Source organism: Patiria miniata, unplaced genomic scaffold (genome assembly GCF_015706575.1).
Source record: "Patiria miniata isolate m_02_andy unplaced genomic scaffold, ASM1570657v1 HiC_scaffold_6, whole genome shotgun sequence".
Classification (NCBI taxonomy): domain Eukaryota; kingdom Metazoa; phylum Echinodermata; class Asteroidea; order Valvatida; family Asterinidae; genus Patiria; species Patiria miniata.
Window position 1 is genome coordinate 12195990 of NW_024037073.1, and position 245648 is coordinate 12441637.

The window sequence follows — 245648 nt, forward strand, 5'->3', positions numbered from 1 at the left end:
CCTAACCAACCTACATGTTAATACAACACTTTCGCTACAGTACGAAGTTACGGATCGCTTATTTGCTGTGTGCACGCGACACTGCGCAGTGTAATCAACTCCCATTTTGACGAACGACCAAATTTGATCGTAATTTAATATGGCTCTATTAGTCCAGGCAATATAAGGTTTGACCTCAATCAAATTGCAACAGAATTTTTTTCACCACAGTGCATTTCTATAAGGTCCATAAAATGACATACTAAAAGTCCAAAAAAATCCAAGTGGTGGAAATATGCCTAATTTGCATCAATCCAAAATGACCGCATATTTTAGGACTTTCACATTGATTTGGTCATTTTTCCAAGTGGTGGAAATATGCCACATTGGCATAAATTCAAAATGGCCACTAATTATATGATTTTCATTTTGATTTGGCCATAACTCTCGATCTACATTGCTTTTTGGGGTAATTTAAACAACAATTTCCAATTTTTCATCATTAGTCTTGGGTACCTTTGAGATCCCTATGTTTTCCAAATTTGCCAAATGCCGCGTGTTAATTTGCATAAATGCCGTATATTAATTTGCATAAATAAAAATTAAAATCATGGCTGCCATGTGTGGACATGTCGACATTGAATTTTCCCTGAAAATACAAGTTCAGTTACCGGTATGTATACATAAATAAAGAGGGGAAAAACCCAAAATCCAAGTGGTGGAAGTATGCCAAATTGGCATCAATTCAAAATGGCCACTTATTATACGATTTCCATATTGATTTGGCCATAATTCTTTCCCTACATTGCTTTTTGGGGTACTTTAAACAACAATAAGTCCTTTTACATTGATTTCATCATTATTCTAGTCCTGGGTACCTTTCAAGATCCCTATGTTTCCCAAATTTGCCAAATGCCGTATATTAATTTGCATAATTTCAAATAAAGTAAAGTAAAGTTACAATTATGGCACATTTGTGACCAGTGTTGGGATTTAGGCCATGAAAAATGGGTCGCGGTTTGCACTTTTATTAAGTCTGATCTGTTTATTGGAGAAGAGGTGAAAGGTACAAATTGAGTAATCTTCATCCAAGAACAGAATGACAAAGTTAACTCTGAGTTACAAACGCAGAGTGGTCAGGCAGGCATTTTTTTTCATCAAACACTGCCGAGTTAAGTCATGAATATGTTTATGTAAGAACAAAAGATCACGAAATTAAATCCTTTCCACTACAATCACTTCTTTATTAAAAAAAAATCTTTAACGGTTTGATAAATTACATTCTATGTACACATAAAAGTTATTTCTGGCTTGATGACGTCATTGTTCAAAAATGGGAAGTGAATACTGATTTAGTGCGGATTGGATAAATGTTCATTGTGGAGTTTAATAACGTTTGAAAATATGGAAAATACAAGTGTATGTATTTAATATGGCTCTATGGTTGAACGCCGGGCAACTATTCTGCCTAAAATTAATGTTATATACATACACACTGCGTGGATAAAGAAGGGCGAGTCAGTGCGTTTTGCTCCCCCCCCCAAAAAAAAAAAATGGGGGGGGGGATTGTGGCATGTCACCTTCTGCCAGGATTGCCGCCCATTGTATAATGCTATGTCCATCATCCTCGTAAATAATCTTATTGTCTTGTGCAAATAATTATATACCATCTGTCGAAAGTCTGTGTCGCATGTGAAAGTCTAGCCAGACGGACGATGGAATTTACATTGCCGCCAAAGCTTCGGAGACAGCCACCATAAATTGCTCTTCCAGTCCATAATGTAAGACTTTTTTTAGTGAATGATTTACAAAATGCTCTTTTAGGCCTATGAGAAAGGGATTACTATGCCGGTGGTTGGTATGCAACAAAACTAACAGCCGATCTGTTTAGCTTTCGGAAGCCTGCAGTGGCTATAACGTTTCTTCTGTAAAGGACGGATTTCATCAGAGCTAACGACCATAAATTGTTTCGGTTTTCCCGATCACATGCGTGCATTAATGTCCAAAAATTGATGTAATCACGTCGTTATTCGACGGACAAAAAGGAACCAGAAGAAAATATCGAAAAGAATATCAAGCAGAATTCTTGGAAAATGTTTCCAGATTATTATTTTGTTTTTATTTCCCCATTCATTTATTGGTGTGTCGTGGACGTGGCGCTGGATGATGTAGGTAACTTTTGGTAGTTGGCCTACTTTTACCCGAAAATGCACATCCATGGTGGACCTATTAAGGTGAAGGCAAAGTAGCAAATTTAGGCCGCCTGTGACACCAATTGGAAATTCTATTTAGGCCGCCTGTTAACACCAATTGGAAATTCTTTGAATTCCGAGTCATTCAACCGCATAATAAACAATATGCATCTGTTGATGAGCACAAAACCGCGCACGCAAATTGTTCACCATTCATATAATTATAAGCTGTTATGAGTTGTTCACGACATATCGCGCCATTTACGTGCTCCACTGTTCACCATGGGCAAGGCTCAAGTCGGTGGTTCGAGCCGCCAGGGCTGGTGTGCGGTTTTCTGCTTGTTCGTGAGCTGGTTGCTTTGGGCAGGAATACTGAAAAGTCTTGGTGTGATGCTGCCTACATTGCAGGAACAGTTCACCGCCCAGACCTGGCTGATCGGCTGGATGATATCGATCATTAATGGCGTTGTTAATGTCTCAGGTAATTATATTGAATTCGTGTTTATTACATATTTAATATGTTTGCCTAGTTTTTTAATACATTTCCGATTTCAGTCGTTTGAAAATCTACATGTATTTAATTCGCAACTTGGCCAGTCAGGTCAAAAGCAAAAATTCTTGTGGTCTCAACATCAAACGTTTACACAAATTAAAAAGGTCTAAAATTGCGCTTAGCTACCTTTAATACGTGTCAGAACATGAGTAACACTGTTATTTCGGTTGTGTACTATATGAACCTAGCAACCAGTTGTGTAAAAAAACAAATTGTGTAATATTTTACACTGTTGTGTAAACAACAGTTTACACAACAGGTTGCTAGGTTCATATAGTACACAACTGTTTGGTTTTTACACAACCGAAATAACAGAGCATGTACAGTGTGAAACAACATCTCTATACTGTTGGGATAAAGTTACCAAGAGGATGAATTAAATGAACACATGGCGCAGCGGAGCATAAACTTTCTCTGTAAAAAGGAAAAGGGAACATCTGGTATGAAAAATATCAAGAGGAGGTATTTTCTAAATCTTCAGGTAGTGCAGAATCGATATTTCTCTCAAGGTATCCAACATCATGACATGTCTATGATATTTCCGCCATGATGGAAGCTTTGACCCGAAAGCAATAACCTAAGCCATGACAATGGTAGCAAAGTTGATTATGCCTGCCAGGATTTTTTTCATTCGATCTTTCAATAAGGGGCAAATGTTCATACCTTTCCCCTGAAGGTTTTTCTTTTCATTTAAAAGTTTCATTGACGTTGCTAGCATTCTGTACTCACGGATTAACAAATAGCAAGGTTCACCGTGACACGTCCCCATGAAGGGCGAGCTACATCGTTTGGTGAGATAGAACTAAAGCGGCCCCTGGCCCTGTGGGCCTACGCCGTAATGAACAAAACGTACTAAATGTAAGAAAGCAGCCTTGCAACAATAATATTTACATGCGATGTCATGCATAATGATACAAATTTTTCCAGAATGAAATGGAACCAAAAATGGAGATAAAATACAGGTTTTTCCACTACAGTTAAATGTTTTAAGAGCAACAGTATATTCTTAACAAAATAATGAAATAAATTGTCTTTATAATCTCAAAAAACTTTTGCTAAAAAAGTCAAATGAAAGTGGCAAGGAATCGCCCCCAGATTGCAGCACAGAGCATCTATATTCCAAATTAAGCCTCGACGTAAGGGCTTTGCGCTCCGCTTTCGCATTAACTTTGTCCGTCCTTTATTCCAGCACCCCCTGGCAAAAGTTTGTTCCAGCGGCAGTGCTTGAAGTTTGTCACAAGTTTAATCATGCGGGGCCTGAACTGATTGCTAATGATGTATCTAGACCCATGCGTGTACAATTTGTTTATACATTTTTGTACAGTATTTGTATTTCACACTTTTAATGTTCATTGACATATCAGTACCTCAATAAATCACATTATAGGAAGCTGTCGATCAATGCATTGAGTGTGTGATTCAGTGCAAAATACAAGAGAATCTACGACAGCAGCTGAAATGAACTTTTCGTGTATTTTTTTATTTTAATGTTTCTTATCACGTAAAAAGACTAGCACGAGCGGCAAAGCCGCGAGGGCCTTTACTATCTCGTGGAACTAATCACTTATTCATTTATTCACGTAATATAAATCAAGCAATATAAACCAATCATCTAACGGGGGTTTGCGGTTACCAGCAATAGCACGCGCGCCGTGGCTGTCTGGCGCCAGACGACGGCTGCATGATTTACGTTAGTAATTCTGCATTTTCATTGGTCAATTCACAACGGGTAATGCATTATGCATGTCTACCAAATCGGTAGACAAATGTAAAGAAAAACATAAGCGTTCCCCACGAGATGGTAAAGACCCTCGCGGCTACGCCACTCGTCCTAGTCTTTTTACGTGTCAGCATCCGGGATGCGTCACGTGTCTGGGTAAGCGCGTGGGACTTGACTAAAGGCTAGGGTGTAAAAGGTCTGTGTGCGGCGTATTGTGTGTTGCGTTACTAATAATAACCACTCCTCACAGATTGGCAGATGCAGTGAAGTGACAATAATGTCGGTTAGTCCTGGGCTCTGCCCAGTGTATACCTACTTTATCTCAGATAAGAGCACAGAGGCGCTAATTACCCCAAAAATGACTTCAATATAGGTGGAAACCATAAAACTAACACTGATCCAAGATATTTCAAATGCTTTCAATGACAACGTTACGCAAATAGGCCCTTCCCTCAATCGAAATTATTATGATTGTTATTATTATTATTATTATTAATCATTTCTGGTAATGAAACCAAGGATTCCTCAAAGGCGGCCTTTATAAACTTAAATTCTACCTTATGTAATGTAAAATATTTTGTGTCTCTGCCCTTGGACTTTGTATGGCAATCCTACTCATAGCCCATTATAACTTTTTTTCATAACTTTGTTTACTGCTAAAAATTATTTGTTTTTCTGTAATTATTCGTCTGGTGTTTTTTGTGTAATGGCATGCCTGATACATGAGCTATGCTTTTAAAGTTTTGCCCCCTCTAGTGGCCTTTATATCTTGTTCAATTCTTGTACCCTTCTTCATTTCTTTCATGAAGAGAAACTTATATGTGTTTGTATGAAAATAAATGTGTTTGTATGAATGTAATTAACTAAAATTGGCCACTCGGGGTAATGGTAATTAGCCATCACCCCAATCACAAATCCCCCCCCCCCCGATCCGCCCTATCATTTTTTGGAAAGGAAGTTGGACCTTACTAGTACACTTGGGTAGTTCCTTGGTTTTTCTTGGTACTCACTTTACCGAATAATAAGCAGGGGTGTTGATATTTACATCTCTTTATTTTTCATTTCTTATGTAATCAAGGTCTCTTTGCTAGGCCACTGGAGGTCATGTTTGGTTCCCGCACTGTAGTGACGGTCGGTGGTTTCTTGGTTGGGGTATCCATGATCATCGCTTCGGTTTCCACCAGTGTTGCAATGCTGACACTGGCGCTGGCACTGATAGCAGGTAAAGATGACTGTGTTCCATTTGGAAGATTGTTTTGCACGATAGTGACATTATTAGACAAGACCCCTTATTGTTTTCACATTGAATGGCTGCAATTTATTTAATGTGAAACACTCTTACTCTTAGTACAAGGAGCGATTCGACATAAATTCTGCATCAGTGGCGTATACGGGGGGGGGGGGGGGAGCAAGGTGTTATTTTTTTTTATCGTAAACGTTTCGACGGTTTTAAGACGGTTCAGACGTCGATACAGTTAAGTCTTAATTTTGCCCCCTGTAGCATGAAGAGCTGGATACATCGCTGTTCTGCATTCCTTTTGCGTTAGGACTCTGCAGTTTTTACGGTTTTTTGCATATGATGTTATTCATGTTGTGCATTTTTTTTTCATTCTGTACAACTTCAAGGACAGTGAGTTTAACATTACTAATACATTATAATTTAGGCAGGACGCGCAAAACCTGTTTACCACAGGTGTTTTGAAGGTTGAAAAACCTTCAGAATCAGCAGTTGTATCGATTTATATCAATTCAAATTAGTGATGAAAGTTTTTTTACGAAAGCTAGAAGAACAGCGAGAAGTTAAAAAAAACCTCTTTGCGGCGACTTTCTCACCATTGTAGTTTCACATCCGAACGGAAACGTATACGTATACGTTTAGTTAAAGGGACATTACGTACTGAAATACGCCCAATGGGCTACGAAACCGTTTTAAACGAAATTGTATTACGTGGAAAGAGCATTTAAATGTAGGGTATAAACGTCCACACAACCATTCTTTAAACACTGTGCGTTGTTTATGTTATTCTTGCGAGAACCATGTGAGAACGAGTTTTGGGGGTCATTATACTCAAACTCCAATAAAGTAGACAGACACCCAAGTTGTATGTGTGTATGTCACAGCTCTAAATTTAATTTAAGAAAATTCACCGGAATACCAAAAACGTTTGGCAAACCGGAACATTAGGCGGTACTCCTGACCACCGTAAATCATCAATGAATAATGATATCTACAGGCTACATGTACATGTGTTCCGATAGTGATACCAATACAAGATTACCGGAATACCAAAAAAGGTAGGGCAAACCGAAATCATAGACGTTACACCCAAACTCACAAAGGATTCAATGATAACAATATCCACTAGGCCTACATGTATATGGATAGTGATACCCAAGACCATTATCCACACAAACCATCAACAAAGAACGCAACAATGACTCATTGATAACAGTAACCACAATATAGATAGCGATACCCATGACCACTGTCCACACAAACCATCAAAAAGGAACGCAACAGTGTGAATGTTCTCTACTCAATAGGAATCGCTACAGTAAACCCATAGACCATTAAGGTCAACAAATTAGTTATTCCAGAAAACTTTCTTAGAATAGTAAATTACAATCAATTGTTCCAACCGCTGGAATATGCGGCCGGTATAGTCCATGTGGGATGTCACGGGCTATTTGTTACACATTTATGTTTACAATAAAGATAAACTCCCAGGTACGGTAGGGAATGAGCCGTCACGGCACTATATTGTTACATTACAAAATTACATCTAGCACATGAAAATTTAGAGGTATATGTACAAGCGAAATGTCCCATCCTATTATGTCCCATCCTATTGAAGTTAGCTAATTCCATATCCAAACAAGATTGGGTGTTCGACTTCTTATTTGGCACGAAAAAACGCCACGTGTGAGAATCGCGACCCACACAAAGAAGAAACGAACACACCAATTAAGGTACTTCCAAGTGTGTTCTCATTTGAGAAGCCATGCGACTTGCCTCACAATGCACCGCACTCTCCCACAACTCAGTCTGCGTATGTGCACCAAATACAGTCGAACCCTGATAAGATCACTGTCAATACAACACCTTGCCTATAACAAGGAACATTTAAGGTGCCCAGTCTTTGTTTTCGGTTACTGATAATTAATACAAGGTACCTGTTACAAAAAGGTAATGTATATATTCCCAAGAACATTGTTGTAAATTCACCAATCGATCGCATGATTCCTCAGAACAGCCTCCAACACATTTGCGGAGTGAAAAAACCCTCAAGGCAAACACACCCTTTCTGATTTCAAAATTGAAGGGTCAAAATCCAAGAGGGAAAAACCCCACAAATAAGTGCCGAGAAACAGCCCATCGGAATGCAAAAGTCCGGTTGGTTGTAAAAGATTTCGAACTCAAGACTCGTTAACTAACTTTAGTTGAGTATAAAAATTATACGAAAACAAAAAGGTTGACCAACAAATATGGTTTCCTGAAACTGGTACAACATTATGCTACAGGTGCGGTTACGTGACTGATGGCGAAAAGTTCAGCAAGACCCAATAACTGCGTACGTGCACCGAGTACTACATGTACCGCGATTAATGTTGGAAAATGCTCTCAAAGGCAACGAACGTGCAGCCATTAGGCCGCTCATGGTAAATTCAACATCAATAAACAAATACATTTCTTTCGAAAGTATTGATGTCCAATATCAAAATTAATAATATTTGGTATCCTCATAATGCAGAAACTACGACTGGACCACGAGTTTATAGCTGAAGTATTCATGTACATAAACACTGTAATTTTGAATACTTGTTTTGAAGCCGCGACATAAAATGACACACACACATCTATCAATTCGTATACTGCCTACGGATTGGTCTAGCATTTTGGCGGCAACCCACTAACGATAAATGGCTGCCTACAATCCCAACGCTGATTGGCTGCCTAGAATCCCGACCGCTGCTATAAAAGGCGAGGAATTCATATAACGTCCGCAATCGTGAGATATAAGACGCCTAGCATGGAAATTTGCACAAGGCACCAAACCAATGTTTTCCGTTGAGTATAATGGATTTTATCATTTACTTGATAAAAATTCCTATTTTGACTGAAAAATTGAGCTGTTGAGTTCTACTTGTGAAGCCTGCCGCACAGTGCATTGCATTCTGCGGACGTACGAGAAACAATTTTGTTGTATGGTGCTGTGTGTATTATGTGAAACACACAACATGTAATGTCTGGTTGAATGTACACGGCTGGAAATACGTATGCGACAAAATTTCCGCCGCGTTCGATGTAAACAACCAAATTTTCGTCTTTTCTCAGGAACGGTAAGACAAGGTTATAGTTTCCTTTCAACCAGACCTTAAAATAGGATAAGTAAACTATCAAAAACATAAAATTGTCGGGGATTTCAGGACGTAATACCCCAAATGAATCGTATTACACAGTGACAGTGTGGCGCAAAGCATATCGCCAGGTGACGCAACTGTAGACCCATCATGACTCGCTCGTATTCTCGTCTTTCAGGACCTTCTTTGAGTGTCGTCAATATTCTGTCAAGGAGCTTGATGGGCCGTCATTTTACGACACACTATGCCACAGCAAGTGGAATTGGAACATCGGGGGCCTCTGTTGGCTTGATCACCGTGGCGCCATTTACCCAGCTTCTGCTGAATACCTATGGCTGGAGAGGTACTTTCCTCATTCTGGGTGGATTAGGCCTGCATCTTGGGGTGTGTGGCGCCCTCTTGCAGTCACCACCGACTGATGAAACAAAGAAGAATGGTGAGTACCAGCCACTTGGCCCAGACATCGATGAAGCACCAGTGGTTAACTCACCAAGTGCTGAGGAGACTGGCAATTCGAAGTTGTCATCCCGACTTATCACCTTTAAGGACGCCGTCTGCGCTCAGATGTCTCATTTTGGATTCTCAGTTTGTCTCCGGGTCCCATTTTGGATCACAACGGTCATATTCTGTTGCAGCAGCTTCTGCGGTGTCCAGTGGTACATCTACTACATTTCCCAAGCCCAAGCCAAAGGTTTCTCTCCGTACGACGCTGTGACATTCACCACGGCTGCAGGGGTCGGAAATTTACTTATCAAGATCCTGTCTGGCCCCATCGTGGACCAAGGTCTGCTGAAATTGCGACCGGCGATGGTGCTGACTATTATGCTGAGCTCCTCGGCTCTACTGATAACTCCCTTGGTAAATTCCTACTGGCTGATGATGGCCGATGCCTTCATCTTTTATGGCGCTTTTGGAGCAGTTATCTCACTGAATGATCTGTACACCAGGGAGCTACTTGGTACTGATCTTTTGGCATGTGCTTTCGCGTGGATGGAGTTAGTGACGGCCGTGTTATGTTTCAGTCTTGGATTCTTTCCAGGTAAGACACATAACATATATACATTGTATCTGCATGTAATAATCTTATCACGAATATCAAAATGAAATTATTACATACTTCTGATTTTATGACTTTGCGGAATATACACTGTAATTGATGCTTTAAACAATGAGGTCGATTAGAAACGGCCAGAGTAAGCTGAACTATACCACAAGCTAAAAATCACGCCAGTACTTTGAAAAAATTATAAAATAATTTTTGACGTTCTGTGTTTGAGAACAAGTAGGCCTAAATTGACATTGTTAACATTTCTTGTGACTGTTCCTGCAACAAATAACTTTGTTAAAGTTTGTTAAACTTTTTCCACCCACTTTTCTTGTAGGTTGGCTATACGACCAGAGTGGCAGCTACGATTTGTCCTTTGTCATCTTGGGATGTATATCGTGTCTATCGTTGGCGGCGCTGATGGTGGAATGGTTCTTGGCTAGATGGTCAGATGGCAAAACTAGGAGAAAATCGTAGAAAATCGAGAATCGTAGTTCGACTTTTTTTCGTTCCAGCCCATGCAAGACGTTCGTAGTTTGATATCGGTCGAGTCAGTTGGAACAGCCTATACGGAAATATCGTGCCAAACATCGACCTCTCACTTCCGAACATCTAAAATAAATGTGAACTAGTGGAATGTTTTAGGATATGGAATTTTTGAAAAAAAGATTAAAGGACTAATTAGCATCTACAAAACAATCTAAAAACCGCTTATAAGGATAGCATTCAAGCCAGCGGGACTAAATCTAGAACCCATCGGTAACGGTCATCAAATTCAAAATATTACATGTACATGACGCAGCAAAAAGCTCGCCCCTCGTATTTACGATCCAAGTATTCTTGATGCACAAAATTGTCTTTTAATTTCAGGTTTTCTAAATTAAGGCAATGAATATTAATTATCAACTCATTTTGTAAAGTTTTTAATAAGCAAATAGCAGTTAATACAACCTATATTATACTCGGAAATACTCGATTGTCTACGAAATGAATTCGGCAAACTTCGGACATTTTCGGAAAAAGGAGGAATTCCTCCCGTTTCAGTCACGTGACGTATATTTGTAATAAGAATTCATCAGGAATAATCAGAAACTTTTGGCCTGGGGAACCAGGCTATATTCCACCCAGACAGTAGATGATAATGTTGATCTTCAGTCAATTTTTTTCCGCTGCTGATGAGAGTATCCTTTCCAATACCGGCACTATGCGAGATAGCATAGAGGGGCCTTTATCCCACGATGAACTTATGCACGTGATAAAAAAAAATGAAGAATGGAAAGTCCCCCGGTTCGGATGGCTTTAGTTTTGAATTTTATAATTGTTTTGCTTCAGACCTCTCCTGGTACCTTTTATGTTCATTGAAAGGTGCTTACATTTCATGTCAACTTTCAGTCACTAAGAGATATGGAATTATTACTCTCCTACCAAAAGGGGACAAGCCTCGTCAGTACTTGAAGAACTGGCGCCCTATTTCTCTTTTAAACACGTCGTATAAAATCGCTTCTGCCTGCATTGCAGAGCGACTTAAATCATACCTCCGTATATTATTCATGAGAGACAAAAGGGTTATATGACTGATCTTTTTATTGGAGAAAATATGTGACCTGCCATATCATAATGAAGAATAACCCCCACCTTTGACTTTTCAAGTTAAGTACATTATGTTAAAACGCAAATCATTGGCTTTCCAATGATACCTAAATTATTCATATAGCTTAATTTATTCCAAAGAAATGCCACAGGAACTTCAACAGTGTCCTGCCGAATCTCGTCAACCTCATTTCGAGAGAAACGGCTTTGAAAAAAGAAATACGCATTGCGCCGCCAACTTTTTGGGGTGGTTTTTTTTTCTGGAAAAAAAATGCATAGTGTGAATCTTTGATACATTGGCTACCAAAATAAGGAAAAAACTGGTATTGATTTTGACAAGATTTTTTTTAGTGAATGCAACTTCGGGCGTCGTTTACTCAAAACATAGTTTTGCGGGACATACCTCCTTTTGCCACAGTAGGTCACAATTCGGTTGATGTATGATTTACTGAACGTCGCTGACTCCAACAATATTCCGGATTTATTTCTTTTTATTAATTTTGAAAAAGCATTCGATTCTATTTCACATAATTTTATTTTTAAAGTTCTGGACAATTTTAATCATGGTCCCTCAGTTAGAAAAATGGATCAGTGTACTTCATAACCAAGCCTCCTCCTCAGTTTCCGTCAATGGATTCCTTTCTGAATCGTTCCTGATCGGGCGAGGTTGTAGGCAGGGCGATGGGTTAAGCCCTTATTTGGTTCTTTGGTGTGCAGAAGCTTTTTCCATGATGGTGTGTATGACAAAGACTTTACGGGCATAAAGGTCAAGGGAACGGAATTTCGATTATCCCAGTACGATGATGAAACGCTTTTGTTTTTAAAGGGTATACCGAGAAGTCAAAGCAGCAGCTTTTAGAATTCGTGGCCTATTTGCTAATATGTCTGGATTGAAAGCTAACGTTGATAAAACGAATGCCATTTGGATTGGTTTAACGAAGGGATTGTAGGGGAAGATTTGCGAAGAGATTAACGTGAACTTGATTGAGGCCAAGCATTCTTGGTGTTGAGTTATCCACTGATCTGAATTCTATGGGTTTGTTAAATTATAATAGGACTATTCAATCCCTACGTGGTCACATTTTTAACTGGTCTGAGAGACATTTGATTTGCTAGGCAGAATACGCCTCTGTACTGATGACGTCACACTTTGTTTACGTGTGTGCTTTCCTATGGTGCTCAGTGGACAGTGGGCCCCCACTGGCTCCATAGGAAAGTGCACATGTAAACAAAGTGTGACGTCATCAGTACAGAGGCTTATTGCTGTTGTGAAATCATTGCTTTTGTCCAAACTTACCTACCTTGTGTTAACCATTCCTGACCCCCCCCCTGTAATATGATCAAGGATATAAATATTTTAATAATAATATGTTTTATTTTATTTGGAAAGGATATGCACGACCGTGTCGCTAAAAACCAAATGATTCAAGATTATGGTCAGGGTGGGTCCCATATATAATACTTTAAAAATCACATTGTAATGATATTTTTGTTTTTATTAGAAGGTGGCTCCGCCAAATTTGCTGGTACACAGAGCATTCATAACGCTTTTTGGTCGGACGTGTTTATACTTCATGTGGTTTAATTTTACTCTGGTTCATGTGCCCACAACCAAATTGGAGGTACTACATGTAAATGGTTCTCTTTGGTTCAATGATAATATTAAGGTCGGTGGAAAGTGTATTTATTATAAACCAAGGGAATCTAAAAGCGTTAAATGTATTTGCGATCTAATTGACGAGAATGGTAACACTCCACGATTTTAAGAATACTTTTAACGTCCATACCAACTTTTTAGAGTATGGCGGGGTGTTGAGAGCTATTAAGTCATCGTTTAGGGATATTATGTCGAAACATTCTCTTATAAATTGTCCTTTCTTACCGTTCAACCTTGAGGTACTTGTAAAAGACCAAAGGGGGTCGCAAAGAATAAACATTTTAGTTTCTTCTAAACATGTGAAAAGGAAATTTGTGGACAAGTGAAAGTCATACTAATTATCGACTTTAAAATATCGAAGTGGTCTTCAATTGTCAATATTCCTCATTCTTGTACTGTGGACATTAAACTAAGATGGTATCAGTTTAGATTAATTCATCGGGATCCTGGGTACTAATTTAATTTGTTTTAAGATAAATAAGGACACAAATCTGTGTACATTTTGTAATAATGAAGAGGAGACATATAGTCCATCTTTTCTGCACATGTTCTCATACTATTTAATTCTGGTCCTCAGTATCTTCATGGATTAAGGAGAAGACCAATTTTTCTATTGCAATGGATAATGAAAATCTTTTATTCGGTAATACTAATGTTAACAGCAATTTGATTAATTTGATATTGTTGAATTTGTAGAGTCCATGGGTACAAAATGAAAATGAATGAGAAACGCCCATCACATTTGGTTTTAAAAAGAGATGTGATGAACTATTATTCGATGAAAAAATGAATGTTTTACACTAACGGAGTCAGCTTCAAATTCTATCAGAAATGGGACCAATTTTGGATATTAGGTCAAGGTTAACTTTATTTTATTTGAATTTAATTTAGTATTTGCCTTAATTGGACGTTAATTACTCGTATGTTACGAAATAGAGAGTAAACAATAAATAGGAATCCCTGAGGGAAAAAAGAAGAAAAGGAGAAAAATTATAAAAGCTTTAGGCCTAAATGCGCCGTTTTTATGTAAGGTTAATGGGCGTAAGTATACATAAAAGGTACATCTATATCATGAACAGCGCCCGCTAGTGTCATGTGGTGTTCAGGTAGCCTGGTGTTTCAACTAGGGCCAAGATCGCGCAAGGACTATAGTTGACCAATGGTTAACTAACGTTTGCCCGAACTCTGTCTAATCGACGATGGTTGACTACGCTAGTCGACTATTTGGAACCAGCCTACTGGGGTTGGTTGCTTCGCTGGTAACCAATAGCCGCGCGCATTCATAACGCTATCAGAGAGCCAGGATCCAGAAGTTTTGCGATGACATTTTGACCAGCGTTTGACTAGGGATGTTCGCACGTTGCTACCAGTGCGCAGGCGTAAGGTACGTCACAGATCAACCACTAGTTGACTAATGGTCCTTGCCCGAACTTGGCCTAAACTGTTGTACAGTAAACAAAACACCAGAAGAGAACCTGATTTAAGGAGAGAGTTTTCAAGTAGTGAATTTTTGGTTTGGTAGTTTTTAAACCAAATTTTCGCGTTTTTATAACGTGATTTCTATTAATTATCAACGGAACTATTTTTCCTCGCTCCAGTGACACTTGGAAATAACCTACTAATCACGCGATTAAAGAAATGTGTTTCCGGAAGGTTTTTATAATTAGTGCGAATCGCGTTATGTTCACTCTATATTCAGATGACCAAATGACATGTTTTAAACCGTCTCTATATGGTGGTTACAAAGGAGATTATTTCGCTTTTGAAGCACCAATACTTATGGTTTTACAGTTACCACGAATATCTGGTGATTATAACGTTATTATTATTTATTCATTACCTAGACTTTACCACTGTATTTGACGTAATTATTTGGTGTATATAACAAGTGATTTGTCTGTAACTAAAACACCGATAGATTTAGTTGTACAGTTACCAGTAATTCATTAGTGATCTTCACGTTATTGTCTCTTGTTATTTACCTAGGCATCTTACTGCCCCACATAACGTAATTATTGAGTGCGTGTAAAAGGTTATTTTTTCGTTTTTTAAAGACCAATAGATTTGGTTGTACAGTTACCAGTAATTCATTCGTAATCTTCACGTTATTGTGTCTTGTTATTTACCTAGGCATCTTACTGCCCTACATAACGTAATTATCTGGTGTGTGTCACGTTATTGTGTCTTGTTATTTACCTCAGCATAAAAAAATCTCTGTTCATTAACAGTACATTCTATTGTCAATTGGCATTACAGGAGTTACTGTTTTTGCACAGTATATTCTACTGTTTCTTTTTTCTCTGTACATTAACAGCAGATCCTACATGGTATTGTTCACTTACAGGGCACTCTACTATTTTGCAACAGATGTTTAATTATACTCAAACTCCAATAAAGTAGACAGACACCCAAGTTGTGTGTGTGTATGTGCCACAGCTCCAAATTTAATTTAAGAAAATTCACCGGAATACCAAAACGTTGGGCAAACCGGAACATTTACAGGCGGTACTCCTGACCACCGTAAATCATCAATGAATAATGATATCTACAGGCTACATGTACATGTGTTCCGATAGTGATACCAATAGAAGATTACCGGAATACCAAAAAAGGTAAGGCAAACCGAAAACATAGACGTACGTTACACCCAAACTCACAAAGGACTCAATGATAACAATAGCCGCTACATGTATATGGATAGTGATACCCAAGACCATTATCCACACAAACCATCAACAAAGAACGCAACAATGACTCATTGATAACAGTAACCACAATATAGATAGTAGGGAGGTTTCGCAAGCGAACGGATACGCTTACACTTACGTTTAGCTATCCGTATCCGTTTTTTACTTACGTGTAGCGAGCGAGATATGCGTGTCGTCTGCACGTATGACGTCATACGCAACTCACTATCCGCTAAACGTGCAGACGGCACGCATATCTCGCTCGCTACACGTAAGTAAAAAACGGATACGGATAGCTAAGCGTAAGTGTAAGCGTATCCGTTCGCTTGCGAAACCTCCCTATTGATATACCCATGACCACTGTCCACACAAACCATCAAAAAGGAACGCAACAGTGTGAATGTTCTCTATTCAATAGGAATCGCTACAGTAAAACCATAGACCATAAATGTCAACAAATTAGTTATTCCAGAAAACTTTCTTAGAATGGTAAATTACAATCAATTGTTCCAACCGCTGGAATATGCGGCCGGTATAATCCGTGTGGGATGTCACGGGCTATTTGTTACACATTTATGTTTACAATAAGGATCAACTCCCAGGTATGGTAGGGAATGGGCCGTCACGGCGCTATATTGTTACATTACAAAATTAAATCTAGCACATGAAACTTTAGAGGTATATGTACAAGCGAAATTTCCAATCCTATTGAAGTAAGCTAATTCCATATCCAAACAAGATAGGGTGTTCGACTTCTTATTTGGCACGAAAAAAACGCAACCTCTTTCTCAACCGAACCAGTTGCAACACATTACAAAGGAAGGATTGTAGGGGAGGAGGAGGGAAATTATTTTCAAACCAAACTTTCACGTTTGTCTTTTGAAGCCGGGACATAAATGACACACACATCAATCAATACGTATTCCTGCCTACGGATTGGCCTAGCATTTTGGCGGCAACCCACTAACGATGATTGGCTGCCTACAATCCCAACGCTGATTGGCTGCCTAGAATCCCGACTGCTGCTATAAAAAGGCGAGATATTCATATAACGTCCGCAATCGTGAGATATAAAACGGCTAGCATGGAAATTTGCACAAGGCACCAAACCAATGTTTTCCGTTGAGTATAAGTCATGTAATGGCGGCGCTATCGATAAAACTCATGAAGGTTCGAATGTGGATACTTGCACGTTGGCTTACGGCGTGTCATGCTGCAATGACAACCAGGCAACTTTCAACTGATGTTGTTGACAATCAGGCTTACAAACTGAAACCGCTTCTATATAGCGCTTCTCCTTGAGAATGATAGTCATTTACAATACAAATACATGTAAGCGGAAACGGATTAGTAATTTGCTCCAAGATGCTACAACATCACACTCACGGTACGCATACGCACGGCGATGTGACTGTTCTAACAGACTCGAAACGGGAGGCTTGTTCAAAACATGATGTTCCTTGTGCCTGCACAGAATTTTAGTTTAACAGCGAATATTCCGTAACCAAACAGAGAAATGGAGAAAACTGTACGTAGGCAGGAACAAATTTGTAGATTTACAGTAAAATCCAAAAACAGTAACATCTACTGTAATCTTACAGAAATTTCAACAGCAAAACAGCCGTTAAATAACGCAATTTTTTTTTACAGTGAATTACTGCTCTACATAACGTCTGTATTTAGCGTGTGTAAAAGGTTATTATATCTTTTTTTAAAGACATATAGATTTAGTTGTACAGTTACCAGTAATTCATTAGTGATCGTCACGTTATTGTGTCTTGTTATTTCCTCGGCATCAGTAAGGCCAAAAAAAAAAAAATTCGGTCTCTGGTCAGACCAAAGTTCCGGAATTGACGCGGGGACGCGGTTTTTTTTTTTTTTTTTGGCTTTTTTTTTTTTTTTTCAAGCTTGGATTGTACAGACAAGGTGGGGTACTATATTGCTATTTGGTGTCCTCATGTACATTGGTGTCCTCCATAATTTGCCTTGGTGCTCTCGATCATTTGCCTTGGTGCAATTTCCCATTCCTTGGTGCTCTGTGGTAAAAAAAAATTGAGGAGGTGCGGCATAGAGGGCGCTGTTGGAGCTACCGCGCAACATTTTGGGAAAAAAAAAGATTGACGCGCATGATTAAAATCGACGCGCGCGCTGACCAGAGACCGACTTATTTTTTTTTGTGGCCTAAGCCCTACATAACGTAATTATTTAGTGTGTGTAAAAGGTTACTTTTTGCGTTATTTAAAGACCAATAGATTAGGTTGTACAGTTACCAGTGATTCATTGGTAATCTTCACGTTATTGTGTCTTGTTATTTACCTAGGCATCTTACTGCTCTACATAACGTAATTATTTAGTGTGTGTAAAAGGTTATTTTTTCGTTTTTTAAAGACCAATAGATTCGGTTGTACAGTTACCAGTAACTTATTAATAATCTTCAAGTTATTGTGTCCTGTTATTTACCTAGGCATCTTACTGCCCCACATAGCGTAATTATTTAGTGTGTGTAAAAGGTAATTTTTCGTTTTTTAAAGATCAAAAATGCTATTCAAAGTCTCAAAGAAACAAATTTGCCAAAAAACCCAAACAAAGCAAATAAATTTTTTTTTACGTGCAAACTGTGACTACAGACGACGGTGGTCGAGAGGCACATACCAAGTGAGCACCTTCTTATATTAGAGAAGGGGCGTGATCAGAGGACCCATGATGTCTCGTTATATGTGAATATTGTATACTAACCAATATAAATTGAGTGTAATAATTATTTGAATAATAACCAATATTAATTGAGTTTCAGGAACCGTATCGCCGAACCTTGGAAATTGCTAGTATAACTAAACTTAATTCACACCACAAACGTGACTAGGAGGGGTTCAAAACGTGACAAAAGAACGAAGCAATAACGTTAGTTTCAGGTGTGCAAGACGTGATTAATAAAAAACAGACAATAACGGGGGTTTTAGGTATGCAAAACGTGATACAAGATCCGGCAATCAGCGTTATATTGCCGTGTTTTTGAAATCAAGTGTCTGTGTAGAAAAATCGCATTAACGCTTTCACGCGGTTATCACGCGTGTGCCTAACGTAATTCACACACAGTTGGTAACGTAAATATGAGTCGTGCAAAACGTGATCACAGAGCGAACGATTCACGTATATATTAAGTGTGCAAAACCTGATTTAAAAACCTGACAATAACTTTTTTATTAGGTGTGCAGAACGTGATAATACAACGAGCTACTAACGTGCGTTTTACGTTTTTGTTTGAACGTGATGCAAGATTGGGCAAGTTGCGTTATTAAAACGGGTAAAATTACACGTTATAATCAAGGGACTGTGTACAAAAATCGCATTAATGCTTTCTCGTGGTTATCACGCGTGTGCAGAACGTAATTTACACCAATTCGGTTACCTTAGTTTGAAGTGATTATTAAGTGATTATGTTTACTAGCTTGCGGTACAAAAAAATCTCCCATATGCAAATTTGGGTACATTATTTTTAAATTTCAGGGATAACTGTCTAGTTAATAACGAAACACTATAAATCCCAGTCCAATTGACGCTATTTTTTTCTTACATCAGAAAATAGTTTATCGGGGCAATGTTTTGTTTTGTTTATTTTAGCCGAAATGAATACGTACAATTTAAAACCCATTTTTTTCCCCCAACCTTTTTGTAGTCGGGGCGTCCATTTTAAAAAATTTGGCGAAGTAAGCCAAAAAGGAGAGTCGTTTACCGCGACCTTTTACAATACATGTATATGAAAAGTTTGAATTTAGAATCACATGTTGAACCTCAACTTTTGACAATGTGATATTAGCAATTTGAGATACCTTTACAGATGTATAGTAATGCAAACTTTTATTTCGCTGATCTCACACCGAAAATTACATAAATTTTGACTTTAATGTGAAATCCCTCCTTTCCTACCACTTTTGGACATTTTTGTTTTACGCCTAAAAACAATAACATACCATTTCATAGGAATATAAAATTATTTTGTCCATGTTTGTTTATTGCATGTTTTCAAAATCAAACTTTAGGTTAGATTGTTGGTCTTTTGTTCATATATGTCAGATGTACCAACTTTTAAGGAAACAAGCGCGAGTGTACAGTAAGTTCTGGCCCGGTTCCGGAATGTCTCACTTCATATGCAAAATAGACGCGCATGCGCATCGATGGAGACACTAAAGGGGCTTGTTCCGAAAACTTTTGCCAAGAGTGCATTTACTGACGAGGGCATGGCATTTGGTCAAATTTTTTGTCAATTGGTCGTTATATATATACGACCGTCACTTCGATTTTGACCTTTTTGAGATAAAGTCATTTTGGGGGTTATCGGGGGCGCTGTTTCCATTAAACGAACCCTCAAGTCGACACGGCCTTCCGTTTCAAAGATGACAGGGCGTATCTCGTGCAAAACCGTGCTTGTTTGATTCAGTTCCTTTGACAAAAGGGTGCATATTGAGATACACCCTGTTCAAGTTGTGCAAGATGTGACCAGATATGACAAGGCAAAAGAGCGTAGCTATAAAAGATACAATTTTTTTGCTAGGCAGTGTGTTATACGCATCGTAGAAATGCAATAATAGTACATTTGGATATACTTTCTAAAGATGCACCCTTTTACCAAAATGGGCCTTTTAATTATGTTTGTGGTAAAAATGGTGTAACTGTTTTCAAATTGCCTCTATCCAAAACACAGCAAAGACAAGAAGCTGAAATTTCCACTGTTTATTTACAACAGTATTCACAATCTGTGGTAGAAAAATTAGTTTAATTAATGGTAAAATAGAAAAAAAGAAGACCCTGAACGTTAAAACTGATTTTTCTCGAAAGAAAATGCGTTTTTTTTCCAAGATACACTATTTTGCTATGAGGAAGACGCGTTTCGGAACCACGAAGAGACGTATGTAGAAGCTCCTGCCAGAGCTAAAAACTTTTGAAACGCCCCTAAAGGGGGCTAAGGGGAACAATAAGTTTTGATTTGACATGAAAACATTCTGCCTAAACCATTTCACATAATATTGGATAGAGTTGCCCTTTACAGCTAGATTGTTTGTTTACGCTTACTGCTCCCATATCTTTGTTAATGAGGCCCCACCCCCAAACGAATTTATTATTCTTATGATGTTGCGCTTTTACCCATCTGTCCAAAATAATGTGAAGTAGAAGAGTGAGTAGAAAAATGTCATGGTCCCGCGCTTGAAGGGGTCGGGAAAAATGACAAGTGGTTTTGAACTTCTTGAGATATCCATAAGTGTTCCTGAGAGTTTCGAAGATTGTACCCCAAACTGCATATGGGTCCCCCACAAGCCACTAGGCTATAAATTACTTTAGTGCTTTTTGTTCCCATTTGCTTTTGTTGAGATCTTAAACTTCAAAGCGTTTTACCTACTAGGTCATGAGATTTATGAAGATCGACTTGATGAAGTTCCCTTAGTTTTTTCCCTGGTACCCGAACCTCATAAGTAGGCCCGTATCGAGTGTTTCGTTGGCCGTAGGCACCAGTGTTCCGCAGGCCCTACTCCGCTTTGGGTACCGGCACCAAATTCAAGGTACAAACTACTGTACATATCAAGCCAGGCTAGGCCAAACTGGTGAAGGTCCAAGCTCTAGGCAGCTGCCAAGGGCATCCATCGCTTCCGAAAAGTGGGGGTTACATGTGTATCTTGATCAGAACTATGCGAGTGCGAAGCCTAAACGGCGAGGGGTTCGGGGACGCGCATTGGTGCGATCTGAGGCAGTTTCTGACCACTTTAAGTTTAACCCAAAAAAATTTGGAAAAAAATCATCGGTTTACATCATTTTCGAGTTTGGAGTCATTGAATCAGCTATTCTGAGCTATAGTTGGGGGGGGGGGGGGGCGAAACGACATTTCCCCCGTCCCCCACGAAAATTCCGACAAAGACCCTAAAACCTATTTAAAAACTAAAAAAAAAACCTTTTCCCTGCGTGAGTGTGTGTGGGTGAGTATGTAAACACCGGCAATCGTGGACGTAGGACAAAAGAATTGGGGCGCAAACAATACGTCCACGATTGACCGAACGTCCACGATCTCAAATCGTGTACAAAACCAATGAGAGCTGTCGCTAAAAAGAGTACAAACAAAGGAAAGAGGATTAGGGACAATGGGGCGTCCACGATTGCCGGCATTTACACACGTGTGTGTGTGTATGTGTTTTATGGCAAACTGCGGAATGTTCGAAGGACCCCGAATTTTTCGTAGGCCCTAGGGCCTACTGTGCTTATTTGATAATCCTGGCCTTCTCATAAGGCCAAACAAATTATGTAAATACTGGGATGAACAAAACTCATATATTCACTTGGATTATTGGCACTTGACCCACAAGGGTGAATTATTCGTTATCTACCCTATGCATTATACTTTGACATTATTGAACCTATATACTATAATTATGTCTGAATATTACAAAGTCCAAGGTGTATACGGGAACGCTATAAGATCGGTAATGCAACACCCGGAATTAACACTTAAAGCGTTTGTATCTACCAGGTACAAGTTAAGTTTAATTTCAGTCTATAAAACATTAACGTAGTAAATCAGCGAGTTCAGTTGTTTCACAAAACACAAGAGTATATTATTATAGTACTATAGCCTAACTTTGCGCTCACTGACACAGTCCGCGTATGTAGGGTGCCGACGGTTTTGGAATTCTTTAATGCAGACAATGGATGTTAATTAACAACGTTAATTTCCCATTTAGGTGGTAGCAAGACAAGTGCATTGAATCATCCATCGAGTAAAACAAATCAAATCAAATCAAATCAAATCAAATCAAATCAAGAGAGTGACCGCTTTCCAGAAAGGTAAGGTAACATTTCCTTGTTAACTTTTTTTGAGCGTCAAATAGCTGCAGTTATCTTAGCAGTCTCAGCAGCAGCATAAGTAGTAGCAAAAAGAATATTAGCAGCGGAGCAGGGACAGTGGCAGCAGCATCAGTAGCAGCAGCAGCAGTAGAAGAAGTATCTATAGGAGGAAAAACACGGTCAGCAGTATATTAGCATCTGTTGCAGCATTATCAGCTGCACCACCACCACCACCAGGAGCAGCATGGAACAATTTAAACACTACCAACACAATGTTCAGAATAGGCCTTTTGCTACGAACACAATGGCAACAATGGGCCTCAGGACAATGAAGAAAATAAATGGAATAAAAGAACAGGACATCAATTGAATGGAATTACATTTATTGAACTTGAAACTGAATTACAGATGAAGTTCACATTTTCACTGTCCTGCTTCTCGACCCTCCACCTGTTTGTCATTCGCCGGATCAATGCATAAAGGGCTTAGATTTCACCAGTAATTCGTTGGCGAAAATCCTGCAGGATGTTTGGCACAATGCGGTACACCCGGTCCTTGAGGTACCCCCAAGGAAGAAAAAAATCAAATGGGGATAAGATATTGGCGCCTCTTGTTCAGGTTCTTGTTTGCGCCATTCAATAAACGTGAAATACTCCCTTAAAAATATTAGGAAACATTGTGTTGGCAGTGGCTTGGCTTGGGGTAGTAACAAAGAATGTATCCTTTGCATGCATGGATGAATATCAGTGAAATATGTAATGTAGTCAATACCCAGATCGAATGTTGGCTACAGAGAACAACTGGTAACCTTTCCCGTTTTGTGGGAAAAACGAATTATCCAAAGGGACTTTTTTTTTTACTCACCCTGCGGATTTTTTTTCAAAAGTGAAGTATTTTATGCTTAATTTGCCTTTAAACTCGAGCTCCTGTTGAAAAACCAATTTGTCAAATAATTATCATGCATAATTTTCTCTTGCAGGCGTTTGGGCGTTATTTAAGTGAAATCATGGGAAAGCACCGTCTAAGGAGAGGAGGTTGCCCTTGGGGAATCGTGGTGGTTCTTGCCTCATTCACTGTGCATCTTCTTATCACAGCGATGACGCGTTGTACCGGGGTATTGTTCTCCAGTTTCCAAAATGCATTCCAGATTACCTCAGCCCAGACTGGTGCCATTTCAAGCATTGTTTCGTCTTTCACATTTTACGGCTGTAAGTACATGTAGACACTTATGTAAAAAGCTACAATATGTCCTCCACCCATCGGGTAGAGTCTACATTATAATATCACATATTTGAAACACTAATCCAAGCCTCTTCTGTTACAGGTACCCTAAGCGGTGTATTGGGGAATCGCTTTGGGTGTCGCATAACGACTGTACTCGCTGGCTTGATTAACATCATGGGAATGATTGGTATCATCTTGGCTAGAAATATCTATCAGATGTACGTCATGTCTGCTGTTGTAGGTGAGTTCACTTCATTTATTAAGTCTGCTCCGCTGACTACTCTGTGGAGATTTTTCGGGTTAATTTTTGGCTATCCCTGGCCATAGTATAGTTTGAAATAACTTTTCCAGATGATGCCGTAGACCTATATCATTGCTGGTATCAACGTCATCGCCATCAGTGATATTATCATCGTTCTAGTCATCATCATCAGGCTCAGCAGGGGGACTGGAGAAGGTCGCAACTGTTTGATGACCATCTACTTCAACCATTGACGATATCCATGGCCGTCGCAAGGGGGCGGGGGCACTTGCCCATCCCTTTTTATTTTGCGACGGACGGATAACATGAGGACAGATTCCTGGCTACCTAGTACCTTTCAGTACAGGGCGGTCTGCTTGACCATTCTTCATTTTACCCCCCCCCCCCCCCCATAGAAAACTCCTGGTGACGCGCCCGTGACCACCCTGAACATTCCTATGATTGTACATGTTCTTCATTTCAAGAAACTCTAACAAATCTCTTTGATATCCATTTTGTAAGGAACTGGCAACGGGGTTGCATATGCAGCGGCAATTGTCATAGTCGCCAAGTATCACGACAAACGCTACCCATTGGCATGTGGGTTTATGGCGGCTGGAAATGCCCTCGGATTGGTTGTATTCGGTCCGTTCATCCAGTTTTTAGTCGACACCTATGGCTGGAGGGGGGCATTGCTGTAACCTGTGCAGTCACTGCAAATATCTGTGCGGCTGGGGTTGCCTTTCGACCACATCTACCATCCCGTAAAAGAACGATTCCTGCGGATCACACCGATGAACATTCAGCTAACCGTCAGGCTGTTACCGTGACGTTTACAATAGCCAGAAAATATTCACTCAAGTGTTTATTCTACGGAACAGTCAAGCTCTTTCGACTGAACTTGCTTCGTCAAAGCTACCGATTGTCCATGTTTTGCTTCGTCCAGGCAACCTTCATCCTTTGCTACGGGTCCTTCATCGTCTACATCGTCCCATTTGCCAATTCATCCGGCATTGAAGACCAGAGGGCTGCCTTGCTCATTACTGCCTTCGGGATCGGTAGCTTCATAGGGCGCCCTCTCAGCGGTCTCGTCAATCAAAAGGTTCCATCCTTAATAATTTTCGAAGTAGCGATGTTTGCCAGCGCTTGCTTTGTTCTGATAGCACTACTTAATACCTACCCTTACTTCGTCATCTCAGCATCCATGTTTGGATTGGCACACGGGTTCCAGAATACAGCCAGCCGCGTGATGCTACGTGAATTTGTTGGTGTTGATAACTTGGGATCAGCTATTGGCATCTACAGCGCCATCGGAGGGGTGGCTGATCTAATTGGCCCTATAGTAGCAGGTAGGCTACATCGCTAAGCATATCATGTTTTCCCCCTTTGATTTGAAGCAGCGCATCGTGCTATTAAAACACTGGTATATCGCAACACATTACGCTTTATAGGTTAAAAGTAATGTGTTTAAGGGAATTGTTATTACATAAATGTCAGTGAATGGAAGTTGTTCGAAACACTTTATAATGCTGTGACGTTTCTTGTATTACTAGTCAATCATTTTTTAACCTACTGAATTGCCTTGGATACCTTTTTAGGTTCCCTGTACGATGCGAGTGGCACTTTTTCTGTTGTGTTCTACATTTCGGCGGTGTCGTCTTTCGTTGGATTTCTGGCGATGTTGCTAGCACCACAGCTGAAGAAGATCGAGCCGGGTATCCATACCGAGATATCAGTGGATAATGTGTAGATGTGCAATGCATGGAGAATGATCTGATGTGCTGATGGGTGGTTGCGTCACAGTGAAAAAAGCAGGACCAGTTTGCCATAATGCGATAAGTCTACGCGTGGGAGACGTGGGCTTTTGTATGGATATTTCATCACGCCAACATGTCTTCATCTCATTATAACTCGAAGATGCCATTGCAGATAATGTGGTCGATCATAATAACGACGCAAAATGGTGACATCAACGGCAACCTTCTCCGAGCAGTGTTCCACGTTTATGCATGCATCACTCAGTCCGAATTTCGGTCTTCCAACGACAGCTTTGGCATTTTTCCCCGCCGCTTGAATGTTGGCATGAGGCTGAGGAAAAAAGGCTACCGCGTCAGATTTAAGGAAACATTTTTTTTTTAACTTTGCCAATATTTAACATTGCCAATATGCAACATTGAGAAAAAAACCACCCTAAATGTCGGCGCTCTCCGGACGAATGTAGGCCTATAGCTATACCTTTATGTCCATGCCCATTCAGTCTGTTGGAATACCCAGCCTTTCGTTCAACTATCGATTCCGTACCCAAACGAGATTAGGCGACTTTGACCCACTTCTTTTCCCGTGTCTTCCCATGCATGCTGCCTGACGTCTCTGGCCTTTCAAAATCCATGGAGAAATGAAAAATAGCCAATTCTATAAACTTCGTCTCCGTCATCCGTCGTAATTGTTTTCAACATCTGCCTCAGAGAGCAGCCGGCACATCAAGGCCAGTTTTCGTCTTACCTTGAAAAACTCCGACTTTTAAAGTACTTTTAAACAAATCTTTTAATTTGAAAATTGCCTTTAGCCTTTTGTGTATGAGATTTCGATGAACTGGAACTATGTCCAAACTGCATGAAGCCTAAACTGTGCTTGGGAGGTGTTAAACAATATGTTTAAGACTTGTTGGAGTCTGCAATGCTGATACATGTAATTCTGCAGATGCTTCGCCTCGGGTAATTATCATGATTTCAGACTCCAACCAATAATCTATGCAGTCTTAAACATAGTGTTTAACACCTCACAAGCACATTTATTCCCATTCATAGATACCTTTTCGGTGCAGATGCAGGTGAGTTGAGTGCGTTGTGAATTTAGGACTATGAAATACCGACGCGCTGGTAGTATTGCGCATGCGTACGAGAGGATAGTGAACGTTCAACCAATAGAACGGTAAAAGGCACTGGATTTCATAGGAATCCAAATTTCATGTGACACTGGAAAAGTGTTTAAGACCAGCTAGCCATGTCTTTATAGGTGTGCTCAAATTTGTATCCTTGTGGAGACACGCACACAATATGGAACAAAACATTGTAAAGGTCTCCACAGGGCAATTTCTATAGATGAATAGGTCTCCACAAGGTTTTCACGAAATAGATATATGGATTTTACTCAAAAACTAGGAATTTTCAAGGTGGGTTGATCCGTCGCAAATGGAAGAGTTTTAGAAAAGGGATATTAAGTCCGAATTTCAGCCAAGGAAATTAATTCTGGTTAAAATAACAGCATTTTGAAACTTCACTTTTAAAATCGAAAACTTTACTACACAAGAACAAAGAAATGTCTCCACAAGGATACAAATTCGAGAGTGTGTGACAGGCTCTTGACCCATGGGAATGGGTAAACTTTCTGTATTTATGAATACTTATTAATGTAGAATTTGAAATTATTTCAACATTGGAACGACTGATCTAGCTATAACCTGTCTGCTTCTGTGTTATCACTGGTATAATAAGCAATAAATGTATACGTTCAGTTTAATTAACAAAAGAAATATAACAACTTGAAAATGGTTCAGTTTAATAGAAATTTAATGAAATAGTAAGAAACTATGTCAAAAGAACCCTTGTAGTATTTTGTGAACATTCTCACAAAATTCCCCCTGTCTCTAGGCAATTTGTAATCATTAAGAAACTGATAATTTCTTAAACATATAAATTGGACGGAAAATTTAAATATAACTTCAAAATGTGTACATGATGAATAACCTCAAACTGTAAAAAGAAATGGACGGAAACAACAAGTTCTTGGAACAATAATGCACATCTGTAGAAATTGCAGATAATTTCAATAATTATTGAATAAAACTACACATATTAATTTCATGCACAGCAAGTATCTAATTAATGCAAAAAATCATGCAAACACTAAATTCCAGAATATACTTACAAATCATTTTATTTGTTAATCACAATTATGAATACAAAATTTGCAGAATATTTTATAGACTGCATAATCTTTTAAGAAAATTTCTTTATAGTAAATTTGAGTTGCTATGAAGTATGTTAAACTGGGACAAAAACAATGAATGAGTACTTAACACCTTTGATCAATTCTACCTTCATGATTCAAAGGATGAGTCCACGGAGGATGTATAGCGGAAAATGGCGACCAGAATTAGAAGCTGTTACTGTAGTGGTGTCATGCTCATGCGCATGCTGCACGCGTTCTTAAAGACAAGGCGCACGCGCACGTATTTTGGTAACCCTATGGGTCAAAGGAGCCCAGAGTGCCTGCGTACTACGACTCGCGCGAGCTTGGTGCTGCCTCAGAAAATGGCTGTCGCCGGATTAGTCTATAGTGGGATCCGGCGACCAGAATCAGAAGCTTTTACTGCGGTGGTGTTTCACTCACTCACACACTGCGCGCGTTCTTAAAGACAAGGCGTGCATGCATTTTGGTAACCCTATTGGTCGAAGGAGCCCAGAGTGCGTGCGTACTCCCTGAGCGTGACTCGCGCCAGCCTGGTGCCACCTATGAAAATGACTGCCGCGGGATCAGTCTATGTGGAATCTGGCAACCAGAAAAAGAAGCCGTTACTGTGGTGGTGTCACGCTCACGCAGCATGCGTTCTTAAAGACAAGGCATGCACGCATTTTGGTAACCCTATTGGTCGAAGGAGCCCAGAGTGCGTGTGTACTACCCGAAAGTGACTCGCGCGAGCCTGGTGCTGCCTCAGAAAATGGCTGTCGACCGATTAGTCTATAGTGGAATCCGGCGACCAGAGTCAGAAGCTTTTACTGCGGTGGTGTTTCGCTCACGCACATGCTGCACGCGTTCTTGAAGACCAGGTGTGCACGTATTTTGGTAACCCTATTGGTCGAAGGAGCCCAGAGTGCCTGTGTACTACATTGTACCTGAGCGTGACTCGCGCAAGCCTGGTGCTGCCTCAGAAAATGGCTGCCGCGGGATCAGTCTATAGTGGAATCTGGCGACCAGAAAAAGAAGCCGTGACTGCAAATGCTGCATGCCTTCTTAAAGACAAGGCGCGCACACATTTTGGTTACTCTATTGGTCAAAGGAGCTCAGAGTGCATGCCTACTACCTGAGGGCAACTCGCACGAGCGTGGTGCTGCCACAGAAAATGACCGGATCAGTCGTATAAGCCAGTAGGGGAAACTCACAATACAAAGAGCCACCAATGGATCAAAAGTACATACTTTTAAACAAATATAGGGCACTGCATATCAAATAGAAAAATCCTGATCATTAAAGCAGTTTAGTATATTTACTTAAATCTAAAAAAAAAAATACAGATTGTTAAAGGGCAAGTCCAAGAATAGGTCCCCTTTCTGTCCCATATGTAATGCCATGTTTTCTTTAATTACATCATCATCGCAAAGACGAACAACATAAACATTATTGTGGGTTTTCTCCTTGTAGATGTCAAACAGTTGTACCAAAGAACCACTGAAATCCATGAATGTCTTAGAGGGCTCAACTTTTGTTACGTATGGGACATAGCGTGCGCGAATTCTTGGACTTGCCCTGAAATGCAATTTTTGACGTGAAGCGACATGTGAACTTACATTAAAGACCTTTGCTAAATGTCTGCTTATGCCCTCAAAAAAGTGTCCTTATGCTGCTCTCTTTGGCTAAAAAGATGAGGCCTGTATTTATCAGGGTGTCAACATTCTGCACATTATTCAACAGTTATTGACTCACCCTTCATTGTTTGCAGTACCACAAACAGTAGGCTACTATACATACACAAATACCTTGAGAAGTCTAGTAAATAAAAATCATTTTTATCACACTAATAACTCAAATGGTTATTAAATAGTGCACAATATAAATGTAAAACTGCTGATTCCTTGTGCAAAATTAATAACTTTTTGTCCACGGGTTTTGGCTAAGTGCTGCGAAAAAGTACCTTTCTATACCCACCTCTTGGTGGCGCCCTCTATTATGGTTCCCTCCTAAGTCCAAGCTCTGTGTGCATTTTGCAAAGTTCCAAACACATCACTGAAATGAAATGGATTGCGCGGAACACTAACACATAATATGCATCCAGGCATGGGAGCGTCCTAGTTACGACCAAAAAAAAAATGAAAAAGAAACTCCCAATAATGTCCAGCTTTGAATATTCAATCACCGATCCACTAAGCCCCACCCACTGCGCAGTTTGGGAAGCAACAAGCGCTCCTCTTCAATGCCATACTGCATGTTCCAGCCGTGTGCATCATAAGTGTATGCAAATATCGGGCTTTTGTGCATGCATTACTCAAGGCTGTGATTAGTCGAGCATCATAGCGTGGGGCATAAGCAATCAGTCTACTGAAACACTATGAAGTTTAAAGGTAGAGTGTATCATTTGTCATTTGTGGATTTTTTTCGTATGAAGCAACAAAAGTGCTCAAAATCTAAAGACGGGAGCTTAACAACTAACCTGATTACGTTCTAGCTCAGTGAATGCTGAATATTCCGAGAAAATAATATTCTAGGATCTCGATTTCAATTCAAAAGTTGCCAAGTCATGTTTTGAATTGCACCCAAAATCAGCGTCTGGGACACGTTCTCATTCAGCCGATTGCAGCTACGCGATGTCACGCACTGAACCAACGAATTATAGCAACCGTGCTCCTGTGCGTCGTGTCAACGCTTGCGCGCACCCATTCATGGCTTCGCTGAATTAAAAACGAACTACTAACGGAAATTTCCAAAAATGTGTCTTAGACGCATCTTTGGAACTGACCTTCTTTTATTGTTTCTTTCAAAATGATAGGAAAGAAGAAAGAATAATTTCACAGGGAGTTTAGTGACATTACTATCTTTAAAAGCAAGTATGTTTTTCAACAATAATTTTGTCAGTTACCTTTTGGATAGCTGCAAATGATGTACTCTACCTTTAAACTACAGATAGTATGCCAATCATGCGAGATGACAACGAACGGTTCAGCGTTTGCCAAACCCCAGATAGTAGTGCTTGATCTTCATGTACCAATAGCTCAGGTCTCCCTTGAACTGATGGCAGATGGACGAGCGCTCGTTGCCCAGGCAGTAAAAGTAGGACATGATGAGCAGGACTAGGAAGGTGATCAGGAGAAACAGCAGCATCAAGAGACATGTTGTCACCCAGTCATCTGTGAAAAGGAAAATGGGCTGGTCATGACAACATGATCCTAGCTGAATGTGGCTGTGGGAAAAGGGATCCTGTTCACAAGGTCATATGTGAGGCGCTCTGGTAAAATAAGACACAACTGGGCAGAGGTCAAAATGAGGGTTTGCGAGTATTTAGGAAAGACTTCGAAAGAAAAGAAAATTCTCCTAACAATACTATTTGTTGTACTTCAATCGGACATTCAGGTGGCAAGTTATGGCTGTTTAAAGTTTACACTTATCGCCCTATCGAAATATCCAAAAGTAAAATGCTGACAAAGTCCGGCAAATAAAAAAGATGCCAATTGGTTTTCCTTCAAATCAATTTTATTCCACGATTTTCGTACTTTGTCATTAAAATATGTGTGGTAGATATATCAAAGGTTATAAATGTCAATAAATCTGAAACTCAAAAAAAATCAACCCCATTCAGTTTTTGCATTATTCTCCACTATGGCCTGTGCCCAGTTCCGTCCCATTTCGCCAGAACACCTCACATATTTTGGTTCCAATTTCTTGAAATCATATAGTGAGCTGAGTAACTCCAGCAGGCACGAAGGACAAACATGTACATGGAAGTTATGCTGCAAAATGCAAACTGCATAGCATTCATACCAATAGGTCAATGCGTAAAAACTGGAAGCTTTCAGTGCCAACCTTTGGCAAGGTTTGGGACAAACTTTTTGTCCCAAATATGACAAATTCTGGGGACAATCTGGTACTGGGAAATTCTAGGCATGAACTGGTTAACTAAAGGAAGACTGAACAGAAAAAACCCACAGCTGAATTTTGAAAACTCTCTTTTGTCAGTCAGTCAAAATTTAGCCCAAAGCACCATAATTATCAGCAAACTTACTATTTGTGCAGTACATTTCTCTTCTCTCCGCCTTGATGTACTTCACAGAACTAAAATTTATCTTGAAGATCCGTTCATTCTCAGTGCCAAAAGAAATGCAAATGTGACTTGGTAACACATTTCCACTCTGGGGATTGGTAACATGTTTCCACTCTGGGGAATGTCAACTGGAAGGATTGTGATGTCAAACTTGCTTTGTATTTAGATAGATACCTTGTTCCTCTGGTTGCGGTGCTGGTTCGAACTCCGTTCTAGTCTGTGGATCAGTTTCTGCTGCAGGCTGGATCACACTGTCATCTTTTGATCTTCAAATAAACATAAATATAATACGCTTATGAACAGGGTAAATGACTATTCTGGTTAAATGTTTTTCTTTCTAGACTAATGGGAAATAGTACACAGCTATAAATCTGTTACATTTCTTTGGCAGTATTTTATGTTCAAAGCAGAATTGGGGAGAGGCCATTGTAGTATAGTGTCTTGCCCAAGAACACAAGCACCATGTTCCCCTTCAGGGTTCGAACTCACGTACCACGGCACATGAGTCGAACACCATAACACTGGACCACAGCACCCCACAGAACTTTTTACCTACTTGTTCTTCTCAAAGGTACCTTGTTGGTCTTACCTCTGTCTGAGCTCATTTGTAGTCTCTTCTCCAGCAGTTGTTTCCTGATCACTCTTCTTTGGCTGTGACTCAGCTGAACTTGTTTCCAGGACTTTTTCCTCTGCGTCAAACTTTTGCATGGCATCTATCGAGGGCATAATAAAGACACTTCAAAACCCTTCAAAGTGCACAGTGGAAATTGGAGGATATATGGTAGAGATTATAGGGTAAATGATATTTGGCATTCACCTCAGGTTTTGAATGAGCATAATTAGATGCTTAACTCAGTTTGTGGAACATGATTACATATCCACTTTATACTGACTGGATAGTGCTTCAAAAACACAGACAGAAGTTATTTGGATGCCATCTTGAGAGGCCTTCTAAACAAATGGTGTGGCCTAAACAACAGGGCCCAATTTCATGGCACTGCTAATACAGCCTCCGTCTATTTCTTGAAGACCTTAAATATATGCGCAGCAAAAGGCGTGCTTACCTCAAAGTTACAAAGTTGCTTGATTAGGTGAAGTAACAATAGACATCTCCATACGCATGCAACCATCAGCACATCCACACCATGAAATAGTGCTGAAGGTTAGCAACATTTTCTGCTACAGTAAGCACGCCTTTTCTGCTGTTAAGCAGCGCCATGAAATTTGCTCATAGAAATTCAAATTTTGATACAGCATGCGCAATGTAGTGTACACACTGTGTGTACATTGTAGCGACGGAAAGCTTTACTTGATTGAGAGGGATGTATCTATATTTGAATAAATCCCCATCAACCGATTGGTTGGTAGTTGATCAGGTGTCAAATGAATTTGTCCCAACACACGGCCCGGAGGCATCGCAAGAATAGAAGTTCCATTGGACAGCCACGCAAGCAATCAGTCAAATGACAAAGATTAATTCAGGTGTTTTATACTACAAATAATCATAATGTTTCACATTTGCGCAAAGAAAGGAATAATTTCATTCGGTAAGGCCAAAAAAGAAAATTGTCGGTCTCTGGTCAGACCGAAGTTCCGGAATTGATGTCGCGACGTGTTTTTTTTTTTTGGTGGCTTTTTTTTTTCAAGCTTGAATAGTACAGACAAGGTGGGTACTATTTTGCTTTTTTGTGTCCTCGTTATACATTGGTGTCCTCCATAATTTGCCTTGGTGCCCTTTATCATTTGCCTTGGTGCAATTTCCCCATTCCTTGGTGCTCCTTGGTACAAAAATTTGAGGAGGCGCGGCAATGGAGGGCACTGTTGTAGCTTCCGTGTTAATTTGAAGAAAAAAAAAGGTTGACGCGCGTGATTAAAATCGACGCGCCCGCTGACCAGAGACCGAGTATTTTTTTTTTGGCCTAACAGATGGACTGTTCATTTCCATAAGGTGTACATTCCATCTGTCACCTCGTAACATTATACTTTCTATTACACTCATAAACATTTAGTACTTGTATAATGACATAGGATACTCAAGTTTACAAGGATATTACGTTTAATTAATATCCAAATTCATCATATCAGTAACCGTCTGCTATATTAGATAATGTGTACACTATTTTGATTAATGTCCTTATAACTGTCCGTCTGTATGAGCATGGATATCTATAAGCAGTGGCAATTTGAAACCCTGCATACTGACTCATGTATCATCTTTGTGCACGGTGGTGGGCGCATACACCATCCACTAATTTTCCAATTGACAATTTTGAGTAAAAATTCAAAATGAAGGAAAGGTTGCAAACAATGAACCACCTCTCTTGTAACCATGACACATTTATATCATCAGCATATCTCCCATCCCCAACTCACGCTTGTTTCTTTTAAAGTAAACTTTATGTTCTGGGATGTCTTCTAGAACCCCAATGAAGTTGCCCTTGCTGCAGTTAGACTAAATCAAATTTTTTTTGGGGGGGGGGGTTGGAGAGGGAATTGAAACCTTGTTTTACCTGCATATAGTTTCTTGCCAACGTCTGCATAGATGAGAGTGAAAAGATCCAGGGATCCCACAGTGACTGGATGTGAATCCCCATATACCTCTCGATATACTTTGGTTGCCTGAGAGAAAACGATAACATATTTTCATTTAATGTTCACGCAGGGTGTTTCACAACTATGGACTCCGTGCACAAGCACCCCCTCACCGGCAAGAAAGGGACAGTTAGGGAGATTACTTGGAGTGACATTTGAACCCATTTCCGACGACGCCGGACGCTCACACGAAGACACTATGGCTTTGTGCACATTCAGAACTAAGTCATACGTACTTCACGCTATAGGTTTTTGAACCAGTAGCTATAGGAACACATGTACGGAGTGTCCCGTACATGGGTGGCATTAACTCAAAAGTGGTAAAAAAAATGCCCTCTTGTGTTGGCGCACGGAGCCCATATATTCTTCACGAAATTGTGTTGTGAAAATTTTCACGCACCTTTCTAAAACAACCTGACAGTGCAAGTGAGACATGCCTGGTATACCAGTTCTCATCTGGAATGGTTCATTAAAATATATGAACCTGCTAAATATTCCCGATCTTTCATAGATGCATCTGTCAACTGTGCCGCAAGACCAAATCTGAATAGCACAGAGTCACTTCCATGAATTCAAATCCTTGCAAAACTGCTACAGATACGAAAGCAGCAGCCATTTCTTGTAAACAAATCACGTTTCCTGTCAGCCTACATATTTGATTACAAATAACCCCAGATGGACAATACCTTTCCACAGTATTCAAGAGCAAGTTGTGGTCTGAAATGACAAACAAAAGAGAAGACAAGAAATTGAAAGTGTCTGAGATTGGTTACAAGGGTCTCCACAGTCAAACTATTAAAGGTTTCAGCCATTCAATCAGCCACTGAAACAATGAATTTAAAATATCAATTATGTGAATCACTGCACGGAATGATACGAGGAATGCTGTCATTTAAATCAATTGGGTCATTAATTTAATAAAATCAAGAGACAGTCTAACCAGTTCATGATAGTAATAATGCATCAAGCAATCAGTAGACAACTGAAAAATTGAATTTGTAAATTACATTGCTGTGGTCATTCTGCAAAGCAATTCATTGATTGACAAACCAATGGTAAATTTAATCAACTGCCAAACTACTCAAACAAAATATCTAATCATCAGTGACATGATTGACCCAAAAAACCCCAAAACTGAACTAAGCTATCCATGAAAAATAAGCAAGCATAAACTTCCCGTGAATCGCTCTATATTGATTTCTTCAATTGCCAGACGCCTCAGTTGCTGACTAGGAGTTCGGCCTCACCTTACGATACCAGTCCAGCCCAATTTTTGTCTCTTTTAATAAATGTCTCCTTTCTGCATTTCGCTATGACATGATAAAAAGTTTCACATTTTTGCTTCAAATTTCGCAGTCCCCAAATAATTTTTTTTTTTTTAATTGTTACTATTGTCCAAAGAAGATCAATTTTTGTATATTTTTCCTTTAGAAAGTACTATTACCTCCCAAAATTTCCCAAATTCTTGCATTCCAAAAAATCATTACTTAAAGTTTTTTTCACATACTTGGATTCTTTCAGGCATAGTTTGGCGAGGTTCTCGTATTCCTTGGCCTTAATGATCTCTGGTGAGTCAGGACCAGCTTGGGATGAAACGTCTCCTTTCTCTGTAGTTAGGTCCTCGTTGTTCTCTTCACTGTTCGATTCTACAGCGTCGAACAACAAGTGTACATTTCAAAAACCTATAAAAGCAGCTCTAAGTTTATAGACAAGCAATGCAAAGTAAGCACACAAACAAGATGTTCTAGCTTCTATGCCTAGACACATCTAACCCTAATTTCCTTCACGGACGTGTTTAGGGAGAAGGGATGGGGGTTCAGTGGTCCGAACACCCCCTCTCCCAAGGGATGGTGATGGTGGGGGTGGGGGGGGGGGGTGGGGGGAGGTAACCACATTAGTCATGCTGTCAGCCAAAACACTGTTATTGTCGGCAAATTAGAGTACAAAAGGTCATTTGTAACTTCATGTGAATGCTGAAAATCAGAAATTCAATGTTAAAACTTTAGTTTTATACATTTATTTGAATGTGTTTTTATTTTCTAGGGTGATTTGTGGTAAACCTATGCTACACAACTACAGCAAGCCCGAAAATATGTCTTATCGGGATGGGGTAAAATCATACCAAATTGTTTCTGTAGATTTACAATATCAATCAGTGCTGTCTCGTAATACATCTTCTCTGCCTGAATAAAGTGAACAGCTTTTTCATCTGGAATAAAGGCTTAGTTAAAGAAATCAACGTGAGCAAATTATTGAAACCTCTAAAATTCAGCATTGTTCCAAACAGGTCTTCTTGAAATACAGCACACTTACGCAGAACCTTTTGTACTAGTGACTTATTTAGTGAAGCAAAGTGTTTGTTGCCGATGTTCTGTCATGCTGCTTAAACCAATCTTGCCTAAATCCACCCCCCCCCCAACCTATCAACAACTTCTCAAGTAAGAATTTCCAAAAGTGCTCCCACAGATAATTTTTGCAATGCCTTTCAGTATCCAAGATCCACACGCACGCTACCTAAAATTAAACTGTAATATTTGCTGCAGCATTTTCATTTCAACACCAATTGTTATTTGATTGGTTGATCACAGAATAATCTTTTTATTATCAGGATTTTCTTGAAAATAATCAAAGGATACATTCCTTCTTCTCAAAATAGATGTTGGAAATCTGCAGGAAAGAATGCAAAAGGTCACACAACAATCTAATGACAACTGCTGAATCCTTGTACAAAACAATTGCAGGTCCGCCTGCACAAATGAACTTTTGCACCTTAACGGCATATAAGATCACTAACTTTGTTCGTTTACAATAATGACACCACTCAAAATCCAAAGGATAATATTCAAAACCTAAGCTGTTTAAGTTTCTGCTCAGTGGATATTACACTTTTTGATAAAATAGTGAAAACCATGTACATGTACGTATTGTCTATATACATGTACATGTAAATGTTTATTGCCCATGATCCATCGACTGATCACTGGAAATCTCCTACATTTCTTGATTTCTTTTCATTAAATGATAGCAAGCCAGTCAGAATAATTTCACGGGATGTTCATCTTTAACCCTAACTCCCTTGCATGATTTACTCGGAACCACACCCATCCTGGCAAATTCCGACACCATATGGGAAACTGCACACGCAAATTTCTGACTTTGATTCTGGAGGTGTACCAACCCAATGTAAAAGACTGTCAGTTTAGGGGTACTGTACCCATCCTGACAGATTAAAAAAAAAAACCATGCCGTTGGGGTTTGATGGGTTGAGATCTGTTGACTTTTGGAATACATTTTTTGTTGTAAATGCAAATGATCCTTTGTGCATTGTGCTTCAAAATTGGCTTCTCTGTGGTGACGTCTCGATTGCACGCAGTTTTATTGTTCCTACCTGGTGAAGGCACTGTGGCAGTTCAGTGAAGGCTTCACTCTCAGTCAAGCCAGTAATAGCAGCCAGGTAGCAGCGTAAGGCTTCCTCACTATTGCCTTCCGTCTCTTGGTGCTTCAATCCTTGCCTGTACAGACTGGCTCGTTGGTGCCTCTTCAGGTTGACTGGGTCATCGGGAAGGTCTCCTTGCTCTGCCGGATCTAGAATAGGGGATCGTTAAGGAGCACGTGCACAAATTACCCCCCTGAATGGTTTCAAAGGGAGAGATGGGGGAGACCACTGGGATGAACATTTGAATGCACTGCCGACTGCACCTGATGCTCATGCGAAAACGCCATCGGAACGTTATGCATATTCATAATAAAATTAATCGGGCATACATGTGCTTCATGCCATACACACAGTAACCAGTATGCACACAAGGTGTGTCCCACTTGGGCCCTTAAAAGTGGACAGAAGGCGCCATCTACGTGTTATAAAATGATTGAGGCCAAATCAGTCAAGCCTTCGGAACTTTGCCCAGTGTCTACGTGTTTAAATACCAGTCCTACATCCAACCCGACTTATATTCTGCAGGAAGCATTCCATCGGGAACACCCTGCGTGCTCTAGCGGATTACAAGCTCGGAAGGGTCCCTACACAAATCGGAAGGTCTCTGCGTTCTAGTCAGAACAAGGATCATTCCAATGGACCGTCTTGCGTTCCAAAGGGAACGTTTCACTGGACCGTGGATGTTCCCAACTTATAAGACACTCTCTTACAAAGTCACATTGGTGAAACCCAATAATTAAAATAAGAATACCTGATGATTCTTTAGAACCATCTCCTGCCAGAGTCTGGTCTTGATCCTTGCTCCTTCCCTCATCATCCTCCCTGTCTTGTCTTTGCCTCCGACCTTCTCCATCTGGTCTGCTTTCCTCAGTAAGGCCCTGCTGATCTGATGAGCCTCCAGCTGATGCCCTAACATCATCCATTTCTTGTGAATCACCATTTACGATCAGTGCAAAGTCACTTGCAGGTTCATCGGTTTCTATTTCTCTTGAGCCCACGTCCTCCACACCGAGTATCCCATTGTTATCCTTAGTCTCATCTTCAAGAACGATCTCGTGTGAGTCCTCATCAAAAACTGCTCCTTCATCACCAGTTTCAATTGGACTAGCACTGCTTATGATTGTGTCGGGTGTCTCAGACGCGTCTGGCCTGCTCATCGTACCGTTCTGGTTCTTGTCCTCCAGGGAGCTGGAGTCGGGAGGATGCAAACTTGTTGCCATGGTTACAGGATTCAGGAGATTATCACCGCCAGCCTGTTCACCCATAGCATCAACTGCTGCTTCATCAGGATCCATGGTCACAACTGGTCACAACTAAATCATAAAATATACATATGTTACCATGGTAACAGCATGCTATGATGCTTACCATGTTACCATGGTATCAGCTAACTTAATTGGTAAACCCCACTCCACTGCCTCCAGCTCTAATATAATGCATCATTGGATATTTCACAGTAAGAGCTGGAAAACGTACATTATAAATCAGGGAAGTACACATTTCAGTACACGTTTCAAAACTGGCCTTTTTCTAGGCCCCTTTTCACTGACGAGTAAGTCAGCAAAGTATAACCAAACCGTATGATGCATTCATTCACTCATGAATACACATGTTGTTAGTCCGAGTAACTAGGACTCTACGAAGTACGAATCACCTTTTCTAACATTTGGAGATGGTCGGGCGATAGTCCTACTCCTAGTTTAATACTCGGACTAGCTAGCCCCACTAGTGTGGCCGTTCAGCGCAGCATACCGCGGCCACAGTCTTTAGGGCTACGGACTTATAATAGCCTGCCTACTGAGAAAACACTTAGAATTTTTCAGACCAGTCATTTGCCAGTCTATACTGCCATGACTGCACAGGGTGTCATAACTTATTCAGATTAAAGTAAACAAACTGCGACAACCTGTCAAAGTGTCATGATATATAAACCGACTCATACCGCGATCATCTCAAAACTTGACATGCTTGCTTGAAATGGAACAATTTTGTTGGAAACTTGGCCTTCACTGCACTTCAGTGGTTTGTCTTCGTAGCATTCATAGAGGGCGCTATACCACTTCTACGGCGGTCTTCTCTCCAGGTGCGATGTATGGTGCCCAGTATCCCCAACGTGATAATCAATGTGTCACTTTCGTGTACCATACCGGTACCGTACCCAAGGTGACCGTTTTAGCCGATTTTCGGCTAACTTTGACAGGTTTTTGTTTAAAAACGAGTTTGACAGAAAATTTGACAGAATGGATTTTTTTTGGGCAGATATCTGGCAGAATTCTGCAAAAATGGTTATTTGACAAAAAACAGCAAATTTGAACACAAAAGTGTACATTTGTTTGTTTTTTAAAAAGCTGCAATCCTTTCAAACAAAGCCTTGCATAATGGGACAGGTTGGCTGGTCCAGGTGCTGAGGTTCACTGGGAAATAAATTTCGTCGTGGCCGCGTTTTGCCCAATAATATTTACCAATATCACAACAACTTTATGTGACTAGATTGTTTATTATGTAATTTGAATCTTAAGTAAGGCAATACTACTAATCTGCATGTGATTTTAAGTGCTTATATTGTATTTCGAGTAATTCTGGGGAATTTGGCAGATTTTTGATAAATCTGACAGAGTTTTTATGTGCATTTAGCAGAATTTGGCTCTGACCTTACGGTCACCCTGGACCTTACGGTCATCCTGACCGTACCGTCAACCACCGTATACCGTACCCGATATACCTGCAGCAGCGTGTTACGCTGACGAAGACACGTAGGCCACGGACAGAAATCAATAAAAAAACACGGCCAAATCTGGGGTCAGAATACTGCTTTTTAGGTAAGAGTATTTTTTGAATGATGCGCTTTTTTAGATGATAGTAGATCTTCAGTTAGTTAACTTTGTAGCAGGCGTTAATAATATCAATGAGCCTGACCGAAAAAAACCCAGTGCAAACCGGGGGGGGGGGGGGGGGGGGTCGCTTCCAACCTCGTCCCCAGGGTGTCGAGCAGTATGCGCCCACCACTACCTGCTCTCGGTACAACTATAGAATGCAGGGCCACTTTACTCTACATCCGCGCCTCCGTACGGCTGCGTGGAGGCGTGGAACCGCAGTCGACCTACCTCTGAAAATCGATCGTGGAGTCGTGGAGCCGCAGAGAATTGCGCCCTCTATCGGTGCGTGTCTCTGCGACTCCGCGACTCCGCGCCTCCACCACTCCAGTGTATAGTGCCCCGCGTCACGCAGAGAATTGCGCCCTCTATCGGTGCGTGTCTCTGCGACTCCGCGACTCCGCGCCTCCGCCGCTCCAGACAGTGCCCCGTCGCCCTCCTCCCTTCCTAATTGGCCCGCCCATTTAAAGCGATTCTGCGACTCCAAGACTCCGCGCCTCCGCCGCTCCAGACAGTGCCCCGTCGCCCTCCTCCCTTCCTAATTGGCCCGCCCATTTAAAATGGATATGGATGCTTCGTTCTCAAAAAAATTCCGCCGAGAATTGCGCCCTCTATCGGCGCGAGTCTCTGCGACTCCGCGACTCCGCGCCTCCGCCACTAGACTGCGGCCACTCCAGTGCCCCGCGTCTCCGCGATTCTGCGACTCCAAGACTCCGCGCCTCCGCCGCTCCAGACAGTGCCCCCAACACATTTACAAGCACGCCCTCCCTTCCGATCCTTCATGAGAAGCTTAGAAGACAAGTGCAGTGCATTCCTTCGCTGTACTTAGCACTTTATTGCAGGTTTGCATATCTATTACTCCTTTTCCATCCACGCCTCCAGGCAAAATAAAAAACCTTGCTTCGGCGTGGCCCTGCATTCTATAGTTGCTCCCTGCTCTCTCACCCTGATATTGGATCATTTGCATACATGTGCAAGATTTTTTAACACGTATGCGAATGAGGAATAATCTGGTGCCTGTCAAGTGTCATGCCTGTCATGCCTGTGCGTTACATTAGCGTTTGTTTTTGTATGCGGTGTCTGGGGTTAAAAACATAGTCAATTCGTCGCAGCCTGAGCATGGAGTGAGTTATGAAAACACAATTTTATTTTAATTGAACTGTTATGACCTTAACGAGACAACATGCAGTATGCCCTATCACATTTCATATTAGGCCTTTTAATAGGTACGGTCACAACCGATAGAGGGCGCTGTGCGCGCTGGACTAGCTGGAGTTACCCAGCCCTGAGTTTTATCATTGGGTTGTCATTTAGGGCTGGAGCTAGTTTTTCTCGTAACTGATAGTATAGGCAAAAATTTTTGGAAAATGTTCAATTTTGTCCCCGTTACACACTAATTGCAACTGCAACTCACCCCAAACTTACCTGAAATAACCATTACACAGGTCCTTGAAGTAAAAAACGATCCACGATGAAGATTCAGCCTACAATTGCAGTGAAAACAGGAGGAATAACCGCTAACCTGACAACCTTACTGGCATGCCAGGACCGCAATTGGTTTGTGCACAAAAAAAAATTGTGTACAATGAATGGCGGTCGATTACCATGCACGTACAGCTCGCTGGTACTAGGCGTTTTTGCGGTCGGTGCATGACGTGACGCGGAAGCGTAATACCCGATGACTGTTTCATGCATTAATAAGAGGTTCACTCGCATCACAGTGCGGTACTGGAACGGCAATAAAACAATACTAGGATTTTTAAGGATAATCTTGGAGGAAGGAAATTAGAATAATTTATTATTATTTTTTTTTTAAATGTACCAGTTTTAATAAAGATAACTTTTTGGTCATAAAAGATTGGCCAAGGAGAGAAATTAAAGGGAATCTGACTCTGAGTGACATAAGAAACATGGTCATGATGGGAGGGCATATTAAAAAAAAAAAAAAAAAATTGTTTTGGAAACTTGGTCTTGCCGATCTTGCTGTGGGTTTGGAAGTTGGAACTTTGGGTTGATGGGGATTATGGTGACATTAGTATGAAGGGGGGGGGGGGGGTGCAGGTAAATATCCACTACTAACATTAGGCCCTAATATGATAATAAAATATAAAATTCAACTGTGAACAATTTGTGAATAAGGTTGAGACTTTTAAGTTTAAAACAAACAATTTATGGTACGCCTAACTTTAGGCCAGGGCATATTTAGCCTAAAAAAAGAAAAAAAAAAAGAAAGGTTGTTGTCATGCTGGAACTTGGTCTTGGAAATTGAAGTTGGGTTGACCCCCCCCCCTTTTTTTCCGGTGGTGGGTGGGGGGGGGGGGTGGAGGGGTGGAGGGAAATTTCCACTTGGCCATATAATATAAAATGTAACTGGGAACAATTTAAAAACACTGTGCTGCTTAGGTCAATGTTTAATAGTGATACTTTAAACAAGTCTTGTCTCGTTTGTTTTTAATGTGCTGTTTAGTGCCTCCATTTTGCTTTTTTTCTAGGTTGCCTACAATGTTCATCACATCTGATGTATACATGCTTACTTCATTTGATGCATCACTTTTTAATTTTCATCCACCTGCACTTCATGCATTTTCATCTGCACCCATTTTAACCCTGCTCTGGCTGTTGCACTATAGCTTGCACTTCCCTCCATCCCCACATCCCCCTTCATCCTAATCCTCCTTATCCTTCTTGCGCAAAACACGGTGATCATCATCTCTTCGAACAATCTCATCAACAAGGTCTACACCATGATACATGTACCTTTGCCATCTTTAGGCAGTAGCCCTGAATGTGAATCTGCACAGTCTCTAGGACCTAATTGTGATTTATTAAATATCAATTCGAATAATTGGTTGAACAAACTGCCTACTGTTGAGTCATCAAACATAACAAATGGCTTCATTTTAGAAATCTACAAACAACTTTTAGCAGAAGGGAACGTCGATTTTTCCATCATAATTTCTGCATTGGAGTCGAGTTATCATGAAGATTTATCTTGGTTAGGTCATGATTGCCTCAAGCGTATATTTTCATCATTGAAGAAAAGACGCACAGCCCTTCTGAAAACCACCTCTGCAAAGGGAAAGGTAGAGCTTAGGCTATTCCTTGATGGGCCATTTAGGTTACCAGCAAAGATTCAAAAGAAAGATAAAACAGAGCTCTTGACGAACAGTAAACAAAAGGCGAAACTTAAGCTGGAGAGAGTGGAGAGAGAGCTTGCTGATACTAGAGAAAAACTGGGAAAGACTGAAGCCCGTCTTGCTGATACCACATGCAAACTTCAGTCAGTTTTTTCTATCGTTGGAACTGTGGGGAACCGCAAACATGTCCTTCAAACGCTGAGCAGGAAACAAAACTCAATCCTCCTGTGGAAGAAAAAGTACTCAAATGCTAGAAAAGAACTACATGCAGAGAAGCTTAGCAGAAAACGAAAGCAACAAGATGAAAACTTGAGGCAGCTTAGAAAGGAAAATAGGAGACTCCGGAAACAACTGAAGCGAGCAAAGTCAAGTAAACAAATGCACTACAAAACTCGGCCAGGACAATCACAGCTACTTAAAAATGCCAATGAATACATCAAATACTTGGAAAATGAACAACTAGTGAAACTTGACGAGAAAGATCACTTCATAGAAACAAAAGTTGGCAAAACATACACTGATACTGTGAGGGAAGTATCTTACTACCTACAAGAGCTTGGAATGGCAGAGAAGAACACCAGCGGTGCTATCAAAACAGTTGTTGAAACTATCACTGGGAAAAAAATAGGGCCACTTCCATCTGTTTCAACTCAAAATCGATTCTCCAGTGAGATGAAGGCGTTGGCCCAAAAACAGGTTAATGAAATGATAGCTGAACACGATAATCTCACAGTCAAATATGACGGCACAACAAAGTCAAAAGGCCACCTGACTGAAGTGGAAATATCTTCTGAAAACGATACCTTCCTTTTAGGGGTACGTCAGCAGGTTGGAGCCACTGCTAAAGATTATGTTGAGACTATTGTAGACATATGTGGCCAACCTGTTCTATCAAAGGTAAAAAATACAATGACAGATAGATGTGTGACGAATGACTGCGTAGACAGGAAACTGGAAGAAGCTCTCGGTGAGAAATTGAACTCGTTTCGATGCAGCATGCACCCGTTGGACAGCTTTTATCATGCCTGTGAAAAAGCTGTAAAAACATACGAAGATCAAGTAAATAATAAGCCGGAAAAGAATCAACAGACGCCATTCAAAAAGGGTTCTGAAAGTGAAACTCATGCTCTTATCCGGGCAGTTGACAAACTGTTTAATAATCTGGGCAGTGGATGTGGACAAGAACTGAGGACATATCTACACTCCATCGGATACATTAATTCTCGCGAGATGGATAAATCTGAAGTTTTTTTCCGTTTAATTGGTAATCGGTTCAATATTTTCTTTCTGGATGCAATGCTGGTATTTTCATATTCCAATGCCATCCAAGAATTCTTCCTTCAAGTCCATCAACCAACCAACCTCCTTCACACTGCCGTACAAAATGCATTGAAGGGTGGACGATGTAACACTACACTCAGATCACTCGGACTTATAGGCAAGTTCATAACAGGCCCGTGGATGCGGCTGATGTCTCAAGACCTAAACATTCTGGACATGAATAAGTGCTATGAAGAAGCAGTAACAAAAATTAATCAGTGGAAAGCAGATCCAAGTGAAATGTTTACTCACAAAGTCTCCATCTTTGCCAGCGTCCCGCTAAAGGAAGACCAACAACTCCAAGCTCTCCTTCAGTTTCCTTCTGAGGAAGAACAACAAGCAACTGAAGGCCTCGTAATAAAGCTTCTGGAAGCAATTGAAGGTGTGGTCAAGCGGCAACTGAAAGACCAACTTCCAGGGGGGATCTTCTGGGACCCTTCTCCGATCCTTCAGGAAGAGGCCAAGTCAGTGTCCTGCACTAACATCTCTGGAGAAAGAAAGTTTGCTGCAGTGGATGCACATATTAGAAGAGCTCCAAATGCTTCCATGGGGAAGATTGAATCAAAAGTCATGTTCAAGTACAACAAAACTAAAGCATGGATGAAGGCTCAAAAGGCAGAGAAAAGGAAACGAAACATTCTTCAAGCCATTTCCCTCGGAAGGAAAATCAGGAAAGAAAATCGTGCTCGGGAAACGGACAGAAGAAGAAGGCTGAAAGATCGACTACAAAAAATGAGAAAAGAAATGAGCGAGCGTGAACAAAGACTCCGCCTAAGACAAGAACACTTGATAGAAGACATGGTGTTATCTGGTGGCTTGTGGAGTACCCCACAGGATATGATGGAAAACATCACAGGCATGCGCAAGGGGAGACTGTTGACCTCTCTGAAGGCACAAATAAATGTCAGAACAAAAATTCTTGGGGTAAAAGGGAACAAAATCAAATTTCTACAAAGCACCCCAGATCAGTTGAAACAAGAGCTAGTTCAGCTTTTCCTGAAGCCAATAGATCAAGATAAACAAGAATGGCATAACTATCTAAAATATCCAGATAGATTAGTTGGGCAACAGGTACATGTATCTCAGATGTGGATGAATGATACTGGAGAAAAAGTCTCGTGGAACGGTACAGTCCAATCAAAGGAAAATGGCGAGTACTGCTTGAGATATGAGGGTGATGACAAAGAGTACTTCCTGACCACAGATGAACTACTAACGGACTTGGTAACAGGGGAATTACAACTTATCAATGCCTGAGTTTCATTGTGCAGCACAAAGGTAAGTGGCCCAGGTTTTTCATCACGTTTTTCTTTTACTAAATCCAATATCAGCAGGTTTAAAACTGTGTATCCAATCAGGTATGTTTATATTTTGAGAAGCACTGTTTGCATGCACCACATATTTGTTATTATTCTATCACTCTTAATGTATTCCATACTAATCCTTATTGTTTTTATTTCTGAAAAATATGTGTATTTGAACATCACAGCTATGTGTTGGGTGGCGTCTGTCTCTGTTGCTTAAAATCTGTGTCTGCAAGAAAAAAACACACAGCAAGCATCAATGGCAATCATTTGAATTCTGTATATGTTTGAATGGAAACACTTTGACCTTTGACCTTTAATCTTAAACCTTTGACCTCATGACATTTGACCTCGTTACCTTTGACCTTGACCTTTGAGCATTGACCTTTAGTTTATATACTAGAAGTAATTTAAGGGTCAATAGCTGTGTGCAATAAACATGCTGATTTTTAATGTGACCTATTAACCTCTGACCTCCGACAGTTTGACCTCTGGCCTTTTCTTGACCACCGACAAATTTCTCGCTAGACCGGACATGCCTGATCAATGGTCAAGTTACACAGTAAGACCAGTTCAAACTGAGCTAGCCTAAGAATGGATAAATGTTCCTGTTTAGGGTTGTACTCTTAATTAATCTTATCACTTGTTATGCTCACAATTATCATACAATTACACACAGTAAGTCACAGTTTTTTATTATGTAATCAATGGCCTTCTCCTTTGACCTTTGACCTGTCGTAACTCAGATGTGCTTGACCCGATCCCAACAAATGAGGTGTCAAACTCAACGATTCCGAGAGCTCTATCCAATGAAATCATTTTTAAGTTGATCACATGTAATCTAAAAATATGTGAATGTACCTACTTTTAACAAATTGGAAAGGAATGAGTATTTTCGAGAAGGCGTGGATGAATAATTGCGAAAACACATACATGTATAAATGTACTGCACGTTGTGAATAACAACACCAAGTACATGATAAAAATCCTTTACTAGCCAATTGCGGTATCAAATCAGGATACAGGAGGAAAGTTTCCTATTCATCTTCATCTTCCTATAGGCCTACTCTGCAGAAACCTCCGCTGGAGTATACTCGCACATGATGTATACACACCGGGGCGAACCCCTTCTCTTAGCGATAAGCGTTACTGGGTTCTTTTACGTGCATTAGGCCTTATACAACACACGGGACCTACGGCTTTACGTCCCATCCGAAGGACGAAGCAATAATGGTTAAGTGCCTTGCTTAAGGGCACAAGTGTCCACCGGCGGGCTCGAACCACGCCACTGTTGCCTCTGAAACACCAGAGCATGAGTCCAGTGTAGCCCAGGTGGACTCCCTTTCCTCCCTACGAAACGGAGGGAGTCCAGGGTATAAAGTGCTCAAAACCGGGCGAAAAAATTTATGACCAGTATTTTCAATATTTTTACCTTTTTGGAGAAGCTAATTTTTACGTCGTAGTATTCTATGTAGCCTTATCTATTGGGCCGCTGGGTTCAGAAATTCCATATGCGATGCTGACCGACCTTAATCTGGAAAATAAACTCGAAAGCAACGTTAAACTTGTACGTGTTTGTAGACTCTTTTCATCAGTTTCTCACCGCCAGGTGTACATGTTGTACGTCTGTGCAGCGTGTAGTCTGGTGCCCTAGACCGAACAATTATTCTCGACGCTCATATCACGTCTGGTCCGGGGGCCAGAATATGCAGCATGAATATGCAGTGCGCACGCGCGATTTGCTTAGTAACCACCCTCATACGCACGCGCACTTACTTGAAGGCGCGGTCGCTAATCCAATGACCGAGCGTGTTTTCGCGCCAGTTACCAGAAACACGTTTCGGCTTTGGTCATTGGTCGAGCGTTTTCGTGACATCGGTTGGCTGGAGTGTCGTCACGGTTCCAACCAAAACTAAACAAATGAGGGCGCTAGCGTGCGTGCGCGCTTTCATAGGTACACACGTACATTGTACATGACGTACGACTCTGGGAATAAACGGATGAAAAGATACTACAAACACGTACAAGTTTAACGCTGCTTTAGAGTTTATTTTCCAGATTAATGTCGGTCAGCATCACATATGGAATTCCTGAACCCAGCGGCCCAATAGGTAAGGACACATAGAAAATGTAGGCTTGAAATAAGCTTCTGTTACGATGTAAAACGTAACAAAAATCTGGTCCAAATTTCGGGTGGTCTTATGTAGAGAATTCTCATCCTGGACGTTAGTCGTAATGCAATGAAGACATCGTCCAACCTGTGCTAGAGTCCAGTGCTCTTTTACCGCTAGGCCATGACACTCCAAACAAGTGGGGCTAGTGGGCAGAGAACCAGACTACATGTACTTATGTAGGCCTACATGTAGTTAAACTTCACTCAGCTGCCTGCCATGAACTTCCAATTTGCGATTCGGTTGGCAAATTAATTTACAAATTTCACCAGAAGGAAGCATGGGGAAGTCCTAATTTTGGGCAAATATTGAGGGGTTAATGTAAGAGAACCCACATGCCGAGTATAAGTCCAAATGATTTCCATGAATTAAAAAAAACAAACCATTCTTCAAATTACCAAACGTTTTGAGGGAAGGTGCATATGGCCGAGCCACAGAGTTTACTCTTGTGCGGGCCATAGACTATACAGGTGGATACATATAGGGCTAGTTGGTATGATGAGTCTTTGGATGTACCGGTATTTAACGTATCCAATATCCATTGAAATAAGACTAATAAATATTTAATAAACTAAAATATTCATGAAAAATTAAATATTCACAATGAGGTATTGCACTGTGATTGGCTCGCGCGTTGTCATGTGCACTGCTGTACTTAAAGGCTTTTCAATCATAGTCAATACGAAACACTTTTCCTGAAATGTTTTCACATTGCCAGAGCCTCCTGGATTTGTCTATAATAAAATCATAAAATCATACGTACATCATGGAGGAAGGAAAATCATACCGGTACATACCAAATAGTCGAAAGCTTGTCCCTCTCAAGATGTCACTGTTAATAATGCAGTTTGACTTCTGTTGTAATTCAGGCGCGCCTCCTCAACTACATGTATGTCTCTGTGTTCAGGATGGACCTGAGCGTAGAGAACATTTAACTAATTAACTCTCTCCTTCTTTGGGACATGCTCTTTCATTTGCCTCTGCATAAGGCTTGGTATCTCTCACTAGGGCCTCCCCCTCCTGCAACATCTCAAGCCAATCTCGAACCTGAACTGTGCATCTTGGGTGTAGAACAGGTTTAGCCGAGAACGCCTTTCAATCATACCAGACCCTGTAGCCAGACTTTAAAGCGACCCTCGTATCAGGCTCAGTCGCATTTTCCTAGAGACAGTGATGCGAGCCAACTAAGCAAAATGAGTTGTACATGTAGGGTTCAGTATTGAGGAGGCTGTTTCTCCATTTGCGTCTCATAAGGATGCAATCAAGTTGATGTTTAATTCCAGTATCCTGATCTTCGAAGGTCCATCTTTTTCTTCTCTCCTTTTGGAATTGGGTAATTTAATTTGCAGCTAGTAGATCATGTTCAGAGAGCAATTCTACGAGATACATGTACCCTCCATTCCTGTTTATGCTACTGTGCTACAATGTATGGATAAGGCACATCATCAGGGCCTAACCTAACATTGATACCAGCCAGAATAAATAAGAAACTAAGTGCTTGTACATCAGTGATAGTACATCAGTGTTAAGATGAGATTTGAAGGTTTGCATGGTGGAAAGATACTAAGACAGGATAAGTTTGCGGTAGCACCATGTGAATAAATCTCTTTTGTGAGTGAACATGTACCGGTACATGTAGCTTCCTCCCTCCCTGTGTTTGTATTGAAAGTAGCCATTGTGATTTATGCTACCCTTACTTGCAACACAAAAGCGCTTTGGACTGCATGCTGTAATCAGACTGATCCTCACCTCCTGAGAGGGTTTAAGGAACTGTCGCCATACTGCCGACCTCCTTAGAACTGATCGGCCAGCGCTGCTGTCTGTGGCATGATTCCTGTTCGCTTTCGAAGCTGGAAGTATAGGATTTGGTACAGTTAACTGATCATACAATGTTAAAGTTAAGCCTGACAATGTTAATAAGTGCTGGGGGCACAACTCCTCTCAGCACCACTCTGCCCATTGGGGCTAAGATCCCTCATACGCCCAAGGCACTGCACTCAACTGCTGCCCCACCTATGACGATGTAAAAATGAACGTTATGAGACAACATTGATGCGAGCCACATCACCATTTCAATTCATGGCCGCAGATAGATTTAATCAGGACACAGTTTTCTGTTTGTACCTGCCTCCAAAATCCATTGTCCAACTGCTGACAATTTCACCATTTCCCTGGCATGGGAGGTATAGAGGGGGTACTGTCACTTGCCAAAGGTGACCCCTTAGACTAGTGCAGAGCAGGAGTCGTCTTACTTCTCCAAAGTTTTAGACCGGCTCTGAGCAACCATCCACTCTATCAATCAATCTATTTTTCTGCTCCAACCACAGGCTGTGTAGTTATGGGAGGGAGGCTTGCTTTTGAGCCACCAAAATTCTTAAAATTCACATTTCCTCGCCGCCTTTATAAACTCGTCATGGTTGAGGTGGGATGATGATGCCACAGCTAGCTCTAGAAGCGTTCCAATGCAGTTTCCAGGCTGTTTGTAGGAATCGGCATTGAATACGCCTAGTACATGTAGAGTTTTTTGGTGTAGCGCTGGTTAAGTTGGCATATCAGGTGTGCAGTGAACTTGCTGCCACAAATTCGTGAAGAGGTGAGGACTGGCAGAACTCGTTTATCGTCATTAGAGTACTTGTAGCGTTGCTCATTTTCAGCTGTTGGAGCTCGACGGAAGCCACTGCACAAAGCGGCGCAAGAGCAGGGTATGGGTCGAGGTGAGGCGACACTCCTGTGCTTTCATAAGCGTCCTGTCTGGCACTCTTACGTCAGTCACGCTCGAATGAATGCCCGAAAGAATACGGTACCTGCATGCTGCCCAATTCACCATGTTCACATCCTGGGATTATGTACCGGTACAAGTTGATGGGTTGTTCCATTTAAAATTTAAGCTGAGGAGAATTATCATCCAGGGGGAAATATTCTCACACAAAACAATCAAAAAAAATTAAGAAACTTACATACTGTGCAGAAATAATCAATAATCAGATAAATTTGAAAAAGCATGTTCATGCCTTCATGGATTCTTAAAATTGTGAATTTCCATTGTTAAATCTGTGATAAAAAACTTTTATACAAATTTACAACACACTGAGTTTGTATAACAAGAAATGTCCAGAACAGACAATACATTTATACTCGTGGAATGTGATTCAAAATGCTACATATTGACAAGTAATTAATGAGAAGGATTTAGTTTAGACTACCTGCTAAATGACAAAAATGATAAAGCACAATAAATTGTGTGCACTGCCCATCACATACACTTTGAATTTTACCTACAGTAGGCCTACAAGTCTTTTTACACATAAATTTCACACTCATGGAACAATTAATTAAATGTAATTAAATGTTTCATGGAATATGAAGATGTTTGAGATTGTGATGGCTTGAAGGAAATACTTTTACCTGTTTGGGGTTTGACATTGGAAAGTCAATTGTGGTACCGGTAATTGTATCTGAAATCCCTTTTCCAAAAACTATTTAATCCATTCAGAATTAATACTGCCATTATTGGAGTCTCACATGTACATGTTCATTGTATGTTGGTTTACGAACTTTACATAAAAATGTACATGTACATGTATGTACATGAGATACAAAAAAAATCAGCTCAATTTTAAAACGAGTCTAATGTAGTTAAGGCCATTTTCTATTTTTATTGTAATTTGTTAGGTGACACTGATGCTAACGTGGCTAAGTAAAGGTGTAATTTAATTAGTCTGTGCTTCAACTGATACAAAAGTAAAGGCATTCTTCCTGATGGTGACACCCCTCTCAGTGCAGTCCATTAGTTCAATTTGATTACATGACTAATTTGATATGATTAAATTCTACACTCGTGCACAACAAAACGTGTCAATGGAGCCAGCAATCCACTGCACAATTTACATCCAGCCTCATTGTAAATGCATCCCGAGGCCCGTGACGTAAATGCAAAATTATTCATGCGAGCTATGTGTAATTACTACTTGCCGCCATGGTGAAAGACAAGCATTCCTAACGCCCTTCTTAACCTCCGTGGCTGCATAAATTTGTTCCGACACAATCCCCTTAAAGGAGGGGTCAACTTTCTGCAGAAATGAACTGCATGTAGATTTGTATTGGACAGTAGCTCAAATATGCAGGACATGCAATGCACAGTATGCAATCAAATGTAAGCCAAGAAATTTACCCCCAAAAATGTCTTTAATAGTACATATAGGAAAAATGGAAAACAAGTATGTGTATTGAACATCATCATTTAGGATGACGATCTGATGTGGTCAAATGGGACAATACTTGGAGCAATTGACATTGTTTATGTAGACCAGTAGACCACCACTAGACCGCTAGCCACAAAAAAAGCACTAGACCTGCACTAGTATCGCTAGATTACTCAGTCCATTGGTCCAGTGGGTATTGCAGGGCGTATTCAGTTTTCATGCCAATATTGCATCAAAAACACTACTTCATGTTTTTAAATGTCAAAAGTAAGACAGGTCTGTATTTCTAACACGGATATGCCCCCTTCCTCCATGGCACAGCTAGAATTCGTCGTGTGCCCGGCAGAAGGGCATAAGTGTGCATATGCCCTTATGCAATGTAGCGTAATGACCAAAATGTTCCCAGCAAAAGGGCATATGCAGAAAACTGCCTCCATTTTAATGAAATTATAACATTTTCGTCAGAAATTAATACGGGTTGTTCCTAAACTTATGATTCATACGTGTGACAAATTTCAAATTCGTACGATTTATATTATGCGTGGGAGAACATTGGATACATAATGCGCGTGAGGGAACAATGGAACCTTTCAATGCAATTTTCTTGAAAATGATTTTTGCGTCAGAACGCTCATATGCCCTTCTGCCGGGAACCCGACGAATTGTTAATGTCGGACACACACAAGACAAGTTGCTTACCGCCTCTTCACGTGTTGATGCGCCCTTGGCAGAATGCGTTCTGAGAATCATAGACGTCCGTCTTGAACAGAATTTCATCTGAAATGTCAGTTATTCCTCAGCCAGCCAATGCATTCCTAACCTGATTGAATTATGATGGCAAGGACTGGGCTTTCCTGTACGGCTTACATACACAATGCTTTGATGTAATACAGAGTACATCATGTTTGTTCCTTGGAATGTCTGATCTTTCAACACCAACTTGCACTTAAAGATGAAAGTCTTACATTTGTAAGTTGTACAGTTGATTACAAGATAGCGTTAAAGACACAAATATTCAGTTTACATGCCAGTTGCATCAAAAATACTTTTTATCTCGTAAATGTCAATATTAGGCTGGACATTGTCAAATAAAGACAAGTGATTGGGATTTGAAACTGCTATTTCTGCCGGATGCCTCGACGGAAAGACTTATCATTCACTCAGTTGATGTCTATTACGTGTACTGTAATGAATCTCATGAACACATTCCTGTGTTCAAAATGAAATAAGTTTGTCCCTTTAATGTCTAATTATCCAGCTACATTTATGTACCGGTACATGTACACATGTACACATTTTTGGTCAGATTTGAAAATTTCAATGTTTTTGTGATTTCCCCCTCCCTTCACGTCATACCCAACCGCGGCACCGCCCTCCCACACTTCTCAATACAGACCTTTTGTGTGCATTGCACATTATTTACACAGTGACAGGGATCTGACTCGTTAAATTATTTTTAATCACCATGCTGATTTAGTTCAGTTAATACATGTAGATGTACATCCACCTATTGACAAACATTTTCTGCTTCAGAATAGTCTCCACAGCTACAGTACACATGCACCATTATGTATGTTTTGAACCAAAGTTTTTTTCCCCAGATATAACAAAGATCTACATACCTGTACATGTGCTTTGGCAATTTATGTGCAGTAACTGCCAACATTTCATTGTACAGCATCTACACTCATGAGCATGGCAGGAACAACTAAATATTTATACCTAACTAATGTGATCTTGCACACATTTTTATTTAATACGTTTAACATTTGTACAGACATGTACAACAGAAGATGTATCTGTTTTTGAACTAAGATTCAGCATGTACAGTACATTTTAACAATGTTTACATGTAATGTACATATATCTAAAGTTTCAAGAAAAATACTGGTAGTACCCCTCAAGCATGGAGGAAGCTAGGCCACAAATCATGTTTGCTTGAAATTTGTGCTTAGTGCTTCGTTTTTTTGGTGATTAGAGCAAAGTGTCATTTTAAAAATGTACACATAAATAGATCTATAACAGCCTACATGTGTACATACATTGTAGACTGGGTAGGTACCGGTATGTACATCTACATTGTATACATGTATGTCTGCATGCATTCCTTACACATGTGAATGCTTTTTCAATGCATCACGACTACATGTACACAGTTAATCGTATGTAGTGTACATCTATTCCTTCATCCATGGTACCGGTACATGTACATGTATGCGTGTACACATGTGATTCTTTGGCAGTGTTGGATTTTTTATGCGCCCTTTATGCATCCTGAATAAACCCTGTTTACTAAAGAACCACACAGACACAGCTGCCTGCAATTTCATTGGCCAATTCTGGGGGTGTGGTGGGAGGTGTGGGCGATGCTATGTAAACAGAATGGTAATTTCATTCTAGATTGTACTGGTATGCCTGTACACTGTATGCAGGGACAGTGAACATGCAGTTGTGCACGTAGGCATTCATTCATAGTGCACATGTATGCAACAGGGACACAGGTACCGGTAACAATGTGTACACCAAGTGCTACAGTTTGTGCTTCCCAATTTTAACCATGGCAGGGTTTGCGTGAAGAGATCTTAAACATTTGGTCCATGGTAATCCTGTACATTTGTGGTTTCTGCATCTGAATCGTGAGTACATATTCAGTACTTATATGTAATGTACTTTGTGTTTCGTGTATAGGGCTGTCTTTAGTGAATCACTATTATTTTCTATTATTTTCTATTTTCTGCTGGAAAACCTGAAGTCCCAATTTTCTCCTTGGCCTGATGACACTGTTACCCAGCAACTTTAATTAATAAATCTGTAGAACAGTCTGCATGTAGACAAATCTGAATTTCTGGTACCATTTGTACAAAAACAAGCTTTGTGGATTTGTGGCCGTGATCACTAGTTCACTTTAGCACTGTTGACGAGAGATGACCTCTCACAGCAAGATCGCTTTACTGTGACGATCAAATGGCGTTAATCAGATTTGATGACCTCTTCTATAGACTAACCTTCAATGGCTATTGGCTACGTACATGTATAGAAAAGTATTTGAAAACAAAGCAAAACAAAAAGCAAACACAAATTGAATGTAGGTTTGTTGTTACCCAAAAAACAGAACTCCCAAATCTTCCAAATTTCAATTTTGCAGGAATCAAATAACACATTCTTTGGACTTCAGCTTCCAAGTTTCATACAAAGCACAAGTGGTTTGACCCTGCAAACTCCAAAAAAATGTATTTCCAGTGGATCATTTTGTTGCTTTTGGAGGAGTCAAACTACTGTCAAAGCCTTCACAAAGTTGTGGCATGATTCATCATATTTTTTGTGTCTGTTGCTGTTTCCTTTTTATGAGTAATAATTCCTTTTGTCAACTGACTGCGACAAGGCTTTCTGATGAAAACAAATATTTTGGCACTGATAAGTGATAATGGATTGAAAAGATTTGGATGAAGGTTATTGTCCTTCCAAACTGTTTTTGTCTGTGGCAAAACTGTACACTCTGAAAGAACTGTAACAGTTAAGCTGAAGTTAATTTCGTTTCAGTTGAATAAGTACGGGTGTTATTTTTTTTTCTGTCTGAAGGGAAATGACCTTTGAGTTCTTTTCCTTTTTGTGATGTTTTGCAAATATTGTAAGTGCTGAGAAGGTTATTACATGCAAGCATGGAGTCCATGAACATGATGAAGAATGGAGCTGGGGGGGGGGGGAGGTACGGACTAGGCCATTGTACCCAGCACCATACTGTATGCATGTACAGAGTTCATGGGGTATAGGAAATTATTTGTATACATGTATGTGTCGACAACAGCGGAATCTCGAAAAATCAAACCTCAGGCATGTCAGGAGAATTGGCTCAAATTTTGAGTTACATGTAAGCAGAGTTGTGAGTTATCCAATAGATTTTCTAATCAACAACAATTGAGGGGAATAAGTTTTTACTTTGAGTTAGAAGGGTTTTTGAGTTAACAGGTTTTGACTTGTCGAGATTGTATTTTACATGTACCGGTACCGGTATTTTTGATGACCCTGTACAGTGTACCTGCACATGTACAAATGTACATGTATACGTACCGGTACATGTATTTGTATGATACTGTCTGATAAGTGGAGGCCTGCAATACATTTACTTGATGACTCCCACTGTGCATGCAGTGATTGCAATCAACATGTGTTCTCACAACCAGCAAATTTCTGTTACACTAACATACATGTACACTCAGTTGCCAGTACATGTACATGTACCTGTACATTGTATCTGTATGAAGCAAGGTCAACTTCAATACATGTTTTTGATGTGCACACACAATTACACATGTACCGGTATTACCATGCCTATGTGTATGAGTTTAATATTTATTGGATTTTATTGAGACTTCCGTTTAGGTCATCTTTTCAGTGTTTTGTGTACATGTAGTTTACTGTTATGTACCGGTAATTGATTCAGATTTTTCTATCAAAACTTTGACTAGGAATCTACGTGAATTTCTCTGAAGTTGGTCCATTTTCAACTGAACACGTATGCCACATGTAGGGATGGTCTCATTTTCCTACCAATGTGAAAGTAGTGAGAACTTTGATTGCATCATCTATAGAGCACTCCACAAAAAATACTGTTCTGTGACCAGGTGGTAAAACAATAAATAGCAGTAGTTTTAACTTAGTTATGAGCTCTGAATTCAGACTGTGACAATTAAACTAGGCTATACGTTGCTGGATCATACATGTATATTAACAGACATGACAGATAAACATCTGTTGCAAAGAAGCGTCTTGTTTTTTTTTTCTCCACATTTCGCAGTTTTTTTTTTTCACTGACTAGGTCTTCTCTCTTTCTTTTCTTTGTAGTTACTGTCTGTCTGTGTGTTGCAGTTGAAATTTTGGAAGACAGTGCAGGTTATGCAATGTACCACTACACAACTGGAACTGGAAGGATATAAGGTAGTTTCTCTAACGGTTCCTTTTTTACTGAGCTAGAGTGTTATGTGATAACCCTTGTTATTATTAATAATTATTTCTGGTACTGAAACCAAGGATTCCTCAAAAGCACTCTAGGCACTGTAGCTCAAAAACCTGAAGAAACCTGTAGAGAGATGAGAACAAGAAGAAATTACAGTTTTAGAGGTGGGAGGAAAACCCCAGAGGAATACCCTCGGGAAAACCCACGTAATTAGGTGGGGACTGAAAACCCAATCCACAGGTGGACTGGGGCAGGAATCGCACCCGGGTCACAGCAGTGGAAGGCAAGGAAAGCACCGCGACACCAACCATTTGACTTACTGACAACCTGGCTTACAAATAAATAACATCACAGATATAATTGAGAATTTAAAAAGAGGCTTTTGTAATACATGTAAGTTTGCTGTAGGTGCATTCCTCTCATATTTAGATGCTATCGCCATATTCATTTGAAATGCTAGTGCGGCGTACTGTATCACCATAAGTGCGGTGTACCCAAACCATTGTGTCCAGACTGTGTCTTTCACTGGCTGTTGAGAGTAGTCCATGCAAAGTCGACATTCTACAGTCCATAATTTAGCGTCACCATCAAACTAGTGCATTTTAAGTTGTCTATAATTTTCTTCGTGTTTGCTACAGAATCGCAAAGAGTAAATAAGACCACCCTACCAACATGCTGAAGGCCCAGGCATCGCGTGCCTTGCAGCTGAGACACCTCCACGGCCGATCAACCACTCAGCCATTCAGCCAAGCTGTACTCAACTCAAGAAGCTCATCACTCAGTCACTATGTCACAGTCAGGACCGCTGCGAGTCATCGTGGCAGCAGCAGCAGCGATACCGGTGACTCATCAGCAAGCGCAGGCGGGAGAAGCTCCTTCTCAACAGTCTCTCCCGGGAAACACAAAGTGGAAAGGGTACCAATCAATAAAGTCATGGTGGCCAATAGGGGTAAGAACCTGGGTTACCATTTCCTTGTTGTAATAAACGAGTTTGGTATTTGCTGCCTAAGTGTGACATTACCATCGCAATGTTACAGAACATTAGAACCTGAAATGGTGAAGTTCTGTTTCATCAGATTGTCATCACACTCGTTAAAACCACAGTTGTACTTATTTTCGCTTCCCAGAGGAGATTCAAGCCAATTATAAAACTTGTGTTCACAGCTGCCATTGCAAAACAGTGTGTTAATGTGGGCCACTGCGGTGTGTGTGATCCACCGTGGTTGCACCAAGTTGACCTCTGAGTGATATCCCAACTTTGGCAGCATATTGAAACTGTGTTTCTAACTTTGACAAGTTTCTTAATAGGATGATACAGTGTACATATATTTACTGAGGTATCCATCAAATAAGAAAAAAAAATCTTCCAAATTAAGTACAAACTTCTGAACTTCGTATTCTGTAATTCATGCTCCAAGTGGTGTAATTTCCATTATCATTTGAGTCGCACGAAAGACTGCAGACTTAGTTACCAGTGCCCAGGTGGACGTGTGTACCTATCTGCTGAGTTGATTCTTGACAGAATACTGTCACATCTTGATGTGCCCATGTGCAGTTGTACATGTAGTAAGGACTGGCTTAAGGCCAGTTCATACTTCACGCGATTGCGAATTCCAAGCGAATTTGACGTCATGAATCATTCGCTGCAAAATTTGCCGGAGTTGAAATGTGTTCAGTTGTTGCGAATTCGCAGCGCGAAAACTTGACGTGACATCACAAATTCGCATTCTCACTCCGCTTTTGCCCAGACTATGAACCGGCCTTAACATGCATTAATATCACTTTTGCGAAGTTGGTTACAAAATAGAGTACCTTTCTTCTTGAAACATGAAATATTAAATTGTTGCATGATTAGGTGCTCAGAATGATGAAAAAATCTCAGCAATGTCCATTTTTTTGTGACAGTCATTCTAGAAATTGAGTGAGTTTTAATAAATGACAAAAGACTTACTCTCATGAAAATTTTGATTCAGGATGTTTAGGGCAATAGTTATTTGGTTGTTTTGGGGTTAACACTCGTGTATTTATACATTTATTTCACTAATGAAAACATTGCTAGTCAGAAAAACTTGTTTATAGGGGGAAAAAATGCTTTTAGTGAAAAACATGTTCCATGAACTCACATTACAAAATGTGTATAACGTCGCGTCAGTGCAACAAGGTCGTAACTCCATTCTGCAAGAAAGTCGTATATCGCGGGAACATGCTCCGTGCAACAAGGTCGTATCTCGACGTTATTGACTTTGCGTGTACATCCGGGTTATATTAAGCGAGATACGACCTTTTGACAATCTGAAACTCGCATTTTGCATTCCTGCCATTTTAGGAGATACGACTTTGTTGCATTGACGTGACGATAATTACCATACCCCTAAAATATGCATTGACCATTTCAGGTGAAATTGCCATCCGTGTTTTCCGTGCCTGCACTGAGCTGGGCATAAAGACGGTCGCCATCTACTCGCAGCAGGACAAACGTAACATGCATCGTGGGAAGGCAGACGAGGCATACTTGGTTGGGGCGGGGCTGCCTCCAGTACAGGCATACCTGGACATACCGGATATCATTCGTGTGGCGAGGGTAAGATGGGTTGATACGACTTCTAGATGGAAGCCAAAATGTTACATTTTTATGTAACATTGTACTGGTCAATTTTGTATTGGCAAGCTATGTTCTCCATGCAAGAACAGTACTTGGTTTGCTGTGGTCCAGTGGCTACGTTGTGCGATTATGTGCCGTGGTACATGGGTTCAAACCCTGATGGGGAATATAGTGCTTGTGTTCTTGAGCAAGTCACTTTACCACAATTGTCTCTTTCCAACCAGGAGCATTAATGGGTACCTCCGAAGGTAGAGACCAGAACGCGCTGATCTTGAGCTGCTGTGAAAAAAACAAACTGGTCTCATGGCCTGATAATTTTGAAGCGTTTTGAGACCTTTGGTATAAAGTGCTATATAAGCACCGCGTTTACTATATTTTATTTTATTTATGACTGCTTTCGAAAGCCCCATACCAGTGGAAAATGCTTGTATAGCTCTAAGTACGCGTGCCAATTGTATTCTGAATGTGTGCTGACCTGAAGCTTTTTCGCATGGCCGTCGGGCACCGCCGGAAATACATTAGAATATGTCTCCAAGTGGTCTCTCCCAACTCTCCCTTTGTAACCATGGAGGGGGTACCTATGCATAAACCCATAGTACTAAGATTTCATGGATTCTCTAAGTGACCTAAACCGTAACCGTCCAAACCTCCAAAATCCATCACTCTGTTTTTTTTTAATGGTTTCAGGGCTGCATACAGCCCAACCAAACTTTATGTTACACAGGCCTGGATGTGCCCATCCCTCCTAGCTATTACTTTTGGAGAAAGAACTGAGCACAACAGCATGCTACCAAAATTATGCATGCAGGCACCAAATACCAAAAAATACTGTGAGTGCTGTGCCCACTTGTATGCTGAAGTACTTCATACTACAGTTTACTACCAGTAGTATTTTGTAGCTTTAGGTGAGGTTAGGGTAAATACAAGTGAAGCTGATTGTCATTGCATTAGTAAAATACCTAGGTGCTCTCTTACTATGTACATGAGTTTGATACGTGTTTGAAGTAAAAGTTGTTGCCTGTTTTCACAGGAGAATGATGTGGAAGCAATCCATCCAGGCTACGGCTTTCTGTCTGAGAGGGCAGACTTTGCCCAGGCAGTCCTAGACGCTGGTATCCGGTTCATTGGTCCCACACCAGAAGTCGTGCACAAGATGGGGGACAAGGTTGAGGCTCGTGCGATTGCTATTGCTGCAGGTATGGCATTGCCTTAGGGATTTGGAGGGTTCATTGGACTCGGTGTATAAAGACTGATCCATTTAGCTCCACTCAGATCTTGGTATTTTGGCCAATCACAGCCATGATTAGTGTCCGACATGCATGGACAGGTGTACGACGTGTGCAGCTGGAATATGCAATGTGGCATTGGAGGGGTGTACATGTTTGTTGCCTACATAGCGCAGTGGGCGGGGCATATTGGATCAATCTATGATGCCCTCAGCAGTACAAGTCCAAACATAAATGTAAGTTATGTAAACAAGAGACTTACACACCATGCATGCTTAGGTGTATTCTTCTAACATGATGATGCTGCAGGTGCGTGCACGTTTAACTGACAATTGGTTATGTGCACATTATGAACCATTCAGAAATGCAAAACCAACATGCTCTTATGAGTAAGACCAGCTGCCATCTAAAGCTACTTGATGGAAGCCATCCATTCAGGAACTTCTCTTAAGATTTGGGAGTAGCAAGCATTTCCTGGTAACGACTTAAGTTGTAACGACTTAAGTCAATGACTCGACTTCAGTCTGACTCAATCACAAGCTTTGGCAACTCGACTCAACTTGAGTCCCAACAGGTACTTGACTTGACTCGACTCGAGTCACTGCCAGCAAATGATTCGACTCAACTCGAGTCCCTCATCAGAAGACTTATGTTGAAGGCGAATAACACTCAAGTCACAAAACTGTGTGAAAAATTTGCGGTGATCTTACAGTACAAAGTTATTTGTAAGTGTACTTCGTGTTGCCGTCAAATTTTGGCTGCTTATCATGTACAAAATATATTACGTATCACAAGATTTCCCACATCGTGGTTTTATGGTCTAACTATTTCAAAGCATTTTACAATTCTTAGTTTCATCATCAGCTTCGGTCGATTTCTTTAGCCCTTGATGGAAATCCGGCTAAATGTATGTCCTGCTTTCAACTTTTTTTGGTTATTTTTCTATATAATCAGAAACAGTTTCATATATTGCAATTTGGTTTTGAAGTTCCAGCATAAAGATTATTCCAGACCCGAAGCCAACTTCTTGTTAACTATTACGTAGATCTTTAGTAGAAAAGTCCAGCAGAAGCTGTCTATTGGTACCATGCAGCATATTTTTAAAATGTCTTTGGATCTTTATAATAAACTGGTGCCTTTTGTGCCTTCTTCAATTCTGTAATTGATTAGATGGTGTTCAAATACCAGTGACTCGAATTGACTCGAGCTAAAATTCGACTAGTCTCGATTCGACACGACCCAACCACACACTGTGACTCGACTCAACCTTCTTGACCTAATGACTCGACTTGACTCGAGTCACTTCCTTAGAATGACTCGACTCGACTTGAGTCACAAAATTCAGTGACTCGTTACAATTCTAGTAATTGCAAATAATCCTTCATGGCTTAAATTTGATAAAAAGAAAAAAATATACTTCTTTTTTGGTGGCTAATATGTTTGTGGGAGTGTTATTAATATTAACAAATCATTCACATTCCCCTACATTTGTCTCTGTTTTATTCCCAGGTGTTCCTGTAGTCCCAGGCACTGATGGACCAGTGAAAACCAAGGAAGATGTCAAGACATTCGTAGAGGAGTTTGGCCTTCCCATCATGCTCAAGGCTGCGTATGGAGGAGGTGGTAGGGGCATGCGGGTAGTCAGAAATATGGAGGTGAGTGAACATGTTGGTCAGATACAAGCTCTAACCATTGTGTAAATGCCATACTCCAAACAAACACTGTAGATACAAGTGGACAAATTGCACATACTTAAATCAAGAGATGTTCAAGAGAGTGAGGCGTTCTGGCAAAATGAGACAGAACTGGGCAGAGGTCGAAATGAGGGTTTGCGGGTATTAGGAAAAAGAACAAAATTGACCTTGCAATACTGTTTGTTGCATTTCAATCGGATATTCCGTTGACAAGTTATGGCTGTTTAAAGTTTGCATTTGTCGACATGTCAAAAAAGTAAAACTACCGAGAAAAAGGCCTTTGAAGTTTCAAGTTTTGTAGTCGTGAAAATAAAACACACCAACTGCTTTTCCTAAAAACACTTTTGTTTCATGATTTTGATCCTATTTCTTTAAAAAAAATCTGTAGTAGACGTATCAAAGATTACAATTTCCATAAATCTGAAAATCGAAAAAAAATCGCCCTGAATTTTTTTTCCATTTTTCTCCACTACGGCCTGTGCCTAGTTTCATCTCATTTTGCCAGAACACCTGACATATATTTATATCTGTGACTTTTTAGGGGTGTTTAAATAAAACTGGTTATTTTTTTTTTAAGGATGTGGAAGAGAATTTTGAACGTGCCTCATCTGAAGCCCTTGCAGCCTTTGGCGATGGGTCCATGTTCATCGAGCGATTCATCGAGCGACCCAGACATATTGAGGTGCAGATTCTTGGTGAGTGCGTACTGCTCCCCTTGGAATATCAAACAATTGAATATAATCTCTAGCTCAGCAAAAGTAAGTTATTGTGGTGGATTGTACAGTAAGGTGGGCCTGGGTGGGTCTGAACACAAAGCATAATCATGGCTCATATGGGCCTCTGTGCACAAGTACCCCCTCAAAGGTTTCAAAGGGAGAGTTGGGGGAGACCACTCCGAGGTACATTTGAGCGCATTGCTGACGGCGCCTGAAGCTCTTGCGAAGACGCCAAGGGTTCGTGACGTTCACAATAAAAGAAGTCATGTGGGCAATTCCACGGTTACTCACGTTACATTTTTTATGTACTTTTGAGTTTCCTTGGGCTGTAATTACCTTACTGAAAAGGTTTAATAACTGTTATCCCCATGGTAGATAGAGTAGACCTAGACCTACCTAAGCACCAAAGATATGTTATGTATGATAAACAAGACGAAAATGTAACGTGAGTAACCGATTTTGTGCGTCTTGTTTATCATACATGACACATTTTTCTGGATATCATCTTTGGTGCTTAGGTAGGTCTAGGTCTACTCTATCTACCATAGGGATAACAGTTATTAAACCTTTTCAGTAAGGTAATTACAGCCCAAGGAAACTCAAAAGTACATCAAAAATGTAACGTGAGTAACCGTGGAATTGCCTGTGTGCCCTTCATGCCATACATGTATATGTACATGCGCGAACTTGTATGGGCACACTGATGTGCCTCCCGCTAGGGCTTTCGAAAGTGGACGGAACAACTACTGTTCGTGGACGGAGCCCATAAAATTGACAGAGCCCACCAATCTGCAGCTGCCTGGGTCTGCAAGAATGTACGGTTTGCCGTGGACATGCTTTAGTGATTTCAAATGTAATCACTGCATTCACCACACAGCTGAGCAGACAAATTAATCAAAATAGTGAAAAAGTTTGAAACTTCAAAATATCTAAACTGGTATTTGGAACCTGAAGCTGTCATGGTAGTGCTGTAGCAACATTGACAACTCACTAGAGATTGAGAACTGTTTCAGCAGTAAAGTTTTGTTAATATTTGTGACCATAACCGAAGTTAGAATGCATGGCTGTCAGAAAGAGTGTTTATTTGGAACTCGTACCTTAAAGTTTTAAGATATTCCTGGAACTAAGCTGTGGGAGGTTGCTTATCAGGGCCCAAGTTGAAGGCTCTGCTTATCCTTGGCGAAAAATCTTAGCTTACTGAAGCAGAAAATTCTATGCTTAAAGTGTATTTCACAGGTTTACGAGGAATTTTAGCTAATGCACGTGTACATCCCGTAAGTAAGGGTTATGTGCTTACAGGGTTAACACACAAATTTTCTGCTTTCGAATGTAGGTGCGGAATTCTGTGGTTAGCAGAGCCATGAAATTGGGCCCAAATTGCAAGGCAAACACTTGAGACACTTTCCTTACATTAGTTGCAGCATGAACCAGCAATCACATCATTTTTTAAATAAACATGTCCTTCCCCTCAGGCGACAAATACGGCAATGTTATTCATCTGTACGAGCGGGACTGCTCAGTCCAGCGCCGCCACCAGAAACTAATCGAGATTGCACCGGCCCCTCTGTTGGATCCTGAGATGCGAGCTCGCATAACTGCCGATGCTGTCAAGCTGGCCAATCACGTGGGATACGAGAACGCCGGTACGGTGGAGTTTCTGTTGGACCAGGACGGACGACATTACTTCATAGAGGTCAATGCCAGGCTGCAGGTGGAGCACACTGTAACGGAGGAGGTGACAGGGTTAGTGTCGGCAGAAGGGAAGAATGCCAATTAACCTTAACCTTAACCGCCCTGAATCCTTCAAAATCCTCTTTGCCAAAGTGGAAGAATTTGGAGGATTGAGGTTACATGGCAAAAGTGCGTTACTGATTTCGTAGGATGCACTTTGTCAAGGTCTTGGGCCGGACCTTGTGTTGTTTTTGCTCAGCCATGCATAAATATAGGCCTAGATTATGCTTGAAATCCTCCGTACTGCTCCAGAATGTCACTGGCCAAGCCTCAACATATTGACAGTCACTGGTGCAGGATTTTGCAGGATTCAGGTCATATTCAAGAAATAATGGAGGAATTTGCAGGATTGAAGCTATGCTATTTTTCCATGAGGCCAATTGGAGGATCTTGCAGGATTGAGGCTACATCCTAGCAAAAAGGCCTAGGGAGTTAGGGTTAATTAAACAAGTTGTAATTGGAGGGTTTACCTGAACCCTAACCCTCCTGGGTATGTTGGCTAGAAACCCTGCTGAACACAGCAACAATCAACACTTGTCAAAATGACAAGCCTGCTCAGTGTACCAAGATCCATCAGGTCAAAAGTATAAAGGCCAAAATGACTCAGAGTCTATGGTCACCGACTGTAGCAGGATACAAGTGTGGCATTGTTCAATGGGACTAGCTCTCATTTTTTTCAGAATTGGCCATTTATGCACTGGTGTTGATGGCTCAACGCAGCAAAGTGTAACAGACTTTTACACCTGATGCACTGTGTTGCGTCTGTCAGGGTTAAGATTTTACACGGTTTTGCAGGGTTTTATGGGATACCTAGGGGTTGAACCCTGAGTTAACGCTCTTTAATGTTGCATTTTTTCCTAACTTGATCGCTTAGGTGAGCTGCTAAGAGTGATTTAAATCTTTTGTACTCTACTTGTATGTGTTTCATAACCACTGATGAGACCTCCGTGTGTGGGATACAGCATTTTGTTTTTATTTCATTTCTAATCATTTAGGGCCTACATGAACATATATGTTCTTGTGTCAAATCCTTACCACACACAAGATGTACTCCAGATATACATCTGCCAACTATCCCACAACTGTTCCGATGTGCACATGGTCACATATTTACTCCTTCTTTCCCCCAGGATTGATTTGGTGCAATCCCAGATCAAGATTGCTGAGGGCAGCTCCCTGCCTGACTTGGGCCTAGCTCAAGATGATGTGAAGATCCAGTGTAGTGCTATGCAGTGTAGAATAACCACGGAAGACCCTGCCAAGAACTTCCAGCCCGACATGGGAAGAATTGAGGTAAGACTTGTGGAATTCTAATTTTCTGAAGAATCCTCATACAGTGAAATTTCAACTATTTTTTTTTTTTTCATGAATTCCACTACATTGTATAAAAACCTGTTTGTATTTTGTACAGAACCCAAGCCAATTTGTTGGTGAGCTCGCTCTAGGCAGAAAGTGTGCTGGTTGAACCTGTGGCCTACTTTTAAGTAGTGTTGTGCATCGGGTCGGGTTGACTAGGCCAAACTGACCCTAAACAGTATAGATATAAACCGAATCTGAACCGAAATTGATCTGATCTCCCCAAATCCAATCCGACCCGACCCGACAAAAATGAAGCACAAACCGACCCAACCCGACCCGAGCCGACCCGACAAAAATGAAGCACAAACCGACCCGAACCTACCTGAAACCAAACTTTTCCTATTTTTTACTCTCTAGGAGAGGGGGAAGGGGGGGGGGGGGTCCAGAAAAAAAGAGTATGCTCGTGAAAATGATGACAAAAATGGATGGCCCCTTAGTGACACTGCTCATGTCAATCTGTGTAGGTGTTCCGTAGCGGTGAGGGCATGGGCATCAGGATCGACAGTGCCTCGGCATTCGCTGGTGCCTGGGTCTCGCCCCACTATGACTCCCTCCTTGTCAAGATCATCGCAAGCTCTCGGGATCATCAGAGTGCCGTGGCTAAGATGCTGCGATCCCTGGCCGAGTTCCGTATCAGGGGTGTCAAGGTGGGTGGATTCAGTCAGTGGTTTAGCCCAAGCAAAGGCATATCCATTTCTAGAGGGTAGGTAGTCTTGGCCCAAGAAATCAATTGCCATGGTTGCATTGTGGTAGCGTGCCCTTGCACATTTGGTTTTTTTTTGCTGTCTCACACTAAGGTCTTGGGAAATTTGCAACAATGGGGGCATGGCCATTTTATGTAAATTTGACCGTTGGTGTAAATATTAATATCTTCGAACAAAACGGAAGCTTCCAATTTGCATGTAATAAGCGATGTATGTAGCACATATGTTTACAACCGTCGCGCGATTGTGAGCGTGGGACTGACTAGAAACCATTTCCCGATCTCTGATTGGTTACCAAGGAAAGCCTAGGGGAAAAAATAAAGAAACAGTTAAACGGCTACAGATGTCTTAAGACGTTTGTGCTGGCAGGCGCGCTAGTCCAATCATGCTGTTAGATGTGCACGATCCACTATCGATCACTTGCATCATGGGCCAATTAAGACTAGGGGTTGGGGGTGTTCCATGTGGCTGGCTGGCCATTGTAAATATGAAAGGGGAGGGGTGTTGATGCAGTGGGGTGGTCTGTCTTAATACATGTATTTCAAGAAACCCTGGAGGGAAACGGGATAAGTAGCATCGATTTAAAAACAGTCGTCTTCACCTCTTGTGGTATGGTGGTCATCATACATAAAAAACATCCAGATTAGATGAGGAAATAGAAGTGTGGTAGAGCAGTTTTAAACATCAGGTTTGAAACCAGTCGGGGAACTGGTTGCTGATAATGGCCTGAGCCAAAACTCATTCCTAAATACGTTTTAGATAAATTAAAAAACTGGGAAAAAGCTGACCAAATTTTGACAATGTTTTCTTCAACCACCTTACTCCATATATCAGGCATGCAACGCATGTGGTGCAGAGCGTATCGTCGCGCGACTGGTTTTACACGTCACTGACTGGTGTTTTAAAGATGGTTTAATACCACCCATGGACTTTCAACCAAATTCGCTAAGGCACTCGTGAATGTGAAATAAATAATGAGAAAATGTTTGAATCCTCAATTTCGTAATGACCAAAACCTTGGAACTGGCACTTGCGATGTTTGGTAACAAGTGGCTGTTGTTATCGTCATCGTCACTTGGCTTCTGTGAAGGCAGTCATAGTTTTTTGTTTAAAGTGTTGGAACTCTGCATTGAAATTCCAACATCATACATGTATTCACCTTCTCTAGTCTACCAGTTGTCGGATATAAATATTGAACATGGTGGGTGTCCAGGATTTCATTTTTTCCATAAGTGGGGAGAAAGAAAAAAAATATGCTTTTGTTGGTTAATAAAAATATTGGTCTTTTCTGTTCTTTTCCCCACAGACAAACATTCCTTTTTGCAGAATGTTCTGACCCATCCACAGTTCGTCAAAGGCCGGGTGGACACCTACTTCATTGACGACAATCCAGCGCTGACCACGCAATTCAAGCGCAGTCAGAACAGGGCCCAGAAGCTACTCCACTACTTTGCCAACTTACTGGTGAATGGACCGTCCACTCCACTGGCCACTGGGCTCAGACCAGCGGCAGGGGAGGCCCCCATACCCCAGCTGCCCTTTGGTAAGCCACAAATCTGAAAATAACCAATCTACCAAAGTCAAATTTTTGATGTTGTATTTTTGATGTTGTATTTAAAGTTTGAACTATTGATCAGTTATTCCCGACTGCAGCAGTTTTCACGAAAAAGGATCGCACAACAAGTTAGTTGCGTTACTGTGCAATATACATGCCCTGGTCTACACTGCGTTGTGAGGAATTTTTTTTATTGTTTATTGGAAAATTAGGACCGAGTTATGGGCACTATGCGGATTGGAACAGGGACAATCACTGCCCTTACCACTGCTGTTTGCATACGATTGCAAATCAGTCATGAAACAGCTGTTGAGTTCTGCCTGTCATGACAATTCTTTGTTTTACTTTCTTCAGAATCAGGCGGCAACTTTAACAATTCTGTCATCGGTTGTAAGCCATTTGCAAGTAGTATTTCGAATAATGTCTGGCATTTGGAAATATATTAATCACACTCAGCACTGTCAAATTTGAATTTCAAAATGTATACATTCTTACTGGGAACTTCCGTGGTTATGGGAACACAACCTTCCTCAATTCAATTCATTCTTGAACCTCCTTGATTTATATTAAGTATACTTGAAATATCCTCATATTTTTATAAATTTTAGAAAGGAGCAAGCAAATAGTAGCTAAGAATATTCCATCAGAATTGTGTGAGTAAACTATCCATATGTCAACAGTAACCCGAGTGACGGCATTGCAAGACCTTCCCCTTTTGCTTTGTTAATTAATGCTGAAGTTGCTTTTCATTTATTTCACCCTAATTTGTTGATAATCAGAAGATGCTGGGTAACGCTATTTCTGTTCCGAGGAAAGTTTGGACTTGCATCATGCTCTTCAGTATCAGAACAGTTTCATCGTTAAAATAAGGGAATGTTCAACTCTTTTTAATATCATGGCTTTTTCCCACCAAAAAAACAAAACAGCAAGATGAACTGATATACAGGGTGGATAAAAAAAACCCGAAACCGAGATATTATTGCTAATTGAAACAGAAGTAGGGCACATGTGAATCAAAGGGAGATATCCTTTGTTAGGGTTGAATCTCCTCTTTAAAATGACACCCTGATCATGTCCTTACATTCACGGTTGACTGAGCAGTGACCAATTTTATGAAATGGTCTATTTAGAGACTTTTCATGGTGAAATCTCTTTTTCCCCCACCTGCCTTGATTGGCAACCATAGCCTTTCGCTCTGTGACAATTGACACAACAAAAACCACAATTGAAAAGTGGCGCAATTCTCTAAATAGACCCTTTCATAAAATTGGTCACTGCTCAGTCAACCGTGAATGTAATGACATGATCAGGGTGTCATTTTAAAGAGGAGATTCAACCCTAAGGCCAAAAAAAAAAAAGTCTCCGGTTTCTGGTATGGAGCTTGCCCAAAAAGTGGTGCGGCGACGCGGCTTTTTTTTTTTTTTTACCTGATTTTATTGCTTCAAATGTCGGCTGATGACTGCAAATGGTGCCCGACTAAAGTTAGTGCAAATATATGGGAGTCCAGAGAGGCCACATAAAGCTTATTCTCGACCATAACCCAATCTAAAAACACGTTAAAAGTGTGCAGCAGCAGGATTCCAGTCAAACCAGTGAGTTTGGCGGTTTTGAGACATCATCTTTCATTGAAAAAAAAACTTTTTCATTTTGCCGACGCGCATGGCTACGGCGACGCGCGCGCTTACCAGAAACCGGAGACTTTTTTTTTTTGGCCTAATAGAAGATATCTCCCTTTGATTCACATGTGCCCTACTTCTGTTCCAGTTAGCAATAATATCTCGGTTTCGTGTTTTTTTTTATCCACCCTGTATTAATGAGTGCATGCGAAAAGCTGTTTCACACGCAAGGAACGGAGGCATGCAGAACGGTAGGAGCCAACGCATACACATGCAAACGGTCATGGTATTTTTGGTGTTGAGCCTAAAATCTACAACATAAAGTCAAGACAGTGGCAATAAAAGATTGCCAAAAAGTGGAATGCAAGGACGTGTTAAGGCAGATAATGAATGTCAGCTGGGTCTTCTTTACACATTACTTTCCTTGGGGCCTGTAAGCTTGGTCGGCTAATTTGCATTGCTTAACAAAGGGTCTTTGTTATGCTAATATCACTACCATCTGCTGAGACAACAGCAGATCAGCAAGTAGACCTGAAGCCAGTCTTGCCTCTTGTCCACCTGCTCTATCTTCCTGTAGTATGCCTTGAACCTCAACCACTGATCTCCATATGAAAGTCTGGATAGCCCATTTGCTGTTAAAAGTGAAGTCACCGTCTGCCATGTTTACTCCTCTAAGAACAATAGATTTGTAAAGAAAGATACTTAGTCAACAAATTATTACTTGTTGTTTTCCAAAAAACTGGAAAATGGCAACAAAATTTATTTCATGTACAAAACTCTGTTTAGAAAAGAGAAGTTTCAGATACTTTTAGACAGCCCAATTTTAATCATTTTGAACAATGGGAGTGGTTGCGACTGGTTCCCTCCCCACATTGGAATGGAAGGAACGGAAACCAGTGCGTTGCTTTACTTATTTTACAGCTTGGAATGGCCAATGGAGATCTCAAATAAAAGCTATGGGGTTTGCTGAATGTTCAACATGCAGTATTCAGTGTGGAAATTTACATAACAAAAAATGCATAGCCACGTGACTGCCTCGTTAACATGAGTCAGAGAATAAGCCATTTGCGAGTTAACTTTGAATAATATCTGGAATGCTGACTGAATCCAGTGCTTTGCACGTTTTAACATTGCATTCTCCCAACCAAAGAGACTGTTACTATATCACTTGATTCGGGGCAAGCCTTATGCAAGCAACCCCCAACTCCGGAATGGTCTGGTGTCTTTGTGCCATTCTCACCAATTTTGAGCAATGTATTGGTGCTGAGCGTCTCTTACGTAACTATGCAAGAGCTTGCCGAAAATCATGTGATGCAGCAACAGTGTCTTTGGTCTGGAGAGTTCAAAGTTAAAATGTACCAAGCATTTTGAGCAAGTCTAGATGTTTTTTTTTTCAAATTTAAATCCCAAAGGGTATAGGTCACTCAAAATGGCTTATATGGTTGGTTACTATAATCTGTTCTCCATATGAATCAGCATGCAAGCTATAAAATGAAGTCAAACCAAAGAGTGACTTTGGGTAAAACTTCACTTGTTTTGCCTGCAAACAGGAAACAAAACAAATGCTGCTCTATGGTTTCACTTCAGTTTCAGCACTGATTATGTGGAACAGATACTTACTTTGTAACCATCAGGGAATGACTGTTGTTGAAGTATAGTTACTGGTCCCTTTTGCCGTGATTGTGCCCATAGTTTTCCATTGGATAGATTTGAGCAGTTTGGTTTTTGACACATCTGACGGGCTTCAGATTCTTTTCTTATCTTTTGATGTCACACAATATGACACAGAGAAATGTGTTGAGTTGAAATGTGTTTAACTTTTTTACCAACCCTCATTACCACACATTTGCTGATTGATCAGAATGTAGATTTACTGCTTTGATATTTTGGAAAATTGCTCAGGTTTGCAAGCATAGCAGTTTATCACTGTGCTTCATGGTGTATTACACATGCAGTATAAATGAACCCATAGACACCAATATATTGTAATTTTTTCCCCCAACTTAATTCTGTTACCAGTGTACACAGGCCCGTAAAAGTGGAATCGTAATATTTCTTTTCCACTTCGCATCAGCGTGCCAATCGTATTTAGCTCTGTCATTTACTTGTCTCAACTTGTTTTGCTCATCAGGCGTGCCTCCACCCCCTGGCTTCAGAGACGTTCTCATCAAGGAAGGACCCGAGGCTTTCGCCCGAGCGATTCGCCAGCACAAAGGCCTGCTGCTGATGGATACAACCTTCAGAGACGCACACCAGTCGCTCCTAGCCACCCGCGTGCGAACGTATGACCTCAAGAACATCTCACCGTTTGTGGCTCAAAACTTCAGCCAACTCTGCAGCATTGAGAATTGGGGAGGTAGGTGATAGTCGCAAGTGGTACCAGGAATCTTGTCAGATATTTCTTGGGAGCCTGCATGTTCAGGATGTAAAGGTGCTTCCCCAGGGGAGCGTGCATTGCAACATTACCCCCCCCCCCCCCCCCCCCCCCCCCCCCCCCCCCCCCCCCCCCCCCCCCCCCCCCGCCAGGGTATTTTGGCAAGAAACCTTGCTGAACAAAGCAACATGCAGCTCTTGTCAAAAAGACAAGCCTGCACAGTGTAGCAAGACCATCAGGTTGGAAATCTCAAGGCCAAACTGCCCGAGAGTCTGTGGTCACCAACTGCAGCAGGATACAACTGTGGCATTGTTCAATGGGACTAGCTCTCATTGTTTCAGAATTGGCCGTTTATCCATGGTGTTGATGGCTCTAGTCAAGCAAGGTCCCACATACTTTTACACCTGATGCACTGCATTGCGTCTAGCAGGGTTACATGTAGGGTTAAAGTACAACTCCAATAATGAATAAAAATAAATTGTAAAAGAATGCTTTCTTTATTTCTGGAAACCTGTCAATAATTACTCATTTTAAGAAACATACCATTTTACTTGTTTTCAGTACCAATCACTGTTGTAACTGCATTAAACTTATAGACTCGGGACCTGGCCTAATAGGAATCGGTGAATGCAAATGCGGTGCAAAGGGTGACAGTTCTAACAAAGGTTCTTGAAAAAATATGAAGACTTTATTTCCAAAAACGCGATATCCGCCATTTTGTTCCCTTTTTAGAATCCTGCTCTCTCCTGGCTGCCCATCATCCATTTCGACAGTTGCTTTATACTTAAATACAACTTAAGAATACAATAAAGCGAAAAATGAAGTTTAAAAACAAGCTGTTATACTGTTTATTTTCTTTAACCCTAACAGAACTCAACCCATCAAACCCCAACAGCATGTATTGTTGGCATCTGTCAAGATGGGTACAGTACCCCTAAACTGACATTGGGTTGGCAATCATGCTAGGGAGTTGGGGATAATATTGTTTCATAACCGTGCAACAGTTTCACCTTATTTCAAATGGATATGTCATATTTTAAAATAAACTCATCATACTAAGATCGTGTCCAGGATTGAATATTTTGTGGCTAGCAAAATGACACTTGCACGATGGACAAGTGGTGAATAAAAAGAGTTGATGTTGAGGTCTGAACATGACGTAATTATTGCGACCAGTATCATATGTGATGTGATCAAGCTACATGAGTTGTTTGTCGACCCTGGTCAAAAATTGTTTTATTACAGATTTGAAAAGAGCACAATCTCAGCATTACTGCTGTGAAAACTGCATGCTGATACCATCTTCAGTTCAAAAATTATGGAAGTCGGAACACCAAGAGATGTGATGAAGTGGCCCTATTTTGGCCTGTATCTCCAAATAAAAATTTCCGACAAACGACTCATTTAGCTTGATTGCATCACATATTGTGGAAAACGTAACCCTAAGGCTGGCTGATTATATTCCGGATCCATTTTTACCCGTCCAATCAGGTGCTACGTTTGACGTGGCTATGCGGTTTCTCCACGAGTGCCCGTGGGATAGGTTGGAAACGCTGCGAGAGCTCATCCCTAATATCCCGTTCCAGATGCTACTGCGTGGAGCCAATGCTGTAGGCTATACCAGCTATCCTGACAATGTTGTATTCAAGTAAGTCATAATGAAACAAATTTATGCCTGTGATGAGTACAGACTTATCCTTCTTAACCCTAACTCCCTAGGCCTTTTTGCTAGGATTTAGCACAATCCTGCAAAATCCTCCAATTGGCCTCATGGAAAAATAAATCCATGAATATGGTCCATGGAGGGGTGACCACTGCCTGAATCCTGCAAAATCCTCTGGCTATGACTGTCAATAGGCTGAGGCAGAGGCAGTGACATCCCGGAGCAGTGCGGAGGATGTCAAGTATAATCAAGGACTAAATTTATGCACGGCTGAGCATAAACAACACAAGGTCGGGCCCAAGACCTTGACACAGTGCGTACTCCGAAATCAGCAACACACTTCTGCCATGTAACCTCAATCCTGCAAATTCCTCCAATTTGCAAAAAGGATTTTTGAGGATTTGGCATGGTTAGGGTTATGGGGACAAATTATTCTGAATCAGGAAAATTGATTTGATTTTTTGCCTATTAAATTGTCATCGACACCACGAACTGACACTCACGTGCAGGTGGGTGTCAATTCGCGAAAACCACGTAATCAATTTTGGTTTCACGAGCTGACATCTGGTAGTGCACGCGCACATCAGACACTGATGTAAAATAGGAAGATTTTGTTTTTCACGAAGTGACACCCAAGCATGATGCGGCAATACAGTACGGAGAAAAACGGTTTGAAAGGTTTGAGAGGAATTTAGTCCATCCGTATACTTTTGTGCTTATACAAAAAATAAATTAAAAACTGTTTTAATTGGTAAAATTAAGGTCAGTGTTGGTTTGTGAAATCGAAAATGTATGGGGTGCACTCTAAAAGTTTCAAGTGACACATTTTTGGAAATTTCCGTTTGTTGTTGGTTTGTAATTGGGTGAATCCGTGAATGGGGGCATGCCAGTGTTGACTTGACGCACACGCTCGCATGGCTGCTATTACTGAAATCAAAAATATGCATCTTCAAGCCCGGTTCATACTTCATGTGAAAGCGAATGCGAAGCAAATTTGACGTCATAAAACATTCGCTGCCAAATTCGCCCGAGTTGAAATTTGTTCAACTTTTACGAATTCGCAGCGCGAATACTTGCCACGACGTCACAAATTCGGGTTTGCTGTTGCTTTCCCGCAGAGTATGAACCGGGCTTAAGTCCTGCAAGTCCTCCAATTGCCACCATGTTGAACTTGGATTTTGCCGCAATCCTCAAAAACCATCCGTTACTTCTTGAATTTCTTCAGTGGACATGGAGGAGGGGTGACCATTGCCTCTTTCCTTCGAAATCATCCAGCAATCACTGTCAATACATGGAGGCATTGCCAATGATATCCAGAAGCAGTGCGGATAGTAGCCAGTGTAATGTAGGCCTCAATGCATGGCTGAACATAAACAATGCAGGGTACAGCTTACGACCTTGACACAGTGCATCCTTCAGAATAAACTGTTTCAGCCATTCGGTCTCAATTCTCAAAAATCCTCCAAAACCGCCTGGTTGATTTCGGAGGATTGAAGAGGGTTAGTGCTAAGCCTCGTTTTGCCGCATCTGAACATGAATGTTGTCCTTTCAGATTCTGTGAGCTTGCCCATAAACACGGCATGGACATCTTCCGCGTCTTTGACTCCCTCAACTACCTACCCAACATGATCCTTGGGATCGACGCGGCCGGGGCGTCTGGTGGGGTGGTGGAGGCAGCCATTAGCTACAGCGGTGATGTCTCTGATCCTAGCAAGACCAAGTACACCATGGATTACTACATGAAACTGGCTGATGAATTGGTCAAGGCTGGTACGCACATCTTGTGTATAAAGGTAAAACAAAAAATTCATTCACTCCATTAAAGGGAATGTACAACATTTTGCTCTTGCTGAAATTTTCATTGGTAAATGGATTTGAGGAATTAGAATATCGTAGCAAATATTGTTAACCTGACTTGTTTCACGTTTTGGGCTTGAAGATGCTGGAAAAACAAAAAAAACCCATCATGTTCTTGTAGTCTGGTTTCCTGACCCCACTTAAGATGAAACAGAGCACTTTCTTGACTTTGGGGAATTCAAAGGTCAGAAAATCAGTCCGGCAGGCTTCTACCCCTTCACAGGTGTGTAATCAATTGCAAAGAAAATGTGGAAAAACTAATTATGAAAAATTAAGGGCAGTTTTTGAGAAAAAAAACCAGTTTACTCCAACGCTGGTCTCAGATGCTTTCATTGAATCAAACCAAAAAGTATAACCAAAATAACAAACATATTGATTGATCAACCAAATCATTGTGGGCCTAGAAAGTGTCGTTAAGATCAGACAGGCTACTTTTGAGGGCTGATACTTTTCAACATCTTGCGGAATGTGAGTTTCTGAACTTTGCCCCAGTGGGCTGTAAAATTGTGGAGTACTTGTAATGCCCGTCAGCGAAGCTGATAAACATGAAAGGATCTGGTTGTTTATTATTAGGACATGGCTGGACTGTTGAAGCCAAGAGCAGCTTCCATGCTCGTCGGTGCCCTGCGTGATAAATACCCAGACATGCCCATCCATATGCACACGCATGATACCTCGGGCGCCGGTGTGGCGGCCATGTTGGCAGCTTCTGATGCTGGGGCAGATGTTGTGGATGTTGCCGTGGATACCATGTCAGGGATGACCTCTCAACCTAGCATGGGAGCCATAGTAGCAGCAGTAGAAGGCACAGAGAAGGATACAGGTATCTCTCTTACTACCTATAGAGTCTAAAAGTATAGCTGTTATGTGGCCTGCCCATGGCTATTTTTCACAGGGTAACCCTTTCCAGGGTGTGAAATCTCAGCTTTAAAGCTGATTTCAGCTGGTTTTGGTTTGGATTTCAGCTTAAAAGGAGTATCCATCATTTAAGGCTGAATGATTTCTAACTGTAACATCCCCAAAACAATTTGGAATTTTATCTCGAGTAGTCTTAGAATTGTGGAGAAAACATTCAAACAAAGGGAAAAATGAATTTAATTAATGACCTTTCACCCCCAGGTCTCGTAATGATATGCACTTCTGTTTTTTTTTGCATTTACTCACGTGAGAATGAAAATGTAGAACGTTGTTAAGTTTTACCCAACTACAGCAGATGGGTTCTAAATTAAGTGAAATAAGCCTGAGCAGATCATTGGTGCACTCCAATAAAAACAAACTTATTGGAGCCAATCGTAAATGGCCAAAATGTGGGTTTTTTTTAAAAATACCTAAAATACCCTCAACTTTATTCACACAAAGTGAAACTGGAACAGGCATCTTTAGTTTGTCAGAAAATTCTCCTCAGGGCCATTTCTGATCTTTGAAAATTGATCAACTACTTCAGCCAAAACTCAGACAGAGATTGACATGAATTTGGACTAATGGTGTCACATATCTTTTCTAATTCTGTTTTTGCAAGAAATTAGTAAATAAATATGTCCCAACCCCTAGAGAGATAGGATGTCCAAAAGCTACTTGTGTTGCAACATTTCGCACATTTTTCATTCAGCGCAAAAGGTCTCGATGTTTGACTCTCCTTTTGGTCTGGTTTCCCCCACTTTTGCAAGCTAACACCCCACTCTCAAAAAGGTAGGGAAATATTGGACCCTCCAAAAAATAAAAAAATATATGACTCTTCGCTCTGCCAATATAAGCAACAAGTTTAATAATTGTGTCTGTATTTTGGCTGAAAAACAATGCCTCCAAACACTGTTGGCAAAAGATGGCATCTGGTGGATTTGGGTTTTTAGTGTTTCATAAATAATCCCTGAATTTTTCAAAGAACGTACTGGAAATTGCTTGTTGGAGAAGACTTTTGACCACACCCTGTGAAATAGCCAGTTCCCCGTCTTCTAATCCTTCTGTCATTTTCCTGAACAGTCTTGTAAAAATCTGCTATCAGAATAAAAACATCTGAAAATGTCTTAATCCTTGTTTGATAATTCTCCCGTTTCCAGGCATTGCTCTGGACAAGGTCTTCAATTACAGTGCGTACTGGGAGATTGCCCGCCAGTTCTATGGACCCTTTGAATGTGCCGTGACCATGAAGAGCGGCAACGCAGACATCTACAAGAATGAGATTCCTGGCGGCCAGTACACCAACTTACAGTTCCAGGCCTTCAGTCTCGGGCTGGGTCATCAGTTTGAGGAGGTCAAGAAGGCCTACGTAGAGGCCAACAGATTGCTAGGGGACCTGATTAAGGTTGGTGCATAAGCGTTTCTTCAAATTTTCAGAACTTCTGCTGCCAGTTTCGCAAAACCTTTAATACACAACTCCACTTATACCACATTTTATTGTAAAAGTTGCCAAACATTTCAGTTATGACAGATTACACAGAGCATAAGTCAACTCTTTCACAACACGTTATGGTGTAAGTTACAGTTGTGGCGTAGGGGCTCAAGATAGACTAATTAACTGACTAATCGTGATATTTGTAAGGCCTGTCATTAATCAACTTAGCAAGGTTGACTTAAGCAATTCGCAGCTTTGTTTTTGAGGTAAAAAGGAAGTAAATGAAACACTATTTTACCCATGGCAGATGTTTGAGTGTTGCTTCCAGATTCCGTAGAAAGTTGTACATAACTGTTTTTTAATTGGCGGTCAGAGGTGATCCAACAACTCTTTTATAACTGATTAAAAATATACGTAAACAGCCGTCATTAAAGCTGTGATTTGCCTCGTCCAAGATGTTTAAATGATTTAAAGCGTTGAGCTGCAATGCCAAGTTTAGTGAAATGGACTGTACATGTAAGTTTAATGTGTAGCTTCGCAGCAGATTCATTGTGAATCAAATTAGGTTTTGCCCTTCACCAACGTTTAAACACTGTATACTCAGTGTGTTACCTCCCGTGTGAAAGTTGGACAAAATCACTCGGGTGGGACTCGAACCCACGACCTCCTGCTTTCTAGTGCAGATGTCTTACCACTCGACCACCGAGCTAACGGGATCGGTTGGCCGGTTCAAATCTGATGTACATAGCAGCGGGTACCGCATAAACTATTATAAGATGGAATTTGATTTATTTCACCCCGACGCAAAATTCCATCTTATAACAGATTCATTGTGTAAATTTGACAGACTTGGCGTAATGTATTTTTTGGGGGTTAAATCGATTGCTGATATCATGAGAAACAAATGTTCCGTAATTGTCCTTTATCTCTGCTTCACCTGATGTAGGTTACTCCCTCGTCTAAAGTAGTGGGTGACCTGGCTCAGTTTATGGTCCAGAATAAACTGGATGGAAACAGTCTGGTTGAGAAGGCTGAGGAACTGTCCTTCCCAACCTCAGTGGTGGAGTTCATGCAGGGATACCTCGGCCAGCCGTACGGCGGATTCCCCGAACCACTCCGAACCAAGGTAAATTTGTGAATCGTCAAATTCAAATACGGCATATCTGTGCTGACAAATTATGCAAAGTTGGCTCCACAGCTTACCCATTGAATAACTATTCTCCACTCATCGAAAAGTTGACGTCTCAAAGACTTAACAAGATAATGTTTATGGTCCTCTGTAAATGCATTTTGAAAAGTGCCAGAAAATCAACTTCAGCTCAATTAATCCAGCAAGATGCAATTAAGCAAAAGATTTTTAAAAAAATAGGGAAGGGGAAAATCACCTTGCTTGCATCACCATGTAGCCTTTGAGCTTCGAGTACTGCTTGTTTTTGGAGTAGTTGGCCAAAAGCATGGTACGGAATTAAAAAAAATAAAATATTTCTGAGCTGATTTGCTTTTACTGTGGCCTTGCTTCCACTTGGGTCTTGCTCAAGTGTGGATATAATACTTCATTGATCTTAAATAAAGCAGTTTCCTACATTTCAGCTTTGTAGCTGGGTTTTGCTTTGGCCAAACCCACTAGTTTGGCAAGTCTGCTACAAGTTAAAAATGGTTAATATTTTTTTTTAACAAGACCTCTTTACAACATGGACTCTGCACTGTTAAAATTACAGTAAAAATTGAGGTAGCATAGTATAACAGATATATCAGTTAGTCTCCTAAACGTAGATTGAATATCTTTATATCTTGAAAGAGTGCCATCTGTGAAACAGTACCCACATTGAGATGTGCCTTTGATCACTTTCACTCACATTTTTCGTTCACTGTGCTGCCTTGCAATATTTTTAGTCTGCAGAGAACACTTTTGGCACAGGGCATTCTAATAATACTCCATCTAATAATATTCCATTTCTTTTTGTAAATGCTGTATTTGGCAGATAATTAAGGACAAGCCAAGAATTGAGGGTCGGCCTGGGGAGACATAGGCACAGGGCATTCTAGTAATATTCCATCTGATAATATTCCATTTCATTTTGTAAATGCTGTATTTGGCAGATAATTAAGGACAAGCCAAGAATTGAGGGTCGGCCTGGGGAGACATAGGCACAGGGCATTCTAGTAATATTCCATCTAATAATATTCCATTTCTTTTTGTAAATGCTGTATTTGGCAGATAATTAAGGACAAGCCAAGAATTGAGGGTCGGCCTGGGGAGACATAGGCACAGGGCATTCTAGTAATATTCCATCTAATAATATTCCATTTCTTTTTGTAAATGCTGTATTTGGCAGATAATTAAGGACAAGCCCAGAATTGAGGGTCGGCCTGGAGAGTCGCTCCCAGCTCTGGACCTTAACAAACTCCAGGCAGATCTGATGGAGAAACACGGGCCCCGCATCAGGGAGGTGGATGTGGTCAGCTCGGCCCTCTACCCTAAGGTCTTTGATGACTTTCAGGAGTTCCGCAAGGTGTACGGTCCCGTGGAGACATTGGCAACCAGGCTGTTTCTGGTCGGCCCCAACATAGCTGAAGAGTTTGATGTGAGTGCCATGGGTCGTGATCAAGTCCTAAACTATGGCATTCCAAAATTCATTTTGTTTCCAGGGAAATCACTCTCAAAATTGGTCAAATTTAAGTGTGGAGTTATTTAAAAATTAATTGTATAGCAAACACTTAATCAATTAACCCTAACCTTCTAGGCCCCTTTGGCTAGGAACCATCCTCAATCCTGCAAAATCCTCCAATTGCCACCATGTAAAATTAGATTCAGCCTCAATCCTCCAAAATCAGGTGTTATTTGCTTAAATTTGTTCAGTGGAGGGGTGACCATTGCCTTGACCAAAATCCTCCAACAATCACTGTTGATGGGTTGAGGCAGTACCGATGACATTCAGAAGCAGTGTGAAGGACATCGAGCATAATGCAGGGCTCAATTATGCATGGCTGAACAAAACAGTTCAGGGCGCAGCCTACGAACTGGATACAATGCATCCTCCAAAATCAACCGACACTTTTTTGCCATTCGGCCTCAATCCTCCAAAACCGCAAGGAGGATTTTGGGGGATTGAGGAGGGTTAGGGTTAAATTGCGCTAAACACCTTTAAAAAGGAAAATACAGTACAAATTGAAAGGAGCTTATTGTTGGTCAAATGCTAAAGAATCTCTACAGCAGTCCTAGTAATTTTCAGTTTGCATAAAAATTGATGTGAACAACCCTCAAACTTTCTCAGTGTTCTACAATTTGTCCATCTCTTTCTGCCTAGTTTGATTTGCAAGGCTTTGTTTTCAAGTAAGGTACAGAGCTGATTTTATGTGCGCCATAATTTTAGCTCCAAATTTGGGATTGTTTTTGTTCTTCCAAAGGTACAAATTGAGAAGGGAAAGAGACTGCATGTGAAGATGCTGGCCATGGGAGAGCTGCACGGGGAGACGGGAGAGAGAGAAGTGTTCTTTGAAATGAATGGTCAACTCAGATCAGTGCTGATGAAGGACAGGCTAGCAATGAAGGTAAGCCCTAGCATTGATGTGACTTGCATTGTTACAGTTGCAAAGAATAAGGTTTGTGAACAGAGAGGTCAAAGGCATAGGATCATTTGCATTTATCCCATCAGTAACCTACCATATTATTGTCAAAAAGCAATTACTTAATTTAAAGATCGTACCGGTACTAAACACCACATGAAATTATTCTGTCTGGCTTGCTGTCGCTTAGAAGAAATTGCAAAATGTAGGTGATTTCCAATGATCAGTTTATTGACAACATAATGATTTGTGATCAGAAGATTGGGCAGGGTTCACTGATTTCTCGAAAAAGTGTAATATCTCCTGAGCTTTCATGAAACTTCAAATAAAGTTCATTTGTGGGTCTATTTGAGCTTCTAAGGAATGAACAATGCATGTGTGACTTACTTCCACCAGTGACTCAGCTCCACGAGCAGGGTCTGTAATGGCTGACTCGGGTGAGCCCGAGAATGACGTCAGCGCTAATCGAACGGCACGGGGCTATTAAATCCTTTTGTGTGCAAGCGCTGGTTCATGTGCACCACGGGAAGAAGAATACTCATGTCTTGTATCCAATTTGAAAGTTTAAACAGATGATATATGTTCCCATATTTGTAACAAATTTGGTAGTGTCTTTGCATGAGATGAATACATCATAGCATCACCACAGCAGTGGCATAACTAAGACGGGGAGGGCAGAGCATTCCTTCCCCCTCTTGAGGCCTGTGCTGCCCTCTTTTTGCCCCACCCCTCATTGTGTGCCTCCAAGAAATTGAGGACCCCTGCAAATAGGTCATTCTTTGATTCCACCTCTCGTGTCAGAATCATCAAACCCAATACAAAGACTCTTAAAATTGTTCCGCATTGTGATTGGATTCATGATGTACCTGAAGCATAACATGGACCAATGTTGAGCTGGAGCCCAGGCCTACAATCTCCTGAAGTCAGTACTGGAGACAAAGTCAAGATTTGGAAAATTCCCCGTTCACGTACTACTCATGATTTGGTTCTTTGCTCTGCCCAGGAGATGAACGTCCACCCCAAGGCTCTGCCTAATGTGAAGGGGTCAGTGGGCTCCCCAATGCCAGGCGAGGTTATCGACGTCCGGGTTCAGCTGGGCGATAAAGTGGAGAAGGGCGACCCCGTCGTCATCCTGAGCGCCATGAAGATGGAGATGGTGGTCAGCGCACCCATATCGGGAACGGTCAAAGCACTGCATGCGACGAAAGGCTTGTCAGTAGAAGGGGAAGACTTACTGGTGGAGATCGAGTAGACATGCAAGGTAAAGCCAGACTATTTTTTTTGGTCCTCATTTGAGATTCTAATGTCAAATGAATTAGTGAGTGTGGTTTTGTTGTGTGACAATCCATCATAGCTAGAGCATCATCCTGTGTAAGATGAAATGTCTTTTTGAATAACTCTGATCGCAGTGCAGGAGTAGTATGTGCTCTAAACGCAGTGCACGAGAACGATAATCTGCAGTGCATGTTGCAGGTTAGCCTTGTATGCACCGAGCTCAGTCATCAACTAAAGGAGCTCATTTGCTCACAGTGTGATGCCGATAGCTCTGATAAGAAGTTGTAATTAACGTATTGAATATAACTCAAAACAATTAGGTTGTGTTCTGTTTAACCCCATTAAAGCCACCCAGCCCCCAAAAAAGGAACATCTCAAAAAGTCAATCTTTGTACATATCGTAATAAAGTGCGAAGTAATTATTTAACTGTTTTCTACAATGATCGTCCCTTGCGACTCAAGGATAGAATTGAAAGTGTCCTTTGTGCCGAAAATAGGGGGGAAAAAACATCTAAAAAATAAAAACAATCAAACATTTTTAACTGCCAACTTGCTGTGATTCAACAGCAGGCAAAACCTGAACTTATATTTTATTTAGTGTACATGTACATAGAATGTTAATTCTTTGTGGGATGAACATTTTGCGTGGCTATGAATGCCAAGAGTAAAGTACTGTACATGCGCATTGCAGCTTGAATTTTCAGAATGGAAATGATTGTGCTTTCTGTAAGCAGGAAGCCACATCTAACGGTATATTTTAACACTATCTTTAGTATGCATGTGAAATCTTTGCATTACTGGTTATGCCAGGAGGTACATGTACCAGCCCTTTCAGTATGTTCCAAAGTTTGCCAATGGTTCCCCAGCTATACAGCCGGGTTATCATTGGCCCTCTGCCGGGAAACGTAATGCATGCATTTAGCTGGGCGCGTAAATGAATAACCGTCCGAATTCACATTAGTCAAGTCGTTAGACCTGTTGAATACATGCCGGATGTGTAAACACGATACCGAGCGCTAGTGAGCACCGTGCTTCACGTGCACTGTGATGTTACCCACATGCGCCAGTGGGCAGGGATTAACCCTCCTGCTGTCTGAACAGTCACAGACAGTCAAAACATCAATCCTCTTCCCTGCCATGCCTTTTACACAGGCTAGTCACCAACAGTCAGATCATATTTCCAGCAAGCACTGTACCAAGTCGAATTCAGTCTAGCAGGCAAGTGGCAGGCACAGCTGGCTTATCAATCACCTACAGTCAAATCAGAGCTGTATTTAGTCACAGCCAGTCAATCCTGCTTTGTGTAGGCTGGAGCTCTTAACTGTTACAAACAGTCACTTGACTGATTTTGACTGAAAGGACAACTTTGTACAGAATGTATGTTTGCATGTGAAGGTTAACGGTTAATGGGTCTGTCCATTGAGGAAACAACATGTTAGTCATGTATGTACCTATGTGCTGTACATGTACTTCCCGAGCCGATTGCAAAACTTCAGAATGTCTCCAGCCTTGAAATAACCGGTACACAACTCAGACCTTTAGGGCATGACCATGCTTAGAATGAACAGCACTGCAATGCTCATGGTAATACTGTTACACAGACTGATTTGAATTTTACCCAGCCCCTCCCCAAATCCTGCATGAAAATGTCAGGCCAGTGAAAATTGATCATGTGTGCATGTATGTACAATATATGTAGTGCTTTTCAGATATTGGATATTGTCAACCAATGTGTTCAAATCATTAACACTTTTTGATACTGTACTAATGTATGTATATTAACAATATTATTGAGTGCTAAAGATGTGAAATGTATGTACTGTTTTTCAATCGGACAAAGGTAACTGAGATAGGTTTTGGACTCAGTGAGCTTGAATACCATTCTGGAATTTAAATATAACATTTCAAGACTTTTTTGAGCCATGGACTTTTTTTTGGAAGCAGCAATATGTCATGGGTATGTGCTCCTGAAGTGTATTTGTTTTAAAATTCACTTAGTTTGTTTCTTGAGAAAAAAGGTTTTTACTGATCTCTTCAAATTATTCTATTATTATTGCATTGTTGCTGGTGAAGCTATGGGATGAAGGTAAACTATTTTTTATTAATACATAAGTATGTATATGAACCATTCTAAATATATGTACTTTTATTCTGGACTCTGAAATATTGAGTGAGCCAGTCAACAGAGACAGGTTTAGAAATCAGGAAACAATTATTTTCTGGAGAAAATTGTTTTTATGTTTGCAATTATCATGCATGAAGACTCTAGTGCTGTCTTAAAAAAATATACATTTTATTTCAATATCAAAATGAATTCAAATGTGTGTGTACATGTATGAATAGTTTTTCATCTCATTGAACAGTAACATGTTGAATATCAGTTTATGAAAAATGATCTCAACCTTGATATGGAGTCTTTGTTAGGTGTACTTCTTTCTAGTTTTTATAATTTCTAGGTGAAATGTATTTACATATTTTTGAATAGTATATCCAAAGAGAATTTTAGATTTTAACACCTTGATAATGTAGTTGAAGTAGTCTTTAAAGTTAAGTTTTAGTTCGGTTAGATTTTTATTTTGGTTAGATTGTTGGTTTTTCAATCAATTTTGTATTGTGGTTTTTTTGGACAATGTTGAATTTTTGATGTAAATATAAAAGATAAAAAAAAACAAATATATTTTCAGAAATGTTTAGATTGCTTGGTGATCAAACATCAGAGGCACATTCGTTGAAAAGAAATTCTGTCAGATTCCCCAGCTTGCAACAGACACACACAGAAACTGCTGTTTGAGTGGATTCAGTGGGGTATTTTTTAAGTTAGGGTAAATAGTATACAAATATTGACTGCCTTAATTCGTGGTCACTAGCCTGCTAAGGTGATCCAATGAGCATTCTGAATGCCAAATGGATCACTGAGGGAGGCTAGTTTTACTATACCACAAGCTAAAACAGTCAATATGTGTGTTATAACACCTCACCCACAGATTCTAAAAGATAACTGATTGATTTAAACTAAATACAATTAAAATGTGGAAAATTTACTTGAACTTTTCCAAGGCACCCCTTCACAAAACTCTGCAGCGCTAGGGAACAATACGCACAACACGCACACTCACACAAGTGTGTATTTGCCTGCAATCGGGGACCCCCTATTGTCCCTCTTTTGTTTGTACATTAACTGTTTAGGAAGACCTCCCAAATGTTTTGCACACAAATCCAAATTGGGGAACTCTTGGGAATTTTTTGGGACCCTATTGTCCTCTATTGTTCAACATCCCCCTATTGAATGCAGAAACAAACTCGTATACATTTGCACACAATACCTGTTGCCATGCGTTGCTTATGCGTACAGTCTTTTTGGCTGTGCACAGCAAGAAAGCAAAAATAGCAAAAACCATGTGACTCGCTCTCGGCCTATCAAGATACAGAATCTGTGGGTGAGGTGTTCTAAAAAATATATACCGAGTTGGATATTAAAAAATGTACATGTATGTGTACATGTACATGTACATGTATTTTGTTGAAGCAGAAATATTGCTGACCAAATATCACCTGAAAACCTGTTACAAACAATATACATTTTGCAATGTTTTTGCTGGTACATCTAGTTGGTTGTGCTGAGCAAATTTCTGTCTTAGCAGATCATCCAAATGGAACACTACCGGTACATGTAATTAGTTCATATTTCGCAGCATCAAAGTATTTCAAACTTATCATGGAAATAGAATGATCTGCTTTAGATGAAGGTATATATTTTATAGTTGCAGTCAAATATTTAATAAGTTTCTCTTTAGTTGGATTTAAATGAGAGAGTTGAAGTAAGTTTTAAAGTCAAATTCGTTTGTGATATTTTGAAAGTACTAAAAGCCATTGAATGTATGCATGTGCAGTGTAGGTGAAACAAAGTACATTTGTTGGTAGCCCAAACAATGCAAGTCAGCCCTTTTATAGAAGAATATGTATAAAAATTCTCTCTTTTTTTTGTAGTTAAATCCTTTTCTGCGCAAACTAGAGCAGTGTTTCGAAATTGTGGCAGTCCTGAAAATGCTCTCGTTACTTATACATGTACATGTTCCAGTATATGAGTGATTGTGCAACTAGAAGTTTGACAATAACTGTGTGCAAAATTCCTGGTAAATATGGTGAAATATATGTGTTATATTTTGAAATAATGGTGCTAACCTTACGGCTACTGCCCTGGGTTTAAAGTTATAGTCCATCATTTGTAATGTGTGCATTTTGTTCGTTTGAAGCAACAAAAGTGCTCAAAATCTAAAGAAGGGTACTGAACAACTAAACCTGATGAAGTTTCATCTCAGCTTCAGCTGTAAATTCTGAGAAAAACAGCATTCTAGGATCTCAATTTCAAATCAAAAGTTGCTGAATCATGTTTTGAATTGCGCCTGAATTCAGCGTCTCGGAGACACGTTCTCGCTGAGCCGAATGCAGCTACGCGATGTCGCGCACTGATCTGACGAATTATAGCAACCGGGGGTGCGTGTGCATCGTGCCAATGCTTGCGTGCGCTTCGCTGAATAACAAAACAATTACTAATTTAAATTTTCCTACGGTGCGTCTTAAGAAGCACCGTTGGAAAGGCCTTCTTTCGTTGATTACTTCAAAATGACAGCTTCCCAGAAAGAATAATTTCACAGGGAGTTTAGTCCCCTTACTATCTTTCAACCAAGTATGTTTTTCAACAATAATTACGCCAGCTACTTTTTGGATTGCTGCAAATGATGGACTATAGCTTTAAGCTAATGTAACTGCCTGTATGTGAGCCCTATTTGTGTGGATCAAGTACATTTTGTATTTAGTCGACTACTTTTTAGAAATCATGGTGTTCGTACAATGTGTGTTTTACATTGAAACAAAATTTAGGAACAATTCAGGCATGGAGTCGTGGTTTCAATAGCATGTTTTATTCCAATCTGTTCTGGCCAGTTATCCTCACAAATGTGTGTACAGAGTCACTGTAATAATGTGTTTGTCTTGTACTGAATTCAAGCAATAAATTAATCTATGAGCCACATGGCTACCATACAGTATTTGGCTGATCAGAATTTTTTCTTGCACGAGTTTCTAACATGGGATCTATCATGTTCCAGCTGTGGTAACAATTTCAACTCTCTAGACGTTGTGAACCCAAAATATCAGAAAAATGCAACAAGGTTCTTGAGAGTTTTAGATCTGCCAAAGAAAAAGGCGCTTATCTGAATTTCAGATAATATGTCCCAACGGTACTTTCGCATCGCAAAAAATTGCAGTAACACCTCAAAGCTACATATATGTCTCAAACTTGGGCCGAGTGCAAGTTGACTCTAATGTTGCAGATTTTGTTTTTATTACAACAAGTCTCTTTGGATTTTCTTGGATAAGAGTAGAACAGTTCTGGTAAATAGCATAAGGAATATTTTATAGTACCAACCCACTGCAATAATGACCAAAGAGTATAGAGGATAACACACACAAATTTACACGCCTAGAACTACATGAAACAGAATTATTTCGCCCAATCACAATATATAATATATTTAATGCAAAAGTCACAGCCATTTAGAAAACACATCGCAACCCCCCGTTTAACATCAAATGTTCAATCAGTCTTGTACCAAAGGCACTCTTCATAAAAGGCATAAGCCTTTTCCTGTTAAGTAGATTTAGCATTTTTGTTAAAGAGTCTAAATGTTAAGCTTAGTATTCCAAATTTGTTCAGTAGATGATTCTTTTGTTAGTGTACATGTAAATTTGTGGCAATTGCCCACAAGTTTTAAAAAGCCAGGGAAAACTTGGTTTGCTAGCAAATTATTCACACAAATTAACAGCTTATTTTCCTTTATAAAGAAACAGCAACATCAGTACCATTTTTTTCTCAAGAATTGAACACATTCACTGTCAACCCCAAAACGTCTGACACTGCTTCGGTTTTTGTGAACAGAATGTCTGAAAGTTGAACAAGGGTTCGAAGAATTTTAGGCGGCCCCAATGAATGGAACCTAATGTTGGTCTTGTTATCATTTCTTTCCTACCATGGATTCCAGACTCTTTTGGCGTTCATAGTGATTCACAGTTTCAGAATCAATAACAATCACTTCCCAATGGAATTGCAAATTCTTGGACATAACCCAAATCGATTCCAAAAATGGTGGATTTGCTGAAGCCTGCCCAGTACAGACACATCCTTTTTTACGTGTCATTTCAGTTCAACGTGACAACAACAAACATTCTTAATATTAGACATAAAAGTCGCCTTCCCCCACCCCCCCCCAAAAAAAAACATAAACGGAAAAGTTTATACATCAATTCAACTGATATTCACTCACACAAATATGAACAGATAGAAATCAAGTTGTTTTAAAAACACACACAGTAAACAATCACATAGCATGATATGTACACTGCAAACTTATATTAAACAAAATCTTATTCTCACCACAGTCTAAGTGATGTGGTAATGTTATGTACAATTTCTCAATGCATAATATATCTTTCCCTTTTTTTCATTTCTCCGAAGGAAGTATGGCTTGGTAAGAAAATCGTCGTATAAAACAAAGATTTATTTAAATGGGATAACAAATTATCAGCAGATTGAATGTTTTTCAAATAAAAATATATGCATCCGCAACATAGACGGCCAAAGAAATTTTAGTTTTAGTGGAAGATCAAGCAAATCCGTTTGAGACCGGATAAAGGAGAGGGCAGATTTGGAGATTGTTTTCCCATTCTTGTCCTGTCCTGATCACAAGGAGTTTCCAAACCTCGGCTGCATTTGGACTTGGGCTTTAGCAGACTTGAGACCTTGAATCCTCTGAGATGAGGCTAAAGTTAAGGGCATCCATTTGGTTTTGAAATAAAGGGCTTGACATGATTTTAGACTCATGGAGCCCAAACTGGGACGTTGCCGAAGTTTTGGAAGCACCAGCTTCATCTGAGGTAAAGTGTAACATAACATGACCACATGACTCACAGTGCCACGCACACTGATGTCTTCTTTGCTTTCGGGGACCGGCTGCTATTGTTGGTGTTCGTGTTCTCCATGGCTGTTACTCCCCTGTGGCATTTCAGTCAAAAAAAGAAAACATGAAAACAAAAACAAAATGATAAAACTTGACCAAGTTCAACCAGATACTCTGCAGCAAACATATACAGAAAGACCCGACATTGTGATTACCTTGTTTTACTTGACAAATAATAACAGCATGATTTTTTTTGTGATTACCTTGTTTTACTTGACAAATAATAAAAGCATGATTTTTTTTTGAGGTAAAAGTGCTAAGCTTTTGCTTTTTATTCTTTCAGATGAAATGATACTATAGTTTTATGAATTGAATGATTTTCCAATTTCTACAACACTTTTCCCTACCAGAGTTCAGCGCTTCAACTTTTGTAAAACAAAAACAAAATTGACGAGATTTTTTTTTTGGTCAATGAAATTCCACTTTAAAGCATGGAAATGAGATTGTGATTTTGTTTGTGACTGTCAATGTTAGTTTTGCGTTCTGGGTCCAACTGGGAAAATGACCATATGTACAAGTATCTGAATACATGATATCTGATATCTAGACGGAGACAATGGAAACAAAATGTGTGCAGTACGTGCACATTTACATTTACAATGTATTCGGTATCTCAATTGCAGACAAGAGGTGACTTAATACAAGGCAAATGAGCCACTTGATTGTACATGAAGCCGGACTCTGTGTTTTGCCTTCTATCCCTACCCCTAAGATACACACGTACTGAAATTTGTATCCTTGTGGACACATTTCTTTGTTCTCATGTACTTAAGTTTTCGAGTTTGAAAGTACCATTTCAAAATGCTCTTATTTTAACCAGAATTAATTTCCTTGGCTGAAATTCGGACTTAATATCCCTTTTCTAAAACTCTTCCATTTGTGACAAATCAATATACCTTGAAAATTCCTAGTTTTTTAGTACTAAATCCATATATCTATTTTGTGAAAACCTTGTGGAGATGTATTCATCTATAGAAATTGACCTGTGGAGACGTATACAATCTTTTGTTTCTATTGTGTGCATGTCTCCAGAGGGCACGGTGTATCAGATCAGAAACACAGTTAAGGAAATTAATGTTTAACTTGGCTGAGTATACCACGTAGAGCACTGTTTCACATTGTTATCAACATTTAGTGAGTGACAAAGTTAGCTGCATATGAAAGTTCACTACGTGTATATGTCACAACTATCATTCTTCATTTTCACTTGATAAATCTAAGCAGATATATTTTCTAAATCTAATAAAAAAATTAAAAATGGAATATTAATCTAGTTTTACACGAGTGTCGCAGTTTCACATTAGCAACATAAACAACCAAATAAACATAAAGGTAAAATACAACATTTGCTTTTGCATTAACTTTCAGAAATGATAGATTTGGGGCTTGGTATTTTATAGCAAATACGTTACACTGACCTGTTTTTGTGTTCATAGATACTGGAAAAAAACAGCAATTTTTTTTCTCCTGTAGTCTGGTTCCCTGACCCTACTTCAGAGGAAACGGAGCAATTTATAGATGTCAGGGAATTGCCAGGTCGGGGTACCAGAATAGCTGGCTTGCACCCATTCACGGATGAGTAAGTGATAGCAAACAAATTGTGGACTAATCAATTTGGTTAATTGGGGGCAGTATTCGAGAAGATGGTTAGCTGACCATCATTGGAAATTGATATAAAAATTCCACTTTTCTTGAAAATGACAGCGCCAGGTACCGTGATTTCACAGGATACTTATGACTGTTATTCACTTATACAGTCAAGAAAGGTATTTCATAATAATTTGGTGGTTTTGTTTTTCGATGTTTGCAAATGTTGTATATTACCTTTAAGCAAATGAAAAAGTGACTTTTAAAGCAAACTAAAAAAAGAAACAAAAACGAAAAGAAATCACCAGGCGAACATGGGGGAGCCAAAGCATGCATAAGCTGGTTGTGAGGACACCAAACACAAGGCTGACAGGGTCACCACTGCGACATCACCACCATGACATCATCCACCCAGACATCACCACCACTACCACTGCTCCATCCATCCATGCAGTGCGGAGGAAAAGTCAAAAATTCTGCGATACTTACATTACTTACATAGGTAGGAGATGGTCAATCTTTTCACCCTTCTCTAGGAGTTCTTCCATGTCACTCAGTTTGTTGACCCCGTCAATGACGCACTGCACCTGCTGGACCTCGGTGGTGCCCAGACGGTCCAGGTTGGAGATGTCGTACACGCCCCCAACGGCATCGGTGAATTCTCCGCCTTTATAGGAGAAGGGCACGCAAGGCAAGAATGGTCACTTTCAGATCTTCACTTAAACTAAACGATTTTAGCCGCGGGAGTTTGCATTATACAGGTAGTCCCCAAACAAACCATATGGTGGTGGTAAACCTACCACAATCTGATCATTTCTATCAAAATTATAGGAGTTCAGATCTAAGTGTTGAGTTTTAAGAAAATGCATGTCTGACTTCACTGCACACTCGACATTAATAAACGGTTTTCCTTGGAGGTATGTGTGGAAGTCAGAAGATACTCTAGCTTGCAACTTATTCTTATACATCAATACAGCGATTAATCAAAACAAAAATTTCGCCCTTTTTACCATCCCCATGCATGGAGCTCACATAGTAGACTAAAAAAAAACCCCAAAACAATCACATTTTTTCCTTGTGACTCTACAATTTCAAATTTCAAAACCAGCTCACTTGTTCCACGCTTCTGGAGTCGGAGGGCCTTGCAGATCTTGTCCAAGTCGTAGCGTTTGTCGTCAGCAAGGAGAGGGAAGCGGGCATGTACACTGCAGCGCACTCCAGTGCCCAGGTTAGACGGGCAGGTCAGGATGAAGCCCAAATGATCACTCTTCATGAACACCTTGCCCTCGGCTGCCATGTTCTTCTCAAACTGTTCCAGAATACAAAGTAGACAAAAAAGAACACCTTTTGGTGAATGTACATGTGAATAATTGTGCCGATCTATTGGCTCTAGTTCTTGGTTCCTGTCCTAAGTATGGTTTCTTTTTCAAGACATAAGGATAAGTTTTGAAAAAAACAGCAACATTTTTTTCCTGAAGATCTCAAATTCAAGACCGAAGTTCCCTGAGAATGTTGCCCCTTTGCACAGCAAGTTTTACTCATAATTAACTCATTGGCAATTGTACTACATTGTATTACATTGTATTTATTCACGGATTAATCCATAAAAATCACTGAGTGTTCTCTGGATGTGACCTTGCGTATAATTTTGCATAATCAGACCAGCATTAATGACATGATAAATCAACAATGACTGACATAATAAATAGTGGGCAGTCATTGAAAAAGTAAAAACTTAGCTATGTGTACATGTACCTCGAATGTAAACAAGTACTGTGGTGCTTCTCAAGGTTTGTTAATTAAATAGGTTTGAAAGATTAATATTAGTGCTATGTATGTTTACCTCAAATGAAGATCGCTCTAGTGTATGTCCTTTTTTGTAATTCGGGTTTCATTTAATATTTGTAAACGGATTTAGATTTTTTTTAGTTTTAATGTTTAAAGGTGTAATCGTCACATCTTTAGCTCGGGCAGTTTCAGGTGCTAGGAGCATTAGAGAGGGCAGTTTGGGGCAGTACAATCACGAATGGCTTAAACCAGTCGGTATAACTTCTGCAGGTCATCAAATTGGTTTCAGTGAGAAAAAAAATATCAAAGGTTTTATGATGCTAGCCCTTTGAGGTCCAATGTGCTGAAAATACGTTTGACTTACGGCGTTGAGTCCTTCACAGAAGAGCTCAAAGGTAGCCTTCATGTCACCCCCTTGCCTCATGGAGATGATACGCAGCTGATCTTCTTCATTCACCCAGACAAGAAACTTTTTGTCTGCAGTGTGCCTGCAAACAAGGAAAGATGCATATTGTACATGTTGTACGTTAGAGAAATACACTACAGTTAAAAAGAAGGATAGACAAGAGCTGTTTTCAAAATTGCATTCTTGCTCAAAAAAAAAAAAAAAATTTAATTTTTAATTTTTAAACAGAATTTAACAGAATTTGCCTTATTTTCGATATGCTAAATAGTACCAAAAAGACATATTTGATAAAGAGCTATATAAATTTGAATGGTCAATACTTGTAAGTATACATGTACATAGATTGTTACACTGGGGTTTTTTGCAGCACAGCTTTTGATAAAAAAAAAGGACGTTAAGTGAGAACTGGACTACCAAAACATACAAACACATGTACATGTACATGTATTGACTGCTCGAGTGTTGTGGTAAAGAAGCATTCTGTTTTCCTAAGGCAAAGCCGAGGATAAAGAATTATCATTGATGGCGGCTACCCTTGTTAAATCAAGAGCTAGAGCGGTCAATATTTGTTTTGGAACACTATAACAACAGCTTCTACTTGATTTTTAATAGAAAACTGACTAATTTAACTCTCATCCATAAAAATGTACTTTCAAAGTAGTTAAATTTTTCTAAACTACTGAAACTTTTGGCCCTAACTCTGTAGCGCGTGGTAGCAACACACACACCTGTATGCATTTGCAAATGTGTATAGTTCAGCTGTTGTTTTAGTCTTTTTGCAACGTGCTTGGTAAGAAACTATAAATAGCAAATACCATGTGTTGTGCTCTCGGCCAATTAAGATACAGAATCTGTAAGTGGGGTATCATAGTAAAAAGACCCATTTGAAAAGCCCTTTTCACACAAGACAAATCTCGGGGTCGACGCAGGGTTGAAAACATGCATCGTTTCACACTTGAAGAATCTTAACCCTGCGTCAACCCTGCGTCAACCCCAAGATTGATTTCGCCCTGGGTTGAACTCAACCCTGCTCCAGACCAGGGTTGAGATTTTCAACCCGGGTTGAAATTCTTGACAGGGGTTAAAACAGTAGTTACTTAGCATGATAAGCTTGATTTGCATGAAACAAGTGTGAAACGATGCAGATTGAACGCAGGGTTAAAAAATCAAAATCTCAACCCGGGGCGGCACTGGGTTCACCCAGGGTTGAGTTCAACCCGGGTTGAGAAGCTCTTGTGTGAAAAGGGCTACAGTATATTGGCTAAATTCCTTACCAGATGCCTCGCCCATCGGGGAAGTCTCTTGCCATTCCACCACTGGTGAAGTGACGGGAGATTGGTCGCTCAAACAAGAAGTGATCATCTATAAGTTGTTGCTTGTCCGCTTCACCCAGGGTCTGCAGGGAGTAATACTTGCCTTCCAGTTTGTCCTTGAACAAGCCAAGTGCTGGCATCAAACAAGAGTAATGACCATGTTACGTGTTGATAACATACTGTACACAACACATCTTTTCAATTTTTTTTTCAAATCAAAAGGGAATTTTTATAGCCAAGCTTATTTTATCTTACTTAGGCTCAGTTTAATTTCAGATAATGCATATGCTCATGAGATTCCAAACATCAACAACATTAAACAATGACATCAGCCAGACGCTTCCATGTTAGGTTCTCAATAATCAAAAAAGAAGGTCTGGATGAATTTTAAGGATAAAAAGAGTTTAGTGTCAAACGGCCCATGAATTACTGGGACTTATATAGTACTCCTGAAAAAAAAATGCTACAAAAAAGACCCAAAAAACCCCTCCAATGAGAATATACTTGGTTCTTGCAAAGTGGTAGATTTTTAGAATATAAATGTGGAAGGCTCCTGGGCAACGGAGAGTTAGGACTTAGGAGTTATGTAGTACACCTTTTAAAATAAATTTTGGACAGTGTTAATATACTCACCACTCTGAGCGATCTTCTCGACCTGCCTCCTCTCTGCGCGGCAAATAAACGGTGAGAGTGCGTAGCCTCGGATGTTTCGGCCAGTCCGTATCCGAGAGCTGATCACATACTTCTCGTTCAGCTTGCCCCCTTCAAGTTTGCTGATGGTCATATCCGTGACGTGGTTGTCTGTCGATAGTTTACAACATTGCGATTTAAGGGTGAAGTAAATTTTTGTACCAATTCCTTCTGAAATTGTCATGTTATTATAAGTCATGGATCAGATATGTGCAATCTAAGCAAATACAATTCAGGCATTTAATTTTGAGATTATTAATTGTTCCTGTGGTTTCCTGACTAAAGGCCATTTCGTACTTAATGTGAATTTGACGTCACGAAGTATTCGCATAAAAATTCGCCGGCGTTGAAATGTGTTCAAGTTTTGGGAATTCGCAGCATGAATTCTTGCCCTGATGTCACAAATTCATGTTCTCATTTGCACGGTCTTGACTGTATACATGACATGATACAACAAAATGTGCATCAGAAGGTATCCAATTCCTAACATGAATACAGTTTTATTTGTGCCTGACCTTGCTGATGGTAATATACTACATTTGCTTTTGCTGTTATTCTCAGAAATGGTTGGATTTTGGGGTTTGTATTTTATAGAAAAGACATATTTAAAGTTTTTGTGTTCATAGTTGCTCAAAAATCCAAGACAAAGACATGCTGTAGGTCTGGTGCCCCAACCCTATTTCAGACAAAACGTTCACAGATGTGTAACGTACCGATTGGAAACAAAACGTTGACTAACTAAATTTGGTAAATTATGACCAGCTTTTGAAAAAAAAACAACCTCATTTTATTAATGATGGTCTACTGACCATCATTTGAAATTAATTGATACACAAATTCCACTTCTCTTGAAAATGACAGCACACTGGGCGCCATTATTTCACAGGATGCTTGAGACTATTGTGCACTTACAGTCAAGTAAGGCATTTCATAATAAATTGGTATTTCTGTTTTTTGATGTTTGCAAATGTTGTATTACCTTTACGAAAAAAAATAATAAATGGGTTTTTAACCTAATTGCTGACAAATTGATTACATGTACTCAACAAGGTTCTGTCAGATCGATAGAATGATTTGAAATGGATAATGTCTCCATGTTCTTGTGTAATAATTGGTCTAAAGTCCTTCCATATGTCTATAATTTTGTGGAATTTTTTTTTGTGTTTTTGCATTTTGCGTACAGTAAAATGACATAAGTAAATTTCTCGGTGACTCACTACTTAAATTGTTTATCGTCTGTTCCTTTTCCAAATATTAAAAGAGGCAAGAAAAAAAAAATACCCCAAAACTTGAAGGTGGTTTTCAATTACCTGTAGGCTTGAACCCATTATGGTATTCTTGGATGATGGGGTCAAGCACTTCCTTGAAGACCTCATATGTCTGCTCATCACCGGCCAGAACTCCCAAATGGAAATCTGTTGACAAACAGCAAAAGGGCGCATAACAGCAGATGATTTACCATTGAATAGGAGTCAACGAGATTTTTGAATTCCCATTTATTATCCCACAGACATCCTGTATATTAATTACTGTAACAGTCAAATGACATTTTTTTTTGTCAAAGACAAATCTTCAACAGATATAACTTATTTGAAACATGCCTAGTGTTTATCTATTTTGTGAAGGACAGGAAAAATACTAGTCTAGTTTTAGAATGGAATTATTCCTTAACTATACAGACATGTGCCATCTGTATCACCCAAAGTTGTGATTGAATCCTCACAAATCAATCACAAATATCAACCAGTCTCATCAGGTCCAATCACAAGTGATTCATGATTAGTGATTTACGAATTAAATTCATCGGGCACCCTGACTTGCTCGAGTGCTCAGCACATTTTAACTTTGAATTCACCAGACCAAAGGGACTGAAGCTATATCCCGTGGTTCGGGGCAAGTCTTACACTAGCAACCCCAAGCTTCGGAACTGTCTGGTGTCCTTGTGCCATTCTCACCCATTGTGAGCAATGTATTGATGCTGAGCGTCTCTTACACAATAGTGCAAGAGCTTGCCCCGAATCATGTGATATATAGCAACAGTGTCTTTGGTCTGGAGAATTCAAAGTTAAAACGTGCTAAGCATTATGAGCAAGTCAGTGTACCAGAAGTTACTCAAATTTAACTTGCAAAGGGTAGGCTTATAGGTTATTTGCAAATGGCTTTTTGAGAGGAAAGCATTCAGAAGCTTTTCTGTGGCAGCCCCTCGTCTATGGAACAGTCAGCCAATAGCCATGAGATCACAACCAAACACTGACTCTTTCAAATCTTGTCTCAAACTTACCTCTCCATTCAAGCTCATCATTAATTGTCTCAGACCCCAGTGCAGTGAATAGGTTTTCCTAGATACCAGCACTTTACAAGTTTTTATTATTAAGTTTTATTATTATTAAGGGAATAAATGTGTGCTCCGGAGGTTTTTATCACTCTGTTTAAGACCACTTAGAGTCTGGGTGCTGATAATTACCCGAGCCGGAGGCAAGGGTAATTATCAGCACCCAGACTCTAAGTGGTCTTAAACAGAGTGATAAATACTGACTGAGCACATATTTATTCCCATTAATAAATACCTTTTTGGTAAAAAAAAATCATATAATTCGCTCAAAACATCCCGATTTTGTTCAACAAATTCACTATATGCTTTTTGAAACATCCCTCTTGCAAAATAATGGAGTGTTCAGCTGGCGAGTAAGATGTAAACAACCCTTTTATGGAGATTGACGCGCACGTATCATGTTCTGCGCGATGTCGCGCAGAACGCACCTGGCGCGTTGCGTTTTGAATTTAGAACTATAAAGTTCTGACTCCCTGGTAGTGTCTTTATCATCCGTTTAAGACCGGCCACGTGACGGGCTCTCGACCAATAGGAATGCGTAAACTGTCTTAGGTATTTATGAATCCTTTGTAACTGTTCATCCCCCGTTACTTGTTTCATTGTTTTGCGATTGACTTGTGATGTGACTTTTTATGACTTGTGGTTTGACTTTTGGTTGACTTATGATTGGACTTGTGTTTTGACTTACGACTTCTGCTTTGAATTGTCATCAGTACCGTATGATCGGACTTGTGACTGACTTGTAACTTGACTTGTGATTGACTGGTAGTCATCCAATCAGACGTACTGGTGTGATCTTGTTTGATTGGTTGGTCTAATGCTTTTGTTTTTGACTTTTGTTCAATTTTTGTTTACCTACCTGCATTGTCCACACCATTCTGGATGACTCGGTCCAGAGTAAAACCACTCTCTGTAGTCACATCTCTCAGCTTGACGTACAGATCCTTGGTCAGGTGCTTGGAAAGCAGTGAATTGTGGCCCTCAAAGTTGGGAAAATCCTCCCCTGCGGGGATCTTCTGCTGGTATAGGCTTGCCATGACTGAAGCAGTTGAGTACTTAACAATTCCTCTGTTTGAAAAAAGGAAACAGAAAAATCTATAGGACTAGGTGGGAATAAAATATTGCAATTTAATTGGCTACAGCCAATCAATCTGAACATTTTGTGGTTTAAACATGTACAAGAAAGAAATACTGGCCTGTTTATGCTCTCAATGTAAACAAAGTTTCTTGTCTTAAAATAATTTCTATTTCAATAAACTTAATAACCTGGCTTGAATAAGGCTGGGAAATACCCCCAAGTTGAAATGAATGATCTGAAATGCAGCTAATGAAACACCCTCGACCTTGTTTTATTATTTTAGAGAATTTTTTCGTATAAAGTGTGTGTACTGTCAGCGTGATTTTTCTTATTTTCTTTTAAAAAAATTTTGGCACGATTTTATCCTTATAGCATTATCAAATAGGGTTCATTTAAACAATCTAAAAATTAATTTAACCCCGTACCATGGACAGAACCACACGATGGAACCCCCCCCCCCCCAACATTTAGGGGGCAAATCACAAGGGCAAAAACATAATCCTTGTTCATTTGTACGCTATGATTTTTGCCGGGGGGGGGGGGGGGGCTGTTGCTCCCAAGGGGAGGGGGATAGGCCCATAGGGACGGACTTGCCCCCCCCCCCTCTCTCAATCATCATCATTCAGCTATTTTGAAAATATCTAGACAAAAAGTGGCTGGTTTAAAATGATTCTATAGTGGCTCAAACCTTTCTCCTAAGAACTCATGGACTGTCTTACAACTGATAATAGACATAGATAGACTAGTTTATTCAAAATCATCTTGGAGGCATATGCAGAATTAAGATGGCAATACAATGTTACACCAGATAGAAACAAATAAATCAGTTAATATGAAATTAACACAAAAATGCAATAAGATACAATCCCCATTTAAATTCTAAAAAAAAAGACTTTAGAAAGTTTTAATGTTAAAAAATATGATTGATATTAATGTAGTAAATGACAATTGACCAATAAATGTATCAATAACCACTGATAATGTAACAAAAAGCACTGATAGTGTAGTAAAATATAGTTATAATAGTTACACTGATAATGTAACAAAAATTGACTGATAGTGTAGTAATTTTACTACACTATCAGTAAATTTTTGTTATAGTGACACATGGGTTGGTGATGTGGTTATCTGTTGCTTACTACATTATGTTGTACCAACAGACTGCAGCCGAAAAAAAACAAGAGTGAGACTATTAATGAATATACAATACGGGACAAAAAGGTTCAGGAAAAATTGATATAAAACAATTTAAACATTCATTGCATCTTTCAGTTAACAATCAAAACTTAAAGATCGTTTTCCCCGCTTGGATTTGCAGGAAAGCTCTTTCTCTGTCCATGGAACTATACAAATGTTAAGATTAAAGGATCGGCGAATGATTAACCCTCAGTCATTGACTGTCCAGAACCTATTTAGTTCAACACTTGTCTGTCAGCGCAGCAAGGATGCAGGAAATACAATATGCAGACTAATATGTTGATAACTGTAACAAGTCGCGGTCAAAGTAAGTTCGCAAAATACCTAAAAATTCGTTGGTTTTTTTTCTCACTACGAAAAAGTGTTGGGGTGATCCACTAGCCCAATCCCACCTTTCCCGGTCAAAACGTTTGGGGATATACCAAGAGATTTACGCCCCTGGACACAGATGTTTACTTTAATTCCTGTCATTCTTTGGATTCTTATCAATGTTTGACTATCTAAATTTCCTTATTCCAACTTACATTTTACTGGATCACTGTCTCGTAGGCCTTCTCGTAGCAGAGCCAAAAAAATGTAACGGGTGTCCTACTCCTTCGCAGCCAAACAATCCACTGCCGTAACGAGAGCGTCCTTAGTAACCACAACTTAACAACACAGCTCACGCACTGATCACGTGAGCCCGCCCAATCGATAACAGAAGACCTGATCTAGCGTCTCGGTGCTCCTTAAGATTTTCCTTGACAAAACTTCTTTCCAATTACAGATTAACCAAGAAAACAACTTTCTTAGAATAACAGTTTTCAAAAAGTTTAACCTTAAGAACACAACTTTCTTTGGATAACAGGTTTCAAAAACAGGCTTTAAACTCGCAGGGTGTAATTTAACTCCAAAAACTTAATGGTCTGCTATGCCTCAAATTTCTCTCCACTCAGGAGATAAGACCTTTATACTTAAAACTCCCGTTTCTCTTGTAGTCTTGCAACTTCTAAGATAAATACATGTACACTGTGCGCATAAATAGTTCACAAAGCAAATGCCTTAGTTTTCTATTCTGTTTCCAAGGCGAAAAAAAGTTGTTGATTTCAAAATAAAACTATACAAAATGTGCCAATGGGGTTCCTGCATGGGGCGGCAATCTGTTATGAAACACTCCTGAAAGGCCACTCGTCCCTGGCTGCCATTTTACGACTAATTCTACCTGTATAATCGCCTCTACTTCTGCGTTGTATTATGATGAGATTACACTTTCCGCTGGAGGATAAGTCACGGTTGATCTATTTTGAATAGTCTTTCTTCCTAGCAGCGCGCATCATCAATACATTTTTTTCTGCTCCGGGGTCACACTTATGGTGACATGCATACCAATGAATACCACACTAGATGATTACTTAATAGCTGGACCTTTCTCTATGGTTAGACCATTACGAGAGAGGACGGTTGGACCATGGAGGTCTTGCCACAGGATAAGACTATGGAGGAAATAGTCCTGTATAGAAAAGTTGTACACCCAGCAGGATACGGGCGAGAACCAACACGTTTCGGTCAAATCTATATGAAGATATCTCCCACGGTCAAACCGAAAGAGAAGACCCGTAATTAAGACAGTGTCTCGGCAAGAATTTAGCGATCGGGAAAAGCTGGCAGTAATGACAGAAGCTGTATTAAAAAAATATTCAAACGCATCTTCATCAGTCAACAAAGCGACCTCGCCGCAAAGCGGCCTCGCCTTGCGTCGGAGTCCCAGGCTGATAATGCAAATTATTGTGCCTCAAAGGCCATTTTTTAAATGGAAATCACCCGAGCAAGGTATAAAGCAACTCTTGGCAAAGGGCCGGAGAGAAAAAAAAATATTTTGAAAACAACACATTAATCAGGGTGGGAGATGACATTCCTTAAAAGAGGCTAGATCATAGAACGGAGGGAAACAGCCAGAACGCGGAAAAAAATCTTTTGAGTAGCAGCTGCATCTCGGCACATCAGAGCTCATGCATAGAAAGCCTTACTCGCTCAAACGCTGACAACAGGACCAAGTAAAACTAACTGGTGGAACGCATTTTCAAGGAAGTATCTGTAGAACAGATATGAGGGTGGCTACTGACCGGGGTCTACCCGATGTTGCCCGAAATCCTTAGGATTAGGGTCAGGGTTGGGGAACATCGGGATAAGGGAAGGGGCCCTATCATAAGTCCGACGCCTTATAGGTCCAACGCCTCGTAAGTCCGAAATAATGAGGCGTCGGACCGTTATAAGGCATACATTCCGCCTCATAGGTCCGACACCTCAGTCCATCCGACGCCTCATAAGTCCGACAATGGACAAACGCTGTTCCAGACTTATGCGGCGTCGGACCTATGAGGCGGAATAAATACGTTTTATGCCTCATAAGTCCGACGCCTCATAAGTCGGAAATTTAGGACTTATGAGGCGTCGGACCTATGAGGCGTCGGACTTATGAGCGGACCCCTTAGGGAACATATGTATGCACCCCAACTGACCAACGGTGGGAGAGGGGTTGTAATGACTATAGCTGAACTCTTCACTACTTCACAACCAAATGAACCAAATCCGTGACGGACTGAGCAACAGGTTTCTCAACTCAAGTACTTCGACTGTAGCACTTCTGAGTTGCTTGCGCTCTGAGGAACGGCGTTCCTTCTCGGCTTTTTATGAGAACCCGAGTTCCACACCACAGACGCTGCAACTGCTCGGATGATCTTATCTGAACTTGATTCCCCGTCATGGAGATTACATCCAATAAGTCGTCACGGCGCATTCTGTTTCGACTATATATATCCTCCTGTAGATCACAATAGACCGTGTCTACCATCAGCTGGGAACATATCCTCCACCAATTCCAGAAGGCTTTGCGATGGTTTCTGCCAACAATTCCTTTAATTGCTGGGCCCGATGAAGTTCCTTCCTCCCAAGAGAGTCGAACTGGGACTCGAAGACTCGGCCAGTCGCTTGTATGAGACTTTTGCCTCAGCCTTCTGTATAGTGCCGATCCTGTCAGTATTATAGCACAACAGGGTACTGGCATATATCCTTGTCGTCGCATCCGTTTATGGCGGAGCACATAAGTGCCGTATAGTCCTTCCATAGACTTTCGATGGGTCTCCTAATTTGGCCGAGTGTCGGCTCCTGATCCTTTGGCTGTCGATGGAATTGTCACTTTGCACTGTCCACTCGGCTTTTTCATCCACTTGTATGTGGATTGGGTCGAGCTGGGACTCGGGCAACTGGAACAGGGCAGGACTGGACATAACCTTCTAATTTTATGAAACATCCGATTGAACAATCAACATCGACGCCCTGTCATGGGCGGGGTGGTCTCGTTTTGTTTTGCTATGCTCGTTATCGTGGGTCAAATTTAAATTTACTTATTAAAACTAGCTTAACAAGTTCACAACCTGTTTATTGGTCAATTCATTTCACCCATGATCCGAACGATATATGCACTCGTACTCGTTGCACAGTCTTAGTTTTGCCTCTATTGTGCTCAGTCTGCAGTCACTCAATTAAGGACTCCTAATTGCGCTAAACGGAAAGAAACGACTCCATTATTGGTCGTTGCTTTTTGGTGACTGTAAACAAAAATAGTAACCTTGCCCCCGAGTCTACGAGCTGCGCTACTGGTATGCAAGTTCAAGGTTGAAGTTACGTGTACATGTGTGTACAGTACATGAAAATACTAAAAGCCGGTATCGTAAGCCTATACACTGTACACGTGTATCTAGCTATAGGTTATAATATACATGTAGCTACATACACGTTTAGTGGGGCAGTAGGGAAAATAAGTGGGGCAATTGTGCCTAAATGATAGCAATGGCATTTACCTAAGAAAGTTACTCAAAATACATGTATTTCCAAACCGGTCACTGCCGGCGCCGTGTCATGCTTGAAAATCTGTGCCTACCTTTCATAAACGGATTAAACTTCACACAGACAATATTTTCATGAAAATCTTTCTTTCTTCGAATTGAAGTACACGTTCAACCACATCCTCCCTCCATGGTTCAACGTCGAGAAGATTTCATTGTCATTTGCAACGTTTAACCATGGAGGATGGAACCCATGGTTCAACTCTGCAAATGGATGTGACACGGGGTAAGGCCTACATGTAGTTGAATCGTCATGATCAAAGCGTGTTACCTATTTGGATCACTGTCCTTCATTGTGCACACCAATGAAGGCCGTACCAAATCGCACCGGTTCTAACCTATAAATGGGGCCGACATTATTTTGTTCAGTCGCCGTCTGCCATTCAAAAGGTTGTGCGTACTATGTAATTCCAGTAATTCTAGGGGGAGGAGGAAGTAAGGTACAACTTCAAATTAAAGCACAGATTTCCTAAGGCCAAAATTGATTTGTCCTCCGCTCAAAAGGAATTCCGACATTGTCGCCTCATGCCCTCATCTTCAAGACGCATAGCAACTGACAGGAGCGAGCCCTCGAGACAGAACGGGTCGATCACGACATTGACCTAGGGACTCGCCCACACACACCGTACAACACACGGTTCATAATGAGCACAGTACAGAGGGTGTGATGAGAATATGTAATGAACAACGCTCCCAGTCTCACGCAGAAAATATTTATATCGCCCCTATAACGTTGTTGGTTAAATCGCACAAGGAGGCAACTAAAAAACAGGAAAAATATCATGATATTCATAGGTAGGCATAAACCGCTTTGCATGTTACCTAACAAATATCAAAGAGTATAATTTTACTATAGTGATCCAATCTAGAAGTACCCACCTAGTAATGGCGCTGCAAAAGCCTGCACTCGAAACGGGACAATGTCCATAAAACCAAAGTTCAAGTTCTCTTTTTTTGCGTTCTTTTCATTCCAAAATTCTACACCTATAAGTTAAAGCACCCCTTTGTTCCTATATGCATTGGTAGTAGAACAAAATAACAAATGAAAATGTATAATCGCTCTTACCGTAAAAATCTCGTGTGCTGATACAGCGCTATGATATATTTCCGCGACGTTCAAGTTTCAGAGTGGAGATATACAGTACGTACGCGTTGCCCAGCATACAGTGAACGATCAATGCATGATGCTCAGCTTGAAATTTCAGCTGGCCGTGCGGCGCAAGTGCCAATCAAAAAATGCTAATATCATGGGCATGCACGCACCGACCAATCAGCGACAAAGTATAAATACACCACCTCCTGCAGCGTATCGTAATGAAAGCGTACAATCACACAAATCGTTTTTAATATTTTTTTCAGCCTTGCGGCCAAGAAAGATCTTTGAAATCATACACAATTAGTAAATATATGTACATGAATATAAAAATACTAGTGTAGTAATGTAGTGCGTTCTAATGGACGTAAAAACCAATGATGACTGAATGATCATGAACTTGAAAAGGCTGCGAACCGTGATTGTATATCGTGAATATTCAAACAATCCCGATAAGCCACGATAAATGATAATTATTTAAAGGACTGCCCCCTCTATACAAACTTTTGGGGGTAAAAGTTTATCCTGTACGATCCGCGCGTACGTGGCGTCCGTCGGCCCAGTATCCCAGTTATTGTTCCGTCTCCCGAGCAACGCAGCGGACGCCATCAACAAATCGCAAGGACCTTGGCAACACCCTGTATCAACTCACGTTGGTCCTTTCGTTAAAAAAACCCCAAAGGTTACTCAAAGGGTTTGAACTTGTAGTTGAAATTCAAAGAGCTAAATACACAAATTGCTACCGCTTGTTTGTCGATTGGTAGGTATGAAAAGGGTGTTTTGGAAAGCTATGGAAACTATGTAACCCATGGAAGTGCGATTTGGAAATGGAGTTTAAATCAAATATAACACTGAAGTGCTAAACTTCTTCTTTTTTTTCGGATCAGAGATACGACTTGGCCTACTATTTAAAAGAAATACCGTTGAAAGTGAGCAAAGGGGATTTGATTTTTTTAAGACATATCAGTTCACTGTCACCAATTTATTGTCCGATGGAGCCCTGTGTCTCCGGTCAAACTAGTAAATACGTCAGTGAACTTGGAAGGGTAAAATATTAGTGGTTGTAAATGGCGCGCTCCAGTTCAGAAATTGCGTACACTATTCAGAACGTCCCGCTCTTAATTCAAAAGTTGAAATTAATCAATTACTTATCGTGGGCCGATTTTCTCATGCGATGTCTCATTGGAAAGATCATAACTAATGTAATGCTAGAAAATTATCAATTCAATTTGAAAATCTATTTTTCAAGGTGCCACATCCAAAAAGCAAATATACAACTTAAAAAATTCCACAATGTGTCGATTGGATAGTCATGACGTTTAGTCAATTCTGCAAACCTTTAACTCAAAGGATGAGATGTTTAAATTCGACTAGAATATCTCTCTGTCTTTTATTTCTTGTAACATATCGTTAACTTTTAAGCAACATATTTTCCCCTTTTTTACTCATTTTCAGGAGATCTTATAACATGATGAAAATACCAAATATGACCAAAATTATAAGTACATAAATGCAAAATATTTGATGTACATGTATATAGTCACTTCTTTGAGGGTAAAATAAATGAAAAAGAAAAAAAACACAAAAGAAGAAGTGTGAAACCATATTGCTGTTAATTTGATGGGGGGGGGGGGCAAATGCTCCCCTGCTCACACTCATAAAAATGATAAATTGAGAATATGATGAAAAAGTTAAGGAATTTTGGGGAAAAATTGCTTTGCCCCCCTGGAAAAAATCCTGGCAATGCCCATGAACTCCACTTAAATGGCAGCAATTATGCGCCGTAGCACCTAGCAAAAAGGTGCTACATAATGGGTCTCATATGTTCATAAACTTCATTTACCTGGCTTTGGTTGCATTCTCCCCCAGCGCTTTGTATCCTCTGGCAAAAAGCGCTATATAAATACAGTTATTATTATTATTATTATTATTATTATTAAATAATCTAATCAAATTGACTCATTGGTCAAGTGGTAAAGATGTCAGTATTGGTACGCTGCATGGAGCTATGATTCACATAAATCTGCTGAGCATGTACAACAAAAACAGGTTACCAGCTAAAACATTGTGTAATGTATACTGCCTAGTCCGCTGGTTCTCAGCACATAAATTTGCTTAGCAGCTGTCTGAAATTGGGTCCAGTCTGGTAGTTGGTCATTTTTATTTTACAGGTGGGGTGGACATCCGGGAATTTGCTACATTGGTGACTGCTCTATGTTCCGACGCCCCTATCTCCCAACTGCTCAACCTATGTTCCGACAAACCTAGGGTTAGAGGGTTAGGGTTACTGCCCGTAGCCCATAGGGGTGTCAGAGCATAGGGATGTCAGAACATAGGTGTGTAACCGCTACATTGGCTTATGTAGCTCCCAGACCTACATATGTTCTTGAAATTCAATGGTTCTTGAGTCTGGAGTGCTGAATGCCATGGTAACACATAGCAACCGATCAAAACTGATGTCACTCTACCCAACCTACAGGAAAGGTGTTTCCTTCATGTAGTAGACCTGGTAAGTCTCTACATTTCAGGATGTTTGGGATTGTTCCTATCTGGAGATTGAGTCACTCATCAACGGCCTCTATCTCCTTCAGCAGTTTGACTACATATTTCAGCAAAAAGCAGCCTGGTGGATGGTATTTTCACAGGCTGCCAACTCCTGAGGAAGAGTTATCTTCAGTTCAGTAATCCATCCATTCCTTCATGTAGATGCATGTAGAGGGTGATATTGTTCCCCCATCATAACACTGGTTGAACACCTGTGGAAAAGAAAAAGATTCTTATTTTCATAGGCAAACACTATTGGCTTGGAAATTTACAGGATACTCAAAACTCCACCACTGTGCAATAAATTGACTGCAATTTATCGACTTGTGATGGACTAGACTAAATCCCTGCACCAAAATACACTTGATTCTTTTTTTCAAATGAGAAGTTTTCAAGACAATGTAGTAAATTCAATTAATTATCCACTTCATTTGTTGGCAATGTTACCAACTTTGCAAAACATATATGAACAACTTAATTGCGTTTCCATTGAGCAAACTGTACTTATACGCAGCTAAAATAATTGTAACAAAATCATATTTTGAATAAATGGCAAATCTCTGACTTCTTTTTAGTCTACCCACGTTAATGCACTGGTTTCATTTCATGGTTAGAATTTCATTTCACAAAGAATTAAATAAACGTAATGATTGGAAGAGACAAGTGTTATTTAAGCTTCAATTTGTAACACATGGGTGATTAACAGGTGAAGTGGAGCACCTGATTAAAAAAAGACATATTGTTGGCAAATGCAGACAAAGAGAAACAGTCTAGAATTCACTGCAGACCTATTAGTCTTATCTGTTCTCAAATTGAAAAGATTAAAGTTCGATGAATCTCCCAGTGTCGGCACATCAAATATTTGCAATAGCAGCATTTGAATAGAAGGTAACCATGACGACTGCATGTGCTCGGCAATTACAATGACACGCTTGCAGCACATGCTCTTTTATGCAATGCAAAATGAATGTACGTAAATTCGTTTCTGAATGTGGAGGGTTTGAGTCATAATGTTAATGCTAATGTTGCGCACGCTAATCAAATTATGATGCCAGACACAGAGACGTTTACTCTAAGGCATGCTGACACTGTCTAGAGTACAAAATAATACATAGTGATTGTCTTGGTTTTGTTTCCCAGTCCCATGCTTTATTATTAATGATAATTTGAATGAATTGTTTATTACCTTACAAACTGAATCTTGTCTGCATTACAATTTTAGATTTCCATTTACCAATTTAAATTGAGAATCGACTTGTGTTTTATATAAAACCTTTACTTGACAATCTTTTTGGATAAAAACGAGTAGATTTTTTGCAGGGGCACAAGTCAAGTAAAGAGCACTCTAGTCTAGTAAATTGTTTTGGGTCTAAGCTTCACTTTTTTTTGGGAGGGGATTTTTGAAGATTAGGGATTCTTCCTAGAAAACTACAAGGTTCGAGCTCAAAATATGGTGATCATTATTTACTATACACGGTTTATAAAAAGGCTATAAAAAAATAATGCGTCAGTACATGTACATTTGAGTTATTAAAGAGTAATTATATAAAGCATACAATTATTTACTTTTCACATTTCAGCTACATGTATTTATACTGTACAAAATATGCAGGGGGTCATCTTAAATTGGCTTAAAAAATGCACAATATTCCTTAAAGAAATCCAGCATTGACTCTGAAATAAAAAAATAGCAAAATATGATGCTGATGCTGCATGTAAATGTACAGGCATTTTACATGCATTTAGAAAAAAACTTCTAATTTGATTATTTCGAATTGATTATTTTGAGTACAAAAAATATATGTCATTATGTGAACAGATTATCAGAACAATGTGGCTATTCGTTATCTTGAAAAATATGCCAGAAGCTCATTTAATCCAATTTTGTGAAAGAATCTGTTTTAAACAAAATTTAATATTTAACCAAAGAACCATTGAGGATTTGTGCTAGTGAAAAAAAACCCATATATTAACCAAAACACCGTTAGTAGTAAACTTGTTTATTTTTTCTTAAAAATTATTTGCCTATAGGCCTACAGCTGTGAAATTGTTGTCATTTTCATGATTTGATTTATATAATATTACAGAAATTCATTTCCACATATGATGAACTTGTCTTCATTTCATCCTGTGAGGAATCAACATCACCAATTGTTCTTTATTCTAGTGGTGCAATCAATTTCAGTTGCAATGTCCCAAAATCCATATCAAGATTTTAGTGGATGCTGGTGCCATGTACTTGTTCAAATGGCAGACTGGTATCACAAGTACTCATACATTATGTACATGTACTATTGACTTTTTGCATACTCTGTGTACATTGCTCTATGTAAAATTCAATGCTGGGTTCAGAACAATTAGGCCTGCAGTTTAAACTCCAGCAACTTGAACTCAATGAGGAAATGAATGAGCGCTTCATGTAGAAATTGACTTGTGCCCGGCACTGTGTACATACAGGTTTTGTTCAATGTTAATGTCAGACAAATTAAACTTTGAACCCCAGACAGTACGAATTAGAAGCACACTTACTGTACTTTATTGTACTTTCTATTATTCTACATGGGCCAATACATGTAATGATTTACCCAAGGTTTTATTCACACGTAACTTTTTAACAGTAAATTGGCATCACACATGAAAAAAAATTTGCATTTTGTTCGTATAACAATACTGGAGCAATAATGGCAATATGTATACCCCCGGGAGGTTAAGGCAGTATTTTAAAATCAACTTAAAGTTTAATTACGCATTCCAATTGTTTTAACCATTACAACTCTGGAATGTTTTTTAAAGGCTAAGTGATGAATTCACCTATCGCCGTTTGCGAGTTAGCCACGCCCCTTAGACAACCCTGGCATTGTGTACGTTTACTTTTGCTTGTCTCAGAGTTTGCGCGTTCCGCGTCCATTTGTATATCATGTTATTGGACAACTTTTCACAAGCTGCGTTGATGCAATTCTACGTGTACCTCGATAGGTCAATAAAACTTGCAAAATTCCCAATCATTGTGGAGGGCATTGCATGGGACACCTCACTTGTCATTTTTTTTGTTGGTGCGACAAGTGAACTGAATGGGAAATAACCATTATTCAGTTTAAAAAAAATTAAGGATAATTTGATTTTGAAATTTTTCCCACCATTAGTATTGTGAGTCACTGGAATTAAAGGGTTCATGCGATGAATTTTTCTTAGTCACATTAATTTGCACAACTTTGCACTCCTCTTACGTGTACATGTATGAAAAGTATTTGGCATCATTTTTTGGTTAATTTTATTGAAAAGTGCACTTCTTTAAACATTTAAAACATTTTCCATGCTTTTTCGGACAACTGAGGGTGCTGTTGCTGTGATGTCATTTCAGGAAGACACTGTTCAGTTTACGGGTTTTCCGATCAAATTGTGATCCCGAAATTTGCTACTTGAAAACATTTGTGAGAAAGGGTTGCTCATTGGCTTACTGTCATGTACTTACACAACAACAAATCACTAAAGAAAAGAAGATTAATGACAGCAAAATATCCAAAATTCTAGCAACTTTTTGTGCTGAAATAGTGTAACATTGAGGTTTCTGCCCGGTATGATGTCATAGTTTTGCTCATGAAAAGGGAAATCAGCATTACCATAAAAAAAAAAAAACTGGCACGAAAACTCCCTTCAAAATGGCAAAACGAAAATTGAAAATGAGGTTAAATGGGACAAAAAGGTGCATTTTCAAGGATAGCATTAAAAGAATTTTATTGCATTGACCCTTTAAGTGGGAGATTTTCGTCTTTAGTGTCATCTCCCCAGCCCCACCTCCCTACCCTGAACAACCAACCCCCTGCCAACTCACCGGACACACCCCACAGGGGACCCTCATGATCCCAGCAGGCTCAGTCAATGGTCGGATAGCTCGGTACAGTTTGACTTGCCCTGGTGTGCCAGACGATGTGGACCCTGCCCGTAGTGAAACTGTCATCTCCACCTTGCCATCATAGATGAGGGTGTTCAGGATGGTTTCAATGTCTTCAACAGCCAGTTCAACCTACAATGGTCAGAACAAATGCTTTATCAAATAAACTTATTTGATTGACTAGAAACAAACGCCATTTCTCTTTTTTTTTACCCAATTTCTAATGTAACACAGTCAAATTGTTGTAAAACGTGCGTTGCATTTCAAAACTTTATTTTAATGCTGCTTGAAGAACAAAACTGTCATGTAATATGTCATGTAATGCACATGTTTTTTTTATTCATTTATTTCTTATTTATCCTGGGTGATCCATTCAGTGAAAAAAACTCACTGATCTCCCATGGGTCCCAGCTCACACAAAACTACTATTAAAATACAATTACATGTACAATGTAAGAATGTTAAAAGATTCATTGAAATAAACTTAAATAAAATAGGAATTACACAGATCAACAGACATTTACAATACAATACAAAACATCGCTACAAGATGACATCTCCCCCCCCCCCCATTTTTTTTTTTTTTTCCCGTCCGCTTATTTTCTCCACTAAGACTTGTTGGATGCGGAGATTTCAAATGTTGAGGTAATTTATTCAAGCCTGGGCACCCCTGAATTTAAAATTTCTTTTTCCATTTTCTGTTCTAGGAAGTGGAAGTACCACATTGCCAACAGTGCTATTCCTAGTTCGATGACAATGTAGTTCACTGACGTAAATGTATGTATGTTCTTTGCAATAACAAAATATATGTAATATGAATGTGTTCTACTTGAACTCTTTTGGTAGGCATCCATGTACATCTATTTGCTTAAATGCATGGGAAGGCCTTAACGAGGAAAACTGTCAATACATGTTCACGATGGCCCCCAGGGGTATAATAAAAATATGCCAAACGTGTTGTTTTGACAAAGCAGTCTGGCAGCAAAGTCTTAAATAATATTGAATAATAAATCAATAACATTTTATAATAAATCACAGATTCTATGAGGCTCAGCCAGTCCTTCAAATGAGACAAAAGTAGGCGGCCGTGGAAGCTGTCAGACTTATTGATGCCTTTGGGGCAGATAGTCACAGACTAGACACTACATGTAGGTCAAGGTACTTGAAGTGAAAAATTAGGTCAATTAGGTGAGTGTATTCTTCATGCCATCCCTTGAGTACATCCTTGCTCTATGTTCCAGCTGTTGTCCTTGGCCTGAAATTTCTAAAATTCTGCACTGATCAAGGAGGGGAAGTGTGGCCTAGTGGGTTGAAATTCGTGACTCATGATCAGAGGGTCAGGGGTTCAAACCATGACTCATGATCAGAGGGTCAGGGGGTCAAACCATGCATTGTGTCCTTGGGCAAGCCACTTCATCCCCACTTGCCTCTTCCCACCCAGGATTTTAAATGGGTACCGGCATTAGCTAGGGAGTAACCTGCGATGGACTGGCATCCCATCCAGGGGAATAGAAATATTCCGCTCAGTTGTTTCTTGCCATTGAAAACGGAGATAAACGCCGGCCTGATGGGCCATATTGGCTCGTGACAGACTTTACTTACAAGGAGGGGAAAAAATGCTTTTTGTTTTCTTTTCTCAAGTTTCACGCTGAAAAAATAGACTCTGTTTTTAAATTGCTATTTTTCTAGCAATACAAAAGTAGTTCAGTTCTGAATAAGACATCAAACAAACAAGCTGCCCAAGCTTATCGGGACTTATGAAATGATTTCTTAACAATTTTCTAATTATTTGCAGCCCATCAATATATTCAGGTACCGTTATATCTTTTTGCATCGTTTTTGGGGGCGCAAAGGCAACCAAAATAAAAGCGTATTTTCAGAGGGTTGGAGATGTCCACATCAGAAAAAAAAGGTGTTTCTGTTGAAATAAAACATACAAATGGAACATTTGTTAAAAGAAACACATCAGATACATGTGCTGAAGAAGGCAGGTACCAGTACAGCAGCCTTGTATCTTGTGCATGCCATTTTAAGCACATTATTAAATAGTGTACCTTGATTATTTTCAACCATTCATATTTCAAGGGATATACATTGTGTACATGCAGTGCAGTAGAGAACGGTATGCTGAAAATTGGCATCACCTGACCACCATGTCAAATTTTGTATTATGTACAACTGTGATTTGGTCTACACCATAGCATAACTGGACATGTATGTATGTCAAATAATACAGACGTGACATACACAGACATTTCTGACATGCGAGACGGGCTTGAATCCTTGTGAAGCATGTCAAGTATCAATGCTACTTTAATTAAGTTCATACAAGTACATGTACATGTATGTACCATCTGTCATTTTCATCCTTATGGTCGGTAGCACATATCCAGGTTTTTGGTCCTGGGAGGAAGAAGCCAAAAATGGTAAATTTTCTGAAAAAAAAAAACTGGTCCTAATTTTGCTGTCCGTTCCTTTAGTTGTGGTTGTGAGGTGCTGGAGGGCAAGTCCTGCCCCCCCCCCCCCCACTGGATTTGTCACTGTAATTTTTCAATGTTTTGTTGATTAAGGAAACTCCAACCTACTGTAAGTCAATGTACAGCCTCAAATAAACTTAAGTCAAAGGTCACACAGGAACTTGCAATAATGAAAACGACAAGTCATACTTTTCCTAATGAAAAGTGAGCTCACATTTTATTTGCAAATATGGATTTAAAATTAAAATCCAAAAAGTTTGTAAGCAGAAGGGTCAATAAGGTATGAGAGCTAGGAAATATATGACTAGGCAATGAGGCAAGGGAACTATGAAGCATGGGAGAGGGCAAGCAAGGTAATTAGCTTTGCCTGCGTTACAGTTGTAGAGCAGGCAAAATCATTGTCTAATCATTTGACGAATGAATTTCGAGGCAGTGTTACGTAAGGGTAGAAAGGGCGTGTCATATTTGCATAGGAAAGAATGTGCGTATAACCGAGGCGATGGTGTGGTGGGATCATTCTAAGCTTGCGACGTCAGTTCAGTCAAGAGCAATTTTAGAATGGTTCAGCTTTAAAAATAGCTACCCCGGTATATGTAAACGTTGCAAATGTTTTGATTTGCTGGCAGCCACAATTTGTGCTCATGGAGTTTAATCTCTGGTCTTTAATCCATTGGTTTTTTTTTAGGAATGTGTTACTGTGTTTAACTATTTAAATTGCATTAATATTGTTTGTAATTAAACAATTAAAGAGCCAGCTCCAACTGGTTGAATGCCCCTTAGCAAGTTGAAGCCTATAGTATATGGTGTATATTAATTGGTGTTGTGACCATAGGAAAGGAGGTATCATTAGAATAGATCAGCAGTTGGCAACACATATTTATGTAAACTGACATTGTTCATGAGATCAATATAATTTTTCATTATTCCAAATATCAGAATTTGTACAAAATAATATATATTTTTTTTTTTCAAAATTGACAGGATTTCACTTTAAATGTGGATTTATCTGTACCATTAACAGGTTTCCAATGTCAGACTGCAAAAGTGGCAAGCACACACTGCTTCAATGAGTAAAACATATATGGCTTGTGCAGTGAACAAACATTCCAAAGAGTAATTATCTTCAAAGAAATTTTATTCACAGATTGCCATGAACATTTGAATACAAGAGGTAAGCGGACAGGCTTTTCAAAATTGCAAGGTTGAATTCCTACATAACCTATACAGTGCCATTGCTTGCATGCCGACCCATACAAAAAGCCTGGTAGATACAGCAACCATCATTGTTAACAGAAAACATGTTCTGAATGAAGTCATCCACTTCAACAATAAAAAGGTACATCTCAACAGTCCTTTCCTTGTGTAAAGTGACAACTTGGCGAGGCCAACAAACAGGTTTCGACTTTGCAACTTTTCTCATATGATGGATTGGGAGTGAAGCACAATTTTAGTCTCCAGAGGCAGTTTTACTTTTTCTGTACAATGTATCGCAGGAAAAAGATCATCCTGCTACTATTGGATGAGATTCAACCTTCCTGCAGCTGCTATCGATTGTGTCTTCGTCGAGTCAATATATGCCATTCAGTTGATCAATATTGCATGCCATGCACACATGTTAACGTAAGCCACGAGTTCAGGTTTGCTCGCTTCACTTCATTCAGACATAATGGAAATAGCACTCAGTACTATATTTGGAACTGAGGTTTTTTTTATCAACAAAAACAAAACAAACTAACCCAAACCACCCCCCCCCCAAAATGTAATAATACAACAAAACAAAACATGATAATAGTAACAGAAAATGTATAAGTTACAATTATATGAAGTACTTTTGAAATAAACATATAAATTGCGTTGGTAAGATATTATTCATAACGACTAAAATTTCTTTCAACAAGCACAAAGCAAGGTTTTTTTTCATGTGGATGCAGTATGAAAATCGTATTTTGTGTAAATTTATTTTTACTTCATTATTGCGAAGTAGGTTTAACGTACACATTGTATATCAGACGAACTGTGTACCAATGTTGCCAGTGTCTGGTTTTAGTTCATACATGTACACATGTACATGTGTACATGATTGATACATACTACATGTATGTGTATATCACAGTATCCCGTTTTTGTTTTGTTTTTACTGTGGTTGCAGAACTGCATGCATCCTTATTTATTCAGCTTACGACTTGACAATGACAATTATAAAAACATGTCAAAATCCTTAAAACTGCATGATATTCTCCAAAGTGAAAAATGTCATGATGATCTGATCGCATGAAAAATTGTACAATTTTCAAAAATGGATTTTTCGATAGAAGATCAGTAAAATATATACGCTGTACCCAATTGGATTCACACCTACATTTGCACATGCTGTTGTGGTGTACGTATTACTAAAGCCAGAATGTCTTAAAGTCCACAATGTTGTTTACATTGCCAAGGTAACAAAGGTCAGGGGTGAAGCAATAAAGAAAATGGCTATTTGCTAGGAGGCCTAGCTGTTCCATATTCTGTACAATGAGTTACAATGCTGTTTGCGTGAAAAGGTTTGCTGCGGTCTTTAGGTATGCCTATAGGGCAGCTGAGCAGAATGCATGAATAGAGAATGCACAGTGGGCTCATTTATAGGCAGTTGCTTGAATTATAATGGACATTTTGACATGGACACTCTGTGTGTGACGCATTGCGAGATCAAACAAGAAGGCAGGAATATCCACTGCGCTCCAGAATTTCCACATTAAAAGATACGCACTGTACATGTACATGTACATGTACCGGTACACACACGTGTGCACAATATGGGAGAATTTACTGTTGGAGAATGCGTAATATAACCTTGAACTTTAAATAAACTATAAAAATCCATAATTCCTCGACCAAAATCCAACACTGTCCATTAACCCACCGGCATATTTTGTGCTTGAGAATTGAACATCAAGCTCCATGTACATGCACTTAATGGTTAATTGAATAATGCTGTCCGGTACAGTCCTGAATCCTTAAAAAAAAACTGCTTCTGAGTGTGGACTTTCATGCATTTAGTGTAAATCTCTGCTGTCATAAACACGTACATGTACATAGTACGTGTACATGCAAAACTATTCAAACATTGTTTTTATAGTTTTTTGTGTGTGTAATTTAATTTAATATGCAGCAGATATTGCAGGACGTACATGATGATAGGGTTAAATAAAAACTTGTGTACATGTTATTCCTTGATTCATTCATGTAGGCCTGTCATTACCCAAGTGATATATTACTCACATCCCTACATTGCCTTGGTGTGTGTTGGCTGCATTCCACACATTTACATGCCAAGTTCAGTGACACACATGTTGAACAGAACATAATAGAATTCCCAGTTAGGGTCATTGTAAGGTCAGTTAGGTCACCATTCCTGTTTGTTTGGAGAAGTGTTAGTTTTGTTCTGTCACAGGCAGTGCAGCGTACCACTACATTCACTTAGTAACCAAGGTTTTATATCATTATAGTGAACTTCTTCAGCCAAATTAAAGTGCTGGTAATTGTCATTGTAATTTTTCTTTGCTTTGCCTTTTTCTTTTCTGACTTAAAATTCCAGTTTCAGAAACTGATTTCTTGTCTTGAACTGTCTCTTTTTAAAATAGAATTACTTAATTGAACATGCAGTTTTTTTTATACAAGTTTGTAAGTTATTGGCACATCAACATGAGCCTCACCTGTGAAATAGATTTGTTTGCAGGGTTTGTTTCCTGAATATCAGTTGCGCCCCGGTCCCTCCCATCTGATTCAAGTGCTGCTTTTGTGATATGTATTATGCATCAAACTTGATCAAAGAGTGAAAAGGCTTTCTTTGAAGATCACGAATGTGCTCTGTAATTAATACTGTAACCTGATAAGAAGATAGGCCTATACAGGTATCTCCATTTTGATATTGAAGTCATAAAGGATCATTTGCATTTATTCCAAAAGTAGCCTACCGGTACCTAAAATCTTACTTGGATTAAAGATCGCACTTAATTGCACTAAACCCCCTGTGAGATTTTTTTTTGGCCAACTGCATGGCTGTCATTTTGAATGAAGCGATCAAGAACTGTACAAAATGTGGACCTGTCATTTCCAACAATCAGTCAATTGACTGAGTTTTGGACATATAGACTTCCAGTGATGACACTGTGTTTCATGAGCAAATTAAAGGTTGGGCATGGTTTTACACTGTCTTCTCGAAACGTGTAATACCCACTGAGCTGAAACTTCAACAGGTTAGGTTGTGAACATTCTTCTTTGAATTTTGAGTGGTGTTATTATTAGAAAGAAAGTAAAAAGTTAATGATCCCATGCCTTTAATGTGCTGTTTACCAGAGACTAACATTTTTAATGGCTTTTCCAGAGGTGTTGTTTTTCTTTTCCACTACCATCTACCAGATTGGCACCTTTTCGCATTGACATATGGATTTCAGATCACTGCAACTCTTGCCATTATCAAAAGTATATTGAGGTTGTTCTATATTTTATATTGCTAATTCTTGGACACTAAATTTGACATTGTAAAAATGATCTGGACATATTTTTTCATCACTCACACCTCCATTAATATGGAACAGTGCATGATGTGCATGTACCGGTACTTGCAGTGCATCCATTGTGCATGCATGAGGCACACCCTGTAATAGTCAGAAGCACAGCATTTCACGTCCTAGCTGTTACATTGCAAGAATTGAATTTCATTTCTTGCAGACTGAATCACATTATGATAACAAGCCATGAGCCACCCTGGATGGAACATGTGTTATTCACTGCCTCGAGGACAAACACTGCATACAGTTTCACATTCATCACCTTCCCACGTACCGTACCGGCCAATCAATGATTTCTAAATGTCATCTCTCTCCATCCAGCAACAAGACACATGCTAACTGACATAGCATCATTAAACATCTCGTACTGTACTGTCTGGATGCCTTAAAAGGACTGGTATGCCCGGCATTGGCTAGCTGAACTTAATATGGAGAGGTATTTGATATCTTGAGTGACCTTTCCGGAACCAGACTATATCTCGTGCAGCATCTCGTCTTAAAAATAGACGAATGGTGTAGTGATCTGTATGAGGATGCGATCATGCGAGCATATATACATTACGTATGCTGTCCCTATACTGATTGACCAAAATGATGAATCAAAACTGAAGGGTCAATGTTTGGGCTGAATTTTTTTCTGGGAACCTTTCTGAGTCCTGCAACATCCTCCACTGTGTAGAAAACACACAATGACAAACTGCTACTTTCAAGGAGCAGCAAGCCTCATTTTAAGCAACACTAGCTACATGTAGGCTGTTCCATTATTCAATTCTACCGTACATGTACCTTTAAAATCCTCCTTTGATTTGCAAAAACTGCACGAGGGTTACACCAAGACTGAGCTATGAGAAAGTTTACGAACAAGTTGGCAAAGGCACACCCGGGTTTGAAACCAGGAGGATAATGTTGTTTTTAACTTTCTGAAGTACATTGTACTGAGTATTGAGTTCCATAATTACACCTTATTTAAAAAAAAATTGAAAAGGGTGTAGGGCTCTACATATGTACAAGTGCTTTTAAAATGGTAGCTTTTTTTTAATGTACACGTACATGTACATGTACATGTACAATGTAGGTTTATTATTTTGCATTAATTGCCACAAACCATATATCCATAGTTTTGAGCGTTTCCTTGACTGCAAACTTTCCAAACGGGAAATGACAGTTCATACATCCTGTGACCATGGCCTTCGCCCCTTGAACAAAGCCAGGGCTGACTATACTACAGTTGAGAAGTGACTCAAAGTTCCGTGAGTGGGGTCACATGGGTTCAGGGGTAGGGTAAATAGCTAGAGTAGGGGCTTGTTGAATTTAGATAGCAGCCATGTGAAACCAACTGACTAAACAGTTAAGATGTGACTCAAAGTTCCGTGAGTAGGGTCACATGGGTTCAGGCAGAGATGCCAACTTTACAGACAGCAAAATAGTAATGATTCTTCCTGCAAAGAGTAATGCTAATGTAAATACATGGGACAACAGTCAAGTTTAACAGTAACCACAGTACTTTTCAGGGTAACCACAATGTTGGCGTATGGGACAGCTGGAATTTTCAAGAGTAGTAACACGCTTCAAAATCCTAATAATTACTCCAAAAGAGTAATGGTTGGCATCTCTGTTCAGGGTAGGGTAAATAGCTGGAGTAGGGGCTTGTTGAATTTACACAGCAGCCATGTGAAACCAACAGTCATGTCCGCGGTTTCAGGTTTCAGGCTGATTTCCATACTATTCGCTATTACAATGTATATGGCCTTTAAAAATACAAGGCAAACCTTAAAAGAACTTGAAATAATAGTATGGGGAGGTCAGACAATAGGGAGGTTTCGCAAGCGAACGGATACGCTTACACTTACGTTTAGCTATCCGTATCCATTTTTTACTTACGTGTAGCGAGCGAGATACATGTATGCGTGTCGTCTGCACGTTTAGCGGATAGTGAGTGGCGTATGATGTCATAACTGATGACGTATCCATCGCACTAAACGTATCCGTTTGCATGCGAAACCTCTCTAATAACCCGAGGATTGTACTTGTACTAGCCACTGGTACCGGTACAAATCTGAATTCAACAAATGGGCCCTTTAAAATCCTCCCTCTTATCTATGGCTTGAAATTTTAACGAGGCCATGCAGCCAGCAGTCAAAACAATTCAAGTGACTGTTTTTATCAGTTGGGTGCTCCCAGCCTTCATAAAAGCAGCACTGGCTGGCTGTGATTGTTAGGAAACCTGATATAGCTTTGCTAGTATGCTTTGACTGTAGGAGATAAAGCTGGATGTACCTAGGCCTATACCAGCTAATCTGCTTTTGTCTATTGATGGAATATGAGTATATAGTCGCGGTGCCTATTGAAATATGATCCGACCGTTCATGACTAGCCTGTGTAAAAGGCATGGCAGGGGAACAGACTGAAATTTGTTGACTGTCTGTGACTCATCAAACAAAAGGAAGGTGTTTTAATGAGTTCAATCGTAATGAGAACTATATGGCAACAGACGGTTACATCTAGGGCTAGGAGAATCTTGTCATAAGCTGAAATGAGCTCAATTTGTCATCAACCTAACAATTTGCATTGCTTGAATGACAACTTCTGGTTTTACAGCACATTCTAGTTGAGGTGTCAAAATGAGACTTGTATTGTGGAGAGAGAATTACCTGAAACAGATCAATTTCTAATTAATGTTATCAATAAATATTGTTTCTTAGTACATTTACAATGTATCTTACTGGGGAAAAACAAGAAGGGGGGCGGCAGCAAAAAAAAAGAAGCAAATTGCCCTCCACAGTGGCATGGGGCCAGCAATAAGGTGCTATTTAGTAGGCTATTGTTTCTATCAGTATCATTATTATTATGACCCCATACCACACAAAAATATACGGCAGCAACAGGGTTGCTTTTAAAAAAAAAAAATTGATCAAATTTTACTATTTTTATTTCAATGTTTATTTTAAAAATCAAGTTACATGTACATCAGACAAATTGTATTGTATTGTATACTGTATTTTTAGCTCTGTTGTTCTGGGTTTTTTTAGCCTTGTTTAGATCATTAAGCATGAAATGATGCATAAAAGCCACTGAAAGGTGACTAAGAACTGATTTTGATGTTCTAATGTTTGACGCTTAATGTATACACTCCACTGCAACCTACAAGGCTATAGCAAAAGGAAATAAAATAAAATATAACAACCAACAGGATCCGATGTATTTAAACAAAACACCAGAGCGAGCAAAAATATTAATCACAGTTAACAAAAAAAATGTAAACATGACACGCACACTTTGATAGAATCCTTAATCTATTAAAGGGAAGATACAACATTTGCAAATATCAAAAAAACCGAAATGATCAAATTATCACGAAATATCTTACTGGATTATTAGGGAATGACAGTCTTAAGCCTCCTGTAAAGTTGTGGCCCCTGGTGTGCTGACATTTTCAAGAAAAACTGTATTTTTCCAACGCTGGTCGGCTGACCAGCTTTGGAGAAAACTGGATTTTTTTCAAAAAGTGCTCCTAATTTTTTATATTTAGTTCATCTGCATTTTCTTTGCTACTGATTACACACCTGTGAAAACTACAAGCCTGTTAGACTTATTCTCTGATCTTACAATTCCCCTAAGTCTCTAAATTGCTCCGTTTCATCTTAAGTGGGGTCAGGGAACCAGACTACAAGAATATGATTGGTTATCTAGGTTTTTCCAGCATCTACGAACCCAAAACGTGAAATAAGTCAGTGTAACAATATTTGCTATAACATACATGTACTTATCCTCCAAATCCATTTATTTCTGAAAATTGCAGCAAAAGCAAATGTTGTACATTCCCTTTAACAGAGAAATAATAGCATAATTTACAGGTACCGGTTTCTACCGGTATTATAAGGCTTTTATGGTGTCATACGCTTACAATAGGCTGTGATAAAAATTAGTCTATGCATGCGATTATGCAAACAACACTGCATCTTGACCTTCAAGTTCTGGCCATTGAGCGGGCGCCTTCTATCATGTCTTTGTTAACCCAATGTTGTATGAGAAAAACATGGCAGCTATTGACCAATCAACAGCTCTGGCCAAATTTCTGCTCGAAATGACGTCACAACTTCTAAAGGGGGCTCCGATTGGCTAGCGTGCTGTGTCGCATAAAATTTACATGCACAAATCAGACATTTGTAGTGTGGCTCTGCACACCTGAAGGTCTGAAAATCAGACTATTACGTGTGGGAGGGAAAAAACCCACAAGTTTACAAGTAAAGTCGAATGTAATGAGTCCCAATATATTGTGTCACAAGAGGGCGCTATGTAACAAATGGGAAGATGACATTTGAGGACAAATTAGAAGATCAGGCTGCTTCCATGATCAGTCAATTCCTGCATTACAAGTACAAACTAAACCGTTAGTCCCTGTACCACCACAAAACTCCCTAATGTTGCTCCCAATACTGCCCCAGCACTCTATGGTTTTAACCAAAGCCCTATGAATGAATGAAATTAAAATTGGAGGATCAATTCTGTTAGGGTTAATGATTCATCTAGGAGTAAATACAGTGTAGTACAATTTAACAAAAATGCTGTAATATATCAATGCAACGATAATTTTACACTCACCTTACTGATGCCAAGTTCGCGGATGAACTTCCAGACATCTTCGGACGAACCGTAGGATTGATTTCTTCTCAAGATTGGATCCAGCTTTGAGTCTGCTGCTAGATCAGCCTACATCCCCAAAAATAAACCAATTCCATATTTTTTTTTAATAAACAACGAATGAATATCAGAACACAAGCTGTGTGGTTCTGTTCTTTTATTAACCCTAACTCCCTACTGAGTACGGGACCAAATCTGCCAAAATCCATCAATCACACTGCTTCCAATGCATGCTTTGCTTTAGGCCTCCAGGCCCAAGTCCATCACACTCCATCAATATTTAGTCAAACCAGGCCTGCAGGACCACGTCCTTCAAACTCCACCAACATGGAGGGATGGATTTTGATGGAGTTGGGGAAGTTAGGGTTAAAGGAGCAACTCTTAACCGGAAAAGACTGTAACTTTTTCAATCTAAAGTCACATGCAAAATTTTACAAGCAGTGCTGGAGTTGAGTGGTTATAAGGGCTGAACAATATCAACGGAATGCCCTTGTCACATTTAATTTGCATATTTTGTAAATTGACTTGGGACTGGAAGACTTGCGATGGACTAATGATGACAGGTGGAGGACTCAACTTCAACACACGTTACAAGGATATCAACTAATAATAGATTGATGCAGGCACAGTATTACTGTTCACTCACTGAGCCCAAGTACATGGCAGGCATGCAACTTTCCTCGGATCCACTGATTTCCTTGTTTTTTTTACTTCTCATGAATGCCATTGCAAGTTGAAAACCACCGTATAAAGTCTTGTGTGGTTTGGAATTACCTCGTTTTTTTCTGAAGTCCCAGTTGCATGCCTGGCGTGGGGGTAGATATTGTACAAAATGGTCTGTGAGTGTTATTCGTGACTATGGACTCTGTGGACATACAGTAGCTGGTGGTTTGTGACAACTTTCAAGGGCCCCATAGAAAGGAAACACCCTGTGGATTTCGCACAATCTAACCCTCCTAGTTGGAGGTCAATATTCAGAGCAATATGTAAAACCCACTAAAACCCTGCAGGTCAGTTGCAGGTGAAGGGATATAAAGTGTTAAAGTGTCACAGAGAGAGTCATCGCACACACAAAAACACCACTGTGGAGAGCACAAAAGCATGACTGAATCTGCCTGCTTGCCTTGAGCTTTAAGAATTGTGCAGGGATTTAAAGTGATATTTGTACTCAACAGAACATTACCTCAAAGGAATTTGAAGTGTGGGAGCTCTATGGGCAAAGTGGTTTTGCAAAACTTGCAGGGTTGGGTAAAGTGCAGAAGATTTGTAGTATATTCGTGTGAGTGTCAGGTGCACTCCCTTCCCCCAGTAGCCTCCCCAAACTCTCACTTTGTAACTGTTGAGGGGGTACTTCTACTGGGCACATGCGCCCGTGATTAGATTTGGGGTCCGATAGGTCTACATTGTTTTGTCTATACATTTCAATTCAGGTGGCTTACCTTCTGTTGGAGGAATTTATAACACTGCTGGTTGAGGACTTCCACAAACTCAGACTCGAAGTCTTGGTCACTGTACCAAGCACCTCCAGTCACCGACCGATCAGGCTCCAAATTGAAAAGCATGTACACCTTCCTCTTTGAGGCCTGGATCCAATGGCAAAAAAAAGTACATTTGCATTCAGATTACACCACACATGTACATAAGCTTCTGTTTCTTGATTTGCCAAGAACCAAACACGTAGTGCTCTATTTCATCATGCATTTCGAAAAGGGTAACACCGTGACAGTTTTGTTCAGAAAAGCACACACAGCCTCCCAAGTATGATACCATGAACAACCAGAGGTCTGTTGTGCAAAAATAAGAACAGAGTAGGGTGCAAGTATTTCATCAGGTTTAAGCTTAGAGAAGCGCAAGTGAATCTTCAATGAATTTCAAACTGATACAGAACTATAAATTTGCTTCGGTTTTCAGTTCAATTCATAACAATAGTAGTGCTTATATAGCACTTTCCATTGTATCAACGATCTCAAAGCGCTTTACAATTATTACCCCGTTCATCAGGCCATGGGACCACGCGGCAGCCGATATCAGCGCTCAATCGGTCCTCAACCCTCACAGGTACCCAATTATACTCCTGGGTGGAGAGAGGCAATTGTAGAAGTTTACGTGTCTTGCCCAAGGGCACAAACACAATGTTCCTGGTACGGTTCCAACCCACGCACCTTCGTACATGAGTCAAACACCGTAACAACTGGACCATGGCATTCTACGTTCATCAGATTATCTCTGGAACTTTGCTGGATCTACTGGTGGGTCGTTAAACCACAAATATTGATTACTTTAAATCACGGTACTCTACTTTACGCTCGGGGATAAAAATATCTAGTTTAAGCAGGTGAAATGGGAGAAGATAAAGATAAGAGGAACTCACTCCGACAGACTTGACAGCTTTGATGAGGTTACGACTCTCCAGCGTCTTGAGGATCTTGTTGAGCTGCGTGAGGAGGAGGTTGCTACGAAGCCTGATGTCTCGGATCCAGATGCCTTTGTTGCCAGCCTCCTCAATGATCTGATAGACCAGTCTCTCCTGGTTGTCAACGCCTTTCACTTTACTGAACAAACACAGAATGGACATAGTTAACGAAAGTGACGGCTGCTGAGCACCCCAGATCCATTTTTGGTGGTCCACAAAGGGCCAGCCAGGTGTCCTACTTGTACCTACATATCTAACTCGCTGACTGACTGATTATCACCTGTGCTTATACTGCTTGTAGACTGGTGAAGACAGCGGGGCAGTGCTATCGTATTGGATTACCCCATAACGCAAATAAATGATCTAAATCCGGCCCATTGTGTAGACCAGATGCATGAAAAGACTTCCAGTGAATAGGCATTTTGGTTTCTGAGAGCAGCTTTACTAGGTTTGCCTTTCTTGATTTTCACTCAAGACAGGGCTGAAGACATCTGCTCAACGTTCTCTGCCTAAGAAGTACCAAGAAGACTCAGACATAGGTAAAAAAAACAACACTTTTGTGCTATAAGCCTTACCCTGGAAAACACTATAACCTGGTTTACAGACTAATTTGGCAAACAAAATATGAAGCCATTGTTGAGGTGGAACGGCATCCAAACCATTCAAAACGGCATCCAAACCTAATCCATTAACCCTAACCCTCCAGGGTATTTTGTCTAGAATCCCTGCCAAACGCAGCAACATGCAACACTTACAAGTCTTAGCTTGCTCAGTGTAACAAAATCCATCAGGTCAAAAGTCTCAAGGCCAAACTGCCTCAGAGTCTGTGGTTCCCGAATGCAGCAGGATACAACAGTGGCACTGTTCAATGGGACTACCTTTAGCTCTCATTGTTTCTGAAGCGGTTGTTTATTGACTGGTGTTGGTAGCTGAATGCACTAAAGAACACCAGACTTTTCCACCTGATGCACTGTGTTGCGTCTGGCAAGGTTAGGGTTAAGCCCCATCTAATGATGTTTTGAACATTCACAGCTATCACTGCGCAACCAACTGATCAACAGGAGTCTAACATGCCCACACTTGTGACATCTGAGAGGCGCACAAGTTGTTGTCCATGTGTGCTGTGAGTGGGGCTTAACCCTATCCATCCCAACTCCATCAAAATATATTTCCCCATTTTTTTGGGGGGGGGGGGGAGGAAGAGATTTTGGAAGGCAAGCCATGAGTACCAATACCAAAATCCTCCTATAGCAGTGGTGGATTTGTGGTGGATTTTGGCAGATTTGGTCCTGAAGTTTGATGTGAATCAGAGTCAGTGATGGATTCTAGCAGACTTGGTACTGTTCTTAGTAAAACTCAGTGGGGATTCAGGGTTAATAGATCAGTCTATTAAAGAATAAAAATCTAATTGTAGATGTGTTGGAATTTGTTACCGGAAGGCTTGACATCCACCTGCCTAACCCAATCAAAGATGTACACCAGTCTCAATGACAGACATCTACTTGCCTGATGGAGGATGGATCTTTGAGTCTGTACAGCAGTTCAGAGCCTTGCTTCACCAAATCTATCTTGCCCTGAATTGAAAAAAAAGGTTTTACAATGAACATCTGAATACAAAGTGAAAAGTGAATAAAGGTTCGAAGCTGCTCACATGTGACTTATCAACTCTGTCCCAAATGTGATCAAATGCAACCATAGAGCTCTTTTAAATTACTAGAGTACTATCTCGCTGTACAAAGTGATGCCTGCTGGGCACATCCATGTTTGTGCACAAACCTATGGAAAACTCAAAATTTAGTACCACTTTAGTAAGGCTATTTGCACATCTGCGTTTGTATTGTAGACTGGTGGGTCACCCAAAGCCAATACGCCCAAAACCGAAATACACAACCACTAAATGAGCGTTTTATTTTGCTCAAAAACGCAAAAATGTGTTTGTGAAAATGTGTCTGCGGAGATTTCACACCCCTGCTTATTATGGATATTGGTTATCCCACAAGCACAAGTAGAACTTTAAAAAATGGGTTCTATACTGAACAAAGACACATTACTTTTTAAGTGCTCCGCAAGTGCGAATTGGGACAACATCTTTATCTTCATGCAAATTTGACGCACAGCAACGATATGGGACGCCTAGTCCAAAAAGTCGACAAAGAAGTGAGCCTGACCTGGGGATGAGGTTATGTCACACTTCGGCAGTGAATTGCAGCGTATTGCGCTAAGCAGGTATGAGCTAGCTGCAGTCAGGCTTCAACTCAACTTACCAGTGACAGCAGACGATTGATAGCTTTGACTCTCTGCTGAGCATCTATGTGGGGTAGCTGCTGTTTGATGTAGACATCAGCGACACCTTTAGTCTCTTCCTTGCACATCTCCAAGATACTAAGTAGAATGACGAGACAAATAAATTAGGTGATAGACTATTAAATTCCAAGCAATGGAGATAAAACTAGAGCTGTATGTCTGTTTGAAAACAAAACACAGGGCTTTTCGCATTTTACAAATGTTTAAGTTTTGTTGGTCCTTTTGCAGTCACTTTTAGAGTGCATCATGCAGTTAACATGGTTAAAGGTTGTTCAAAATGCTTAGAATATTTCCTAAAATATCATATTTTTATCACATGACGCCACATGCCCAGCAATGACGTCATCTTGACAACACTTGTCAATGCACATTTTGTCATTGTGGTCTTGGTTTGTATTAAGTTTGACGTCAATCCAATAAAAGAAAGTGTTCAATTTTGAAAGCGGGATGAAATTGTAAATATTAATTAAAAAAAAAAAAACACATTAAAAATCAACCGATGACGTCATGGTGACGTCATTTCGGATTTTGCATACTAGTACCATTATCTAGCTACATCTATCCACCAAGCTTCCTGAAAATCGCATTTTGATGACATCATGATAACGTCACATTTTTTTCAACATTTTGTGCATATACCTTAACCCAACAAACCAAATAAAAAAAAGAATTTTCTATTTTGCATGTTACGTTTGTGAGATATGGCTTCAAGGTTCAATAATTCAAATATTCATATAAAATCGCATTATGACGTCATAATGGCGTTATCATGATGTCATCTCATTTTTTACCTTTAACACATCCCGGTCTACCCACATACCAAGTTTCAACCCAATCGGACGTACTGTTCTGTAGATTTAGGATTTCAATATGCACGTATAATCAGGAAAAATATTGAAATCGTAAAATATGGATTTTTCGATATTTGTGACACTTTGTGGTGACGGTGACGAATTTGGAAGAAGTCCAGTATTTGAGAAATGGGGATAGAAATGAAACTAGATGTCTAGAAATCCCAAATAAGTGGCTATCAATATTGGGGGAAAGATAAAAATAGGACCTATATGAAGTTCTTTATCTAAGCTTGCATTATGTGACACATGGCAATGCATCTGGCTACTTAGTTTTAGAAGTAAGAAAACAAGAAACCATTCAAAATTGCAAAACAGGTGTCATTGGAATTGAGAAAAGTCTGCTTTTGATTGTAAAGGTGATTTTTGAGCAAGTAAAAACATTTTTGACTCTAATTTATTCAAAACAAAACAGGGGCCCTACACTACCATGACTACACCATCACGGTTATTTTTATGAATGCAGTGTTGAAGCTGCATCAACTGGAAAATAGGTTCAGAAAAAAATAGGTTAAGACAAAAATAAAATAGGTTAAGACAAAAATAGTGATCAAAACTTTAATTTAACGAAGTGGCTATCGTTACGGCACTCGTTGTTTAGCGCCCTCTACGATATTTTTTTGATACGCACGCAGGTATATAATTATTTGTTTCCCCACGTTTTATCGAGCAGTGCGCCAGCTCAGCCGATAGAGGGTAGGATTTTGCACCGCGAGGTTGCGGGTTCGAATCTCAGTTTTGCACTCGAATTTTTTTCCTTTTCTAACCTGAGGCTTTGGAGGATTTTTTTTTAAATGGAAATAAAGTCCGAATTTCATAAAGTTCCAATTCACTTTTTTCCTTCTAATTTTATATTTTCTTGTCATGTTTTTTTATAAAAGTTGCCAGGTTGCAGTCTACCGTAACGATAGAAAATGGGAAATGCGTTACGGCTGCCGTAACAATAGCCACTGCGTTAATTTAAATTAACTTGATCATTTAACTCAAAATTAAAAGAAGAATGTTGACCTACAATGTAGGCCCCTAATTAGTCCGAGTAACTTGGACCCAACTTATCGCCTTTTTAAAAATTTGGACATGGTCTGGCGATAGTAGCTTGGACCCAACTTATCGCCTTTTTAAAAATTTGGACATGGTCTGGCGATAGTAGGGTCCAAGCCCATTCCGAGACCTAGACAACACAGTCACTGACAGTCCCAAAAACCAACATTTTCCAACAAAAAACATCAGATTTCACCTTCAAAACGGCCTCCAAATTACTAGATATGCCACCTGAGGTACAAGTAGACATCGATAATTAAGATGGTTGTACTGAAGTTTACTTACGATCCGGAAAAAAAGTGAAATTTTCCGTTCATTTCGGAGAGCTCCCCTCGCGATCTTGAACACGTTAAATTTGCGATCGTGTTTAAAGTTTGAACGACGCGATTTCTTCTACATGCCCAGCGTACATTCGATGGTCCCCGTATCCCGAGTGCGATTCCGTTACCGAGCGCGCGCGATGCATCGATTATGATAATGAGTAGACTGAATCACGTTTGTAAACACATGTGCATTTCAAACGATAATAGGGAGTCGGGAACTAGCGCAGCTTTTATAGCGGGTACCAGTTCAAGCTGGTTCCCGATTCCCTTTTACAGTTCGAAATGCACATGTATGTGTTTACAAACGTGATCATTATCATAATCGATGCATCGCGCGCGCTCGGTAACGGAATCGCATACGGGATACGGGGACCATCGAATGTACGCTGGGCATGTAGAAGAAATCGCGTCGTTCAAACTTTAAACACGATCGCAAATTTAACGTGTTCAAGATCGCGAGGGGAGCTCTCCGAAATGAACGGAAAATTTCACTTTTTTCCGGATCGTAAGTAAACTTCAGTACAACTATCTTAATTATCGATGTCTACTTGTACCTCAGGTGGCATACCTAGTAATTTGGAGGCCGTTTTGAAGGTGAAATCTGATGTTTTTTGTTGGAAAATGTTGGTTTTTGGGACTGTCAGTGACTGTGTTGTCTAGGTCTCGGAATGGGCTTGGACCCTACTATCGCCAGACCATGTCCAAATTTTTAAAAAGGCGATAAGTTGGGTCCAAGTTACTCGGACTAGCCCCTAATGCGCCTAACTAACCGTTCCTCGAGATTCATAGCATCGGTCACTTCCTGTTTTATGACAATATTATCTGCCGCCATTGTGCTCCACCAGTTTCGATTCAACGTGATAGGAAAGAGATATTTTGCAAAATGTCTTCGAAAACAGCCGGTGTGTCAGTTTTCACTTCAGTACGTAGACCTATAGACCCGACGGTAAAACCTCACAAACGTAAACACATGCAATTTCACGCATGAGCTGATGGTATTCGGCGCTAACCTCAGGCACACTTTATGAGAAATATGGGAACCAGTGGACTTATTGGAGAAGTGTTAAGCTGTGGATGGAAACAAACAAACGCTAAAGCCAAAATGGGGGACGATTCAGAGAATCAGCTTGAGGTTGATCCGGTAAGAAATACGTGAAATGAGCCATGTTTTTACTATTTGTTTTCATTTATTAGTAAAATCGTAACACATTATTCTTTTTGTGGTGTTTTTGTTGTATTTGAAGGAGGACTTGGTGGTCGAAGGATGCCGGATGCCGGTGAAAATGGCCAGTGCAAATGAGTGGCGTAAGTGAACAAATTTTAGTGGGCCCTGTTTTCGTGATATAGCGCCCTCTACAACCCGGATTTCGATCTTGATCTTGTTGTTCCCATTTGTAACATGTATAATGGCTATAATATGGCGATTGTGTAGTTACGGGCCCTGTTCCTATAAAAAGAGAACAGAAATCAATTTTTTAGTGACATTCTCAAACCTAGACCCGTGAATGTGGCGTTGTATACAACGCCACGCGCTTCCGTTGGGTAAATGCTAGCGACAGCATTCTAGCCCCACTACTGGTATGCTGCGCTGAACTTAGGTTCAGCGCAGCATACCGACGGCCACACTAGTGGGGCTACATTCTATCTTTTGATCCGCTACATATAACCATGTATAATTTCGCCAATATGTGAATCACTTACTTGTTGGGCCTCCTGTAAATTTCCGCGAGTGTTGGATCTGTCATTGCCAAGAAATTTGATGTAAAGTACGGCACAACTTTGTCACAACAAATTTTTTCAAAATGATCAGGAAATCAAAGACAGGCATGACACTCTGGTACCCTGACTTCCGCATGCGCAAAACAGTAGGAGTATCACCAGTTGGTACCCGACTAAAAAAATTCTTATTCCTCCATGGTAATACCTTGTAAAATTCTGCTAAATCCATTTCGAAAGTCTGCCAAATCACCCAGTTTATATTGCTGTTCCATTGTGCAAGGGTTTGGTTTAAGGATTTTTCAAAAAAAGAAGGTTTTTCAAACCAAATGTGCCATATTTCTTTCCAATCTTTTTTATTTTCCTTCATCTTCATAATTCTGCCGAAAAAATATTCTGCTGATTTTATGTACAACTCATTTTTGTATGCAAATATTCTGTCAAATGTAGCCGAAATTCGGCTAGAACGGTCACTCTATTTTAGTAACAGCGGATCACAATAGAGTGTTTTTACTATAGACTGAAGCGTGGCTATGTATATAGCCACGTTCACGGGTCTATCTCAAACCTAGTCCCATAAATGTGATGTTAATAGTAAAAGAGTCTCCGTGTTAAACGTACTCACAGATCCAGATATGGTATTTGGACGGAGGGTCCGTTGCTAAGGGGGCCGAAAATCCATTCAAAACTGCTATTATTTTGTAAATTTATACTCACACAATGCAGTGTTCTCCACAGACTTTTTTCTTGGGAGGGCAGCATGACGTCATCGGACGTTCACCCGTCGGTTTGACGTCATCGAGCGGATAGTGATTTTTTTTTTACCACATTTTTATCAATGGGACCTAAATCGAAGCTCCTGATTGGTCCACTTCCGTTTTAAGTTGCATAATAATACATCAGAGAACTGGCATATGGCAAAAAAATTGGAAAATAGGCCGAACAAAAATACGTGTCCGAAATCTGGGCCACGCTGCCATTACACACATGTACATGTACATGCATGTACAATACACTTCATGCCCAATTTCCGGACACCAACTCCTGCTTTATTCTCGATTCAAACAAAATTTTATGATGGAAAAAAAAAATGGTCAGTGTTTTCATTGCATAAAATGCCTGAATTACGGTTAGAGTAATGGAGTCATCAATAAAGGTGTTCACTTCTTACTTGAGAAAGTCGAGGGAAAAGTCCGAAAGACAAGGGTACCGTTCATGGTGCTTCAATCATGTCCATGATTCAACCACACAACTCCACTACTCCACTTGCATTCATACGTGGGGAAAAATCAGGCATTATCGTCTTTCTCTTCCAACAAATGCCAGTGAAATGTTTCGCTAAATGCTCTCTTCGCTATCCTCGAGATAATCATCATGATTTTTAAAGCATTGCATTTTGTACAACTAAATCTGAAATCTCCGAAAATCGCACAACATAATGATTTTATCCACTGGATCGTTCACAAGGCTACCCGTTCCCGACCGGCCATGTGCTAGCGGACGGTATATATACGGTGCGGTACGTGCGCTGGTACCATTGCATATTCGCACGCACGTGCGACACAGTGATTTTTCCATGTTGCCTGTCAATGTGTAACCTTTTGTCCAGCCGGAGAAGGCTCCGATCAGTGTTATGCCCTGTGTTTCTACCGTTTAAACACTCCAATAACGACTGGTGAAAGAGATTAAAACTACGTTCGTGATGATTTTAACGTGCCATTTCCATCGACTTTTCTTCAAAATTATGATTGAAATAAAATGTTATTTTGTGGAAAAAAAATTTGGCAGGGCGGTAAATTTTCTTGGCAGGGCGGCCAATCCTTTGGCAGGGCGGCCTTAATTCTTAGGAGGGCGGGCCGCCCTCCCAAAACCTACATGTGGAGAACACTGACAATGCCCCATGCAACTGCTTAATACAATGTATCAACAAAACGTTAAATTCGGCACCTTCAGAGGTCTAGTTATCTTGTAATTTGGAGTTGAATTCGGACGACTTTTACAGCCATTGTTCACGAAAGCGTCGTGTTGCATGACGTCATTGGTTGTGATAAATTGCGCCCTCACTAGCTTGCATCAAATTTTGCCAATGTGCATTTGTACGGCTGTTGCCTGTCGTTCAGTTTTGGTCAAAAGTGCGCCCGCATTACATGCACTGTTGTGTCGCCTGACTAATGATGATGACGTCTCCCATATTTGCATCATAATTCATGCAACGTGCTGTTGGTAATTTTGTACCAACGGCAGGGCAAACAGCGATTCAATCATCCGCCACTAATTTATCGTTGAATATAAACTGAGTCTTTGTTCCTATTCTATTTCATACCTGATAGAAGATGTGGTCTCTTCTCATTTTTACAGCGCTGGCTGAAATACTGAGTCGAAAGGAGGTGGAGAACCGAACCATATACTATGTTCACTTCATCGATTGTAAGTTGTTCTTTTACAGGTCGAATTTGAGAATCACTAATCTTATAATTGAGCACTTTAACCCTTACCCTCCTCAATCCTCCAAAATCTTCCTGGCAGTTTTGAAGGATTTTGGAGGATTGAGACTGTATGGGAGAAAAGAGCCTGCTGTACCCAGCATTTATGCTTGATATCATCCGCACAGCTTCTGACTGTCATTGGTACTGCCTCAACCCATTAACAGTGACTGTTGGAGGATTTTGAAGGATTGAGGCAATGGTCACCCCTCCACCAAACAAATTCAAGAAATAATGAATGATTTTGGAGGATTGAGCTGAATCCAATGTTTACATGGTGGCAATTGGAGGATTTTGTAGGATTGAGGATTGTTTTTAGCCAAACAGGCCTATAGGGGGTTAGGGTTTAAAGATTTGAGTGTAAACTTTATATTTAGTCTTATTCAGCCCAAAAAAAGGAGAAAGTTGCCGTTTTGATGTGGTGTTGCAACAAGGTGAAAACCTGGTTTCAAATCACATTTTAATTCAATTATCCCAAGATATGTAGCGCCTTGTCCACGCTGGTTCTTCAGGGCTTTGTGTTTCCATGTCATCATTGTATCATTACCATCAATTTTACACAATTGGAACTTTTCCGGTTTTGAGTCTCAAGACCAGCAGTACCTTCTAAGTTCTTGGACTTCATCTGTGACCCTAGACTAAAACCAAAATAGAAACTTGAACCTGGAACCCTGAGGCCCTTCTTGGCTAGGATGCACCCTCAAAATCCTTCAGCTGCTTTCCCCTATAATTGGATACTGCCTCAATCCTCTGAAGTCTTGTTATCGCTTGGTTTTGTTCAGTGGAGGGGTGACCACTGCCTCAATCCTTCGAAATACTCTAATCTCACTATAAAGAAGTTGAACCAGCAGTGTGGATCACATCGAGTACAATTCTATAGCTACCTTTGTGCATGGCCAAACATACAGAGTGTGAGGTACATCGTCCAAAATCACCCAAGACCGAATCAGTCATTGCCCTGAATCCTCCATAAACCAACCAGCTCTTCAAGACATACATCCCTAATCTACCAAAATTCTAAAAAAAAAATGCCTGATTGAATTTGATGGATTGAAAGGGTTAGAGTTTGAATTCCTAGACACAAGATAGACATCAATACTAGCCCCCAAAAAAGTGTCGTCAAGACTGATGATGTCTTCTCTATGTTACTCAGATAACAAGCGGCTTGACGAATGGGTGGAGCGAGATCGTCTGAACCTTGACAAGATGCAGCTACCCAAGAAAGATGCCAAGACGCCAGTCAAAGACAGCAGCGTCAGCAAAGGAAACTGCTCCTCCAATTCAAGAGCATCTTCTCCCGAAAGAGAGATCGTAAGGGTTTCGGTTTTCGGTCACCAGGGATTCATATGTCATAAAGGACTCATTGATTTGTAGATATCACTCAGCCTTACAACCCCTAGATCCATTAAATCCATCGCAATCTTTGAAAGAGTTTTGCAGGATTAAGAAAGGTAGACGCTGGTCACTCATACTTTAAATGCGACCTGATTCAAATTTCAAGGCTATCACGGAAAAAGTTGAGGGAGGGGAGGGGGGGGGGTGGATTCTGCCCCCCCCCCCCCCCCGGCCCTTTTAGGGTTAAGGTGACATGTTTTTATTTGCTACACAGACTAACGGCGGAGGAGGACTGAATTTGATGCAGCGCAACAAGGCAGCCATAGGCCGTAAGCGCAAGCTACCCATGAACGAGGCAGGAGCACCAGCGTCTCAGCAGCAGATGACGGGCATACCAGTGATTGACAACCCTTCGTCACCGGTCTCCACCCCGCTGTCGGTTTCCCCGACACAGCTGTCACAGGGCCAGAGTCTGGTGCCCAGTTTCTCTCAGCAGGTATTGCATTGTCTTCGTGGGCTGTCCCAGACTCAAATCTGCTGTTCTTTGTTTTCTTATCTTTGTATCAATGTTTGTAGTGTATGTTGGTGATTTCATCTGAATCAAATCAAATCAAATCAAACCCTACCTCAAACTTGCTGATATAGAGCCAGAGAACAGACCACACTTCCTGGTCCTTTCGACCTCTGATGTGAGGTCGACTTGAAAGGTCGGTCCAGTGAATTTTATGTCAAAGCATATTTTTATGTAATATATGTTCCTGGGAACTGTATGGAAATCATCATTTAATTTCTACAAAACATTGTAGTTTTTCCATACTGTTTCCTGACAAGAATTGAGGGTACAGTTGCTGTAATATTACTTCAGACGAACCCAGAAAATTGATTTATTTAAAGGGAATATACAACATTTGCAAACATCGAAAAATAAAACTACCAAGTTTTTGCGAAATACCTTAATAGGATGTTGTTAATGACAGTCTAAAGCATCTTGTAAAATTATGGCACCTGGTGTGAAGTCATTTTCAAGAAAATGGTATTTTTGTAAAAAATTTCCAGCGGTGGTCGGCCGACCACCGTTGGAAAAACCTAACTATTTTTCAACTACTGCTCCAAATTTACCATTAATTCAATCCAAATTTTGTTTGCTATTAGTTACATGTTTATGAACGGGTGCAGGCCAGCTAGACTGGTATCCTTACCTTACAATTTTCCGGCATCTGTAAATTGATCCATTTTATATTTAGTGGAGTCAGGGAACCAGACTACTTGAACAGTTTTGTTTTTCTTGGTTTTTCCAGCATTTTCGAACACAAAACTTCAAACATGTGAGTGTAACAATATTTGATCTATTATACTAACCCCTCAAATAGTTCATTTCTGAAAATTACAGCAAAAGTCAATGATGTATATTCCCTTTAAGTTTTCTCGGGCTCTCATTTAATAAATCAGCAACAAAATGCACACACCAAAAAAAGAATCGACCACAGCAAAAAAAGAAAGAAAAAAAGGAACAAACTATCCCCAAACTCCAATAAACTGTTCTATTCTGCACCGACATGTACAACAAAATGCACACACCAAAAAAAGAATCGACCACAGCAAAAAAAGAAAGAAAAAAAGGAACAAACTATCCCCAAACTCCAATAAACTGTTCTATTCTGCACCGACATGTACAACAAAATGCACACACAAAAAACCTAGTCCCAGTGAACAATGCCACAGTCTGTATCCTGCTGCATTCGGTGACCACAGACTCTGAGGCAGTCTGTCCTTGAGACTTTTGGCCTGATGGATCTCGCTACACTGAGCAGGCTTGTCATTTTAATAAACAAGTGTTGCATGTTGCTGCGTTTGGCAGGGTTTCTAGCCAAAACACCTGGAGGGTTAGGGTTAAAGTACAACCTGTATAACTTGTTGCAATTATCTTTCCCCCTACGCATTCCAGTCCTTGTCGGAGTATTTCTCCCAGTCTTCCCAGTCCGAGCAGCAAATCCCCCCAGCCCATCAGCCCCGTCAGACAGGTAGCATGGCCACGGACAAGACCCACGATGACATCATCACCAGGATGAAGAACATTAGCATGATAGAGCTGGGCCGTCACCGCATCCGACCCTGGTACTTCTCTCCCTACCCCATCGAGCTGACTGTGACCCCTATCATCTACCTCTGTGAGTTCTGCCTCAAGTATGTCAAGAGCACAAAGTGCTTAGAAAGACACAAGGTAAGATGCATTAAGTTATATATATTGTGTGCCAATATCCATTCCTCTGAACACCAAGACATTCTTTTTTTGATTACAAGTTTTGTAAAGTGCACTATTTTAAACATTTGACTCACTCATGTACTAAAAAAACCCAATGACTCATCATAAACAGAAAATTTACCACAGCAAAAGTTGAGAAATCTAGCAAATTTGTGGCACTGAAGTAGCTTTAACACTTACGTTTCTTCCCTTAAAGGGAAAATACAACATTTGCAAACATCAAAAGATAAAACTACCAAATCATTTTGAAATACCTTGCTGGACTGTTAGTGAATGACAGTGTAAAGCATCCTGTAAAATCATGGCACCTAGTAAACTGTCATTTTCAAGAAAAGTGGTATTTTTGTATCAATTTCCAACGCTGATCGGCCGATCTGGCTTTTTTTCAAATACTGGCCCCAATTGACCATCACACTTGTTTTCAATCGATTACAAACCTATGAACGGGTACGAGCCAGCTAGACTGGTTCCCTGACCTTACAATTCCCCAATGTATGTAAACTGCTCTGTTTCTTTTTATATGGAGTCAGGGAACCAGACTACAGGAAAATGACTGTTTTCTTGGTTTTTATAGCATTTTCGAACCCAAAACCTCAAAAAAGTCAGTGTAACTATATTTGCTATATATTTCCAACCTTCAATTCCATACATTTCTGATAATTACAGCAAAAGCAAATGATGTATATTCCCTTTAATACTGATATGAAGATAGAAAATGAAGCTCATTAGGACACAAAGGTGCATTTTCAAGGATCAGATTAATGAAAACTATTTCTTGGGCCTTTTAAGGAATGGCGTCTAATTTGTTAAATATTTCGCATAGTTTTAATTTATAGCCCAACACTTTACAAGGGCTGTCACTTACACAAGGATGTTTCCGATTTTGACCTGGTGTTTTATTGAAGACAGTAAATCCAAACTTTATACAGTGTATTTGGTCGACACAATAGATATTTCCTTGTATTAGATTAAATACTAAGATTCTTCGAATGATGTGTATAGTAAGTAGGATTAAAGACATTCTTTACAAAACAAAACTCCAGGGAACATCATATTCATATCAACATCATCATATAATAAAATGTGTAATGTTTACAATTTGGGTACTAAAAGCAAACGCAGAAGTACTGCTAACATTTGTCATATTTTTTTTTTTTTAATTTCAGGCCAAATGTAACTTGAGGCATCCACCAGGCAATGAGATCTACCGTAAGGGCAACGTCTCATTCTTTGAAATTGATGGTCGGAAAAATAAGGTAACTGCATGTACATGTTTTATCAATCTCCAAGCCAGTTTGATGAAGTAAGAAACATTAGAAAGACACGATCGTACCCCTGCAGCAAAAGTATCTTGACATGCGTTATCAAAGAAGGCTACGTCTTGAAAGACATAGAATTAACTGGGTAAAAGTAGATGGTTATTTTTTCAAATAATACAAAATCCAATGCAGAATATTATTCAAATGGAGCAGTGCTGAATAAATGGTACAATGTGAAAACACCTGAGGTTTAAAATCCTGAAAAAAAAAAGAGATTGCAGAATTTATATTACAGATTGTGCTGAGGCATTCAAGGTAAAGTCATTGGTTTTGCTGGTCACCGAGAGGGCAGCCTATAGTCCTCTTTGCGCCTGACTGACTCACTGACTGACTGCCACTTGCGAATGAGCCTAGTTGGCCAAGTGTGAGACCAAATGAAGAAACACCAAAACCCCAAAAAATGTTAAAACAATTGTGAGGCGAATTTGTTTCAAAAGTAGAATGTGTGTCGCATTTATTGTTGTTGCGTATTTTGTATTGTACATGTACTCATGAAAATGTGCTCCACTGCAACATTGTTAGCAGTTTGTCATGAACCCTGAAGCCCGGTTCATACTTTACGCGAAAGCGAAAGCGAAGGCGAAGCGGAATTTGTGACGTCAACAATACAATCGAAGCGCGTCCACCATTGTTGACGACATGAATTTCGCTTCGCTTTCGCTTTCGCGTGAAGTATGAACCGGGCTTAACTCCCTACTTATTTTTTAAATACAAAGTAGAGATTCATGTCCTTCAAAATCCATCACTCACTCTTCTTCACATAATGCTTCAGGACCAAATCCAATGAAATCCACCACTGGTGCTGGTGGATTTTGATGGACTTGGTACACATGGCTTATCTGCCCAAATCTCCCCAAATGGGGGGATGGATTTTGATGGAGTTGGTAAAGTAAGGGTAAAAAAAAGTCTGGATGGTTTTCTTCATATTCGAGTGCTCCCATGTGCACAAATAATTTCTTTCTCTGTGTCTTTCTTGATTCCCAAGTCCTATTCACAGAAGCTCTGTCTACTAGCCAAGTTGTTTCTAGACCACAAGACGCTGTACTACGACACAGACCCGTTTCTCTTCTACGTCATGACAGAGTATGATAACAGGGGCTTCCACATAGTGGGCTACTTCTCTAAGGTAACGGGGCAAGACGTCAGGGCAAGATTTGGTTTGCATTGTAGCTATCTTTTAGGTGTGTGCTTTTGTTCAGCAGGGAAAGCATGAGTAGACCTCTTGTGTATTCACTGTTAATGAATTAACATAACAAAACACACCTCCAAGATGGCTGCTGAATGCAATTTGTCTGTACAGGGTGAGTCGAAAAAAGCGAAACCCAAATGTCGGGACTTCTGTTTTAGTGAAGTTCTGTTTGTAGCACTTTCAAAATCTAGGATATGAAAGCCCAATTCATAAGCTTTCTTTTAGTTCAAGAATCATTCAAATCACTCTTGTACTTTTGAAGTTATGGAATTTTTAACACAACCATTAATTTAAAGTTCTGTCCAAGGATTAAAAAGGTGTGCTTTCTTTCAGCAAAAAGAAACAATTCACACACATCCCTATGTGATTTGTTTTCGTTTTGCTGAAAGAACACTTACCTTCTTGTGATCCGTGGACAGAACTATAAAACAGTGGTTGCATTTAAAATTCCTTAACTTCAACAGTACATAAGTGATTTGCATGATATTGTACTAAAAGAAAGCTTATGAATTGGGCTTTTATATCCTAGATTTTGTAAGTGCTACGTGCAGAACTTCACTAAAACAATGGTCCCGACAGTTAGGTTTTTTGTTTGTTTTTTTGACTCACCCTGTAGACTCAGCTGCTATAAAGTTACCATTTCTGTAGAAGTGTTGACTGTTCAAGTATTTCATCATTGTTACAAATGTTTTTTTTGTAACTCAGGAGAAAGAATCAACGGAGGACTACAATGTAGCGTGCATTCTGTCATTACCGCCATACCAGAGAAAAGGCTTTGGCAAACTCTTGATTGAATTCAGTGAGTACTCTTCTCCTCATTTTTTCTCGTCATTATTTCTCCTTGTTACATCTTTTATAAAACATGTTTTTTTATCTTCAGAACCTTTTATCTAAATTTATATTGGTTTTAGCCCTGTAATAACAGTGAACTATTTTAGTGTTAAAAAATGTTGATGTGGGGGGTGCAAATGACTTGGTGGAAATTTGTTAACAATTTTCGGTATTACATGTGACCTACGAGCATTTTTACAATTGTAAATAGTGAATGAATTCATTCAGTTCATCAATGACTTGATATATGATACAGCAGTACAAACCTCAACTAGAAATGTGTTTGTCACGTGGACAAACACAAATGTTTCGGCTGACTGCAAATGCTTTGTGTCTTCTTTGTCTTCGTGCCAAGTTTCAGGTTGATCTGAATACAGGAAATGTATAACTTTGTCAGTAAAAGAAAATATAAAATCTTTAATAACTCATAAAAAATTATTTGTTGATGCCATCATGACGTCACTTCATATTTTGCATAATGGTATAGTGATCTAACTTCCCACCAAGTTTCATGACGATTTACAAGCATAAAAAAAACCTAAAATTTTGACGGAAAATCTAAAAAAAAGTGTTGAAAATGTTTGTCTTGCATTCTTTGCTAGGCTACGTGCTTTCACAGTTTGAAGGAAAGACTGGTTCCCCAGAGAAGCCTCTGTCTGATCTAGGGCTTCTGTCATACCGTAGCTATTGGTCCCAGACCATCCTGGAAACTGTCCTCAAACTACAGAAGTCAGCCGATGGAGAGAGGCCACAAATCACCATCAAGTAAGTGTGAACGTTTTGCATTGTGTCAAGTAATGGCATTCCAGGGTGTTTACATGGAGATTAACTGCAATACACCTAATGGATCTTGTGCATGAACAGCAGAGGACGCTTTCCTGATCACGTTCGAGTGCCCAAGTGCCCATACTGGTTTGGGCGCAAATTGTGAGAAGTATGCAGATTAATATAACTCAGGAACCATTAGAAATGGTGCAGGCATGGGATACATGTGCAGCTCGGAAAAACTAGCAGGTTATATCAGCCTTTTGTGTGGTTATTTCACTGAATCCACACATATACGTCTTAACATTTTGCACATTGAAATGCACATTGCCCATAGTGTGCCACATGAAATAACCACGCAAAATGGTGATTTAACAAGCAACTTTTTCCAAGCCGCATACGTATCCAGTACATGTACCATTTCTAATGGTTCCTATTCTCAATGTGCACAAACGTGAGGCATGTTTCAATTGGCATCAGTCGCTGTTGCCAATGAATTTGAATGTCCCTCCCAGTGGCCTCCCTTTGTATTAAATAAACCGTATCCGCTCCGTTCACAAGTACCCCCTCACCGGCAAAGGAAGTACAGTTGGGGGTGACCGACCGACGCCATCTTGCCCGACTGCAATTCATTTGCCGCGAAGCGCGGCCACTGCGTGTACATAGTACAAATCCCCTGGTGTACGTGCGTCACACACAAGGAACGGTGCATTTCAACCAGCGAAATGTCCCGCCCATGGGACGTCGTTGCTAGGTAAAAGGGCGCCCTCTTTTGTCGGCGCATGGAGCCCATATGAGGGGCACTTGTGCACAGAGTCCATATCTAAGTAGTTGGAAGTTTGCCAATTATAGGTACAGGTGCCATGTGTGGACAAGAAAGGATGCTTTACCACCTTTGAGAGCATGTAGACGGGACACAACGTGGTTCATGCGCGCATAGCGCGAAGTACGCACGGCTAATTTTATGCTGAATGTGCACAAAGCATAGCGTCTTCACATGAGCGTCAGGCGTTGTAGGAAATGCATTCGAATGTCACTCCAAGTGGTCTTCCCTGACTTGCCCTTCCTTGCCGTTGAGGGGGTACTTGTGCACACGGAGCCCATAGTGCATAAGCATGTAATGTAACTCCAAACTGAAGTGCACTGTCAGTCATGCTGATATCCAAGTCTCTAGTAGTCATACATGAACTACTGCCGAGGTTGTTTGCTCAATTGAGTTCCTATACAGTATCTTCAGGTGATTTCATTCTTCATGGGTTGCATTAGTTGGGGTTACCAGTGTCAATCTACAGCAAGTGCTGCAAGATGAAATCACAAAATAACGAAACTTTAAACAAGCAGTAACTAACGGATGAACCTTGAGGCAACCCCCGTAGAAATGTTTAATTTTGCATTCTCCCCTAACTTGCTTACATTCAATTCAATGAAAGTTGTGCAATACTGGTGAGAGAAGTGGCCAGAAATTGTACCATAACATCAGTGCATTTTCCTGTCTGGGCACTTGCATGCATTGGTCAGAAATTAACGTGTACTCCAGAAACAAAAAGACTGATTCACTGATCAGGTCACCCCTAAGAGGGGAGGGGCCATTTTTTTCAGCGCGTTTGGGAAAAGTTGACATCAGTGTGCCAAACTGTATTCCTTTGACACAAGATCTCAGCAGTTTTTAAACTCTTATATCGGCCATTGGATTATTTCTGGTGTAAGTGATGATGCATTGCGTTGTTGTGGTGCTGCTCATAAACAATGAATGATGCCGACCATGGAGTTGAAAAGTGGAATCCTTGAGGCCAATGTCTGTTGGTGCATTGGTCATTGGATTTTACGGGTGTAAACGATGCATTGTGCTAATGTTGTACTAATTCTAATCAGTTATTGATGTCAACCATGGAGTTGGAAAATGACATCTTTGAGGCAAATGTCCGTTGGTGCATTGTATTGTGAATTACTTGTATCAGGGGTGAGATTTGTCAGAATTCTTCCTGATTTCAGGATTTTCTGTCTGGATTTTTTCGTGATTTTCAAAGAATCCTGTCAGAAATTTGGAATTCTTGAGGTTTTACTGTAGATTTTTTTTTAATAGAACTATAGAAACACAAACCCTCTGCCAATTATTTCATGGATTTTTCAGTTACCCCAAATCTCACCTGTGTTGACTCTATTGTTTTCTGCTCAGTGTAGAGTTCTTACACTCATACCCATGGTTAAAGCAAGGTATCCAATCTTAGTATCTCACCAAGCCAAACATTCTTTTGTAAATGCCCACGCCCTTCCAGTGAGATCTGTGAGACGACCAGCATCCGCAAGGAGGATGTGATCTCCACGCTGCAGCACCTGAATCTGATCAACTACTACAAGGGTCAGTACATCATCACCCTGTCACCCGAAGTCATAGAGGGACATGAGAAGGCCATGGCCAAACGGAAAATCCGCATCGATCCCAAATGCTTGCACTGGAACCCCAAGGACTGGTCCAAGAGGGGCAAGTGGTGACAGTTCTGAGGAGCTCAGCAAGAAACAAGTTTTAAGGGTTGTGATGCGACTAGGGCTGTGGAGCGGAACTGGGTACCTGAGAACCTGAGAACCCGACCGTTTATGTCAGGAACTGGTTCCAGATTATGGAATCGGGTACCAGCAGCCAACTGCCAAGTAACTTCTCAGACAAATAAAAAGAAATGTTTCGAATGTCATGCGTGAAGGATTTCAAAAATGAAAACCAGGCTACATGGGAGAACAAAGCATGTTTCACATTTATGAGGCTTGTGAAAGTTGCAATTTACACTGTAAAGCTGTAAGCTCACTGTACACACTTGTATCTTGCTGTATTGGTGCACCAATGTGGCAGTATGACCGTGCGGACCTTTATGAACAATCTAAATAGCAACTTCCGAGATTTGAATTTTGGGTTGGGCTTCTTTCACGGGTTCCCAGGTACCCGTACTACCCGTAAATGCACACACCTAGATGTGACTAACTTTGCTAGAAGGCTTGATGATTGGACTACGCTACGTAGCAGGGTCTCTAAAGCCGCAATTAATCATTTAGTACGGCTGGAAGCGTTGACATACAAATAATCCAGAAAATGAGATTCATATAATGTCTTATCTTGAAAGGTTGTAATTTCTCAGTGTTGGCCTTTTTGGGTTCTTAGAAGTCGTTGGCCCAATATGTTTCAATTTGTGCTCTTTCTAGCCCAATAAATAAATTCCACTTCAAGTGGAAGATCATTGCAGTCTAAAATTTCAATTTATTGTTTCACCATGAAGTTAATGGTCCCTTAAGCATGAAATCCATGTATTTGTGATATTTGTTTTGGTCCCTTAAGCCCTTGGGCTTAAGCATCACAAACATCACAACAGAGTGGGTTTTTTAGGTTATACTGTCAGAAGTCACCAAACTCTGTTTCTGATTCAAACCTGATCTTAAATTTTTACCTGCCTAACAGATATTAAATACAAATGCCTAAAAGGTTCAATTAATGTACGAATGTGATAAAGCACCAAACAAGTTTCACAGTTTTGATCTGCATTTTGATGAACTAGGTCATGGATTTTCATAATTTGGTCATGGAAAAAATCATGGAAAAATCATGGAATTGTATTGTCCTACAGGTGCAAGAACCCTGTGCATGTGTACTTGCACTTTTCCTAAACATGCAGAGATTGATAAGAAACGTAACTTTATTTTGTCGTTCGCACCACGAAGTAACGTATTGTGTGCACAAAGTCCATAGACTTCACTTCGTGGTGCACCCGATGATTTGATAGACCCCTTCACGGATACTGTACGGCCATCTTTGTACGGCCATCTTTTGAAATTCCCCGAGATTACCACAAGACCACAAAAGATAGCTGTGTCTTCAAAATGGTCTGTGCAGTTTAGCAGAACTGTTTTCCTCCTGAAAACAATTTATTGTGTGAGGAATCTTTTATCACAGCTGCTGCTGTTGAAGCAGTGCCAGCCCACAGCTGTCAGGCTGCCAGGCTGCGTGTACTAGACCTTGAAGCGAAGTCTGTGGAGGACATGAATCATTGAAGACAGTCACATCACTGTTGCATATCCGCTACATAGTACATGATGCACTGATTTTATCAAGCCCCGTGGGTCGAGGTTTGCTGGTGACTGTACGGTACCTGTGTCAATCAATTGGAAAGCCTGGCAACATTTTGATTAGGATGCACATGTCAAATCATGTGCAACATCTAATATACATGTGGCGCAGTGTGCATGTGGTGAGCTCATTGTTAGGACTTTGGATGCTGTGTTAAAGGGAAAATACAACATTTGCAAACATCAAAAAATAAAACTACCAAATCATTTTGAAATACCTTGCTGGACTGTTGGTGAATGACAGTGTAAAGCATCCTGTAAAATCATGGCACCTGGTATACTGTCATTTTCAAGAAAAGTGGTATTTTTGTATCAATTTCCAACGCTGATCGGCTGATCAGCGTTGGAAAAAACTGGCTTTTTTTTTTCAAATACTGGCCCCAATTGACCATCGCACTTGTTTGCAATCGATTACAAACCTATGAACGGGTACAAGCCAGCTAGACTGGTTCCCTGACCTTACAATCCCCTAATGTATGTAAACTGCTCTGCTTCTTCTTATATGGAGTCAGGGAACCAGACTACAGGAAAATGATTGTTTTCTTGGTTTTTATAGCATTTTCGAACCCAAAACCTCAAAAAAGTCAGTGTAACTATATTTGCTATATATATTTCCAACCCCCCAATTCCATCCATTTCTGAAAATTACAGCAAAAGCAAATGATGTATATTCCCTTTAAGTGTTGTATCACAGTATGGAGCCACGCAATCAGATCCACTCAGTGGAGACATTGAGACCACGAGACAGTACAAATACTTTTTGAAAAAAAAAACCCAAACATTCTCAGCACAACTTGAATTAGACTCACCTCATTAAAATATTAAGACCATTTAAAATATATGAACCTAATTAGGTTGTATTTCGGTAGATTTCCAACATCATTACATTAGGCTGAAGTTGTTGGTAGCATTCCATGTAATCGTTTCATACTTCCAGCCCCCCCCCCCCATACCTGGTTGATGTAACTTGTGGAGATCAGTGCAGTATGACATTTGCTTGATTCTAAGCACATAGATGCTTGAAAGTTCTCTAGAGCAGTTGAGTTTGGATTGATCAAAGTTCTAGAACTCTCCTTTTGGAATCCATCTTGCAATTTTTTTAATGAAAATCGCCTATGAGTGCAAGGCATGTTTGAGAAGTCACAAAGCATTTTTGTTCCATATCCGTAGCAGTGTCTAGTACTCATGTAAATGCAGTGTCTATAGTAACCATCACGCCAAGCTTTTTACCTGTGTGTATATATGATGTAAATAATGGGACATTTATGTACGATACTTTCATGGAGCAGTGGTCATGGAGTTTGCTAATAAATACAAATTTGGTGACAAGAGGTTCTGATTTCATTGTGAATTTTCGTTTCGAAAGTTGAGTTTATGTTCACCCATTAGTATTACATTGTGGTTATTCCCTAATGAATCCATACAAAAAGTGCTGGAGGGGGGGGGGGGGGTTAGGGCGTTACAGGGAGTAAATAGGCAGGGTGGTCTGGGGCTGTAGTGACTACTGTAATGGGTTACATTGACCCTGAATGGACCAACTCCAGTCTCAATCAACCATTAACGCCGGAGGACGTGCAAACATGATCTACCAATGTATATTCGCAGGGGCAGATGATGGGTTAAATCATCAAGCTCCCGCTCCCCTCCCCCCCCCCCCCTCCCCCCCCCCCCCCCCCCTTCGGAGGTGGACGTGTGTACACATCAGTTGTTCCCATTGGTTTTGTACACACTGTGTTTTGAACTTGAACTTGGCCGCTGTACAAGGCTGTCATCGTAGCAAGTATCACTCTGTGGCGAGGCCTAGGAGTGTTGCAAAATATGAAGTTAAGATGAGAGGTATCGTACAAATATTGTACTAATGACTCTCAAGAGTCAGTATTTGTGGTGTTTGATTAAACAAAATTGGCCGATATATCTTGTCTTTTTCAAGAAAATACATAATCCTGTCAAGTGGTTACATTGCCTTGCTGCAGCAATTATGATTGTGGCTGGACTCTGTGGAGTTGTGCTGTGTGTGTGTCCTCGGGCAAGACATCTATCATTGATTCCATCATTGCTCATCTCCATCAGAGTAAACGGTTTCCTGTAAGGGCAGAGTTTAAGCTGTTTGCATAAAAAGGCATCATGCAGCTGTATGTTGTCCAGTGAGCTGAACTGTTCTAAGTGTTGTACATGACTGATAAGAAGGGGTAATAATCATGTAGCATCTTTCATTTAGTATTCATAAATACCCAAGTCAGTTTGCCCGTCACTTAGGTGATTTTAAACGGTTGATAAAACACTGACTGGTTAAACACTTTTCTCCAGCACCGCTGCGTTCTGTGCCGCATCGCGTAGTACGTGCCACGGGCATGCCACTCTCCATATAGGGAGATTTTTGGTACTACTCACGCGAGGCACATGCCATAAAAACATAGCTAGAGTGGTGTTTCATAAAACATGAAGTACAATTGTTGAACAAAATCGTTGGAATTATATATTTCTTGACTTGTTTTGGGTTTTTGACCGAAAGGTAATTGAGGAATGGGAATAGATATGTGCTTGGTTGTATAAAACTAGTACATTTAAACAATAAATGCATAAACGGTGCATGCCTTGATCCAAGTGATACATGTACACACAACCATTGGCCTCTAACTCCGCCCTAAATGCATAGGGTCTATTGGTGAGATTAAAATGAACGATTTCTATGTATGTATTCCAACTCGGACCATCTTGAAACCAAATACTTATGATCACATGATCACTCAAACAAATGGGACAGCCAAACCAATTAGTACACCTGACATCAAGAAAATACAACCATTCTTTGTGTTTTGTTAATGATTAGTTCTATTTTATTTTTTAACCTCATTCACCATTAACTATGTCTACTACAAAATGTATAGATTATTTTTTTTAATAATTGTACAAATTTAAATAATGTGAAAATACATGTAAGATAAATTAAGATTTCTGTCACTTAGTATTATTCATTGTTAATCTTTGATCTCGATATACATAAAACTATAAGTACATTGTAATATGCAAAACTGCTGAATAATTTTATATTAACCGTCATTTTAAAAACAATTAACAGCACGACTTCAGAAAACTTGTTTTCCTGTATATTTCAGGACTTAAACCTGAGACACTTACATGTACATGTATCTTTATAAACAAACAGGTCAAGACAAACACAAAGTCAGCACATAGACAAAATTCTTGCCACATTCTGTACACACAAGGAACAATGCACAACTGTACAACTGCGTCTATGTATGTCCTCAATTTGCCCTTTGCACGCTTCCGCCATTTTTTTTGTAAAAGTTTTGTGTAAAGTTGCCAGATCGAGGCTCTGCATGCTTATGGCGGAAGCGCGCAGAGGGCGAATACCGTTGCGTCCATTTTCCTAACATACAAGTAGCAAGCCTAAACTTACACCTTATACATATTCATGAGCCAGACCGGCTGCTTTCATTGGTCAATGGTCCAATGTGTAAGGGAAGTAACAGTATGTTGAGACAGTGTGGCATCACATCCTCCCTGGGTCAAGCTCATGTCCTTGACAATGATTCACGCTCTATTCTGCAGGTTGTGGGTTCGAGTCCAGCCTGGGGTTATGGTGCGTGTGCCCTTGGGCAAGGCACTTTGTCACTCATTGCTTCTCCCAACCCAGGAGTAGTCAACTGGTATTTGTAAGGGCAGCTAGAGATGGTTATTGCAACTGATTTTTAGCTGATTTGCGCTGAAATGGCAGCATCGAGCTGTATACGCCCCAGGGAGCTGAGATTGTCTTTGGAATGCTTCAATAGCCCAATGAGCAGGGTAACAATGATGTAACGCATTGATCACATGTATGTGTGCTTTATAAATACACATTAAATCATTATTATTTGCATAATACTAACTCCTGAGTAAATATTACATCCATGGGGTAATCAGAGGAGCCTGCATCACCTGACGGACCGTGGTTGATAGAGTTTGGAAGGAGTCGGCTGTGAAGTCTTGTCACAGACGCAGAATTGCAAGGGTACTCTCCTGTCCCAGCAGACATCGTAGGGTTGGTATAGGGTGATCTGCTTGACCTGTTAAGGAGATAACGACAAAAGCTACAGTTTTGCCAGCAAATTCAGTTTCACATACTCCTACTGTGTATCAGAATACAAAATATATACCGGGTGGCATTTGGGTAGGCTGGGCAGGACCATATAACCCTGTCATTCATTTCTATCTTCTGTGGATTGGTTAGTGCTGATCAATCTTACACAAGAGGGTTCAAGCCTGTGATGCAATGTTTTTGTTAATTATCATCCTTTACTACAATGGTGATTGCCATAGCCTTAAGGAACGGTAGTTAAATATATCCCGTTATTACAATTATCATTCAAAAATAAATTAGTCTCTCCAAACATGTTTTAGGGCACATTGAAGAATGCCTAAACAATAGCCTTTAGGTCTTCAAAAACTCTCAGAAATACTTCAGATATGTTTTACTTGTGACACTGCTGATCAAGTAATTAAAAGCCAAATGTTCTGGCTGTCTATCGAAAAAATAATGGGAAACCTCAACAGTAAAGATATTGATGAAAAATTGCATAAAACACAAAGTCAATTAAATACATGTGTAGATCCTGAGTGAGGGATGCAACAGCAACATAACTTCAAACTTCACGTTGCTTACAATTTCTTGGCAGGTCATTTTTTCACCCAAAAGTATTCTGATGAATAAAAAATGCAGTGCCACAAAGTTGTAGTCAGGCCTGCTAAGCAGAACATGCCCAATGCTCTCAACTCCTTTCTATGCACACATAAGCATCAAGTCCCAATTCAAAAATTGGATCTCCTTCTATCAATTTCTGTTTTTAGTCAATTTGGAGGGAACCACTCGGTCATAAACTAACCAGTTTGATATCCATATCACTGTCCATAATGACAGACCATACTGTATCCTCCTCAATGGTCTGAAAGGTAACATGATAGACGTAACGTCGGGCGGACTGCAACTCTTCATCTTTATTCTCGTTAACCAGGACGTTTAGTATCCGTCTGAGATGCAGGTCCATGCAGGAGGTCTTGGGGTCACCGATGGAGCCGGGGTCCAGGGACTTGAGTTTCTCGGGTCCGTGCATAGCGTTGATGTAGCGCAGCGTCTTGCGGACCATGCTGGTGTGCCTCCTAGTCCAATGTGGCTCTGGGAGTTTCTGACATTGAGGGAAAGTAAACAAACCAACTTTTCTTTGACTGCAAAAAAAATATACTGAAAATATCCTATAGCTAACAGGAGGGACTAGGTTTTCTGTATCCCTATCTTGAATGTAATTTTGTTCTATAACCCGTTAGCACCGGTACCTACTGCATTGTATTACAATGTATTTTTTCTCTGATGAATCCGGACGCGGCTAGACTCAAACGGACACAAAACAGACTGAAAATTGCTTACGTAATTTGAGTCTATGAAAACAGCAAGTTTATTTGTATGAAGACTTGTTTTTGTACAATAGGGGATTGTAATTTACAGAATGGACCCCTAACCCCAATTTTCCCTTATCCTACCCCGTAAATTTTGGTATATTTATGTTTTGGACCAGGAGCAATCGATCTGGCCTATGTGTGACAATAACTGCCTCTAAACAGGAGTTGTGACATCAGGGAGACATTGAAATGTCTCCCTGATGTACGGTGTTTCCCTAAGGTATAACTTAAGAAATCAACAAAAGAAGGCCTTTCCAACAGTGCGTCTGCACCGTTGGAAATTTCCGCGCCCAGTTGTTAAAATTTGTCGGATCAGTGGGCGACATCTCGTAGCTGCAATCGGCTCAGTGAGAACATGTCTCGGACGCTGAATTCAGGCCCAATTCAAAACATGATTCAGCAACTTTTGATTTGAAACAAGATCCTAGAATGCTGTTTTTCTCGGACTATACAGCTGAAGCTAAGCTGAAACTTCATCAGGTTAGTTGTTCAGCACCCTTTCTTTAGATTTTGAGAAGTTTGTTGCTTCAAACGAACAAAATGCACAAATTACAAATGATGGACTATACCTTTAAGAGTGCATTAACAGGAATTTAAACCATTAGTATCATTGTGTTATTACCTGCATGAATCCACACACGCAAGTCCATGCTGGGAGATTAGCCTGCTCACAGGAACGCTGCTTAGGAATCACTTCAGTAAAGATATTGACAGCTTTGGAAGCAATGGCCCCACCCACTTCATCCATATAAGGATAATGGAGGAGGGACTTCATGCTGAAATGCAAATCTGCATGTACCTTTTATAAAGATAAAAATTGTACGAATTGATTGTGAGGAATTTGCAAACTTATTCAGTACATCGAACTGTGCATTGATTGCAGCATGTGCAATTCTTTGCTTTGGGTCCATTGAGAGATCTGAATAAATTATTGCTGAAACAGATGCCAAGTTTTGTATTAACTTACATCCCAAAATTTAATTCTTTACTGAAAACACGGTTTAAGGAAAACTATGCAAACTTATAAACTACATTGTTATGGAAATGGTCAATTTCTACTTCTTTCATCCCGGCCAAAATTAGTGATAACCTTCTTTTGGTGAATTCTACAAAGAAAAAGTTCTAGTCATAAAAATGTTACATTTCGGAAAACAACATGACATGTTTTAGCAGACAACATTATTTTCAAAAAGAAGCTGCAAAAAAAAAAATTGACCTACAGGGTGGTCCAAAAAACTTGAACGATTTCTTTGGGGAGACACGTTAAAATTGTTTCTTTGGGGAGACATGATAAAATTGTTGCAAGATATTTTTAAACTACAGCATCTTTGTGGTATATGATGAAAACGGCGCTGAAAATAAAACCTAAATTAAGAAATGGCAATGGTTTAAAGAAAGATGGTCAGAAAACTGTTTGTCCACACGCAAGTCTATGAGTTATGGTCAACAGAATAGCATGCACTGCATGCAAAAAGAACTGCAGGTCTACATTAGTTAGGTCTACATGACTGCCATAGACGTGGACAAAGTAGTTTTTGACCGTTCTTCTGTAAATGGCCACTATTTCTTAACTTCAGCTTTATTTTCATTGTCATTTTCACCATATACTAGGCCTACCACCAAGATCTTGTAGTTTAGGAATATCTTAAAGCAATTTCAACATATCTCTTCAATTTTGAGAAATCCACCTCTGAAAAAGTGTTAAAAAAATTGGACCACCCTGTATTTGACCAAGGCGAGCATGGTACATGTGTACATAGAAAAAAATTCCCAGAGGATACAGATTGGAGGCAAAGATGAAACTCACCATGAATCTTTGTTGATTATCAATAAGGTTTTCCATAATGTCAGGTCGCTCTCTCAGAAGCCATGTGGGCATGAGGATGGAGAAAAAAGGTAGCAAGGTCTCATAGTAGCTGCCGAGATGGGAGGGATCCTTGTGTAGTGGCTTGCCGTGGTCTCCTAAAATGAACTAGGATTGGACAAGCTGGTTGAACACATTGTGTGATTGACGGTCGGTTGGTTGGTTAATTGGTTTGTCAGTTGGTTAGTTGTTTGGTAAGTCAGTTGGTTAGTCGGTGTGTTTGTTTGTTGCAATTTTCACAACCCATTTTTTTTTCTCAATAACTTCCAGACAAATGAAAATCAATAAATAAATTGGCGTTCCTGGATGATTTTTTATTTTGTTGTCTGTGGGTTTTTTTTTGGGGGGGGGGGGATCGGAGGGCCATGTTGTAAAGAAACTATTTCATTATTTTCCCCAAATTGCCTAATCCTGTTCCTTCTTGGTACATATAGCCTTGTCTTGGCCTTAAAATTCCGCATAGCAAATTGCAGGCATACAACTTTTCCTCGGATCAGCTGATTTCCTCTTTTTGTACTTCCCACGTGTGCCATTAAAAATGGAAAAACACTGTACAAAGTCTTGGAAAGATTTGAATTTCCTCTCTTTTTTGTGACTTCCCAGTTGCATACCTGCATCTTGGGCCTCCAAGTGTGTGATTTATATGTCATGTACACTTACCACCACAATATTTTTGTTTTCCTGCAATACTCCTTCCAAGAATGTTGCCAGCTCAGCATCAACCTGGTTTCCTGATTCTGTCTCCCTTCTAGTGGAAGGAATCCATTCAACAGAATTTTCGTTTAACAAATTAAACAAAATTCAATCCAACGATTGTTAGACTTACATCTTTTAAATGCCACACTTTGTGGTGATAGGAGTGTTCATGAATGGCTGGAAGTTGTTTCTCTCCACACAAACAGCTCCGAAACAGAAGAGTTTAAAAGCAATACGTTTTTATACAGAAGCGTAGAGATATAAAAAATATTCTTCCAGCAACAAGAAACTATCTTGTCATTACAGTGACTTAAAGGGAATATACAACATTTGCAACCATCGAAAAATAAAACTACCCAGTTTTTACGAAATACCTAAATAGGATGTTGGTAAACGAAAGTCACAAGCATCCTGTAAAATTATGGCACCTGGTGTGAAGTCATTTTCAAGAAAATGGTATTTTTGTAAAAATTTCCAGCGGTGGTCGGCCGACCACCGTTGGAAAAACCTAACTATTTTTCAACTACTGCTCCAAATTTACCATTAATTCAGTCCAAATTTTGTTTGCTATATTGGTTACATGTTCATGAACGGGTGCAGGCCAGCTAGACTGGTACCCTTACCTTACAATTTTCCAGCATCTGTAAATTGATCCATTTTATATTTAGTGGAGTCAGGGAACCAGACTACTTGAACAGTTTTGTTTTTCTTGGTTTTTCAAGCATTTTCGAACACAAAACTTCAACATGTCAGTGCAACAATAATGTGATCTATTATACTAACCCCTGAAATAGTTCATTTCTGAAAATTACAGCAAAAGCCAATGATGTACATTCCCTTTAAAGTAAAATACGGTTATGAAAATCTTACGGATTTTACAGTTATGCCGTATGCATTCTTTATAATTTTGCAGTACATATTGTCTAAGATATTAACATAATTCTGATGTGATAATACCACGAAAAAATATAACTGCCTTTATGCAAGCATGCTTTGGGCACTTCTGTAGTCCCCCCCCCCCCCCCCCAGAAATAATCAAATGGCTTTAAGATATTTACTTGCAAAGATACAATTTTTAGGAAATAATACTCGAGTATGACAATTTTATTCACGGCTACCTGTGTCCAGCATTCAAATCCAGCGCAGCCCATTTTGCCGGATAGGGGTGTGTCAGGAAATCTCTGGTGTAGTTGAGTATGTGCTCATGCAGCATGTGATTGCCATCACACAGACCGGAAAGAACGTTGGGTCTCACCTACAACCAAAATGGAATATAACATTTTACTCTATGACTATGCAAGCATGTACATGTACATGTATAAAAGAAAAGACCAGGCCAGCCTTGAAAACATGATCCCGGAGTGCACAAAATTCTATTCAATTGATTCAGAATAGCTATTCACTGGAAGTCTTTTCATCATGCATATCGCAGAGCTGCCAACTCTCCCTGATTCTGCAGAAAGTTCCCGGAAAATAAACCAATCTTTCCATGTTCTGATCGTGAACAAATTTGAAAATCTCCCTGATTATGGAAACTTTTTCCCTATTATGTTGAATGTCATTCTAAATATGTCCCTGATTGTTGTACAAAATCTCCCTGATTATGGAAACTGTTTCCCTATTATATTGAAAGTACATGTAATTCTAAATATGTCCCAGATTGTTGTACACAATCTCCCTGATTGAAGGGCAACTCTGTGACATTATCGTCTACACACCAGGCCGGATATTGGCGTTATGGGGTAATACTATATAATAATAATAGTAATATCGGAGTCTTATATAGCGCACGTATCTACCAACAATTAGGTACTCAAGGCGCTGGAAATTATGTCTATTATTAAAGAAAGGTAAATAAAGTTTATGAGAAATATGAGACCCATTATGTAGTACCTTATAATGGTTTACAAGGTACTGCGGCGCATATTGCAGCCACTACCAGAAACACCGGGGCAAACCCCTTCTCTTAGCGATAAGTGTTACTGGGTTCTTTAACGTGCATTACACAACACACGGGACCTACGGCTTTACGTCCCATCCAAAGGACGAAGCAATAATGGTAAAGTGCCTTGCTCAAGAGCACAAGCACCATGTTCCCACGGTCAGGATTCCAACCCATGTACCACGGCACACGAGTCGAACACCGTAACCATTGGACCACAGCACCCAGCTGTGTGGCGAAGTAACTGATATTTTCCCAAAGTGTGTAACTGCAATTTTCTTTTTGAAAAGCAGGGGTGGGTTGGACTGGGGTCTCTGGACTGGGGTCTCTGGATATGATATAGCATTGCCTGGATCACAGTCTGTGACAGTCAGTCAGCTATATTAGTCAGTGATCAGTATGTCGGGGAGTCAGTCAGTCAGTCAGATGAATTAGTAACATTGAAGACTTGAGGCACTTGCTTTGGGACTAGCAATATCAGCCATTCCTTCTTCCATGGTTCTACGAACCTCTACCTATATAATCCCACTGGTGTATTCTGCTTTTGGAGCTGTGTGGCGGAGTAACTGATATTTTCCCAAAGAGTGTAACTGCAATTTTCTTTTTGAAAAGCAGGGGTGGGTTGGACTGGGGTCTCTGGATTGGGTTGGACTGGGGTCTTTGGATTGGGTTGGGTTGGGGGAGGGGGACCTAGCACTATTTAACCGAAGACTGTATTAGTAGGCCTATACCGGCAAAACAAACTATGTGGTTGTCACAAAAATTGTACAAACTTCCTGCCCATTGAAAAATGTATGTCACTGCCGATTTTTCTTGATTCATTCAATAAATTTAGGCTCCAAAGTGTGACATTTTTCCTGTCCCTGTATGTTACCTTAGCACTTTGTAATTTGCCATTCAAGTATCATTAAGGTTGTGTAAAAAAGTCAATGGAGAGTCGGGAACATTTTTAAGTATTTCCGAACAAAATTGGAAATGTTTCTCAGTCCCAGATTCATGTCTCATTCATGTCAACATTATTGCAATGACTGACCCTTTTTGAGATGATATATGAAGGGAAAAAAGTGGCATCAGGTTGCAACATTCTTTTCTCATTAAGAATGACATAGGCCTACATGTACATCAATATTTATTTGTTGGGTACTAAGGTAGTTTGCTATTCAATCATTCTTGGAGGACAGACTGCATCAAGGACGACACCAGAAATTATAAAATCATAGATGTCAGATGTAACAGGGATCAGATGTGGGCCCTCAATGTATAGAATATACCAACTGGAACAAAGTAATTTACTCTTCTCACCCCAATCTCACCCCACAAAATTGTATTATTTGAAATCATGATGCAATATTGTCATATTGTTTTTGTTAAAAAATTTTTTTTTAAAAACATGTTTTACCTGTTCATTCTCTCGCTTTTGCCAGCCATGCTCAACGTGGGGCATCACCGGTGGTCGATAGTGGCAAGCCTTGCAAATCCAGTCAAAGAAAAAGACACAAAAAAAGCTCAAACTTTTGTTAGCTTTTCTAAAGTTTGTTGGTGGTGTGGATGAGTCCAATTTTGTTAAGGGGGAGGGGCTCAATTTTCTAGAGGAGGCATTCAGTTTGTCTGACGATATGAAATTAATTTGTGTACCTTGCAATGTGTTCTTGTTCCCATCATACCACTGTTGTTGTCAACACCGTAACTTGTCAGATACCCACGCTTGGCCGCATACTGCCAGATCCATTCTTCAATATCCTTAGCATATCTACGAGTGAATACATCAACAATGAACAAATGAACAATTTGAAACTTAAGAGAAAGGTAGGGATTGGTGTGTTTGATGGTAGATTGGATAATCATTCCTCTTCTGTTTAATTACTCAAATGAAACGTTAAAAAGAAACGTTAAAAAGACACTTCCTTGGCAAGCAGCAAATTTCGGGGTTTTGGGGGGTTGCAGGGGGGGGGGGGCACTAGGGATTTGTGGGGTCATTCCCCCTTGGCTACGCCACTGGACGGTCTGACCATAGATCTAAACACAACGGAATACAATAGTCAGGTGATAAAGAATGTACAGTTTTGATTTTTTTTTCAGTTAAAAATGTGCATGAATTTTATAGATCACATCCTTCAATGTTTCATGACAAGAACTTCTGCTACAACTTTTATGTAGGCCTATATCAAGCCCACGGGAGCGGGGGTGCTGTGGGTGCTGCAGCACCCCCGACTTTTTGGATTGGGGTGCTGGAATATGTTTCAGCACCCCCTACTCCCGGGCAAAAATGTGTTCCAGCCAGCAGTGTTCTACGACGTTGAAATTGCGCCGCTGCGCTATATATTATGCTTGCTCTACAAATATCTCCTTCGTTTTGTTCGTTTCTAGTTTTGCCGCGGCTAAGCGCGGCACTTCGAACGTCTAGCACAAAGTAACACTGTAAAATATCAAGAGGAGGTATTTTCTAAATCTTCAGGCAGTGCAGAATCGATATTTCTCTCAATGTATCTATAATCATGACATGTCTATGATATTTTCCGCCATGCATGATGGAAGCTTTGACCCGAAAGCAATAACCTTTGTCATGACAATGGCGGCAAAGTTGATTATGCTTGCCAGGATTTTTTTCATTCAATCTTTCAATAGGGGCAAATGTCCATATCTTTTCCCTGAAGGTTTTTCTTTTCATTTAAAAGTTTCATTGACGTTGCTAGCAATCTGTACTCAACATTAACAAAAAGCAAGGTTCACACACACACTCCCAAACTAATAGGAGTGGGAGCGGCTTTCATTGAAACTAATCATGCTTCACGCCAATTCCAGTGTAGTTTCGCTTTAATAAAAAAGCTATTCAAGTTTTACCCTTTCATAAAAACTCAGTAGACCGATAAATCCCTGTCTAGATCTAGCCCCAAACTTGCCATCTACCGATCATAAATATAAAGATGCATTTGGTTTGTTAGTCTTTTATATTTGCCATTTCCAGTAACAAACAAATAACACTGCAAATATATCGAGAGTTACATCGTTTAGGCCTTTTTATGAACAGAAATTCATCCGCTTCCAGTGGAACTATTTTGTTTTAACTTGAACCAAAAAACATCCTTTCAGGTTTTATAAGTTTAAGTATATATACATGTACTTCAGTATATTTCATCACAGTGCATCCAGAATCCAACATTTTCCGGGGCCTTAAAGCAGGCCCCTGGCCCTGTGGCCCCACGCCGTAAGGGCTCGGAAAATAAAACAAAACATACACGACGGAATTTACTAAATGTAAGAAAGCAGCCTTGCAACAATATTATTTACATGCGATATCATGCATAGTGATACAATTCTTTTTCCAGAATTAAATGGAACAAGAAATGGAGATAAAAATACAGGGTCCCCACTTTTCAGTACAGTAGAAACGTTATAGGAGCAACAGTATATTCTAAACAAACAAGTGAAATAAATTGTCTTTATAATCTCAAAAAACTTTTGCTAAAAAGTAATATGCAAGTGGCCAGGAATCACCTCAGATTGCACCACGGAGCATCCATATTCCAAAACTTTTAGGGGCCCTTTAAGCCACGCCGTAAGGGCTTTGCACTCCGCGTTTGCATTAATTTTGTCCATCCTTTAGAAATTGCAGCACCCCCTGGCAAAAGTTTGTTCCAGCGGGCTTGATATTCACACCAAGTGTCGTGCCTTGGACTGAGTCCATGCACGTTTCAGACTCCCGGACCCACGTCTTTCTACCAAGTGGCAGGATATTATAGTGTCCATGCACAATTGCACATGAGTGAGTCATCCAGGCTATGGGTACCATTTCAGTTATTCCCGATGGACAGCAACTTGGGTTTCCCTTGACATACTGTATCAACCTGTCACACCACATTGCCAACATCTGGATACTCACATGCCGTTTGCGACTTTGCTCATGTCAATATCCTGATAGAGTTGCCCAGAGAAGAGCGGGGTGAGGTTGAGTGCGGTAGAGCCGCTGATAGAGTTCAGACGATTGAAGAAGAAGGACTGATGGGACGGGGTTCCTTGGCCCGACTGTGAAATATCTGAGAAAAAAAATCAGATCAGTAAAAAGATGGATGGTGTAAAACAAGGATGAAGTGAGCAAGGATGTATCTATCTTACTAGCAAGAGATTTAGTAGGGATGTAATCAAGGCCATCACAAGTCCTGTCAAAAGAAACAGTGGATGAACAATCAGAAAGGAATGCCTTTGTCAAAGCTCATGTGAATGTGAGTTGAATTGGGACTGGAGAACTTGTGATGGACTTGCAGGGAAATTGCAGGGTTTTGTGAGGGACTCGACTTACATCCCTGAGATTTAGTCATCACAAGTCAATCACAAGTCAATTATTTTGCACAATTGGCTCGCCACCTTTTAATTCCCGCCTTAAAACTTTTCATTTCTGAACAAAAAAACAACAATTTAAATAGTCTTTTATTCCTATTTTAAGGTTGAACAAAGAAATGGATCATTGGAGTGGGTTTGAACCTGCGACATGAGGATAACCATTCTGGTGCTCTACCGACTGAGCTATCGCAAGCCTGATGTTGGCAGCTTCCTCATTTAGTCAAAGCCATAAACCTGTATGCCAATGTAGCCAGGGACCACGCCCAAAGTCGTGATGCCAGCAACATTAGCAATGGAAATAGCAAACGGGGATCACTCGGCAGATAGAGGATACAGCTTTTGATCACAAATTCGCAAAGAAACCACATCGTCTTTTTTTCATGTAATTGCACAGTAACAGACTGCCAAGAGCTGACCCAAACTTTGAAAATTACAAAAAGGAAGCCTTCGTTTTGACAAAGTGGTTTTTGATTAATTGAGTTTGTGTTCATCCCTTGGTACTTGTGAGCTGACGTACAATTTGATTTGTAATTGACTCATAATTGGCTATTGATATCCTGGGAGTTTTTCAAGGGGAAAGAGGGAGTTACCCTTCAAGTCATCAGTTAGCAGCTTTTAGACATGTATGCTTAATTGTTTTACAGAGAAACTTTTCTGAACAATGCATTTTACATTGGCTTAATTACTTGGATGGCATGAGAGGACTGGATAGCCTAACTTTAACTCTTGAGTTACCACACAGTAACCAGGATTATTACCTCTGCCAAGGAGGTTATGTTTTCATTTGATTTTGTTGGTTGGTTGATTGGTTGGTTTGTCTGTTTACAAGATAACTCAAAAAGTTACGAGCGGATTTGCATGACAAATTTTTTAGGAGTGGTCCTTGCTACAAGTACAAATTGATTAGATTTTGGAAGTGATCCGGATCTGGGTCTGGATCCATGATTTTTTTTAAAAAGGATTCTTTACCATTTATGCGAGTAATTTATTTGGGATGTCAATATGGCGGGGAATTGTTTAGCCTGGCGGAGGTTTCGCTCTCTGAGTGCTATAAAGTTAGAACTGAATTGTCTGTATATATAGTGGCCACATAAGGTAGGTGTTTAGAGTATTGAGTTAAAGAGCTGTAAATTCATGTTGTCTTTGAATATTTCCACATGATAAAACGTCCCAGGACTTGATTCCTTCAAGAAACTGATGCTTTACAGACCAGGAAAACATTCCAGGCATGGCACCCTGCACACCAAATTCTGATTTAAATGACACTTAATATGCCTCACATACTTGCATTAGGTTATTGGATAATGCAATTATTTAGTTGCCGCCTGCAAATAGTAACCCCCTCCTAGCTTGAGAAACTCCAGCTCCAATTCCTGATGAGCATTGGAGCTGGAGTGTCTCAAGCTATAACCCCCTCCAAGCTTCAGGAAATGGGCATTCACACTCGGTCAGAGACGACAGGTGCACCGTAACACTCTGATCAAGTTCATCTGTGGTACCGTGTGGTTTTCAACCATCCCCCATGGGGCTATAGACTGTATGAAATATGTTTAACAAATTGATTTCAATATGGCCCACGGGATCAGGTAACAAGTAATGGGTCACTCAGTGTGATGACATGATCTGAAAAATCTGAATCAACCGAAAGTGCTCCAACCAAGCCAGACATTTCTTTTGATGGTGGTTTTCACCTGATACATTGATAACGCCACAGTTGAAAAAAAAGGAGTCTTTAATTTGTGGCATGTCTGAATCTTTGATTGTTTACAGAATTCTAAAAAAAAAAACTTGAGTTAGAAACTTCTGTTGTTGTGGCAATGCATTCAAATTTCCAAAAGCCTATTTTTTAGGCAAAGATAAATTTGCATGACGAAACATGCAATCACTCAAAACCATTCAAGAAAATAGGAGGTTATGTATAAATAGGGGGGGGGGAAACAAGAAGCTTATTGTTTTGCCTTTTTTTTTCAACAAGACTATACTCAAATGTCTATTTTTGTAAAGACAAATGCTTACCACTGATATAACCCTGGTAGTAACGCTTAAGCAAAGCCATAGTTTTAGGCAAGCCACAGCTGCGATGGGCTTGTGCCCTGGAAGTTGAGTCCAGGACCACCGTTAGAACCGAGAGGGGTCGCCAGGCTGGCTCTCGACCTTTGACCTCCCGAAGCCTCCCTTCATGCTCTCGGTCAGCTGCCGGCTTGGGCATGAACTGGGTGTGGTAGTTGTGGAGGTCCTGCATCCTGTGCAGAGATCAGGTGAAAGGAAGATGTGATAAGTGAGGCATTCCAATCCGTTGCTTGCACCAAAATGTGCCATGTCAGTGATGGCTTAACTTAAAGTCCGGCTGGGGAACAGGGTATGGGACACCTAAGCAAAGTTCATTATGAGGCAGGTAAACGAATAAATACCCATCTCCCAAAAGTTAGACAAATTGTCCCATCACTTTTTTTGTGAACATTTCATCTAGAATTTCTGACAACCAAGTCAAGTTTGTCTTGAAGCGTCAGTAGCCAAAACTTTGTCCACAAAACTCTGATAAAATAAAATGTGGTATAGCAATGTGAGCTTATTAGCTAATAATGTTGGGGTCTTGGGATGATAAGAGGAAACTTGCATGGACACATTGATAAGAGCAGCGACAAAGCCATGATAGACAGCCCAACAGACAGACAGACAGACAGACATACCGACTGAAGGTCCATCAACAACCAACAACTGCATATCATGGACATTTTATTTTCAAACTCAAAAGTACAAATGATTTTACGACCCTTTTCAAAAAGCTTGAGTTTTAAAGTGCTGAAACATGTCCACTCTTTTCACCTTAAGCCCGGTTCATACTTGGCGCGAAAGCGAAAGCAAAGCGAAATTTGTGGCGTCAACAATACATTCAAAGCGCGTCCACCATTGTTGACGACATGAATTTCGCTTCGCACAAGCTTTCGCGTGAAGTATGAACCGGGCTTTACACATTCCTGACTTTTCGCGACAAGGATGCTTATCTATTGATAAGTTACGATAATGAATCAAGGGATCCATGTATTAAAGTGTTTTTTTTTAAATGCAATACTTTAGATACACCTTCAATTTTAATCTTTATAAAATGAGTGCCTTTTTACTTTTTATGCTATGTGAATTGCCATATTTATGAGCAAAAGTGTTATCTGCGTTTCCAGAATATTCAATTTTTTGCTGCGGTATAAATTTCTGTTCTTTGGGGGCTGATTCATTGTTGTTCCAGTAAGTCAGCGGAGCAAACTTTAAGCAAAAAATCCTGACAACTTTTTGGCTGCAACGTTTGAATAGAAACACCCCTAAATCACACTACAATGCTCTAAGTTGTCGGGGGGGGGGGGGGGGAATGGAACATTTTTAATAATTTTTAAAAAATAAACATTAAAAAAAGATTAACAATAAGGGATGTTTGATAGTTTTTAAAAATTTCAGAGGAAATGGAAAGTTGCATAAAATATATTCCACTGTCTGAATAATTTCAGTGTCTGCTCTCTCAGGCCGGCTTGCAAGGGTAGTTAAGCTCAGTATAATTTTTATGATTCATTGATGCTGGTTCAAAATGTAAATAATCTCGGGTAGACTTCCCTGTAAAGCTGCAGACAAAGATATCATCAGTGTGTCAATAATACAACATTCTTCACTTTGCCGGTTTTGATAGAGGGGTGCAAGATCAAACCCTTTGCACCCCTTTATGTAGACACAGCTCTACCATAGAATAAATGCTCAAGTACCGAGGCATGTTTGTTTCATCAAAAAAAAAAAAATGGCAGTGCATTTTGCCACTGATGAGAGATCTTTACCAGAAAAAAACCCTCTATGAACTTTGAACATTTCTGTACTGTATGTCAGTAATTGAAATGTGCAACCGAGTTGTACTGTATGCATCTAGCAGCTCGTGGGCATCAGTCCAAATCTTAATATCATTAACCGAACATGTACAATGAATAACAAAACCTGGGTCGATTTAAAATGAAAAGCTGAAGGAACTTTAGCGGTGCATGGTTTTGGAGTTAGGGGCAAGTTTGGCAAGATTGGGAGTTATCCATTCGAGTTAGAGCAGCCAGCTACTTCTTCAACTTCGTTCTTTTACACCCACGTAATTTTCTAAATTTTATGATTTAATTTGTAAACTTTTGATGGGCATTCTTACATTGGACCAAGTTTTATTTCAGTGTGATGTAAGTTTTTAATCTGGAAAAAAGTTCTGTCCTCTTTTACTGATAGCCTGTAACAAAGACAAGTCTGGCCTGCACTCTACCTACTCAAATGAAACTCAAGTTGTACAATTTTTGAGAACTTAATTTTCACCCTTTCTGAATTTCCATGCAATCAAAGCAATTGAGCTTTGAAAGTTATTGAGGATGTCACTTAATTGTGTTATGTATTCTTGAAGGAAAGGGTGTGCCTGCCAACAACTGTGTTTAAGAAGCCCAAGAAAAATCATGAATAATAATAATAATATAATAATAACGGCAATTTATAACGCGCCGGTATCCGCCATAAATGATGCTCATGGCGCAATACAAAAATTCGATCAAATCAGAAATAACAAAACAAGTAAATTTAACTAAACAAGAATATTGTGAGTGATCTGGAACAAATAGGTCTTCAGGGCCACTTTAAATTCAGAAACTGATGAGAGACTGCAAATGGCAAGGGGTAGTTTGTTCCAAAGATGAGGACCTGCGTTAAGAAAATGATAGAAGAAGCCAAAGAAAGATCGTGAGTGAATTCTAAAATGAGACACTACTGGTGAGTTTTACAGTTCGCAAAATTGTTTTTATTGAACTCTGCATGCTGAGTGTATTTTTGTCAGTTTGTGTTTTATGGTTCTATCTCTAAGGCCCAAAAAAAAAAATATTCGGTCTCTGGTCAGACCAAAGTTCCGGAATTGACGCGGCCACGTGGCTTTTTTTTTTTTTTTTGGCCTTTTTTTTTTTTCCTTCAAGCTTGGATTGTACAGACAAGGTGGGTACTATTTTGCTTTTTTGGTGTCCTCGTGTACATTGGTGTCCTCCATAATTTGCCTTGGTGCTTTCGATCATTTGCCTTGGTGCAATTTCCCATTCCTTGGTGCTCTGTGGTAAAAAAAAATGAGAAGGTGCGGAAATAGAGGGCGCTGTTGGAGCTACCGCTGAATATTTTGGGGAAAAAAAGATCGACGCGCATGGTTAAAATCGACGCGCGCGCTGACCAGAGACCGACTTATTTTTTTTTTTGGCCTAAACAGACAGCTCGACGAAAAGCTACAGCCAACCAAAAAGCTACAGCCAACCAATCCTCCACTTCCAAATGAAACTATCACCAGCAAGTTTGTATTAGGGCAATAGCTCTTCAGCTTTTCCATAAATTTCCTTTCTCTTTCTTCAGTGGCTATATATACACCTTATTTCCACAGTTAGGTTATTCACGAGGTGTGCACCAGGAATGTTGAATGATAGTTTCCTCTTAATCCGGTTATTACCCTGATACAATCTGCTCCCAGACTTCCTAATCTTTCTAGGCATCAATATTATGGCTAGATCTCCAGCGGCTACATGGGTTATTTGAAGTCTACACACAAGAACCCCACACTTAATCACTATTATAGTGTAATCTCTGTAGTAAAATAGCCGGAATGACTGTGGGACAAATCCGATTCCTTCACAAAACACTTTTTTTTCTTGGAGGGAAGCCAATCAAAGAAAATCAGGTTTGGAGGTCAACACATTTAATCCATGGGGCATGCAGGGTGAAGCTTTTTTTCTGAGGTCGTGTGTTAATCATGTACTTATTTTGCTTGAATGAACACTGGAATTTCTATTGAAACTATTCTGTAAAAAAACGTGAAGCCAGAAAGCACCGTGACGATTTTCTTCTGAAATGAAAGCCAGGGTTCGTTGTAGGCCTCAAAGGTGGATCCAGACTCGCGAAGTTACTTGGGGGGGGGGGCAGAATTAAGGGCTCTCTTAAGTGAAAAAAGGCCTTATTTGAGGCAATTTCGGTCACTGCGGGGGGGGGGGGGGGGATCTTCCACTGGGCCTACAGCAGACATAAAGTGAGTTCAAACAAATAGTCAGTGCACTAGGCTGCATCGAAAAAATCCCGTTTTTTTTTTCCTTCAAAGCTGAAAGTCCACCCTTCTCAAAAAGTTGGTTTACCCCCAAATAACTGATGGGATAAACTTTGAAATGAATCAGACAAATGCATGGTCTCAATAGTTCCTCTTGCATGCTCATCAAGAAATAAGAAACACAAAATCGTGATTATAACAAAGCAACCAACAGTGAACAAATTAAAATATATTTTTTTCAAATTCAGCAAAGGTTATTAAATTGCTCCAGTAAATGTGTTTTGTTTAGCTTTACGACTGCCGTTTTAGTTTTGTTGAAAATTCCAGAAGTACCTAAGAAAAGCTCTGGAAAGTACCTGCCTGCAAAGCCGGCTGCAATTCAGGAATTGCAAGAAATAAGTAGATTTAGGATCTTTTGACTGCTCTTCATTAGTATTTATCTACAACCATGGTATCCTGTTGCATGTTCCAGTCATTAATACATGCTTGGATGGTAGGCCTATTTATTGGTGTGTATCATGGATTTAAAGGAAATATACAACATTTGCTTTTTTGCTGCAATTTTCAGAAATGGATGGATTTGGGGGTAGTATTTTTTAGCAACTATTGTTACACTGACTTGTTTGAAGATGTATGTTCGTAGATGCTGGAAAAACCAAAAAAACAATCATGTTCCTGTTGTCTGGTTCCCTGACCCCACATAAAATAAAACGGAGCAATTTATAGACGTCTGGGAATTGTAAGGTCAGGGAACCAGTCTAGCTGGCTTGTTCCCATTCATAGGTGTGTAATCGATTGTAAACAAAATGCACCGCTAACTAAATTTGGTAAATTGGGAGCAGTATTTGTAAAAAGCCAGTTTTTCCAACGCTGGTCGGCCGACCAGCGTTGGAAATTGATACAAAAATATCACTTTTCTTGAAAATGTCAGGACACCAGAGGCCATGATTTTACAGGATGCTTTAGACTGTCATTCACTAACAGTCCAGTAAGGAATTTGATAATAATTTTTTTGTTTGTTGTTTTGATGTTAGCAAATGTTGTATATTCCCTTTAATGTCTTGTTGCCGGAAGTTTTTCATGTCAGCTACAGAACTGTACCTACTTTTCATTTTTGCAGACCACATCTGCATATTCGGTTTCCATGGCAATCTCTTGGGGTCCTTGGTAGTACTTCCAAATGGCTTTCCGTCTGTAGCTGTTCTTTGTGACCAATTCCTCCGACTCTGTTCGATCAAGTTGGTTGACCCGAAACCTGCCCGGGCAGCTGACTGTGATATTCCTGCCATGCGATAATACAAAATAAAAATAACCAAACAATTACTGAGAAAAATGTGCAAGTCCCTTCTTCTGAATTTTCATTAACAAAATGATCTATAGAGTATTTTAAGTCTTCATAACCATGAAGAAACTTGAAGGAGAGATGTTTGCTCTTTCTTTCTTTCTTTCTTCTTTCTTGACAATGCTGATGAGGGGCTTGGGAGGGGGAGATGTCCTTTCCTCCAAAATAGACATTATTTATTTTCTATGTCCTCAAAAGTGTACTTCACCTTAAACCTGTTACTTATTTTAAATGTTTAACTCAAGATGACAAGTTGCCAGGGAGGTGCGAATGGGATAATTATTCTTCATTAACATCCATTCCCAGAGCTTTCTTCTGTTAACTTTAAAGTTCAAATTTCACATATTTAAGTACCACTTTTCAAATATATGAAATCTGAATTTTAAATATAACAGAAGAAACTTCTGGGAATGGATGTTAATCGAAAATAATTATGTGCATTTGGTGAACATACAATATATCTGTCATGAACGGCACCACTGAGAATAATTTTCAACATTCAAATGTGTGTATAAAAAAATGTCAGGTCTCTTTAACTTCCCACTCAAAAAAGAAATATTTATATCACTTGATTTACAAAGGGTTTACCATTTGTGAATAGAATTGAGAACTCCCTCCTTAAAAATTCCCAGCTATGTGATGACCTGGGGAAGTTCTAAATCATCTGTCCTTTTTCTGAAAGTTAAAGTGAATCTTTTTCTCACTAGGGCTATAAAACAAAATCTGGCTATAAAAAAAGACTATTAAAGGGAATGTACATCATTGGCTTTTGCTGTAATTTTCAGAAATGAACTATTTGAGGGGTTAGTATAATAGATCAAATATTGTTACACTGACATGTTTGAAGTTTTGTGTTCGAAAATGCTTGAAAAACCAAGAAAAACAAAAATGTTCAAGTAGTCTAGTTCCTTGACTCCACTAAAGATAAAATGGATCAATTTATAGATGCCGGAAAATTGTAAGGTAAGGGAACCAGTCTAGCTGGCCTGCACCCGTTCATGAACATGTAACCAATAGAAAACAAAATTTGGACTGAAAAAAGTACAGTTGGAGCAGTAGTTGAAAAATAGTTAGGTTTTTCCAACGGTGGTCGGCCGACCACCGTTGGAAATGTATACAAAAATACCATTTTCTTGGAAATGACTTCACACCAGGTGCCATAATTTTACAGGATGCTTTAGACTCTCATTTACCAACATCCTAGTAAGGTATTTCGTAAAAACTTGGTAGTTTTATTTTTCGATGTTTGCAAATGTTGTATATTCCCTTTAAAACCCATTTTGTTTTTTTCATTTTAATCTGTTTTCATGTATACATACATCATGGCAAATGCAGCCGTGCTGGGTGGGAATCTGAAGAATGCATAGTGCAATACTTTGATCAAGGGCAATGGGAAACACACAGTTGAGAATACAGAAGCTGCTGGGAAAGTGGGCAGAGGCTCGTTAACTTATTTTTAAAAAAAATGAAGCTAGTTATTTCAAATGTGTTTGTGAAAGAGAGAATATCTTCAAAAGTATTTAAGTGTGTGTTTGGAGTGGTAGAGGTTTCTCATGCTTATGAAGCACGTACTAGATTTAATTCTAACATGTTTAAAACCATTTTCTGGTTCATATATATGCATTTCTCTAGAATGTACAATGTATTTGCAACCACTCCCTGGGAAATGAGCACTACCAAAAAATTTAAGATCTTCGCTGAAAACTCCCCCAAAGTCAAAGTCTGAGGAATTTTCATAAGTACAAAACAATGGAATGTACAAGCTAAAGACGCTTCTTCCAAAGAGACATCAAGTTGCTGCTTCTGTCTGTCAACAACACTTCAGTAGCCCCTGACTGCCAGATGTTTTTGTGGATATACATTTTCCAGTGGCCTAAGACTTGGTCATGTTTAGGGAAACATAACGTTCACTGGCACTACTAAAGACTGTTACAGCTGTCTAAAAACAGGAACCATCCTATTATAGTTTAGACTTGTTACAGTCCAGCTTGCAGTCTAGTCTCTCCTTCAGAGTCTAATTAAGACACATAAGGCTTTTTCAGTTTTACAGTTTGTAAAAAGTAGTAAAAAAACTAAACAAGTGTATGAATTCCATGAGATCGGTACTAATATCCACCTTACCGTATATACACACAATTATATAGTGGATGTCACTGACTGGGAATCAAACCCAAAAAGCTTAAAAGGTAATTAATGTACAACATTTGCTTATTATGCTGTAAATTTCAGAAACGGTTGGACTTGGGGTTAGTATTTTACAGCAAATATTGTTACACTGAATGTTGTTTACGAATGTGTAGCCAATTGCAAACCTGATGTGTAGCCAATTGCAAACAAATATATGTGGAATAAACTAAATTTGGTATATTGGGGGCAGTATTTGAAAAAGTAAGTGGTTTTCAACAATGGTCGGACGACCTTCGTTGAAATTGATACAAAATTTCACTTTTCTTGAAAATGACATCTTACCGGGGTGCTATGGTTTCACAGGATGCTTGAGACTGCTATTCACTTACAGTCAAGAAAGGTATTTCAAATGCTTGCAAATTTTATTTTTTATTATTAATAGAAGTTTATTACCTTTAAAGGTGGAAAGTAGAGCCATTGACCATGGAGGAATTGACCAACTTAATTGCCAAAACAGAGTTTTCCTCTTTGAAGGGATATATAAGGGCTCGGAGGGGTTTGGTGGCTTGGGGTATATGGGACAAATTGAATTTCTTATCACCTGGGTTTAGGCTCTTCTGAACCTGACAAGTTCATGCAGCTTCAGAGCCCAGATTGGGTGCTTAAAGGGAATATACAACATTTGCAAACAACGAAAAATAAAACTATCAAGTTTTTGCGAAATACCTTAACAGGATGTTGGTAAATGACAGTCTAAAGCATCCTGTAAAATTATGGCACCTGGTATACTGTCATTTTCAAGAAAAGTGGTATTTTTGTATCAATTTCCAACGCTGATCGGCCGATCAGCGTTGGAAACAACTGGCTTTTTATCAAATACTGGCCCCAATTGACCATTGCACTTGTTTGCAATCGATTACAAACCTATAAACGGGTACGAGCCAGCTAGACTGGTTCCCTGACCTTACAATTCCCCCAATGTATGTAAACTGCTCTGTTTCTTCTTATATGGAGTCAGGGAACCAGACTACAGGAAAATGATCGTTTTTCTTGGTTTTTATAGCATTTTCGAACCCAAAACCTCCAAAAAGTTAGTGTAACTATATTTGCTTTATATTTCCGACCCCCCAATTCCACCCATTTCTGAAAATTACAGCAAAAGCAAATGATGTATATTCCCTTTAACTCTTGGGGCTGCAGCTATCCGGCTGCCTTGGGGAAAGGGTAATCAGTAACTCAGCAGCTGGACCATGGATAATTAAGCTCTCCAATCCTTGCAGCACAGAGGAATTAGACACATGTGATGACATTGAAAGGTGGACTACAGAGGTACTCTGGGACACTGCACTGTATGCAGGGAGTATTAATTGCCGTCATTTTTCTCTTTCTCTGTGATTCCGTTCACTACTGGTCACATACTGTGAAGACAGGAACCGATCCAGGAACTTCGGACAGTTTGGGGTGGGGACAGGTGGGGGGGGGGGTTATAAGGGAGGTCTGACCTTTAGTGCTTATAACCCAGGGTTGGCTTATTTTTATGTGTCAGCACCGACTTTACGACTGAATGTTTGCGGAAACTAAGCCTCATGTTTTTCAGGGTGGGGATCCTAGCTGACCCCCTCCCAGCCCAATAAATATGCACTGCATCCCATATCACCTGTGCTTGAGATGACCATTTTTCCTTCCTCCATGAGATGACATAATATCCGAATACCTACGAGTGTTTAGCATAAGCAGTACCGGTATCTGAAAATTTCTAAAATTTTGCCCCAAAACAAAGACATTTTAGACATTCTAGGGTTCAACATGAATACACCAGGCCAATCAGATTAAAAAGAAATGATGATCATTTCATCAGGGCTGTGAGCTCTACAAAATCTCTCACTGTGCTGTCAAGGATGCATCTTCGTGCAGCACACTAACAAAAGAGCAAATTTAATCAATTTTTGTTGTTAACTGAGAAAGATTGCTTTCAAGGCCTCTGGGAAATAGTTTTTGCTTCCATGAATTGGCAGATAAGCAATAAAAAGAGGACATAAAGATGGTTTTTATTAATCAACTTCTCTGGTCAGCAGGAATACCTTCATTAATGAAGTCCCTGCTGTTATGGCTACTAGTGCCATATGTACCCACCGGGGGTGTTGCTGAGCAAGCTTAATACCTGACACTATGTGTCCCTATAGCAGCCAGATGTTTTATATTGACCATGAAACTGATGGTGTATTTGTGCATTTGAGTTCAGAGGGACCAGCGTACGTATGCGCAAATTGTAACAAGAATGACATGGACCAGTTCTGAAACCTGATTTTTTTTTTTTTTTTTGATCTGGGGTTTTGAAGAACTACATGCATTGTCAAGAAACAGATAAATTCATTATTCAGTCAGAATAGCCCAACGTTTCAACCCAAGAGAAATGTATCAAAAGAATTTACTTTTGAGAAAGATTGTTTCCAGTTGGCAACAGTTTATCATTCCACCTGTGACATGCATGCACCTTATAGGGATCAAATAGAAATGTGTTGAAAGGGGGCTGCTGGTTGAACCCCCCCCCCCCCTCCTATAAAAAAATTAATTAAGACATCAATTTATTCATTTATAAATGTGTTCCTATTTTTTATAAGTTCATTTACTCATATTTTTGTTTGCCCATTTGCCTATTTGTCAATTAGTTCAAATGCTCGTTTTCCTTATTTTCATCCATTTAGTTGTTACATTTCTATATTTGTTCAGTTTCACATTCATTCATTTTGTTCATCCAGTTGTTCACTTGCTCATTAAGTCATTTGTTCATTTTTACATCTGTTCACTTGTCAACTACGTGTAATCCCTTGTTCATTTATTTCATTAGATCACAGGTTCATCAGTTCATTTAAGTGCTGATTAGGCCACAAAAAAAGTCTCCGGTTTCTGGTATGCGCGCTCGTCGCCGTAGCCATGCGCGTCTGCGAAATGAAAAAGTTTTTTTTTTCAATGAAAGATGATGTCTCAAAACCGCCAAACTCACTGGTTTGACTGGAATCCTGCTGCTGCACAATTTTAATGTGTTTTTAGATGGGGTTATGATCGAGAATAAGCTTTATGTGGCCTCTCTGGACTCCCATATATTTGCACTAAGTGTAGTCGGGCACCATTTGCAGTCATCAGTCGACATTTGAAGCAAAAAAGTCAGGTAAAAAAAAAAAAAGCCGCGTCGCCGCACCACTTTTTGGACAAGCTCCATACCAGAAACCGGGGACTTTTTTTTTGGCCTTATGCTCATATGTTCATTTATCAGTTGTGCATTATATGTGTTCCCAAATGGATCTCTCCAAATATTCCTGAAGTAACTGTCCTACCTTGTTGTGGTCTATAGAATACCCGCTTGCACACAGTACAAACATCTATGATACGCGTGCAGAGCCGACAATTATTTATGCAAAACAGCACCATGTCTTGACCTTCAAATTCTGACCATTCAGTGGGCACCTTCTATCGGGTCTTCAGAAACTTTGTTGTATCATAAAAGCATGGCAGCAAATTGACCAATGAGCAGCTTAGTTCAGATTTCTGCAGGAAAAGACATCACAATCCCTAAAGTTGACTCCGATTGGCTGGCGCGGGTTACTGCATTGCTCACATTATCAGACCTTTTCGCGGAGATATCGTGCGGGCTCCGTTGAACAACAGATGATACTCAGACTAACCTTGTTGCGGGATTGAATGACGAGAAAGAAGGGACCATATTGCACTCCCATCCTATCCGCTCCGGGCACATCTTATCTGGAGCCTTCAGGTTGGGCAACTGACAGACACTGTCACTCCTTGGTCCCATCTCATCCAAAAATAGCCTGTCGGTCATGTTCTGCAGCAACCAAAACCAACGCTTTTCAGCTGAAAGACATAAAAAAATAATAACATTTAACCTATAACGAGGGTAGGAGGGGGTATTTTTGATGGGGGGGGGGGTTCTGATGACTAGGGTCGATTATGCTGCAAACAAAGTGTGGTCATTACAGTAAGATCTCACTCTCTCAGTTACACAGGCTGTGCTGGAATTTCCTTATAGAATTCTCCCCCATCCGCCCATCTGTTTACCAGTAAGTGGGGTTATATTTGACCCGGAAGCAGGAAAAAACCCATAAGTCAGACTGGGGTTGATGCTACGCTGCAAACATAGCAAGTACATGGTCATTTCATGAATGACTATGGTTCACATCTCACTCTGTCAATGTCACTTACACTAGGCAGTGCAGTTTCCTTATGAGGTCAAATACTCTCCCTTTTACCCTACGTAAAATTTACAAACTCAAATTATCTAGAAAAGGTACCAGTATGACAGCAGTATAGCACAAATAGAAAGGTTCTTTTTTTTTTTAATATGACTTGATAGAAACATGGAGGAAGAAAATAGAACAAGTAAATGCTATTGATGTTTGAAAGAGGCACTTCTTAGATTGCTCATTTTAAGATAAAAAGCAACCTAGTATTACTTTGAAATAAATTTTTAAACATAGTTGGTACTAAACAACAGTGCTCACGACTACAAGTTCAAGTACAGGACAGAGATTACACGGACTGTAAGACAGATTCATTGGAGCTGGAAATACCACTTGCGTGCCAGTATGTCATTAGAACATACTTGATCCAATTATTAGCAGATGACTGAGATGTTCAAGACTTCAAGTGATTTCTTACGAGCAGCAATTCTCATCTTTGCCATATAGAAACTTCCAGCCTTATTTATAAGGGGCCTAATTCACCACTGCAGCAACGCCTGTACATCTCTAAAGGCATAGGATCAGTTGCATTTATCCAAAAAAGGAACCTACACCAAATTATTATCAAAAACCTTACTTGGATTAAAGATCGTACTGGAACTGTCAATTATTCCTTCTGGCTTGCTGTCATTTAGAAGCAAAAGAAGCAATGTACATGTAGGTGATTTCCAACGATCAGTCATTCACTGATTTTTTGAACCAAAAAAATGCTACTGACGAGTGACGAAATCGTACGTGTTGTGCATGGGCTTTAAGTTTTCTCAAAAAGTGTAATATCCTCCAAGCTGAAACTTCAACAGGTATAGATTGTGAACATTCTTCTTTGGATTTTGCGTGGTGTTTTGGATACGAACAAAAAGCATGAAAAGCAAATGATCCTAAATGCCTCAACAGTTCCCACTGGCCAGAACAGGCAGTTTGTTGAACACACAGCCTCAGGGTCGAAAGAGCCAAGAGTTTGGTAAGACTGAGAATCTCTGTAGGGCTTCACAAGTTGAGAACATCTTTGTCCTCATCTCAGCGGTTCTGCAAACATTACTGAGCCTGTAAATGCTGTCTCTTTCATAAGTTGAGGGATGAGGGCCAGTTTGAACATGTAAGGATTCATTGTTTGACGGAACTTTTAAACTGTGATTGGTTTCTCAAGTACCCATGCCTGAGGTACTATCAAGCAAATCCTTCCTCAACAATTCTGTCACATACCTATTGTATCTTAATCACCCACCCCAATCAACATGTATAGTAAAGTTTGCAGACTGATGAGGATAACATAAAAATGCACATGAACTGACAGTAGGTGTACCTACATGTATAGCGATCACAGTGGAACTAATTAGTCCTCTTTAAAATGATGCTACCAGAATCTGAATGTAACTTTAAGGCCCTCGACTAATTGAGCCAAATAGTGTGTTTCTAACTCTTGCATAAATCAGTATGGGCTCATAACATATAGGCAAAGGAGTTCTTAATATAAAATGAACACATTTCTGTTTATTCCGACAACTGTTAGTTGAAGCATAAATTATTATTATCATTAGGCCTATGGTTTATTTTCCATGTTATAGTAGACCATAGGCTGAACTGCACAGTGGATTACAATTATACCATAAAAACATATTAATTTAAAAGTATTGTTTACTTCAACTAAAATTAAAAAAAAAACAACATTGAAAAGGTTAAATGATTTTTTTTGAAATTGCTCATTGAAAACCAAACTTCGCCCCGTGACACAAAACACAATCACGTAATCACTGACACCATGATGGAGGAATAGTTAGTTCCTGGAGGAAGGAACACTGCAGGAAAGAGTAGGCCTACAGTAACAGTGCACCATGTCAGCCAAAAGTTCATCACATTTACGTTACAACTTGAGACAATCTCGAGTCATCACAAACCAATCATGTTAAATCACCAAGTTACATGAATGCTTTGTCACTTTTATATGGACAGCTTCAAGACAGATTGACTCATGACTGACTTGTGCTAATGTGATAACTTGTGGTGTCTCAAACACCATAAAAGCGTATTGTCAATACTTCATTTTCCTAGCTGTATTCCAGTTTTTTGAGAGGCTATCAACTCTGGACTCCCCCCCCCCCCCCTCAGATCTCGGCCACTGAGTGAGAAAAATTATGAAACTCGGTGCATGCATAGTAGAACAACTTTGAACATACCCAAGAAATTTCATGACTATAGGTTAAATGGTTTTGGAATTATCGGCTAATTAATTATTCATATGTACCAACGGTAATTTTGCTTTGTGTACACTACATATGGGAAAATTCAGTTTTCATGGCACACAGCACCGAAAAAATTTGCTGCGCGGTAACCCATAGTCGGAATGTTATGTTTTTGGTATCAAAAGATGCGCAAGACTCGAAGCTTAAAAGTCAGGAATAGTTGGGTCGGGAATACTTCTTTCTTTTTTTGCAAGGGAATCGCGGAAAAAGTTGAGGGGTCAAGAAAAAGAAGGGAAAAAAAGGAAAACTACTGATGCAGAAAAAGGCCAATGCATATTATGTGCCAAGAAAATACACAACCACACCAACTAATTAACAACCCAACAAAATTTTTTTTTTATTTCAATATGCAGTTGTTTGACACAATAAAAATATATACACAAACAACTCCACAACGACAGCTTTTTTGCGTAGACAACATCCAGGTAATTTAATGGCCGCTGAAATGTAATTTAAAAACCTGTATCGGATACAAGTTTCTGCATCCACAGACTTACTGTATACTTGCACACCATTCTGATGCAACTCTGTTGCTGGCCATACATGTACATTTAAAGAGTTGGGAATGAATAACAGCACACAACATGTTATGTAGAGGGCAAGCCAGGCCTAGATGAAAGGGAAGTGCTTATTATGGCCTCATTCAGCAGGGCCTGACAGACTGCACAATGTGATGAGGATTACTTCAATTAACCCCACTTGACAAATCTGTGATTTAATCCCTTCCCCCTTGGGCAGTGGAAGGTGTTCATCAGGGTCACATCGCAGGGGGCCAGGAGGTGTACTGTCTAAGATACTAGACTTATTTCAAGCCTTTTTTCACCGAGGCACACCTCTACAAATGAAAAAAAAAAAAAAAAAAAGAGAACAGATCTCAGTCAAATTGAAACGTCAGCCATTTTGTGTACAGTACATGCCGGTGTACTTTACTTTTTCAGAACAGAAACTAAATAAATGATTACATTACTTTTTCCTGTGATACAGGTTTTTGTATTCAAGTCTTTTGGCCAAAGATTGGATTTGGCTTTTGTTCCCCTCATGTAACTGATCGCGATTGCTAGCCAGTGATGTCAAGCCACTGCAGCAGCTAGAACAGGGCACTGTATTTGACTCATCTTGTCAACTTGCATGCAACTGGGAAGTCACAGAAAAAAGAGGAAATTCAAATCTTTCCAAGACTTTGTGTACAGTGTTTTTGAATTTTAATGGCACACGTGGGAAGTAAAAAAAAGGAGGAAATCAGCTAATCCGGGGAAAAGTTGCATATCTGTCCAGTCAATATATGCCCTCTTCCGCCGCCACAGGGAAACAAAAATGGCCAGTCTCAGACCGAGACAATTTTTTTTCCAAAGGGAAAAGGAGAGGGTGTCAAAAGTACAAAAGGGTATTTAATGATGTGATCTGGACTCCCAAAAATAAAGCCATCATTTGGTCTTTGCTGAATTTGATGACTAACTGTAGCTATAGTCAGGCGCAAACAAGTCTACAGCATGCACCTTAAAATGGTCATGATATGAGTACCATAGTGGAACTGTGTAATAATAGCCCATCATGCACACCAATACACCCTGAGTTGTTTGGCCCTTGCTCTATGCATAGACTACCGGTACGTCTGTTTCTATACATGTTTCTATACAAAGTGATAAATTCGCTAAAGCCTGCCAAGAGCTCCAAATGAAACCTCTTAGGCTCTATACACAAGGAAAGCATAACAAAACTGTCCGAGTTTAATGAGCAGGAATGATCTTTCACATAATGGGGAAATGCATAAAAGGAGAGTCCATAGTACAACAATGTTTCATCAATTAGGACTATCCTTAGTCACAAACTCCCTATTGGAATAGTATGGTAGACCCGTGGACCCTTGGAGATCTGCAGACCCCTATTAGGCCCAAAATTAGATACACCGCACAGGTCACCACTCACCATTTGGATGGCCTCAGGAGGTGCTTTTAGGGTGGTCATCTTTGTAGGGAAAACTGAATTCATGCAAAAGTCATCTTTCAACCCACAAAAATTGTGTGGCCCTGCCATAATTAATGCTTGCAGGGCAGACATGTTTGTATAACTACTGGCTTCCGTTGGCCGCATGTAACTCTACAAAAATAACTACCATAAAGTGAAGCTGTTTATGATTCAGCACATCCATGACAACATTCCTGCCTAAGACACCCCCCTCCAAAAAAAACACGATTAGTTTGGTTTTACAACTGGTTTGGAATGTCGATTGACTGATACCATCTCACTGCATGTGAAATTGTGTAGGTTTCAAACCTATAGCTGACACACTATTTCAGACCTGGGCATTGTTTTTTGAAATCACAAAAAGGTGAACCTCTTCCTTTAATGGAAAAAAAAATCTCCAGTTAATAGTTAATGAAAAATAAAATCAATAAAATCAAAGAACTTACCTTGAGCAATATGTTTTTTCATCATAACATTTTTGATTCAATATAAATCCATTAAAATATTGAAACTTACATTTAAATAGCACAGTTTGTCAATCCAATTTTTCTTCTTCAACATTAATGTCATGCATTGCATTGCAAACTAGCCATAACAACTTGCAATAGTACCTTTTTCTGTATTTTAATCAAATAAACTTTCCTTTCTGGCCTAGTAATGATAAGATTCTGCTAGACCATCTAACTTTCCAGATTTAGTCAGCGCACTCAAGTCTGGTATGAAGTTTACAGTTGAATTATATGTCCTTACTTACTTGAGTACATTGTATTTTTACTGCAATGAAAAGAACATCAAAATGTTTCTTTCATAAGTGCACTGCTGCTTGAAACACCCAAAAAACTTGCATCTTTGTCCCTTTAATATTAGTGTCCTCAAAAGACTATCCTCTTGAGGACAAACCCCAAGTGACCTATTATATAAACATCAAAATAAACACCAGCCATGCAACCCACTCTGTCCAAGTGGTGACCTAAGGACACATCTGCATAGTTGCTGGGCACAGAGCCAGTAACAGGCTATGCCCTTCAAGACCATGCTGGGTTCTTGTTGTTAAAATTGGGAAGGCTCATCAAAAATGTTAAAAACCCTTTCTAAAATCCCCCCCCTAAAAAATTAAATTCTGGCAAGAAATACTTTAGAGAGGAGTGTGTAGGTGACTATTGTTTTTTCTTTCTTTTCTTTTTATCCACTGCAATACAGTTAGATTAAAAGTTTGTTTATAACTATTTTTTTAATTTGATCTTGAAATTGAAAGAGCTGAGGGAATTTGTCGAAAATGTTAGAAAGCCTCTTAACCCCCCCCCCCCCCCTCCAAAAAATATCAAATTCTGGCAAGTAATGCTTTGAAGAGGAGCATGTAGTGTCCTTTGCTTTTTTTTTTAATTGCATAACATTTACTTTTAAAAGTTTGGTTTTAATTATTTATTTTTTAATTTGAGAAATGGAATTGAAAGCGCTGGGGGACTTTTTAATTCAAAACAATAATTGTAAAAATGCAGCTCTGCTCCTTTCCCTTCAGCCATGCTACTTAGCAACCAGTTTGCAGCAGTTTTATTCATTTTCATAATTTTTATACAGTCCAAAAATGTTCAATGTTCGACCATAACTTTACCCACTGTTGTCCCCCAATCCCACCCACCACCACACACACTTAAAAAAACAAACGTGTTTCAGAAAAAATTCCCATTAGCCCTTTCTCTTAAGTAAAGAACCTGCACACATCAATGCCAGAAGATTATTGTGAGAAGCAAACTTTTCCAAGTTGCAAACCAAACGTGTATAAAATGCATTCCTAGTGGCTATCAACCTGCATGTTGCCTCAGTGTCACATTGATAACAGGCCTATCAAATGTTACAAACTACTCCAGATTGAAGGTTAACTAAACAACCGTAACCCTCACTGTGTGTAAACAATGTCAAATGTTGGGGCCAACAATATCCTTCCACTTCCACTGTTCCAGCAATCTATTTCTTACTCCATTTCAGTTGAGTGGGCACTCAGACATCGGATCCACAGGATGCTCAGATCCTGTTCCCATCGGTAAATTCACCTATGTTGTCAGGGCAGAATTAAAATGCCTCCATTTTAATTTAAAGGACTTAATATATAAAAAAAAAAACATTACTTTTGGGGATGACTTCTACTAAATGAATTTTGTAAAGTTACTAAGTAGGCCAGAAAAAATGTTGCAATAATCCTGTAGTTTGAATATGAAGGCAATTGGATTGCAAAATGTTGGGGTTTTTTGGGAGGGGGGGGGCATTCTAAGTGGTTGGGACACCTACAGCATGTGCCAAAACGAACTGGTCATAATGTGCATGCCAGTGGAAGGGCATTCCAACGTCTGTTGGTGAGTGACTTTAATTCTGAATAGAAGTGAGAATAGGCCTACATTTAACTTCTGAGTCAAATTACATCAGCCTTCGAGGGAACGTAAACACTGTAAAAGTGATTGTTGAATCATAGAGCTGAAATTAGCTCTACTGAGTGGAGCGTTGAATTACGGGTACCCCTCCATACAAACGCTCCACCGATTTGCCATACTTTGGTAGCACCATACACGGTCGTCATGACGGTATGCATTTTGTGCATGCCCTCGCGAGGACAAGGCCCAAAAAAACTGATAAAGAAAATACAAATGAGGAAGACAGTAACCCTGGATAGATCCACACATTCATGACATTCCATATGACCCCTCAAATTGTTTCAAACAACCGGTAATTTTGAAAAAAGAACAAAATAGTCTGAACTTACCGCTCACAATTAAATGTGTCTGCCGAGTTGCACAGTCTATTTCACTGACATGACTGATGCATAATTCATTGCGCGCGTGTGTGACGTCACTATTGAAGAAAAACAAGTCGCGCTTACTCAATAGCTGTTTTATGTAGTCATATGTGCCCCGCGCCGTCTGACTGTGGGTTTTTGGTGCGGGGCACATATCAGTACATGAAACAGTCATTGATTAAGCGCGACTTGTTTTTCTTCAATAGTGACGTCACACACGCGCGCAATGAATTATGCATCAGTCATGTCTGTGAAATAGACTGTGCAACTCGGCAGACACATTTAATTGTGAGCGGTAAGTTCAGACTATTTTGTTCTTTTTTCAAAATTACCGGTTGTTTGAAACAATTTGAGGGGTCATATGGAATGTCATGAATGTGTGGATCTATCCAGGGTTACTGTCTTCCTCATTTGTATTTTCTTTATCAGTTTTTTTGGGCCTTGTCCTCGCGAGGGCATGCACAAAATGCATACCGTCATGACGACCGTGTATGGTGCTACCAAAGTATGGCAAATCGGTGGAGCGTTTGTATGGAGGGGTACCCGTAATTCAACGCTCCACTCAGTAGAGCTAAGCTGAAATGAAACAGTGGCTATAGTTAAGCCTACGGTAGATCAGGCATTTCAGTATTAAAGCAAATGTTTGACTAGTTATGCAAATAAAGGATTGATTAAACAATTTGAATCATTTGGAACTTTCTATTATAAAGTCTGCAAATGTTTAATTGGGCCATGCAGCCCTACCTACAGTCAACCATGATTAAGTTCCTTGAGTTTGCCTGAGCTTAAACCAGTCCAACCGTCTCACGATGACGTGTACATGGTGTAAGGGCAAATTACTTTTTTATACTTCGATCAATGCAAGCGTCCCCTTTTAGCTACTAAATTGGCGCACTGCGAGGTCCAATCTTAAAACAAAAGAAAAGCAACGATTAGGCATACCTTCAGTATCCCGCGGCTCACTTCTGTCATCAGTACTGCTAAAAAGTTCTTCCAATGTTTGGGGCTGAAAATCCAGACTCCTTTTGCGACTTTCTCCAGCGTGATCCACCTCGAACATGTCGCCGTAGAAAGCGGCATCATTCGCATCGCCGCCGCCAGCCGCCGCGCCGGCCATCAGTTCCAAAATCCTTCGGTTTTCAGAGTCGCCAAGCAAGTTTTGGTCGAAATCCCCATCGTCGTCATGCACGTTGCTTAAGCTGATGAAGACGACGACCTGGGAGATGAAAATGAGTACAAGCAAGAGGAGGTAGCTTTGACGTCTCATACTGGACTCGAATGACCAGTTAAATGGTGGGTAATTTGGCGCCACGTCGCGCGCTGGCCGGCCGGCCGCGTGTTCATAAGTTTGGTTTAAGGATTCATAGTTAGTCTTGGGTCAAGACGTTGTTGATTAATAATTGGATATGCGATATCCCGCCGCCGCGAGAGGGCGTTATCACGGGAGTACTTGTGTAAAAGTTGTATAGCACTTTCAGTTGCGAAGCACGGTCATTTTTAGGGGGGGGGGGGTGAAAAGGGCACTTGCACACCCGCGCTGAAATGTAGACACGTTTTTTTTTTCTCTGAACACTTGACCTCCGTAAAATCAAATAGTAGATACAGCTGGTACCCTCTGGTACCATCTGTCGACGGAGGCGTTCCTCCAATAAAAATGACCGTGCTACGCAACTAGTGGTTTATTGCTTTTACCTGACATGTCTAAAGATATAATTCAAATCACCAAAAAGTTATTTTGAGGTGTAATTCACTGCGAAAGTTACATTTTATTATCCAGCCTCTTTATTCAATAATGGCAGATTATAATTTGGCTTCATGAGATTTAAGAAGTTGCTGTGTCCAGGACCTTAACGTGTTGTTTTCTGTATCCCATTTTTTTTTCTGAAGCCACTTTTATCACTCATTTCATTTGACACATTTTAGCAATCGGCCGACAACGGCCAGGGTATTTTGCGCGTTCTTCTTCATTAATCGTTAGACCAACTATCTGACTGTGAAAAAAAAATAGCGCAAAAAAAAAAAAAAAAAAAAAAAAACGCCTTCATTCCGAAAAATCGATCATTTTCACCGGCCCGGTGATCAGAATACAGCGGTTGATCAAGAAAAACAGCGCCCTCTGTTGACAACACATGAAGAGGGGAATTGTCCTTGGCATGAAATAAAGGTGAACATTTCGCACAGGTAGGTTCTTTGTAGGCTTTTAATGGCACGTAGAGCAGCTAATGTCCGGAACTTTTTAGTAAAGTTTTATAAAGAAACTATTATTTTCATTACCTACCGGTATTTTCACATGCCAGACATTAACTTTTTTTCGAAATGTCATGTGTTTTAGTACCACTTTGGGGCATAATTGTAGCACAGTGTATTCGGGAAAAGGTCCTTTCTATTTCACTATGAAGTGGGGGAAAGCGTTCAAGTAAGATTCTGTATGACTTTCACTTTCAGCAAAACCTGGTTTCCCGATTAACTGTAAAAGCCTTTCGTCTCAATTTCAAAGTCTTTTTCTGTTTTTCCCCCCTAAAGAAACAAACTGGCCGAAGCTACAAAATGCGGATTTATTTTTAGAAGGATCTCAATTGCCCACTGATAACCTGGACCCCAATGCACCGAGACAATTCTACATCGAATCAGATTATTAAACAGTTAATGGAAACACATTTACAAGACGCGGCCCAGTGACAAACAAAAAAGTGTGACTTGAAGAGTTTCTCGGTCGGTCAGATCAGGCAGATTTTGCGATCGCATGAGGGAACACCTTACACCGTGAAACGGATAGCTTTTATATAAAAAAAACTTCCTTAGCCCAACATAAACTTTACTCACTACTTTAGTTACTGTACAAAGTACTTCTGATAATTTTTTGATTAAAAAATAATACTAGAAATAACATATTTGCTGATGTTCCATGATCGCCCTCTTTTCCTCTAAACTCAACAGCTGAGGAAATTGTGAATGCTGAGGCATTGTGAATCACATGAAAATTCCAACCGTTTGTTCTCGCAACCGGCAACGCAGCGCCATCTGTGAACATTTTTTGATTGCCTCGACATTTAGGCGGTCCAAAATCAATACCTCTTTCACTGAAGATAATCACTTTAGCAGCTGCTCGTTAGCTTCACACCATTCAAACCGGCTGATTTTTGCTGACAATCCGTATATTCGTTAACTAAAATCTGGAAAAGGCTTTCGCCGTTTTTTTTTAAAAAGTGGTTTGAATTCCGGAATGAAAAATGCAATTGATATCTCTCTGTTATATATAGAGCGTCGCTCACGCGAATGTTGGTAAAGGGCATAGTCTAAGAGGTGAAGTGCGAACATGATTCTTTGTTTTGTTCATGAGTTTAGTCAAACAAAACATTTTGATGGGACTATGACGAGCCTTTCCCTCCACAAATCCTACTTCCCGGATATATCCAGATCTCTAGCAGCAGCGGGGAGAGCTGCACCTTGTTAATATCACTGGCCAGCAAAAGCTTGAAGTCCTTGGGCTTCTGCGTGGCTGGACCCTCCACGATGAATCCTCACAAAAAACAATACCTATCTTGACTGAGTCAGCCTGGTAGGTGTCGGATTAAGTGCATCTTGGCCGCCATTTTGTCCTAAATCTGGAGGCAGATGTCACCAAATTCAATGCCGGGGCAAGCTGGTCAGCTCATGGAGCAGTGCATTTCCGTCCGTGAATAAGTTGTCCTCAGGGTACCTCTTCTGTTTTACCTTCCAAGATGATATGCATATTAATTTACATCACTTGCACGGAGGTCTATGCGCTCGCGCTAAGTGTGCCTCTTTGACGCATTCTGACCTTGAAGATGACCTTAATCCCATGACTCTGACCTTAATTTGACCTATACAATATATCCTATAACCTTGAAAATAACTAACCGCATATTGTCTTGTTACTTGGGATAATAAGAAAGGTGATTAAAGCAATAGGCTTTGGATGGATTGGATTGAAATGGATGGATGGGGGGGGGGGGTAGTATTTAATAGCAAATATTTTTACTGTGACTTGTTTGAAGTTTTGTGTTGGATAGACGCCGGAAAAACCAAAAAAAAAGACCATGATTATCATGGTCTTGTATTCTGGTTCCCTGACCCCACTTAAGATGAAACGGAGTAATTTATAGACGTCGGGAATTGTAAGGTCAGGGAACCAGTCTAGCTGGCCTTACCCGTTCATAGGTGTGTAATTGATTGCAATCAAAATGCGGACTAACTAAATATGGTTAATTGGGGGCAGTAATTGAAGAAAAAAAAGCCAGTTTTTTTCCAATGCTGTTCGGCCGAGCAGCGTTGGAAATTGATATTAAAATACCACTTTTCTTGAAAATTTCAGGACACCAGTTGCCATAATTTTTCAGGATGCTTTAGACTGTCATTCACTAACAGTCCAGTAAGGTATTTCTGTAGGGAACCGTGCCTAAGCAAGGGCGACCTCATTCGTTCTTTCTTAACTTTTATTCATTTATGCATATGTAGAGTGACGTACCCAATTTGCATTGTATCTGGGTTATTAACATAATTATTCCTATGTTAAACATTACTGACCTTTGTGCTTCGCGCACAAGGACGGATGATACCGTATCCATTCCTTGAAAAAGTATAGTCCAAGGTTACTAATAATAATAACTGTTGTTCCCTCATAATTTATATTCTTTACAATATTAAACATTGATATTAATTGTGTTCAAATGATGGTAGAACTTTACATTGCCAGGATGTGTATTGCCGATTTTTACTTCTTTTACCAGTACCTTAATGTGCTGAGTAGACGCTTAGGTATTCAGGAAACCCCCAGTGAGTATTTTTAGGTTTTATATTCATGCTTGTCAGAGAAATGACTGTTTTCCTTGTACATCTTTTAGCCTGTGTGTAGTGCGTAAGCTAATACATGCCAATGTCGTTGTTTTATATACACCATTGAATGTTCGTATTTTGTATAGTATTCCAGGCAATGGGGGTTTTTGTCAGCCGATGATTACTCAACCAGCTAGGGTGTTGCTGTTCGTTCCACTTTTGTGAGAAGTTATACCGAGTACCAAATAAATCATATTGCGTTTACTGCATGTAAGCCAGAGACAGCGTGCTGTTGTCCTGCGGATTTTGATTTGCTTGTCCCTCCTTGTCAGTGAGTGCTCGTCCGCTTTTGTTAGCTGGACCGACCTCCTTCCGTCCCTCTACATAGAGGTGGGACATTTTTGGGGACCTTCGGGAATTGGGGACCCTGTATTGTCCTCTAATGTTCAACGTCCCCCATTAAATGCAGGAACAAACTCATTACGCTATGCATGGATTAGAATGGATCGCTTGGGAAAGAAGTAAACTATACGCCATTCGCGGGAAAGCAACACTCACCGCTCATATGCCTAAAAGCAAAGTTCACCGTGATTCTTCAACCGTGACCGAATGCTTTCAGACCCAGGCTGCCAGTAGGCCTATAGTGCAAGTAAACAAGGCGAACAAAAGCGAAATTTTGCTTCACGGTGGGAAATACAACTACAAGTGCAATACACTGTAATTGAATTTCGTGTTGAACTTTAGTTGACCTTCTTTGCACACTGAATTCCTTTGTACAAAAAAAGGCTTTAAAAATATGCGTATAAAGTATGTATTCATGCTGAATTTCGTGCAATGACGTTTCTTGGTTGTTTGTGATATTGCTTATCATAGACAAGCTGATTACCCGATCATAGATCGGGTAGGGCGTAGTGTTGGGGATGAAAATGTGGGGAGTTAAATGTAAATGGGGGATATAGTTGAGAAGACATGCAGTTATAGAAAAGCAATTTCTGTGGGGCGATCTGAGGCAATTTCTGACCACTAAAACCACTTTGAGCAAAAGATCATCTTTTAAAGTTTTGAGTTTGGAGTGATTGAATCAGCTACATGTATTCTGAACAATAGAATAATTATTGTAGACTACAATTTTTATTCGGGGAAGAAAAAGTGGGGGGGGGGGGGGGAGTCAAACAGTGTCCGCTTTAAAATGTGTGTGTGTGTGTGTGTGTGTGTGGGGGGGGGGGGGGTTTCCCCCTTTCCCCTGTCGATTTACGCTCTTGATAATTATGTACCAATAGACACAAAAGGCACATGTAGAAGAGTGGCCCATGCAGAGTAAAAGGAGACCTGCAGTATTGTATGGCTTCATGCAACAGCTAGGGCCTAGTTGAAATACGTGAATAGTCTAGATTTGCACGGTAGCTAAAACGTACCGATAATTTATGCCTTGTAATAAGGTTGAGATTTTATGGGCACATGTATGTTGACAGCTTTGCTTTCAAAAGGTACATTTAACATCAAAAATCAAAGTTAAAAAATTACTATAAAATACCGTATAATATACTTGAATGTAAGTGATTAAGTCTTTAGCAAAGTGGAATTTTTGTATCAATTTCCAACGATAGTCGGCCGACCATCGTTGGAAAAAAACTGACTCCCTTTCAAAATACTGCCCCAATTTACACAATTTAGTCCACAACGCGGCTGCAAGCCAGCTAGTCTGGTTCCCTGACCAGATAACTCCCAGACAATTAACTTTCTGTGTTACCGGAAGTGCAAGGAAATTGAATATTATTAAGCATTTTACTACAAACAAAGAAATGGAAGTGTTTTGTGAAGAACGCCAAACACAAAAACAGCATGATGGCGTAATCATCAGCTCCAATGGCAAATTAAAAAACAAACCAATTGTCAAGATCATTTGATAGTAATGACTATGTTTCTATTACAAATAACATCTGGTACAATGTTGACCTGCTGCTTCCAAAGGCTGTGGCATCATGAAACCGAAAGTTGCGTGTTATTAAAACATACACATAAACAATTGTTATTATATCTAAATTTTCACTTCATGATGAACATGTATCCTCTCTGAACTAAATCAATACTCGATTGCACATTAACTGATCAAACCGGAAATATCGGGCGTGTTAAAAAAATGTGTACTCAAATTTATAAATCCGATAAGATGCATTTTGTCTTCAAATTAAAACAAATGATTTCACTAGAAAAAGCTCAATATCGTGCTCCATTTTTTGTTGTGACCAAAACAACAGTGTTGTAGTCGAGTACTTTTTTCCGAGTACTGCCGAGTACCTAGATCGCCGAGTACGAGTACGAGTGCTTCCGAGTACAAGAACAGGTCTCCGAGTACGAGTACTTGAATGTCCGAGTACAAGTACGAGTACTTGTACTTCCAAGTACGAGTACGAGTACGAGTACTTGTATTTCCGAATACGGCACCGGGTACATTATTATGCTTGAAGCCTAAAATTATGTGTACTGTTAATCACTTGTGATACAAACTAGGGTTCGTCTTTGTAAGCTTTTTTAATTATTTGAAATTAATTTTTTTTTTTTTTTAAATCGGCAACAGCAGGAAGTATTTTCCAAGGAAATGCCACACAGCTGAGATACAGACATGAAAGTTTAGGTCAACTGTCATTTCATAAAATTAATCTACCATGCTGTGCATTATTAGGTGTTGGGCCTTGAGCCCAACACCTATTGGTTTTGTAAGAAAAATGGAAACATATATGAACTTCATTTGTCAATACATGAATGCCCAATCCACCGCAGATGTAGTTTTTTTGCAATTACGTCATCATGACGTCATCATGGGTCACGTGACGTCACTTGAAAGTTTAATAAATTTAATCTTTGAAATTCCATGTAAAATCAACCGTGAGAGACCGGAACCGTTTTGTTTCGGTAATAACTCATGAACAAAACAAATAATGATGGTCAGACTCTATGATCTGATTATCATGCCTTGATTTTACGTACATGAAGTTGCTTGACCTTTACTTCCGGGGTTAACGGAAGGTCAAAGTTAAGTGAATTCAAAAAACCGAAATATATGTGAATATAAAACAAACAAAATTTCTCCTTTAACGATTCCAAGGGTGAAGATGAAACTCTGTACAAACATGCTCTAATGTGACATCATCATGACGTCATCACATATCAATCTAATACATTTTTTTTTCTCTCAATCTAATAAATGGTTAAACCGAAAGAATCTTGAATATCTTACTTATATCATACTTTTCCTGTCTTTGCATAAACATATTTACAACTGAATTTGACAATGTTAAGTTAAATAGTTTTGCGCCCAATAACCCTGCGTTTATCTAAAAAACAAAACAAAAAAACTAACAACAAACCTCTACTTCGTGTTACGTTTTCAGACTCGACGGAGTTCTATAAATGCAGGATATCACGTGTCATCACAACATGTACAATAGTGTCACGAAAATCTGGAACAAATAAGTTCTTCAACTTAGTGTGGATGTAAAGTATCACAAACATAGCCTACAAACATCTTAAGTTCTTCCATAATAACAGTCATGGGCATGTGAACATTTTTGCGTGCGGGATAAGCGAGGTTCATGTCCCATATAGGCAAGAAAAACGCCCCGATACCTCCAAAGGCCTCACGGTTGATGGTCTCAATCTGAGTTAAGATGTAGTCAGATATGAACATCGCGGCTTCCCAGCTTTTATGGTCCCTTGGGTGGGGTCCTTTGATGACGAAAGGTATATCGGGACATCTGTGCCGTAGATCAATGACAGCTTTCCTGATTAGACGGACTCGCTCGATGTAACTGTCCCGCGTCCATTGGGCGAAGTGGGCCCATGGACTGATGACTACAACGTAGTTGCAATCGGCATCGTTGAGTCCATTCAAGACATCCACCTCCTCTCTCATCTCGTTCAGCTTGTAGGTGTGCGACCCGATCACGTACGGGTGAAACTGAAAATACAAGGTGAGATTGAGAGAGTCATAGTGCATCTTTGACCACAATCTCTTGCCTGGCTTATCGACGGTGGCAGTGTCCAGTAACTTGATTAAACCATTCAGCCACTGATTCATGGTTGAATCGCCAAGTATCACAAGACGCTGCCCGCGGAGGCAGGACGTCAGCGACGACTTCTCCGTCCATGTCCCGAACTCGCACAAGAGTGAGTTCCACTTGTCATTCATCCAATACCCCTGGATTGTAGGGATCGGCTGGTCCGCCTTGCAGCGAGGCAGCTTGTTATGCTCAAGTCCTGACCCTGCATGTGTTAAAATAAGAATTGCAAACTCTTATCTTCAATACGTTATCTGCTCGCACTCAGTATTTTTTGTTTATGTCTATACGCTTGTATATCATCCTCTCAACGTTAATTTAAACATAGATAATGAAAGCTATATATAGACACAATTAAAACTAGAAAGCACTCGGAGGACTATCTCTACACACATTTTCGCGGAAATCCGTCCACACCTTTTCGAGTTATCCTGTCCACAGACAAACCAACCAACCAACAAACAAACAAACATCCCAACAAACCAACGACGGTGAAAACATAACCTCACTGTCGGAGGTATCTAGAGATTCGCGTTGAGTTACAAACGCTGGGTGATCGGGCCGAAAAGAACTTCATATGATATTTCCCAGTGTGAATACTTTAATGCCAGAACAGAAAAAGGTTCATGAAATTTAGCCTTTTCAGTAAAGCCATTCTGCATCTTTTGGGATATGAAACATATCAGTACATTTTATGTGCACGTTATTTCCGGATTGATGACGTGTGCAAGCTAAATACTATTCTGGTATAATTTTGTGGTACGAACACTATCGTCATTATAGACACTGATCAAAATAATGAAGAATAATAATTAAAAAAACTTGTGGTTGTCCAAATAATATATAGGTTAAATTTGATAAAAGTTTGACGTTCAATTTAATTTGACGCACTGCTAGAGGGCGACCTTTCGGGTGATGACGTCATCATGCTGTTTTTGTTTTGTTTTCGTTTTCAAGTTAAATTCAATTTCATTGCATTTCCAGTAATACCTGCACGTCCGGCGACACCGGAAGTAAAGGTTTGAGCATGGTAATAAGATATGAACACGGTACTCTATTTAGTTTAAACTATATTGTCAAAGTTTGCTCTTAAAACGCTCGTAATTGGATACCTGATGACGTCACAAAATTTATAACATCTTCGGACCGGAGTCCAAATTCATACCAGGTTTCATTATCACCACGTCGACAGTTTGGAAGAAATCATATAGTTTGTTTTGATTTGAGGCTCTTTTCTATATTTTGAATTCACCTATTAAACATCGTCCTTCCGGTAGACGACTCTGACTTCGGTAATCAAAAATATTTATCAAGGCAAGGTCTATCATTTCACAAGGTAGGAACGTGATCTTGCATTTTGTTCATTAGTTATAAATGACAGAAACTTGACATCTTTTAAACAAAAATCGTTTGTAATGTGATGCCTGATGACGTCATCATGACGGCAGAGTAACTGCACCACTCGGGATCATGGTCGCTATATATTAAAAGTTACACGTTTATACCATAAACCGTTTCGGAGAAAACCCGCGGTCAATCATATCAAGGATTGTGCCACCAACCTTCAATTCGCAATGTGGAGTTTGTCACGGGAACACCTTGCTCAAAATATGGCCTGTAACGAAAAGAAAAGAATGACGTCAAAATAAATGTATTGTATATCAAGCGATATAATGTCACCAGGTCTGTAGCCGGGGGGCAACCCCCCCCCCCCCCCAAAAAAAAAAAATCGGCCGCATCTCCACTTTCTCCTCGGGATTGTGTATTTCCATGCGTAATCGACGTTGTTTTTTTTTACACTTTAAAGGTTCACTTTATGATGAAAAGATCCAGTTGATGGTCAAAACTGGGATGGATTGAAGGAGAAATGAGAATTTGCGTCGGGACATGTAGACTTTACATTTGTGTTGCCCTTCAACACTATTAAAAAAAAAATATGTGGGGGGGATTGTTGTCCGCGGGCTTGCGAGAAACCGTTTGCCGCTTACTCCGGTGAAACTCGAACCCACAACCTCCTGTTTACTACCGGCAGCCCGTTACCAAATCTGAACGAATAGGCCTAAAGTGAAGACCAGGTGAATTTCAATGCTTCCCCTGAGTATACATTGGTTTCTTTTTGTTAAAACATTTTATTATTGAAATTGTACACACCATGCCAGCGCTACTTTTGTATGTTCTAAATAAACTTCAATGCATTTTCTCTTCTTACATATAGATTTTAAGCGTGATTCAGTTTTCGCGCGAAAAAAAAGGCATGGGGGGTAATACTAATTCTAACACTTATCAAAAGTACAAAATGTACTACCCACCTTTTGTATAAGTATTCCATACCATTGCCCAACTCTTTTGCTCTGTTACTTGTAGCCTGACGGTGAATGTTGAGTGCGTACAGGGACTCACAGGGAAAATCTGGTTTCTTGTCACAGAGAAAGACAGTGCTTCCCAATGCACGGTAGGCAGGGTACTCGCACTTCCCTTCCCACTTCCCATGGTGCTGCAGATAGCACACGGCATCCGTTGTTTTGCCTTTGAACGAATAACGTCCCAACCAAATAGCCCTTCGCTCCGAATTCCACACAATGTTTCTCAAGTGGTACACAGCCTCGCTTGCGTGGACCAGGATCAAGTTGAACTTGGCGTTGCCGGGCCAGGCGGCCAGCACGTACGCGTCGTAGGTACCGTTGCCGTGGTCAACTACATGTCCAGCGGTGCTCGCCTTGGGGTCTTTATCGGAGTTCAAAGTAGCGTACCACATGTCCCCGCCAAGAATGCGTTTCCTCCCGTTGAAATCCCTGCTCTGAATTCGGTAATGTAAGACATCCCCTACTTTGATGCTTCGTCCTACGTGTGATACCAGCTCGACATGTGTCATTTTGAAACTCGTCAACTCCATACTTGTCCCTCTCCCCGTGCTGTTCACGACTTCTATGTTCTTGTATGCCGTGGAATCCACATCGTTGAATACAGTCTTATCCCACGTTTTGAGGAGCAAGTTTTGATCCAATGCCGCAAGCTGTGTTCCGGGGGTTCTTGGTACCTGAGACTGGTCAAGAGAAAACTGACCACGTGGCAGTATTTTGGGCGGGAGAATCACGTTCTTCACCGGTGCAATCAAGTGGAATTGTCCGCTTTGATAGAATAGTGCCTGTAGTAATGTTCACAAGTGCAAAACAAGGGGGAAAATCAATAAAGGGCTTCCACAAGTAAACAAATAAATAAATAAAAACAAAAATCGGCTAGAATAAGTTAATAGAGATTACTTCCCAGCTGTAAATCGATTTACATCGTTATAACAAAAGTGCACGAACACTGATATGTGTACAACTTTAAAGTGGGCATTGTTCTCTACCCGACTTAAAAAAAAATGATGCATTTCTGTTATCTTTTTGACGTAGAAATGTTGTTGTTGTATTTCCATTTTTTTCTATTGAGACTTATTCAAACATCTTACACACTTTTTTCTTGTAAGACTTCTATTCAAATATGTATACGAAACCTATTTTTATCGACAGTCTCTATTGTGCAATAATTTACACTGCATTCAATACTATAGTCTTCGGCCTCTTCGTTTCTTTTCCCCTTTGTTCTTTTTTAGAGGTTGGGCCCATGCCCCACCGGGAGGCCGTTGCCCTTTGCGACACTGTATTAGCGGAACTTGTCATGAATGATCAAAGTGTAGTCCGACAGCCAGTGTGAACCGTGTTTTGTTGGATATATATGTTTTTGTGTATTCTACCCAAGAAGGTCATACTATTAAAGCTATAGTCCATCATTTGCAGCCATCCGAAAAAGTAACTGGGGTATTATTGTTGAAAAACATACTTGGTTGAAAGATAGTAAGTGGACTAAACTCCCTGTGAAATTAATCTTTCAGGCAAGCTATAACTTTGAAGTAATCAACGAAAGAAGGCCTTTCCAACGGTGCGTCCTAAGACGCACCGTAGGAAATTTTAAATTAGTAGTTCGTTTTGTTATTCGGCGCAGCGCGCGCAAACATTGGCACGACGCACAGGCGCGCGCGGTTGCTATAATTCGTCGGATCAGTGCGCGACATCGCGTATAGCTGCAATTCAAAACAATTCAAAACATGATTCAGCAACTTTTGATTTGAAATTGAGATCCTAGAATGCTGTTTTTCCCGGAATATACAGCTGAAGCTGAGCTGAAACTTCGTCAGGTTAGTTGTTCAGTATCCTTCATTAGATTTTGAACACTTTTGTTGCTTCAAACGAACAAAATGCACAAATTACAAATGAAGGACTATATCTTTAAAGAATCTGCATGATGTCATCTTCTCAGGGTTGGACAATTTTTGATATCAATTCGTCGATCGTACCACGATCTGACCTATCTGAATTTTTGACGAATTTGGGGTTTTAGCATATTCTGGTTATGCATGATGAAATCTTTATTTTCTGAAAATTTCTAATTCATTAGTTGCCTAATTAGCTTATTAATTTGATTCAGCTAATTAAAAATGTTGACCTATCGCTACAAAATGCAAATTATCATTTCACGAACTGACGCATCAAGAAAGGTCACTTCGTGAAACGCGTAAACAACGCTGTCAGTTTTCCACGAAGTGACTTATAGAGTCTGGTACCTGGACTTAATGTGGGCCCTATCACTTTTTTATGAAATTGAGTTACTAGGGGCCAGTCTTTAGCGTTATCAGAAACAATGGCGGCGTACACATGTCGTTTGATGGCTGAACGAAACTAGCAAGTTTCAACCGAGTTTCTGATTCTGTAAACGTCTGTAAGTATATTCCTTCTGTATTTTGATACTCGTATTGCAATATGTTTGTGTTGGGCTTTGTCTAAATACATGTTTTGCAGAGACTCGTGTGCATGATAGCACAAAATCCTACACTAATTAGCCTATTGGCGTACTGTAGTGTAGACGGTAGTGGGTAGTCATAATCAGTCAGAATAACACTTGAGTGGGGTTCGATTCCGAACTAATGCTTTTTAATGACGTCTCGGTTGATTTTTATGTTGATTCATTGACTGTCCTTTCGGGAAAATATTTATTAAATAAAAGGGCCAAACTAAGGTTGCTTTTTTAATATTATGATTCGTGATTGGTTTGGTTTGTTTGTTTGTGTTACAGAATGTGGATGTCTCTATGGTGGCCCTGAAGGGACATCGCATATCGCAAACGTGTGCGCATACGTATGCGATGTCGCGAAATTTATCGCGAATGTGTGCGCACACGTATGCAATATCGTGAAACAATTCGCGAATATGTGCGCACACGTATGCAATGTCGCGAAATTTATCGCGAATATGTGCGCACACGTATGCAATGTCGTAAAACAATTCGCTAATATGTGCGCACACGTATGCGATGTTGCAAAATTTATCGCGAATATGTGCGCACACGTATGCGATGTCGCAAAATTTATCGCGAATATGTGCGCACACGTATGCGATGTCGCGAAATTTATCGCGAATATGTGCGCACACGTATGCGATGTCGCGAAATTTATCGCGAATATATGCGCACACGTATGCGATGTCGTGAAATTTATCGCGAATATGTGCGCACACGTATGCGAATTTGTTTGCAATGTCGTGAATTTTACTGCATACCTTGTCGCATACCTTTCAGTAAAATTCCTAATGAACTGGGGAGTTGTAGCAGCTAGTCTGGAATCTAGACGTACTGTTAGATATAAATAGGGTCTGACTAATAAACCTGTCGAGCGCAAACTTGCTACTTGCGCAACTTTGAAATTTGCGCGCGCAAGTTTGAAACTCACGTGGTGTCATATTTCAGCCAATAAATATGCGCACGCAAATTTAAATTGCCGTGATTTGCAGGTGTTGCGATCAATTTGTACATGAACTGCACGTTCTATTAATGATAAATGAACTGCTGCGAACTGCTAATAATACCACCTAGATAAAATTACTTGATCTTCCCAGTAGATGGATGAAATGGATTATGCAATACAAATTCAAATTTATAAAACTATGTTGGGTAACATTTTGTTTTAAAGGGGTGTTATAGGTCAGCAGCACTCCCTTTTGTGCACTTTTAGAGTGGAAAATGGAGACTCCTGATTAGGGCCTTAATTAACAGCTAATTAGTGGACCGAATTGGCCCCCTCCAAAATTTGATCTTCCCAGTAGATGGATGAAATGGATTATGCAATAAAAATTCAAATTTATAAAACTATGTGGGGTACATTTTGTTTTAAAGGGGTGTTATAGGTCATTAGCATTCAGTTTTGTGCACTTTTAGAGTGGAAAATGGAGACTCCTCAGTCTCCTCGATAGGGCCTTAAATAACAGCTAATTAGTGGACCGAATTGGCCCCCTCCAAAATTTGATCTTCCAAGTAGATGGATGAAATGGATTATGCAATAAAAATTCAAATTTATAAAACTATGTGGGGTACATTTTGTTTTAAAGGGGTGTTACAGGTCATCAGCATTCAGTTTTGTGCACTTTTAGAGTGGAAAATGGAGACTCCTCGATAGGGCCTTAAATAACAGCTAATCAGTGGACCGAATTGGCCCCCTCCAAAATTTGATCTTCCCAGTAGATGGATGAAATGGATTATGCAATAAAAATTCAAATTTATAAAACTATGTGGGGTACATTTTGTTTTAAAGGGGTGTTATAGGTCATCAGCATTCAGTTTTGTGCACTTTTAGAGTGGAAAATGGAGACTCCTCGATAGGGCCTTAATTAACAGCTAATTAGTGGACCAAATTGGCCCCCTCCAAAATATGATGTGCCCAATAGAAGGTTCGGTTAGATGAAAGCATAAAAAATAGTACATTTATTGTATAACTTTAACATTTCGTTGGGAAAGTCCAAGAAATCCTTTCACTACAAACAGAGAGGCAACCACCTTTTACTCTATGTGTTTGAGATTTTGATACCGCGGTTGAGAACGCGGCTAAGAACGCGGCTAAGAACGCGGCTAGGTTTTGGGCCCATAACGCGGCTAAGTTTAGTTTGGTATGACCTTGGCCACGCTGAAATGTAACTGCCTGGTACCCAAGCTCCTGCCTTGAAGTATCTTGGGTATACAAAATGGGACCAGGGCCACTTGCGTACTCCCTAGGTCACTAACAAATTGCCCGCAAAAATGACATCACCCCAAAGGTATGCGACAAAGGTATGCAATAAAATTCACGACATTGCAAACAAAATCGCATACGTGAGCGCACATATTCGCGAATTGTTTCACGACATCGCATACGTGTGCGCATATATTCACGATAAATTTCACGACATCGCATACGTGTGCGCACATATTCGCGATAAATTTCGCGACATCGCATACGTGTGCGCACATATTCGCGAATTGTTTCACGACATTGCATACGTGTGCGCACATATTCGCGATAAATTTCACGACATCGCATACGTATGCGCACATATTTGAGATAAATTTCACGACATCGCATACGTGTGCGCACATATTCGCGATAAATTTCACGACATCGCATACGTGTGCGCACATATTCGCGATAAATTTCACGACATTGCATACGTGTGCGCACATATTCGCGATAAATTTCGCGACATCGCATTCGTGTGCGCACATATTCGCGAATTGTTTCACGACATTGCATACGTGTGCGCACACATTCGCGATAAATTTTGCGACATCGCAAACGTGTGCGCACACGTTTGCGATATGCGATGTCCCTTCAGGGCCACCATATGTCTCAGTGGTTAATTGCAGCCAAAAGTTTATACAGAGCACCATTCGTCTACATAATTGAATGAAGTTTTGAAAACGCTTCCTTGAAAGGAAAGTGATCGATTCCTGAAGCATGAATGTAAGCATTTTTTTTAACCTAAAGGTTATTATTTAACCTTTCATACTTTTGCTGCTTATTATTTTGGTTTTATACTGCCCGGCTTAGATCACGTTTTGTGCTTCGTTTCTCTCTTTTTAAATGTTAATTTAGTACTCCAGTCTTGCTACAATTCTAAAGTCAATGCAGATAACAAAAAGAATATAAATGGGGTGAACTGAAAAAAAGTTAAGCTCAGTTGCTATGATTTGCTTTAGTTAATATTGCAAAACATGTGAAAATCTAAAAAAGACACAGACTGCAAGGATAGTGACACCAGACATTAAACACATTCTGAATGATTTATCAATAATTCCCTTCAACAAACTGTAATTGTTTTATATTGAATTTCCATGCCGACTATATTAAAAGAAAAAAATCCAAATAAAAGTTCATGTAGATTCTAAATTTAAATTTAATAAAAAAGTATTGATTACTGAATGCATGAACCACCTGCCACAGTCTGCCTCGGAATGTAACGGGAAAATGCTCAGCCTTAAAACAAAGGGCGATTATTGATTGCCGATAACATGTTGAGTGAATGTATTTCTATTCTTTTTGTGTGCATTTCTCCAGATTTTCGATGTGTTGTGCTTGTAACTCCACAATCTTTGAACCAGGAGTTGTTCCTTAGCCGTCACTGTTATCACTTTTGCTCAACATCCTTCACTAATGCCAGACTTATCTTGAAATATTAAGAGATACCTCTTTTATTGTCAGTTCTTGCACTATTTCATTTATGCACCTATAGTCTGAAGTAAAACTAAAAACTAAAAACAGTTATTAAGAACACATAAAGGAAATTTATTGCTAAGAACGTTTCAAGTAAAGCCCTTATTTTTAAATTTGAAAGATTGCTGAGAACAACTCTTTGCACTGCCTCTCTGTTGAACTCTTTACATCAGACCTGCACCATGATGGTCAGTCCCAGTTCAAACATCAAGGCAGTACTTGTCTTTCTACATAATTAATTTGTTTCTTAGATTTACTTTTCTATCCCTTGAGTGGCCCTTAAATATGGCCTGTTCTGATAGTCGACTATCAAAATAACCAAAATCTTCATTGTATTAACGCGACTAAACATCCTATATATAATTCAGTTTTGACGTTTTGAGCATTGTTAATTAAAATGCAGCCGATTTTTTTTTTTTAATGTATGTCATTGAGATATATCATTATTTTTTTTTTTAAGGGGGAGGCTTACAAAGTATCTGCAGAAAAATAATAGGTTTAAAAAATGAGAAAGTAAACTTTGAAGAATAAAAAAAATAGAAAACAACGATTTGAAGATTATGAGAGTGTACATGTACGTTTATCGTTTTGTTTCAGTGTAACTTGAACTTGTGAGTCTTGTTTAAAAAAAATACCTGTTTTGTCCACGGATTTTATTTCTCGATTTTTTTACAGATAAGAATAAAAAAATAATGGAATAAAAGTACACCTTTACAATGAATTCGTTCAAGAATTATTACTAGGAGGTATACACAATGTATTCAACGAGTTTCTATGCACCCCGTATATATTGGAATTCGTTTTCTAATTTCCTTCACTATAACAGCGTTTTAATTTGTAAGAGCTTATTAATCTCTAATAACAATAATATTAATATAAAAAACAACAGATTGCAACGAACCTCCATATGACTTAACGTGAAGAGGTCCGCGCGCGCGCATGCGCATATGACATAAGTCACTATCAGCCACAGAGAAATCGAAATTGTTCGTTTCACGAAGTGACCTATCTGGATAGGTCGCCGTTCGCGCGCATGGAAAATGAAAATTAAATGTTCACGAAGTGACCTATCTAGATAGGTCGCCGTTCGCGCGCATGAAATGTGAAAATGAAATTTTCACGAAGTGACTTATGGATTTGGCGCCTATTTTTTACCTGGTAATGATGAGTTTTTGCCTTAGAAACAATTTAAAATCATAATTCAACTATCCAACTTTATTATATATAAAAACTGAGTCAACAAAAATTAGTGTTCTTGGTGAAAGAGTGGATGCAAAATAGGCCCAACTTCAAACGCGTTTTTCTCGAAATGGCAAAAACTGAAATAGGTCAGATCGTGGTACGATCGACGAATTGTTTATTGAGTGATCGGGCATAACCGCATCAGTTTTTAGAATTGTTCGAATAAATCTTGTTTGTTTCCGTTTTTCTGGACTGTAATTCTCCGCGGGTTTTCTCCACAATGGTTTATGGTATAAACTTGTAACTTAAAAAAAAAAAATCATCCCTGACCCCGAGTGGTACCCACGTCTTTCACTTATAACTCTTGAACAAAAAGAAAATCAATGACTCTTGTATTTTGTAATCAGATAAACCATTAATAAATTGATAATCGTTTTTATCTTGCACGTGAAATCGCTCGACCTTTACCTCCGGGGCTGAATATTCAAATGTAGAAATTTCTTCCAAATGGTTTACGGGATGATGATAAAACCTAATATGAATCTGAACCCTGGTCCGAAGATGTGAAAATGTTGTGAAGTTGTGACGCAAAAATTAACAGCGATTTAATGTCAACATTTTAAAAATTACTTTGAACTGTAACTTTTCACATAAGTGGAGTACAGTTCTCATTTTTGTTTGATCAGTTAGACAGTGTTTAGAGTAATATTTTGAATTTCCGTGCACTTAGTCGTTTGACCATTACTTCTGGTGTAATGAAATTTGAATATAACTTGGAAATGGAAGCATTTTACTAGTTATATAAATTAGACAAATAATCAGTGGGAATGTCAAACACAAAAATGGGTATGATGACGTCATTACGTGAAAGGACGTCCTTTAGCGGTACGTCAAAGATAGATGAAATTTGAATTTAAAAACCATTTGTCACACATTTTATCAAATTTCCCCCGATTTTCTTTGTACAATCTCAAAGGACTTTGTGGGGGTTCAGAATCATGACGTCATCGGACCGGAAGTTATTGTAGACAGCATTTGAAAATGATCAGTTTTCTTTCCTTTAAGTTGAAATCGAGACCGGAAGTTAAGTGTTATTAATACCTACACTGAAATATTCATTTTAATTTTCATATTTTCAGAAGTTGTTTTCACTGTATGATGAACGTTATCCTGTCTGAACTAAATAAATATTAAGTTTGGACATTTTAACTGATGACGTCATCAGTGTAAATAAAATGTATACTGATATTTATAAAACCCGAAAGGATACATTTTTGTTCAAGCTAAAACAAATGGTCCAACTGGCAACGGATGAATTTCTGTTCATAAAAATATTCACAACTTAACTGGCCAATAAAATAGTTGTAGCTCTAGTTATATTTGCAGTGTTATTTGTTTGATACAGGGATCATGGCAAATGTAATAGACTAAAGGACCAAATTCTTTAGAAAGAAATTTTGGGGCGAGCTGGGGATATTTTATCAGTGTAGGTTTTACTCTAGTTTTTATGAGGAAAAACTTGCAGAGGGTAAAGCATGAATAGGTTTTTGTTATCAAAACAAAGAGACTGGAATTGGCGTACAGCATGACTACATGTAGTCTAAATGAAAGTCGATGCCATTCCTATTAGGTTGGGGATGTGTGTAACCGCAGGATGGACCCGTGCTGTTTTTTTTGTAAGGTTGAGTACACAATGCTAGCATCCGTACGTCTATTGAAATCTAAAATGAAAAAAAAAAAACTTTCTGTAGGATCGGTAGGGCATCACTCGCCCGGCCATTGGAGCGGTTACAGGGCCACCACGCGGCGGCGCGCGGCTCCTGTCCGCCTGCCTCGTCTGTTGGACTGGCCGTTCCAACCGACCTTTAGCTACGAGATTTTCCTTGTTGAGTGGTCGGGCACAACCCGACCACTCTTTGGATCTGTTAGAATTAATTGGGTGGTCGGGCACAACCCGACCACTCTCTGTTTTTGTTCTGATAAATCTTTATTTTTTTTCCCGGACAATACTTCTCCGCGGCTTTTCTCCTAAACGGTTCATGATATGAACTTGTAACTTTCAATATATATCGACCCTCATCCCTAGTGGTGCATATTACTCTGACGTCATGATGACGTCATCGGGTGTCAAATTACAAGCGATTTCAGCTAAAAAAGTGATCAATTACTTTCACCTTTAACTCTTGAACAAAATAATCAATGATGTTTGTATTCCGTGATCGGATAGACCATGAATTGATAAACATTTTTGTAGTGTACGTGAACTCGCTTGACCTTTACTTCCGGGTCTACCGGAAGGTCAAAGTTAGGTGAATTTAAAATGAAGACTTTAGCCTGAAATCAAAACAAAGCAGAATTTCTTCCAAACGGTTTACGGTATGACCCAAAAACCTAATGTGAACTTGTACCATGCTTCGAAGATGTTACAAATTTTGTTACGTCATCATGACGTCATCAGGGATCAAATTACAAGCGATTTCAGGGCAAATTTTGACAAAATAGTTTGCGCTATATCTTTGGAACTAAATAGAGTATCGTGTTCGTTTTTTTCGTGAGGTTGTAGACTATGCTGTGAGAAACATTTCTTGTTCGCGGACACAAAACCGCTTGACCTTCACTTCCGGTATTACCGGAAGTGCAATGAAAACCGAATGTAATTCAAAAGTGGAAGCATTTAACTACACACATAGAAATTATGATAGTTTTTAGTGAGGAATGCCAGACAAAAAAGTGTGATGACGTCATCTTTCGAAAGGGCGCCCCTAGCGGCACATAACACAGTGTTTGCTCTTTCTAATTTGAAAACCATCCGTTCAAATTTTACCAAATCGCTCCTTGATATTCTTTGATTAGCCAAAAATAACTTGGCAAGGTTTCAAATTCATGACGTCATCGGACTGGAAGTTACTTCTGTGAGAATTTGAAAACGACCGTATTCTAAAATTCGATTCATGTCGTATATCTACGTAGCCCAAGTTACGATATCCATTACAATGGTCACTTTTTGCTGCCAAATACTGTGACGTCATCAAACCGGAAGTTAGTTGTTATGAATAAATACACGAATATTTTCCATACTTTCATTCGTCATTAAACTTCACAATGAACATTTATCCACTCAGAACTAAATCAGTATTCACTTCCCGTTTTTGAATAATGCCGTCATCAAGCCAGATATAACTTGTGCTAGAATGTTAACTGAATTTTACCACAAAATAATTGATTGTGCCCGACAGGATTTAATTTCGTGATCCTTTGTTCTTACATAAAAATATTCATAAGTTAACACGGCAATGTTTATTGGAAAAAAAAGTCTGCCCGAACACTATTATTGCGAGGTTCCCTCGGTTCTCCGTTTCTACCCGGCTCCAATACGAGAACCGGAACCGCGAGTCCAGGGATCTGTCCAAACATATTATATATCCCCTGATGCAAGGTTCGGGTAAAAAGTGGCATCTGGCTGTCGGACTAATTGGAATAATTTTGCCTATTAATGTGAAGATAAAACACCACATTGCAATAAAACTGCTATGTTAACACCATGCGGGTTGAGAATCACTGTTTTAGTTTGGATACCATACATGGTGCTTTTCGTTGACAGCGGAAACATTGTATTGTTCCGTAGACATTGCTGTGAGAATACATGTATTTTTTTTTAAATACATGGAAAAATTAATAAACCTTCCGCAAACTGCTTACTCACTGTATTTACCTGAAAGACACAAATAAAAAAAACAGTTCGAGGGCCTGATCTTTCGACATGTACTATTGGTGTCTTTCTCAAATTGCATGCAGGCCTTTCAAAATTTGGAGGAAAAATCCTCGCACAAAATGTTACATCTAGCATACACTATAAAAAAGTAGTTTTCTTGATTTTGTAGATAGTCAGTTTTGAAGGTAAATAAAACGTCAGTGCCTACTGCTGTTTTTTACATATCGCCCCCATGCAAACCTTTTACAGTGCTGAGATTTTGTGACCCTTAGTAACAATACAGGTCAAGTATTGACAATGCACTCCAAACAAAGTCTTACCATTGCATATGACAAGGTTGCCAACATTGTGAGAGTAATAGGAACCAAGGTCTTCCAGTGACAAACAGCAGTCCGGGGAAAAAGCTCGCTACTTGCGCCATTTTCCTTCATATTTGTTGATCGACTGGATCGATGGACGGAGCCTGTGAACAATATTAGACCAGGATAGAAATTACTAACCGAGGCTTTAAGCTCTCCAGAGCAGGAAGGGCGGGGGGGGGGGGGGTTAACAGGCATGTGTTATACAGGGTGAGTAAACAAAAAAAACCGAAACAAAAATGGCAGGACCAATTTTTGAATGAAGTTTGGTCCGTAGCACTTTCAAATTGTAGGATATGAAAGCCCAATCAATGAGCTTTCTTTTAGTACAAGAATCAATCAAATCATTCGTGTCATTTTCAAGTTACGAAATTTTGAACACAAACACCGTTTTAAAGTTCTGTCCTCGAATCACAATTTTCTTAGCCTACTTACCAATGTCCAGACCACTTCTAAAGACACTGCCAGGTCCAAAGGAGCAGAATTGAACGTTCAATTCTGCCAGCGACTATTTCCGTGTGCTCGAAACATCACAGGGTGTGGTTAAATTGGGACTCATTGGTTTGAACTGCGCTTGCCTTAGTGAAACTATTTTAGACAGTGAAATGTGACGTGTGTGCGTTAGAGCTATATTGTAACGTAACAGAGACAGACACGAGCAATTTACTAAATTTTCATGCGACAACCCCCTTTTGTCCCGGAACGCAAAATATCAATGCGCGGTGACAATTCCACTTTTGCACAATTGACTTTGATATAAATATGCATACCACACACAACACACTACAACAACCGACGACACAGTGGGCCAGGTCAAGGTCAAACTGCGCCAGAATTGGTTCGAGTCGCTGATTGGACTAATATTAAGCATCTAGGGGTTTTCTGACGCGAGAAAGACAGTGGGCATAATTTCCAAACGCTGTGACGTCATTTAAACGCTGAATTTTGATTGGCTGACATAATACGCACATTTACACTGTTTTTTTTAATGAGGAGAATGTTGATATAACTTTTATAATTTAATTTTAAGTTCTTAAATTGTGATACAATTGTATTTTAATGATTTTTGTATGTCATATGCAACAATGTTTTCGCATTCTGCTTAATGCCACGTTCGATCCTTGTTCCCAAATATAATATTTCGGAATCTAACGAGTAGCCTAAACAAATTTCGGAAGAGTAGAATAGACCTGTTCTAAACAACATTTCTTGTTGTGTTAGGACCATAAACAAATAAAGAAAATGTATTTTGATTGAACTTAAGGACTGGCTGTCATTCTTTTTTTCCTTTTTTTTTTTGGCGTTTTATTTACTGTAAATTATTCACGCCAGTTTGTTATTTCCATTTAACAGTTTACAAAAATGCTTGTACAATATATGAGCGCGTCAAAAATAGTTTTAAATCAAATCGGTTAAGCAGCAGAGTTGTGCATATTTACTCTATGCAATAATTGAAAATAAAGCACGTGATATGTTGATATTTTTTATTGTTTAAAAAGTCATTACAAGTAATTTAGATCGCAAGACTTCAAGAAACACTGGCAGTTTGGGACTCAAAAGAGTGTTTGATTTTGAACAGATATTAAACAATGGGTTTTGAACGTACGAAACTCTTCTTCTAAGCATTGTTGTTGACATATATATGGTTTTCTGTCCACCTTAAAACAACTTAAAGTGAATGATAGCCTTGGTCAATGCTCTCGTCGTTATTCGTCCCGTACGCGGTCAATCGTCGGCATATATCCTCACGCGCTATGCACATGCATGTACATCAAAATACAGCGCGAACAGCGACCTCACGCGGCCACTATTTTTATATGCAAATCAGTTGGGGACGATCGAGAGCCTTGGTTCAATCGTCCATGTGAGGTTTTGGGGGTGGTGCTCATTATGTTAATAGCCTTAGCTGACCTTAAATGTCGTTTTCTTATTGGTCGATCGTTGCGTGGAAACTTGCATAGTGAAACGTGGCACCGTACATAATCCATACACGTACACGTTGTGTGTCTCTGCAAACGGCACCAATGCACAAGAACTGTGGTTCCTGTCACGTCCGCAAAAGGCGAATAAATTTGATGACGTCCGGATTTACCAAGGTGTGATTGGACACTCCACATATTAGCCCCACCTACACTTATCTGTATTCGCATACGAGGTTGTGCGCTAGAAATCCAGCGCAAAATAATGAAAAGCATAAGCTTTTGCCGACGATTGAACCAAGGCTCTCGATCGTCCCCAACTGATTTGCATATAAAAATAGTGGCCGCGTGAGTTCGCTGTTCGCGCTGTATTTTTACATGCATGTGCATAGCGCGTGAGGATATATGCCGACGATTGACCGCGTACGGGACGAATAACGACGAGAGCATTGACCAAGGCTAAGTGAATGACAGCCAGGTCTACAGAGCAGTGTTGTCTTTGCTGCTGTGGTAGAAGCTTCATGGGAATACACAACCTGTCACACGCACAGGTCGTTACGGGTGGTTGAGTCAAAACAGGCCCGCCTAAGCACCGTCGCGTACTACTTCAAAATCGAATATCTCCAAAAGTCGCAAAAAGTCGCAGCCAATTTTTTTTTTTTAAACTGTGTGTTAAGGTTCAGGCGTTTGCAAATTGCAAGAGCTGAAGCGGGAATCGGCGGGAATACATATTTTCTTCATGTGCATAAAAAAATACCATTTAATAGACGATTTACATGAATTTCTTAGGCTATTTGAAACAGTAAATCAAAACTAGACGGATTATGAATTTTATTTCCATGAAATATATGATATCTACAACATTCAAGTAAATTTTTGTGGCGATATCTTTTACGTAGCGACCGAGACAGCTAGTTATATAAGGCATTACGTTTAACCAGCTATATTTGGATTGTTACAATTCTAAGTGAAAACATCAGAGTATCGACCATGATTAAACAATTTGTGTCCCTATTTCATGCATTTAGAGTACCCCTGGACCTTTGGAACTAACAAAAATTGAAGATATTGATTCTGAAACAATCACTTTTTGACCATTTTGGCGCAGTTTGACCTTGAACTGGCCCAATGTGCGACATATGCAACGCGACTTAGGACACGTGACCTTTACTGGATGACCCCTGCAAGAAATCCAGTTATTGGAGGAAAACTTCGGCCGAAAAATGACGATCACAGGGTTTTTTACTGATCAAAACGAACCATACATGAATCGGAAGGGATTTTCAACCTCTTAAAACAAAACCGTTATTACCATAAGTCTTGGGTCAAGACTTTGTTGATTATTGGATCATACACGATAACCCACCGCCGCGAGAGGGCGTTATTACAACGAACCGCTATCACCCACGAACCGCAGGCCAGTTTAAGACCCGAAATTGCCTACGCCGGCCAAATCACGATTTGCATGCCTTCTTTTAGAGCATTTTGCAGGCCAAGAACTTGAGGATTTGTAAGAACAAAAAGAAGGGTGAAAGCCATGAACGAGATAAACAAAAACTGGTCTCTCTACCTAACTATAGTCAAATTCATGGGCGGACCCAGAGAGGTTACTGCCGGGGCGGAGGGTGTACATGTGCGGTGGGCCGAAGGCCCAAGGGCGGATCCAAGAGGGGCAATGGAGCCATGCCTCCGCGCCCCTCCCCCCCCCCAAAAAAAAGCAGTCATTACGTCACAAAAAAAGGCAGCCATTACGTACACCATCTTTTCCAAAAAAGAAGTTTGGTTAAAGTCAGAAATTGCCTCAGACCGCACCACAGAGCATCAAGAATCCATTTTTTTTCGGGGCCCGGCCTTAGGCCCCAAACCCCACTCCGTGAATCTGTGGACCCACTTTATTGGGGACCAATTTTGTTTGCCCCCCAAAACAAAGTTGTGTTCTGGATCCGCCATTGCGGAGGCCGAAGGGCTCTCACTTTCACACCGACGGAAGGTGCCCCTTTTCTCTGAGCAAGTGCCCCTTTTTGTTGTTGCTCCCCCAGTTTAAAAGCGTTCCGCCGCTCCTGTAGGCTGCCTACTGGGATCATTGTTGCCAAAATGTCAGTTTCATTATTGACGATAAGCAACCTAATTTGACGATAATCAAATCGGAAGTCAGGTGTAAATCATACGTACAATAAACATGATATCTACGTTGGAGCTTTTTTCATATTTCTAGAAGTTATTTTTTATGTAAAATAACCTGTTTAAACTAAATCAATATTCGTTATGCACAAATCTAAACCGATGACGTCATCAAACCGGAAATAACGTGTAAATCGAATGTGACTTGAAATCTATCGATCCCTAAATGCAATTGCTCATACTAATAAATATAATAAATGCTCAAAAGCGAAAAAATTTGGAATTTCATCATTATTTTGAATATTTTTCCGTTGTCTTTTTGGCATAATCATATTTACGAACTGAGACAATGTCAAATTGATCTGCGCCCCATCACCCTGTGTTTGTTACAAAGACAAAGGAGTTATTATGCAGGACGTCACGTGTCACAATACAATATCGTGAAGAACCGGCACAGCCAAGTTTTTACCCACTCGGTGTGGATGTAAAGTATCACAAACATAGCCTAGAAATATCTTAAGTTCTTCCATTACAATAGTCTTGGGCATGTGGACGTTATTGCGTGAGGGATAAGCGAGATTCATGTCCCATGTAGGCAAGAAAAACGCCCCGAGGCCTCCTAAGGCCTCACGGTTGATGAGTTCAATCTGTGTGAAGATGTAGTCCGATGCGAACATCGCGGCTTCCCAGGTTTTATGCTCCTTTGCATGGGGTCCTTTGATGACGATAGGTACATCGGGGCATCTGCGCCTTAGATCAATGACAGCTTTCCTGATTAGACGGACTCGCTCGATGTAGCTGTCCCGCGTCCATTGGCTGAAGTGGGCCCATGGACTGATGACTACAACGTAGTTGCAATCGGCATCGTTGAGTCCATTCAAGACATCCACCTCCTCTTTCATCTCGTTCAGCTTATAGGTGTGCGACCCGATCACGTACGGGTGAAACTGAAAATACAAGGTGAGATTGAGAGAGTCATAGTGGATTTTTGACCACAATCTCCTGCCGGGCTTATCGACGGTGGCAGTGTTCAGTAACTTGATTAAACCATCCAGCCATTGACGAGTGGTTGAATCGCCAAGTAGCACAACACGCTTCCCGCGGAGGCAGGACGTCAGCGACGACTTCTCCGTCCAAGTCCCGAACTCGCACAAGAGTGAGTTCCACTTGCCATTCATCCAATACCCCTGGAGTGTAGGGATCGGCTGGTCCGCCTTGCAGCGAGGCAGTTTGTTGTGCTGAAATTCCGACCCTGTATGTGGTAAAATACGAATCGCAAACTCTTATCTTAAATACGTTGTCCGTCCGTAATCAGTGCTTGGTATACATATCGTCACCGACACCACGAAGTACCAGTAAAAACTAGCATTCGGAGAAAACGGCATCTGAAGTGGAACACCTTCTAAAACAACACTTTGCGTCAAAACTGCAGAGTATTTTTAGTTGGGTTTCTCGTTGTGGACACTAGATGTATCGATGTCATTAAATTTGCTGTTTTCACCAGTTTGTGTATTAAAACAACAAGAAATAAGAGAAAAAAAGATGAGTGCTAGTTCGTGAAACCAAAAAGCTGCGAAACTGTAAATTCTCGTTTTCACGAAGTAGCACGATTCAATGCATTACAACACTAGAAGAGTGTTACTTCGTGGAAACGGAGGTCAGCGCGCACGCGCTCAAACCCGAAGAGTGTTACTTCGTGAAAACGTTTTTGCTTGCATTTGAGAAGAGTGCGCGCCATGCATTACAATGGTAAATGGAACTTGAGTGTTACTTCGTGAAAACGAAAATTGTCACTTTCTCGCAAAAGTTGCCATGGTAATTAGCGTAATTATTAAAGTAAAGCTCTTGAAGATTTGAAACTTCGTGCAATGGTAGGCCTTGATGAATAATGTTTAAAAATGTAAGAAACTGAAAACTGAAAAAATATATGGTTTAACACGTGGAGTGTTACTTCGTGGTGTCGGTGACGATATATAACCCTCTCTCAATTTCGTTTTTTTCAAAGTTAATTTAAACATAGCCTAGATAATGAAAGGTTTATATATAGGCCTATAGACAATTGGGCAAACCATGTCACATGACTGTTTGTTAATTGCCGTCAACCACATCAAAGCATGTGCCACCAACCTTCAATTCGCAATGCGGAATTCGCCACGGGAACATCTTGCTCATAATATGGGCTGCAACGAAAAGGAAAAGATGACGTTTAATTCATAGAATCTCAGGCGAAATCATTTCACTCCAACTTTTTTCTTTAGATTCGATACATTTATTTCAATGCTGCCATAAAGGATGATACATAATGTTACATAATCAAATTGACAATACATGTACAAAGATATATTAACAACTGATATAATAGTTAACATTAACTAAATGGCAGCATCTAGGTCCGGGGTGAAGCATCAGCTTTTGTTCCCCAGCCTATGGACAGACAGACATACGTGAAATGAAAAGACAAAGCAAAGACACAGGTGTAAGACATAAATCAAGGCCGTTATTATCCCTATTAAATGCAATTACAAAAAAATGAGCATTAAGTTTTCTAGCAAAAACACAGAGAGTGGTTGATGATTTAAATGAGGCATCCAGACTATTCCAAAATAGAGTGCCACGTTGGACAACACTAATTTTGGACAATGGGGTTCTACTATAATTAACATAAAGATTTTTCCTATAGATTTTTCCCATGGTATTGGGAAGTTCGCTCCCACCACTACCCGCTCCCTCACCCCTGCTATTGGATCATTAATTCATGTTCCTAAATCTTGCACATGTATGCCAATTGGGAATTGGCTGTGCTTTAAATCAACGTTTGTGTGTGCATGCTTAAAACAACAAGGGTGCACCCCTGTAGCCACCAGTGCTAAATGCCCATACTTCAAAATTCTCTTTAAAATACTCAGAACTCTCACATGTATTTAAGTTGCACAGAAAAATGATGATCAACTTGTCATGTTTCCTTTTCTTTTCATTTTTTGGTGGGTTGACCAAAAACGGAAAAGTAGCCATCTTGAAAAACGATCTCTCCACAACATGGCAAAATAGCGCCACTTTCGAGCCCAATTGCATTCAAAATGCTCAGAATTGGAAGGCCCAAGTCCGGGCAAGAGGTTTATTGCAATATCTCTTCAATTCCCCAATTTTATGGCTCTCAGAACTCTTTAATATGGAATATTTTGAGAGTATAACTTTTATTCATGAGCTCGGCGGATGGGTTTGTGCCTATTTACAGCTGTGCACCCCTAAAGCTTTTCCTTTGTCTTTGCTGAATTAATATTTGACATGGTCTAATGTACTTGTAAATAATTATCTTGATGCCAAAAACCCCTGGAATTTAAAGTATTAAAATCAAACTTTTATCCGCATTTAAGCATTTACTAATTTGAACAATTGCATTTAGGAATCGATATACATTTTAATTGCACATTGTTTCCGGGTTGATGACGTCATCAGTTTCAACGAATTCTGATTAAGATTAAACAGATTTTATATGTTGCAAAAAGACTTCTGGAAATGTGATAATACCACGAACGTAGGCCTATGTGTACGTAATAATTACACATGACTTTCGGTTTGATGACGTCACAGTATTATGTTGTCAATAATAAAGCTGAAATCACTATTTAAGCAACAATGATATTTTGGCAAATGGGTACCGAACGATGCAAAACATTGATCATTTAGAAAATCTCCCTACAATAACATCCGTCCACGGACTTTGTGTGGGTGTGCTGTGTGTGTACAAAAGGCCCGAGGGATTAGCGTGTTTAGACGTCACTCGGAGGCGAGTTAAGTCAATCCTGACGTCTTAACCCGTCAGCCGTGCTTGTGTAGCCAGTGCGAGTAATCACGTCCTCCGACGCGAACTGGTTTTAAGCAAGGTTGAACAAAAATAGTTGCTACGAATGGGCGGGGGGTCAATACTAATTCTAACATTAATCAAAAGTACAAGTTGTACTGCCCACCTTTTGTATAAGTATTCCACACCATTAGCCAATTCTTTTGCTCTGTCACCAGTAGCCTGACGGTGAATATTGAGTGCGTACAGGGACTCACAGGGAAAGTCTGGTTTCTTGTCACAGAGAAAGACAGTGCTTCCCAATGCACGGTAGGCAGGGTACTCGCACTTCCCTTCCCACTTCCCATGGTGCTGCAGATAGCACACGGCATCCGTTGTGTTGCCTTTGAACGAATAACGTCCCAACCAAATAATCCTTCGCTCCGAATTCCACACAATGTTCCTCAAGTGGTACACAGCCTCGCTTGCGTGGACCAGGATCAAGTTGAACTTGGCGTTGCCGGGCCAGGCGGCCAGCACGTACGCGTCGTAGGTACCGTTGCCGTGGTCAACTACATGTCCAGCGGTGCTCGCCTTGGGGTCTTTATCGGAGTTCAAAGTAGCGTACCACATGTCCCCGCCAAGAATGCGTTTCCTCCCGTTGAAATCCCTGCTCTGAATTCGGTATTGTAAGACATCCCCTACTTTGATGCTTCGCCCTACGTGTGATACCAGCTCGACGTGTGTCATTTTGAAACTCGTCAACTCCATACTTGTCCCTCTCCCCGTGCTGTTCACGGCTTCTATGTTCTTGTATGCCGTGGAATCCACATCGTTGAATACAGTCTTATCCCACGTTTTGAGGAGCAAGTTTTGATCTGATGCCGCAAGCTGTGTTCCGGGGGTTCTTGGTACCTGAGACTGGTCAAGAGAAAACTGACCACGTGGCAGTATTTTGGGCGGGAGAATCACTTTCTTCGGTGCAATCAAGTGGAATTGTCCGCTTTGATAGAATAGTGCCTGTAGTAATGTTCACGAGTGCAAAACAAAGGGGAAAATCAATAAAGGGCTTCCACAAGTAAACAAATAAATAAATAAAAACAAAAATCGGCTAGAATAAGTTAATAGAGATTACTTCCCAGCTGTAAATCGATTTACATCGTTATAACAAAAGTGCACGAACACTGATATGTGTACAACTTTAAAGTGGGCATTGTTCTCTACCCGACTCATGCATTTCTGTTATATTTTTGAGGTAGAATTTTTTGTTGTATTTTCATTTTTTTCTAATGAGACTTATTCAAACATCTTACACACTTTTTTCTTGTAAGACTTCTATTCAAATATGTATACGAAACCTATTTTTATCGACAGTCTCTATTGTGCAATAATTTACACTGCATTCAATACTATAGTCTTCGGCCTCTTCGTTTCTTTTCCCCTTTGTTCTTTTTTAGAGGTTGGGCCCATGCCCCACCGGGAGGCCGTTGCCCTTTGCGACACTGTATTAGCGGAACTTGTCATGAATAATCAAAGTGTAGTCCGACAGCCAGTGTGAACCGTGTTTTGTTGGATATATATGTTTTTGTGTATTCTACCCAAGAAGGTCATACTATTAAAGCTATAGTCCATCATTTGCATTCATCCGAAAAAGTAACTGGCGTATTATTGTTGAAAAACATACTTGGTTGAAAGATAGTAAGTGGACTAAACTCCCTGTGAAATTAATCTTTCAGGCAAGCTATAATTTTGAAGTAATCAACGCCTAAGACGCACCGTAGGAAATTTTAAATTAGTAGTTCGTTTTGTTATTCGGCGCAGCGCGCGCAAGCATTGGCACGACGCACAGGCGCGCGCGGTTGCTATAATTCGTCGGATCAGTGCGCGACATCGCGTATAGCTGCAATTCAAAACAATTCAAAACATGATTCAGCAACTTTTGATTTAAAATTTAGATCCTAGAATGCTGTTTTTCGCGGAATATACAGCTGAAGCTGAGCTGAAACTTCATCAGGTTAGTTGTTCAGTATCCTTCATTAGATTTTGAACACTTTTGTTGCTTCAAACGAACAAAATGCACAAATTACAAATGATGGACTATATCTTTAAAGAATCTGCATGATGACATCTTCTCAGGGTTGGGCAATTTTTCTATGATATCGATTGTTTATTGAGTGATCGGGCATAACCGCATCAGTTTTTAGAATTGTTCAAATAAATCTTGTTTGTGTCCGTTTTTCTGGACTGTAATTCTCCGCGGGTTTTCTCCTCAATGGTTTATGGTATAAACTTGTAACTTAAAAAAAAATCATCGCTGACCCTGAGTGGTGCATTAGTTGAAAAAGTTACCCACGTCTTTCACTAATAACTCTTGAACAAAAAGAAAATCAATGACTCTTGTATTTTGTAATCACATAAACCATTAATAAATTGATAATCAATTTTTATCTTGCACGTGAAATCGCTCGACCTTTACCTCCGGGGCTACATCAAAGTCAAAGTTAGGTGAATTCAAAATGTAGAAATTTCTTCCAAATGGTTTACGGGATGATGATAAAACCTAATATGAATCTGAACCCTGGTCCGAAGATGTGAAAATGTTGTGAAGTTGTGACGCAAAAATTAACAGCGATTTAATGTCAACATTTTAAAAATTACTTTGAACTGTAACTTTTCACATAAGTGGAGTACAGTTCTCATTTTTGTTTGATCAGTTAGACAGTGTCAAGAGTAATATTTTGAATTTCCGTACACTTAGTCGTTTGACCATTACTTCTGGTGTAATGAAATTTGAGTATAACTTGGAAATGGAAGCATTTTACTAGTTATATAAGTAAGACAAATAATCAGTGGGAATGTCAAACACAAAAATGGGTATGATGACGTCATTACTTGAAAGGACGTCCTCTAGCGGTACGTCAAAGATAGATGAAATTTGAATTTAAAAACCATTTGTCACAAATTTTATCAAATTACCCCCGATTTTTTTTGTACAATCTCAAAGGACTTTGTTGGGGTTCAGAATCATGCGTCATCGGACCGGAAGTTATTGTAGACAGCATTTGAAAATGATCAGTTTTCTTTCCTTTAAGTTGAAATCGAGACCGGAAGTTAAGTGTTATTAATACCTACACTGAAATATTCATTTTAATTTTCATATTTTCAGAAGTTGTTTTCACTGTATGATGAACGTTATCCTGTCTGAACTAAATAAATATTAAGTTTGGACATTTTAACTGATGACGTCATCAGTGTAAATAAAATGTATACTGATATCTATAAAACCCGAAAGGATACTTTTTTGTTCAAGCTAAAACAAATGGTCCAACTGGAAACGGATGAATTTCTGTTCATAAAAATATTCACAACTTAGCTGGCCAATAAAATAGTTGTAGCTCTAGTTATATTTGCAGTGTTATTTGTTTGATACAGGGATCATGGCAAATGTAATAGACTAAAGGACCAAATTCTTTAGAAAGAAATTTTGGGGCGAGCTGGGGATATTTTATCAGTCTAGGTTTTATTCTAGTTTTTATGAGGAAAAACTTGCAGAGGGTAAAGCATGAATAGGTTTTTGTTATCAAAACAAAGAGACTGGAATTGGCGTACAGCATGACTACATGTAGTCTAAATGAAAGTCGATGCCATTCCTGTTAGGTTGGGGATGTGTGTAACCGCAGGATGGACCCGTGCTGTTTTTTTGTAAGGTTGAGTAGGCCTACACAATGCTAGCATCCGTACGTCTATTGAACTCTAAAATGAAACTAGAGGTTCGCGTTTGTTGTTACAAACGCAAGGTGGTCGGGCACGCAATTTGTTAATTAAACACTGTCGAGTTGAGTTATGAATATGTTTTTGTAAGAACAAGGATCACAAATGTATTATAGGGCCTGAAAATAATGTAAAGGAGATTTTTCAGAAGTGTTTCTATTTTTTTCTTGCAAGGGTAAGGATGATACTTTGTCGTGATATAGTTACTTTTGTTACATTACCTCGCAGTTTGGCCTGATGACCTTTGAAAATAACTCAAAAAAATGAATTTTTGCAGCCTCAAAATTGCCCCAAAATGGCCAAAACACATAATGGCCCGTAACCATGGCAACGGGCAAAATATCGGTTTAAAAAGTCTATTTTAGTTACTTGCTCCCAAAGTCCTTTCATCCCTCAAAGTTTTAAAAAATTCGATTTTTTTTTTTTTTTTGAGCGTGGACACTTATATGAAGTATTTACACGAAATTACTCTTAATATATTAAATTATCAGTTATGTGCTCATCTATGAAAGTCTTACTGATTTCAGTGGTGTGTTCAATATAAACTATGTCAAAGCGATTAAAATGGGGAAAAAAGACATTCATTTCGCAATAATACTCACTGTCCACTGTGCGTACAGTGCAGATTTAGTTTTTTGGGTGGGGTGGGTTTTTTCTTTTCATGCTAGATACCCACTTCCTATACAAAATGTCCCTCAAATGACCCAATGCATCACCTCTGAAGTGGGAGCAATCATATTCCAAAATTTTGATTTTCATCCCAATGATATCATTATTCATCCGTCTTTGTGCCGCTGCGTGTACAAATGAAATAAACGGCCTGAAGTTTTGCATATTTTATGAACATCTACAAAAGAGACACGACCATTAATTGCCTCTGCGCGCCGCATTTTGATAAACTGTCTTTTTCAGTCTCAGTGTCGGAATTATTAGCTTCTATATCAATGCTATCTAATAGTTTAGATGCATCAAGTCAATTTGTGAAGTTTCACCTAAATTTACACCTTTCGAGATGTACCACAAACGCATAAACACTCACTTATACCCGTATAGAGAGGCAATTCATCAGGATCCACATTTCTTTGTTTTTGTTTACTCTTTTTGTGTTCCCATTATTAATTTAAAGATACTTCCCTCCTCAACAAGCAAAATATTAATAACACGTTAAAAGCGACAAATGTGTTTACTTGGTAGTTGGTACTAACAAGTCTGTACCTTCCTGTTTCAAGAAATGAAGACTAGAATGGTAATTAAATTTAAATGACATTGAGTGTCAACAATAAATTATCATCTGTGGAGAAGCTGCATGGTAGAAAGCTTGAGGAACCGGTATCGGCTGAGCATATGCAGCGCGCGATTGTATGCTTTTTGGCAATTGAAAGGTTAAACAGGGTAGCTTCATCAGTAATAACATTTTAAAAACAGGTGGGCCCATTATTGATAAAAAGAGCACCTGAAACCTAAACCTAGAACTGACACTTAGGTATTCCATTATTGTCATTGTGTTAGCTGAATCAGTTACTCATGCAATAGACTTTTCCCCTGGTCCTGCGAGAGCTTATAATGTCAAATGATCATTTAGTGCCCGTGTAAAGATTTCCTGATTCGGCCTATATTGTGACATCACTGTTCATTTAGGTGGAGCATTAGTCATCGAATGCGGTCATAGATCTTGTGTAATCTTAATTTTACTGTAATTTTTACTTAATTTTGTAATTCATTGTGGATATGTCTTTCTCTCTTTGTTCTCTTTTATGTTTGAATTATTGCCAATAAAAGACTGTCCGCCTACCTCACGCCTCTTTCCGCAGTTAGTGATATCAGTGCATCAGATTGTCATGGGCCTTTCGTTCTGATGTGAATTAAGTAAATCCCATCCCATTGGAATAGGTGAAAACCCCATAGCCTTTTATATGACTCAAGAGAGGGAATTTAGCACACATTGCTGTGTGGCTCACAGCACAGAGGATAATTTGAGACACATTTATGGGTTTTACAACTTCCTACTTCCAACTTCCTACTCCCCCCATTATCCTTAGATTTTACGGAGGCCAAGTGTCCGGTGAAAAAAACGTGTCGACATTTCAGCACGGATGTGCCCCCCCCCCCCCAAAAAAATGCTGGATACACTGCTGCACCGATGGACGATGCATTTTACTGAGCAAGTGCCCCTTTTTGGTGATGCCCACCAGTTTGAAAACCGTTCCGCCGCCGCTGATTGCACGTGTCACTACAGGGTGAGTCAAAAAAAGCGGAACCCAAACCCCCAAAATTATATTTCATATTTAAAAAAAATATGTAGCACCAAACATAATAATGAATGGAAAACCAAATTCATAAGCTACTTTTAGATGAAAAAAATACTGAAATTGCTCAATCCGTTCAAAGAATATCGCCATTTAAACACAATGACCCTAAAACCTCTTTCGTCCAAAAATGCGATTTCAAGAATCGTCGTCAAAACTGTTTTCAAACATCACCAGCGATAAAACCTAAGTTTAAAAGTCAAAAATATTCAACAAAGTCCTTTTGAAGGCCCGTCTTTTAAAAAAACCGTGGATTTTATAAATCATATTGTTTGCCGCCCAGGGTTGTTAATAAAGATAGTGTGTACTACAGCTGTTGACAGTTGTTGAAACAAGTATTCTGTGTCATTTTCGTTGTTCCAAACAGTCAGAATACATACTAAACTGCTTTTTTTGTTGTTGGACGAAACAGGTTTTAGGGTCATTGCATTTAAATGGTGATATTCTTTGAACGGATTGAACAATTTCAGTAATTTTTTTCATCTAAAAGTAGCTTAAGAAATTGGCTTTCCAGTCATTATTATGTTTGGTGCTACATATTTTTTTTTAAAATATGAAATATATTATGGGGGGGGGGGGGTTTGGGTTCCGCTTTTCGACTCACCCTGTATCATGGCTATATGAGGCTACACTGTAACGTATATTTACTCTTACAAATTACAGAATGTCGAGCGAAGTTTCAATCAAACGGCAAAAGCCATGTGATTCTCAGGTTATTTACATGTGCGTGCACTCTGACCCAAACAAGATTGCATATTACACATTATACCAGAAAAACCAGACTGAACATGTTTATCCTCTGTCCCATATTTAACCCTTTCATGCACACATTGTTTATTGACTAGGGCCCCCCAGGACCAAATTGTTTGCTCAGTCATGCGGAAATCACTAGAGCGTGAACAAAATGAGCACGAGTCAAAAACTAACTTTTTTCAACCCAGATTTTCATTGCAAAGGAGTGATTAAAATCATAAATGTTGTGTGTAAAGTTTGTTCCTTGAACCTTACTCTTTTATGTGATGTAAAAATGAAGTCCATACGTGCAAATATAAGGAAGTTATGCTTTTTGTTCATCTGGTCCCAATTATCAAAACTGCAAGCCATTTCACCACATGACCAAATGGCACTCCATACCTCAAATTGTGCGTGGATACTTCTGAAGCACTTTTCTCATTTTTTTTGGTATGGTAATACTATGAATAAACCACACCAATAGAAAGATCCGAAAACACTCTTTCAGCTGGTATATGGTTGATGTATGGGCGGCCAAACATATCAACATGCCGCCTTTCTGAAAAGTAGTAAATAATCTGTGTTGAGGGTGTTCTGTGCGTGGTTTTCTGGTCGACAAAAGTCGCCCATGGTAAGGAAAGGGTTAAAAGAATTCAATAATTTGTTCTTTGAAACAAATGTTTTGTCAAATATTCTTGAACAACTAAAACAGACCATCATGTTTCGTTTTATTTTATGTAATTTAACAAAATTTAGTAATACAAAATAATGAGAAATATAGACAGCGCCACCATTATAGTTGTGAAAATCACAGAATGTCCCCCTGCAGATTCTGGCTAAACATGGTCTAAAGAACAGGGATCTGTCCAAACATATTATATATCCCCTGATGCAAGGTTCAGGTAAAAAGTGGCATCTGGCTGCCGGACTAATTGGAATACTTTTTTAAGATAAAACACCACATTGCAATAAATGCGGGTTGAGAAGCACTGTTTTAGTTTGGATACCATACATGGTGCTTTTCGTTGACAGCGGAAACATTGTATTGTTCCGTAGACATTGCTGTGGGAATACATGTATTTTTCTTTGAAATACATGGAAAAATTAATACACCTTCCGCAAACTGTTTACTCACTGTATTTACCTGAAATACACATATAAAAAAACAGGTTCGAGGGCCTGATCTTTCGACATGTACTATTGGTGTCTTTCTCAAATTGCATGCAGGCCTTTCAAAATTTCGAGGAAAAATCCTCGCACAAAATGTTACATCTAGCATACACCATAAAAAAGTAGTTTTCTTGATTTTTATAAAACGTCAGTGCCTACTGCTGTTTTTCACATATCCCCCCATGCAAACCTTTTACAGAGCTGAGATTTTGTGACCCTTAGTAACAATACAGGTCAAGTATTGACAATGCACTCCAAACAAAGTCTTACCATTGCATATGACAAGGTTGCCAACATTATGAGAGTAATAGGAACCAAGGTCTTCCAGTGACAAACAGCAGTCCGGGGACAAAGCCCGCCACTTGCGCCATTTTCCTTCATATTTGTTGATTGATGGACGGAGCCTGCGAACAATATTAAACCAGGATAGAAATTACTAACCGAGGCATTAAGCTCTCCAGAGCAGGAATGGCGGAGGGGGGGGGGGGGGGGTAACAGGCATGTGTTATAGGTGAGTAAACAAAAAAAAACGAATCAAAAATGGCAGGACCAATTTTTGAATGAAGTTTGGCCCGTAGCACTTTCAAATTGTAGGATATGAAAGCCCAATCAATGAGCTTTCTTTTAGTACAAGAATCAACCAAATCATTCGTGTAATTTTCAAGTTACGAAATTTTGAACACAAACACCGTTTTAGAGTTCTGTCCTCGGATCACAAAAAAAATCTAGCCTACTTACCAATGTCCAGATCACTTCTGAAGACACTGCCAGGTCCAAAGGAGCAGAATTGAACGTTCAATTCTGCCAGCGACTATTTCCGTGTGCTCGAAACATCACAGGGTGTGGTTAAATTGGGACTCATTGGTTTGAACTGCGCTTGCCTTAGTGAAAATATTTAGACAGTGAAATGTGACGTGTGTGCGTTAGAGCTATATTATAATGTAACAGAGACAGACACGAGCAATTTGATATAAATATGCATACCACACACAACACACTACAACAACCGACATATGCAACGCGACTTAGGTCACGTGACCCTTACTGAATGACCCCTGCAAGAAATGACTTTGTTGATTATTGGATCATACACGATAACCCACCGCCGCGAGAGGGCGTTATCACAACGAACCGCTATCACCAACGAACCGCAGGCCAGTTTAAGACCCGAAATTGCCTACGCCGGCCAAATCACGATTTGCATGCCTTCTTTTAGAGCATTTTGCAGGCCAAGAACTTGAGGATTTGTAAGAACAAAAAGAAGGGTGAAAGCCATGAACGGGACTAATTTTTGGATAGAATTTTCTCCCAAAATTCATTGGTGACCCTCCCCTTTCCTAATTTGATGTGTGTCGTCCCAAACACGCTGTGAGCATTTGTCCTGAATTATTCGGAATTCGGAAGTGAGCGTATCACATCATATCACAAAAACATAATTAACAAGATCTATATAAAGAATGACAGAAATGATACGCGGGATGCAGGTAAAAAGCATAAGCTTGAACAAGACCTGGAACCCGTAATTACAAATTAAGCTAACACATTAATATGAATTATATCAGGTGAATACATGTATACTAATTAAATTGGAAATAAATTAAATTAACAGCAAAATATTCACATTCGTGTGAATATACATATATACTGTTGTATATCCATAGGCCTACATTACAAGGAAGGAAATCAATTAGTTACGATAATACAGGAAATGAAGGAAGAGGGAAAGGAGCAAAAAGTGGCCAAGGAATGATAAAACAATGATATGTTTTCAACAATCCGTGAGATGACATGGAATTTAATATTTATTGGGAAACTTAATTATCAGTATTATTTGTCAACATCAACATTTTCAGGTAGTTTTTGAAGTGCTTCATTGATCTAAAGATATGTGTTGGTTTAAGGTTTGTTGATTCCACAAAAGAGGTCCTTGGTTTCTGACAGTCGATAAGTAAAGAGATGTTCTCGTTAGTTGCAGAATGCAGAAAGTATAGACTTTCATAAAAATTGTAAAGCTCCACAGTGTCCTGTAGACGAAATCACGGTTCATTAAAAAAAAACCCACATATTTCAGCCGGTATAAAGTCATACCAAAATTCAATAGGCCTATACAAAGTTGTTTGTTAGTTGAAATATTGAAGAATCAATATTAAACGTTTGAAAAGATTATTACCGCATAAACCGGACGATTATTTCATTTCGTTCAGTCCCCAGATTTCCGTTGGATAAAGTTTCTCCTTAGTTAATCCTTGCATCGAAATTTCACAGTAACACTTCGTTTGTTTCATTTTATTCATACGAGCAAATGCTTGGTAGTCAAAGCAAACGCTAGTTTTTATTCATACGATCCATGGTATTATATTTACTCTTAATCTGCCCGGATTGACCTGGCAGCATGCAAAAGTGTGAATTTGATCAGTCTCCCTCCTGTTTCGTGTCTTGTTTTTTTTTAAATCAGTTTTCTTGTTTTACTATGTGTGGGATAACATGCTTCCGAGCAATTTAGTTTACTTTTGCTGTCCCTGATATGACCCGCATAGTATTTTTTTTTTTTTTACATGAGTTTATTTGGGTGTCCTACCACTGATTGACTTCTCATACTTGCATGCTTTCCTCATACACTCATACACTCATTAATCATGTTTTTACCAAATCATAATTCTACCGTTCACTATGCTCGTCTAGTTGCCCTACTTGTCATCGTCTTTATTGTATATAGCTTCTTGGTATTTTTGTCGTTATTTTTGTATTTCTAGTTTTTGGATTGGTCCTGTACATCTTTATATTATTGTTCCTGTTCTGTTTTGTGCTGTTGCGTTCGAATAAATAATAATAATAATAACAATAATAATAATGCATGTAGGAATTACTCTAAATGCTATAATAGGGCGACTTTTCCATAGACTTGTGCACAAACCTAAACTGTCACCTAACCCAAATTTACCTATTCCTTTTCCCACAAAATTCGGTATTTTCACTAATTGGACCACGAGGAATCGATCTAGATGGTTTGCAACAATAACATTCCTTGTCCTAAGGGTCGTTTTCACAAAAGGGCGACAGGTATAATATGTCGCCTTAATAAGGTGTGTCGCCCTTTTGTGGACGCAGTTAGCAACATCTGTTGGCCTATTACAGCATACAGCGGAATAATAATTATGATTTGTTTTAACATTTGCATTTTATGCGATTAACATGAATAAATGTAGCATTTTTTGCATAGGTGTATTTGCCATATGTTCAAGGTATTTTATCTTATTCGTATAATACACCTGAGAGCAAAATGCTTAAACATTTATTGAAAGCAATTGAAATGCGAGTTTGTATGCCTACAACACACGGCATTATACATGTATGTACTTAATGAATTTATTAAAATTAATTTTACGCGACTGTTATTGATAACTGCAGCAATTTTTGCACACGGTGTTTGCTTTATATTTTAGGTAGTCGCCACCCAACCTTGAAAAATGACCAATACATATTTGAAATGTGAAGCATTTACATGTACTCTTTGTTTAGCTGCGGGATAGCAGCTCAACAAATCATCATGTCTCCCCGTTAGTCCGTTAGTTAGTAACAAACGTTGACAGTTGTCAATTGCTCCTATATTTCGACCGATTTCAACCAAAATTTGTCAACAGTATCAGTAGCCCAGCCCCAACATGTCACATGACCAAACTGGGGTCAAATGTCATCATGGGGTCACTGGGTCAAAAACCTGATTTTTTTTTACTCAACACAATACTCCTTCCAAAACGTACATGGCACAGTCACGTGACTTATGCATGAACACGAATTCGTTGGCCCGCAGCTTCCGAGATATTTCCGGTCGAGCTTGTTATTCACACGAAACAAAGTAAACGCTTAATCCCGCAAAAGCTAAAAAGTATAAAACAAATGGTAAAATCTTTCAGATTACAAATCCCAGTAGATGCCTAAAAAGTGGTAGTAGTAAAAGCAAACGCTAAATTTTATTCACACGACCCTTTGCGCTTATTCACTGATAAATACATAAAACCACTAAGTGCGGGCGGTTTCAGGCGCCTACAAAACAAGGATAAATAGGCAGGGCGGTTTCGGCCGGAGTGACTAATTAAGGGAATAAAATGTGTTCTTGGCGGGTTTAAAACACTTGTTTAAGACCGGTTGGAGTCTGGTTACTGATAATTACCCGATCCGAAGGCGTTCGGCGAGGGTAATTATCAGCATCCGGACTCCAACCGGTCTTGAACATAGTGTTTAATACCTGCCAAGCACATATTTATTCCCATTCATAAATACTTGTTCGGTCAAAAAAATCAAAACTTTCCGATTCAAAAGTCAAAACAAGTCAAAAAGTATAAATTTCCGACGATTTTGTTCAACAAGTTTACTTCATGTTTTCTTTTCGGGATATCCCTCTAGCTATATAATGCTATGTCCAGTCTTGAGAGTAGTGGTAAACAACTCCTTATATGGAGATATGCGGGATGTGGCGCAGAACGCAGCTGTGCCGGTGTATCGTGAATTTAGGACCATAAATACTGAATCACATCGTCAGACAACACAGCCTCTTTCCATAATCGACAAAGACAGGAAAGTCAAACGGAGTTCCCATCGAGAGAAAATGGAATGGTTAGATAACCTGACAGAGAAAGCTGAGGAGGCAGCTGGATCGCATTGAAGGAGAGTCACCAGCACCTTGTCTTCAAGATCTGGCCCAAATAAAGCCAAAGATGGGAACCTTCTGTCAAGTGGAGAGGAGAATCTGGCAAGGTGTACTGAGCATTTCAATGAAGTGCTACAAATTGACCCCAACCTGGTACCCCTGCCCAGGCCGAAGACCTTGTATACACCCTCCCCATCAACACTTCACCAATTAGGAAGTATAAGGAAAGCCATAAGGATGTTAAAAATATCAAGTCGCCCGGCATGGATGGCATCACCGCCGCAATGCTAAAAGCCGGAGGCGATGTGACTGATGGTTGTGCCAGATGTGAAACCAAGTGTGGTGGTTCATCTGGACTGGAAAGATGGTGCTGTCATCTGCATAGTATACCAAGAAAGGGAATCTTGCTGACTGTGACATTTGGAGGGGAGTGTCATTGCTGTCAATTTCTGGTAAAGTCTATCGTCGAATGATCTTGAACCGATTGAGAGGTGTCGTCGGTAGCGAGCTGTGATAGGAGCAGGCACGCTTCAGACCAAAACGCTCATCCGCTGAACAGATCTTCACTCCCCGGCGTATAAATATCATCGAGAAATGTCAAGAGTACCAGGTCCCCCTTTGCTATCAGCTTCATCGACTTCAACAAGGATTTTTGACAGCGTCCACCGACCATCCTTATGAAGAGTACTCCTCTCATTGAGTCCCAGAAAAAGTCGTCATACGGAGTAATAGTGTGCATCTACGACAACTCGCGCTGCTGTGTCAGGATAAAGTTGGTTCCAGGTGACCAGCGTCCGACAAGGCTCCATCCTCTCCACAATCCTCTTTGATGTGGCAATCGACTGGGTCTTGAAAAGAGCCACGAATATAAGTATGCACTATTCGATGAGCAGTATCGACAATTAAACTATAGCAAACTCTTCACCAAATTAATTACAGATAATCAAACAACTCTGTACATCAGTGAATTGAATACTTCAAAATGCACTCCATCGTTGCCTACAGTCAGTCACCGGTTGCAATGTCAAACTGGGGGGTCTAGCAGTACTCCCAAAATACGAATAATCGTCAAGATTTTGGCAAAACCCGAAGAGCAAAATCTCCGATGAAATTGCCAAAAGCTTGCTAAAATGGACAGGGCTTGACCACTGGAGATGTTGCAACAGGCAGCGAAACAACTGACCATGGGTAGGTGTGGAAGGCAAACTATACATATATCTAAACACACACCACTGCCTCACACTCCAATGCACATAATTAGAAGGCCCCACACGATTGTTTAAATTCAAGTCTCATTTTTTTGTAAAATGTCTAAGATGCATGGTCCAAATTCTAGAGCCCTACACAGTACTTCAAATGCAAATTAATAACATCACAACATGACATGAATAAGGAAAACTAAGATTATTTTGATTGATTTTATTTTGGTAAGATTTATATCCTTTTAATATATTTCAAATAGGTAAATGTATGTATAAGAACAAACACGTTATGATCAATTGCCTACAATACATTGATAAATTGATGAATGAATCAAAGCTGTATCACGATTTGTATAGGCCTGCATACTTTATTTAATAATTGGCAACGCATCCGTCAAACCGAAAGCCTAATCATGTATTTGTAATCCTTTAAAAGAAACGTTATGTACATTCATTTATGTGAAGGATGCAAAATGAAACCCGATGCTAGTCATTCCGAAAATGAAACCAGAATAAACATTCTTCATTCATATGCATATTTTTGAAAATTGTCCGGGAAAAACCTATATAGTACTCCTCCTCACGCGAATAAAATGGTCACTGAGTCGGCCATTAAAAGCAACAGTACCCCTCTCGAGATAAACAAAAACTGGTCTCTCTACCTAACTATAGTTGAATTCATGGGCGGACCCAGAGAGGTTACTGCCGGGGCGGAGGGTGTACATGTGCGGTGGGCCGAAGGCCCAAGGGCGGATCCAGAAGGGGCAATGGAGCCATGCCTCCGCGCCCCTCCCCCCCCCCCCCCAAAAAAAAAAAAACACCCCAATTTTTTTTAGTGACGTCACAAAAAAGGCAGCCACTACGTACACCACCATCTCTTCCAAAAAAGAAATTTGGTTAAAGTCAGAAATTGCCTCAGACCTCACCACAGAGCGTCAAGAATCCAGTTTTTTTCGGGGCCCTTAGGCCCCTAAACCCACTCCGTGAATTTGTGGACCCACTTTATTGGGGACCAATTTAGTTTGCCCCCAAAAACAAAATTGTGTTCTGTATCCGCCATTGCGGAGGCCGAAGGGCTCTCACTTTCACACCGACAGAAGGTGCCCCTTTTCTCTGAGCAAGTGCCCCTTTTTGTTGTTGCTCCCCCAGTTTAAAAGCGTTCCGCCGCCCCTGTAGGCTGCCTACTGGGATCATTGTTGCCAAAATGTCAGTTTCATTATTGATGATAAGCAACCTAATTTGACGATAATCAAATCGGAAGTCAGGTGTAACAATAACACGTACAATAACATGATATCTACGTTGGAGCTATTTTCATATTTCTATAAGTTATTTTTTTATGCAAAATAACCCGTTTAAACTAAATCAATATTCGTTATGCACAAATCTAAACCGATGACGTCATCAAACCGGAAATAACGTGTAAATCTAATGTGACTTGAAATCTATCGATCCCTAAATGCAATTGCTCATACTAATAAATATAATAAATGCTCAAAAGCGAAAAAAGTTGGATTTTCATAATTGTTTTGAATATGTTTCCGTTGTCTTTTTGGCATAATCATATTTACGAACTGAGACAATGTCAAATTGATCTGCGCCCCATCCCCCTGTGTTTGTTACAAAGACAAAGGAGTTGTTATGCAGGACGTCACGTGTCACAATACAATATCGTGAAGAACCGGCACAGCCAAGTTTTTACCCACTTAGTGTGGATGTAAAGTATCACAAACAAAGCCTAGAAATATCTTAAGTTCTTCCATTACAATAGTCATGGGCATGTGGACGTTATTGCGTGAGGGATAAGCAAGATTCATGTCCCATACAGGCAAGAAAAACGCCCCGATGCCTCCTAAGGCCTCACGGTTGATGAGTTCAATCTGTGTGAAGATGTAGTCCGATGCGAACATCGCGGCTTCCCAGCTTTTATGCTCCTTTGCATGGGCTCCTTTGATGACGATAGGTATATCAGGGCATCTGTGCCGTAGATCAATGACAGCTTTCCTGATTAGACGGACTCGCTCGATGTAGCTGTCCCGCGTCCATTGGCTGAAGTGGGCCCATGGACTGATGACTACAACGTAGTTGCAATCGGCATCGTTGAGTCCATTCAAGACATCCACCTCCTCTTTCATCTCCGTCATCTTGTAGGTGTGCGACCCGATCACGTACGGGTGAAACTGAAAATACAAGGTGAGATTGAGAGAGTCATAGTGGATCTTTGACCACAATCTCCTGCCGGGCTTATCGACGGTGGCAGTGTTCAGTAACTTGATTAAACCATCCAGCCATTGACGAGTGGTTGAATCGCCAAGTAGCACAACACGCTTCCCGCGGAGGCAGGACGTCAGCGACGACTTCTCCGTCCAAGTCCCGAACTCGCACAAGAGTGAGTTCCACTTGTCATTCATCCAATACCCCTGGAGTGTAGGGATCGGCTGGTCCGCCTTGCAGCGAGGCAGCTTGTTGTGCTGAAATTCCGACCCTGTACGTGGTAAATACGAATCGCAAACTCTTATCTTAAATGTCACATGACTGTTTGTTAATTGTTGTCAATCACATCAAAGGGTTGTACCACCAACCTTCAATTCGCAATGTGGAATTCGCCACGGGAACACCTTGCACACAATATGGACTGCAACGAAAAGGAAAAGATGACGTTTCATTTATAGAATCTCAGGCGAAATCATATCACTCCAACCTTTTTTCTTTTTAGATTTGATACATGTATTTCAATGCTGCCATAAAGGATGATACATAATGTTACATAATCAAATTGACAATACATGTACAAAGATATATTAACAACTGATATAATAGTTAACATTAACTAAATGTCAGCATCTAGGTCCGGGGTGAAGCATCAGCTTTTGTTCCCCAGCCTATGGACAGACAGACATACGTGAAATGAAAAGACAAAGCAAAGACACAGGTGTAAGACATAAATCAAGGCCGTTATTATCCCTATTAAATGCAATTACAAAAAAATGAGCATTAAGTTTTCTAGCAAAAACACAGAGAGTGGTTGATGATTTAAATGAGGCATCCAGACTATTCCAAAATAGAGTGCCACGTTGGACAACAGATTTTTCCTATAGATTTTTCCCATGGTATTGGGAAGTTCGCTCCCACCACTACCCGCTCCCTCACCCCTGCTATTGGATCATTAATTCAGGTTCATGAATCTTGCACATGCATGCCAATTGGGAATAGTCAGGTGCTTGGCTGTGCTTTAAATCAACGTTTGTGTGTGCATGCTTAAAACAACAAGGGTGCACCCCTGTAGCCACCAGTGCTAAATGCCCATACTTCAAAATTCTCTTTAAAATACTCAGAACTCTCACATGTATTTAAGCTGCACAGAAAAATGATGATCAACTTGTCATGTTTCCTTTTCTTTTCATTTTTTGGTGGGTTGACCAAAAACGGAAAAGTAGCCATCTTGAAAAACGATCTCTCCACAACATGGCAAAATAGCGCCACTTTCGAGCCCAATTGCATTCAAAATGCTCAGAATTGGAAGGCCCAAGTCCGGGCAAGAGGTTTATTGCAATATCTCTTCAATTCCCCAATTTTATGGCTCTCAGAACTCTTTAATATGGAATATTTTGAGAGTATAACTTTTATTCATGAGCTCGGCGGATGGGTTTATGCCTATTTACAGATGTGCACCCCTAAACCTTTTCGTTTGTCTTTGCTGAAATAATATTTGACATGGGCTAATGTACTTGTAAATAATTATCTTGATGCCAAAAAACCCTGGAATTTAAAGTATTAAAATCGAACTTTTATTCGCTTTAAGCATTTACTAATTGAACAATTTCATTTAGGGATCGATATACATTTTAATTGCACATTATTTCCGGGTTGATGACGTCATCAGTTTCAACGAATTCTGATTAAGTTTAAACAGATTTTATATTGCAAAAAAACTTCTGGAAATGTGATAATAACACGAACGTAGGCCTATATGTGTACGTAATAATTACACATGACTTTCGGTTTGATGACGTCACAGTATTAGGTTGTCAATAATGAAGCTGAAATCACTATATATTTTGGCAACAATGATAAGGCAAATGGGTACCGAACGATGCAAAACATTGATCATTTAGAAAATCTCCCTACAATAACATCCGTCCACGGACTTTGTGTGGGTGTGCTGTGTGTGTACAAAAGGCCCGAGGGATTAGCGTGTTTAGACGTCACTCGGAGGCGAGTTAAGTCAATATTGACGCCTTAACCGTCAGCCGTGCCTGTGTAGCCAGTGCGTGTTATCAAGTCCTCCGACGCGAACTGGTTTTAAGCGTCATTAAGTTTTCGCAAGGTTGAACAAAAATAGTTGCTACGAATTGGAGGGGGGGGGGGGTCAATACTAATTCTAACACTAATCAAAAGTACAAAATGTACTGCCTACCTTTTGTATAAGTATTCCACACCATTAGCCAATTCTTTTGCTCTGTCACTAGTAGCCTGACGGTGAATATTGAGTGCGTACAGGGACTCACAGGGAAAGTCTGGTTTCTTGTCACATAGAAAGACAGTGCTTCCCAATGCACGGTAGGCAGGGTACTCGCACTTCCCTTCCCACTTCCCATGGTGCTGCAGATAGCACACGGCATCCGTTGTTTTGCCTTTGAACGAATAACGTCCCAACCAAATAGCCCTTCGCTCCGAATTCCACACAATGTTCCTCAAGTGGTACACAGCCTCGCTTGCGTGGACCAGGACCAAGTTGAACTTGGCGTTGCCGGGCCAGGCGGCCAGCACGTACGCGTCGTAGGTACCGTTGCCGTGGTCAACTACATGTCCAGCGGTGCTCGCCTTGGGATCTTTATCGGAGTTCAAAGTAGCGTACCACATGTCCCCGCCAAGAATGCGTTTCCTCCCGTTGAAATCCCTGCTCTGAATTCGGTATTGTAAGACATCCCCTACTTTGATGCTTCGCCCTACGTGTGATACCAGCTCGACATGTGTCATGTTAAAACTCGTCAATCCCATACTCGTCCATCTCCCCGTGCTGTTCACGGCTTCTATGTTCTTGTATGCCGTGGAATCCACATCGTTGAATACAGTCTTATCCCACATTTTGAGGAGCAAGTTTTGATCCGATGCCGCAAGCTGTGCCCCGGGGGTTCTTGGTACCTGAGACTGGTCAAGAGAAAACTGACCACGTGGCAGTATTTTGGGCGGGAGAATAACTTTCTTTGGTGCAATGGAAAACAACTGTCCGCCGCGGCTCTGAGAGAGTAGTGCCTGTAATTTTGTTCACGAGTGCAAAACAACAATAAAAAACTATAAAATACTTCAAAAAGATAATTTAGAAAGGGGGTGGGTTGGGGTGGGGTAAGGTTCAAGCCCGATCTGAATCGGAAAAATTTTGCCTATACAATGTGCAGAAAGGACGTCACATTGTAGTAAAATCTGCTATGGTAAGACAGGCGCGGTTCTAGAGCCTATATTTTAATGAGGCTAGCAGGGGTGGATCCAGAATGTTTTTGCAGGGAGGCGTGCTGAAATGTAGATCGTTTTTTCTCCGGACACTTCACCTCCGAAAATCAATGGGTGGGGGAGGGGGTGGGGTGGGGCTCATGCCACATTTTCAATAGGGAGCGCTGATAAAATCCTACAATCATACACAGACTATATTACCTAATAGTGTACAAATGCCCCTTTTTCAAGACTACTTTTTAGGGTGGAGACCGTCCGCATGTGACATTTTAACATTTGCTACTGCCATTCTTTTTAATGGATTTTTTTTTGGGGGGGGGGGGGGTAGACACAAGTTTTGGGGGGCTAAAGTCCACCCTATAGCCCCCCCCCCCCGCCCGATTTTCTTTTTAGTTGAAATATAATTTCATGTGCATAATTCATTTCATAATTTAATTGGGCATGTGTATTTCACAAAAATGCTTCTAATTTCAAAACGACAGCACTGATCTTTGTGAAACATAAAAAAAGAATATTTGATTGGTGCATGTGGTCCTTTATACAAGGTGTAAAACATTATATGATGAAATCAGGCCTTGATCTTTAAAGGTATTACATAGATCTAAATCTGAAATTTTATGGAGAAAGTTAGGAATGAGAATATATCAATTGGGACTTTAATACACTTTTAGGTGGTGTACAGCCTACCTGCGAAGTTGATTCATAATTATCATTACTGCTAACAGATCAAGGAATGCAATCAAAAGTGATTGTGCTCACTACACAATTCAGTGATATTCTACAAGAGCTTAAAATTCAAACTTCGAAGAAAACATTTAGACTCTGATCTTGACTCTGATCTTGATTTAAATGTTTGACCCTCTATCAATTTATTTTGTCAAAATAAGATTTTGTTTATACTATAAGTGATTTATTGTTTTTTTAATTATTATTTGATTTTAATCCGCAATTTAAATCAGTAAACCATGTTAATTTATGTCAAAAATTAATCAAAGTCCCGCAAACGGCCTCCTGGATTTATCTGAAATATACAAATATAAAAAAGTTGCATTTTTAACTCAAATATGCGGAACATAGTTTCCGTTTATTCCAAAGTACAGAATAAGTGATGCAAATTATCTTACAGTGTAGATGCTCCATCATCCTGTTTTTGGTCGCCATTGTGCGACGATTTTAAATTATTATTATTAGCAACAACAAAGGCCTAATATTGATCATGTACCTCAAAGAAAATCTTACCATTACATAGGACAAGGTTGCCAACATTGCGAGAGTAATAAGGGCCAAGGTCTTCCAGTGACAAACGGCAGTCCCGCGCCAAAGCCCGCCACTCGTGCTATTGTCCATCGTATTCTTTAATCGAATAGGTGGAGCCTGTGAGCAAAATCGAACCGCGGTAGAAATTTCCAACTGGTGGTTAACTTCATGGGGGAACATATTATTTTGCATGGCTTTCCTGGTTTTTGTGTGTGACCCAATCCCCCCCCCCCTTGATCGCAATGATCCACTACTGCCTTTAAAAAACAAAAACATTTTCTCTTTCTCCCGATTCATATTCATATCTTTGCAGTTTGCACCCACAATCGTCTTACAATTGCATTTTTGTTCTCGTGGTAACACATTCACTTCAGAATTTGCGTCTTCAGGGAGACCCAGATTGACGCTCAAGCTTTACTTTGATGTTTGGTTTCAGGGGCAATCAATTTCACACAATCGTACAATAATAATATGCATTCAAAATATTACAGAAGAGATATGCAGGTAGGCCTAATCCATGGCGGCCGAGACAGCATAGTATATCAATCGCAATCTCTTTATTCAAAACCCAAGATTCATGCATGGTAGAAATGAATTCTCGAAGAAATATCTGCCCTTATAAATATGTAGGTAATCCAAAACCAAGAATTTGAAAGGAAAATGTGTGGGAAAAAAAATGTCTGCCAATTAATGAAATGGAATTGTTGATAAACATTCTGATAATGGCTTGGTCGAAAATGAACACAAATCCACGATTTGTCAAATTTGAATGTGAATTTTGAAAGCAAAACAAACAACCTTTATAATTTTCAAAAGCCTACTCAATCAATGAAAACGAATAACACCTTTTTGACGACAAAATGTTGATGTGAAGCAGCATTCGATTGTAAATGGAATTGTTTACGAATGGGCTGGTTATTAAATTAAACGTCTTTTTGTTGAAGTTGGCAGAAAAAAAGTCATAAGAATGAATGCACAAATCCTAAACCTCACACAAGAACATCGAGTGAATTTTCAAGTATAAAATGTTCAGTTGCATTCAGTGTATGATGAATAAGAAGAATTTGACAAATTACCAGGCAACTGGCAAAATCGACTGTGTGTAAGAAAAACACAAATGACGTCTAAACAAAACATCAAACATCAAGAAAAAATAAAGCACAATCTAGCCTACTTACCGATGGCAAACAACCCCGACCACTTCTGAAGACACTCCCGGGAACAAAATACCACAGGAATTGGCATGCAAATGCGCAGTTTTAGGTCATGGGCGGCACTGCGACAGAGCGGGCTGGAAACTACTCATTTATGTACAATACCAAGTAACCATTGGCAACTGTAAAACGTTTTTTTCCTTTTACTGATGAATCCATCCACAAAACCACTGAGTGCTTGGGCGATTTCAGGCGCAGTGATGAATGGGTTAAGACTGGGTTATGATCAATAATACAGACCAGATTCTGAACCTGTATTACCACATGAAACGACTAAAACTATGATACTGACACCAACAAATATTCCTCCGAAAAGTCGGCGTCAAATTCGCTGTGACAATTATTATTCTGCCACGGTTTAAATTAGCGTGGAACAACAAAACACGAGTACAGTGCTACGCCTCATAATAATAATATGCATGTACCATGATCAGCATCACGGCATCGACATCCGGGCCATCGCTGCAAGGATACACTTTTCGACTGCGCAATAGCCGTAGGCGTAATTTATATTCCTAGGATGGTTAGGGCAATGTCATGAATAATTCATGTTTATCCATGAGAACGGACAATGACATCAACAGCATTGTTGTTAGTTACTCAACTAGTTACAATACATTAAAGCATTTTAAAGAACGGTTGTCGTCGAGCTACCACACAGTAGCCTAGTGGATAGCGAGATGAGCTATGGCTACAAAGATCCCTGGTTCGAATCCACGTCGTCGCTGCTCATTTTCATCAGCTATTTTTCTTCTCCAAATTTATCACTGAGATAATTTTAAATTAAGGGGAAAATAGAACGAGAACCTAAGTCTTGCAATGATTCAAAGGAAAAACTGAATTATTCATGACATTGCCCCTAACCCTCCTAGGAAAAATAATACGCTAGCCGTAGCCTTGTTGCCATTTTGTGATTGGACGATTAACGACGTTCGGTTGTTCGCAGTTTAATAACTCCAATGTACGCGAGTACGACGTGCGTTTCATGTATTGTTTTTATATTGGCAAAATAAAAATGAATGAATGAAGTAAAGAAAGGGGTTGATTTATTTTAAAATTAAAACAATACTCAAAAAGAATCCATGGATAAAATTTTATACGCAAACGTGTATATGTATATAAAATTAATAAATTTAGATGCATAAAATAAGTGTTTTTTAGTTCTAAAGAAAGTATGTATGTGTATAGGCCTATATAAAATTAATAAATTTAGATGCATAAAAAAAAAATCTTAAGAAAGAAGTAATTCTTCCGTTCCCAACTGCTTTATGCACAAATGTCCAACGAATCATTGCGATGTTCTTTGGATAAGATCATGCCATTTCCATTTTACATCGAACTGTCAAGATTTTCACACGTATGGGTTTTGTGAAATGATAAAGTTATGGTGGCCCTGAAGGGACATCGCATATCGCAAACGTGTGCGCATACGTATGCGATGTCGCGAAATTTATCGCGAATGTGTGCGCACACGTATGCAATGTCGTGAAACAATTCGCGAATATGTGCGCACACGTATGCGAATTTGTTTGCAATGTCGTGAATTTTATTGCATACCTTGTCGCATACCTTTCAGTAAAATTCCTAATGAACTGGGGAGTTGTAGCAGCTAGTCTGGAATCTAGACGTACTGTTAGATATAAATAGGGTCTGACTAATAAACCTTCGCGCGCACGCTGTTCCTCGTGCAATCGTTACTACTAGTACTGTCGAGCGCAAACTTGCTACTTGCGCAACTTTGAAATTTGCGCGCGCAAGTTTCAAACTTGCGCGCGCAAATTTCAAAGTTGCGCAAGTAGCAAGTTTGCGCTCGACAGTACTAGTAGTAACGATTGCACGAGGAACAGCGTGCGCGCGAAGGTTTATTAGTCAGACCCTATTTATATCTAACAGTACGTCTAGATTCCAGACTAGCTGCTACAACTCCCCAGTTCATTAGGAATTTTACTGAAAGGTATGCGACAAGGTATGCAATAAAATTCACGACATTGCAAACAAATTCGCATACGTGTGCGCACATATTCGCGAATTGTTTCACGACATCGCATACGTGTGCGCACATATTCGCGATTAATTTCACGACATCGCATACGTGTGCGCATATATTCGCGATAAATTTCGCGACATCGCATACGTGTGCGCACATATTCGCGATAAATTTTGCGACATCGCATACGTGTGCGCACATATTCGCGATAAATTTTGCGACATCGCATACGTGTGCGCACATATTCGCGAATTGTTTCACGACATTGCATACGTGTGCGCACACATTCGCGATAAATTTCGCGACATCGCATACGTATGCGCACACGTTTGCGATATGCGATGTCCCTTCAGGGCCACCATATAAAGTTGTTCCTGCGCGTATATGTCACAAAAAAATCCTACAAGATCTAGTCTTGTAGTGCGTGAAATTAGACAAAAAAAGTGGTCAGACAAAATGTCCGAGCACAATCAAAAGTGTTCTGCCATTGTCAAGTTTTGATCTGCCATTTAGCGTTCCAAATTTGAAGGTCACATGAGCAAACAAATAGGTTATCAACAGTCGAGGACTAGTTAAAACATACTTACATAGTGCTCTCTTCATGATTGAAAACTTGAAATGCGTCCTTTTTCCCAAGTAAATTACTCTGTGAAAGTGAAACCTTGCGAGACGAACTTTCAAAAGGCCGCGTTTACTATACTTCAAACACGTGGACGGTACATACACGTGTGTACATGCACGTACGTACGTATCCATAATACACACTATGTAGTTGCAATGACAAGCGCCGGGCATTCACGCGCTCGTTTCTGTAGTAAGCCACGTTGTGAGAATTTAGTAACAATCACGCACTTAAAGCATACCGCGCAACACAACGTACTTTGATCTTGCTAAATTCTCATTACATGTATTGGGGTGTAAACGCGTTGCATCTATTGCGTGAATATAAGACAACACGTACATGTAGTTAGCAGCCGCTCAGCGCGCGTACGGTAAGTATTACAGACCGGATCATCGGAACAACAAAATACTTTTGAGTGCAACCGTTTATTTCATACTTCTGAAAAAGACAACTCCACAAAGAATACATAAATCGCTCGGACATTTTGTCCGAGCACATCTGCATTTGGTCGGACAAACCATGAAAGTGGTCGGAAAATGTCCGATGTCCGACTGTAATTTCACGCACTGGTCTTGTATAAGACGCCGACCAGTACGTAACTCACGTCCCAAGCACATGAATGTCAGCCTCTGGAATTCCCAGTCCATCAGAAATAAAACCGATACCCTGTGTGAAATGATCATTGAACACGATACTGATATCATGGTTTTAACTGAGACTTGGTTAAGAGGAGATGATCAGGTAGAAATGGGTGACATGTGCCCACCTGGTTACTCGGTACTGAGCGTACCGCGTCAGTCTGGTACCCGGGGTGGGGCATAGGACTTGTTTTCAAGAGCCAATTTGACCTACTGCTCAGGAAGAATGTCTTTCCTGAAACAAGCATCTTTGAACATGCACTCGTAACCTACCGTCACAGCAACATAAACTTTGCCATTATCTACAGACCTCCATCCTCCTCTGTCACTGATTTTCTGTCTGAATTTGAGGACTTTGTCAGTGCATTGAAGCATCTCCCAGGAACGTGTGTGGTTCTCAGTGATTTCAACCTTCATTATGACTGTCCATCCAAATCTGAGATCATAACCTTTACTACCATCATCGCCTCATTAAACTATCGTCAATTAATCCATGGCCCAACACATAAAGCTGGTCATACACTTGACTTGGTTTTGGTCAAAGACGATGATACCCTGATAAAGTCAGTCAGCACACATCAACCTCACGTCTCGGACCACCTTGTCATTAACCTTATTATGGACCTCAACAAACCACGTGTTATGAAATCAACATACAGTTCACGCAATTTCAGATCTATTGACTGTGACGCCGTCGGTCGCGATCTTGCCGCCAAAATGGATGATATCCTTTTGGCTGCCCATGACGACATCGATGAACTTGTCATATCCTATAGCCTTGGCTGCCGGGAAGTCCTTGATGACCACGCTCCGGCATCCACCCGTTCCCGCACTATTCGCCGCAACGAGACTGTGGCAGCTGCTCGTCGTGCACGGCGTCGCAGTGAGCGGAAATGGAGGAAGACACATGCAGAGACTGATCATCAAGCTTACATTCAGTCCCAACGTGCTGTAGCTGAGGCCATCACTCAAGCCAAGACAGAATACTTTAACGAACAATTTTCTAATTGTAATTCTAGAGATATGTTTAAAATTGTACATAAATTATTGAACAATAACCAATGTCATTTACCTGATTCCACCGCTCCGGTTTGCCTTGCCAATGAATTTTGTGATTTCTTTGTGAGCAAAGTCGATCGCATTCGCTCTGAAGTCGACAGTGTTTACTCTGGTTGTTGCACATCCACTGATAATGTTGATAAGAATTCATTGCATTGTAGCATGTCCAGTTTTGATCTTGTTACTGAGGAGGAATTAACTCAACTTATTATGCACTGTCCATCTAAATCATGTGATCTCGACCCCATGCCCACTTGGTTGGTCAAAAAACAACTACCTGCTCTCATTCAGATTTTGTGTTGCATCGTGAATTGCTCACTGTCTTCGGGTGTGTTTCCGGCTGAGCTCCGTAAAGCTAGGATAACTCCTGTCCTGAAGAAGCCATCTCTGGACAGTCAGCAACTCACGAGTTACCGACCTGTGTCCAACTTACCTTTCCTCGGTAAACTCATTGAAAAAGTGGTTTCCTCACAGGTAGGTTCTTTCGTTCAGTCCAATAACCTGTCTGAACCACTCCAGTCTGCTTACCGCCCTGCTCATAGTACTGAAACAGCACTCCTTACAGTTCATGATGCCTTTCTCAGAGCTATTGATGCACATCAGGCAGCTTTCCTCGTTATGATCGACTTGTCGGCTGCATTCGACACAGTCGATCACGACATTCTTTTACAGCGCCTCACAAACGACTTCGGTCTATATGGATCCGTCCACCAGTGGTTTCGCTCTTACTTGAGTGACAGAACGAGTCAGGTCTGTGTGAAGGATGCCCTCTCTTCTGAGGTTCAGTTTAAACATGGTGTTCCTCAGGGATCTGTCATCGGTCCACAAATCTTCACTTATTACTCCCACACCATCGGTCAAATTATTCGCCGTCACTCAATTCAGTACCACGTATATGCTGATGACGTACAGTTGTTCTTAACTTTCAATCCTTCCCAGCCTGGAGATGCTGAATGTTCTCTGTTTCGTTTATCTCAGTGTGTCAGAGAACTTCAATCCAGGTTGGTCACAAACAAACTCAAGATGAATCCAGACAAGACAGAATTTTTCATCGCAGCCTCACCCACTCACTTCAAACGTCTCCAACACCTCACCTTCGATCTCAACGGCCGTGTAATTCATCCTTCCTTGTCAGTCAGAAACTTAGGAGTTGTTTTCGACCGATACATGAAGATGTCGGACCACATCACTCAACTCTGCCGATCCTTAAACTGGCATATCCGTAACCTTAGTCGGATCAGGAAGTTCCTTGACTTTAATGCCTGCCATAATGCAGTCCGCGCCTTATTTCTCTCGAAATTAGACTACGGCTGCTGCTTACTTAACGGTATCTCAAAGAAAGATCTTTCTCGTCTTCAAAACAGATGTGCTAGGCTCATTTTCCAGATGCCCATTTACACACATATATCTCCCCTTCTTAACCAGTTACACTGGCTTCCAGTTGCACAACGCATTCAATTCCGTACTATGGTCCACACTTACAAATCTCTCAACTCCTCTGCCCCTGATTACCTCTCTTCTCTTCTCTCAATTCGAACCGGGTCTCACTCCCTTCGCTCTTCTCATGGGAAATCTCTTGTTGTCCAGAAAACAAATAAACTCGCAGGTGATCGGGCCTTCTCTATTGCTGCTCCCGGTCCCCGATTGTGGAATAGTTTACCCATCCCTATCAGAAACTCCGATACTGTGCCAATCTTCAAGAAGGCTCTCAAACCCCATCCCCCCCCCACACCATAGCTGGTCGTACGCCCTTGTTGTTTTTCTGTTGTTCTTTCTGTGGTTCTTCTTTCTTTGTTTCAGCGCCTTGTATCCTTTGGCAATTTGGCGCTCTATAAACCCAGTTATTATTACATGTACTACTACTATTACTGTAATAGGGTGACAGGTTTTGCGAACTCCGTCCACAATAGGGCGATACACCTTATTGAGGCGACAAAATAACTGTCGCCCTTTTATGAAAACGACCCTTAGGACAAGGAATTTTGCTGTCGCTAACCATCTAGATCGATTCCTCATGGTCCAATTAGTATAAATACTAAATTTCGTGGAAAAAACATAAGGTAAACTTGGGTTAGGTGACAGTTTAGGTTTGTGCACAAGTCTATGGGAAAGTCACCCTATTGGGGCGAAAAGAGTAAGGCGGGGCCATCGGCAGGAAATTTTTAATTTGTAATAGTTCAAAATACCAAAAACTCGCAACAACTGAATGTGTCACTCATGGGTGTATTGTAGCTTTAATATCTAACCTATAGTTTTTAAGGGGATTGATGTATGCTTGGCCGGTTTTAAACACTATGTTTAAGACCGGTTGGAGTCTGGATGCTGATATAGACGAGGGTAATTATCAGCATCCAGACTCCAACTGGTTTTAAAACAGTGTTTGTACCGGCCAAGCACATATTTATTGCCATTCAAAGTTACCTTTTCGGTCAAAAAATCAAAATGTTCGGTCTAAAAGTCAAAATAAGTCAAAATGATAAATGTCCAACAATTTTGTTTAAACAAAATCACTTCATGTTTTTCGAAACACCCCTATAGCTATATTATGGTATGTCCCTCTCCGAAACTAGTGGTAAACAACTCCTAATATGAAATTTGGCGTGCGCAGCTGTGCCGGCGTATTGGGAATTTAGTACATGAAATACTGACTCACTGGTAGTATTGCGCATGCCTACGTGAGGATTGTGAACGTTCAACCAATAAAACAGTCAAAGGCACCGGGTTTCATAGGAGTCCAAATTTAATGTGACACTGGAAAAGTGTTTAAGACCAGCCAGCCGGTCTTTATCTACTGTTTAAAACCGGCCACGTGACGGTCTCTCGACCAATAGGAGTGGGTAAACTGTTCCCAATCTGTACCGGAGTCAAACAGGGCTGTGTTTTGGCACCAACCCCCTTCTCTTTGTATCTTGCCGCTGTTCTGCTCCGCATCGAGGGATCTCAACGTGACCTCGGAGTTCGGCTCCGGTATCGGTTTGATGGCAGCCTTTTCAACTTGTGACGCCTGAAAGCCCGATCAAAGACCTCTGAATTGACCATCTCCGAACTCCAATATGCTGACGACAACTGTACCCCAGCCTCCTCCCTTGCTGACCTTCAAGTTGCCACCGACGTCTAGGTGGAAGCTTAGGAGAGTGCAGGCCTGGCAGTCAACGTAGGAAAGACAAAGCTGTTGGCCCAAACACACCCTGCGTATCCACTCGAACCTATCGAAGTCTGCATTTATGGTGACACTGTTGAGCAGGTCCTTCGGTTCTGTTACCTTGGCGCCATGATCAACAACACTAAGGATCCAAGTGATGACATCAACAACAGGATTCGCTGTGCTTATCAAGCCTTCGGTAAGCTTTACCAACGAGTCTTCTCTTAACGTGGCTTGACTTCGCAAACCAAGATCAGCGTCTATAAAGCAGTTGTTTTCCCTACTTTTCTCTACGAAAATCAAGACCTTGGAACGGTTTCACCAGCAGAAGCTTCGGCAATTCCTTGGAATCAGCTGGGAAGAACGGGTGACCAACAACTCCATTCTGACTCGTGCAGGCCTCCTCAGTGTGGAAGCACTCGTCGCCAGAAACCAGATGCGTTTCCTTGGACATCTCCAGCGCAGGAATGACTCGTCCCTTCCAAAGCAGACTTTGTATGGAGAACTTGCTGAGGGTACAAGGCCACCTGGAGGACCCAACAAGCGACTGAAAGACCAGCTCAAGCAACTTCTCCTGAAGACCAAGACCCCCATCAACACCTGGGAGGCTCTGGCAGTGGACCGACCATCCTGGCGCTCCACAGTCACCAGTGGCGTCCAGAGACTTGAAGCTGATCGCGCTCAAGTTGCAGATGAGAAATGACGGCAAAGGCATAGACGTCTCCTTCTATCTCAACCTCCCCCGACTCTGCCGTGTCCGGACTGCCCCCGACTCTTCCGCTCTCATCTCGGTCTTCACAGTCACCGCCAAGCCCATCGACGGAAAGGTGCCCAACGTGAAAGAGGAAGAAAATGAGGCAGATAAATCCTCGATAACGAGGCTGCCATGATGATGATAGCTCAATTATGGTATGTCCCTCTCGCGACTAGTGGTAAACAACTCCAAATGTGGAGATTAGCGCAGAACGCAGCTGTGCCGGCGTATTGAGAATTTAGTACATGTATATGAAATACTGACTCACTGGAAGTATTGCGCATGCCTACGTGAGGATTGTGAACGTTCAACCAATAAAACAGTCAAAGGCACCGGGTTTCATAAGAGTCCAAATTTTATGTGACACTGGAAAAGTGTTTAAGACCAGCCAGCCGGTCTTTATCTACCGTTTAAAACCGGCCACGTGACGGGCTCTCGACCAATAGGAGTGGGTAAACCGTCTTAGGTATTTATAAATATCATTTAAATAAACTTTAAGTTGCATTGCGGGTATTTGTAAAGGCTGAATCAAAGCGAGGTTTAAAATAACTTCAACATAAAAGGTAATGACGGCTGAATGGAGAGTCGAGACTATGCCTGGGTCATACTATAAAACTTGGGTCCACTTTCTTGTCCCTGTTTATACATCTGACGTATACGATTTTGTAAATTCTGGATGCCTCCTTAATGCCCAGGAGTGATCAAGTAAACTACCTACCCAATACATTGGAATAGTTTGAACTCACTTTTAATATTTGAATGGCAATTAATATCACACTTTGGACCTAAATTTAAATAACCCAAATCGTAATAGAGTCAACCAAACTGGAGATGGAAGAAAAGATCGACGGACGCTTTTTATTTTTTTTTATTTTTTATAAATGGAAGGCTCTATTCCTACCTCCATGATTCTACAGAAATATCACTAAAAAAAAAAGGTTGCTGAAGTCTCAATTAATTCTTGTAGATTTCTTTATTTTATTACAACTTTGTTTTCACATTATCATGGGGCAAAATACCATTCAATACATATAGTATGCCGAAACAGGCCTGATTTAATAACTCCTCTTCATAGGGGTACACTGAACAGGAACTATTGATACCAAACACATAAAAGTCAGGCGTTCTATAATGTGCGTTAATGTCCAACAAATTCACATTTCTGGGTACCGTGGGGCATTAATTCATTTACGATTTCTACCATCGGAAAAAATTGTGATAATATGGAGGTCAATGAATATTGTGTGTCGACACTAAAAATGTCCGAAGTGAAAAAAAAAACCCAAAAAGAAGAAAATAACAGAAAAAGATTGAGACTGCATTAAGTGCGTTTCACATAAATTAGTATTTACATTTTTTTTTTTACTAAATCACAAAAGTAACGAAACCAGTGAAAACACAACGAACTACTTGCGTTCAATTATGGCTCGTCGTTCATTGTTTAAAAACACTGACTGACACAATGGAAATGTCATGATTAAACAACTAACTAACACTCTCTGCGATATGTGACATTTCGAAATGCAATGGAAGCAGAAACTGAATATACATTTTCTAACTAAAAGCAAGTCTACAAAAGAAGATGAACAAGATATGCATAACATCGATACAACATAATATAATATTCAACATCATAGGATGTGTGAACCGCATTATAAAAAGAAAGTCAGTTAAGAAGTATCTTGTCAAATTGCTATAGACGAAAACAGTCACAGTGGATTCTGATATGGAAATGTTTCCCCAAACAATACAATTCAAACATCAATATTTCCCTCGCGAAATACAACATAACCCCCCCCCCCAAAAAAAAAAAAAGGACAGAAAAATTACCAACCAGCCAGCTGACGGACCAACCAACAAGTATACGCAATACAGGGAAATTAAGACTGACTACCTCCCATATTTCTAACTGTAGTCACAAGATTTCAATAATCATAATTTGTTACTACCACCCCCCCCCCCCCAAAAAAAAGGCATCAACACCCACCGACCTGGCGGGTAAGCATTGTATTTATTATAGGTACAGGATCACTTGCTTTTTGCGCATTTTAATTTTTGTTTGAAGCAACATAATTGTTCGAAATCTGAAGTAGGGCGCCCAACAACTAACGTGGAATTGTCAGCTCTGTGGATACTCTACATTCCGAGAAAAAAAGATGCAAGCATACGCACAGAGTCTGTTAGGCGGTCTCGTGACTTGCTCCCACTGCGGGAATGTTTTTTTAAAACCAACTTCAATTATTGGTTTCTAATGGATGATATTATTTCAGGCGCACTTACTGCACAGGGGGTTTGGTACCATTCCTATCTTCAGTTTTAGCAAGGC

At 39.9% G+C, this 245648-nt stretch overlaps 11 protein-coding genes and 1 long non-coding RNA gene across 21 annotated transcripts; 4 read left to right on the top strand and 8 right to left on the bottom strand.

Moving 5' to 3' along the window:
• The first annotated feature begins 1824 nt into the window (after positions 1 to 1824).
• Positions 1825 to 10767, top strand: LOC119743255 (monocarboxylate transporter 13-like). The gene is made up of 5 exons (XM_038219658.1): positions 1825 to 1837; positions 2410 to 2652; positions 5523 to 5666; positions 8985 to 9845; positions 10189 to 10767. The coding sequence occupies exons 1-5, from the start codon at positions 1825 to 1827 to the stop codon at positions 10326 to 10328; spliced, it is 1401 nt and encodes a 466-aa protein (XP_038075586.1). The 3' UTR covers positions 10329 to 10767.
• Positions 10768 to 23553: 12786 nt separating this feature from the next.
• Positions 23554 to 26935, top strand: LOC119742408 (monocarboxylate transporter 4-like). The gene is made up of 4 exons (XM_038218326.1): positions 23554 to 23821; positions 23938 to 24078; positions 24601 to 25427; positions 25677 to 26935. The coding sequence occupies exons 3-4, from the start codon at positions 24677 to 24679 to the stop codon at positions 25826 to 25828; spliced, it is 903 nt and encodes a 300-aa protein (XP_038074254.1). The 5' UTR covers positions 23554 to 23821; positions 23938 to 24078; positions 24601 to 24676; the 3' UTR covers positions 25829 to 26935.
• Positions 26936 to 30880: 3945 nt separating this feature from the next.
• Positions 30881 to 40203, bottom strand: LOC119743397. 6 transcript variants are annotated; one of them, XM_038219787.1, is made up of 11 exons: positions 40081 to 40203; positions 38890 to 39441; positions 38091 to 38287; positions 37339 to 37369; positions 36825 to 36911; positions 36210 to 36348; positions 35389 to 35419; positions 34621 to 34729; positions 32700 to 32823; positions 32285 to 32376; positions 30881 to 31199 (listed from the first exon to the last, which is right to left on the bottom strand). In XM_038219787.1, the coding sequence occupies exons 2-11, from the start codon at positions 39431 to 39433 to the stop codon at positions 31012 to 31014; spliced, it is 1542 nt and encodes a 513-aa protein (XP_038075715.1). In that variant the 5' UTR covers positions 39434 to 39441; positions 40081 to 40203; the 3' UTR covers positions 30881 to 31011. The 6 variants fall into 6 exon arrangements, with proteins under 6 accessions (XP_038075715.1, XP_038075714.1, XP_038075713.1 ...); XM_038219786.1 differs by having other exon boundaries at positions 38890 to 39451; XM_038219785.1 differs by having other exon boundaries at positions 40045 to 40203.
• A 15347-nt stretch (positions 40204 to 55550) lies between these two features.
• Positions 55551 to 85469, top strand: LOC119742440 (pyruvate carboxylase, mitochondrial-like). Its single transcript, XM_038218361.1, is given in 21 exon segments — positions 55551 to 55781; positions 57988 to 58080; positions 58738 to 59048; positions 60496 to 60680; positions 61732 to 61897; positions 63437 to 63582; positions 64199 to 64316; positions 65810 to 66080; positions 67199 to 67361; positions 67892 to 68074; positions 69438 to 69450; positions 69453 to 69674; positions 73434 to 73658; positions 75168 to 75324; positions 76892 to 77132; positions 77770 to 78019; positions 79254 to 79498; positions 80475 to 80654; positions 81865 to 82113; positions 82937 to 83080; positions 84099 to 85469. Coding segments are annotated over 19 exon segments (3684 nt in total). The 5' UTR covers positions 55551 to 55781; positions 57988 to 58080; positions 58738 to 58771; the 3' UTR covers positions 84348 to 85469.
• Positions 85470 to 89270: 3801 nt separating this feature from the next.
• On the bottom strand, positions 89271 to 106834 carry LOC119742442 (arginine kinase-like). 3 transcript variants are annotated; one of them, XM_038218365.1, is made up of 9 exons: positions 106728 to 106834; positions 100362 to 100570; positions 98481 to 98585; positions 97114 to 97281; positions 96442 to 96613; positions 95126 to 95249; positions 94087 to 94282; positions 93472 to 93640; positions 89271 to 91421 (listed from the first exon to the last, which is right to left on the bottom strand). In XM_038218365.1, exons 2-9 carry the CDS (start codon positions 100537 to 100539, stop codon positions 91334 to 91336), a joined length of 1200 nt encoding a protein of 399 aa, XP_038074293.1. In that variant the 5' UTR covers positions 100540 to 100570; positions 106728 to 106834; the 3' UTR covers positions 89271 to 91333. The 3 variants fall into 3 exon arrangements, with proteins under 3 accessions (XP_038074293.1, XP_038074292.1, XP_038074294.1); XM_038218364.1 differs by lacking the exon at positions 106728 to 106834 and adding an exon at positions 102302 to 102507; XM_038218366.1 differs by lacking the exon at positions 106728 to 106834 and adding an exon at positions 102302 to 102490 and having other exon boundaries at positions 93463 to 93640.
• Positions 91422 to 92172, bottom strand: LOC119742444. Its single transcript, XR_005272853.1, has 2 exons — positions 91590 to 92172; positions 91422 to 91541 (listed from the first exon to the last, which is right to left on the bottom strand). It is a non-coding gene; the product is annotated as an uncharacterized LOC119742444 (long non-coding RNA).
• A 1279-nt stretch (positions 106835 to 108113) lies between the features above and the next one.
• On the bottom strand, positions 108114 to 132766 carry LOC119742443 (DNA-directed RNA polymerase III subunit RPC6-like). Its single transcript, XM_038218367.1, has 8 exons — positions 132564 to 132766; positions 129539 to 129656; positions 128781 to 128848; positions 127233 to 127413; positions 126301 to 126444; positions 124823 to 124930; positions 113131 to 113322; positions 108114 to 109510 (listed from the first exon to the last, which is right to left on the bottom strand). The coding sequence occupies exons 1-8, from the start codon at positions 132623 to 132625 to the stop codon at positions 109433 to 109435; spliced, it is 951 nt and encodes a 316-aa protein (XP_038074295.1). The 5' UTR covers positions 132626 to 132766; the 3' UTR covers positions 108114 to 109432.
• A 60-nt stretch (positions 132767 to 132826) lies between these two features.
• LOC119742441 (histone acetyltransferase KAT5-like) lies at positions 132827 to 147263 on the top strand. The gene is made up of 11 exons (XM_038218363.1): positions 132827 to 132934; positions 133038 to 133098; positions 135868 to 135936; positions 137146 to 137303; positions 137602 to 137823; positions 139273 to 139548; positions 140757 to 140846; positions 141895 to 142035; positions 142804 to 142897; positions 143532 to 143694; positions 145971 to 147263. Exons 1-11 carry the CDS (start codon positions 132827 to 132829, stop codon positions 146185 to 146187), a joined length of 1599 nt encoding a protein of 532 aa, XP_038074291.1. The 3' UTR covers positions 146188 to 147263.
• A 3858-nt stretch (positions 147264 to 151121) lies between these two features.
• Positions 151122 to 184255, bottom strand: LOC119743182. Of its 3 annotated transcripts, none has more exons than XM_038219563.1 (13): positions 183829 to 184255; positions 175321 to 175507; positions 169274 to 169450; positions 164115 to 164341; positions 161641 to 161794; positions 159396 to 159510; positions 159160 to 159228; positions 156937 to 157073; positions 155783 to 155870; positions 155066 to 155230; positions 153881 to 154057; positions 152688 to 152987; positions 151122 to 151871 (listed from the first exon to the last, which is right to left on the bottom strand). In XM_038219563.1, exons 1-13 carry the CDS (start codon positions 184151 to 184153, stop codon positions 151740 to 151742), a joined length of 2253 nt encoding a protein of 750 aa, XP_038075491.1. In that variant the 5' UTR covers positions 184154 to 184255; the 3' UTR covers positions 151122 to 151739. The 3 variants fall into 3 exon arrangements, with proteins under 3 accessions (XP_038075491.1, XP_038075492.1, XP_038075493.1); XM_038219564.1 differs by lacking the exon at positions 183829 to 184255 and adding an exon at positions 182854 to 182888; XM_038219565.1 differs by lacking the exon at positions 183829 to 184255 and adding an exon at positions 178631 to 178912.
• A 6298-nt stretch (positions 184256 to 190553) lies between these two features.
• On the bottom strand, positions 190554 to 206300 carry LOC119743446 (NXPE family member 3-like). Its single transcript, XM_038219847.1, has 5 exons — positions 205984 to 206300; positions 205510 to 205652; positions 194051 to 194886; positions 193304 to 193356; positions 190554 to 191946 (listed from the first exon to the last, which is right to left on the bottom strand). The coding sequence occupies exons 2-5, from the start codon at positions 205618 to 205620 to the stop codon at positions 191168 to 191170; spliced, it is 1779 nt and encodes a 592-aa protein (XP_038075775.1). The 5' UTR covers positions 205621 to 205652; positions 205984 to 206300; the 3' UTR covers positions 190554 to 191167.
• A 1964-nt stretch (positions 206301 to 208264) lies between these two features.
• LOC119743447 (NXPE family member 4-like) lies at positions 208265 to 222387 on the bottom strand. Its single transcript, XM_038219848.1, has 5 exons — positions 222087 to 222387; positions 221619 to 221752; positions 213557 to 214389; positions 211716 to 211768; positions 208265 to 210840 (listed from the first exon to the last, which is right to left on the bottom strand). The coding sequence occupies exons 2-5, from the start codon at positions 221727 to 221729 to the stop codon at positions 210014 to 210016; spliced, it is 1824 nt and encodes a 607-aa protein (XP_038075776.1). The 5' UTR covers positions 221730 to 221752; positions 222087 to 222387; the 3' UTR covers positions 208265 to 210013.
• A 5682-nt stretch (positions 222388 to 228069) lies between these two features.
• Positions 228070 to 232449, bottom strand: LOC119742471 (NXPE family member 3-like). Its single transcript, XM_038218407.1, has 3 exons — positions 231616 to 232449; positions 229781 to 229833; positions 228070 to 229683 (listed from the first exon to the last, which is right to left on the bottom strand). The coding sequence occupies exons 1-3, from the start codon at positions 232284 to 232286 to the stop codon at positions 228905 to 228907; spliced, it is 1503 nt and encodes a 500-aa protein (XP_038074335.1). The 5' UTR covers positions 232287 to 232449; the 3' UTR covers positions 228070 to 228904.
• Positions 232450 to 245648: the final 13199 nt, after the last annotated feature.

Bases quoted from the DNA above. Each gene is read 5' to 3' on its own strand.
- LOC119742442 (XM_038218365.1), bottom strand. From the start codon at position 100,539: ATGGCAAGCCTATACCAGCAGAAGATCCCCGCAGGGGAGGATTTTCCC. The intron at 98,586-100,361 runs GTAGGTAAACAA...GTTTGTCAACAG, and splicing joins GAATGGTGTGGACAATGCAG to ATTTCCATTTGGGAGTTCTG. The intron at 93,641-94,086 runs GTGAGCTGGTTT...TCTCCTATAAAG, and splicing joins ACTCCAGAAGCGTGGAACAA to GCGGAGAATTCACCGATGCC.
- LOC119743446 (XM_038219847.1), bottom strand. From the start codon at position 205,620: ATGAAGGAAAATGGCGCAAGTAGCGAGCTTTTTCCCCGGACTGCTGTT. The intron at 193,357-194,050 runs GTGGGTAGTACA...TTTTCGTTACAG, and splicing joins ATGGAATACTTATACAAAAG to GCCATATTTTGAGCAAGGTG. The intron at 191,947-193,303 runs GTTGGTGGCACA...TAACACATGCAG, and splicing joins CTCCACATTGCGAATTGAAG to GGTCAGGACTTGAGCATAAC.
- LOC119743397 (XM_038219785.1), bottom strand. From the start codon at position 40,078: ATGAGTCGGTTTATATATCATGACACTTTGACAG. The intron at 34,730-35,388 runs GTATTGTCCATC...GTTTTCTCTCAG, and splicing joins CTCTTGAATACTGTGGAAAG to GCAACCAAAGTATATCGAGA. The intron at 32,377-32,699 runs GTAAGACCAACA...GTTTATTTGAAG, and splicing joins ACAAATGAGCTCAGACAGAG to ATCAAAAGATGACAGTGTGA.
- LOC119742443 (XM_038218367.1), bottom strand. From the start codon at position 132,625: ATGGCGGCAGATAATATTGTCATAAAACAGGAAGTGACCGATGCTATG. The intron at 126,445-127,232 runs GTGAGTTCCTCT...CATTGGATCCAG, and splicing joins AAGCTGTCAAGTCTGTCGGA to GCCTCAAAGAGGAAGGTGTA. The intron at 124,931-126,300 runs GTAAGCCACCTG...TTGGGGATGTAG, and splicing joins ATAAATTCCTCCAACAGAAG to GCTGATCTAGCAGCAGACTC.
- LOC119742441 (XM_038218363.1), top strand. From the start codon at position 132,827: ATGGGAACCAGTGGACTTATTGGAGAAGTGTTAAGCTGTGGATGGAAA. The intron at 137,304-137,601 runs GTAAGGGTTTCG...TTTGCTACACAG, and splicing joins CTTCTCCCGAAAGAGAGATC to ACTAACGGCGGAGGAGGACT. The intron at 143,695-145,970 runs GTAAGTGTGAAC...ACGCCCTTCCAG, and splicing joins AGGCCACAAATCACCATCAA to TGAGATCTGTGAGACGACCA.
- LOC119743447 (XM_038219848.1), bottom strand. From the start codon at position 221,729: ATGAAGGAAAATGGCGCAAGTGGCGGGCTTTGTCCCCGGACTGCTGTT. The intron at 211,769-213,556 runs GTGGGCAGTACA...TTTTCGTTGCAG, and splicing joins GTGGAATACTTATACAAAAG to CCCATATTATGAGCAAGATG. The intron at 210,841-211,715 runs GTTGGTGGCACA...TACCACATACAG, and splicing joins TTCCGCATTGCGAATTGAAG to GGTCGGAATTTCAGCACAAC.
- LOC119743182 (XM_038219563.1), bottom strand. From the start codon at position 184,153: ATGAGACGTCAAAGCTACCTCCTCTTGCTTGTACTCATTTTCATCTCC. The intron at 169,451-175,320 runs GTTAGTCTGAGT...ATCGCATGGCAG, and splicing joins TCATTCAATCCCGCAACAAG to GAATATCACAGTCAGCTGCC. The intron at 155,871-156,936 runs GTAGCCGTGAAT...TCCTTCCACTAG, and splicing joins GATTTGAATGCTGGACACAG to AAGGGAGACAGAATCAGGAA.
- LOC119742471 (XM_038218407.1), bottom strand. From the start codon at position 232,286: ATGTGGGATAAGACTGTATTCAACGATGTGGATTCCACGGCATACAAG. The intron at 229,834-231,615 runs GTAGGCAGTACA...TTTTCGTTGCAG, and splicing joins GTGGAATACTTATACAAAAG to TCCATATTGTGTGCAAGGTG. The intron at 229,684-229,780 runs GTTGGTGGTACA...TACCACGTACAG, and splicing joins TTCCACATTGCGAATTGAAG to GGTCGGAATTTCAGCACAAC.
- LOC119743255 (XM_038219658.1), top strand. The intron at 2,653-5,522 runs GTAATTATATTG...TATGTAATCAAG, and splicing joins TGGCGTTGTTAATGTCTCAG to GTCTCTTTGCTAGGCCACTG. The intron at 5,667-8,984 runs GTAAAGATGACT...CTCGTCTTTCAG, and splicing joins GGCGCTGGCACTGATAGCAG to GACCTTCTTTGAGTGTCGTC.
- LOC119742408 (XM_038218326.1), top strand. From the start codon at position 24,677: ATGTGGGTTTATGGCGGCTGGAAATGCCCTCGGATTGGTTGTATTCGG. The intron at 25,428-25,676 runs GTAGGCTACATC...ATACCTTTTTAG, and splicing joins AATTGGCCCTATAGTAGCAG to GTTCCCTGTACGATGCGAGT.